The sequence below is a fragment of the Loxodonta africana genome, chromosome 4, assembly GCF_030014295.1.
Source record: "Loxodonta africana isolate mLoxAfr1 chromosome 4, mLoxAfr1.hap2, whole genome shotgun sequence".
Taxonomy (NCBI): domain Eukaryota; kingdom Metazoa; phylum Chordata; class Mammalia; order Proboscidea; family Elephantidae; genus Loxodonta; species Loxodonta africana.
In genome coordinates, this window is record NC_087345.1 from 138386987 (window position 1) to 138671300 (window position 284314).

Genomic DNA, 284314 nt, shown 5'->3' on the forward strand with positions numbered 1-284314 from the left:
GGAGGAAGGTCCTTGTCATCAGTCTTTCCCTGGACTGGGAGCTTCTCTGCACAGGAACCCTGGGTCCAAAGGATGAGCTCTGCTCCTGGTGCTTCTTTCTTGGTGGTATGAGGTCCCCAACTCTCTGCTTTTATCTCTTGTAAGATAAAAGGTTGTGCAGGCCACACGCCAGGGAAACTCCCTTTACATTGGATCAGTGATGTAAGGGTGTTACAATCCCACCTTATCCTCTTTAACATAAAATTACAATCACAAAATGGAGGACAACCACAGAATACTGGGAATCATGGCCCAGCCAAATTAATACATATGTTTTTGGGAGGACATAATTCAGTCCATGACAGGCACAAACCTCATCTCTTTTGATTCTCATGGTAATTTTTTTTTTAATTAACTTTTATTAAGCTTCAGGTGAACGTTTACAAATCCAATCAGTCTGTCACATATAAGTTTACATACATCTTACTCCGTACTCCCACCTGCTCTTCCCCTATTGAGTCAGCCCTTTCAGTCTCTCCTTTCGTGACAATTTTGCCAGCTTCCCTCTCTCTCTATCCTCCCATCCCCCCTCCAGACAAGAGTTGCCAACACACTCTTAAGTGTCCACCTGATATAATTAGCTCACTCTTCATCAGCATCTCTCTCCCACCCGCTGACCAGTCCCTTTCATGTCTGATGAGTTGTCTTCGGGGATGGTTCCTGTCCTGTGCCGACAGAAGGTCTGGGGACCATGGCTGCCGGGATTCCTCTAGTCTCAGTCAGACCATTAAGTATGGTACAACCACTTTGGAAATCTATCTGGTGTTATCTTAAACAGTTAGAAATAGAACTACCATACAACCCAGAAATCCCACTCCTCGTTATATACCCTAGAGATACAAGAGCCTTCACACAAACAGATATATGCACACCCATGTTTATTGCAGCTCTGTTTACAATAGCAAAAAGCTGGAAGCAACCAAGGTGTCCATCAACGGATGAATGGGTAAATAAATTGTGGTATATTCACACAATGGAATACTACGCATCGATAAAGAACAGTGACGAATCTGTGAAACATTTCATAACATGGAGGAACCTGGAAGGCATTATGCTGAGCGAAATTAGTCAGTGGCAAAAGGACAAATATAGTATAAGACCACTATTATAAGGTCTTGAGAAATAGTAAAAACTGAGAAGAACACATACTTTTGTGGTTACGAAGCGGGGAGGGAGGGAGGGAGGGAGAGGGTTTTTTATTGATTAATCAGTAGATAAGAACTGCTTTGGGTGAAGGGAAAGACACCACTCAATACATGGAAGGTCAGCTCAGTTGGACTGGACCAAAAGCAAAGAAGTTTCCAGGATAAAATGAATGCCTCATGGTAATTTTTATTGTGTTTATTTTATGTATAAAGAAATAGAGACTCCAGGAGTTAAGTGAATTGCCTAAAGGTATATTCTAGTTAGGGACAGTCAGATTGGGAGCCAGACTTACATCTTCTGATTCTTAAACACGATTCTTTGTATGTTTTTATCATACCATGAAACCCACCTCCTAGGAAGTACCCACCTGCAGCATGAGAGAAATAGCCTCCCTCTCTACCTTCTTTCTTTCTAACAGAAATGTTTACAGTTATGGTAGTTTCCTCAGAAACTGCTGAAAGGGACTTGGAATGGGATGCCTCAGGAAGGAACATCGAAATCTTTATGGATTCGCTCCAAGTTCCTGGTGAGGTGAGAGCATTTCAGCCATCTCCCTGGCTTCATCAAGGTAACTGGATGGGCACATACCCAGAGTAGGACCATCTCCATCAAGGTAATTGGATGGGCACATATCCATGGTGCAGGACAGTGGGGAAAATTTCCACCGTCACCAGAGCATTATTTGGCCCAGTCCATTCACAGCCCCAGGTCTGGTCCTCCTATTTCTAGTCTGACCCATACCACCTCAACTTACCCCCATGCCCACCCCAGTCCAGCTTTCATCCTTTCCCTAGATTCACTTCTCCTTGTTCTACCAGGGATCACCGTTCTCTTTATTATCTCTACCCCTTAACCTTCCTTCCTTCTTGAGTTCCTTCTCTCCTGTAGTTGTCAGCAGAAAAAGTCTTACAAACCCTCAAGTTGCTGGAAACTAAAATCTTAAATCACAAGATGACAACTCCATTATGCCAGAAGGTGACAAATAGCATCATCAACTACCTGAGGATAATGGTGAGGAGCCCATGCCTCTGTGATACCGGCTGCAGGGAAAGACAGGATCCCAGCTCTGAGCCCAGGAGTTCCTTTTGGTGGATGATGACATTTGGTCCTATTTAACAGTTGTTTCCAAGGACATTTGGAAACTAAGCAGGACCTGGAATATTAGTACCTCAAGTTCCTAAACAATTTGATAGAGCCCATATCTTGTACCCTGAGCACGTCTCAAAAGCTATGACCTGGGCAGAAGGGAAGGTTCAGTAATGGAGGGAAGGGGTGAAATGGAAAGAGGTAAGATGGAAAAGGGGGAAGAATTTGGGGCTTTTGGCCTCAGAGTCTGACCTGGTCCTCAGACTGTGTCCTAAACCTCCTCCTGGGATACTTTAGGCAGTGACCTTTGTTATTGTGACTCAACTAATCATCTTAATCTATTTACAGACCTATTTAAGTCCACCCATCTGTCTTTTCATACACCTTTAGACTGAACCTTCATGACACCTACCTATCTATCTACATACTTTTGGCACTTACTTTCCTGACACTGGGTTAATAAGCTGCCTTATCTTCTTGGCTAACTACCTAGCTATGAGGTGTCTTTCTTTCTTCCCTTGGCACACCCATCTTCTGATATAGACCCCTGGCCTACCAAGGACTCTCCAATGTTGCTCCCACAATCTGCCCACCTTCCTGAGTGCTTTCTTGCTGCTGCAGAGGAAGCTCTGTGCTCTAGAATCTCCAACTCCCCAGCCCCCACCCCAACATACAAGCCAGAGACCTTGCAAACCAAGAGATTGTCTTTTCCTTGGCCTCTTTTCCTCTTATACACTCTAGAAGTGCTTGTTCTCCATAAATGGAAAGGTATACGTTGCATGGGGTGGGAGGTTGACGTAGGTGAATTCCTGGCCTCTAGAAATAATCGCTTATTGACCAAATGGAGTTCTCAGAATCCTGGGGACTCATCTTGGGGATTCACCTTGGAACAGAATTAGTCTTTCTCTTTTCAGAAGCCTGAGGGGGAACTGGAAGAGATGTGTACTGCAGTTCTAATAGCTCTGGGGTCCTACTGCCCAGGAATGGTCACAATCAAGCTGTGGGACAAATTTCATAACTTCAGCCTGCCCCCAAGGAGCCTCCTGATGGCGGTGGGGAAACTCAGCTTCGGCCAGGGTATGGACCCCTGTGATGGGAGAGTTAGTTTGAGAAGAGGCCAGGGGCAGTGGGGAGGAGGGGGCTATGTGGACTCTAGACTGTCCTTTTTTTTTTTTTTTTATAATAACTTTTATTAAGCTTCAAGTGAACGTTTACAAATCCAATCAGTCTGTCACATATAAGTTTACATACATCTCACTCCCTACTCCCACTTACTCTCCCCGTCTTGAGTCAGCCCTTTCAGTCTCTCCTTTCTTGACAATTTTGCTGGCTTCCCACTCTCTCTATCCTCCCATCCCCCCTCCAGACAAGAGTTGCCAACACAATCTCAAGTGTCCACCTGATATAATTAGCTCACTCTTCATCAGCATCTCTCTCCCACCCGCTGACCAGTCCCTTTCATTTCTGATGAGTTGTCTTCGGGGATGGTTCCTGTCCTGTGTCAACTGAAGGTCTGGGGAGCATGGCCGCCGGGATTCCTCCAGTCTCAGTCAGACCATTAAGTTTGGTCTTCTTATGAGAATTTGGGGTCTGCATCCCACTGATCTCCTGCTCCCTCAGGGGTCCTCTGCTGAGCTCCCTGTCAGGGCAGTCATCAATTGTGGCCGGGCACCAACTAGTTCTTCTGGTCTCAGGATGATGTAGGTCTCTGGTTCATGCGGCCCTTTCTGTCTCTTGGGCTCTTAGTTGTCATGTGGGCTTGGTGTTCTTCATTTTTCTTTGCTCCAGGTGGGTTGAGACCAATTGCTGCATCTTAGATGGCTGCTTGTTAGCATTTAAGACCCCAGACGCCACATTTCAAAGTGGGATGCAGAATGATTTCATAATAGAATTATTTTGCCAATTGACTTAGAAGTCCCCGCAAACCATGCTCCCCAGACCCCCGCGCTTGCTCCGCTGACCTTTGAAGCATTCATTTTATCCCGGAAACTTCTTTGCTTTTGGTCCAGTCCAATTGAGCTGACCTTCCATGTATTGAGTGTTGTCTTTCCCTTCACCTAAAGCAGTTCTTATCTACTGATTAATCAATAAAAAAACCCTCTCCCACCCTCCCTCCCTCCCCCCCTCGTAACCACAAAAGTATGTGTTCTTCTCAGGTTTACTGTTTCTCAAGATCTTATAATAGTGGTCTTATACAATATTTGTCCTTTTGCCTCTGACTAATTTCGCTCAGCATAATGCCTTCCAGGTTCCTCCATGTTATGAAATGTTTCAGAGACTCGTCACTGTTCTTTATCGATGCGTAGTATTCCATTGTGTGAATATACCACAATTTATTTAACCATTCATCCGTTGATGGACACCTTGGTTGCTTCCAACTTTTTGCTATTGTAAACAGAGCTGCAATAAACATGGGTGTGCATATATCTGTTTGTATGAAGGCTCTTGTATCTCTAGGGTATATTCCTAGGAGTGGGATTTCTGGGTTGTATGGTATAGACTGTCCTTTTGACTCATCTCACCGGACAGCTCCACTTGGGTCAATCATAGATGTGAGGGAACAAACCAGGATCCCTGTGGGGCTGATGGGAACTCAGGAGGGAGTTCCTAGAGACCCAGGAATGGCACAGTAAAAAAAAATATTAGGGTATGGGAGGCTGTGGGGTTGCGGGGGAGATTTAGGAATAAAGATGGAGTGAAAGGGCGGAATAGAAAGGCTCCCATTTACTGTGATGGGGGGCAAAGGAGGAAGTGAGGAGTGCTTTCCTTGGGTGAACCTGCAGTTTTGAACTTGATTAGCTTGGAAGGGTAACAGTGTAGCAGGATGAGGCAGAGAATCACCATACCATCCACCCCCTGGGCTACTGGTCACAGCAGTGGTTCTCTTGCCCACTCTACTCCTCTCTCTCAATCACAAAGTGTAAAAATAAAAAATTAAGTCACAGGGCAAATAACAATACCTATACTTTTTTTTACCACTTACAGCTGGAGTCAAAGAGAGGCAGGGGAAGTCAGCTGGCCTTCTGGGGATTAGGTTTAAAATGACAACGTGTGTGGGGTGGGCTGCACAGCAAGCTCTGAGGCTGCAGTGACAGGAGATGGATCTAATCACAGCAAATGTTCTCACGCTGACCCAAAACATCACAGCTCTTTGGGTCCTTAAGGGGCCTCGGAAGGGGTTATATGTGTGTAGGTTGTGGCAATACCTTGCATTTATATGCTGTGCTAACATCCATGACTTGAGTTTGATTTTCCCAGTAACCCTGTGAGGTAAATAAGTCAGAAACTGTAGTCCTCTTTAGTAAGTAGCTGAGGAAGCTGAAGCCCAGATAAGTTAAATCGCTGGCTCCAGGTTGCCCAGCCTCTTTGAAGGCAGAGCTAGGATCAGAACCCAGGCCTCCTGGCTCCTAATCAATAAGGCTTTCAGCACTATGGCTGGAAGGCCCCTCTCCCTGGAATAAGGTTGTCTTTCTTGATCTCTCCCTCCCAGGTGTGGCCACGTACATTGGCCCCACTTGGGAATATATCCTGCGCCTTCTGAGGAAGGCTGAGAGAGAGAATGACATGTTGGCGATATGTCAAGGTGAGGGTGGTGAAGGTTGAGGGAAGGCTCTGTTGGAATGGGGGAGGGAGGAGAGAAAGTTGGGAAAAGGCCGGGCCCTTCTAAATGTGGATCCCAGAAGGCTGGGTAAGGGGCAGCAGGTGGCCAAGAGCAGGGCAGGGTGTGAGCAGATGCTCTGTTCCATGTGCCCTTTCTCTGCCTTATTTGGGACAAGGGGTTAGCTTTGTAGGGATACTGTGGGTGTTTACAACCTCAGCCACTTTCTCTGCCCCTGCTGGGTGAACCAGGTGCAGTGAGAAGGAAAGATGATTGGGGAGGTGGTGACTGGGCTAGTCTTTCTTAGCACGGGACTCCAAAGACCTTTTTAGGGTTGGGGATGGAAAGACTGTATCCCCATGTGTGTGTCTCCCTTTGGGGAAAGGGAAAACTGATGGGCAGCTTCAACTCCCTGTGGCCCCCACAGTGCTCAACGGGTTGGCCATCAGTGCCCGGAAACATCTGGATCTGAGACGTGAAAATGAAGAAGTGATGGACATCTCTGCAGAGTCGCTGTCCATCAAGGCCTGCCAGACCCTCAGGGTTCTCTTCAATCGCTGGCCCCTGAAGAACAATAGCAAGGTGGGAGTGGGAGGTAGCTGGGTTGGGTGGACAGGTTGGAGGATTGAGGCTTGAGCTAAAGGTGGGGCATAGCAGTGTCTGCCCACTTGTTGACTCACTGGACTTTCCTCAGCATCTTCCTCCTATTTGCCAGCAAAGGGTACAGTCTGCAAATACTCTACTGTCCATTCATTTATTCATTAATTATGCAGTTTTCATTTACTGAGTACCCTCTGTTTGCTGGGTTCTGTGCTAGGCCCAGAAACCCTGGTGGTGTAGTGGTTAAGTACTACGGCTGCTAACCAAAGGGTCGGCAGTTCAAATCCACCAGGTGTTCCTTGGAAACTCTATGGGGCAGTTCTACTCTGTCCTATAGGGTTGCTATGAGTCGGAATCGACTCGACGGCACTGGGTTTGGTTTTTGGTTTGGTGCTAGGCCCTAGGAATACAAAGCTGAGTGAGGCAAAGCCCTCTGAGGGCTTGTCCTGCCTCCCTCCCTGAGTTGAGGCCAGGTTGTGTCTCCTTGGGCACAGGTGACGGAGCAAGCCCTAGTGGTAATTGGCCACCTCTTCTTCCTCATGCCATCACCCAAACTCAAGAACCAAGTGAACTGGCTAACCCGAAGATTAATGACTTTGACGGAGGCAAAACTGGATCCTTTCTACATTTCCCAGGTGATTGGGATAGAGATGAGAAGGAAATTTAACTGAGTAGTTAGTGCAGGGTTTGGCAAAGCATGGCCCACAGGCCAAATCCAGCCTGAGATCTGTTTTGGTAAATAAGATTTCATTGGAACACAGCCATGTCCATTTGTTTACATATTGTCTAGGTACTGTCTGTTGCTGCTTTTGCACTACAAAGGCAAAGTTGAACAGTTGCTACAGAAATTGTGTGATCTACAAAGTCTAAAATATTTCGTATCTGGCCCTTTACAGAGAAAGTTTGCTGACCCCTGAGTTAATGCATCCCACACTTATTGATTACCTACTCTATGCTTAGCTTGGGAAATGGAGATGTGCTTGTCTTAGAGCTGCTCTGTGTCTTTGTAGGGAGAGATATCTATAAGAACCACAGTTCTGTGTGGTACGTGCTCAACTAGAGATGTATGAACACATGGATAGATGTATCATGACCACCACCATCAATCACTGTGGAGTGGACCCTGACTCGTGACGACCCCACGTGTGTCAGAGTAGAACTGTGCTCTGTAGGGTTTTCAATGGCTGATTTTTTGGAAGTAGCTCACCAGACCTTTCTTCCAAGGTGCCTCTGAGCAGACTTGGACCTCCAGCCATTGGGTTAGTAACTGAGTGTGAACATAACCTGTTTACACCACCCAGGGACTCGTGTATAAAGACAGGACTGTAGAAAGGGTTATTGGAGCACAGAGAGGAATGATTAGTTCTGCCTACAGGAATTTAATGAAGGCTTCTCAGAGGAGACGACATATGAGTTAGGCCTTGAAGAGTAAGTAAATATTAATCAGGCAGACAAAGCTGGGGAAGGCATTCAAGGCAGAGGAACAGCGTGAGCACAGAGAGCCCTTTCTCTCAGAGCCCGGGAGATGGGACAACCTTTTGGGTAGATGAGAAGGGCTTGCCACATAGAGGGGGCTTAAGGGGCAGAGAAAAGCCATTCCCATGCCCTGGAAATGCTCCCATGTCTGCACCATCCTCATATGTCTTGGACCCTTGCTAACACCAGTCCCTAAAGGAGCCCACAAGGACTGCTTGTCCAGGGACTGGAATTCAGTCACATTTTGTAACACAAATGTTCTGAAGACCCCAGGTTGTGATGGACTTGGGGAGAACATTTAATCCAGTGGTTCTCAACCTGCTTTGTGCTTCAGACCCTTTGGAGAATCTTATGAGAGGTACATTTACACTGAATTTTGGTACAATTCCAGGGAGTCACAGACCCTCTGAAGTTCATCCTTTGGCCCCAGATGAAGAACTCCTGCTTAAACTGTTGTAATTTATGCTGTGGTGAGAAAGAGGCATCTAAGTTAGCCAGGATGATGGGTGGGCAATAGGTTTCTCGGGGGAGGCAGGGTTGAGGAGTGAGCAGGAGTTCACCTGCAGAAAGAAAAGGTGCAGCCAAAGGGGCAGTGGGAGCCAGGAGACCTTTGGATGAACTGTACAAGTTGGCTAGGGGCCCTAAACTGGTCAGGAAGAACTTGGTCTGAGTGGCCCTGCCCTTTTTTCAAAAGGCCACACATAGCGAGGTCTCACTATGTTTGAAAGGAAGTTTCTGGGAGGCCCTCCATAGGAGATGCCCTGTTAGATGGACAAAGTTTCTTTCCTTTCCTTTTTTGTTTTATTAATAGCATAGCTTCAGAAAAAAAAAAGATTTTATTCATGCCAAAGCAATTATACAAAAATCTTAATTATTTATGGATTTAGTAGATTTTAAATCCTAGTATTCTTGTTTTTTAAATTTTTATTGTGCATTAGGTGAAAGTTTACAGAGCAAATTAGTTTCTCATTCAATAGTTCGTACATAAAGTGTTCATGACATTGGTTTCATTCCCCCACAATGTGTCAGCACTCTCTGCACTTCCCTGTTCTCCTTTTATCCTGACTTTCTGCCCCTTCCTGCCTTCTCATCTTTGCTTTTGGGCAGATGTTGCCCTTTTGATCTCATATAATTGGTTGTTCTAAGGAGCACGTTCCTCTCACCTGATATTGCTTATTTTATGGGCCTGCCTATGGTTTGGCTAGAAGGTGGTCTCTGGGAATGTCTTCAGTTTCAATTCAGATGGGTGTCTTAGGGCGATAGTCTCAGGGGTTCCTCCAGTCTCTATCAGACCAGTAAGTCTGGTCTTTTTTGTGAATCTGATTTTTTGTTCTACAATTTTTCTCCTGCTCTGTCCAGGACCCCCTATTGCAATCGTAGTCAGAGCGGTCAGTAGTGGTAGCTGGGCACCATCTAGTTCTTCTGGTCTCAGGGTCATGTATGCTGTGCTTCATATGGGCCATTAGTCCTTTGGACTAATCGTTCCCTTGAGCCTTTGGTTTTCTTCACTTTGCTTTGCTCCTGATGGTAGAGACTAATAGTTGTATCTTAGATGGTCACTTGCATGCTTTTAAGACCCCAGACACTACTACTCACCAGAGTAGGATGCAGAACTTTGTCTGTATGAACTATGTTGTGCCAGTTTACATAGATGTCCCTCGTGTCTATGGTCCTTTGCCTTCAAGCCTAGGAACGTCATTCCACAAAGTGGTTATGTCTATGAGGTTGCCCTGACTATGTCCCTTGTGTGCTTTATTGTCTATATTAATGTATAAGCAACACCTATAGTTATGTATGGAAACCCTGGTGACGTATTGGCTAAGAGCTACAGCTGCTAACCAAAAAGGTCAGCAGTTCGATCTACTAGCTGCTCCTTGAAAAACTTATGGGGCAGTTCTACTGTGTCCTACAGGGTTGCTGTGAGTCAGAATTGACTCAACGGCAACAGGTTTGATTTTTTTTTTTTGGTGTAGTTATGTATGTAGAAATTTCCACCACCAAACCAATGTCCGTAGGTGGATGTGTTCCCTTACACCCTCCCACACCTCTTGGTGTACCTGTCTACCTATATATCCGTTTGTAAATACTATTGTTGTAGGATTGTCTATGTTATAGTAATTACTGTTGTTACCCTTTGTCCTTGCATTCTTCTCTGTCCTCCCTTGCCTTGGTCATGTTTTGCTGACTTCCCACATGTTGTGTATTGCCTTTCCCTTCACCAAAATTAACATGTGTCTTCTATTTTTTTATTTTGGTAATTTTCCCTTCCTCCCCTTCCCATCCCTGGTAACCATCAAAGAATGTTTTTTTTTTCCTCTGTGTGTAAACCTTTTCTTGTTTCTTTATAATAGTGGTCTCATACAATATTTGTCCTTTTTGATTGATGTATTTCACTCAGCATAATGTCCTCCAAATTCATCCATGTTGTGAGATGTTTCACAGATTCGTCATTATTCTTTATCATTGTGTAGTATTCCATTGTGTGTATGTACCAGGTTTGTTAATCCCGTTCATCTGCTGATGGACCTTAGGTTGTTTCCATCTTTTTGCTATTGTGAATAGTGTTGTAATGAACATGGGTGTGCATATGTCTATTTGTGTCATGGCTGTTATTTCTTTAGGATATATACCTAGGAGTGGGATTGCTGGGTCATACGGTAGTTCTATTTCTAGCTTTTTAAGGAAGTGCCATACCATTTTCCACAGTGGTTGTACCATTTTACATTCTTACCAGCAGTGTATAAGAGTTCCAATCGCCCCACAAAATCTTAGCATTCTTTTCGAAACATTTATTTTATTGTGGTAAAAATATATATAACAAAATATTTGCCAATTTTTCAGTTTTTACATGTATAATTCAGTGACATTGATTACATTCATCATGTTGTGCAACCATCACCACTGTCCTTTTCTAACTTATTCCACCACCATTTACAGAAACTCAGTGCCCCCTAAGCAACAACTCTCCTTATCCCCTGGTAGCTACTAGTAGACTTTTGTCTCTATGCATTTACCTATTCTAGATATCTCATGTAAGTGGGATAATACAGTACTCGTCCTTTTGTGACTGACTTATTTCACTTAGCATAGTGTTTTCAAGGTTCGCCTGTATTGTGGCACATACAAGGACTTCACTTCTCCTTATGGCTGAGTAATGTTTCACTGTGTGTATGCATCACATTTTGTTTATCCATTCATCTCGGACAGAGCTTCTCAACAACAGCTGCAAGTTAGACTATGTTGTTGTTGTTTTGTTGTTACTTGCCGTAGAGTTGATTCCAATTCATGGCAACCCCATGTGTGCAGAGTACAACTGCTGCAGAGGGTTTTCAAGGCTGTGACCTTCCAGAAGCAGATTGCCAAGCCTGTCTTACGAAGTGGCTCTGGGAGGGTTCGAGGCGCCTCTTAGCGTGTTGAAACCACCAACCTTTTGGCTAGTAGTTGATTCTGACTCATAGCGACCCTGTAGGACAGAGTAGAACTGCCCCATAGGGTTTCCAAGGCTGTAGTCTTTATGGAAGCAGACTGCTACATCTTTCTCCTGTGGAGCAGCTGGTGGGTTCGAACCTCTGACCTTTCAGTTAGCAGCTGGGTGCTTAACCACTGTGCCTCCAGGGCTCTACTAACCATTTAGGGAGACATAAATCAAAGAATAGTCATGAATTCTCCTGGGATGATTTGACAGTTTCCTAGAGGAGAATGACACTCAGGCACTCACTTAAAAGCATTTATAACCATAACTAATAGTAATTTGTCTCCTACTTGTGCATAGTCCTTTGCAAGGTGCTTTCATATATCTCAAGGAGCCTTGGTGGTTCAGTGGTTAAGTGCTTGGCTGCTGACCGAAACATTAGCAGTTCAAACCCACCAGCCACTCTGTGGGAGAAAGATGTGACAGTCTGCTTCCATAAAGATTACAGCCTAGAAAACCCTATGGGGCAGTTCTGCTATGTTCTATAAGGTCACAACGAATCACAATCAACTGGACGGCAACAGTTTTTTTCATATACCTCTGATCCTTACAGCAGCCCTAAGAGTGGGGTGGGTAGCACAGAAATGCATTTTGTTCTGTGTGCATTTGAAACAATGTGCATTCTGCTACTGTTGAGTGGAACATTCTACAAATGTCAGTTAGGTCAAGTCACTTGATAGTGTTGTTCTACTCAGTGTATTAAGGCATAAAAACGAAATAGATGGCATCCAGATTGGAAAGACAGAAGTAAAATTGTCTTTATTTCCAGGCAACATGTTCATCTATATAAAAAATCATATGAATCTACAAAAAAGCTACTAATAAGTGAATTCAGCAACATTGTAGGATACAAGATCAATATACAAAAAACCAGTTGTGTTTGTATATACTAGCAATGAACAATTGGAACTGAATTTTCTGATTCAATTTGAACTTTAAGAATGAAATCAAACTTTTAAAATTCCATTTCCAATAGCATAAAAAATTCTAAATACTTAGGAATAAATTTGGAAAAGGTATGTAAGACCTGCACACTGGAAACTACAAGTCATTTCTGAGAGAAATTAAATAAGACCTAATTAAATGGAGAGATATATTGTGTTAATGAGTCAGAAGACTCAATATTGCTAAGATATCAGATTTTCCCAAATTGACCTATAGATTTAATGTAATCCTAATCAAAATCCCAGCAGGTTTTTTTTTTAAAAAGAAATTGACAAGCTGATTCTCAAATTCATGTGGAAATACAAAGGACTCAGAGTAGCCAAAGCAACTTGGAAAAAGAAGAACAAGACTTAAACTACAATAATGAAGACAGTGTGCTATTGACATCAAAATAGACAAACAGATCAATGGAACTGAGTAGACAATCCAGAAATAGACCTACGTATATAGTGTCAATTGATTTTGGACAGAGGAGCTCAGACAATTCACTGGAGAAAGGATAGTCTATTCAACAAATGGTTCCGGAACAAAGAGATGAACTTCAATCCATGCCTCACACCATATACAAAAATTAACTCAAATAGATCATAGACTGAAATGTAAACCCAAAAGTTATAAAAGTTCTAGGTGAAAATATAGGAAAAATTTGGGTTAGGCAAAAGTGTCTTAGATACAACACCAAAAACACAAGCCAAAAAGAAAGGATGGATAAATTGGACTTCATCAAAATTAATAGCTTCTTCTCTTTGAAAGATACTGTTAAAAGAGAATGAAAAGACAAGCCTCAGTGTAGGAGAAAATATTTGCAAATCATGTGCATATTCAGAATATATAAAGAACTCTCAACACATGAATTAAAAAAAATTTTTTTTAATCCAAACAAAAGATCTGAACAAATATGTCACCAAATAAGATGTATGAATGGCAAATTAGCACACAAAAAGATGCTCAACGTTAGACATTCCCATTGCTGTTGAGTCAATTCTTACTCATAGCAACCCTATAGGACAGAGTAGAGCTGCCCCATAGGGTTTCTAAGGAGCAGCTGGTGAATTTAAACTGCTGACTTTTTGGTTAGCAGCCAAGCTCTTAACCACTGCGCCACCAGGACCCCATTTAGACATTTTTTGTTGTTGTTGTTAGGTGCTATAGGTTCCAACTCATAGCAACCCTATAGGACAGAGTGGAGCTGCCCTATAGGGTTTCCAAGGAAGGGCTGGTGAATTTGAACTGCTGACCTTTTTGTTAGCAGCCAAGCTCTTAACCGCTACACCACCAGGGCTCCCGTTTAGACATTAAAAAAAAAAAAGGGAAGCGGAATTTACAATCACAGTAAAGTATCACCACTTACCTATTAGCATGTAAATTGGCACAACCACTTTGGAAAACAGTTTGGCAGTTTCTTAAAAAGTTAAGTGACAGATTTATAGTGATAGTGGCTGCCTGGAGAGGGGAAGGAACTGGGGAGGGGGGGCCAGACGGAGGGCAAGATTGTAAAGAGACAATAGGAAACTTTCGAGGGATAATGGATATGCTCATTATCTTAATTGTGGTGATAGTTTCACAGGCATGCACGTTTGTCAAAACGTATTCAACTGTACACTTTAAATACGTGCAGTTTATTGCATGTCAGTTATACTCAAGAAAGCTGTTCTAAAAAATCCAAGGGAATGTTGACATATGCAAGCGGGGATCCTGCTGAGACTGTTTGGGGGTGCTCTCATGTCAGAGCAATTCACCGAACAATAGACTCCGTTAGGTGGAGGGCAAATATTCAGGTTTTTACACTTGGTTTTCACAATTTTGTAAGTCTGAGAACAATAGAACCAGTTCCTGCTTTGCTATGGTTTATTTAGCCTACTTTGAAGTCAGCCAATACTGGCAGTGTTGAATTGCCTTAAAAGTTTCTGTGGAATTTGTGGGGTTATTTGAAAACAAATGTCGCCTCCTGGGCGAGGCCAAAGAAGTCCTAGCTGTATTTAGCTATGTAAGAAATAAACCCTGAGCCTTCCTTGCAAAGGTTGAAGAGGGAGGTGTGAAACTTTGATGGCTGGGACCATCCTTGAAGAGAAAATCCATTAAAACTGTTGCTGTCATGTCATTGCTTTTGCTGTCAAGTCATTGCCGACTCATAGCGACCCTATAGGACGGAGTAGAACTGCCCCACAGGGTTTTCAAGGAGTGGCTGGTGGATTTGAACTGCTGACCTTTTGGTTAGAAGCCATACATAGCTCTTAACCACTGCACCACTGGGGCTACTTGAAGAGAAGATGTGAGGAAAGAGGAGGCTGTGGAAAGGGCTGGGCTGACTGGTCCTGACTCTGTCCTTGTGCCCACAGTGTATTTACAAACTTTTGGGTGCCCTGGCTGTCAGCGGCAGTGGAGGTGTAAACTTGGCATCACAGCTGGAAAATATTGTGGACATGCTTTTCAAGCAGGTGAGTGTGGAGGGGCTAGAAGCACCCTGTGCTTGTTCTTTCACTCTTTGGAGGTGATGGCTTTCCAAGCCCAGGTCACAACTTGCACACAGCACAGGTGTTTTCACATGGTGATCCTAACCATACACACTTCAGACTTTCCTAGAATAGGCAACTGTCTGGATTCTGGGCACAGAGTGGGCCATTCTCCATGAGGTAAGTTGGACATATCCCCATATGTTTTCTGGGGGTAACAGGCCTTTGCTGCTCCTTCTAAACTCTGGGAAAAGGGCAGAAGGTCCAAGCTACTACTCCAACATGCCTGTGGAAATGCCAGGCCTTCTCTGTTGCAGCCTGGAGTGGGAAGAAGATGATTGGACATTTTGCAGAAGGCTGATACCTTCCATATATTTAATTTGTTGGCCACTGTCTTCTTCCCTTTGGGGCTGGGGATGTGGATTCCTGGGTTCTATTTTCCTGTTCTCCTTGTGGCCAAGTACCATATTCTTCATGGCTCCACCCCCAGTTTCCCCATCTATGCCCAGGGGCCCTGGTTTCAATCCTCCCAGGCCTGATGTCCCTGGTCTCCCCATAGGTGAGAGAAAAAGTCAATAGCTCAGATCCTCACACAGTGCAGAACTACAGCTTCACCTTGAAGGCTTTCTACACCCTGAGTAAGTTAACACATTTTCCTAGTCCAGGCCCCTGGGAACTCAGGAGCACTCTTGTCTCTCCCAGGACTGCAGTGGGGGCCTAGGTTCCCTTGGGGGGGCTTCCATTCAAGTATTCCATCCATGAATACCAGAGTAATTATGTGAGATTTGCCTGAAGTTAAATGAATTTCAAAGGACATGGGCCTTGCCCCTACCTCCCACCCCTTTAGTTCCCACTTCATTAACCTGGGGTTGGTTTCCTTTTCTTCTGTGGTGATCCTCGGTTCAGAATAGTGATAAAGGAATTATAGCACTGATGATCGTGAGACATGTGCTGACCCATGGTGAGGGGGACAGACACGCAGCGGGGCAGGGGAAGGCAAAGTATCTGGCACCATGCTTGGCCCATGGTAAATGCTGGACAAACATTGGCTGTCTTTCTTCTTCCTTCCTTTTCTCTATCCTAATGGACCCCGATGGTACAATAGTTAAACGCTCAGCTGCTAACCAAAAGTTCAGTGGTTCAAACCCTCCAGCAGCTCTGCTGGAGAAAAGACCTGGTGATCTGCTCCCATAAAGATTACAGCCTAGGAAACCCTATGAGGCAGTTCTACTCGTCATACAGGGTTGCTGTGAGTCGGAATTGACTCAACAGTACATAACAAGAAATGAACCCTAATTTATCCAGCCCATGGTATCAGTGACTTGCTTCATGTGTGATTTACCTTTACTCATCTCCCACCACTTAAAAATACTCCTGACCATTCCTGAAGCCAACTCTTCAGATGTGGATTGGACTGGACAATGGAATGGAGAGGGATGCTGGTGAGGAGTGAGCTTCTTGGATCAGGTGGACACTTGAGACTATGTTGGCATCTCCTGCCTGGAGGGGAGATGAGAGGCTAGAGGGGTTAGAAGCTGGCGAAATGGACATGAAAGGAGAGAGTGGAGGGAGGGAGAAGGCTGTCTCATTAGGGAGAGAGTAATTGGGAGTACGTAGCAAGGTGTATATGGGTTTTCGTGTGAGAGACTGACTTGATTTGTAAACTTTCACTTAAAGTAGAATAAAAATTACTAAAAAATAAAAATACTCCTGATTCCCTTGTATTTGTGCCCCTCTGATAGCCAAGTTATACAATGAGCAGATGGTGCTATTACTACGGAAGGTGCTAGAATCCACTGATCCAGTCAAAGTAGCGTCAGCTCTTCAAGTCTTCACGTATGTGTTCTGGGAAGGTGAGTGGGAATGGGGCCTGGTCCCAGGGCTTTAGGACTTGATCTTCGTTCCTCAGAGATTTCCTTTCTCTGGGTGACAGTTTAGTGTACTAGTTAAAAGCACAGTTTGTAGAACTAAGCTCTGTGGGTTCAAATCTTGGCTTTGCCCCTTTCTTACTAGCTCTGTAAACTTGGGCAAATTATTTTTAGTTTGTGCCTCTATTTCTTTATTTGATAAATGGAGGTGAGAATAATACCTACCTGTAGAGGTTTTTGGGAGTCCCTGGGTGGTGCAAATGGTTAACATGCTCAGCTGCTAACCGAAAGAGGTTAGAGTCCACCCAGAGGTAACTCATAAGAAAGGCCTGGTGATCTACTTCTAAAAAGTCAGCCATTGAAAACCCTAGGAAGCACAGTTCTGCTCTGACACACATGGGGTCACCATGAGTTGGAATTGGCTCAACATCAACTGGTTTTACTGGTTTTTTAGTTGAAGATTAAATGAGATAACATGTGAAGTGCTTGGAACAGTGCCTAATCTGCAGTGAGTAGGCAGAATCTACTTTACCACAATGGGTTTATCTATGATTGTTATCGTGAAGAATAGGATTCCACTCCAATCAAGCACTGTGTGTCCAGCACAGTGCTAGGCACTGAGAATACAAGTACAAATAAGACATGGCCCCTGTTTTCAAGGTGCTCACTATTGAGTAGGGAAGATGAGGCTGTTTGCACAGCTCAACAATGCAAGACAGTATGCAATAAGATGCAAAAATGTGAGCATGATAATATGGAACAGAACGTGGTGAGGGATTAATCGGGGAGCTGGGCTGGGCTTTATGTAGGAATGGGACTAGCGGCAGGCGAAAAGATTGTTACAGTGGCTTAGGAGAGGATGTTCCCAGCGTAGAAGACCCTCGGTCCAAGTTCTAAAGGTTGAGATGTACACAGGGTGGGGGAAGAGAGCTTGGCCGGAGATGTAGATTTGTGTGGGCAGCCATGCGAGACTGGTAGGTTGAGGCTCAAATGCCAGCTTGATCAAAGCTTGATCGAAGTAGTGTTTTAGGTCACTGTTCAGTGTAGGCTGGGTAAGTTTCCATATGAGTTGGAGGCAGAGGGATCGCTGAGATAACCCCTGGAGATTTCACCTGGCCTTTGAAGATCAGGACTATACCTAGAATTTTTCTTACTTCTTATATCTTCCAAAGTAACAGAGGAGGTGGAAAGAAGGTGACCTCCAACTGTATGTCTGTCTTTTCTCTAGTGTCCCAGACAGAGAAAGTGAAGAGTGACGTGATGAATTCAGTCATAATTGTGATTCAGGAGGATTTCAAACTGGTGCGTGTGGGCGTTGGGAGGAGAGCTCTTGAGGTCGTGTAAAACGGAGAGTGGGAGGATGTTGAGGGAGAAGGAGGAGAGGTAGGGCACCCTAATGAAGCCAGTTCTAGGCTCAGACCCCTGCCCTTGGGTTCCATTTGTGTTCTTCAGAGACTTAGAGGGGTTTGAGAAGTGGAGAGGTGGTCCCTAACCATTTTCTGAGCCTTTGCGGTGGGCAGCACTTGTGGTGTGCCCTGTGGGGACATGGGGCTCTAAAAGATACTAATTCTCCCCCCTCAGAACCCGGTTTCCTTTGGAGAGAAGATCTCAAACATTAGGTCTGGGGTGGGGTCTGAGAAGCCGTATTTTTAACAAGCTCCTTAGACGATTGTGTGGCCCAGCCAGGGTCGGAGACAGCAGAGACCACCCCCAGCTCTGGATTGCAGGACAGAGCACAGGGATGGCTGGAGCAGTGGTTTTGAGTGCCAAGCCGAGGACAATGGGCTCGTAAAAACCTGTTGCCGTTGAGTCATTTCTGACTTATAGCGACCCTATAGGACAGAGTAGAACTAGTCCATAGGGTTTCCAAGGCTGTAAATCTTTATGGAAACAGGTGAAAATATTGAAGTTCCCAAGGATTTCATTTTACTTGTATCCACAATCAGTGCTCATGGAAGCAGCAGTCAAGAAATCAAATGATGTATTGCACTGGGCAAATCTGCTGCAAAAGACCTCTATAAAGTATTAAAAAGCAAAGGTATCACTGTGAGGACAAAGGTCTACCTGACCCAATTCATGGTATTTTCAGTCACCTCATATGCATGCGAAAGCTGGACAACGAATAAGGAAGTCTGAAGAATTGATGTCTTCGAATTACGGTGCTGGGGAAGAATATTGAATACACCACGGACTGCCAGAAGGATGAACAAGTCTGTCCTGGAAGAAGTACAGCCAGAATGCTCCTTAGAAGCAAGGATGGAGATACTTTGTCTCACGTACTTTGGACATGTTATCAGGAGGGGCCAGTCCCTGGAAAAGGACATCATGCATGGTAAAGCAGAGGCTCAGTGAAAAAGAGGAAGACCCTGAATGAAATGGACTAACACAGTGGCTGCAACAATGGACACACACACAGCAGTGATTGTGAGGATGGTGCAGGACCTGGCAGCGTTTCATTCTGTTGTACATAGTGTTACTATGAGTTGGAACCAGCTCAATGGTATCTAACAACAACAACAAATCTTTATGGAAGCAGACTCCCAAATCTTTCTTCCGCAGAGCAGCTGGTGGGTTTGAACTATCAAACTTCCGGTTAGCAGTCGAGCACTTAACCACTGGGCCACCAGAGTTCCTTGGACAATGGGCATCATCCCTAAAAACAAAGTCCTAATTCTCAGGTTAGGAGTTCCTGGGTAGTGCAAATGGTTAAGTGCTCGATTATTAGCCAAAATGTTGTTGGTTCAAACCCACCCAGAGGTGCCTAAGAAGAAAGGACTGGTGATCTGCTTCCAAACGTCACAGCCTTGAAAGCCTTATGGAGCATAGTTCTATTTTGCAATACATGGGGTTGCCATGAGTCAGAACCAACTTGATGGCAACTAACAACAACAACAACAATCCTTAAGTTAATGAAAAGCCCAGAATGTGAGGGCTGGGCCCTCAAGAATATCAGGAATCCATTCCTGTCTTCATCTATGAAGACCAGAACATGGGACTTTTCTTGGACTCAGATTTTGCCCCCACCCAACACTCCTGTCACTTTTAATATCTCTGGGGACGTAAGGAGTCGGTAAGCTAAGAGCTTAGTGTTCTCCAGGTTAGTAGGAGGTGAAGTGGGTTGGAAGTGGTCAGATTCAGTGGCTGATGACCTGTCCTGACCACAGAGCCCGCTGAAGAGCTCAGACTAGACTTGGAGTCCAAATATCTGGGTTCCTCGAGGACACCACTTACCTCCTCTGGGCCTGTGACCTCACCTGGAACATGAGGGGTCATACTGACCAACCTAGAAGTCCCTTTCTGTCCTGTCATGTGATGGTCTGTCACCTCACAGGTACGGGTGGCCCTCCTGTACTTCCTTGAGAGACTGGCCCAGTGTGGCTACTTGAACCTACCCCAGGGAAACGTCATCATCAACTACCTCATCAAGCTCAGCGAGCTGAACTCCTCAGTACAAAGAAACCAGGCAGGTGAAGGGGTAGAGGGGTGGAGGGTGAGAGCGAGACTCAGGGGAGGGGGCAGGAGAAAGGACAGCTGGAAGCAGAAGGGAAAGAAGAGGAGGGGAGGCTGGCATGATGAGGAGGGACCTTAGGCATCTAAAACCCTGATCAGTGGGCCATGGGAGGCCTTGAATCAGGACACTCAGCTAGCATTGGTTTCAGATTTTAATTTTTCCTTTTATTTCAGATCACAGGGGAAATTCAAAAAATGTGTTCCAGAATTCTACAGATGGTAAAAAAAAAAAATAGGGCTAAAGAAGCCTCCCCTTTTCTTCCCCTCTGGTTCCCCAGGTCAGCATCCTGACCCACAGACTGCCTGTTTCTCCCCTTCTCCGCTATCTAACCCCACGTACTGTCTCTTCCAACCTTCCCCATCTCCATCTATTCCCACTTGAGTGCCTGGGGCTCCTCTGAGAAGTGACTCAGTAGAGCTGAATAGGGTCACTGGATGGGGAGTCTGGAGGCCTAAGCTTCAGCCCTGTTCTGCCAGTTTCTAGTTGCTATAAAATCTTGGAGCAAGTTGCTGTAAGCTGTGATTTCTCCTGCCAAAGGACGGTGATTATATACCCATCCTGCTTACAGCAACCTATAAGGACTCCTGTAGGCGCAAATGAGCTGATGTGTGGGCCAGAGTTGAGTAAAGGGCTGTGAGGAGGGAAAGAAGAGCTGTGATTCAATCTCCTTTTCCCTGGAGTTGGAGCTGCTCTCCCAGCAAACTCTGTCTCCTGGCCTTTAATATTTCTCCTGCCTCTGGAATATTCCCCATTGAAGGTGATTACATGTCACACAATTCCGCATTTCAAGAAGTTCCTCTGTCTGTCTAATCAATCCCTCCCTTTTATAATTTTAATAAGGACCTTGATTATAGTAGTGCAAATGGTTAACGTGCTCAGCTGCTAATCAAAAGGTTGGAGGTTTGAGTTCATCCAGAGGTGCCTTGGAAGAAAGGCCTGCTGATCACTTCTGAAAAATCAGCTATTGAAAACCCTATGGAGCACAGCTCTAAACTGACACACATGGGGTCACCATGAGTTGGGATCAACAACATTACTAGTATGGAATGGGAGGAGGTTTTGTGTGCGTGTGGCGGGGTGGGGGAGTCTGCATACACAGGGCTCAAATGCTCCTCCAGGAGAGGGATACGAGGTAACAAGGTTGGAGAATATATGACTGGGGCTGATTTGGGACTGGGCTTTGAAGCCCTCATGTGTCCCCTGCCAGGTGTCCCTGCCGCAGCTGATAAACTTGATGTGTCACCCCAGCAACATCTTGGCCTTTGTGCCCCTGAGTAAGATAGTCACGGAAATGGCTCTGAAGGCCCAGGCCTGCGGTCAGTTCCCCTACCTCACCAACTTTCACCTCAGGCGTAAGTACACGGTGGGGTAGCCTGTAGAGAGGGGCCAGCACAAAAGCGCAGGCTGACATGAGGATGGAGCACTGGGATGAAGGCAGGCTGAGACTCTGTGAGGATGGGGAGTGTAGTGAGGAAGAAGGTGCAGATCTGTGGTCTGGGTGCGCTGGAGGGCTGGGAGCCAGGATGGCAGGGTTAGGGCAACTGCCTTAGTGAAGGCAGTCTGTGTGTGGGTCAGGATGACAATCTGGGGAGCCAGTGGGGAGAAAATCACAATGAATGAAAAAGGCCAGCTTCTGGAATCCCAGATACACTTCCTTCTTGCCTTAGTCCTGATTTTGAAGCCCTGGAGTCGAGATGTGAAAACATTGCTGTTAATGACAAAGTCGTGGATACACAGGCATTGCTGATCCTTTGCCTCTCCTGGGCTCCAAATTTCAGCCTCACTGTATACAGCCCCACCCCTGACCTCTAACCCCAGTGGAGGTCAAGGATAGGGAGAAGATGTGTACTCAGCACATTCTTTGGTAATTTTGAATTTTTTTAAAGCTGAAAATGTAATGGTTTGTTTTTTTTAGACTGAATCAAAATGTCACAACCCCCATTGCATGGGCGCTCCCTCTCTGGTTTGCTTTGGCTTGTTCTCTGCAGTACTGATGATGGACTTCTGGTGGGAGCTGGAGGTTGGGCACCGAAAGCTTGCACTGACTCTGTCGTCTTCTCTTATCCTCTCTTTCACTTAGCCACCCAGTTCATCTCCCCACAGAAACTCCTAACCTATCTTGTGGTAAGTGATGCTGGGCTCAGCACTGTGCCTCTGTCTATCCACTCATCCTTTCATCCATCCATCCAATTGATTGCTCCACAAATAGTTGAATACTACTTTATTCCTGGCATATGCTGGACCTGGAATGAGGAGGTAGGGCCAAGGATCATGGGGTCCCTAGGAAGAGGTGATCTGGGCCAAAGAGGGAGGAAGAAACTGAAAGCCTAGGGGTGGGGTCTGGAACATGGGGAAGCAATGAGCTTGGGGAGGGCCTGGCCTGTCTCCTATGTGGCTTCAGTGTGAATTCTCTCTGTCACCATGTCTTTCTGGACCTCATTTTCTTAGCAAGTTTATTTTGAATTTCTCTCTTTGTCCAGCACTGTGCTAGACATTACGAACACTTGAAGGACAGACAAGGTGTAGTCCTACCCTTGAGGTGTTCACAGTTTTTGTTGGGGAGACAAAAATGGGAATAACCACCCATAATTCAGTAATAAATGTACCAATAGAAGAATATACAGGATGCAGTGGGATCTTAGAAGAGCAATAGGCTAACTTGGCCTCCAGAGTCATGGAAGGCATCACAGAGGAGGTGGCGTTTCAAGGGCATCTTGGAGCAGATGTAGGAGTTCAACAGGTGGGAGAGAACAGGGAGGGTCTAAGCTTCAGCTCTGTCATTCTGTGGGTTTGTTCTGATTTTCTTCCCTTAAATCCTTTCTCTGCCTCCTTTTCTCTGCTCGCTTCTCTTGTTCCTCAGTTGTTTTCCGTGAAGCCCTACAAAGAAGGGGGTCTTGGTGAAAGCTCCCTAAGAGTCCTGCATGCCCTACATCCTATCACCTCCCTGCACCCCGTTATCTACTCAAATGTGGGCCAGCTATGGATGAAGGAGATCCCCCAGATGTTGCGGGTCCTGGATGGTGAGGAATCGGCTGAAAGGGGAGGAATGGAGCTGGGAAAATGGGGCAGAATCCAGAAGAGTTGGAGTCCCGAGGTGTAGAATGAAGCCTTTTGGGGTGAGGAAAACTGGGACCAGCCTCTCTGTCCTTCTGAAATACCATTTGTCTCTGCTTATTTGGGCCATGTTCTGCACCATGGGCTCTGGAGCCTGACAAGCTGCAGTTTGATTCCTTGTTCTGACACTGACCAGCTATGTGTGTTTGACCTCTGAAAAGTCGCTTATCTCTTAGAGCCCATGTAGAGTGTAAAATAGTTATCTTGTAAGATGGTTGTAAGAATTAAATGAGATGATGGATCCACAGCCCCTGGCATAGTGTTCAAATATTGTTTTTCTTCCCTGGCTGGGGCTTTCTGGCTTGGCGGGGCCCCATGCTCTCTCCTCTTTCCCAGGTCACAATGAGAAGAACCTGAATCAGAAGGAGTGGGAGGCCAGACTGCTTCGGGTGAGTGCTTCCCAAGAAGTACCTCACTCCACCCAACAGGGCTCCCCCTCACATCAGAGACCAGGCCAGGATCAAGGGAACTCCATGACCAAGGAAACTTCTCTGAGGCACCCTTGACTTCTGGTCCCTAATCAGAGTCTCTGGCTATATTCTAAGCCATCACCCATCTTTCACACCCGCAAAGCCCTACCCTCAGGGTGAGTAAGGGAAAAAAGCTCTAGCTGTATGTCCTTGGGTAAGTAATTTAGCCTTCCCAGGCCTTAACTTCTTCATCTGTAAAATGGGAATGAAAATGCCTATTTCATAGAATTAAATAGGGTAAGATGGGACAGTACCTTGTAAACCGGACAGGGCTCACACATTTAGTTGTATTACTGTCATTGTCACTGCATTGTCATTCTCTAGTCCTGATCAACCTCCATTCATGTATCTCAACTCTTTCCCATGTCTCGAGAGCTTTCTGCGTATTTACAGACCATGTCCCCTGGATCTTGCTTCCTCTTTTTTTTTCTAGATCAAATTATTTCTGTGATGCTTAGGTCTGGAAATCTACTTATGGCCTCATATGGGTTAATTAGTGGAAGTCTCAAAATTCTTTTTTTTTTTAAATTTATTGTGCTTTAAGTGAAAGTTTACAAACCAAGTCAGTCTCTCATGCAAAAATTTATATATACCTTGCTATATACTCCTAATGAGTATATAGCAATGAGACAGCTCATTCTTTCCCTCCACTCTCTCTTTTCGTGTCCATTTGGCCAGCTTCTGACCCCCTCTGCCGTCTCATCTCCCCTCCAGACAGAAGATGCCAACATGGTCTCATGTATCTACTTGATCCAAGAAACTCATTCTTCACCAGTATCATTTTCTAGCCCATTGTCCGGTCCAATCCCTGTCTGAAGAGTTGGCTTTGGGAATGTTCCTGTCTTGGGCCAACAGAATGTCTGGGGATCATGACCACTGGGGTGCTTCTAGTCTCAGTCAGGCCATTAAGTCTGGTCTCTTGCTTCCTTCTTATCCTGGTTCCACTGGATAGAAAAGCCCTTCCACTTTTTAAAAAATATATATATTTTCTTGTATTTTCAGTGAAAGTTTACACAGTAAAATAAGTTCGCCCTTTCACTGTTCCTTATAGTCCTTTTCTTCTCATTCAGTTTTTAAGTCAGTCACTAATGGCCATCAATGATGACAACTGGCTGGAACAACTTATCAAAGACATCTTGGACAAGATAAATTACATGAGCAATGATGACGAAGTGAAAGTATGTCTGTGTGTGGCCAGGGGTGGTGGTTGCAAAGGGGAGGTTGAGGTGCAGGGTGGAGGTGGAGGAGCCTAATGGGAAAGGGTTGTAGAAATACGGAGTGCAGGCCTAGGAGGCAAGAGCAAACTAGCCTTCCTGGGCCCTGGGGAATTGAGGTGTGTGGTTGCCCAGGAACAACAATATCAATAGTGTCTTACAATTACTTAATATTTTAGGTTTTATCAAGCATTTTGCTGTCTGTTGTTTTAATTGAACCGCCCAGCTATTCTGTTATAGAACAGAGCTGGTACCTGGGTGTTGTGGAAGGATTATTGATGTTAGTGACAGATTTAAGAAAGTTAATTTAAATAATATTTGAGGGCATGTGTTCAGTTGCTAACCAAAAGTTTGAAGGCTTGAGTCCACCCAGAGGCACCTCACAAGAAAGGCCTGGCAATCTAGTTTCGAAGAATCAGCCATTGAAAACCCTATGGAGCACAGTTCTACTCTGACACACAAGGGGTCATCATATGAGTCAAAATCTACTCGACAGCAGCTGGTTTTTATATGATGGTTTAGGGACTGTGCTTGGTGTTGGGATCAGAGCTGAGTAAGATGTGGCCCCTTCCTGTACAGGGTTCAAGATTTGGGTGGTGTAGGCCTTGGCTCCCACCCTGGCTTTTCCATTTGCTCCTAGCGGAATCCAGGTCAAGTGTCTTAACCTCCCTGAGATTTCTGTTTCCTCACTCAGGAAGTGGCAACAAGAACTTCTGCATCGTAGGGGAGTTGACGAGGATCACACAAAAGGGTACCCACGAAAGCGCTTTGTAAATTCAAAGGGCTAAACAACCTGATAGTTGTTACTATTCCTACTTTGCAGATGAAGAAACAGAATCCAGAAGGGTTTAGAGTCTTAAGCAAATTATCAGTAGAACTGACACTAGAATCTGGGTTTCTTGATTTCTAATCCTATTTTCTTGTCATTCGGCAGTGCTTTATTTAGCCTTAGGGGTTCTCCAGGAAAGGGACCTAATTTTCAAGAGTGATTGTTTGCTCTCTAATTATTCGCAAGTATTTATGAAGCATCTCTATATGCAAGGAGCCCTGGTGGACAGTGGTTAAGAACCTGGGTGCTAACCAGGTCAGTAGTTCCAATCTACCAGCCACTCCTTGGAAACCTTATGGGGCAGTTCTACTGTGTCCTATAGGTCAATGGGTGTCAGAATCAACTTGATGAAAACAGGGTTTTTGATCTTCAATGTGAAAATCTTTGAGGATGGTACCTTGGGTATACAAAAGCGAGGCAAGCAGGAATTCTGGCCTCACTAATTCAGTTATTAAAACTATGGACTAAGTGCCTACAGTACATCAGCACTATCCTAGATTCAAAGAACTGGTACAAAAGACACAGTCCCTGCCTTCAGGAAAACACCGTCTGCTCCAGTGAATAGACAAGTAAACGGGCAATTATAATAAGTGTGATGTGTCATGGTAGAAATGCGCACCATACTCTTGGGAGTGCAGAGGGCCTATCCACTTGGCATGTTGGGGCGAGACAGAGACGCTTTCTCAGAGGTCAGGTGGTCATTCATTTTGGTTTGCCCAGGAGCATCCTGGTTTTAGCACTGAAAGTCTCGCCTCCTGGGAAACCCCTCAGTCGTGTGAAAACTGGGACACTTAGCTACCCTAGAGAGGCGTGAACAAGTCTGGAAATGTGAGTAGTAATTTGCCAGCTAGGCAGAGAAGTGGGTGCTTAGGCTGGGTTTCCTAGAAGCGGAGGCTGAGGTGGGGGGTCTTGTGCAAGCACTGTCAGGAGAAGCTGTAGTGCCAGAGGAAGCAGGAGAGGGAAGGGGCGAAGCTCAGGGAGGAAGGGGTTTCTGGGGAAAGCTGGCCTCAGCCTGGTCCCATGGGAGCCCTGGGTGTAAACTGTACTGCAGTGTCTATGCTGCTTTGAGGCAGGAGAGAGGGGGCTTTTGTACCTACACCCCATACACACACCTGTCTGTCTTTGTTTGGCTCCAGGCTTCCATGGTTGCTGTGGGGAGGGGAGGTGAGAGAGAAGATTCTAACTCCCAGGCAGAGCCAGGCAGGGAGGCCCCAATTACCCAAAGACAGTGGTCTGGAGAAGGCTGACGATGGGGACATACTAGTGCCTCCAGCTAGTAAAAGGGAAAGGACTTTTGGATCTTGGCAGGGCACCAACAGCATCTGATAAGGTGGCACAAAGTAGCCATAAAACAAAGAAAACAAAAAACCAGTTTGCCATCAAGTTGATTCGAACTCACGGAGACCCCCTTCCCCCTCCAAATGTCGAAGTAGAGCTGTGCTCCGTAGGATTTTCAGTGGCTGAATTTATCAGAACCGAACTGTCAGGCCCTTCTTCTGAGGCACCTCTGGGTAGTAGCCAAACGCTTAACTGCTTGTGCCACCTAGGGGCCAAAGGTGCCCATAAAAAGAGGGTTTTGGGGGTGAATTGAATCCAGATAAGACATTCAACAGCAGGTATTTAACAGTTCGCCTACTGTGTCGGGCACTGTGCTAGGCACTGGGGGCAGAGTGAGGAACAAGGTAGACACTGCTCCAGGGCTTTATTCTGGATGAAGATGTGGGGTTGGAGAGAGTAACTAACCAAAGAAATACATGGACAAGATCATTAGTGATGGTGATGAGGCTCTGAAGGAAAGAAACAGGATGGTGAGAGCTGGCTAGAGAGAACTTAGGAGGTCAGGGAGGCTCCCTGAGGAGGTGATATTTGAGCCAAGATCTGAAAGAAGAGAATGAGGCAGCTTTTTGAAGCATTGGGGGAAGAGTGTACCATACAGGGAAAGTAGGAAACGCAAAGACCCTGAGGTGAGATAGTGGATGAGTACATAAATCCGGGTATTACAAGCTAGACAGTGCAATGTGTAGTTAGCGAGGATAAAATCAGTTGCCATGAAATCAATTCTGACTCACAGCGACCCCATGTGTGTCCTGGTAGAACTGTGCTCCATAGGGTTTACAATGGCTAAATTTTCAGAAGTAGATTGCCAGGCCTTTCTTCTGAAGTGCCTCTGGTTGGACTAGAACTGACAACCTTTTTGTTGGCAGCCAAGTGCTTAACTGCCCCTCCCAGGGACTCCAAATGAGAATAAAGGCCATTGAAATTCAGAGGAGGGTGTGATGATGAAGATTATATAAAAGTACTTTTCCAACCATAAAGCTTAAGCAAATTTAAGGAACAGTTTTTATGTCCTAGGTGAGAGTGGGAAGGATGTGCATCAGGGAAAGTTTCTAAAGGATGATCCGTACCCTAAGAGGCTGAGAAGTTTAGAAACGCAGCTTTCTCTTCCCATTAGCTTGAACCCCAGCCCTGTGGGATCGTCGTCTTGTCAGAATGCCCAGAGACCAAGAAGCCAGTGTGGAGGATGCAAGAGTTGGGATTTACATTACAGAACTAGTCTCTGAAATGGCCATCCCCGAGACTGCCCTAACCTCATTACAAGCTGCACGTGGCCCTGGTTCCTACCCCTCTGTTTGTTGGGTACTGTCGAGTCTATTAAGACTCATAGCGACCCTGTGTGTTACAGAGTAGAGCTACTCCATAGGGTTTTCTTGGCTGTAATCTTTATGGAAGCAGATTGTCAGGTCTTTCTCCCACAGAGCCACTGGGTGGGTCTGAACTGCTGACTTTTCGGTTAGCAGCCCCGTGCTTAACTGTTGCGCCATCAGGTCTCCTTCTACTTCTCGTAGGCCTTCCTATATAAATTCTTCGGCTTCACCCTGCGGACCTCGAGGAGTCCAAAACTGGTGAAGACAATGCTCTCCTCCATCCTAAAAACTGCCCACGAGGAGCTGCTGGATAGGGAGGTGAGGCTGAGGGCCCTAGCAAAGTGGGGGAAGGGAGATTAGTTGGAGAGACAGGATAGCAAGGTGGGGAAAAGCTTGGACCTTTCAAGCTAGACCACCAGGGTTTGAATCCTAGCTCTGCCACCTAACAGGTGTGTGTCCTGGGCAAGCTACTGAACATTTCTTCCTGTGCCTCAGTTCCCTCTTCTGTAGAATGAGGCTATGGTACCTATCTCAGAGGATGCTCTCTTAAAACCTTTTTATTTTGAAATATTTTCACACTTAAAGAAGAGTTGTATACCCCTATCAGAAAAATGTATAAAGAATTTCTGTATACCCTTCTCCCACATTCCAAAAATGTTAACATTTCGCCCAGCTTGCTTTTCCATTCTCTCCATGTATATACATATTGTGATGGTATTTTCTGAATCATTTTGGGAAATTACAGCCATGATGCCCATTTACCCCTGAATACTTCAGCGTGCATTTCCTAAAAATAAGGATGTTCTCTTACATGACAACAGTACAATGGTCAGAATCAGGAAATTCACATTGTCCTTCAAAATCCACCAGTTGTTTCACCAATGCTCTTTACAGCAAAAGAAAAAAAAATTTTTTTTTTCTGGTCCAGGGATCTAATTCAGGATCAAACAGTCCATTTAGTTGTCATTTCTCTTGAATATCCTTTAATCTGGGACAATTCCTCAGTCTTTTATCATTCATGATCTTGACATTTTAAAAGAGCACAAACCATTTATTTTGTAGAATGTCCCTCATATTTGCTTGGACTCAAGTTTCCTCATGATTAGATCCAGGTTATGTATTTTTGGTAGAACAATGCCTGGCACATAAGGGTTCTCTAAGTGTCGATTACTGGTGGAGTTGGTGTCAATGTCCTCATGCTTTCCCACTCTGAGCCCCTCTTCTGCCAGATTCTCACAGCATCTATCCGCACCATGGCCACCATCAAGTGTTTACTAAGCCCAAGGGTCTTAGTTACCTAGTGCTGCTATACAGAAATCCCACAAGTGGATGGCTTTAACAAACAGAAATTTATTCTCTCACAGCCTAGGAGGCTAGAAGTCTGAATTCAGGGCACTAGCTCCAGGGGAAGATGTTGCCTCCCTGTTGGGTCTAGGGGAAGGTCCTTGTCATCAATCAATCTTCCCTTGGGTCTAGGAGTTTCTCAGCGTGCTCCATTCCTGGCTCTTCTTGTTTGGTCGTAATGAGGTCCTTCTCTCTCCCTGCTTGCGTCTCTCTTCTTTATTTCAAGAGATTGACTCAAGATACAACCTAATCCTGTAGACTATATCCTGCCTCATTAACATAATTGCCTCTAATCCTGCCTCATTAACATCATGAAAAAAAAAACCCCATTGCCTTTGAGCTGATTTCGACTCATAGTGACCCTATAGACAGAGTACAACTGGCCCATAGGGTTTCCAAGGAGCGGTTAGTGGATTCAAACTGCTGACCTTTTAGTTAGCAGCCAAACTCTTAACTCCTGCGCCGCCAGGACTCCATTAACATCATAAAAGTTAGGATTTATAACACATAGGATACTTACATCAAATCACAAAATGGAGGACAAACACACAATACTGGGAATCATGGCCTAGCCAAGTTGTCACATATTTTGGGGGGATACAAGTCGATCCTTAACACCAAGTAAATAAAAAAAAAACTTTCCCCTTGGGCTCAAGTTACAGACAGTATCACTGGGGAGATAAAACACATACAGGAAGAAAATAGTTAAGTAGACAAAATAATCTTACTAAAGGCTACATGAGTGGACACTGAGACACATAGTGGGTGCTTGGGGTGGTTGGGACTTGAGGTAGTTGGTGCTAGCTTAGGAGAAGGGGAGGAGCAAGTACTCCAACTTGACATAACATTCTGAGCCAAGATGCAGGAGGAAGAACTTTGGGGGCATGTCTTGAAAACAGTCAGTGGTCTGGTTTGACTGGAATGCAGAGTTCTATGAGAGCAACCCCTCTGCCAGCACCTGGGGACAGACTGGATATGGGAAGGAAGATAATGAGGAAGGACATAGAGGATGGTTCCTGGGTCTGGTGTGCTCAGTTAGGATAATCATACTCTTTGCTGAGATGGGGAATCTATGGGGAAAGGGAAGAGTAAGATGATGCATTCGACTTTGGACATGGAGAGTTTGAGCTGCTTCTGGGGGAGCAAGTGGAGATGTCCAGTACCATGTGGATCTAGGACTCATACATGGGGTGGAGATCTAGATTTGAGGACTGTTGTATTTTCCCTGTCTGTAAAATGTGGATGATAATATCAACCTCAAAGCTATAGTGTAAGGATCAATGAGATAATATGTGTGAAAAAAAAAAAATGTGTAAGGCTGGCACAAATTAAGCACTAGTATGGGTAAGTTATGATGATGATGATGACCATGATGAGTGGAAGCCCATGGCTAAGGGAGGGCATGAGAAGAGGGACAGAGTAGAACTCCCTTCTGAAGAACTCCCCCTGCTTTTTAGCTAGGCAAAAATTTACCTTTATCTATTTGCAGGCCAAGAGTGTACAAGTCCCATTAATCCTTCATCCCTTCTTGAGGAACTGTCCCCAGTTCCACTCTACTCTGCCTCCTTTTGCTGCAAACCATCTTAATGGCGGCCCCTCCTTCAGGAATGATTGCAAAGGAGCTGGTTGGCAAACTGTTGGCCCCTGCATCTCTGTTTTGGGTGTTCCTTTACCTCTGTGCCCAGTTTTCCTTGTTGAGCGAGCTCTAGGGATTGGTTTGGCTGACAAACATTTAAGTCAGGAGAGCCTACTATTAAGTGAAGGGATTTAAGCTAAAGACTGTTCCTGGCAGGGCCTATAGAATCCTCAAGCTTCTCTTTGCTCTTCCAGCTCCCACTAGGCTGTTGATTCCAAGATCTACACTCTTAGCCCCCAAATTCAGGCTCATCAGCAAACTGCCAACATTTCTACTTAGTTGTTATAGATTGAATTGTATCCCCCCAAAATTGGTATCAATTTACCTAGGCCATGATTCCCTGTATTTTGTGGTTGTCTACCATTTTGTGATCTGATGCGATTATCTATGTGTTGTAAATTCTAACCTCTGTGATGTTAATGAGGCAGGATTAGATAATAGCAGTTATCTTAATGAGGCAGGACTCAAACTACAGAATTAGGTTGTATCTTGAGTCAATCTCTTTTGAGATATAAAAGAGAAAAGTGAGCAGAGAGGAGTGGGACCTCCTACTACCAAGAATGAAGAGCCAGGAGAGGAGTATATCCTTTGGACCTGGGATCCCTGCACTGAGAAGCTCCTAGACCTGGGGAAAGATTGATGACAAGGACCTTCCCCCAGAGCTGACAAACAGAGAAGGGCTTCTCCTAGAGCTGGTGCCCTGAATTAGGACTTCTAGCCTCCTAGACTGTGAGAGAATAAACTTCCATTCGTTAAAGCCATCCACTTGCAGTATTTCTGTTTTTTTTTTACAGCAGCACTAGATGACTAAGTGAGTTGTCCTGCCATTATACCACATATAGCACATCCAGGGACCCACCCTTCCCCTCTCCGCAGCCTCAGACAGTCTCCCTTTTCAACTTGTCCATTTTGGTGAGACTAGACCTGTTCTTCTACACTAGAGCTATGGGCAGTGTCTGTACATCTTCCCTCTTTCCCGTCTCCTCTCCTCTCTCATTAGCCACCGAATCCTGTCCGTATGTGCCTTGAATTTGTTCTTCCTTGCCATTCCCACCTCAGAACAATCCTTCTCTGAACTCCTAGTGCATATAGGCATTCTCTATTTTACAATGTAGGATTTGATAATCCCAAGAATTTTGTAGTTTTGTGACTCTAATTTTTCATTATCTGGATTAATTTTCTTCTTAAATTACTTTTTGGAAGGATGTTTGGTTCTCCGTGTGGATTTTAAACAGTTCAGGTCTGGGGGACCAAATATCCCTTTTCTCTCTGTTCCTCTCTCTAAATCCCTGGTTCCAGGAGAGGGGTGCATAGCAGGTGATTGGCTCTCTCTGAGCAATGGCATGGGGTTGGGGCTCTCCCTGTTCCAGGGCATTGCTGTGGCACTCAGTATCGTGTCCCTGAGACATCTGACGATAACCCTGGATGAACTGCAAGAGTATGGTACTATACTCACCAACAAGCACACATCATCCATCCTCAAGCTGATGAAGGTGATGGCATTCCTGAGGGCTGTGTCAGTCTCCCACACAAAGCCTTCCAAGGCATCCCCATCACTGCAACCTCCCCATTTTTCTGAGGCCTTATGACTCATCTGTAACGCCTCCTCTTGCCCTCTGATCAACCCTGGGGAAGTTTCAAGGCCCCCTTCCTTTCCCTTACTCCCTCATGTCGCTGCTTCAGGCCTTGGCATCACCAGTTCCCTCCCTCCCCCCGTCACAGCTCTACTATGCCAGCTGTTCACTGTTCCATAGCCCCATCTTCCCTTCCATATCCTCTAGGCTATCTTTTCCTCTGTGAACCTCAGTTTCCCTATCAGGCAAAGAGGATACGGTGAGGAAAAGAAGGCAAGTTTCCCCCTTCTTCCTACAGGAGCATCAGCAAAGGGAATGGGGGCTGGTCTGTAACACCATCTACTTAAGCTATAGCAAGATTATTTTAGAGACAAAGGCATCCATCTTCACACATTTAGATGCCATCCTGACCTTAGTCCTGCAACACTACCGCAACTGCGTTGTGGAAAAGGTACTTCCTACTTACGCTGCTTCTCCAGCACCCCACCCCTGCACTCCTCCTCTCTTCCCCTCACAGGAAGAAGTGCAGGCCTTGAATGGACTCAGGGGGTGGGGACCCACCATTAACTCCCTCGCCTCCATTTCAACCCTGCTGCTTAATCCTGATAATATGAAACTCAAACTGGCCAGAGGAGACAGCAGTAATTTTAGGTTTGCTGAAAAGTGTCTTCCTCCCTTTTAACATGCTTTGTGAAGTATCTTTGGGTTCTTTACTGCCCTTTCCTATAAAGGGAGATAAAACAGCCAGGGGAGGTAGCTGTTGTTAAAAAAAATCATTAAATTGATTCTAATTCATAATGACCCCATGTGTGCAGAGTAGAACTGCTCCATAGGGTTTTCAAGACTGTGACCTCTAGGAAGCAGATTGCCAGGCCTGTCTTCCAGGGAGACTGTGGGTGGGCACAAACTGCCAATTTTTCAGCTAGTAGTCAGGCGCTTAACCATTTGCGCCACCCAGGGACTCCAGGGGAGGTACAGGGAACCTCAAACAACATTTCTGCCTTTGCTATTTGCCCAGGGATGGCCCATCTGACAAGTATCCCCAACACATGGGTGTCCATAGGGTAAGGAGAACAAGCACTTCCATTCTCTGTCCATTTACCAACCTACCACCCAACTATACATCCTTAGATAGAACTTAGTCAGTGGAAAGACAATATCTTGAGAGACAAAGAAGCTAGACATAGCCTAATTCAAGAGTTATATGAAGAGGGAGGCCAAGAATGGGGTTGGTGACCTTCCCCCTTCACAGATACCACAGGCTTTCCCCTTCATTAGCTGCCCTCAGTTGGAAGGTGCAGGAACTCAACCTAGGAAAGGTTATAGGATGCTCAGCTCCCACTCCCCAGATCTTGTGTAGGTAGGTTTCCTTGGCTCCAGGGTTATTGCTACCCTGGGAGGTCTCTGAGCATACTTGTTGGTTCAGGATAAGGACCTGAAGCTGGATTACCTGAACTCACTGGGCAAGCTGACACAGATCCTGAGCAACCTGTCTATCACCAGGCAATACCAGTTACCCCAGAAAGTAGAAATTGTAATCTTCATGACAGTAAGTAACACTGAGGAGGATGGAGGGATAGATGAAGAGATGAGGGAGGATGGGTTATCACTGAAACCATTTGAGGGCTCCTAGGCTAGGCCTGGAGGACAGAAGTCCAGATGTTCCAGTTTCTGTTTCCTACCTTAGTTTTCCCTTTCCTGTCCTCAAGGTAGGGGTGAGTGCTGTGGGGCAGGTATGGTTGGGAATAGGAGAGAGGTGCTGTCCTTAAGAGTCCAGTCTTTGGAAATCCCTGAAGATTCTACAAGCTACCTTGTTGTGAATATGGCCTGGGGTGGCAGGAGGGGAAGGAAGGCAAGGAAAAAACAAATTCATGATCCTCTTGGTCTCTGGGGTGGGGGGTCACAGGCCCTGATCAGCGAGGAGCCATTGAACTCCATCTCCAGCCCTATTAGGCAGAAGGCAATGAACATCGTCACTGATTTCAAGTAACAATCGGGCATCTACTCTATCTTTCTTGCTCTGGCTTTATTTCACCCTTTATTCCCTAGTCCCTTCCTACCTCTTTTACTTCTGCCTATAGAGTAGGGGTCCCCAGGAAGTAGTGGACATCTATTGGACAATGTCTGCCACTTCCTGTGGTCAAGCTTTGTTGGGTGGCATTTTTGGAGCACCTGGCAGAAACTGCCTTTCCTGCTTCACCAGTACTTGTCACTGTGGTCCCAGGCTTCCATCTGCTTTCAGGGTTGTCCTCAATAAATGCCTCCATCTCTATCACTGGCCCCAACATTTTTTCAAACCTTTGGGGAACCAAAAATAGTATATCATGCCCAAATATTAGGCACTCTTGCCTATGATAGCCGTGCCTCCTTTCTTACTCTTTGTCCCTTTCTTTCCATCCTCCTGGTCCTTTTCACTTCTTTCTGTTTCTTCCCTTTTCTAATTACCTTTTCTTCTGGTATTTCCCTCTTCCTTGCTCCCACCTCCCCCTCTTCCTCCACTCTCTCTACCCTCTCACCTTCCCTTCCTCAGCTGTTATTCCTGGCCACCACTCACTGGTTACACTTCTGCTTCTCCCTGGATCTTAGGCAGTTCAAGCCCCTCTTACAGCCGGAAGAAAGATCAGAGCTGCTTCGAACATGCTACAAGAGTATACTCTGCCTGCCATCCATAGAAGTTATGCAGAAAGAGGCATCCAATCCCAAAGATGCCCAGGCCAACGTGGTAATGAACTCGGATGGTTGTCTCTTCTGTTTTTATTTTTGAGTAGAATAGGTTGCACAGTTTTGTGTAAAAATCTTTCACCTTCTTTAATAAAAACTTAGTTATTGGAAGGAAGGTTGCTAGGTCGTGCAGCCTGAACTCTATTCATGAGATTTTTCTTTCTTCGTGGGAGTCACTCATTGGTTACGACTTCCACCCCTTTCGTACAAATGTGGACATTCCATCTTTCCCTTCATAACTGTTGTACAATTGAAACCGGGCTGGAAGGTTCAAACATGATTTCATGAGGAAATAAATTCAGGAAGTGTAAGAGCGAGAGAGCTAGGTCCGTTTTCTACAGAGTTCATTTTCCTTGAGGGAGGGAAGAGGGATTAAAATTCTAGATTTGCATTCATATGTTTAATTCCTAGGAACTCTTTCATATTCTCTGATTGCTCCTTTATCTCGGCTGGTTATTCTTGTTTTATTGATGCCATAATCTCTTCAATTTCTTTGAGTATATTAATAAGAACTCTTTAAAAATAAAGTTTTCTACTACTTGCTGAATTAATTTGGCTTTCTTTAGAGTTAGCTGATCCATTTGTTTATCTTGGGCTTTATTTTCCATGCTGTGGTTTTCCTCAGATGTCTGGTGACCCGTATTTGTCAGCTTATTTATGTTATAAAGGAAGGGCTGGTACATACAGAGAAGAGAAGTGGGTTTCCCATTTTTGTCCCCATGAGACCTCCCTCAGTATAGTTCTGGTTAGGGTGGGCAGGGCATTTTGCTAGGGCCTCCCCATGCTGGGGAGAGGCTGGGAACCCCACAACTGCCCCAGAAAGAATAGCTTTTCTCTGGAGGTAGATTTCTTTTGAGTACTTTATTTCAGGGAAAGCTGCTTTTTTTTTTTTCCCCTCATCTTCTCTTGTTTTCCCTTCCTTGTCAGTTTTGGAGCCCCAGAACTACCACAAGTGCTGCCTTGGTTCTCCCAGAATGCCCCTACTTTGTAGGAGCCCGTCCAGGCAGATCACCTGCTTTCTTTATAAGGTTTTGGCTTATAAGCAGAAACTTACTATTGCTGGGCAAGCCTACTTGTTCACTAAAGAGTGAAAGGGAGAAATCTACTCTTGGGAATCAGTTATCCTACAGACTGCCAGGCCATGCCATCTTCCCTCCCCATAACCCATCAGCCTCCCAGTCATTGCTGTTATCTGAAGGAACACCCACTGGGAGCAGTGCCCTAGAATGAGCACAGGGTAGGAAGTGGAGAAGGTGGGGAGAAGCTATGTTGTCACAGAACTCCTAGTCTGCTAGGACACACTGCACACCAAGCAGACATGTGCTCTTGTGAAAACAACAGAGGAATTCATTCAAGTTAGTAATAGTGGGCAAGTGGTGCTTGGAAATGTTGGGGAAAACTGGTGGGTAGGCTTTAGCAAGAGAGGTTTCCTAGGGGAGCCAGAGTTCTGAGTTTAGAAGGAGGGATGGGGCTGATATCTCAGCAATACTTTGAATATTCTCTCCTCAGGATCTGTTCAGGGACACCCTGCAATCTCTTCTAAAGCTAATGGAAGCACTTACTATTGAGATGCCGCAACGGATCCAGAATTGCTTAGAGGTCAGTGAGAAGGAACCCCTGAAAATTGGAAACAGAAATTGGGGGGGCAAGATCAGAGGATCTAAGGATGAAGGTTGGGTGCAGAGCTTTTAGTGTAGTGTGATCAGGGCTAGGATCCAAATAACATTGGTCTTCCCTTTGATGGGTACCTCCTCTCTACTCCTTCAGAGTTGTTAAAAGCATGGGCTCAGGACTTCCATATACTGTCTGGTTCTAGGTCCTGGCTCTGCCATTAGCTCTGTGGCCTAGAGCAATTGCTTAACTTCCTTAAGCCCCAATTTTCTCCAGGAAAATAGGGGTGATAATAGTAGCTAGTTCATATAGCCATTTGATGATTAAATGAGTTGATGTTTATAAAGTGCTTAGCTCAAAGGGCTGAAGTACAGGTTCAAATAATTTGCGCATTTTTAAATTGAGTTGTCTTTTTTAATGATTTGATGAAGTTCTTTACTTTGTGCTAGTATCAATGTGATGCTTTGGCCTTTTCTAAATAGCCTATTCCCCAATTACCTCATGAAGTTTAAGATTTCTTTGTCGTTTGTTCTTTTTGCTGCTAGGATGTAGGCCAGTAAGGAGCCCTGGTGCTGCAGTAGTTAAGAGCTTGGCTGCTAACCAAAAGGTCAGCAGTTTGAATCCACCAGCTGCTCCTTGGAAACCCTATGCTGCAGTTGTACTCTGTCCTATAGGGTTGCTATGAGTCAGAATCAACTTGATGGCAATGAGTTTCTTTTTTTAAGGAGTATAGTTAGAGTATTGTGTTAAAAATTTATTTGAAATAATACTTTCCGTGCGATTATATTATCAGTTTGATACAATTTGTTTATTTCTGTTTGTGTTAAAATTTAGGGTTTCCTTTCTTTTTTTTTTAATTGTACACCAAGGAAAATTTTTATTAAAAGTATAGAATACCAGTTATTTCAAAATACATGGGTAAAGACAAACATACAAAGGCAGTATCATCCATCCGATTTCTAAACTCAATACTTTTGAAATACGAAACAATGATCATTACCCCTCAAGTCATTTTATTGAAACAAATTGATTTTTAAGTCGTTCTAGACCTCTTTTCACTCTGTTTTGTTTACAAGTATTACTGAGTTCTTCAGTTTCATCCCATAACAGAACTGGCTTTTTTTGGACATGTTCACTTCTCCAAGTAGTATATGGTTATTTCTTGCAATTAAAATCAGCAACTATAGGAAGCTTGCCCAAGTCACAAGAATTTCAATATGGTTGCTGCTTTGGAAATAATTACCATCTGGGGTTATCTATATTAAAATCCGGAGCCCTGGTGGTGCAATCGTTAAAGGGTTTGCCTGCTAACCAGAAGGTCGGCAGTTCAAATCCACCAGCTGCTCCTTGGAAACCCTATGGGATAGTTCTACTCTGTCATATAGGGTCACTATGAGTTGGAATTGACTTGATGGCAATGGGTTTGGTTTTGGTTTTTTGGTATGCTAAAATCCATGTTCTTGAAAGGCCAAAAACATTAATGGACAAAATATGGGGACTGAAAGTAGGGAGACTAAGAAAAAATGACGTCATCTTTGACTGCAGCCCAGCTACGAAAGGCTCCATTACTTATTTTGGTACTAATGCTAGAGAAGCTCTTTCTGCCAGACCACAGGCTGGCTATACAGCTGTCCGTGTTGTATTTTCTTTTCTGAAGAATGGCAGACTTTAGCAGTTAAGTTGCTCAACCAAATAAGCAGAGAACTTTAAATTACTCTACACTTTAACTGCTTGAAATAAATTATTTTCTTAATTGCTTTAGCAGCCTCATGCCCAGAAAGGCAGCAAAACCTAGTTTGTTCCAAAATTAGCAGTCTGACTCAGCAGCTGTTTGTAAGATGCCTGGTTATCTTCTATCACCAATCAGTCATGAAGGTGGAGCTTCATGAGCTCAGTAACTTAATAAATGTAAAAAATAACCTTGTCTATCAATGCAAAATTTTCAGCCAACAAAACCATAAACATATGCTCATAAAATAGGTAGAAGTTGGCTTGTATAAAACAAGAAGGTAGGAATATGGATGGTAATAAAAACAATCTGTAATAAACTTTTAAAGAGATTATGGTTTACATGTAAGTCTGTTTAAAATGACCGTGACTGAATGGAAATTTTCTTCTCCTAACACAACGCCCATTCATTATAAACTAAGCTAGTCTCTTACAGATCTCTTTTTACCTTGGATTGTCTATGAAGCCCTCACTGTATGGCCATTTAACTTAGGAGCTGGGCCTGCCCGGCCCACCTGTAAAGCCTCTCTTCAGAAATATACCAGATGCATTAAACAGAGGCATCTTCTAGTAAAAATCTACACTCCAAAACAGCATATTTAGAACCAGCAATTAGCCCTCCAGTGTAAACACCTCTCATTTCACACACTCACGGAGACGGTGTAGTGTACCAACTACTCCTTCCTTACAGGAAACTGAGCAGCTGTAAAAATTTTTGTTTGGTTTCAGAACATTTCAATACTTATTAATTCCAAAGGTCTGAACACCATGTAGTTGTGGCATTTTGGGAATTAGCACACTTAGGAGAGAAGCTGTTTTTAGGGTAAAATGAGTTGGATCATACTTCAAATAGAAACTTTCCAGGAAATACAGAATCATTGGACAAATTATGAAAAACTTCCATGAAGATATAAACTCTACTCTATAGGTGAGTTGTTTCCAATGAGTTAGGCGTCTTGCTTTACCCTGGTCAGGAGTTCCAAAAGGCGTTCCTTTCACTGCATGCAAAAATACATACATCCCCAAGTTCTACGTATTTGTTAAGGTCCAAGCAACAGGAACACTGAAGAAGGGAATGCTGAGTAAGACAACATGAAGCGATGCCAACTCCCACGGCTGTTCATACATGGGTGTTTGGATTCACCTTGCTGTGGGCAACTCCAGCATTCATGTTTGCTCAGAGCAGGACTAGCCCAACAGCACCCGCGTCTCCTCACAGGCTGAATCGGGTTTCCTTTCTTTTTATTTAGTTAAAGATTTTTATTATATAACAATTTACAAAACTTAAAACTGTATAAAGTTATAGGCAGAGAAGTCTTGCTCCATCCCTGCCCTCTTAACCTCATTCTGACTCACCTCCTGTAGATAACCGTTTTCATTAGCTTCTGGTTTGTCCTTCTGGTTTTCTTATTGCGAAAATAAGCAAATATGTGTTTATGGTATGTTATTTCCCTTTCTTTCTTACACAGTAAGTAACACATTCTTTTCAGAGCTCCGGACCTTACTTTCTTCATTTATCCACATCAGTTCATAGATATATTCCTTATTATTGTTGTTTTCTTTTTGGTTGCATACTTCTAAATTATGTGGATGTACTATCGTGTTGTTGTTAGGTGCTGTCAAGTCAGTCTGGACTCATAGCTACCCTATGTACAACAGAATGAAACACTGCCTGGTCCCACACCATCCTCACAATACTTGTTATGCTTGAGCCCATTGTTGCAGCCACTGTGTCAATCCATCTTGTTGATGGTCTTCCTCTTTTTGGCTTACCGTCTACTTTACCAAGCATGATGTCGTTCTCCAGGGACTGGTCCCTCTTGATAACATGACCAAATTATGTGAGACAAAGTCTCACCATCCTTGATTCTAAGGAGCATTCTGGCTGTATTTCTCCCGAGACAGATTTGTTCATTTTTCTGGCAGTCCACGGTATATTCAATATTGTTTGCCAACACTATAATTCAGATAAGTCCTCTACTGATGGACATTTGGGCTGTTTTCAACATTTTTGCTGCTAGTTTTTAACTCTTTATTTTTAAATGACTGTAGATTCACAGGGAGTTGCAAAAATAGTACAGAGAGCCCCCTGAATGCATCACCCAGTTTCCCCTAATGGTGGCATCTTAAATAACTGTGATACAGTATCAAAACCAGAGAATTGATGTTGGCGCAATGATGTTATTTAGACTACAGACCTTATTCAGTTCTCACCAGTTTTGACATGCACTCATTTGTGTGTGCGTTCTATGCAAATGGACATCAGGTAGAGATTCGTGTAACCATCCCCACCACCACCACCTTCACTACCATGATATAGAACTGTTCCATCACCACAGAGGAACTCCCTTGTATTACCCCTGTATAGTCACTCCCTTCCACACACACACAACTTTGTCCTTCCTTGGCAACCACTAGTATGATCTTTATCTGTATAGTTTTGTCATTTTGAGGATGTTGGTTTTTTTTTATATATACAAAAAGTCATACCGCATGTGTCTTAGTCATCTAGTGCTGCTATAACAGAAATACCACAAGTAGATGGCTTTAACAAAGAGAAATTTATTCTGTCACAGTCTAGTAGGCTACAAGTCCAAATTTAGGGTGCCGGCTCCAAGGGGAGGCTTTCTCTCTCCATCAGCTCTGGAGGAAGGTCCTTGTCACCAGTCCTTCCCTGGGAGGATCTCAGTGCAGGAACCCCAGGTCCAGAGGACATGCTCTGCTCCTGGCACTGCTTTCTTGGTAGTATGAGGTCCCCTCACTCTCTGCTTGCTTCGTTTTCCTTTTATCTCTTGTAAGATGAAAGGTGGTGCAGGCCACACCCCAGGGAAACACCCTTTACATTGGATCTGGGATGCGACCTTAGCCTCTTTAACATAAAATTACAATCACAAAATGGAGGACAACCATACAATACTGGGAATCATGGCCCAGGCAAATTGATAAACACATTTTGGGGGGGGACATAATTCAGTCTATGACAGTATGCAACCTTTTTTGAGACAGGCTTTTTTTCACTAAGCTAAATGCTTAGTTGTTTCAAGCATTGCATTGTTGGATTGTTCCAATGATCCAACTCGTTGTGTGTATCAGTAGTTTGCTTCTTTTTATTGCTGAGTAATATTCTACTGTATTGATATACCAGAGTTTAACCATTTACCCATTTAAGGATATCTGGGTTGTTTTCAGTTTTTGGCTATTATGAATAAAGCGCCTATGAACATTCATGTACAGATTTTTGTGTGAGCATAAGTTTTCTTTTCCTTAAGATAAATACCCAAGAATGCAACTGCTGAGTCAGATAGTAAGTGCATGTTAAATTTTATAAGAAACTGCCAAACTGTTTTCCAGAGTGGCTGTACCATTTCACATCTGCACCAGCAATGGATAAATGTATGAGATACCCAGTTTCTTTGCATCCTTTATTTTAGCCATTCTAACAGGTGTGTAGTGATATCTCATTGTGATTTTAATTTGCATTTTCCCAATGGCTAATGATGTTGAACATATCTTCATGTGCATATTTGCTGTCCATATCTTTTCTTCAGTGAAATGTCTGTTTATGTCTTTTGCCCACTTTCTAATTGGATTATTTTTTACTGTTGAGTTTTGAGAGTTCTTTACATATCCTAGATATAAGTTCTTTGTCTGATATGTGGTTTGCAAATACTTTTGCCCAGTCTGTAGTTTGTCTTGTCTTTTCTTTTTTTCATAGTTTAATGTATTTTAATAGCAAACTTACAGGAACAGCACAGAAGGCAGACAACATTAAAAACATGTACTTGTGTGTAGGACAACTCAGAAAAGTAGAGTGAATGGATGGGATCTACTGTATGATAAGAATGCTACAAACACCATTCAGTTGCTGTCAATAAGAAATTTACTCGTTTTAAAAAAAATCCAAATGCTGGCATTGTTCAGAAAAATTTAGCAGGTTTATTTATAATTGTTATAAAGTTGAACTGCTGAAACTTGTTCACTGAAATATTTTGACTTGCATTAATGCTTTATGTCCCCACAATTATATTAAAATTTCACACACAAATGAAAATGGAAAAACAGCCAGTAGCTGCTTTCCATCCCCTGTTTTTCCATTCGCAGTCATATACTTAGATACCTTTTGATCCCATGGAAAAAAAATATCTAATGTTCAGAGCTACCAATAACAGGGCGATTTTTTTTTTTTTTAAAGAATGAAATATTTCCCATCATTGTGGGTTCTTAAGCACCTTCTCCACGTATGCGGTGTGCTAGCTGTGTGTCTTTTGGCATAACTGTTACACGATTGGCATGGATAGCACACAGCTTGCTGTCTTCAAAAAGGCCAACCAGATAGGCCTCACTTGCCTCCGGGAAAGCACCAATAGCTGTGCTCTGGGAACGCACATCTGTTTTGAAGTCCTGAGCCATTCCTCGCACCAGACATTGGAAGGGAAGTTTGCACATCACAAGTTCAGCGGACGTCTGATAACGTTTGATTTCCCGGAGTGCAGCAGTACCAGGCCTGGAACGATGAGGTTTCTCCACTCCTCCAGTAGAGGGCGCACTCTGGCAAGCGGCTTTTGTAGCCTGCTGCTCCCTGGTGCTTTACTACCGATTGATCTGCAGGCAGTAGGCTCATGTATGAGCCCCGTTATGGAGACCACCTCACTTACCCCCTTCTCCTCCGTCTGGAGCTCGGCGAGCTGGAGGCGGCGCTGGCTTTAGAGAGCGACGGCGGCGTGGCAGCGGCTGCGAACACAATTGAAATCTGTAGTTTGTCTTTTCATCTTCTTAACGGGGTCCATTGCAGAGAAAAAGTTAAAAATTTTGATAAAGCCCATTTTATCAATTTTTCTTTCGTGGCTCATGGTTGTGGTGTCATGTCTAAGAGCTAGGTTCTGAATATTTCTTCTATGTTTTCAACTAAAGGTTTTATGGTTTCACATTTAAATCTGTGGTCCATTTTGAATTAATTTTGTATAAGGTATGAGCTTTTTTTTATGAGCTTTAGGTTGAGGTTCAATTTTTTTTTTGCATATGAACGTCCAATTATTTGAAAGCCATCGTTGAAAAGACCACCCTTTCTCCACTGAATCGCCTTAATCAGAAATCAATTGGCCGTATTTGTGTGAATCTACTTCTGGGCTCTCTATTTGGTTCCATTGATCTCTGCGTCTATCCCTTCACCAATACCACGCTGTCTTGATTAACATAGCTCCAGAGTAAGTCTTAAAATTATGTAGTATGATTCCTCCAACTCTATTCTTTTTACTTTGGCATATAAATTTTAGAGTCAGTTTGTATACAGCTACACAAAAAATCCTGCTGGAATTTTGTTGGAGTTACATTAAATTTATAAATCAAATTGGGAAGAATTGAAATCTTTACTATGTTGAGTCTTCTGATCTCTGAACATGTTATGTCTTCATTTATTTAGGTCTTCTTCGGTTTCATTCATCAGCATTTTGTAGTTTTCAGCATAGAGATCCTGTGTATGTCTTGTTAGATTCATAACTAAGCATTTCATTTTTTGGAGCCCTTATACATGCAATTATTTTAATTTTTTTATTTCCAACTATTAATTGCTTGTATGTAGAAATACAATGGAGTTTTGCATATTGAACTTGTATCTCCCGACCTTGCTAAACTTATTACTTCTAGGATTTTTTTATGGATTCCTTAGAATTTTCTATGTGGAAATCAGGTCATTTGTGAATAGGGAAGTTTTATTTCTTTCTAATATGAATACCTCTTATTTCGTTTTCAAGCCTATCGTACTTCCATTATGATGTTGAGTAGGAGTATTGAGAGTGGGCATCCTTCTCTTGGCCTGATCTTAGAGGGAAGGCATTCAGTTTTCACCAGTAAGTATGATGTTTGCTTGTAGGCTTTTTGTAGGTGCCATTTACCAGGTTAGGAAGTTCACTGAGAATTTTAAAAAATGTAGATGTTGAATTCTGTAAAATGCTTTTTTTCCATCAATTGATATTATCATGTTGATTTTCTTTAGATTATTAACATGGTGGAAACCCTGGTGGCGTGGTGGTTAAGAGCTACGACTGTTAACGAAAAGGTCACCAGTCTGAATCCACCACGCGGTCCTTGGAAACCCTGTGGGGCAGTTCTACTCTGCCCTGTAGGGTCGCTATGAGTTGGAATTGAGCCGACAGCAACAAGTTTGTTTTTTTTGTTTTATTAACATGGTGGATCATGTTGAAGCAGTCTTGCATTCCCAAGATAAATCCCACTTGGTTGTTGTGCGTTTTTCTTTTTATATCTTGCTGCATTTGGTGTGGTAATATTTTGTTGAGGATTTTTGTGTCTATGTTCATGAGGGGTATTGATTTGCAGCTTTCTTTTTTTGCTGTTTTTGGTATCAGATAAATGAGTTGGGAAGTGTTCCCTCTTCTATTTCATGGAAGAAATTGAGTAAAATTGATGTTATTTCTTCTTTAAGTGTTTGGTAGAATTCATTGAAACCATCTTGAGCTGGAGATTTCTTTTTGGAGGGTTTTTAACTATAAATTTAATTTTTAAAATTGTTATATATAGCTCAAGACCATTCTTTTTCATTGTTATGTAGTATTCCGTGAATAAATATACCTCTATTTATTTATGAAAAATGGTGACATTGTAATTCTGTCATTCTTTATTCATTCTTAGGTGGAATTCTTCTATAAAGGCAAGTTACCTTTATAGACTGGTTACCTTGAGCTATAGCTCACAGATGAAAGATACCAGTTTTCAAAGTAATGAATTATTTCCTAGTATCCGTCAAAGGTAACCAATGAGGGTTATTTCTTTAGTATCATTTAAATTTGAATTTTAAAATATTTGATGTGTTTTAACCAATTAAAACTATTATTCTTATTTATGCTTAAATTATCCCACCGTTGGTCAAAGAGTACCTCTTCAAGTTGGCTCCTGAATCCTTTTAACATGACCCTAGCAGTCTTCAATAGCTTCCTTGCTATGCAGTATAGCAAGAGGATCCCAGCTCATCTTGTATGTTTCCTGACCCAGGCCTGGAACTAACTGTTTCTTCAAAGAGCTCTGGTTCTCCTAGTGGAAAATGGTATTTAGAGACCACACTTTGGCTGTGGGGTATTTTATCAGTGTCTGACTGCAAGGAAGCATTGCAGATTTCCCATTGATATCTTCAGGAAGGGTGTTTTTTCTTATCAGTACAGCTGGTGGATTTTTTTTGTCTACTGCTGTTCTTCCTTTTCAATCATAAATTGCCGTTTGCTTAGCTACATCATCGTCAGATTGGTTGCTGTAAGTTGACATGTAGAGATGCATCGTTGAACCAGTGGTATTTTGGGGCCTCTAATTAACCAACTGGAAACCCTGGTGGTGTAGTGGTTAAGTGCTACGGCTGCTAACCAAGAGGTCAGCAGTTCAAATCTGCCAGGCACTCCTTGGAAACTCTATGGGGCAGTTCTACTCTGTCCTATAGGGTCGCTATGAGTCGGAATCGACTGGTGAGAAGCTTATACATTGTGTTGCAAATAGGGATCATCCATAACTACAGTTTTCAGGCAGATTTATACACAGCTCACCCCTGAATTTATGAATGCATGATATTCCATTGCTATCACCAAGTTCTTTTTCTACTGAAGAGTGGGAAGAGGTGGGAGTGGGACTGTAGGTATTTTGGCCCACCTAAGTGAATCACCCACCACTCGTCTGTCAGTTCGGCATAGTGTGGTGCCTTGTGTGTTGCTATGATGCTGGAAGCTATGCCACTAGCATTTCAAATACCCATAGAGTCACACGTGGTTTACAGGTTCCGGCAGAGCTTCCAGACTAAGAGACTAGGAAGAAAGGCCTGACAGTCTACTTTCGAAAATTAGTTGCAACAGCATACAGGTAGTCCCCAACTTCTCTGTCATAAGTCAGTTCTGACTTAAGTTGAATATCTCATTTTTTGTTTTTAGTTTTCATTATTATTGCTTTTTATTATCAGTATCTTTATAAATCAGATCTTTAGTTGGGGGTTGGAAACAGTACACATAAACTTACAGATATATTGTAATACATACATTCATTCATAGAAAAAACACACAAATCATAAAAATTTACTCTGACAAGGAAGAAGAGTTGGGTGATGTTGGCATTTTGTCAGTTGCGGTAATAACTCCACTTGTGGAAGGTTCTGGATGATCTGGATTAGCCCTGGGGATGGGGATGGTGTTTCTAGACACAAAATTAGTGAGAGTTGTCTGTATGGTCCTTTTCTTTTTTCTTCATATATTTCGTGGTTTTAACAGCTCACTGCTTCTCAAATCTTCCTATCAACTTTAGCAAAGCAATCAGTGTTTGGGCCCGTGTTTTCAAGCAACCAAAGCCCCGATTTAGCTTAGAAAACTAAATCTATACAGTAGCATTTTGAACAGTAAATCATAAAATTGAACATCTGCAAATGAATGTCTGAGTATGATAACATCAGCAAATTACACATTGCAACACTGCAGTATGTATTACTAAAGATAAGATGTACAAAAAAAAGGATGGTCATAAGTGCAGTTCATTGTAAGTCGAATACATTGTAAGTCAGGGACTACCTGTACTGTCCAATACAGTGCTGAAAAATGAAGATGGTGCAGGACCAGGCAACATTTCGTTCTGTCATATGTAAGGTTGCCACGAGTTGAATCTGACTCAATGGCAACTAACAAATGAATCATGGCCAATATAGTTTGAGAGCCACTGCCTTAATGTGGAAGAAGGGGGCACTAATGGGGAGCTTTCTAGCACAAGCTTAGTTAAGAGCTCAGTTCTAGCACCTAGATAAGGGGAAAATTCTGGGCTGAGGGAATGAAGCGAAGACTTCTGGTGCCACACCCACATGCAATCTGCCGTTAGGCAAAAGAAGTCCTGCTGTCAGAAATGTGGCCCTGATACCTTTTTCTTTTTTTACAAATAAGCAGAACACAAAAAAGTAAAATAGTAGATTATATGACACATGTATAGATACATATCTACCACTTTCTAAAACAAGAATTTCCTTACTTCCCTTCTTAAAACCTTCCAGTGTTTTTTAAAAATATTTTTTTGTTGTTGTTGGAAAATAAACACAGCAAAAATATACCAATTCAACAATTTTTACATGTACAAATCAGTGACATTGATTACATTCTTCAAGTTGTGCAACCATTCTCACCCTCTTTTTCCAAATTATTCCTCCACCATTAACATAAATTCACTGGCCCCTAAGCTTCCTATCTAACCTTTCGAGTTGCTGTTGTCAGTTTGATCCCATATAGATAGTTCTTTAAAAGAGCATAATGCTCAAGGCAGACATTCTTTGCTAATTAAGCTTTTTTTTTTTTAGCTCTAAGGAAGACTTCAGGGGATATTTTTGGCTTAAGGTTTAAAGATTACCTCAGGGCAATAGTTCCAGGGGTTCATCCAGCCTCAGTGGCTCCAGAAAGTCTAGATGCCATGCAAATTTGAAATTCAGGATACTTTGAGAAGCCTCTGGGATGCAGCTGAACAGGCCTCTCCTTTCATTCTCTTCTCCTTCCAGTTTCTAGGCACATGGCTGAACTCCCAGAAGGACCACGAGCGGGAACGGGCCATGTGGTGCACTGCCCGTATTCTTGGCTTTGTTGCAAAAATGAACAACTTCCAAGTGAGTCAGAGCCTCACCTCAGCACCCACTGTGGCTCCAGCACCTGCTGTGGCCACCCTCCTCCCACCTTTATCCCAACCTTCATGATATATATCAAGGAACCCTGGTCACTTGGCCTCACTCACCATCTCTGTGGTCTCATCCTCTGTTTTCTCTTTGGTATCCCATCTTGTTCTCTTTCCCTCCCTCCCCACATCTTCTGCTTGTCCTTTTCTCCATCCACCAATTCCACTGAATTCCACTTGGTTCACTTTGATTCAGTTCATCCCAACAAGCAGTTACTGAATATTCACCTTGTGTCAGTGTTATAGTGGATGCAAAGATGACCAAGACAGTTTTCCGTCTGCATGGAGCTTACAGTCCACTAGAAGAGAGAGGCATGCATAGAACAAACTGAAGTAGAAGGTGATGGTGAATGTACAAACCAAATGTGGTGGGAATAAAAGGTCAAAACACAAATGATCTCAAGTGAGGGAATAGGGAAAGCTTCATGGAGGAGGATTAAGGTAGAGTGGGGTGTGAGCTGGGCTTGAAGGATGAGTAGAGTGTCAAGAGGCAAAGAGGGGGATAGTATAAGGTCATTACAAAACTATGATCCCATATGTACTTTTAGCCCATAATTCACCTGTTTAATTCCATTCCCATTAATTCAGCTGCTCTCACCTCTCATGTCCCTGGTACATGCACCCTCTCCTCCCAGTTCTTTTCTTCTGATGACCCAGTCTAAGGGATAACTTGTGACTTCCATCTCTCCTCCCCAGATAGAAATTGAGTTCACCCGGCTGGGGCGCCTGGTAAGGCTGCTGGCCATACGCTGCCAAGACCCAGTGGACAACATCTGCTTCCTGTCTGCCCATGCTGTCTACAACCTCTACTGCATCCTCCTGCTGCAAAAGAGTATGGAGAACCCTCTCTCCTCACTCTCCCTCCAACCTCCTACCCATTCCATTCCGGAAGAGTGAGGGCCAGGAAGTCGCCTGAGCATCTCATTTTCATTGAGGAACCTACTCCAAACATTTACAGATAGGCTCTTAGGACAAAAACCTGCTCAGGAAATGGCTCTTTTGAGTTAGTATTGCCCTAACTCTTGCTAAGCCTCATATTCTTACCCAGTTCTGTTTCTGCTCTGAGGCAGGCCAAATGGACTTTCTTTTGACATTAGCTCTCACTGTCTCTTGAGTCCATTCCTTGACTCCCAGCTCCTCAAGCTGGATTAGTTCAGTAGATGTTTTGGGCCTGGTCAGGATCCCTGAAAACTGGGAAAAAAGAGGCTAAGAAGCCTTCTGCGTATCTGAGGGGTGGGGTCGGGTGTCTTTGTTTCAGAGATGGAAAGGAAGAAACAGGGCTTGTGGGAAGAAGAGGGCAAGAGTAAAGTCTATAGTGCCACCGTGTTCTATAACAACACCTTTGAGATTGCCGAGGTGAGGGGGCAGGGCCAGAAACAACGTGGGGAGAGCCCGGGCCTATCGTTTATCCAATGCTATAGACCCCAGGGGTGGAACTCTTCTATCCCATCTCCCTTCCTTCTCCACCGTGGGATGTGAAATTTTACTTTAGGAAAAATTTCCTACATAGTGTAAGTCATAGGAGTGCTTGGACAGTGTGGTTAAGCACTCAACTACTAGCAGAAAAGTTGGCGGTTCAAACCCACTCAGAGGCACTTCGGAAGACAGGCCTGGCGATCTACTTCTGAAAGGTCACGGCCTTGAAAACCCTATGGAGCAGTTCTACTCTGCATACATGGGGTTGCCGTGAGTCAGGATCGATTCTATGGCAAGTAACAACAATGTAAACCGTAGTCCAGGAGGCTGCCCCATGCTCCCCCTTGAGCATCATGAATCCTAATCCTTCTTTATTACCTGTCCCCCAGAATCATTTGTTTCATGCTGATGACACTTTGTGTACAATGTGTAGACCCGATCCTTGCCTCAAGTGATGCCACTAAGGATTTTAGTGCCTGCCCTTCTCTCCCAGATCTCCCCTTCTGCAATTTGATCTCTGAACTCTACATTGCACCTGGGATCAGTGTTCTCTCCCTCCTGTCCCCAAAGACTCTGTCCCCAGTGAAGGTGTCCTCCAGGACCTAAGCAGACAGCGCAGGCCAAGGACAAAAGTGCACCTTACTGCCGAGAGAAGCTCTCCCTCCTCATACCCTACCCAGGAAGAATGGTGCAGGCTATCTCAGGCAGGGGGACCCGTGGTGACCAGCCTGACCCTGCCCTGTTACAGGCATTTGCAGGGTATTTCACAGAGCTCCAGCTTACCACCCTGGTGCTGACAGCCATTGAGGGCCTGACTGACAGCAGAGCCAAGGTGTCTCTGGCTGCAGCCCAGCTGATGAGTGCTGTCATGAAGGAGCGGGGCAAAGACTTGATTAAGGTAGTGTGGGGTGTGGTGAGGGCTCTGCCCTGCAAACCAGGAGCCCTGGGCTCTCTCCTGGCTCTATCATTAACCAGCGGTAGGGCCACAGGCAAGTCCCTTTTCTGTTGCCTTAACTCACCTACCTATCAAGTGCAGGCTTGGACTCGGTTTTCTCTGTGGTCCCTCTGAGCTCTGGCATTTGTGATCCTGCACTTGGAACTGCAGTGCCACCTGTCTTGGGGGTTGGCTCCTCAGTTAACAACTACCACGTGCAGTGGCATAGGCACCTGAAGGGTCTAGTAGCCAGAGCCCAAAGAAGCATTGCTGGGGGGATTCACTGTGGTTCCCCAGAGTGTCAGGGGGCTTAGACCTCTGTGAAGGGTAAGGCTGTGTGAATTGCAACCCAACAAGCTTGTGGGATGACTCTGACCTTTGAACACATTTTTTTTTTTTTTTAATTTAGGCTAACGTAAAAATGGGAAAGTTTTGCATAAAAATCCACATTTCCCACTTCATGGAAAACCATAACAATGGGGTCAGGTCACTGGAAACTGAGTGGCCACTGTTCTTACATGCAGCAGGGACGCTCCAGATTCTCCCATTCCCTGTGAATTCCCTGATAACTGTTGCCTTTGCTCATTTATGGAGCTGGCCTGGCCTAGGTCCCAGAGGTGGAAGGACACCTTTGGGAGTGTCCTTGGAGTGCCACACTGAAGTGGGCTTCCTAGGTACCCGTGTATTAGAAATCTGAGAGCCAGGGAAGAGACCTGGGGCCCCCCACATCCAATACCAGCTGTCCCTGCATCCCTGAAGTTTTATGGATTGAAAGCTGATCTCCGCTGGGAAGAGAAGCCCTGGAGTGCCTCCAGGACTTTTGTCTCCCCTCCTGGAGGGTCTTGTGTCTCCTGAATAACCCAGGAACCCTCCTCTGGACTTTCGGGCTATGGGCAGGCATGTGCTATAGCAGCCATGGCACCAACTTTTGGAGCTCCTTCCGTGGCCTCTGTTGGTCTGGCCTCTGACACCACAGAGCAGAACTCTGCCTTAGAAGGGGGTCATTGGCAGCACTGGGGAGTTGGTAGAGGGAGGAGGAGGGCAGGAAGCAGAGAAGGAGTTACTGAGCCTTCTTCTGGCTCTGCTTTGTAGGTTGAGGAAATTGTGGAGGGCATCTTTGAACGGCTCAAGTCGCAGCTGGAGCCCAGCACAAAGGAGGAGGTTGTGCGGGCCATGTGCTCGCTGGCAGGCACCAACACCCGCACCGTTGTGCCCATGCTGCTTAACAAGCCCCTGCCTTGGGACAGGTACCCCCATTCCCAACACCTCCAGCCCAGGAACCCTCTCCAGCCCTGCCCAAAAAACACGGCACAAGCTGCACAAGGTTGCTTTCCTCCTTTCTCTTTGACCCAAACCAAGCTTCATTGCCCTGTTCTCTGGTCAACTCCTCTTTAGTCTTACTCGCTCTAGCCCCTGAGAACTGGCTTTTCATGGGCCTGAGACCAGACTAGTCCCAGGAGCGTGGTCACCAGGGCCCATGACATAGCTGTCCCTGCGTTCTGCAGAACCAACCTAGTCCTGTGGAAGGTGTTTGGCACCCAGCAAGAGACCACACTCAGCGTCCTGCGGATGCTCATAGGCATCCTGGAAAATAACCAACCCAAACAGGAAAGCAAGGAGATGGCCTTCCAGCCGGTGGCGGTCAGTACAAGGGAGAAGACGGGGTGGAGGGCTTAATGTTCTGGCAACTTGGGGGCAGAGTGGAAGATCAAAGGGCATCCGAGCGGTAGGGGGCAGATATTGGGGAGGACAGGGTTAACACTGAAATCATATGCATACTGTACATTAGATTAGCAGTTCAACCTTTTGTTTTTGCACGTTTATATCCAACATGATGTAGAAAGGGCAGATATCAATCCCATTTGATGAACAAGGAACTTGACATGCAGGGTTAATCCACCTTCTCCATTTCCTTACTCTGGGGCTGGCACTCACTTTTCTAAAAAGGAGGGAGTCCAGGGGTGTGGTCTGGGGGTGGGGGAGGAGGAGGTTTGTTGGCCTGGAATTGAGACTGATAAAAGTATGCCAAATACCATTCTCTGCTGAAAATTAGAGTCAGCTCCTTTTTTGTCTTTAATGTCAGGTGAGTAAAAGAGAAGCAGATTGCATGAGTGTTGCCCCCTCATTTCCCTAGGGATGAGCTGTGGGTTTTCAGTCTTTGGGTATGTCTTGCAAACTTGAATCAGAGTAAACTGTGCCCTCTGGGTGGTGGTAAGAAGGGACAGGGTAGACTTCAGCCTAGGCTTTCACTGTGAGGGCCATTTTCTATCTTGTCTGGTCAATTCCACTTCCTCCTTCCTCTGTGTCCTCTCCCAGGTGACATGTGCCTTGTGTGAGATGCTTTCAGGGTCTCAGTGCCAGGAAGCTGTCCAGGAATTCTACCCACGGTTGTTGCTGGCTGTGCTAAGTCATCTCTACTGGGTGATTGAGCAAAATGCTCCCCAGAAGATGGTGGTATACAGCAGAGAGGGGGTCCAGGGCAGCAAGAACAAGCCCTTTGACCCCACTAGGTAAGCTGAACCCCCAAGTGATGGAGGAATGACACCAGTCAATTCCTGAGGGCCCTGGACAACTAGATGCTGAACTGTTGAAGAAGGGAGATGAAATATGGGTGTGGGTGCTGCAGCGTTGTGCACTACAATATTCTCACATATTTTCAATTCTTTATGATGGTACTTATCCATTAACCTTTTTATTGTGTGCCCTCTTCTACCGACTCACACACCTGTTCACATCCGTGTTCATAACCCTAAGACATGAAGAGATTTAATGAGATGGTAAACACGAGGGCCAGGGCTGTGTCTATGCCATTCCCTCCATGTAGTTTGGGCCTCTGGCTTTGGTTTGTCACTAACTAACCATCTTGCTCCAGTCTCTACTGGAATTGTTTCCTCATCTGTTAAAAAAAAAAAAAAAGGGAGGGGGCTTTGATAACTGCTTATTAAGGGGGTTGGATTCTTAAACAAGTGGTTGTCCTGCCCCCCCTTTTTTTTTTAACTTCAGAACATTTTATTCAAATGAAATCTTATATGAAAATGGAAAATGAAATAAAATGAGTAATGCAGAGATATTCTCATCAGTGGCGGGTGTAGGGAAGAGAGATCTTCACCCTCCTCCTATATGCCCGGAAGCAGAATCTGAAAACCACAGCACTAGAATATCTTTACAGTTCCTTCCACAGGACTCTGTGGTTGGGTTGGGGCCAGGGCTGAAGGGCGAGTGGATGTGTAATTGAAGGGTTCCAAAGAGCCCTAAACTTTTATCAGAAGGAAAGGAGAACGTAGCTAATACAGAGTTGTCTCCTGGTTGCCAGCCCATGGGTGCAAATCAGAGCATAACGCCTTGTCCATCCTTCTGTCCCTTTCTTTTCACAAATCCAATGGTGGTGGATTTCAGTTGTGCCCTGGAGGCAGTGAAGTTGGTATTTCTAGCTGCTGCATATGAGAAAGTGGTGGTCTATGCAAGTCAGCATCGCTGTTGGGACCTTCTGTCGTCCCCCAAATTTTACCACATAGGTATCATGGACCTGGCAAGGTAGGACTGTTTCCCCAGGACTCCTGGCATCACTCTACCCCCCTGACCTCAATCTGCCCGGTCCTAACACTCAAATATAGCAGCCTTTAACTTTCCTTTCCCATCTCCCAGTCCTCTGGTCTCCTGATTCCTCAGCCTTCATGTCTTCCCTGTTCTATGTACTCTAGTCCCTTGCCACTTCTACCCAGAAACCCCTGGCCTCCTGTGTCCCATCGCAGTGGCATTGTGCTGAACTGTGAACCCTACATTCTGCACCGATTCCTGAACCATGTCAGGAACCTTCTCTACAGCTTGGATGATCGTCGGAAAATGCTGGCCAGGACCTTCTATGTGCAGGTGAAAGCCTGAAGAAAGGTCAACAGCTCTAGCCATTCATTTCCTGCAGCGGATGAATTACATAACAGCAATAGAATAGAATTAAGCCATCTGAAATGGAGATCCCTTCCTTGGCACTCCAGGGGCCTGATTAAATTTGGGGCAGGGGAGGAAGCTGGGGCAGGGCTTAGCTTGTATCCCAGCATCTGGCTCAAAATTCAAGCCTTATCAGCATTATCACCCAACCCCTTACCCACAGTCTCCATCCCATGGGCACAGACCTGCCACTGCTCTCAACTGGATACAGTCCTTACCTGAGGGAGGGCTGTGGGGAGTACTGGGTACCATGACCTTTTCTCCTTCATCCCCACAGCTCCTCTGGCACCGATCAGTGGCTCAGACCCTGGGGCATGACTTTCTGGGCAATCTAATCAAGTGGCTCAAGGAGCCAAACCTGATTATGAAGGAAGTTGGGCTCCGAGGAATCAGTAACTTGGCCCTGCACCCAGGACAAGTAAGAGTGGGGAGGGAAGAGAAGGAAGGTGAGGACCAAGTGGGAATCAAGTGTTGGTCCCTGAAGCATTTAATTTACCTCGCTTGGGTCTCTTAGTCATCCACGCCTTTGCTTAGCTTCCAACTCTGCATCCAACATTCAGTTTGTCAGCCTTTACAGACTTGTCCTCAAGCCTCTCCAACCCCCTGAACACCAGCTAGCCTTCCACTCCCTCAGCATGTCCAGCCCTCAGATTCCCCATGTTCTGTTTCTCTCAGGCACCAACCATTTTTCTCCGAGTCCTCTTCCCAGGGTGTTGAGTGATCCCCAGGTGGTAAGTGATCTCTACCTTTTTCCCAATAGTCAGAGACACTTAAAAGCCTGGTTCCATTCTTGAGAAGATTCCTGAAGGATGAGGTGCGAGTGACAGTGCAGGCAGTGAAGAGTCTGCGAAACATCATCTACCATGGACAGGGAGAGGACACCAAGGTGGTCTTTTGCTCCATCTCCAAGCAACTGCGTCCACTCATCAATGATGTATGGACTTGAGTCCCTGGGATCAGGTGGGAACAGTATGGGCTGGGGCTGAAGATTAACCTAGAAGCTGATATCCTAGAAGGCTACTCGGGTAGGACCAAGGGACTGTGGTTAGAGGCTGAAGAAACCGAGGGGCAGAAAAAGGGAGATTTGGCTTTTTGAAGCAGTGCAGGGGACATGTCTCAAATGTATTCCTACTTACATACGTATGTACCACACACTCGTTTTCCTACTCCATCACTAGAAGTCCCCTGAAGGGGCCACTCAAAAAAAAAGATGACATACTGATATGGAATTAATTCTGACTCCAAGGATCTTCTGCAGATCCCACTCATGGAGTGAAGGCGGCCAGGGAGAACTAATGATTCTACCCTCCTCCCAAACAATCCAAGGGCCTTAGAATGCTAGGATCCTCGTGGCAAGAATGCAACGGTTCAGAAATTTGAACTTCCCAGAATACCAATCCAGGCCTCATCCTCCTCACAGATCACGGAATTTTAGAACTGGAAGGGTCTTGACACCACCAAGACGCATTATGTTGTTATTCCTGTCCTAGCATTTATAACTTTTCCAATCTCCTTTGTGAGCAGGATGCCAGGGCCAATGTCTAATTCATCTGTCTTTCAGTATCTTTTAAAATTCAACCCTCCATCCAAACAAGGACCTTAAAATGCTTTTAAATCTGATCACACCCTCACATATTATATATCAATATCGTCTAGTATTTTTAAATCCCCAAATTTAGCCCTTATATCATCATCATTACTGTTGATGACTACACCGAGTTGACAAATTCAAGCCTGGACCCTTGATCCGAAAAGAGATCTTCACTTTTCTAGTCCCACTGCTGCTCAGCATTCAGGACAACAACGCAGAGGTCATCAAGGTGCTGGAGATCTCTGTCCTCCAACCTCAGGACTGACCCATCCCTCCCCTTTGCCTCTCTTTTCACAATCCCAGGCTTGGCTGTGCGTTCTATACCCACCTCTTTAGCACCATTATTATTTTATGCAGTCAATATTTATTCAGATTTACCCATTGATTTAGAAGTATCTTTTCTCACCTTTCCTTTTTGTAGCTCTCTCCTCCCTTTTAGAGTCTTTTTTTGTTTTTTTTCTTCTATTAGTGGTTCCTTCAGTGAGGATTTTTGTCTGAAAATGTCTTTGTTTTGCTTTATACTTGCCTTTAGTTTTCAGCAGTTTATGTTATCTGAGCATGAATTTCTTTGGGTGCCTGTTTACGGTTTGCTGAGCTTCCTGAATTTCTAAATTTATTTCTTTCACCAAACTTTGCAAGTTTTTAGCCATTATTTCTTCAAATATTTTTTTTAGCATCACACTCTTTTTCCTCTCCTCTCCTCTCCTCTCCTTCTTAGACTCTGCTGGTGACACAAATATTAGACCTTTTGTTATTATCCCATAGGTCCTGAGGCTCCGTTCATTTTCAATCATTTTTCTCTCTGTTGTTCAGACTGGATAATTTTTACTGATCTATCTTCCAGTGCAGAGGACCCTGGGCGGTGCAAAGGGTTTGCAGTCAACCACTGACTGAAAGCTTGGCAGTCTGAACCCACCCAGTGGCACCACAGAAGAAAGTCCTAGTGATCTGCTTCTGTAAAGACTGTAGCCGAGAAAATCCTGCAGAGCAGGTCTCCTCTGTTAGCACATAGGGCTGTCATGAGTCGGAACAGACCGGACGGCAGTGGGGTTTTATTTTGGCATCATCAAGTTCATTGACTCTTTGCTCTAACATCTCTATTCTGTGACTGAGCCTAGTGAATTTTGTATTTCTCAGTTCTAAAATTTTCCAGTTCTCTGTATCTTTTATTTCTTTGCTGGAGTTATTCTTTTACCCATTTCAAGACTGTTCACCTTTGCTTGTTGGATCATTTTGTGTAATAACTGCTTTAAAATCTTTATCAGATAATTCCAACATCTATGTCCTCTTGATGCTAACAGTTGATTGGTTTTTCCCAAGTGAATTGACATTCTTGAACTAAATCCTGAGACAGGAATAAATTTACAAACTGTGGATACAGCCCATGGCAGAACTGAAACCATGATCTTGGCTTTACTAGCACTGGGCCTTAATGAGCTGACTTACTAGCTTTTATAGGTGCCTGTAGGGGTCTAGAGAGAATTAGTCAGATGCACAAATTGTATTTACATTATATAAACAAAATACAATCAATATACTTTGGGCATGAGAACGAGATGTGGGAAGAGGGAGGCCAGGCCAGGCAGAGTCAGAGGGAAACCACAGCCTCCCCATCTCTACCTCGCTTTCTATGGCAGGAGAGGGATCAGGTGAGGATCTCAGCCACCTCTGCCTTGGGTCACATGCTACATCGAGTTGACAAATTCAAGCCTGGACCCTTGATCCGAAAAGAGATCTTCACTTTTCTAGTCCCACTGCTGCTCAGCATTCAGGACAACAATGCAGAGGTCATCAAGGTGCTGGAGATCTCTGTCCTCCAACCTCAGGACTGACCCATCCCTTCCCTTTGCCTCTCTTTCCATGATCCCAGGCTTGGCTGTGCATTCTATACCCACCTCTTTAGCACCATCCTCTGGGCTGGCTCTGAGTTCTTTTAAACTCTTCAATGCTTTCATATATATCCCTTGCCATATATGATCTCATGTTTCATCTCATCCCAATCCTAAACTCCAACCAAGCCCATTGGGAGCTAGCTTTGTGGTCCCCAACTTAGTCTCCTGGCCTGGTTCTGCAGTTACAGGAGTGAGGTTTTGGGGATCACCTTCTCTCCATCCCATAGGCCTGTGGAGGGGCCCTGACTGAGTGGACTAACGTGATTGGCTGGTCGTCACTCACACAGATGTTCCGGCATACCACCCTCAGTGACCACATCCAGGTATTAGAAGAAACATGCAAGTACCTGGTGAGTGAATGGCTCTGGGGGAGCTAGGTCACAATATTCATGCTGGGGTCTCAACTGCAGGCTAAGTGGGCAAGGAGGGGAAGGCTGATAGAAGATACTTCCTTCAGTTCCTCAGTTCTCATTCATTATTATTAGCAAACTCTGAGAACTCACATTTGGGATGCCAGTCTCCGGTTCTCCATATTAGATCCTCCTAGGATCCCAATCTCTGCCTTCAGAGTAGAGAGGCCATGCCAGGCTAGTGGATGCAATAGGGCAGAGATCTTCTGGTTGGAGCTGGTAGGAAGAGATGTAAGCAAGGGTCATCAGGACTTGAGGTCAGTAGTCTTGGTGTTAAGGGCCCCAGACTCCTATGAAGTGAAGGACAGGCCAGAAATCAGGAATCCTTGTTGAAAAGTAAAAACGTAAGGGCTAAGCAAGTAGGTTAGGAACTAACATGAGTTCTGGAATTCCACTGGGAATTTAGGAGTTTAGGAACCCTGATGGTGCAGTGGTTATACACTCGGCTGCTAACTGAAAGGTTGGCAGTTTGAACCCACCAGCTGCTCCATGGGAGAAAGATGTGGCAGTCTGCTTCTATAAAGATTACAGCCTTGGAAACCCTATGAGGCAGTTCTTCTCTATCCTGTAGGGTTGCTATGAGTCAGAATTGACAAGAAGGCAAAATTTTTTTTTTGATTCAAGTTTTGGTACATCCTAACTTCAGAGGTCAGGAATAAACTACATGTTAGGAATCTCAGTAGATGGACCAGTTAAATCGTTGCAAGTGACTTAATATTATGAATCCCTTACACAGGGAGAGTGCTTTACAGTTTACAGAGCACTTTTGTATCTGTTACCCCATTACAGCCTTACAAGTATGTGAGGGAGGTTGGGCAGGCTTTATTGAAAATGAGAAAACTGAAGCCACTAAATCTCAGGGCCAGTAATGAAACCTGGGTCTCCTGGCTCCAAGTCAGTTGCTTTCTCCTTTATTGTGTTGGTACCAAATAGTAAAAATCTCTTTATGAACTTCCTACTCAGTCTGTGCTGTTGCTGGGGTTGGGGTAAGGGTGAGGGTGTCTGAGTCTAGTTTCAAGCAGTTTAAGCTGGCTGGAGACAGAATGAGGCTGCTGTGGACAGGGTTAGAGGGCATGGCTATAACAAGGCCTTGAATACAGCCCCAGCAGCCCACCTCTCCTGGTCAGCACCACCCCTCTTTGGCTCCACAGGTGGGCACAGGCAAAAAACAGCTCATAGGGGAGTTACTGACCCAGAACTTCATCTTCCTGAAGAGCTCTCAGCCCTTCCTAAGGGCAAGTGCAGTCACAGTCATAGGTAAGATGGTTCCTCCTGGCGATTCTTCTCCTCTCTTCAGCAGGAGAGCCCTTGGTGAACTTCAGCTATAGGGCTAAGCCAGACCCCTGGTAAGATGGAGCAGTTCACCTCCTGTCTTACCTTTGACTTGGTTAGAGAGGCTGTCCTGTGACCAGGCCTCAACTCCAAATCTGCTTTAGAGTTTGGGGGTGGGGTAGGGGTGGATGGGAGGAATAGGCTGTGCTCCTTTGCTCCAGCTCCCTGTGAGCCCACCCACGATGTCTGGGCTCTGCTTTGTGCAATAGAAACACACACATTTGAAACGGCAAAACAAACAAACCATTGCTTCCACTGGAACCCTGTGGATTTGCCAAAGTATTTTTGTTTTGAACTACAATAGTAGTATGTGTTAATGTTAGAAAATCTGAAAAATTCAGATTGGCAAAAATAAGAAAAAAAAATCAGAAATCCCACCATTAGCCACTGCTAAATTTTTTTTTTTTAACATTCTGGAGTCTTTTTCCTAAGAATACACTACACATACGCACACACACAATTAAAAACGGCAAAGTTTGAGATGTTGTTTTTTCCTTGCTGTATCACAAATACGTATCATTATGGATTCTTCAACATTATTTTTAGTGACCACATAATATTAATTCCAGTGTATGAATGGATGTATAAAACACAATTTGTTTAATCATTCCATATTTTTAACCACGGAGACTGTCATTTTTTGTTTTTATAAGCAGGGACTGGTTGGTTAAATGTCTGCAGACCATCGTCATTATTTTGTTAACATAAATTTCTACAGGTAGAATGGCTGGGTCCAAATATATGCAGAATTTTAAGGATTTTGCTGCTTATTGTCAGACTGCCTTTTAAAAGCATTAAACCATTTTCTACTCAATTTCTAATGCAAGTATCCATTTCTCCAGACATTTGCCAACCCTGGGTGATATTTTGAAAGTCATTACCAATTTGATAGATGAAAAATAATGTCTTGATTTGTTTTGACAAATAATATTTTTATCAACAGTGAGGCTGGGAATTTTTCTGTTCGTTGGCAATGCGCATTTCATTTTGCACATCAGTGGCCTCATGCCCTTTGTCTGTCTCTCTGTTGGTAGAGGAAGCTCATGAGGCTTAACATCCTGCGCTCATGTTCTACTTGTCACCTACTGACAATACTTCTCTGGGTCACAGCTGCTCTGAGTGTTATTCTTTTACTAAGACAATGACCTCTAGGCTACAAGGCATCTCTGAAATACGTTCCTTGTTAGAACTGGTTTCCAAATTTCCTTGTTCACAACTGGTCTGGGGAAAGGGGATAGGTCAAAGGTCCAGAAATTCTGGAAGGTCTTTACATCTGTCCTGTTTTTAGGATTAATAACTAAGAGGCTAAACATGAGTAACCTGCATAAGGATGATGTGGCAACGTTACGGAACGGTGAGTCGGGGCCTTGGAACTGGGTTCTGGTTATGCAAGGGGGCGGGGCAAGGTAGAAAGGACAATGGGGAAATTCCCTAGGGAAATATTTCATTATTTTAAAGATTATTTTTCCTATTACAAATACAATATATAAAAGTAGAAAACAGAGAAATGTAGGTGGAAGGAGCCCTAGTGGTGCAGTGGTTAAGTGCCTGGCTGCTAACTGAAAGGTCAGCGGTTGGAGCGGTTGGAACCGACCAGCTACTCCATGGGAGAAAGATATGGCATTCCACTTCTGTAAAGATTACAGCTTTGGAAACACTATGAGGCAGTTCTGCTCTGTCCTACTGGGTCGCGATGAGTCTGAATTGACTCGATGGCAACTAGTTTTTCAATGGGTTTAAAACAAAACAAAAAAACCAAACCTGTTGCCTTCAAGTCAATTCCGACTCATAGTGGCCCTATAGGACAGAGAAGAACTGCCCCATAGAGTTTCTGAGAAACAGCTGGTGGATTCAAACTGCCAACCTTTTGGTTAGCAGTTAGCTCCTAACCACTGCGCCACCAGGGCTCAACAGTTTTTGGAGGCAGGAAACACATTATCTGTTGTCCTACTAGTTAGATAAAAACACAGCTAGCATTTTTGGGTTATATCCTTCCAGTCACTGAACATCAATGATGTGCTATAGGGTTGCTATGAGTCGGAATCAACTTGATGGCAATGGGTTTGGTTTTTGTTTTTTTGGATAGGTGCTGATGCTGCAATGGTGTTCAAAACAGACTCAGCCCTTGCTCCCAAAGAATGTGTAGCTTTTTGTTCTTATTATATTAAATCATTTCAAAAGTTAATTTATATTTACAGAAGAAATATATGAATATAATCTCTTTGCCTAAAAATAGACACATTACAGATAAGGGTAAAATTCCACTTAGCCTCCCACAGTCTTGCACCTCTCCCCTCCTCCCCTGCCCACTTCCAACTCAGGGCCCTTTCTGCTAACCCATGCTCCCTACACTTATTCTTTAGTCTTACCAAAGTCCTGAGCAATAGGCAAGGAATAGGGAATTTGTAAGTGTGGAGAAAGAGGAGCTAATATTTCCAATGTAAATTAGAAGAGAAATTAGACCTCACCTTTCAAAACCCTTTGTTACCCCTAGTGGTAGAACAGCCACATCTGTTTTACATAGAATGTGCAGTTGTGTTTCCCAGTGCTTAGAAGAGTGCTTGGCACATAGTAGGTTTTCAATAATCAATAAACAAATTAATAGTGAGCAAAGGCAAGGAATCAGTAGAACGCAGTCAATCCTCATTGCTCACAATTCCATCTTTGCGAAGTTGCCTACTTGTTGAAGTTTATTTGTAACCCTGACGTCAATACTCACAGCACTTCTGCAGTCATTTCCGGACATGTGAGGATCGGTGAAAAATCTGGGTCACCTGATCTGCACATTCCCAGCTGAGGCTGAATAAGGTGACGCTGCCTTCTTGTTTCACCTCTCATACTGCAAACAAGTGTTCTTTTGTTCAACGTGTTTTGCATTTTTGTGCTTTTCTTTTGGTTATTTTGCTGTTTAAAATGGCCCTGGGTGTAGTGCGGAAGTGCTGTCTAGTATTCCTATGTGCAAGAAAGCTGTGCTGTGCCTTGTGGAGAAAACACACTTAGGAGATAAACGTCGTTCAGGCATGAGTTACAGCGCTGTTGGCAGTGAGTTCACCGTCATGAACCAACAATATATATTAAGTAAGTTTTCTTTGATGGGACAGTCATTAAGAGCTCAGCTGCTCCCTGGAAATCCTATGGGGCAGTTCCTCTCTGTTCTATAAGGTTACTATGAGTTGGAATCAACTTGATGGCAATGGGTTTGGTTTTTAAGCTGTCTTTGAATGGAAACACAAGTAACACAAGATTATGTATTGGTTGATGAAAATGTGACCAGAGGCTCGCAGGAATCTAACCCCGTATTTCCCTCAGGAGCAACAGTTTACTATTTGCTAATTCAGTTGCAGCAATTTTAATGGAATGACATAGAATGCTTTTGAGGTAATGGTAGAATAATACTTTAGAAGAAATTCCTCACAGAAAACTGGAGATGGGTAAGTCCTTATTTCCTTTACGGTTCACAATTCTTTATCTAGAGAATAAAGATGTTGAACTAAATGATTTTTAAGGGTCCTTTCTTTCCCCAAAGTCAGTTGTGTAGTGTAAAACATGGGCTCCACCATCAGCCAAACCAGAGTTTCGGATCCATGTGACCTTGGGCAAGTCACTTAATTTCTGTGCCTCATTTTTTTTCATCTGTACATGGGCATGATAGTGCTTATCTTAAAAGTTGTTTTAAGTATTAAATAAAAATGCACATACAGCACTGAGCTTTGCTCGCTACAAAGATGTTCCATGATACATTTTTGTTGAGTTGATTCAGGCTTCTGGGCTGGGGCAGGGGATGGTAGTGATAGTGGTGGGTAGGGAATACACTTACAGTCAAGGGGAAATGAGTTTGTTAGGTCTTCTCAGAGAGTAGCCATGCTAGTGGTTCCCATCAAGTTGACTATGACTCATGGTGACCCCATATGTGTCAGAGTAGAACTGTGCTCTGTAGCATTTTCGATGGCTGATTTTTCAAAAGGAGATTGCCAGCCTTTCTTCCCAGGCACCTCTGGATGGACTTGAACTTCCAGCCTTTGGGTTAGCAGTCGAGCACATTAACCATTTGCACCACCCAGGGACTCCACGCAACCGCTAGAACACTAATAACATAGGTAGCGATATCTGTCCCCTTAGGGCTCTAACACTGGCTTCAGTTCTGACCCTGACATTTGTATCTCTATTGCCTTCCCCTTATTTCGACAATTGAGGTATCTAGTGTGTAGTAGTCCCTCACCCCCAACTGTCCCCCATCTGGAGTTTCAGGGAAAGTTTATCCAGAGTAGAAATGCTAGACTCCTCAGCCTACCAGAGAATTCGCCTTGCCTTCCTTGTCCTACCCTGCCTCCAGGAAGGAATGCACCTAACTCACCTCGACAGGATGAAATTTTTCCCAAGGATTGTGATTCTAGTTACATTTAGACCTATATCTAAACCAAAAGACCCGCTGCCATTGAGTTGATTCCAATTCATAACGACCCTATAGGACAGAGTAGAACTGCCCCCATAGGGTTTCCAAGGAGCGGCTGGTGGATTCAAACTGCCAGCCTTTTTGGTTAGGAGTCGAGCTCTTAACCACTGCACCACCAGGGCTCCACTCCCTAACTGTTGTTGTTGTTAGGTGCTATCCAGTCAGTTCCAACTTATAGCAACCATACGTACAACAGAAAGAAACACTGCCCAGTCCTGAGCCATCCTCAGAATCGTTGCTATGTTTGAACCAACTGTTGCAGCCACTGTATCAGTCCATCTCATTGAGGGTCTTCCTCTTTTTCGCTGACTCTCCGTTTTACCAAGCATGATGTCCTTCTCCAGGGACTGGTCCCTCCTGGTAACATGTTCAAAGTATATAAGATAAAGTTTCACCATCCTTGCTTCTAATGAGCATTCTGGCCGTACTTCTTCCAAGACAGATTTGTTCGTTCTTCTGGCAGTCCGTGGCATATTCAGTATTCTTCCCCAACATCATAATTCAAAGGTATGAATTCTTCTTCAGTCTTCTTTATTCACTGTCCAGCTTTCACATGCATATGAGGCAACTGAAAGCACCATGGCTTGGTCAGGCATATCTTAGTCCTTAGAGTGACATTTTTGGTTTTTAATGCTTTAAAGAGATCTTGTACAGCAGATGTGCCCAATGCAATGCATCATCTAATTTCTTGACTGCTGCTTCCATGGGCGTTGATTGTGGATCCAAGGAAAATGAAATCCTTGACAACTTCAGTCTTTTCTGTTTATCATGATGTTGCTTACTGTTTCAGTTTTAAGGATTTTTTTTTTATGTTGAGATGTAATCCATACTAGTTATTCCCTAACTAAAAAAACTAGACCTCTTTAAAAATCCTCTTCTCCCTATATCCACTCTTTATCCTCTGTATTCACATGGCAGCCAAATTCTCTTTAAAACATGAACTTGGACCATGAGACTCCCTTGCTTAAAATCCTTCAATAGCTTCTCTCTGCTTTTAGGAATAAGTCTGGTCCCTTACCCTCGTCCCCAGGGCCCTGCATAATCTGGTTTCAGACTACCTCTTCTACCTTGTTGTTGCGTGCCATTGAGTTGATTCCGACTCATGGCGACCCTATAGGATAGAATAGAACTGCTCCATAGGGTTTCCTACGCCGTAATCTTTACAGGAGCAGATCACCAGGTCTTTTCTTGAGCGGAGCCATTGGTGGGTTTGAACTGCTGACCTTTCAGTTAGCAGCTGAGTGCTTAACCATCAACCTTTGCCCATGCCATTTCCCCCCTCATTAGAAGCAGCAGTCACACATCATCAGGAATGCTTCTGCCCTCATTCTTCACATGGCTGGCTCTTAGGCTGGTCTTGTCTTTTGGATCTTAGCTCAAATGTTACCACCTCAGAGAGGCATTCCCTGACTGACCTATCTAAAGCAGTCCTTTCCTGGGCTGTGGGAACCATGATCTTGGGGACTATCTAGCTCAACTGGCATAACAAAGTTAATAAAGAATATGTTCTATATTCTACTTTGGTGAATAGCGTCTGGGGTCTTAAAAGCCTGTGAGCGGCCATTTAGGATATTCCACTGGTCTCACCCCTGCGGGAGCAAGAAGAATCAAGAAAACTAAAGATACAAAGGAAAGATTAGTCCAAGGGACTAATGGACCACATCTACCACAGCCTTCACCAGACCGAGCCCAGAACAATGAGATGGTGCTTTGCTACCGCCACTGACTGCTCTGGCACGATCACAAAAGAGGGTCCCCGACAGAGCTAGAGAAAAATGCAGAACAAAATTCTAACTCAAAAAGACCAGACTTGCTGCCCTGACAGAGACTAGAGAAAACCTGACAGTATGGCCCCTAGACACCCTTTCATTTTAGTAATGAGGTCACTCCTGAGGTTCACCCTCCAGCCAAAGATTGAACAGGGCCATGGAACAAAACAAGACTAAAGGGGCATACTAGCCCTGGGGCAGGGACTGGAAGGTAGGAGGGAACAGGAAAGCTGGTAATAGGGAACTCAGGGTTGAGAAGGGAGAGTGTTGACATTTCATGGGATTGTTAACCAATGTCATAGAACAATGTGTGTACTAACTGATGAGAAACTAGTTCGGTAAACTTTCATCTAAAGCCAAAAAAAAAACACAAAAACCTGGAAAAAAAAATAAAGCAGTCCTTCCCAGTAATTTTCATCATTCTGTTACATTTTGATTTTAGCACTTAATATGTGTTCACTTGTTTCTTTTGTCTTTCCCTCAGAGAATGTTAACTCCTTGAGGGTGGGAATTATCTTTCTTGTTCACCACTCTTATCTCCAGTACCTAACACAGAACCTGATGATCGAAAGTGCTCAATAAATAATTGTTGACTGAATTAATAATTATTGTTTATAACAGTGAAAAATTGTAAATAACCAGATTACTCACTAGTAGGGGGTTCATCAAGGAGCCCTGGTGGCGCAGTGCTTAAACGCTTGGCTGCTAACCAAAAGATTGGCAGTTTGAACCCAGCAGCCACTCTGTGGGAGAAAGATGTGGCAGTCTGCTTCCATAAAGATTTACAGCCTTGGAAACCCTATGGGGCAGTTCTACTCTGTCCTATAGGGACGCTATGAGTTGGAATTGACAAGAAAGCAATGGTAACAGGAAGAGGATTCATCAAAAGAAATGATGATAGAATCATGCGGTAGGATATTAGGTTGTATAGAGGAATATTTTATGGGAAGAAAAAATCTTAGTTCTATTTTTGTAAAAAAAAAATTGTGTCCATACTAGGTTTGTTTTTTGTTTTTTAATACTGCAAGGATAGACACCAAAATGTTAACAGTGTTATCTTTGGGGGTGGGATTGTGAGTGATTTTTCTTTCTTTCTTTTTTAATTGATATTTTAATTTTTTTCTGTAACAAGTATTACTATTACGATGATAAAAATCATTCTATATTAAGTTATGCAATAACGATCTGGCATACGAGGTAGAAAATAATGGGTTTGGGTAGAGAGTCCTTGGGAAATCAGAGTCTGACCTGACCTCCTTTCTGGTTTCAGCTCTTCTAAGTGTGAGGAATGATCCTTCGGAACCTATCCAGTCTTTGGCCAATATTGTCCTGAAAAGAATGAGCGTAAATACTAAGTCCAAGCCTGGCCTGACTTCAACACTGAGCAGACTGAGCACCAACCTCTTAAAAGTCTCCTGCATCAAAGACCGGACAAAAAAGAAGCGACTTTTCAAGGTTAGCAAACAGGAAGAAGATAATGACAGCAATCAGAAAAAGAAAGGCTGGAGTTGGGTCGAAGACAATCTGAGTTTATTGTCCACCTGGCACCAGAGGAGGGTAAAAAATACCCCACCGGAAGGTAGTTTATATGAAACACCAAAGATTGAAAGAACACAGGAAGAAGTTCTGTCGTTCCAAAAACCAGCTTTTCTTGATTCAGAAATATTCAGAAGTGGGTCTAGAGCTTTTCCAGCTGTTTGACGAGATGTCAGTGCTTTACTCCACAATGGTCTCTCCCACTTTTTGTCCAACTGGATAGGCTACTTTGGATTAAGCCCAAAGAGGCAGTTTTCATCTTTGAAGATACCATATGTTTCTTGTCCTTTATCTCCCTAGGAGACTGTTGGCTACCAGCATATACATTTGTCAGTAAAACATATTTTCTCATCTTAAAACAAGCTGGTTTCCATCCTAGTTCTTGGGGATTGGGGGTTAACTTGAGTGACAGGAACAGCTTGGAAGCATCTCCTTCAACTTGCAGGAAAAGTTTCACATGACAAAAGGGAGGAGTAGGTGGCAGAAGAGCATAGTGCCTAGTTATCACTCTGTTTTTCCACCTCCACACATGTTGGATGAAATTCACATGCTTGATATACTACTGTTGGTATATTCAGACTATAGGTTAGAGCATAAAAAAGATGTGCTGTGGATTATACATGGCAGAGCTCACATAACTTCAGTCCTATCTAACTCACCCAAGAAAACACATCAGATTGCCATAGAGTGAGTGACATTCTTATGATAACTTTGAGTCCATTCTAATTCATTTAAAAAAATCCTTCTGAAACTTTCGTTTAAATTCTCGCTCCCTCTACCACATAATCAGCTATTACTAAGTTCTGACTGATTAGGTATAAGGGAAAGTGGCATTGGTGACTTCCAAGAAGTGTCTTAAAAAGCCGGGGCATATCTATTTTTGTCCTGCCCTTCTTCCTGGTGACTGTGGACATGATGGCTGGAATGCAAACAGCTATCTTGAGCCATCTGGAGAAGTGATACATTGAATGTGACAGGGCAAAAAGATTGAAGGAAGCTAGATCACTGATGATGGTAAAACTGTGTACCAGCTTTGGACAGCTTGTCTTCAGATTTTGTTTATATGGGGGAAATAAACTTCTGTCTACTTTAACCCATGTTATTTGGGCTTTCTGTCACAGACAAACATAATCCTGATGGTTTTACCTAATCTTTCAACATTGCTGTAAGGATTAAAACAATATAAAGTGCTTAGCAGCTTGCCTGGCATGAAGAGGGCAATAATTTTTTTTTCAGAAGTAATAAACATTCAGGCTATTTGAACTCGGTTCTGACATCTTTGAAAGATGGGAAAAGATCAAGGAACCAGTTCTTGCTTTGGTCAGATTTTGCTTCTTTGAATTTAGCAATAGTCAGAATGTTTGATTGCTTCTATTTTATGCCTTTTTGGATAAAACCTTTCTGAGCCTTGGTTTTCATATTTAAAAATGAGACTACTGAAACCTATTTTACAGGTTTTACTAAATTAAATGAGGTATTGCTCTGTAGTTGGTATATAATAAGTGCTTAATAAATAGCTTATTATATACCAACTATAGAGCACTATCTCATTTCTGTTTTCCCAATTGCCAAGGGCCTAAATCTTAAAGTTTGAGTAACAGTTTCTCAGAACCCAACTTATGAAGTGTGTCCTCCAAAAATATGCATCAGAGTATAGCGGTAAATCCTAACCCCTATACAGGTGGAATGGACCCAACACAATGAATACCTGTGGTTATAATCCTATGTGGGAATGTGGTTTCTTTGTTATGCTAATGAGGAAGAATTTGTGTAGGGTATATCTTGAATCAATCTCTTTTGAGATAAAAAAGCAGATTAAGCAAGCAAGCAGGCAAGCACAAACAGGTGGGTATGGGATGCAGACAGATGCCACGCCACATGAAGATTCCCGTGGAATCCAGGAACAGAAGCCGAAGAGAGAAGGACCTTCCCCCCTCAGAGCTGCCAGAGAAAGCCTTTCCCTAAAGCCGGTGCCCTGAATTCAGACTTCTAGCCTCCTAAATTGAGAAAATAAATTTCTGTGCGTTAAAGCCACCCACTTGTGGCGTTTCTGTTATAGCAGCACTAGCTAACTAAGACACCAATGTTATTTATTATTAGGTTTTATTTATTTATTGTTAGATTTATACCAGCTCTTTCTAAAGTGGATCTAAGGACATTATAATAAAAACATAAAGACACCGAGACCAAATCTAGTTAATATTAGTAATAGCTAATCTTTGTTGAGCTTTGCAATGCTTTTTACGTTACTAGGATTATCTCATTTCACAAGAACCCTATAAGGTAAATCCTATTATTGTTCCCAGATTATAGGTGAGAAAACTGAGACTAAGAGGATTTAAGTAACCTGCCAAGATCACACAGCTAGTTAATAGTGGAGAGTTGAATCTAGGCAGTCTGACTTTACTAGAGCATATACTCAAAATTACCAAGAAAAAATGAGAACAGGAAAGAGAAAGTATCAAAATAAATAAATGCTAGCTAATGAAAACTATAATGTACAATATATAGCTCTGAGACTACTAGCAACAAAGGCAAAGAAGAAAACATGATGGGCTTAAATAGATCTCACTATCAAGTTACAGAAAGCATGCTTGTATATTAGCAGCAAAAATTTTCTCCCTAGTCCCAAGTTTTGAGAGAAGCTGGTCAAGAAGGTCACTGAGTTAATACAACATCATGATAAACAGAGAAAATCCTGAAGTTGTCAAGGATTTAATTTTATGTGGATCAACAATCAATGCCCATGGAAGCAGCAGTAAAGAAGTCAAATGACGTATTTCATTGGGCAAATCAGCTGCAAAAGACCACTTTAAAATCTTAAAAAGCAAAGATGTCACTTTGATGACTCAGGTACACCTGACCCAACTTGTGGTATTTTCAATCATCTCATATGCATGTGAAAGCTGGACAATGAAAAAGGAAGTCCAAGGAAGAATCAACACATTTGAGTTACGGTGATGGGGAAGAATATTGACTATACTACGGATTGCCAGAAGAACAGACAGATCTGTCTTGGAATAAATACAGCCATAATGCTCCTTAAAACTGAAGATGGCAAGATTTCATCTTGCTTACTTTGGACATGTTATCAGGAGGGGCCAATCCCTGGAAAAGGACATCATACTTGGTAAAGCAGAGGATCAGCAAAAAAGAGGAAGACCCTCAATGAGACGGACTGACACAGTGGGTACGACAATGAGCTCAAACATAGCAATGATTGTGAGGATCGTGCAGGACCAGGCAGCATTTTGTTCTATAATACATAGAGTCATATGAGTTGGAACTGACTCTATAGCACATAACAATAACAAACACTGTTTAATAAGAAATGCAGAGGTGTCCACATATGGCCAACTTCTGACTGTACCTTATCCAGGGTCTTAGTATACGAATGTAGCTCTGAAATATAAGCCTCTAGGGTTGGAGCAGGGGAAGGACAGAGGGATGTGATCCAGGTTTATAGCCTAGGATTTACTGCCTTGATCGTCTCCATTCCTACTGTCCCTCTTGAGGACCAAGTCCAGGTCCAGGCCCATTGTCTGGTTTACTGCATATCCTGATTTGTCTGTTTGCTTCTGGTCTCTCTCCCCTCCAAACCACCCTTTACAGTACTTCCAGCATAATATTTCTAAGACATTGCTTTTACAATTTCACTTCCCTGTTCAAAAACATTTCAGGGACTTGCAAATTGCTTAGTATAATGTCTGAATTTATTAGCTTGCTGTTTAAAGCTGTCCACAACCAGACCCTGACTTATTTTCCTGTTTTATCATCTTCTATTCCTTCAACGGTGCTTCTTAAACTACAGAATTTATACCCTAGGAGAGTGGGGAGGGGCAGGGGAAAGGGGAGAATTTGAAGCAATAGGCTAAAACCCAGTGTATCTTCTTGAAATTTTACCAGATGATAATCCCTCCCATAAAGATTACAGCCTAGGGAATCGTATGGGGCAGTTCCACTCTGTCATATAGGGTCGGTATGAGTCTAAATCCACTCAGTGGTACACAACAACAATAACAATTACTTTAAAACATTATTTGTATACTAAAACAAACACCATTACCTGTGTTTTATCAACTATGCAAAGGCATTCGACTGTGTGGATCATAACAAATTATGGATAACATGGCTAAGAATGGGAATTCCAGAACACTTAATTGTGCTCATACAGAACCTGTACATAGACCGAGGCAGTTGTTCCGACAGAACAAAGGGATACTGAGAGGTTTAAAATTAGAAAAGGTGTGCGCCAGGGTTGTATCCTTTTGCCATGCTTACTCAATCTGTATGCTGAGCAAATAACCCAAGAAGCTGGACTATGTGAAGAAGAATGTGGCATCAAGATTGGTGGAAGACTCGTTAACAACCTGCAATATACAGAGAGCCAAACCTTGTTTGCTGAAAGCGAAGAGGACTTGAAGCACTTACTGATGAAGATCAAATACTACAGCCTTCAGTGTGGACTGCACCTCAACACAAAGAAAATAAAAATCCTCACAATTGGACCAATAAGCAACATCATGATAAATGGAGAAAATATTGATGTTGTCAAGGATTTCATTTTCTTGGACCCACAATCAACATCCATGGAAGTAATAGTTGAGAAATCAAAGGATGTATTGCACTGGGCAAATCTGCTGCAAAAGACCTCTTTAAAGTGTTAAAAAAGCAAAGATATCACTTTGAGGACTAAGGTGCGCCTGACCCAAGCCATGGTGTTTTCAATTACCTTATATGCACGCGAAAGCTGGACAATGAGTAAGTAAGACTGGAGAAGAATTGATGCCTTTGAATTATGACATCGGTGAAGAATACTGACTATACCATGGACTACCAGAAGAATGAAAAAATCTGTCTTGGGAGAAGTACAGTCAGGATGCTCCTTAGAAGTGAGGATGGCAAGACTTCATCTCATGTACTGCGGACATGTTATCAGGAGGGAGCAGTTCCCTGGAGGAAGACATCGTGCTTGGTAGAGAGTCGGTGAAAAAAAAGGAAGACCCTCAAGGAGACAGATTGACACACTGGCTGCAACAATGGGCTCAAGCATAGCAATGATTGTGAGGATGGCGCAGAACCAGGCAGTGTTTTGTTCTGTTGTACACAGGGTTGCTATGAGTCGGAACTGACTGCATAGCACCTAACAACAACAAAATAGAGTGGAATATGACATTTACATGAATTTTAAAACAGACTTTAAAGAACTTTCATGATGTTGGTGAGTCGAATCCCAGACTCTGGAGAGTATTTGTTTCATGCCCTCTCCCAACTACCTGGAGTTGGGAATAAGTAGACAAAAAACAGACCCTGGAATTACCTTTCGTAAATTTCCCCCCTCAGCCCTTTACTCAGCTTGTAAACTGGCTCCTCTCCCTGAACGCCTGTACTTCAAGACCCAGCAACTGACCCTGCTAGGACTAGTGACACGAGTTACAAATGTCATACCCACGGGAACACTTAGCATAAAATGCCCCTAGTTATCACTTCACAGAACCACGCTTTCGAAAAGTTCTTAGGGATCACCTAGTTCAATTCTCCCCTGCACCCCCCACCCCCTACCCAAATGAATAAAGGAGAAACAAGTTCTGGGAGGTGACGGGAAATGTTATGTTTTGTCCTCCTTACTAGAAGGCGAGCTCCCAGAAGGCAGGGTTGGGATTTGTGTAAAGCATAGGGGAGGAACAATCCCCTAAATTTGCGATCTAGGAAGTGCTTTTACTTACACGATCTCACAACATCGAAGATGCTGCAGAAACTCTGTTGAGGTGGGCAGGGTAGGTGTGGTCGTTTTGGAGATGAAATAACTTAAGTACAGACATACTCAGGCCAGACAAGAGCCGGGACCAGAAAACAGGTTTCCCGATTCTCAGCTACACGTCGGTCCCTTGGGCGTTTGATGAATATTGGCTAGTTCAATCAAGTCAAACAACTTTCAAGCTCTTAGTATATTTGTTGCTAACGGGGACAGGCACCAGGATTTCCTGGACCAACCGAAGATCCCTGCACCTGGCTGAAGGGTAAACGGAGGAATGGTTGCTAAGCCCAGAGGCCGTGGTCAGAATTCCTGACTACAGCCCCTGAAGGTCCATCACGTTCAGCTTTCCTAGCGCCCCAGCACTAAGGTCGCCGCGCAAGCGCAGTGGAGCAAAAGGGACTGCCGCCTCCCCACGCTCCCCTAAACCCCTGCGGCCAGGAACACGCACCTTGGCGCGCTTTCCGTAGTGCGCACGCGCAGTGGCTCGGGGGGGCGTGGTAACGCAGCACGCTCCTCCGGGGCGTGACGTTGGCCGAGCAGCGGAGGAATTTCAAAATCGGCGACATTTCGCCGATTCCTGGCGGGCCTGGTCTCAATGAAGCAGTCAAGCACGTGAGGGCTGTGCTACGTGGTGACAGAGCTGAGGACGAGCAGATGCGGAATGAGAAAGGCAGGCTCTGGTGGAAGCGCAAACAAGGTGGGGTTTTCTGTGCCTGAGTCCTTCGTATGCAAACGAGGGGAGTCGGGAGCGGGAAAATGTGCTGTAATGGGGGGCGGAGCTAGTGTGTTGATTGACGGACGAGAAACCTGTGAGAGGATAAAGGAAGAGCCCAACGAGGCGGGACCTTCAGTTGAAACCGAGTTGTGCGTGGGATTTATAATTATAGCTAACACGTGTCAGGGGCTTAAATTCGTCCCGGCTCGATGCTAAACGCTTTTCATAAATTATTTAGTCGTCACTATGACGCTGTGAGTGTGCACGATGTGGAAACTGAGGCGGAGCGATATTAACTTAAGCAAGGATAGAGCTGGGAGTCTAGACCTGGCATTCCGACCCCAGAGCCCATACTGTTAATGCCTGTGCTCTACTTTAGCCTCTTAGGAATCAAGGGGAGCAGGGTTCAGTCAAGAGGATTTGGATGAATGAAATCAGTACCAGACTGTTGGCAGAACTGTGATAAAAGTGGAAATTAACCACCGGTTATCTTCAGGTAGATTTTGACTCATGGTGACTCCATGTGTGTCACAGTAGAACTGTGCTCCATAGGGTTTTCAGTGGCTGATTTTTTTGGAAGGAGATTGCCAGGCCTTTCTTCCAAGGAAAGGCTCCTGGTGAACTGATCCTCCAACCTCTTGTTTAGCAGCTGAGCGCATTAACCCGTTTACACCATCAAATAAATGGGAGCCCTGGTGGCAGGGGTTAAGAGCTTGTCTGCTAATCAAAAGATCAGCAGTGTCTAATCCACTAGCCACTCCTTGGAGAAACCCTATGGGGCAGTTCTCACTGTCCTGTAGGGTTGCTGAGTCGAAGTCGACTCCACAGCAACGGGTTTGGTTTTTGTACCATCAAATGTGGAAGTAAATGCTCATTAAGTAGTAGCTGATTGTTTCGTAAACAGTGAGAGAGGTCTGAGGATGGAGATGAGAGGGGAGACAGAAGGCCAGGGCACAGTGAGGATGTGGGGATCGATTCTGTCCCACACCCTGTTCGTTGTTGGAGCTCTACAGCTCGATGGGGCACTGGACTAACACAGGTGCAGAAAGGCCTTCCTCTTGGGGCTGTGTTGTCTCCCAGTTGTGTGAAGGTAAAGCATTTTAGGAGCATTGCAGTACCGTGGAGCCCTGTGTGTGGCGCAGTGGTTAAGACCTGTGTACAACAGACCAAAACACTACCTGCTCATGCGTCATCCTCACAGTCATGTCATGCTTGAGCCCATTGTTGCAGCCACTGTGTCAGTCCATCTTGTTGAGGGTCTTCCTGTTTTTCACTGACGCTCTACTTTACCGAGCACGATGTCATTTTCCAGGGACTGGCTCCCCCTAGTAATGTGTCCAAAGTATATGAGACGAACCATCCTTGCTTCTGAGGAGCGTTCTGGCTGTACTTCCTCTAAGACACATTTGTTCATTCTTCTGGTAGTCCATGGTTTGTTTATTCGCTATTCTTCAGCAACACGATAATTCAAAGGCATCAGTTCTTTGGTCTTCCTTATTTATTGTCCAGCTTACACATGCATATGAGGCGATTGAAAACACCATGGCTTGGGTCAGGTCAGCAGTTTGAATCCACCAGCCGCTCCTTGGAAACCCTATGGGACAGTTTTACTCTGTCCCACAAAGTCGCTATGAGTTGGAATCAACTCAGTGGCATTGGATTTGGGTTTTGACAGTACCATAGTACCTGTAACATAGTTTATACTTAGTAAGTGATGGATTATAATTGAAGATTGAAGAAAATGAAGACTTTCAGACTAAGTGCTTGAAGTCCTTTCACATTGCTTACCTCACATACCTCACATAAGATTTGCCTTGCTTGTGTGTGCCTTGTTGTTGTTGTTGTTAGTGGCCGTTGAGTTGGTTCTGATTCACAGTTACCCTGTGTACCACAGAACGAAATGCTGCCTGGTCCTGCACCGTGCTCACCATTGTTATGCCTGAGCTCGTTGCGGCAGCCACTGTGTCAGTCCATCTCGTTGAGGGTCTTCCTCTTCTTTGCTGACACTCTGCTTTACCAAGCATGATGTCCTCCAGGAACTGATCCTTCTTGATAACATGTCCAATGTACGTAAGACACAGTCTTGCCATCCTTGCTTCTAAGGAACTTCTAAGTTCTGGCTGTACTTCTTCCGAGTACAAGTGTGTGCCCTCGTGGTGGGGAATTCTGTGGAGAACTTGGGTGGGAGGTCATTGTTGTCCTCCATGCCACCAACCTGAAGAGGTCCGACACAGTTACACTAAATGTCCTTAACTGCACTTAGTGAATCCATTATGCGTGGATTTACCTAAACTCTCTTTAACTTATGATTTAGCCCGTGTGGCTTCTGGTGGCGTAGTGGTTAAGTGCTGCTGCTGCTAACCAAAAGGTCAGCAGTTCGAATCCACCAGGTGCTCCTTGGAAACTCTGTGGGGCAGCTCTCTTCTGTCCTATAGGGTCGCTATGAGTCGGACTCGACTTGACAGCAATGGGTTTGGTTTTTTTGGGGGTTTGGCTTCTGGGATAATGAGAGCCATAATTAACCACCCACAAGGAAATGAAATGGAAAATTACTTTTTTTTTGTATTGTTTTGCGTTGTCATTCTAAAGTTTGGTAACTAAGTCTTATTTTTTTTTCACCCTGTTCTTACCCTGGTGGAGCCCTGGTGGTGCGGTGGTTAAGCGCTCAGGTGGTAACCGAAAGGTCAGCAGTTCAAACTCACCAGCCACTCCGTGGGAAAGAGATATGGCAGTCTGCTTCCCTAAAGATTTACAGTTTTGGAAACCTTTGGGGGCAGTTCTACACTGTTCTACAGGGTCACCGTGAGTTGGAATTGACTTGACAGCAATGGGTTTTTGAGTGTTCTTATCTTGGTGGGAGGAAAAGTAATAAAATAAAAAGGTCACGGGTTTTGGGGTCTGGCAGATGCGGATTCAAATCCTAGGCTCAACCACCTGCTGAATGACCTTGAGCAAGTTACTTAATCTTTCTGAGTGTTGGGTTCCGCATCTAAAATAGAGCTAATAAAAATACCAACCACACAGGGTTATTATGAGGTTATATGAAACTTTTTTTATGAAACCAAATTAAAACCATTAAAGAATTAGCCCCTGGCCTAGATATTTAAGTCATGGAGCCTCCCCACCCACACTTCTGAAGAATGGAAACTTACACCTACAGTCCCCTGTATCTAGCTGGCCACTCATTCATTCAGTCATCATATTTTTATTGAATGTCTATTAAAGGCCAGAGCACTTAGTTCTGAGTGGTGAGGACAGTGATGAACGAGACAAAGTTCAACCTTTAATGGAGCATTTATTCTCATGGAGGAGGACGGTAAATAAGAACATAAGTTCAGATAGTGCTAAGAACTATGAGGATATTAAATACAGGGCAATGTGATGGTGGTGATGGGGGAGTGTTTAACCACAATAGGGTGGCCAAATAGAGGAAAAGCCTTTCCTGAGGAGGTGAGCTGAGTCCTGAATATTGAGGACTCGTCATTCTCCAGGCAGGGGGAAAGGCAAGTGCAAGGCACGGAGACCGGGGAGGGGGAAACTGTTGTCATCTAGTTGATTCCAACTCACGGTGACCCCATGGGAGTCAGAGCAGACCTGTTCTCCATAGGGTTTTCAATGCCTGATTATTTGGAAGTAGATTGCCAGGCCCTCCGTGGCCCCTCTGGGTGGACTTGAACATCCAACCTTTTGGTTAGTAGCCAGGTGTGTTAACCATTTTCACCACCCAGGGATACCATCATTTTATTCTATACCCCAGCCCACACTAACTAGATAAGGGTGGGTGCCTGACCAAATGGTCTGTTCAGTGATCTGTCTTAAAAAGACAGGTGGTGCTGACCAGATTTCATCTTAGGATTTAGAAGTAAGAAACATGAAGAGAGTGTTCACTTGACACCAGGAGCTGAAGCTGAAAGGTTGAGGGAGCCAAAGAGGCTATGTGCAGATTGAAGTTTTGGGTGAGCAGAAGCTATGAAGGAGGAAGTCAGTTGGTGGCTACATCTGATGTGGCTGAGCCATGACAATGTCAGCAGAATGACAATCCACGAGTATTTACTTTCTTGATGAGGAGCTGTCTTGGATCTTCACTACCTTGCACTTGTAGTCTGCAAGAAGTCCTACTCTGTCAGTGGCTTTTGTACTTGGTTTTCCCAGAGAGTCTAAATTCTTAATCTCTCAAAATGTGGCTTTTCAGGAGACCCTTCTTTTTACTTGTGCTACCTGTCTCTTAACAACCAGATGAATTTGACTAAAACAGAGCCATCTGGACTTGGGTTTATTAGCTGTGACTGAGAAATTGTTTAATTTTCATGAACATCAGTATCCAACAGCTGTATCCTTACAGTGTCGTTCGGATTAAATGACATAATAAAGAGGCCTGTAGAGTGTTCTACACATATTGAAAAACACATATTAGGTGGTCAAAATTTGTTAGGTACCTTCCTTCTACGCCTTCCCTTTATTTTAATGGTTTTTCCTTTATTTGCTTCTCTCTCAGTATTGAATTGTCCTAGTTTTTGCACTGGCCCTCCTTACAGTAATCCATGTCTGCAGTCATTTTAATTGCACCTAAAGTATAATTGGAAGAATATCATGGCAGCTACCTTTCCTCCTGTAAGTGTGTTGACAGTGTAGTGTCTTGTTGAGGCTGGTATAGTAAAAATGTAAATGGGTTTTAGGTTATTAGTATTTGTGCTTAGAACTTAGAAGAAATAAACCTGTCAAATAGCTTGGAGAAGTGACTTCCAAAGGGAGAGATGTGGAAACCAGAATGGAAGAGTCAGCCCTCCAAATGGTGATTAAAGGAAGAAAGGGCATATGAAAGCTATTTCAGAGAAATTAGAATCAGAAAAGGAGAAGAAGGTTAAAGATAGAGCAGAGAAGTTTTTGAGGGCTTGTAAGGAAAGAAAATTGCCACGGTCTCAGTATTAGGAGGCCATACCAGCTTGGATTTAGTCATTGCTGAGAGCTCTCCCAGCCTGGAACCAGACAGTAAAGCTTTTATTTTTTTGAGGTTAGAAACATTATTAGGAGGAGACCTTGGTTTGTATTGGAAATGGAGGACAGGATGAACTAAGAAGCAAAACAAAAGTTAAACTAATGAGCAAAACTGAAATTTGGGTGCATACGCTAACCCATGCCATCTGAAAAAGTTGGTCTTGTAATGCTCTGCCTGTGTGTCTTGACTTTCCAGGTCCTCGCAACAGAGTAAGGTGAAGCCACTTTGGCATGTGAGTGCAGTGGTGCAGGGCCGTGGGAGAAGAGTGCTGCAGAAGTAATTGCAGGCAGCATCCTTGATCCAGTGGCACACGTCTTGGAGAGGAAACCTTGAAGTTTTTCATAGAGGCATTAGGAAGGTGTCCAAGCAGCAGTGAAATGGGCAGGGAAGTTTCTGCTTAGGACTTTTCCTAGGCTGCATTTGGATATAGACATTTCTAATAAAGGTCCCTAGGTGGATTGCTTGGTTTTGGTGTGGCCTCATGAGGGTATGCAGAAGATGGAGAGAACGTAGTCTCTGTGCTTGCACAAGAATGTACGACCTAAGAAGAAATTGCACAGCAAGTATGGAGACTGCTTCTCAGTGCTGCTCTAGATTTTAAGTCAGTTCTTCCTGGCTCATTGGAGAGCTACCGTGTATGCGTGTATGTGAATGTGTGTATTTTTTTTTGCCCTCTAGCACCATGGCTAATAAAACTCAAGACGTTGGTGGCATCAAGTTCCCTTTTCCCTACACACCGTATTCCATCCAGAAAGACTTCATGACAGAACTGTACAAAGTGTTGGAGGCCGGCAAGATTGGGATATTTGAGAGTCCAACTGGCACTGTAAGTATGAACTGTCAGCACTTAAGAAGGGCTCTGGGGGAGACTGATCCAGACAGCTTAGAGGCAGCCTCGCTTGCTTTCACTATTTGCTTAAAAAAAAAAAAAAAATTATGGAGAGGTTTTTATGACCCAAACTTGGACAGACTCTGTTAACTTCCTGAGTAGTAGTCACTTCCTCTATTAAATAGTTAACACAGGCCCAGGGTCTGAGAAGAATTAGGGTAAAGGCACATGAGAATTTGAATGGCATTGGAAACCATGACCCATAGCACAGAAACTTTCCAGATTTTTCATGTATTAGGACACACAACTGCTTTGATGTTGAGAAACATATAAATTACTTTGGCTTCCTAACAGATTAAGCATGTTGTTTTAGTTTCTAGCAGTAAGGTTACTGAGTGCCGGAAGGATCCAAATTTTTCCTAAGAGTTTTCTTCCCAGCCTGGAAGGAGGGAGGGGTTTATTAGAGGTTGGCCGTTGAGGATGAGTAGGGTTGCAGTGAATGACTCCTGTTTTCTCTTCTGCACTTTATTTCCTTTTGTAGCAAATATTATGTGATAGTAAAATCTATCTCTGGATGTGAAGGACCCCAACTAGACTGACATGAGGGATAAGGACCTTGTCTTCCTCATTTCTGTGTCCTTGTCATTTAGCAGAGCCTGGCAAGTTTGCCCATATAAGACCCTTAATGTGTGTGTGTTGAATTAATGAGTAAAAGAGAGTGACTCATTTCTTGTCTCTCACTTGTTGGCAGAGGGGTATCATTCTCTCTTGAGATGACACAAATCTCCTGGGTCAGGAAGAGTACGGACTGGGGTATTCTCTTGCTCATTTTGTTATTTCATATTCAGTGAGGTGGGAGAGAATGAGTCCTGCCAGTTAACCTCATACACTTAAAGAATAAAAAAAAAAAAACCCAGTGCCTGAGTCATGAATATATAGTGCACAGTTGTTTTTTGCTTCATCAAATTCTAGCATTCTTTACCTTCCTTTTAAGCTAATGCAATACGACTTCTACCCCTATGACTTCTGCCTCTACCACTCTGTGGAAACTTCCTTCCTAGTATCACCAGTGGCTTCCTGGTTAACAGATTTCGATATGTTTTAGTCCTTCCTTGATGACTCTGCAACATTTGATGTTGTTGAACATACCCCTCCTTCTTTGTTTAAAATAATTTTAAAATTTTAATCAAAGAATAGTGTATGTCAAACCTGTCAACCTTAGTGCTATAGGCAGGCACTTTTGGTTCTTCTAGGTGTCTCTTAAAACGTGTCCTTGCATAGCATACTTCTGAATCATAAGCTTGTGTAGCTGTTCCTTTATTGATTTTTGACATCGGTGCCTTCCTCTTGTGATAGATAAGATTTCACTTTCTTACCATCTCTTCTCCCTCCCTCTCCTCATCCTAATATATTGCTATCACTAATTTCACTCTCGTTAAGTCAAGTGGTGTATTATGATTCTTTTCTTGAACAGTTTTTTGGTTTTTCCAGAGTTAATTTCCTTTTAAAGGTTTGGTTAGTTTTTTCATATACCTATGCCAAGTTCTTCTCACACCACCCAATGACTTCTTAATGTAATTTTCCATACAGATAATTGCCAGTTTCATTTTTACCCTGGAAACTTCCTTCTTGAAGTCGTCCATCCTTTTGCTCTAATTTGGAATGCTTGCTCCTTAGAGCTACTTCATAGATGTTGTCGTATGACTTCCCTTCTCTCTATTTTTTTTGAAAAATCAACTTTATTGAGTATAATGGACATGCAATAAAATGTACTAATTTTAAATGTACAATTTCAATGCGTTTTGACAGATGTAAACACCTATATAACCACCACCACAATCAACAGGTTAAAACATTTCCATCACCCCAAAAAGTTCACTGGTCCATCTTTGCAAGTTATTCCCTTCCTTGCTGCTCCCAGCCCTAGGCAGTCACTGATCTGCGCTCTGTGTCTATAGAGTCGTTTTCTTTTTCTAGAATCCCATGTAAATGGAATCATGCAGTATGTATTCCTTTGTGTGTGGCTTCTTTGGCTCGGCATCTTTTGGGGGTTCCTCCATGCTGTTGTATATTTTTTTCTTAGTTTTCCTGTGTTGGATTCTCTGTTTCCTAGATTCCATATCTTCCTCCTCTTCGGTTCACTCCTTTGTTTTGTTAGAACACATTCCTGAGAAGGGTTGTATGGGGGTAAATTTTGAAATGTGTTTATTCTGCCTGTATCACTTGATTGGTATTGGTGGTTTGGCCAGATAGAGAATTCGAGCTTGAAGATAATTTTCCCTTACAGTCGCACTGTGTATCCTCCGGCTTCCATTACTGCTGGTGAGAAGTCCAAGGAAGTCTGCCTCTCGGTCCTGTGTGGACCGCCGCCCCTCACCGCAAAAGTTTTCAAGATCTCCCCTTTGTCGTTTGTGTTCTGAAACTGCGTGATGATGGGCATGATGAGGTGTGTTTAATTCCTTGTGTTGGGTACTTGATGGGCCCTTTCAGTTTGGGGACCTATAACTTTCAGTTCTGAGAAATCTTCTTATATTGGGTAATATTTGTCCTTGCGTTTTCTTTCTGGTCCTCCTGTTCATTTGGCTTTGGACCTCCTGGTTTATCCTGCAATTATCTTTTCTTCTAATTGTCTATCTCTTTGGGCTCCCTTAACACCTCTAGCTTGCTTTTGTTTTTGTTTTAAATTCTACTTTCTGGAAATTTCTTTGACTTTATTGTCCAATCTTGCTATTCAGTTTATATGTGCTGTGCTGTCTTTCATATTCAAGAGCTTATTCTTATGTTCTGGTCTTTTTTATAGCATTGTGTTCTTGTTTCATAGAAATATTATCTTCTCTTACCCGTCTGACAATATCAGCATCAATGATAGTATTTTGGAGTCACCCCTCCATCCCCCCCCCAACATTGTCTCTGTTTCTTTCAGGTTCTTTTTTTCCCGTTTAAATTTTAATGTTTTTTTAGGAGGCTGTCATGGATTGAGTTGTGTCCCCCCAAAATATGTGTCAACTTGGCTAGGCCATGATTCCCATATTGTGTGGCTGTCTACCATTTTGTCATCTGATGTGATTTTCCTACGTATTACAGATCCTACCTTTGTGATGTTAATGAGGCAGAATTAGAGGCAGGTATATTAATGAGATAGGACTCAACCTACAAGATTAGGTTGTGTCTTAAGTCAGTGTCTTTTGAGATATAAAAGAGAGAAGTGAGCAGAGAGACAGGAGGATCTCATACCACCAAGAAAGTAGTGCCAGGAGCAGAATGTGTCCTTTCTACCTGAGGTCCCTGCACTGAAAAGCTCCTAGACCAGGAGAAGATTAATGACAAGGACCTTCTTCCAGAGCTGAGAGAGAAAGAAAGCCTTCCCCTGGAACTGGCACCCTGAATATGGACTTCTAGTCTCTTGGACTGTGAGAGAATAAATTTCTCTTTTTTAGAGCCATCCACTTCTGGCATTTCTGTTATAGCAGCACTAGATAACTAAGACAGAGGCTTTCCTCAAATGTCTGATGATCTTTGGCTGTCTGCTGGTATTTAAGAATAAACCACTAAAGGGCTGACTGAAAGGTCAGTGGCTTGTGGACTCGTGGGCTGGCTTCTTTGCTGAGGGCTCCAGTTGTCAATATCTGTAGGAGTTTCCCTGGAGTTCAGTTTCTGCGAAGAACCTCCTCTAAAGCCTTGCCTAGTGGGTACACGCCTGGCAGCCAGTGTTCTTGGAGGTGATGGGGGTGAGGGGTAGGGGCTTGAGGTGAGTAGTCTTTCACTAAATGCCTTGCTTTTAGTTTGTCTCCAGAGCACCCTCTGGCTTAGCTTCCCCAGAGTTTAAACTTCCCGTCTTTTTCAAGGAGTGGGGACTATAACCTAGAGGGATACAACTATTCTTTGGAAGAATTTCAGTTAATCCCTTTGTCTTCAGCCCTATGCTATGTTTCCACCAATTTCTGTACATAGAACTGTTCGGGCCTTAGTTATCCTTTTGTCTTTGTGTTAGAGTGTACTTACACTTATTTCTGGAAGAGAACCTTGACCATACCCTCAGGAAGTCCCTCAGTTCACTTCCAAGTGAAGGGCACTGGCTCTCTAACCAGGCATCTGTCCCTGGGCTGTTGTTACAGGGGGATGTCTCCCCTGCCCCTAGCCTGGTGACAGCTTAGCGGATGGTTTCCGCCTTCACAGGCAGCGCGGAACAGCTGCCCCCAGGTCCTGCTGGGAAGTGTTGTCTGCAACCCTGCCATCCAGGATCTCTTAAAAGCTGTGAGACTAGTATGTGCAGGGGCTTTTCTGAAGATAGGTAATCCATTTGTTCTTCAGAATTGCCATTTTATCACAGGGCCTTTCAAGAATCTGATGAAAGCTATGGACCCTCATCCAGGGATAATAACTTTATTATTATTGGTTAGTAATAGCAAAATAGTAGCTAACTCCAATTGGTTATTTATGGGTTTCCGGGGTAGATGTTCTTTTAATCCTAGTATAGGTATTAACCTTTGAGTATGGAATGTAATGCTTGCAATAGCTCTGTGAGGAAGAGACTATGCTTATTTTTCCCACATGTGGAAACAAGCGTCTGCCCACAGAGCTGGTAAGTGGAAGTACCACTGTTTGACCCAGGCAGCCTGGCCTCAGAGCCGATGGCTTTAACCACTGTGCTCGGCTGTTTCCCTAAACACATACACACACCATTCTACCTACGGTTCATTTGGTCCTGGGTGAGGTCCAGAACTCCTCTCTTGGTACCCTGGGATCCACCCAGATCCCAGAGAGCTGACTACCTGGACCGGAGGGTGTTGGTCCCACAGGAACTCACCTGCACGGAGACTCTCTCTGGACACCAGAAGCAGCAGCCTTGGGAAACTCACTGCTGTCTCCTCTCTACAAGGACACACTGGGAAGTTTCGTTCCAGCCTTTAAATCAAGTGTTGTGTTCTCCAGAGCAATTGGTTTACGTTTTTAAAAAAGTTTTCACACTGACTCCTCTGACTGATCATGTTCTGTCTGAACATTGGTCCTATTAAAGCTTAGGGTCAAATTTGTGGCCCCCACCCCCTTAGCAAGTATATGAGGTTCCATGCTATGCATTTTTGGGGCCTTAATTCCTTTGGGTGCTGTTTGCCTAATTTCTTATCTTCTTCCAATTATGTTAACTTGCTATATGCATATATAATGTGATAAACCACTTTAAATTATTTTAGGGAGAGTGAGCTGTATAATTATTGCAAACAGGGAAGCTCTTTCCTGCATTTTAGGCCTAATTGTTATTTCTTCCTTCTTCCTATTTTTATTGCCTCCTCTTGCTAATTCCTTTCTTTTTCGGGCTGGTCTTAGAGCATCCTCTAGCATTTAAAGCCAGACCTTCTGTGAAGGCTTTTTTAAAGTGGGAAAAGGTCATTTGGGAACCTTTGTATTGTCCTTTATTTCAGAAAAGTTTTTCTTCCTGTAGGGAAAATCTTTGAGCCTTATTTGTGGAGCCCTCTCCTGGCTTCGTGACTTTGAACAGAAGAAGCATCAGGAAGAGGCGCGTCTCCTTGAAACTGGAACTGTTCACTTAAGTGATGGAAAGGCCCAGCCCCCATCTCTCTCATCCTCCTGCCAAGTGACACCAGATACAGTGAGGCCTGCAGGAGAGCCTGACTGGGTTACTCAGTTTGTGCAGAAGAAGGAAGAAAGGGACCTGGTGGACCGACTCAAGGTGCGTATCTGGGGTAACAAGAAGTGGGAATGAGCTAGGAAACAGGGCTGAAATGATTAGTTCAAGTTGATTCCAGGATTTAGATACCATGGGTTCTTTGACTTATCAGCATCTCTTACCTCTCCTGTCAACTTTCTTGAGTGGATGATACTGCCCCCTTGCTATCTTTTTTGAACTGGATGTTCAAACAGGCCCTCTCTAGACAAGGGGTTGGCAGTTCCCATCAATTACCATCCTGGGGAATGAACCCAACCATTGCCACAGGCAACATGGCTCAGTAACTGCAAACTCAAGAAATGAATTTGATTGAGAGTACGTGGCTTTGGGAGGCAGAATACAGACTTCCTGCAGTGGACAGCGAGGTTGGGACCAGGAGAGGCTCACGGCCTGGAAGGGGACACTGGAGCAACCTTGGGTGTCAGCCAGGAAGGGAGAGCTGTCCTGCGTGAAGAGGCTTTGGGCTTCCTGCAGGTATTTTCTTTACGGCCGCTTCACCCTTTAGGAGGAGCGGGTCAGGAGGAAGAAGCGAGAAGAACGCCTCCAACAGCTCCGTCATAACACACAGCTCAAGTACGCAGCCAAGCGCGTGGTGAGTGTCATCTCCCAGAGGGGCCCGGCATCATCAGGCTGCTCAGGGGCTCGATGTGTAGCTTCTTTGTAACCAGGGCCTCCGTCTCCTTTCACTGACCTCCGCCGGCTAAGTTCTCCTCATCCATAAGTGGGCAGCTTGAGCTGAGGCATTGACACTGGAGATTAGTTCCTTCTCCAGGGAACGTGAGGCATGTGTGAGAGGTTGGGTGTGTGTGTGTGTCCTTGGTGACGGCCACACTGGAGGCTGAGTCTGTGAGGAGGTGGGGCACCAGGTCTGAGATTTCTTTCTCCTTCCACCTCTGTTACTCCCCTCCAGAGACAGGAAGAAGAAGAAATGGAGAGTCTCCTCCGCCTCAGCAGGGAGATGCTGGCAGCAGGAGCAGAGACTGAGCAGCTAGAATCTGGGGAGGAGGAGCTGGTCCTGGCCGAATATGAGAGTGACGAAGAGAAAAGAGCAGCTAGTGGGTAAGACAGCTGTTTCTCCTTCACCCCACACCTGTGCCCCAAGCCTCTGGGGGGCACCCAGGAAGGCAGCTGTTTCCCTCATGCCCAAGAGAGGCTTTGTCACCTTATAGGGTATCTGACAGGATGGGATATCAGCCGTCTGCCCCAGTGCTAACCTTTCTGTATGCCACGGCCCTCTGAGGGTGCATAAGCGATGGCGACAGTGAGAGGCAGCCTTTAACTCCAGGCCAGGCACTGTTTACACGCTTCACACGTTAGCTCAGTATCCTCAGCAGCTCAGTGATGGCAGTCACATTTGTATCCCCACTTTACAGACGAGGAAGCTGCAGCACAGTGAGGCGATGTAGTTTGACCAAGGCCACAAAGCTAGTGAGGTGGGGAGCTGGGACTTGAACCTAGCCAGTCTGGCTCTAGATCTCGTGATGCTTTTTACTGCCAGGCTACTTAGTGTAAGGTTTACAGCATACACCATCATGATATCCTTCAAACCAAACCAAACCTGTTGCTGTCAAGTCCATGCCAACTCCCAGTGACCTACACTGTAGGGTTTTCTTGGCTGTAATCTTTATGGAAGAAGATTGCTGAGCTTTTCTGCAGCGGTGCTGGATGGATTTGAACTGCCAATCTTTCAGTTAGTGGCCAAGAGTAAACCATTTGTGCCACCTAGGGTCCTTCAAGTCTTCTTTAGCCCAAGTTTTTCTTTTCAAAAACCTTAAGCTTCCATTGGTCCAGGTATTTAGGTCTCCACTTTATAACCTACATGTGAACTAGAAAATACTGAAAGTAACGAGCCATTTCTAGACCACACTGCCCTTTATGAGAGCCTCCTTTTTCATTCATGCTTTAATTTCTCAAATACCTTTTGAGTGTCTGTTGTAGGTGTGGCGCCATCCCAGATGCCATGAATATAGAGATGAATAAGGCAGCCATGGCCCCTGCCCTCAGAGCTTACATTTTTGTAGCAGGAGACTGACAAAAAATGTGAAAGCAAGTGGCATTTATTTGAATTTGTTTACCTATGAGAAAAATGAAACAGGTAAAGTGGGTTGGGGGTGGGGTTGCAGCGGTAGGTGGAGAGGTCAGGAAAGACCCTTTAAGTAGGCACATGTGAGCTGAGACCTGCAGATAAGGAAGAGCCACAGGAAGACCCCGGGAGAAGAGAGTTCTAGTCAGAGTGCCCTGGAAGGAGTGGTTTGGACACAGGAGCAGGTGTGCTCAAAGGACAGAGAAGGCCCAGGTGCTGGAGCAGAGAGTGAATGAGAGAGACAAGAGGCCAGAGACAAAGCAGGTGCCAGTGTCCTCTGACCTCGTCAGATGTGGTTCTTGTGCAGCGGGAGGCTGTTGGAAGGTTTTAGGCAGAGTGATGTGATCTGATGTGTGCATAGGAAAGGTAGCTCTTTAGAGTTCAGCAGCTCTTCCCCAAAGGCAGGAGTGTTCCTAGAGATTCATGCCTCTTAGGCGCTCTGTGTGGAAGAGGTCTTTCCTGCTCTTCTGAGGTGACTCTGGGCGCATGTCCCACTGCGCTCACCCTGTCTGTCTGAGGGGGAGCTCCACTGCCTAGAACCAAAAGGTAAATCCGTGCTCCTTCGCAGCTGCCCCCACGCACCCTCTCTCTCCCTCTCTGCCACTTTGCTCAGACTCCCAATGTCCCAGCTGCTCTAGCTTTGCTTACATGGGCAGGCCTTCCCCCGTTCTTCCGTCTGTCCTTGACACGCCTCCATCCTGCGTTGGCAAACGTCTTCGCCTCCTTTAAGACCCAGCTCAGATGTCGTCTCTGTGAAAAGGTCTTCAGTGGCCTCAGGCCATCAGCCTCACTCTCTTCTGCTCCCACTCCATGTTGTGTGTTAGTTGGTTGATTGACTTCTCTTCCCCATCACTAGGCCGCGAGTTTCTTCAGGACAGGAACCGCATTTTTTTTTTCTTCACCTTTATTCCAGTTTTATTAGTTTTTATCTATAATTTACTTTTTCTTTGCAAGTAATCCATCCAGGTTACCACATTACATTTTGTCATTATGTCTCTTTAGTCTCCTCTTAAGTATGATAGTTTCTCAGACTTGCCTTGTTTTTCACTACCTTGACAGTTCTGAAAAGTACTGGTCAGGTATCTCATAGAATGTCCTTCTGTTGGAATTTGTCTGGTGTTCTTAGGATTAGACTCGGGATATGTTTTTTTGGGAGGAAGACCACAGAGGTAAAGTGCTGTTCTTGTCACATCATATCAAAGACACAGACTATCAATATGAATTACAACTCGATGTTAACCTTGACCACCTGGTGAAATACTATAGGAACCATACATCTTAATTTTTATATTCCCGGAGCTGACTTCGTGTTTGGCATAGAGGGGTGCTCAATAAAAGTTTATTGAATGAACAAACACTAGTTATTTTCAATCTCGTCATGGAATTCCAGCCAAGAATTTCAGAAAACACCAAAGTGTCAAAGCCAAGAATACATGGATGGGCTGTGACCCTCATGAAATTCTTTGCAAAATTTCATGTTTAGGTGCATTTTTCTGGTAAGAGAGGGTCTGTGACCAATGCCCCCAAAAGGTCTAAGAACTTCTGGTTAGACCCCATCTCCTTAACAGCTTTTGAACATTTCACCTTCAGTCCTCTCAGTAACAGTCAAGATCCTGAGCATGGCCTGCAAGCCCCATGCAACTGTGGGGGTGCTGGAAGGTTACACTGTTTTCTCCTGTTTTCTGCTTTAAACTTGCTAGCAGATACAGTCGGTCCACATTTGTGTAGGTTTCTGCCTCGTTAGCATTTTTCATCCTCTCAGAGTTACCTGCTTCCTCATCCTCCTTCATTAAAGCACTTCCCAGGGCCCCTAGAGGGGAAGGACAATGCTGGCCTGTTTGGTGGGTGAAACACACACGTTGCTTTATGCGTCAGCCTTGGGCGGGTGCTGTACAAACGAGCAGTGTGTGGTCCATACACCCTTTTCCACCTCCCTTCAAGATGGCTTTATCACTCTTCTTTTTCTTATTTCTCCCTTGCAACCTCTTGGGGACAAGATACAGAAATTGAGTGGGGTTTGTGAATATCAGAGCAACAAAGTGAAGCCAACCTTATAAATAATTCTCCTAATAGCCCAAGGCAATTAGCATTTCTGCTTTATTTGTAATTGAATATTTAGGTGAATAAAAAAATATTTTTATTTTTTTGATATGATGCTCCTGTAGGTAGAGTAGACTTGTAAAAGGTTTTCCGAGGAGCCTGGACTCACAGTGATGGCTAAACTTGAAGCCATGTCATGCAGGCTTGACTGCCCTCCCAGCGCCCCATTGTTGATGGGCTTTTAGTTCATTACTAGAACGGGCAAAGTGAGGACTGAGAAAAGGCCAGTCTGGCCATCTGTGACAGTAGGTGTTACTCAGGTGGTGGGTTGTGGCTTCATTCAGGAGATATGCACAGAGTCCCTGCTGTGCGCTAGGCTCTGGGAAGCCCCTGGGGAATCAGCAGAAACAAGGCAGGCGCTGTCCCTGCCCTGTGGACATCCCAGCCTGGCAGTGGCAGGGGAGACAGACTAAGTGATTGTGAATGAGATAGGTGTTACAAGGATCAGTACAGGATGTCCTGGGAGTGTGTCACAGGGCAGCTGAACCTGCCAGGAGAGGTCCAGGAAGGCTTCTGTGATGTTCAAGCTCAGATTTCAGAGTTAATTAGGAGTTGGCTAGGTGAGGGGAGAGAGCATTTCAGGCAAGGAGGACAGCATGTCCAAAGGCCCTGAGGGGATAACAGAGCTGGTTCTACTGAGAGTAGTCCAGTTTGTTGGAGGTGGTGGTAAGAGGAGAGTAGTTTCAGAGACTGAGAAGAGTCAAACATCAGCCTAGGCTTCTAGCATAAGACTTGGGTTGGGGATGCCCAGTTCCTTTCTCTGTTCCCGCCCATTTCCTGTGTTCAGCAGGCCTGAGTAGCAGTGGAAAGGTAGGGTTGGTTTTTGCCTGGTAGTATGTGCTCTCTGGACATGTGAGCACCTGCTGCTTAGGCAGAACCTTGTTGCTGGGATGTGTCTGTCTCTTTCCAGGCTCGGAGCTCAACCCTCAGTTCCAATAGCTTCTGAGGAAAGGGGCTACATCTTACTTGTTTATTATTGAATGTCCACGGCTAAATACCAGCACGTGGTCTGTGGTCAGTAATGTTTTCTTATTTGACCTAAACTTGCTGAGGGAAGAATGTTTTTTGTGTGTGTGTGTTTCTCTCTTTCAGAGTTGATGAGGATGAAGATGACTTCGAGGAGGAACATGTAACCAAGGTAAGACGCGTGTCCTTGGATACTTTCCTATGATTGATCCCAGGCCCAGGGCTCTCCACGCCTGGGGAGAGTGCAGGAGTCCTGCCAGCTACTTGGCATTCTTGTCAGTGAAGGCTTCCAACCCTTTGGACCCTGTGACTGCCCAGAGCCAAACCCTGGTCTTTAGTCATTCACCCGATGGGCTGGACTGGGTGCCCTCAGAGACTTCTCCTGGGAGGATCACATGGGCTTCTGTGCCCCAGGGCATCAAAGACAGTCATTCTGGATCTAAAACTCAATGGCTTCTCTCTTCATTGGGTGGGGGTGGACGTTGTGGGTGGGGAACAAAGCAAGAGTGCTCCGCCCTTTAGACCTCTGATGGCACGTTTGCTTTCTTTTTCTCCTTTGTATTTTCATTGGCATGGAGTTCTCTAAGGTATGGAGGGTTCTGACACTTATCAAATTTAAAGATATTTGGTTTCATTCAAGATTTTTTTTTCCTCTGTTGAAAGTAATGTTCCCCCCCCCCCGCCCCCACCTTTTCTGTTTTCCTCTTCTCACTCTTCTAAATCTCAGGAGTAGAGAGAGAGTATTCAGCTCGGCCTCCTCCTGTTTTACTGTTGCCCACCCTCAGAGCCAGCCCTCTGGGGAGTGTGTATGAAACAGTCCTTCCCCACACACGTTCTCTCCAGAATGTTAGGTATTATTGCCGTGTTAAGGACCACCACTTAGGGAACACAGACCTTCCTAAGATTACCTTGCCCTCAGAAGCAGCCGGGTTCTAGACTGAGTGTGACTAATGCAGTTACACTTTGTGGATATTTCCTTGAACTTCAAGAGCTGGGGATGAGTTGAGGAACCCGTGGGCCCCTTGTTAGATGAGGTTTGATATTTAGGGCCACTTGCCCCAGTCCCTCAGCCTCTTAGGCGACAGCATTCCTTGATGTGCAGAGAATGCTTTGGAATGTTCTAGTCTCCACTTTGAAATCCCCTCTCTTCTTCTGACCAGATTTATTACTGCAGTCGGACACACTCCCAGCTGGCCCAGTTTGTGCACGAGGTACAGAAGAGCCCCTTTGGCAAGGACACCCGACTTGTCTCACTCGGCTCTCGGCAGGTAAATAGAAGCCAGGTGTCTCAGCCCATGTCCCAGCATGCTGCCTTAACTGGCAAGCTGCTTCGCTTCCCTTTGCCTTTGTTTTCCTTTCCAGGTTGTAGAAAGAAGATAGGTGTGAGGCATGCAGAGCAGTGGGAGGGTCAGAGGAGGGTGGAGTGGGCAGGGGCCAGGTGGGCTGCTCCCATTTCAGTTAGCCAGCACCACTTCTTTGACTCCTCCTTTCGTCCCTGTCTCCTAGAACCTTTGTGTAAACGAAGACGTGAAAAATCTGGGCTCCGTGCAGCTCGTCAATGACCGCTGTATGGAGATGCAGAGAAGCAAGCACGGTACACCATCACCCTAAGCTGTAAAGGAGAGCCTCCAGGTGGTCTCGAGGCCTTGGGGCCGTGCTGGGGAAGAGAATGTGGTGGGCTGGAAGTGACCAAAAAACCCTCTTGGGGTTGGACCAGAGACATGGGAAATAAAAACAATATCTTAAATAAAAATAATGGTAGAGCAGACCCCTGATTGCTTCCTCAAAGACCCTCCCCTTGGGAAAAAGCAGTCTTACTTTCTGGGGCAGTCTAATCCAAAACCCTGGCTTTGAGATGATTTTCTAGAGCGCACAATGTGAGACACCAGAATGCTATAATGAGACCGCAGTAAGCAGTACTTGGAAGGGTTTTATAGCCCCCACCCTGTGGAAATTCTTCTTGTCAATACAAAACCCAACCCCACACTCATTTTCTGTTCTTTCTGCCTTTGCTTCCCTCGTACCTGTACCACTTTCAGAAAAGAAGAGCGAAGCAGAGGAAGAGAAGCCCAAGCGAAGAAGGCAGGAAGGCCAGGCTGCCTGCCCCTTCTATAACTATGAGCAGATGCAGCTCCTCCGGGATGAGGTTCTCGTGGAGGTGAAAGACATTGAGCAGCTGGTGGCCATGGGGAAGGAGGCACGGGCCTGTCCCTATTACGGGAGCCGATTTGCCATTCCTGCAGCCCAGGTGAGGCTTTTGGAAGGCTGGGGAGTAGCTCTTGGCTCTAACAGTGGTTTGGGGCACGAGGGAATTTCTCATTTGTCAGGAGGTGCCCCCCACTGTGGCTAGGCTAATCAGGGCACTGCACGCTGCAGGGAACGTGTTGCTCTCCTTGTAAATAGGGTCGGAGCAGGCCCAGGGATCCCTTGGTGGCTCATAGCTTCAGGGCCCATTGGCTTCACTGGGGGACAGCAGATAGGAACCAGGAGGAGTGTGCATCCCAGGTGACACCACAGTGAGTGAATGCAGAAAGGGAGCTCCAGAACGTAGGTGTATTTCCACACTGCTTTCCAGAACAGTTGTCCCAGCTTACACACTTGCCTACAGCATAGGTGAGTACTGTCGTCTTTAGACTTGCCATATTGAGTATCGCCTTTAAAGAGAGAGAGAGAAGGTAGCCCATTTGATAGATCCAGAGGTATCTCATTGTTATGCTGGGCATGCTTAAACTTTTTCTACTTCCTTGATTTGAGTGACTTTTGGAAACAGGAGCTCACTCTTGCATAAGTCACTGTAATCAAGAAGAGATTTAAGTAGGTTTTAAAGATGGAGGGGAATATGCTGGTAATAATTTTACACGGCAGGTAAGTACCCATCAGTGTGCTGCCCTGAACCATGTGGCTGTGGACACTTGCAGATGAATACAGGGAGCCTTCCGCCCCCGTGGCCTATTTGCCACAGAGCAGTTTAGTGCTGTGGACACTTACGTACAAATACCATGAAGTGTCTTGAAAGTTTTTTTGTTTTTTTTTTTAATAATATTTTATTGTGTTTTTGTTGAAAGTTTACACAATCCTGAAAGTTTTACGATCTTGAATTTTTAAAGTGCTTTTTACTTCATTTATCCCACTGAAATAGTTAAGGCAGATATTATCTACATTATACACATGAGAACTGGGGCCCAGAAAAGTGAAGCGATTTGTCAGTTTTCTCACAGCAAGTAAGTATTAAAGCCTGGGCCTTAAGTTTCTAATTTTCTGGATTTTCATTTTGTTTATCTGTGTTCATTTAGCTGAAAAATCTTTATGACAACATAAAACCAAAATCGAAACCCATTGCCATTGAGTTAATTCTGACTCATAGCAACCCTATAGGTCAGAGTAGAACTGCCCTGTAGGGTTTCCAAGGAGCGGCTGGTGGATTCGAACTGCTGACCTTTTGGTTAGCACTCAAGGTCTTAACCACTGCGCCACCAGGGCTCCTCATAACAACATAGCGCCTAAAAATTTACAGGGTGCTTGTATTTTCATTACCTTCCCATCCCTTAACCCTCACTTGATAAAAGAGTTTGTCAAGTCTTATTTTGCAGTTGAGGTAACTGAGGTTCAGAGAGATGAAGTGACTTTCCCAGAGTCACATAGCTGAGAAGTGCTGGATTCAGGACCAGAACCCAGAGTGCTTCCTGGTACTCAGTAGTTTTCAGTGTTCGAGGAGCCTTGGATGCTTTGGGTGGGTAATTGGTACTTTGGGGGCATAAATGAGGCCAAGCAGAAAGGGTTCTACTCTCCTCCCCGCTACGCATCCCGTCCCAGTTCAATCAGGAGCTCTGCTTTTACCTGTTTCATCTATTTGATGTTCCATAAAAGGGCCTGTTGCTAAAAGCACAGTACGATGCTGTAGCTTTCTCTCTTAAATATCCCTACACATCTTCCAGCTGGAAAGTGAAACAGTTCACGTCAGGAACTTAGACTAGACAGACAGGTTTGCTGTGGGGGAGTGCCGCCTGCTCAGGGTGCTGCCGTCTCCTCCTGCAGCTGGTGGTGCTGCCTTACCAGATGCTGCTGCACGCGGCCACGCGGCAGGCAGCGGGCGTCCGGCTGCAGGGCCAGGTGGTCATCATTGATGAGGCGCACAACCTGATTGACGCCATCACCAGCATCCACAGCACGGAGCTCAGCGGTTCCCAGGTGGGTCAGCCTCTCCCTCCCTGGGCCAGGGCCAGCCACAGGGCAGAGGGACAGAGATCGTTGCTCTAAGGACCCGGATTCCCCTGGAGAGCGGTTTGGGAGAAGGTGCACTGACCAAGGCAGTGGCCTTTTCAGAGGCTGACTGTGACTTTCTAGCAAATCGTAGAATGGTGGGGACCCAGCTCAAGCAAGGTGGCTTATTTCCTTGCTCTTCACCTGCATTTATCTGCCTGAGTCCCTTTAGCCCAGGATGCTACTAGCCAGGTGGATGAGATGGAGGAAGCAGGAGCCCTCATGTCTAGGTGCTGTCGTTGTTGATACTGCTTTGGGAGCATGTAATTGAGGGATGCCCAGGATTTCTGAATGGTAGCATTTATTTATTATTTCTTATACACCAGGCACTGTACGTGGTAATCTCTAGTCCTCACACGAACTCTGTGGTGGGGGTGGTACTGCTGTTTTTACATTGACCACTCAGTCACCGAGGCTTAAGCAGTTTCATAAAGTCACACAGCAAATAAGTGTGGAGCCTGATTTGACCACTGGTTTCTGACCTGAAGGCCACTGACACCCCACCATGTCTCCTGATCGGGATGTCATCGTTACTTGACTTCATCACTCTCAGCAGAACCCAGGAAAAACTAGCAGGGGATTCATGATCGGAGAGATTCAGCGTCTTGCCTTTTTTCCTGCACCAAAGTGGGCCCTTCAGCAGAACCTACCTTCTCTCTTAGCTCCCACTAGCCTAAGGGCTTTTAAAACTCAGACTCACTGTGGTTATCCCTTTGTGCCCTGGGCTGGCATTTCTAGGTGTAGTCTCAGGTGTCACTGGCACAGCTCTAGCTGCTCGTCCAGAGCCAGGGGTACAGTCTCACCTCTCTGTTCTCTCCCCAGCTCTGCCAGGCCCATTCCCAGCTGCTCCAGTATATGGAACGATATAGGTGAGACGTCTCTGGAGGTGGAAGGGAAAATTCCACTGAGCCACTGCGCCCCTCAATCTCAGCTCCTCTCAGAGAAAGCGCTTAGGTCACGGGCTCTGGCCCAGAATGAGGGTAGAGCGGACCAACACGCTGTACCTCCCTTGGGTTAATCATGGTGCTCACCCACAGAGGCCGAGGCTGCTTGGGACAGAACCACTGAGTTTGAAGGCCTTGGGCCATGGCCAGCCTTTTTCTGGGAGAGTATTTGTAGCTGGTGACCCAACTTGAAAGGCACCAGCCAGACAGGGCTCAGCTTGGGGCAGTTGGAGGGGACGTTGCTGCAGAAGTCCTACCACTTGATGTCCGCTGGCTTTTTCCCAGGAAGCGTTTGAAGGCCAAGAACCTGATGTACATCAAGCAGATCCTGTATTTGTTGGAGAAGTTTGTGGCTGTGCTGGGAGGTAGGAGAGCACCATCCCGGTCTGAACGTCTGGCCTGCTGGGCTCGCTGGTCTGTTTTCTGGTCGCCAGTCAGGATATTGCATGTTGTCTGTCCTTGAGGACGGTCTTCGTCATTGATGTAGGAAGTTCTCACTTTTCATAGATTAGTTGTCTGACCTTAAATCTTTGTTTCGAATCCTAATTTCTTGACCCTGTTCTGAGTCTTCTCTTTACTGGACCCTACTCCACAGGTGGCAGTGATAATATAATATCTTATATCATGCTGTATATAAATAGTACTTAGTGTAATAGATGTAGTGCTTTGGCGTTTTAGAGCACTTTAACACACGCAGTTTCATTTGCACTGTTAGGAAACCAGCATAGGTGTGTTGATCCTCACTTGACAGACAAGTAAACTAAAGCTCAGAGCAGAGGGGTGACCTGCCTGTGGGGTCCATGAGCTAAGATGTGAGACTAGACTCTCCTGCTTCCAGATCCCATGTTTTTTGCATGATTGTGTTTTGCAAACCCTTTCCTTTATTACATGCTAAGCCCTTTCAAGGCTTTTATAGGGGCCGAAGTTCTGGAAAGCCAGTGGGACGTTTGTCTGGCGAGATTGTGTCTCATACAGGTGCTTCTCCCTTCCGTCTCTGCTTTTGCCACTGGCTCACCAGGCAGCAGGGCACCTGCTGTGTGCCCCCATGCCCCTGCATGAGATGGGTGGTCACTCCATCCCCCCCTCCTGGGAGGAAGTGTGAAAGAAGAAAAGCATAAGGCTTTGGGCTCCATGCATAAACGATCAGACTTGGGAGGCTGTCCGGGACCTTCTACCCTCTCAGTGGGTTCTTGGCTGCTATAAATGGCAAAACAAAACAAACACCTGCTCAAATCTAAATGCTCTTACTTGGTGAGCTCTGTGTAAAGTGAGAAGACAGGGGAAGAGGAGGTTTTTTGTGGCTGGGGACTAGAGGACCACCATCCTGACATGTGGGAATGCTCTTTTTTAGGGAACATTAAGCAAAACCCCAATACACAGAGCCTCTCACAGACAGGTAAGAGGGTTACCCTGAGCAGGCCAGAGCTGATCTGAGCCCTCCCAGCTTAACTTTGGGACCTGGAAGCCGGGGTCTGGAGAGTGAGGGTGCCAAGGGCCTCCGTTTATTTACCCTCAGGGACGGAACTGAAGACCATCAACGACTTTCTCTTTCAGAGCCAGATCGACAACATCAACCTGTTCAAGGTAGAGGCTTCCTTTTTTTGTTAGCAGATGAAATTTTCCTATTCCTGTTGCCACCTGTGGGCAGAATACCATTTTAAGACTGTGAAAGGAATTAAATTCCTCTGCCCTCAAGCAGCTTAAGGTCTGAGGATCTAAAACATATCAATGTAGTTGCTCAGCCCTTACACAGAGCAGTGTGTCAGAAAGGAAAAGTAGGCTTCAGTCTCTATGTAAAACGGCTAAAGGGTTACAATATTGGTGAGAAAGGGTGCCTTTCTTTATACCTAAACCTATTGCTGTTGAGCCGATCCTCACTCATAGCAACCACATAGAACAGAGTGGAACTTCCCCATAGGGTGTGCAAGGAGCAGCTAGTGGATTTGAACTGCCAGCCTTTTGGTTAGCAGCCTGAGCTCTTAACCACTGTGCCACTAGAGCCCCACAGTAGAAGCTCCCAGGTTCTCGTCACCTTACTACATCTTTCGTCTGGCACCATCTTTCTCCTGGGCTTTTGACAGAAGCAGGAAGTTAAGATTGGTGGGGGTGGCCCAGGCCCCCAGCTGTCAGGGCCAAGGTAGGTGAGAGCATGGCTAGGGCTGCCCTCTGGGCCCTTCTCATCTTCCCGATTCAGCTGGGGGCTTTATTGCAGCCTCAGATCTCTGCTTTCTCCAGTCTTGCATATGTAGCCGTCTCCCAGCCTGGCCACAGCCACCGTCATGAACACTGTAGTGATTCTAAATGAATAAAAATAGCTGCCTCTATTGATGGAGCACTTGCTATGTTCGAAGCAGTGTGCTAGGATCTGTAACTCCCCAGTAGGACATGCTTAGAGAGGTTACCCTAGGAAAATCACATGCACAGGGTCACACAGGAGCAACATGCGGCGGATGGCGGAGCCCTTGTGTGAACTTAGCTGTCCTGGCTTGTAGTGGGGACTCTTATATTCTGCCTTTGCTGTTTTCTTCAAACCAGCTTTCCCCCCGAATTCCCCATTTTGGCCCCTATCACTGCCGTGACCCACATCACACAGGCTGGAAGTATAAGTCATCCTTGATTCCCTTCTCCGCTTTGTGTCCGTGAGTCAGCCACCTCATCCTGACAAAGCTCTTGCCCTTTTCATTTCCACAGTTGCTACTCCAGGCCAGGCACTTTCCCTCTTGCCTTTCTTTGGCCTTCTCCATTTCATTCTTTTCCCCCTTCCAATGTAGTTTACAAAATACCATCTAGTGAATCTTAACTGGAGGATGACACTCTTCAGAAATCCTAAAAGGTTTCCAAGTCATCTTGTCATTCTAAGCTAAGGTCTGGCTCCAAGCTACACTTGGAGGCTCCAACTAAATTACACCCCAGACTTTCCCTGAAGAAGCCTAAGCTTTACCCCTTTTATACCTTTGCTCGTAGGGTTTTCCTTTTCTTTTTTTTAAACTCTTGATTTTTCAAGGCCTGGCTTAGATGCTATCACCTTGAAAGATGCAGAGGAAATGTAACTTGTATGGAGCATCTTAAGAGGCTGTGGGCCTGTAGAGACAGGTTTGTGAGGAGGCAGCAGCTGTGTGAGGCTTTGCAGCCACCCTTCTGGGAGAGCACCATGTTGTGTGTGGTGGTCGCAGAAGAGGCCTTCAGGAAGGAGATTGAGTTGGTCGACCCAAATACGGCTTTGGGCTCTGCAGGAGATGCCAGTGAACCCTGCTTCCTGGGGTGTTGGGAGATGATTGCCTTTTTTTTTTTGTATTTAGATTACAGCTTGATCACATCTTACACGCGTCCATAGCTGGGTTTGGTTTTGCAGGTGCAGCGGTACTGTGAAAAGAGCATGGTCAGCAGAAAGGTGCGCTCCCCTTTCTCGTGGGCTGTGGGAGGATCTGGCAGCCACCCTGCTGGCTGCCCGCACAGTGCCTTTCTCTCGTACCCTTGGGAAGCTATAGTCACTTTGTCTTCATTCTCCTCAGTGCATAGCAGCTTTCCGGGGGGTGGGAAGGGGGGCTGTGACTGGGGTGGGAGTGAGTTGCAGGTGGCCTGGGCCTGGTGAAGCCACTGGCTGCTCCCAGGACTGCTGCTCTCACTCCTCCTTGTCGCTTGCTCTCGTCCCAACCCAGCTCTTTGGCTTCACGGAACGATACGGAGTGGTCCTTCCCCCTTCCAGGGAGCACCCCAAACTGACTGGGTTTCAGCACTTCCTGCAGAGCCTGCAGCCTGGGGTGACCGAGGGTGAGTCAGGATGGAAGGGCTGGGCAGCAGGCCCTGGACAGGGGCCTTCACTCCTCACACGTGGACCGTCTTTCCTGGAGAGTGACTTTAGCCCAACCCCTGGGAGGTTCTCCTCCTCGTCCTTGGTCCCAGACTCTCTTCCTCTGCTCTGTAGCAGCTCCTTCAGCTCCTGCGGACGAGGGTGAGGCCAGGGCTCCGCGGCCTGCGTCTCCCCTGATGCACGTCGAAGGCTTCCTTGCGGCTCTCACCACAGCCAACCAGGACGGCAGGGTCATCCTGAGCCGCCAAGGTAATCAGATGCTTTCCTGGCCAGGCTTGGTTCCAAAGAAAGAATCAACCTAGAGCCAAGGAGCCAAACCCCGAAAGGATCTTTTGCTTCTCCTGGCACCTCCCTGGGTTCAGAGGAAAAATGGGGTGGAGATAGCTGGCCTACTAAGACCTGGGGCAGGTGAGGGAGGTGGTGGGAGGCAGGGCACAGGGGCTGGGTAGCAGGTCCTCTCAGGCAAGGTTACTAAGAAGCCATGTTGCCTGGTGGCTAAGGTTGTGGGCTCTGGAGTTAGGTGGGCTTTGGTTTGTGTCTTGGCTCTCTCGCTTGCAAGCTGTGTGATCTGGACCCTCGATGAACCTCAGTTTGTTCATGTGAAAATGGAGGCAATAATAATGTCTACTTCAGATGGTTGTCCTGGAGATTAAATGGGATTTAATTTCGAAAGAAAGTGATAGGCCTTGTGTCTCATACTTGGACCCACCTGGAGATGCCTTTTGTCCCAGACTGATAGAAGTATCTGCTGGGTCTGCCCTCGTGCTCCATGGAGCTGTTGTTTCTCTGTCCTTTTTTCAGGCAGCCTCAGTCAGAGCAGCCTGAAATTCTTGCTCCTGAATCCAGCTGTGCACTTTACCCAGGTGGTGAAGGAATGCCGGGCAGTGGTCATTGCGGGGGGCACCATGCAGCCGGTGAGGACACCAGACGCCATCTGTCCTGTGGGCCCCCAAACCAGAAAAGGGTCTGCTTGAGCAGGTCACACGGTGTCCACTAGATGGCACCGCTGCACTATCTCCCTGCTTATGCCTTTTAGATGGTGGGGGTAGCATGGAGGTGTGGAGACCACCACTGCTCCCATATTTCTGTAGCCAGACAAAGCCGTTCTGTAGTATCAGACTCTCAGGTGCCTTCATGCCATTCCCTTCCTGCATCCACCACAGAAATGTCAACCTTTTTTATAAATTGAAACTTCAATATATGTTTTTTAGAAGAGTATTAACATTTTCGTTGTGGAAAGCAGAGATAAGCAAAAACAGAAGAAAAAGAAACAAAAAAGCTGATAATTCCACCAGCCAAAGATTGGTTTTGGTGTATATCATAGTTTTTCTGTGCATCATTTTTACACATGCATCCATATTTTCAAAGTAAAACAAAAAATGGTATTATCTCTGCATTCTGTTGTTATAACTTGCTTTTTCACTCAGCAACAGAATGTCATAAACATTTTTCCTTGTCAGCGAGTGTTTGTTTATTCTGCCACACTCTGGCCATGCTGTATTCTGTTATGTGAATATATTACATTTCATATCACCACTCCTCTTTTGTTAGCTGTTTAGGCTATTTCTGGTTTTTCTGTATATTAAACAATGCTGTGATACATGTAACCAAATCTCTGCACAGCAGTTATTTCCTTAGGATGCTTCCTGGAACAGGACTTACTGGCTGAAAGGCTGTGTGGGTTTCTATTCATTCAGCATATTAAATTGATTCACAGTTGATAATTGTTTTGGCTGCTCAGACTGTCTCGAACCTGGCCAGTGGGAACCCGTCACCCGCCTTCTGGTCCTCTGAGGTGGCCCCCTTAGTCTCTGACACTCTCCTGCTTCCTGGCAGAGCAAGATGTCCCAGGCTTACCTCATGCTTTATTTGCCCACGATCTGGAGTCACTCATTTCTCAAGGAGCCCTGATTCCTTTTAGTGAAAAATGATGCTTAGAAACCAAGAATTGGATGCTGGAGTGTTCGTACTGCTCCTGGGTTATTGTTTACAGGCCATTTCAGTAGACAGATCTAGGAAGTGTGGTTTCAGAAATCAGGAGTTCATGCTGATATTTCTAAATCAGAATCGAAGAATCGGCTTATGTGACTTTGTATTGTCTCTTAAGTGGAACGTTTTGGTTTCTTCTTATATTATTCCTCTACTGTGTAATCTACTTAGAGTAGTTTTAGAATTATAATACGAATATTATTTCAAACAGTAAAACTACTACTAGTAAAACTAGTGACTGAAATTTCATTTTTTTGTATTTTTTGCCCTTAAGACTATATCCTATATATGTGGTCACTAAGGATGTAAAGTCACTTAAGTTGGGCTTTTCCCGGGGTGCTGATGTTGATTTGATAGATAAGTAGGCCCTTTTGTTGCAGTTTGTTTTCAGTTTTAGAGTTTGCTTTTTTGCCTTTTTGTCAACCCTGGGTTCAGTCTTTTCTTTGACGACTTTGTATTTACTTGCTGCTTCCTAGCCCAGACTTCAGTCTTCCCCGCCCTGTCAAGCCCCCCATCTGCTCAGTCCTCAGGCCCCTTCTCCTGGGCGTCTCGGAGGGCACAGAGCCCTGACGTTGTACTCTGCAGGTGTCTGACTTCCGGGAGCAGCTGCTGGCCTGTGCTGGGGTTGGAGCTGAGCGTGTGGTGGAGTTCTCTTGTGGTGAGTCTCCACGTCCAGGGTGGAACAAGCAGGGTATTCACGTCATAGACCAGAAGCCTGGCTCCCTCGTCACAGTGTATCCACACTCTGTTCTCAGGCCCAAAGGGCTGAGACTGTGCATGGTCCTCCGCCAGCTTTCTCATGAACTCATTTATCCCTGTGCTCTCATGCTTCTGTTCTTGCTCCAGTTACGCGGGAGAGGTTTGAGCACTGCCCAGTTTTACTTTGGAAATGGGGAGGGTGGATAAGTGATATAAATTGCTTTTCCCAGTCTGGGAGACAGGGCTGGGGAGGTGCCCTTTTTGGAATCCACCTTGCAGAACATTTTGGGCCTCCAGTGCTCAGCCCTTCACTGGGTCTCACCAGGTCACGTGATCCCTCCAGACAATATCCTACCCCTCATCATCTGCAGCGGGCCCTCCAACCAGCAGCTGGAGTTCACATACCAGAAAAGGGAGCTGCCTCAGATGGTTAGTACCAGGCAGCTTGCCTTACTGCAGGCCTGTGTTAGGGCACGAGAGGTTCCTGGGGTGGGGGCAGTAGGGGAAGCCAGCACTGGGGGCCTCCATCTCTGAGCCAGCACAGGATGAATGCCTGTCTAGATGTTTCTCAAGGAAGATCTCAGCCTTCCTTACTCCTTAGGGTGCTGCATGAGGTTTCCTTAAATCTCTAGGCATCTGTTTAAGTCAGAGCACATGAGAAAGCAGCCCATTTGCTTTGGCTCTCTTGCCATTTGGTTGTACAGCTTCTGCCCTGGAGACGGATGTGGGTCTGGGGTCTTAGGGGCCTGGTTTGTCACTGATGATGCTTAAGCCCCAGTTGCCCATCAGGACGTTGGGAGTCGGAGTAGGGAGATTCCGGGGCACACCAATAGGAAGTTTTCTCTCTGTTGTCCTAGCATTGCAATGTGTGTGTTAAATGGTGTCGTCACCAGAAGCACCGTTTGGGTGTGATTGGTAGGGAGGGTGGCACATGGCAGTCTGTAATTCCCACCCAGGGGAGCCACCCTCCCATATTCCTCCCTCTGCCCGAGTTACCCCGGGGTCTCTGTACTCCGCCCTGAGGTTAGGAAGCCTTTCTGGAGTGAGGCTTCGGCATGGCTTTCTGGAGGGGCTCCTTGTCTTCCTTCATAGATGGATGAGACAGGCCGCATTCTCTGTAACCTGTGCAACGTGGTACCTGGAGGGGTGGTGTGTTTCTTCCCCTCCTATGAGTACCTGCGCCAGGTCTATGCCCGCTGGGAACAGAGTGGCCTGCTGGTCCGCCTGGCTGTCAAGAAAAAGGTGAGTGGCCCTTCAGCTAGACCTTCACTTGTAAGGACAGTGGCACCCAGAGTTCCTCTCCTGGATTTCTCATGCTCATCAAATAGAGTGCTGTGGCCTCCTGTGCAGGGCCTTCTCCTCGTTCCTTATCCCCACCACTTCTGAATCCTCTGCTGGTCCAGAGGAGTCCAAGTCCCCTCTGACCGTGAGGCTCTCCCGTCCTTAGTCTGGGAAAGAAAAGGCCTAGAGCAGATCCGACATCCAGGCATTCTGAAGCCTTTCTTGGGAAGTAATACCTATTTATCTCTAGATATTTCAGGAACCCAAGAGAGCAAACCAGGTGGAGCAGGTACTGATGGAATATTCCAAGTGCATTAAGGTGAGAGCTAAAACTCTGAGGCCTTGGGTCCGGAGAACATAGGAGGCTGGCAGCTAAAAATATTTTGAGTGGCATCCAAGCTTTAGCTCGGCAACTCGGGGGCTGGGTATCTCTGCAGTGCTGTGGCCAGGCAGCAGGCACGATGACCGGGGCCCTGCTCCTCTCTGTGGTCGGAGGAAAGATGAGTGAGGGGATCAACTTTTCTGACAACCTAGGCCGGTAAGTAGTGGTCCCCTTCTCACCCCTGGTCCTGCCTGCAAGCTGCTGCCATCTGCAGAGCCTGCCCCAGGCTGCCTGCTCTGGGCCAGTCAGCTGGGTGGGGAAGTGTTGCAGCAACTCTGGATTTGCGCCTTTGAGGCCAGGTCGGGGGTTAGGCCGGGTTCACTTCGTTAGCCTAGCCTGGATCCCTTGGCTGAGAACACGCCTCTCAGGTGGCAGGTACAGCGTGGGGGAGGCAGAGCTGCGAGCACAGCGAGAGGACTGTGGAAGGGGTGGTAGAACACAGCAGGTGAGGCCTTGAAGGCCTGTCTGTTCACGTGTGCCTCCACCCAGGTGTGTGGTCATGGTGGGCATGCCTTACCCCAACATTAAGTCTCCGGAGCTGCAAGAGAAGATGGCCTACCTGGATCAGACCCTTGTGAGTACCCCTGGCACCCCAGAGGACAGGAACGAGAAGCCAGGGGCCAGGTCTCTGCTACTGCTGGGGCCGAGATAGCTTGGACAGAAAGCACCTCCGTACCCTCTTGGTCTTCTCTGTGATGTCACCTACTACATCAGTGCTGGTGTTGGGCCCCTGAAGTCTGCTGGTCTGTTGGTTAGAAGCCTGGCAGTGCCGTTTTCTCAGGGAGAACTGGGAGAGTGGCAGGAGACAAGAAACGGTCCTGACAGGCCCTCTCCTTCACCCTTCCCAGCCCAGAACCCCGGGTCAGGCCCCCCCCGGGAAGGCTTTGGTGGAGAATCTGTGCATGAAGGCTGTCAACCAATCTGTAGGTAAGCCTGGGGCTCTGTCTGGCTATTTGGAGTTATGATGGATGGCTGGACAATGAGGTGACAGGATTTTACCTGCCATCTCTGATCTGAGGGCTGAGGATGAGGAGGGAGACGTAGTAGAAATGTACCTGAAGGAGGCAGGTTTAACTCAGAGCCGTGATCTCTGCCCCCACCAGGCAGGGCCATCAGGCACCAAAAGGATTTTGCCAGCATTGTTTTCCTGGACCAGCGGTATGCCCGCCCGCCTACCCTGGCAAAGCTACCAGCCTGGATCCGAGATCGAGTGGAGGTCAAAGCCACCTTTGGCCCTGCTTTTGCTGCTTTGCGCAAGGTGAGTCCTGGCTTTCCCCTCCCCTGAGGGCCTCCTCCTGCTGCAGTCTGGAGATCTAGTTGCTCACTTCCTTTTCCTGTCTTTCCAGTTTCATCGGGAGAAGTCTGGTCCTTCCTGACAGATGATGGCACACCGCCCCAGGCTGCCAGGCTCTCCCTTCACCCTGCCCACGTGAAATGCCATCCTAGGCCTGGTCTGCAGAGATCCTAAGAAGGTGAAACCCAGGATGGGAGTGTGGCGTCATAACAACCCCCTTCTGGAATCAGTGGGCTGCCAGGATCCAGGCACAGAGTATGGAAAAGCCAATAGAAGAAAACCTAGGTTAATTCTGGAGAAACGGTGGGGACCGGCCATCTTTGGGCCCATCCTGGGGCAGCTCCCCTCCCTGGAGTTGAATCTTCCTTTCCATTCAGCTTGGCCTAGAGTAAGCTGCCTGCTTGCGTCTCGCCCAGCCTTTGTGGGAGGTAGTGCTAGCGCAGCCTTCCACTGCAGTGTCTCTGTCCTTGCCCAGTTTCTCATCTCCCTTCCTAGAGGAGAGATGGAAGCGGGCCCATCCTGCCTCCAGCCCTCCTCGCTAAAATGAGCTGTTCTGGACCTTTCACCTTTACCTACACCAAGAACACCTCATTCCCCATTTCTGTCCCCCTGGTGTCTGTAGGCTTCTTGTTATCTCAACTGCCTTCCTTCTCTTGTGTCTTTTGTCTCAGTCATCAAGAGCTGGGAAGAGCCCTCTGCCCTGGCTCCCTCACCTGCTGGCCTCACTTCTTAGGCAACCTTATTCACTAACCTGTTCCACAGCCCTCCACGGTATTTTTACCTCCCTGGCTTGGCTCCAGTTCCTCCTTCAAGTCATTGGCACCCTCTCTCCCTCTCAACCACTTGAGCAAACTCCAAGACACCTCCTATCCTGACATCAGCAATTATACCAAGGGCCATTAGGCTCTCAGCAGGACTATTTTTAGAGACCCTGTGGCTGTCACTGAGACTTTTTTTTTTCTGTGTTAAAATATCCCTCCCTCCTGTCTGCAGCAGCTGCCCCTGATAACCTGTTCCTCACTTCTCTTCCTGACCCTAGTGAAAGGACCTTTGCCACTTGGGTAATCTGTCCCCATAGCTGACCAGCGGGAGCAGGAGGACAGCCGCTGGCCTCGAGGATGTATTTGTATTCTACACAGTACAGTTCCTTAATTAAAAAAACGCACCACTGGTTTATACTCAGTTCTTACATTGGACTTCTTTATTGATGCATGTTACCGCGTATCTCTAAGTGTCTTTTGGGAGGAGATGCGCACTCTGGTGAAGGGGCCGGTAGAGCAGGAACACCAGTAGGCCACAGGCAGATACTGACTGCACCCCCCAGCCCCAGCTCTGAGGTGACTAAGGAGGCCGAGCCCCCTCCTCAGCTGTCTGGTCACAGAAGCCAGCCTCCCTGCTCCTGGAAGAGGGTCCAGGCACAGATAGACCTGGGACAGTCCTCCAGGTTCTCTTCCCTCCCAGGGCGGCATGTGCTGACAGAACACGCAGGCCCAGGAGCCACCTGGCTGTTTGCATCTCAGAAAGGAGGAAGGAATGGCTGAGCCTCCTAGGATTCCCAGTCATCCTCATCCTCTCCTGGTGGCTGCTGCGGGGGAGGCAGTGGTGGGATGGAGTCTGACATCCTGGCGAAGGCTCCTCCTGGCCCCTCACTGGCCCCTGTCCCAGGTCCTTTCCCTGAGATACCTGGAAGGGAGAAGGCTGAGAGTGACGGAGGTCGGTTTGGGGCACCAGTTCACCCACCCCCAGGAGACAAACAGGAGGAAAAGGGCAGAGGATATGTATGGCAAATATCCCGAGACCCCCAGCGGGGGAAGGCAGCCTCCGCTCCCACCTCCTACCTTTGCGCCTCATGACCAGCTTGTTAAAGAGATCCGACATCAGGTCCCCACCCTGGCTTGTGGCTCTCACTACAACAGGAAAGCCATGGGTGAGGTGGCAGGTGGGGGGCTAGTGCTGGGGCCAAGTGGGAAACCTGCGCTGGGGGCGGCATCTTCAGGGCTTGTCGTATCTGCCGTCTTTGCTCACTATCCCGCCCCTTCACCCCAACCCTCTCCAAAGCCACCATGTTCACTGCCAGCTCCCAGAGCTTCAGTCTGTCAGTGGATCCAGCAATGAGTTCACTAATAAGAAAATGGTTAAATCATTTGAGTAACAAATTCCCACAACCACCTCATGAGGCAGAAGGACAAGTACGAGCAGTCCCATTGTATGCATGAGGGAACTGGCCAGAGAGGTTCGGCTATCTGAGAGAACACAGGGCCAGTCAGACACAGAGCAGGGATACAAACTCGGGACGGATGACTTTTAGGACATAGTTGCTTTGTGCCCAGGTATCATGTTTATGCTGGTGTTTGTGATTCACAGCACACACATAATCTGTAGCCTCCAGAGGCTTATAGAAATAGGACTGAGCTAACCCTCTAGGTTCTCTCTCCCCCAAAAATATCTCAGGTCCCTGTCTTTGGACAACTCTTGACAGAGCCGCAGAAACTGCCTTTTGTCATAGTTTAAGCCACCGAGGCTCTGTCCCCTACCAGTTTAGAGAGGAAAGCTCTACTAAGCAGGCTCTAAAACCAGGATGTAACCCATGGCCCAGGCAGGAGGGTTAAGGATGTTGGGTAATAGGGACAGCCACCTTGGCTTCTGACAAGTGCGCTGCGGAAAGCATGGGGCAGGCTGGGTGGGTGCTCGCCTTCTGACACTCCTGGGGACTCTGACGGTGGCTAGGAGAGAAGATGGCCCCTTTGCTTGGAGCCTTTCTGGAGTGGGCCTAGGGTCCCCTCACCTTGCTCCTGCTCCTTCTGCTTTTTCTTCTCCAGCTTCCGCTCCTTGACGCTGCGGAGCTTGGCCTTGCCGATGCCCCCAGCCTGGCGGATGGACTCCAGCAGTGTGGCCCGGCCACTGGAGGGGTCAACCACTTCCTTGGGGGCTCCCTGGACTGCAGCTGAGGGTGGGGAAGGCTGCTTAGGCAGGGCTAGGCTGCAGGATGGCTTTTCCCAGCCTGGATTCTGGAGGTGAAGCTTGCTGAGTCCATAGACTTCACCTCAAGAGCCTGACTTGTGAGGAAGGGCTTTCCCTCTTGAAAGAGGAAGACTCTGATGCAGTCTGGCTGAAGGCCTTGTCAGAGCCGACACTAAAGGGACTGGATTCTGACGACTTCATCCAGGCTCAGGAGGTTCATGCGTCCAGGCCCTCCCTGCTCCCTCTCTCCAGTGGACCCTGTGAATTATTGGCGTGCTGATGGTGTATGAATACATGATCCAATGAGGGATAACTGCCACTTCTGGGTGCTGGAGATAGACTGGGAGATACAGTATTAAAACTGAAATGTGGCAATCTCAGGAACAGTGAAGATTTTGTTGCTGTAGTTTAACTTTTTGTAAGTAGTAGACCCCTTCTTTCCATTGGTTTAAGTGGGAATGGGAGACCCAGAACCCCATGTGTCTAGCCTCCCTCTATCCCTGCAGGTACCTCTGTGGAATTCCATGTCTACGGACACTGAAAACCACTATTTTATGAACCCAACAGACTGAGATATTTGAAATTAGAACTACTCTGAAAATCAAGGATCTATGGCCACTTAACAAACCTAATAAAATCCTTCAGGGATACAGAAATGAGGCAGAGATGCACAGCCCAGGGCCCTCAAAGACCAACCACCAACCCCAGTCCCGGTGTTGCCCTTACCTGACGGGGACACGCTGCTGCTGCCATTGTCCTCCCTGGCGCCCTGGCCTGGAGGGGCCACAGTCTGGGGTGGTGGCGGCGGTGGGGGAGCGCTGACCAGCACTGGGGGAGGTGGTGGTGGAGGTGGAGGGGGCGGGGGTGCTGTTAACACCCCACCTTCTAGGTCTGAAACAGAAGGGTGAGGAACTGAGGTGTCTAGGGAACAAGGTGGCAGCATGGGGGAGTTCCCCAGCCCAACTCCTTTTCCAGCTGTCTGCTCACCTGGCTTGAGAGGCCCGGTCAGGTCTGTGTGGAAGGTGGGTAGTTCTGGGATGGTGCCGGGGGCCGAGGGAGCAATGCCGGGGCCCAGATCGGCACTGTACATGAGGTCATCGGCGATGCCCGGCAGGTCGGGCAGGTAGCACGGCACGTCGATCTCGGGTACTTGGCCCAGGTCAGGCACATAGAAGTAGTTCTCTAGAACCTGTACGATTAAGTGGGGTATGGGAGTTGTGGGCCACAGGAGTACAGGCCTCCAAGTATGGTCTTGGGCAGTCAGAGGGGGCTCATGCATACCCCAGGCTGGGGTGGCATAAGGGGCTCAATAGGCCCTTCCCTGGAGAAGACTCCTGGTAAGGCTGGCAGGGCTCCTCACCCACCTATACCTCCTTACCCACCCGAGCCTCAGCCATCTCTACCTGTTGCTCCAGGTGCTCTCTCTTGCTTATGGACAGAGGGGCATCAAATAGCTTCTCCTCCGTCTCTGCCCCCAGCATCACATGGGTCTTTGTTACAGCTCCAGCCAGGGGGTCCAGAAAGACATATTTTTTGTACCTACAGGGGTGGGGTGGAGGTGATAGCCCTCATACTCTGCAGTAGGCCCATGCTCCTGATGCCTCTCTCCACTTCATCACAGGCCACACTCGGTTTGTACTGTGGATTCCCAGGCCTTACAAGCCAATCCGAACTGGCCAGTTCCTGACTCCCAGCCTCCAGGCTTCAGCTGTACTTCCTCTACCTCCCCAAGACCCCCACTAAGGCAGGCTGGACCTCCCACCCACCCTTCCACACCCCGCCTTCTGGCCATACAGGTTCTCAGTGGTGTTGAAGAGCAGCAAGGAGCTGACGGAGCTGATGTTGCTGGGAAGACCCCCCAGCCCCTCCTCGGCCTCATCCTCAGGCTCTGGCTTGGTGTTCACACACACAGGGAAGTACTTCAGCTTCTCCTGGGGAAAGACAGAGGAACGGTGGGTCTCAGTACAAAATCAACCTCCACCCCCCCAGTCAGAATCCTCGCCGGGGACAGAATCCCTGTGGTAGGCCCTCAGCTCCTCCCCAACAGCCAGGGCCACCATGATCATCTCTGTCCACAGTGGGTGTGGGTGTGAGTGTCCATCACACCTGCAGAGCCCGCTCATCCAGGGGCCGGTGCTTGCTCTGGATCCTGTGCCGGGGACGTCTCTGGAGGCTGGGGTCCTGGGCTCCTGTGAAGATGGAGCTGTACTCCCGCAGGTGCTCTGGGGCTGGGTATTTAGCACTGGAGAACACCTGTGGACACGGGGATGCATCTGAGATCCACTTCTCCAGGGGCCCCAAGAAGACCTAGAGGGCCTGGGCCTGGGGAGAAGAAGCTCTGGGCCAGAGGAAAGCCGGAGGTGGGGCTGGACAGCAGGACAGGCACCTGGGCAAACTCGGAGGTATGGGGAGGTGGCAGGGAATGGAGTTTCTAGAACTGTCCACCAGCTGTGGGGACACAGGGCCACATGGGCTACCTTGATGGCCTTCTTGCTGCCCTTGATCTTCTCGATTTTGGCCTGGGCCAAGGAGACCCTCTCTCCAATGGCCTGAAGCTGGCTTCGGCTCAGTTCTACCCGCTGGGAGATCCTGCCACAGAAAAGACCACAGGGGTTGGGGGGCCGCTCCCCAACCTCACAGTCTCCTACACACTCCTACAGGCAGGCTGGGAAGCCAGGAGCTTGGGCAAGAGCTCTTAAAAAACACTGTTACCTGCTTGTTGGAGCTGTTCTAGGTAACTGCCCAGGTGACCTCAACAAGGATTATCTAACCTGAAGGGTCCTGGAACTAATGGTACTAAGTTCCTTGGAGCTCTGGTAGAGAGGGTCCATCACCCTGACCCTGAGGTTGTGCCTCGACATGCCACTTGAAGGACATGGATCCTGCCCTCCAGGAGTTTACAGCCTCAAGACGGCCCAAGCAGAGGGACAGAGTCGTAACTATTTACACATACAGCTGCTTACAGCCTGCAAAGCATTCTACACACTCCTCACAAGCTGTCAGGTCAAGCAGGCAAAGCTGGCCTCTGTCACAGAGCCAATAAGAGGCAAGGCTGGACCTAAATGCATCACCTAAATTCAAGTCCTAGACCCGCTCATGAGGAACTGCTCCTACACATGGTAAACAGTGCATGTGAGGATATCCCAGCCCGCAGTGTGGTTTACAAGGCTATCTGTGATCTGGTTCCTCACCTGCTACCACTCTCCCCCAGATCAGTGGGCTCCGGCGACACCAGCTGCCCGGCTAGTCCCTGAACATGCCAGTGCGTGCTTGTTTTGTGACCTTTGCATCAAGTAGAATGCTATTCCTCCTGATATCCCAGGGCTGCTCCTTCACTTCACTAAGTCACCTCCTCAGCACAGCCTTCCCGACCACAGAATCTAACAACGCATCTGACACTTTCCAACTTCTTGGCCTTCTTGGCTTTTCCTTCACATACAACCTGACGACATGGGGCAAAGGCTCTTAAAAAACAGTGTTACCTGCTTGTCGAAGCTGATCTTGGTACTGCCCAGGTGGCAGAGCTCCAAGGTGGCTAAGGCTTTGCTTTGTCCCCTGCTGTATTCCCAGTGGAAACCCTGGTGGCATAGTGGTTAAGAGCTACAGCTGCTAACAAAAAGGTCAGCAGTTCAAATCCACCAGGTGCTCCTTGGAAACCCTGTGGGGCAGTTCTACTCTGTCCTATAGGGTCACTATGAGTTGGCATCGACTCGACAGCAATGGGTTTTGGTTTCTGTATTCGCAGTGCCTAGGACGGTAGGACACCTGGTAGGAGCTGTCTCTATGGTTACTGAAGGACTATAACCCACATGCTTTAAGTTTAAATGTACATGGGCCTTATGTATGAGTTTCCGCGTTACTCAGCAGCAGCTAGGTTTCCCCCCTGCAAAGGGAACTCTCTCAGTGCCAGGGTCTTCTCCTCCCAATCGTCCTCTAGCTTCCCTACCTCCAGGCACACCAACCCCTGCCCATGGCCAGCATGTCCTCCACTCAGAGCAGACACATTTCAACATTTGCCTGGCAAGGGTGGGTGCACAAGAGAGGCACAAGAAACAAGGAGACAAAGTCTTGAGCTCAGTTCGTGTAATAGGTAGGAGGGTCAGGTGGGAGGACAGAGGGGCTTCCCACCTCTGGGGCCAGAACTCTGAGATGTCGCTAAAGGTTCAAGTGAACAGTCAGGAATCAGGTCCAACCTTTCTATACAATCCCCCACAAACTCCATAAGGTTGTGGCCCCCAGAAAACCCACCCAATCAGCCAACCTCACAATCCAGGGGTTTCTACCCCTAGTGAAGTCTGTCCTGGGTTGCTCCTGGCTCTTCATGGGCAGGGGTTAGATGAGGTGGTGGGGCTGGGGTTACAAGGAGGCACCCAAAGTAGCTGAGTTCTGGTCTGAGGGTGGCAGCAATACTGATGGAGAAAAACAGGGCACAGTGTCCTTCTGACGACAGAAAGCAGAACCACCCAATGGGCATGTGCTCCATCTTTTTGGGCAGAGAGAAGGGTCTTCAGCCCCAGTAGAGGGGAACTAGAAGGCCAGCCGTTCTAATTGACCTCAAGTTCCCCCTAGCCGGATTCTGGCCCTGGGTGCTGAAACAACCTTCAGCAATCACATAACTGCTGTACTCAGCGGGGTGCTGACACGGAAAGTGGGAGGGGCATCAGAACTGGAGATGGACAAAGGCGATTGTGCTCTTACATCAAGCAGACGGGCTGATTTCTCCAAGTTGCAAATGTCAAGCTTAACAATGATCCTTGGCAAATTTCTGGTGTGGATTATTACAGAAAGGGTCTGTAAGCACTTAGAGAAAGAAGCGGCAAGTCCCAGGGGCCAGCACAGTTGGAAACTCACTGCATTTCTTCTTCTGAAAGGGTCATTAGACTGGTGCATCAGAGGAATACCTTAAACAGTGCATTTTCAGTCAGCAAGGATTTTGATGGCTTTTCACAAAATCCTGTGGACAAGATGGAGCTGTGGGGGTTGGCTGAGCATACAATTAGGAAAAATCAGAGCCAGATGAAGGTCAGTACTGGAAGGGTACTGCTGAAGAACAGATGGATTTCAGGCTGCAGGAAGGTCTCTGGCAGGGCCCTGGCCCAGCCCATTCAACACTTTACTACAGAACTAAATCCAAAAAGCCACTGCCATCGAGTCGATTCCAACTCATAGTGACCCTATGAGCCAGAGTAAAACCACCCCATAGGGTTTCCAAGGCTGTAAATCTTCACAGAAGTAGACTGCTACATCCTTCTCCCAAGGAGTGGCTGGTGGGTTCAAGCCACCAACATTTCAGTTCGTAGCCTAGTCCATTAACTGTTGTGCCAGTCGATATTAAATGTGGGAGGACCAGGAAACGGTCTTTATGGCTGAATCAAGACTCAAAGCAACCTTCAGAGGCCAGAAGGATGGGCTGTAACCAACAAGATTCAATTTGTAAGGAATGGATGTGAAGCTCAACATTTAGGTTTACAAAGTCAAGTGCACCAATACAGAAGATGGGGCCAAGTGGCTTTAGCAGCAGTGCAGGTGAAAAAAGACCTGGAGGTTTTCGTTAACAAGAAGCTCAGTATTAGCTAAAAGCATGTTCGGCAGCTTTAAAAGGAAATAAGATCTTAAGGCGCACAGCTCCTTGTCTCTCTCCTACCCTCCTTCCTTCTTTCAATAAGCACATAGGGAACATCCATCCTGTGGAAGGCACAACAGAGCCAATACAGCCCCCAGAGAAGTGACAGCTAACATGCACACACTGATCACACCCACACCTCTGCCCGCTTTCAACTGTGGGGCATTTTAAGGAGACTCTGAATTCCCTCCTAGACTGTGAAGTCTATCTTATTCACCCCTGTATCCTTAGCACCTAGAACAGTGCCTGGCATGTAACTGGGGATTAATAAATAATGGCTGAATAAAAGCAACAAATTAACAAACATCCAAAAGAGAGTGATGAGTGAGAAACTCCTGTCATACAAAAACACCTGAAAGATGTTCTGCTAAAGATGAGATGACTTAGAGAACATGATAATGCCCTTCAAATAGCAAAAATATCGAAAGTGCTGTCAGGTGGAAAAGCAAATGGACTCACTCCCTGTTGCCCCAGAGGACTGCATTAGGACCTGTAGGTGGAGCTACAAAGAAGAAGACCTCAGTTCTGCATCAGGAGAACTTCCTAATAAACAGCTGTGGAGCTTTGTAAAACAATCCAATTCCAGCTGGAGGACCACCTGTCGGGGATGCTCCAAGGGGGATTCCTGCCTGGACCAGAGGATGAGGACATGATTTCCGGGGTGTTTTCTTATCCAAGAGCCTATGAGTCTAAGTAATGGCATGCTTATTGACAAAGCCTCCAGACAGTTTAATCTCTACGGTTATACCATGCTGCCTGGGAGAACAGAGATCAAAGATGCCAATGAGTTTTCAATTCTCATGTCAGCTCAAGGACTGGCAGTGACCAGCTGGAAGGCTGTGTCAGGAAGGACTGGTAGGCCAGTAGGGTTGGCACAGAGTGTCCCAATGTGATGTCTACCAGGAGTGTGGGGAAATGGAGGCAAGAGGGCAATTTGTTTGCCATACCTGGTCTAGGCCCCCTTGCTTGGTGGCCTGCCTCAAGGGTAGGTAGGTTTTCAGTTCATTGCTGAAGCCACATTCCCATAGCATGTTTGCTCAGACACTAGCAGGAGACAGGTTGCCCCTGTCAGCATGAGGTGGATTACTGGCTCACTCGGTAGGCTCAGAGCCCACTTTCTCTGTCCATTCCTGGAAGGGCCTCAAGCCTCTGAGAAACCAAAAATCTGCCCTTCCTCACAAATAGCCAAGACTAGGGTCACTATGAATCAGAATCGACTCAACGTCAACGGTTTGGGCTTTTTTTTTTTTTGGTTTCTCCACAGGAGTCTCTGGGTGGTGCAAACAAACTCAGCTGTCCACCAGAGTCCACCCAGAGGTGCCTCAGAAGAAAGGCCAGGAGATCTACTTCCAAAAATCAGCCATTGAAAACCCTGTGGAGCACGGTCCTACTCTGACACATGTGGGGTCGCCATGAGCCAATATTGACTTGGTGACAACTGGTTTTTCTTTTGGTTGCTCCACAGCTTTTCCGAACATTCCCCTCCTTTTTTTTTTCTCCCCAACCCTCACCGTCCAAAAGTTTTGAGTGCCTTCAGTTTGCAAAACACAGTACTGAAGGCTGCCCTCAAGGAGATTCAGGTCTCTCAGGGAGATAAGAAATAAACATAAATAACTACGTCTTACAGATCTAGGTTTAAAGTCTATTTAGTAGCAATGTGACCGTGGGCAAGTCATTTAATTCAGCTCAAAAAGGATGAGTAACTTCTATATCATAGAATTATTGTGATGGTTAAAATGAGTTAATGTATGTATAGTGCTTCTGTACTAGCTCACTTGAACTCAATTAACATTACTGCCCATTCCAGCATCTGTAAGACTGGGAGGGATGAAGGGCTACACGCATTTAGGGGAAAGTGGGAACTTCTACATGGGTGACTGAGTATGTATGATGGGAAAGGCTGGGGATGTTTCATGGAAGAGGTGGTCCCAAAGAAGGATGTTCCAGGTAGAGGCAGCAGGTGAAGGCAGGTGTCAGGGGAACAGCAAGCAGCTGCTGGGCTGGAGTGAAAGGCATTCAGGAAGGCTTCGTAGGGACCACTCTCCTGACGTGGGAAAGGGAGGGGGATAAAGAAGGCTAGGCCAGTGCTTGGGGTCTTGTCCTACCATCTTCAAAGATGTCCCTGTCTTCCCTTATGAGAATGTTTCCTATGAAGCCAGGCAGGCCCATGGCCCCTCCAGGGCTGCCAGTCCTGCGGAGACTGAGGGAGGAGGGTGTACCCACTCCTGACCCATAAATGCTGCTCCTCCTCCCCTCCCCTCCCCTCCCCTCTCTTCCATCCTGAACCTCTGTCTCAGACCCTGAACCTGGGCTCCTGCCTTCACCTTTATCTTCCCACTCACTGGGATAATTAAGAATGATCTGCTGATTATGCAGACAGCTGACTGAGTGCTTCCTAACCTTGGGGGCCACCAAGTGCCAATCAGTAGAGAGGAGGAGGAAGAGGAGAGGGAAAGACGGGAGAAGGGTGATACTGGAAAAAGGAAGCAAGGAAAAGGGCAAAGGATGGGCAATGTGAACAGAAGGGAGGAAAAGGGAGAAAGGGGGAGAAAAAGGAGGGAACAGAAAAGGAAGGAAAGGAAGAGTTAGGAAGAAGAAAGGAAAGGAGGAAAGGAAAAGAGCTTTGCAGAGAAAATTAACCCTTCCACAGGAGGAAGGAGCTAGAAAGTGGCTCCTGCTTCTCAGGCAAAGTGGTTAGGCTGGGGCTGACAGGAAACCAGCAGGTGGCAGGTGACAGCATCCAAACTTCCAAACAGAATTTGTCCAGTTCCTGTTCCCTATGCCACTCCAGCCCTCCTGCCTCACCCTCTAAGTCATGTGGAGCAGGTAACATCTCTGGGCAAGAATTTCGGAGCCTGGCTTCTCCTAGGTGAAAGGGGCAGGTAGAGGGGCAGAGGGTGATCTCTAGGCAGAAGAGAGCCAGGGAGGGGCTGGAAGGAGCGAGCTTGAAGAGAGCCTGAGAGGTACTTGTCATTCTCTCGGTCTCTGCTCGTCAGCAGGCTGCCTGCTGCGGCAGAGCAGGAGGAAGGAGGCCAGCCTGGAATGCTGATTTTCCATGAGCTCACCTACCTGCGTAGGAACCAGGACAGGCTCCAGTGAGGCCCAGGGGCCCCGTGGCTGGGCCTGTAGAGGGGAGGGATGTGGGCAGGATGTAGACAGTGTCTCTCCTCTGCCCACCTGTCTCTTTCTAAGAGGTTTCCAAGCAGGAGAAGCATGTTCAAGACAGGGACAAATCCAAGCTGGAGTCACTTCCCGGCCACAAAAGCCTACCTCCTTGTCGGCTGCTGCAGGAGTGGGGGCAGGCAGGCAGATGAGGAGAGGGCTCAGCACTCCTGGCCCCCAGTCATCACTGGCTCCTCCTCCTCCTTTATCCTCTGTTTCCAATCTGTCACATGTCCTGTCTTGTTTCCTGTGAAATGTCTCTCGCCCGCCCTCCCTGCCTGCACCTCTCCTGGACCACATCCTCATCCCTTTCATGCCCTGACTACAGCGACAGCTTCCGTGTGTCCCGAAGTCCACTCTCCCCCTTCTTGTCCACCCTGTGATGACTGCCTGATGAACTTTCTCAAACTCTTCTGTCCCACCGCTTCCTTGGTGAAGAACCTTCCATGGCTCCATAAGCCTGCTGTGATGAGAGCCCCCGGGGCCCTAACTTACTTATCCCCATGTACCACTCATCTGCCATCCTCCCTCCCCCCAGCTGGGCCCACAGTGCTGTGGAAGACATGAAGACGCTAAAGTGAGAGCTCCCCAGGCCCCACAATCCAAGAAGGGGAGGGAAACTCACAGACACACAGAGGACCCTGCAGTTAAGGAACTGAATGGATGGGACAGATAGAATGTCTGTGCTCCCAGTTCAAGCCACCCCTCCCCCTGCTCTCTGACCCTGGAAGCCCCTGACACACTGTGCTCCAGGCCACAGTCTGTACCTCTGGCCCCATTTCTAGACCCCACCAGATGACCAGCACACCCACCTTCCTAACCTACTTAACCACAGCCTGTGCCTCCTTAGAGCCTCATTCATGACCCCTCCCCTCCAGGAGGCCTCCCCTGACCATGGGGAGTGGGCATGTAGTTTTCCTCTCTAACATCCATGTCCCTCTTACTCAAGTAGCAGGCCCCATTTCCTTCTGGGACTTCATCTCTCCCTAGCTCAGCCCCTGTCCTTCAGGTCAGCCTCAGCCTGGGAGCTTAGGAGTGATGCGCACGACCTGGGCGTAAGCCAATCAGTGTGTCACATCCCCCAGCCCCGGCAAAGAGTTCTAGGATGGATGTGCAAGCTGCGCCAGGCCAATGAGGTGAGTGTGGCTTCCAAAGGAAATACTGTCACAGAGGAAGGCACCCTTTCCTGCTGGACCCGAGCCTGAGTATATAAGCGCTTGCCCTACTGCTCGTTGTCACCTTGCCACCACCAGAGCAAGGGCTGTCTGGGAACGGGGCCAACTCAGAAGAAGCAAGCTGGGTTGGTATGAAAGCAAAATCAGGTCCTGATGACATCATTTAAGCCCTTCAACTCTGACTGACTGGTTACTTTGGCTTAAGTTGATTTGAGGAGATCTGACTGATACATGCTCCAATTTTCACTTTTCGCCCTTTTTTTTTTCATCCCCAGAAGCCCACAGTTCATGCTATGCAACTAAGCATCAACCCAGCCCTACTATTTTCCCATACTAGACTCTAAACACCTTGAGGACAGGAACCACATCAGACACATCTGTGCTGTCCTGTACAGGGTCCAAACCAAAAACCCAAACCTGCTGCTGTCGAGTCAATTCCGACTCATAGCGACCCTATAGGACAGAGTAGAACTGCCCCATACAGTTTCCAAGGAGGGCCTGGTGGCTTTGAACTGCTGACCTTTTGGTTAGCAGCTGTAGCTCTTAACCACTATGCTACCAGGGTTTCCGTACATAGTCCATCCAGCTCGATGTTGGGCACAGAGTGGGGCATTAGTGGGGAGACCTGGAACCCAGTTGTGCAGAGAGCTGGGCTCAGGTACAGGGCTTCTGAGAGGTAGCCTACCCTCCACAAGCCACACGCAGCCACTTGGAGGGCCCTACCTACCACTTCCCTCCCCAGGAGACAGCCTTCCTGACCTTGCCTCATCCCATCCATAGGTAGGAGCACATGAAACTGCCTGTAAGACACCAAATACCAGGACTGAAAAGGTAAGTCTGCCCAAAATCTAATCCTCCCCTTAGAGAATGCAGCCACAAACCCCGTAAGGAAACACACAGATTCCTGGTCGATTGGTTCCAGCATCCATTCCAGCACTGGACATAAGGTAGCTATAATCTGGGACTGATGGCTCTTAAAGGCCTATATCTCCTTGCTTATGTGTCCTCTGGGGACGTTTAGCACAAAAATAAGCACAGAGGGGACACCTAACACATTCTATACCTATTGATATCCGGTTGGTAGATGGCTACCACAGGCAGCATATGAGCAAAGACGGTATCAATAGGAAATAACAAGAGCTAACAATGCATGCATACTATGACCCTGGCACTGTTTCACATGTATTAATTCCCTTCTATGTTTTAATTTGTTTAACCCTTACAACAATCCTATGAGGAAAGTACTGTCATTATTACGGTGTTACAGATGAGAACACTGAGGTTTAGAGAGGTTAAGTAACTTGACCAAAGTTGCAGAGCACGCAAATGGGAGAGCCGGATCTGAGTGTAGGCAATCCGCTCCAGAGACAACATCCTTAACCACTGCAGGGCACTGCCCCTTGGTTACATTTACATTCTGAATGGGCTTGAGCTGACAGGTGCTTCAGTGGTCAGGTAAAAGGCAAAAGAGTCAGGAGGGCCTGGTGTTCATACCAAGTCCAGCTGGAGACAATGACCACACTTTCTCTCCTCACTGGTTTGGAAAGGCTTCTGGGAAGAGATAGACTTCCAACTGGGGATCGAAGAGATTACCTGGTAAAGGAGTAGGGGATTCCAGGTCTGGGATACAAGCAGGGAAAGGGTGGTGGATGACCTGGAGTGTCAGAGTAACCTGGGTCAGGCAGTCAAATACTTCACACTGGGTGGGATGAAAGGTCCACTGCATGAGGCAAGGCAGTGGTGCCCAGAAGGAGAAGACCCAAGGCCCATCTCAGGTTGCTTACAGCCAAAGAAAGGCAAGACCCGTATACAGAACACAAACCTGGGACCTTTGCAAGGAAATGGCAAACACCATTCCTTCCGGCTAAATAAATATAAATGAATGAGAAATCGCTGTAGCCCAGTGACTGTGCTAGGTAAGTGCTGGAGATGCAAAAAACGACCTCAAAGCCCTGCCCACCTCACCAGCTTCATGAGCACAGTCTGGCCCTCAATCTCCTTGCTCTAGCCACACTGGCTTCCTTTCAGGTCCTTCCCTCCTCATGGTGGCTCACAGCCTTCTGTCTTCCCAGAACACTGTTCTTCCTGATCTACCCATCCACAATAACTCCTAATTGCCCTTCAGATTTTATCATTATTGCCATTATCTTCATACTTGCCTTCCCTGATCCCACCAGAACAGCACTTTACAGAGAGGGGTCTAACACAGGATCTGGGCCCACAAGACCTGAGCTTGAACCCTGGCTCCGTCATTTGGGCAAGTCTCTTGGCCTTTCTGTGCCTCAGTTTCCTCACCTATGAAAATGGACATCACACTAGTACTTCCTCATAAAGTTATTGAGTTCATATGTAAAGCACTCAACTCAATGGGGGCACATGGTAAATGTTATCAAAATATTAGCTGTCGTAAAAATCACTACAAAGAAGACTTCTTATAATAGCAATTAAATCATTAATCATAATATTGGTTGTTTAAAGTCTGTCTCTCCCACAAAGAATATACTCCAGCTGAGCAGGGACTCTGTCTTCCTCACTGATGTATCTAAAGGGATTAGCACAGCGGCGTGCACAGAAGTGTTCAATAAATATTTGCTGACTAAAGAATTTGTTGACTAATGAACAGTGGAGGGATAAGTTCCCCCTGTGGGAGGAAGAGCATGAGTTGGGAGAACAGTGCCATGACTGGGGACCAAGGGAGCTAAGTGAGACAGTAAGGAGTGAGCTCTCAGGCACTTATGAGAAAAGGTTTCCAAGCTGGGCTGCTACCTTAGGCCCCTGGGACCAAGAATCACCAAAGTAGCTGCTCCCAGAGATACATTCCTGGGACTGGAAAGAAAACTAACTACCTCTGATCAGGGGGTGGGTGGCAGCTCCCACCTGCTAAAGATGTCTCCAGAGACCTTCTGTAGGTACTGCAGGGCATCTGCCACTTGCTGGATGGCCTCCTCTCGCCGCAGGTCCGGCTGGATGAGAGGCACTGTGTAGGTCTGGCCCGCCAAGGAGTGCTGGGTCCTCACGGGAGTCATGGTGCCTGTGGGTTCGAACCAGAGCATCAGGACTGTCCCCCATTCACCCACCCCAGGGCAAGGGTGGGGAGGAGAGAGTACAGCCCCTCCCTGCCTCTCACCTCAACAGTCTGCCACAGGTTCACCTGTGCAGGTGAAGGGTGGGGAAGAGCATTTGATAGGAGGTAGCAGCTCACAAAACGTGGTGCTTAATGCTTATTGAATGAATGAGGGACCAGGGACTGGGAGTTGAGACAAGGTACAATTTTGTTGACCCCTTAGAAGGTGTTGGTGCCTGCTAGGCCCCCTTTCCATAGATGACCTCATTTCAGCCTCCCCAGCCTGGGTGAACGAGTATAAAGCTGGGTGAAGGGCATAAAGGAGGATAAACCCAAACCCACTGCTAGAAGGATGGATTTAGTGGCGGAGATAGTCCCTGAGTCAATTGTCAGATGGTATCAGCCTGGAAAAGCACAGAAAACATGGACTCCAGGGTTCTTCCCACTTTGACCCCTGGGGAACTTGGGGCCTGTTATTGAGATAGGCTACACAGTGGCTGGTGACTCTGGGTAGAAAAGTGTCCTGGCTCTGCTCACCCAGGTTAGAACTAAGGGGGCTCAGGAGGAAGGAGGGGCATATGGGGGTGGGGAATAGGAAGGGAAAAACACTCCTTTGAATTGCAAGGCAAGGGCAGAGTCTATTTATACTGGGTTTAATTAACTCCGCTCCCTGGTGCCACTAAAGTAGCAATCACACTGCAGACGGCACTGATTTGATTGGCAAGAGACGCGCCAGGCAGATTATTAAGGCACGGGGCCCCTATAAATAGGCCTAATCACAGCCCCTCGCTGGAAGGTGATGAGGAAGACATTAATCAGGCTGGCACTGTGCCCCAGACCTGTTCTCCTAGCCACCGTACTGGGGCCCCTGGTCGCAACTGAAGCGTGTGGAGCCGGGGAAGTACTGCAGTGAGGGCCTATGATACCTCATTTGGGCTTAAAGTGCTGTGTGACCTTGGGTAAGTTGCTTGCCTTCTCTGAATCACTGATTCTTTCCATTTTCTCACTCTGGAGAACCAGCACTGCTCTATCAGAAGTGGTTATTCCCAATGGACCATTCCTTTGCTTTACCAGCTTCCCCAGCCCTTCTCTTCTATCCTACTTCTTCTGTCACACCCTTCCCAGCCCCCACACATCTGTCAGTTTGTCATACTGTGGTGGCTTGCATGTTGCTGTAATGCTGGAAGCGATGCCACCAGCATTCAAATACCAGCAGGGTCACCAATGGTGGACAGGTTTCAGCTGAGCTTCCAAACAAAGAGAGACTAGGAAGAAGGACCTGGTGGTCTACTTCTAAAAAAATTAGCCAGTGAAAACCTTATGAATATCAGCAGAACATTGTCTGATAAAGTGCCAGAAGGTGAGCCCCTCGGGTTGGAAGGTACTGAAAATACAACTGGGGAAGAGCTGCCTCCTCAAAGAAAAGTAGACCTTAACGACATGGATGGAGTCAAGCTTTTGGGACCTTCATCTGCTGATATGGCATGGCTCAAAATGAGAAGAAACAGCTGCAAACATCCATTATTAATAGGAATATAGAATGTACAAAGTATGAATCTAGGAAAATTAGAAATAATCAAAAATGAAATGGAATGCATAAACATTGATATCCTAGGTATCAGTGAGTGGATATGGACTGGCATTGGCCATTTTCAATTAGACAATGATACAGTCTACTCTGCTGGGAATGACAAATTGAAGAGCAATGGCATTACACTCATTGTCAAAAACAACATTTCAAGATCTATCCTGAAGTACAACACTGTCAGTGATAGGGTAATATTCATACACCTACAAGGAAGACCAGTTAATACGACTATTATTCAAATTTATACACCAACCACTAAGACCAAAGATGAAGAAATTGATCTGAAATTGACTGAACATGCAATCAGGATGCATCGATAATTACTGGTGATTGGACTGTGAAAACTGGAAACAAAGAAGATCAGTAATTGAAAAATATGGCCTTGGTGACAGAAATGATGCCAGAGATCACATGATAGAATTTTGCAAGACCAGTGACTCCTTCATTGCAAATACTTTTTATCAACAACATAAGCAGTGACTACATGAGTGGACCTCACCAGATGGAATACGGAGGAATCAAACTGACCACATCCGTGGAAAGAGACAATGGAAAAGCTCAGTATCATTCATTAGTCAGAACAAGGCCAGGGGCCGACTGCAGAACACACCATCAATTCCTTATATGCAAGTTCAAGTTGAAGGTGAAGAAAATCAGAACAAGTCCACAAAAGCCAATGTACAACCTTGAGTATATCCCACCTGAATTTAGAGATCATTTCAAGAATAGATTTGATGCACTGAACATTTAAGATGGAAGACGAGACAAGTTGTGGAATGAAATCAAGCACATCAGACATGAAGAAAGCAAGAGGTCATTAAAAAGGCAAGAAAGAAATAAAAGACCAAAATGAATGTCAGAAGCGACTCTGAAACTTGCTCTTGAACATAGAATAGTTGAAGTGAATGGAAGAAATGACGCAGTAAAAGCTGAACAGAAGATTTCAAAGGGTGGCTCAAGAAGGCAAAGTAAAGTATTATAATGACATGTGCAAAGACCTGGAGTTACAAAACAAGAGGGATGAATATGCTTGGCATTTTTCAAGCTGAAAGAACTGAAGAAAAAATTCAGGCCTCGAGTTGCAATACTGAAGCATTCTAAGGGCAAAATACTGAACAACACAGGAAAGCATCAAAAAAAGAGGGAAGGAATACAAGCGTCACTGTACCAGAAAAAACTGGTCGACATTCAGTCATTCAGGAGGTGACATATGGTCGAGAACTGATGGTACCGAAGGAAGTGGTCCAAGCTGCACTGAAGACAATGGCGAAAAGAAAGTCTCCAGGAATTGACAGAATACCAGTTGAGTTGTTTCCAAAAACAGATGCAGCGCTGGAAGTACTCACTTATCTATGCCAAGAAATTTGGAAGACAGCTACCTGGCCAAGAGACTGCAAGAGATCCATATTTATGCCTATTCCAAAGAAAAGTGATCCAACTGAATGTGGAAATTATCGAACAATATCATTAATATCATATGCATGTAAAATTTTGCTCAAGATCATTCAAAAGCAACTGCAGCAGTCCATCGACAGGAAACTGCCAGAAATACAAGCTGGATTCAGAAGACAACGTGGAACAAGGGACATCATTACTGATGTCAGATGAATCCTGGCTGAAAGCAGGGAATACCAGAAAGATGTTTTACCTGTGTTTTATCGACTACACAAAGGCATTTGACTGTGTGGATGATAACAAATTATGGACAACACCGTGGAGACTGGGAATTCTGGAACACTTAATTGTGCTCATGAGGAACCTGTACATAAATCAAGAAACAGTTGTTGCGACAGAACAAGGGGATACTGAGTGGTTTAAAATCAGAACAGGTGTGTGCTGGGGTTGTATCTTCTCACCATATCTATTCAATCTGTATGCTGAGCAAATAATCAGAAAAGCTTTAGAATCTGAAGAACAGGGTATCAGGACCGGGGGAAGACTCATTAATAACCTGAGATATGCTGATGACACAACTTTGCTTGTTGAAAGTAGAGGACTTGAAGCATTTACTGATGAAGATCAAAGGCTACAGCCTTCAGTATGGATTACACCTCAACATAAAGAAAACAAAAAGCCTCACAACTGGACCAATAAGCAGTATCATGATAAACGGAGAAAAGACTGAAGTTGTCGAGGACTTCATTTTACTTGGATCCACAATCAACACCCATGGAAGCAGCAGCCAAGAAATTAGGCGATGCATTGCATTTGGTAAATCTGCTGCAAAAGACCTTTTTAAAGTGTTAAAAAGCAAAGATGTCACTTTAAGGACTAAGGTGTGCCTGACCTGAGCCATGGTGTTTTCAATTGTCTTATGGGCATGCCAAAGCTGGGCAATGAATGAGACCGAAGAACTGACGTCTCTGAATTAGTGCTGGCAAAGAATATTGAATACACCACGGACTGCCAGAAGAACGAACAAATCTGTTTTGGAAAAGTACAGCCAGAATTCTCCTTAGAAGTGAGGATGGCGAGACTAAGTCTCACATACTTTGGACATGTTATCAGGAGGGAACAGTCCCTGGAGAAGGACATCATGCTTGGTAAAGTGGAGGGTCAGAGAAAAAGAGGAAGATCTTCAATGAGATGGACTGACACAGTGGCTGCAACAATGGGCTCAAGCATAATGAGCATGAGGATGGAGCAGGACCGGACAGTGTCTTGTTCTGTTATACACAGGGTTGCTATGAGTTGGAACCGAATCAATGGCATCTAACAACAACAACAATCCTTCCCAGACCAGCATTTTTCATCTGAGATGATCCATTTTGCTCTTTAATTTTATCCTGCTGTGAGTTCCTCCTTGCCTTCCAGGAAGGACATTCTCAGCTTCCCAGAAGTGAATCTTTGTATTTACACAGATAAAAATTTTCTGGCTACCCTAACTTAGTCCTGTGCCTCAGTTTTCCCATCTATAAGCTTAACCCAGTGAAAAACCCAGTGCCGTCAAGTCGATTCCGACTCATAGCGACCCTAGAGGACAGAGTAGAACTGCCCCATAGAGTTTCCTATCTATAAGCTTAGGAAAGGAGAAAAGGTAGAAGATACTTCTGTGCACGTCCTGAGATGCATTCTTCATAGTTAGTTATCACATCTGGGATAGGTGTGTTTTTGCTGGGAGCCTGGGGGGAGTAGTACAGATATGAATCTCTTAAACGAGGAAGTAGCAAATTCTTTCAGGAATTACTGAGCACAGTTGGTTAGCAATTTACTCATTCTCTCTGCAGACATCCACTGATCATTAGGTGCCAGCTCTCATCACAACAAAGATGAATAAGACACTATACTAGCCAGGGAGGCAGCCTCAAAAACAATTCAACACCATGTTATAAGTGCCCTAATTCAGCCATGAATACAGTGCAAGGAAGCCCTGAGGAAGGAGTGATACATTCATTCTCGGGGTAGGGGTAGCTGAATATGTACCGTGCCACCAGGCCTGGGTAGGGTGGGATGAGAGGGAGCATTCCAGATAGAAAGAACAGCTTGAACAAAGGTGTGTTAGGGGAATGGCAAGCGTTCTTGAGTGATGACAGGATAAGGATCCTTGAGGAAGTAGCAGGAAAAAGATTAAAGAGGCCAGATTGTGAAAAACACTGAATACCATGGCAAGGAGTTTGGATTTGAGCCTGTAGGCCAGTAGCCATTGGCTAGCTACATGTGGCTATTGAGCACTTGAAAGGGGCTAGTCTGAATTGAGACGCACTGTAAGTGTAAAATACACACCTAATCTCAAAGACTTAGAATGTAAAATATTTCGTTCATAATTCTTACACTGACTACATGCTAAAATGATCCATTTCGGATAATATTGGGTTAAACAGGTTACTAGTTTCACTTGTTTCGCTTTATTTTTCAAATCACACGTGTGGCTCGCATTATATTTCTCTTGGACAGAGCTGCCTTAGACACTCGGATATAAAGCACAACAAAAACTATAGACCCTCCCAGGGTCTATACTTAAAAACCTCTGCGGAAGGCAATCAGGAACAAGCACGGTTCAAGCAGTTGGGGTCAATTAAAAGGGATCCGGGAGGTCCGGGCACTAGCCTGCCTCAGTGACTGATAAGAGCTGCACAAGAAGGATCCAGGTCAGCCCCACTCCTAAAGCAAAGAGCCGAGAGGGCGGAGAGGCACGTGAGGGTCACGGGACCCCGCGGGCCGAGTGAGGAAGTGGAAGGCTGGAGCCTGGAGACCCGAGCTCACGTACCCAGCAAAGCCCTCCCTCCCCACTCCTGGCCTCGGCCTCAATCCGGGCTAAGTGTGGGAGGCCGAGGTGAAGGGTTTGGCTTCAGCGGAGCAAAGTCCCGGAACAGGAGTGGAGACATCTCTTACTGGTGGGCACAGGCCCGGCGCCTCTTGCAGGCAGGCGGCAAGTCAAGCGGCGGAATCGGAGACGAACCCCGGTGCAGGGTCTACAGTCCCGGCCGCTTCCCCTAGACGCTCCCTGGCCCTCACCCCCGCGCAGCCCATTTCCTCCGCGTCCCCCTCCTCCGCCCCCATCCCCTTCCACGCAGGCCGCGAGCCTTCCGGACATCCGCGGGCCTGCGCTCGCCCCTCCCTCGAGCCCCACTTTCCGACGCAGCCCAGGAGCTCTTCCCCTCCCGCCCAGCCGGGGGAGCCGACTGCGATCCCCCGACCCCGGGCGGGGTACTGCGCTGCCCCTCACCTGCGCGCCGCCGCCCCCGGCCGCCTGCGAGCCGCCCGCCGCGGCGCTTCCGCTCTGCCGGTGCCTCCCGCGTCCTAGCGCCGCCGGCTACCCCGGCTGGGCGCGGAACTCCCGGCTTCTCCGACCTCCGCCTCTCCAGGCTCTCGCTGGCGTCTCCCGATTTCTGCGCAGTGATCGCAGCCGAGTCGCGGACCTCTGCGCAGAATCCACACTCGGAGCCTCTGACAGCCCTCACAGCACCTATCTCTTGTATTCCGAGCGCCAGGCCGCTCTTAGTCCTCGCCCTTCCCGGCTACTCCCGACCCGTACCCCCGGGTCTGCAGACCCTCTTCCCGGTGCCTGTGTCCCCTCACCGCCTCCCCCTCTGGCTCAGACCAGGGCTGTCCGCCAGCCTTGGCTCTTCAGGGCAGCCCTCGCCCTGTGGGTATCCTAGTGACTGACACCCAGCTCAGGTCCAGACTGCCCCCTCCAGCCTTATTACTGAACTGATTTAATGAATCTGTCAACCCCTGATATTCTTTTTTTAATTTATTTATTGTGCTGTAAGTGAAAGTTTAACAAATCAAGTCAGCCGCTCATACAAAAAGTTATACACGTCTTGCTATGTACTCCTAGCTTCTCTCCCCGTAATGAAACAGCACATTCCTTTTCTCCTCCCTGTATTCCCCATGTCCATTCAACCAGCTCCTGTCCGCCTCTTCTCATTTCGCTTCCAGACAGGAGTTGCCCACCTAGTCTCATATGTCTGCTTGAGCCAAGAAGCTCACTCCTCACCGGTATCGTTATCTATCTTATGGCTCAGAACAATCCCTGTCTGAAGAGTTGGCTTCAGGAATGCTTCCAGTCTTGGGCTAGCAAAGGGTTCGGGGACCGTGACCTCCGGGGTCCCTCTAGTCTCAGTCAGACCATTAACCCTGGTCTTTTTAGGAGAATTTGAGACCTGCATCCCACTGTTCTGCTTCATCAGGGATTCTCTGTTGTGTTCCCTATCAGGGCAGTGATCAGTGGTAGCTGGGCACCATCCAGTTCTTCCGGCCTCAGGCTGATGTAGTCTGTTTTATGTGGCCCCTTCTGTATCTTGGGCTCATCTTTACCATATGTCTTTGGTGTTCTTCGTTCTCCTTTGCTCCAGGTGTGTTGAGACCAATTGATGCATCTTAGATGGCCACTTGCTAGGTTCAAGACCCCAGATGCCTCTCACCAAAGTGGGATGCAGAACGTTTTCTTAATACATTTTCTTATGCCAATTGAACTAATGTCCCCTGAAACCATGGTCCTCAAACCCCTGCTACTCTGCTACGCTGGCCTTCAAAGTGTTTGGTTGTATTTAGGAAACTTCTTTGCTTTTGATTTAGTCCCGTTGTAGCACTCCTGATTTTCTTGTCTTTGCCTCTGTGTGCAGATCTCTCTGGTCCTCTTAGTCCCCACCCTTCTTTAAAAATAAAATACTATATAAGAGAGCAGCCCTGGTGGTGTAGTGGTTAAGAGCTCAGCTGCTAACACAAAGGTCGGCAGTTCGAATCCACCAGCCACTCCTTGGAAACCCTATGGGGCAGTTCTACCCTGTCCTATAGGGTTGCTATGAGTTGGAATCAATTTTACAGCAACGGGTTTGGTTTGGTTTTTGGTATACACAGGAGGCATCAGTTTGCCATAGTTCTTCCTGGAGCCCATTGGCTGGCTTTAGAGTTCTTGGCCTTTCTCTTTAGTGTTACAGATAAAATACAGATAGTTCCCATTAAATTTGAATTTCTGGTAACTAACAATTTTTTGTTTAAGTATGTCCTAAATCATGCATGGGTCATACTTATGCTAACAAAATAGTCTTTATCTGAAATTCAAATGTAACTAAGTGTATATTTTTATTTGCTAAATCTAGCAACTCTGCTTTCTTTTTCCTAATACTCTCCCAGCTTTGTCCTCCTTCCCTGCCCCCTCCTTCTAGGGGAGTTAGGTTGAATTGCCATTTTTGAACAAGAACATTCTGCTATCTCACTGGCTGCAGCAGATGGTTCTCACCGGTGGTAGGGAAGAGATAGGTTTCCATTTGTAACACATTTCTTCCTTTTCCCACCTGAGCAATGACCCGGTGGTTTAAGGTACCCAAGGCACATCAAAGGAGGGGAAATGTGTGGTGCAGAAGGCCCAGCCATGCCCAGGAGAGGCAGCCTGGCATAAAGGAAAGCCTGCAGGCTTGGGAGCTCTGCCACTCAATCTTTGTGTGACCTTGGGCAAATCATTTAATTTTTCCATAGCCCTCAGTTGCTCCATTTATAAATTGGAGTTAAGAATGCATGCCCTGCCTCCTTTGGAGGGCTTCAAAGAAAGGATGTTGAAGCACTTTGCAATCTAAAGTTTGTCCAGACACAAAAGGAAATTCGTTATGTGCCTCAGGATGTCTGTCTACACATAGACACACATACCACACCGTATATCATACCTGGCTATGACTTCTCATGAAAGTGCTGCTAGAAGAAGCCGCCCACAACCCCCACCCAGTCCCTGCCAAGTCATTTCACCCTTCAAATAGTTTACTCTCAACTTCATAAAAGTTCTTTACCTAATCTACTACTGACAGGCTCCTCCCAGACCTGTTTGTAGAGATTTCCTATGAGCTGGATTCAAAGAAGGAGCCCTGATGGCACAGTGGGTAAGCCCTCAGCTGCTAACCAGAAGGTCGGCAGTTCAAACCCACCAGCCAGTCTGTGGGAGAAAGATGTGGTGGTTCACTTCTGTAAAGATTTATAGCCTCGAAAACCCTATGGAGCAGTTCTACCCTGTCGTAGAGGATTACTAGGAGTTGGAATTAACTCAATGGCAGTGAGTTTGGTTTGCTTTGGTTTTGGATTACAAAGACATTTAACCTTGGCTCCTCGAGTTGCAATGGGAACCCTTGACCTCAGTATGGATGAAGAAAAGCTGGATGGCATTCTGGTTTATGGACACTGAGGCCCTCCCTGCCTTTTACTGGCCAGCTGGGGTAGGAGTGAGCTTGGAAAAGGGTTGAAAAAGGCCAGTCTTTGGCAGTGTTGCCGGGCCTTGCTAGCGTTTTTCCAGCCTTTTGAATTCCTGTGATCCCTGAGCAACCTCTCTGGAAATTTCTAATGGAGGTGTGAAGAGTGTGGGACTGGGCTAGTAACTGATGCCTGGAGAAAGGAGGATGGAAATATCCCACTGTCTAAACAGTGAGACCTGCAGATACATCCAGACAGATACAGTCAGATTCTGTTTCTCAGGTTTCTAATATATTTGATAAAGAGCCTGGGACCAGAGCCTCACCCAGAGAGCACTCTGCTGTGAGGGCAGATGAGAACCTGCCCCTGGCTACACCAGGAGCTCAGCCCCCAAGTTGTACTATATGGTGTTGTTCTCTGTGACCCCTGTTGGTGCAACGGTTAAGGTGGCCGCTAACTGGAAAATTGGTGGTTCAAAACCACCCAGCTGCTCTGCAGGAGGAAAACCTGGAGTTCTGCTCCCATAAAGATTCCAAAACCAAACCTGTTGCTATAGAGTCGATTCCGATAGCAACCCTATAGGACAGGGTAGGACAGCCCTATAGAGTTTCCAAAGCTGTAATCTTCACAGAAGCAGGCTGCCACATCTTTCTTTGAGCAGCTGATGGGTTCCACACGCCGACCTTTTGGTTAGCAGCTGAGTGCTTAACCACTGTGCCCACCAGGGCTCCTTCCAGTAAAGATTACAGCCTAGAAAACTCTATGGGGCAGTTCTACCCTATTACCTGGGGTCTCTGTGAGTCGACAATCAACTTGAAGGCACCTAACAACAACTCCGAGAGGCAATAGAGAGCATAGTGGTTTCCAGCAAGGAAACAGATGGCCTGGGCTGGATTCCTGTTCCGCTTCTTAATTAGCCGTGTTTAACCGTGAACAGGTTACTTGTGCCTCAGTTTCATCTGCTATAAATTTAGAGATAATAACTGCATCTACCCTTGTGGTGAGGATTAAATGAGTTAACATATGTCTAGTGTTTAAAATGATGCCTGGGGCCTAATAAGTGCATTAGTCATTCTTATCCTGTATTCATTTCTTGACTTCACCAATATAAGGGCCGAGGCTGTGCCTTATACTTTTGTACCCTCCTTAGTGTATAGATTGTACTAGATGTGAGGTGGAATCAGAGAATGTGAGAGCTTGAAAAGACCTCAGAGATCAGAGCATCAAAGCACCATTGACAGAGGGAGAGGAGAGTGGGGAAACCATGGCTGCAGGCCTCCAGAGAACAGAGAAATGTTTTCTGTGTGTCCCCAGGGGTACCTTTTTATCTCTTCAGATCCAGGCTGAAGAAGAGAGCAAGTGTCCCTTGTCATATTCACTCAGCACACATTTATTGAGTCCTTGCTCTGTGCCTTCAAAGGAGTCAAGTAAACAGACATTTAAACAGATGATTGCCACAGAGTAGTGACTGAAGCAGTGGAGGAAGTACAGGGTGCTTGGGCACATCGAGCAAGGGGCACACCTTTAGTTAGGATTACTTTCAGCTGGGCCTAGCAGAAACCCCACTCCAGGGCTAAAGCATTAGGAGTTTATATTTTCCACGTAACAGGAGAAATGGAGGTAGGTGAAACAGGATTGCTATGGTGGTTCCCTGGTGCCTTCAGGAACCCAGAACCTTCTTCTCCTCACCTTAGCTTTCATCCATATGTTTGCAGTATGTGTGCTCCATTCCCAGAAATTGCATCTGAGTTCCAGGTGGAAGGAATGGGAAGGACAAAGCAAAAGAAGGCAAATATGAGTCCAGACTATTCCTTTTTGGTGAAAAACCTTTCCCCAGAAGTTCCACCCAGCAGCTTCCTCGTACATCTTGTTGGTCAGGACTGCATCACATGATTGCTTCTGGCTGCGAGGGAGTCTTGGGAAATAAGTATTTCTAACTGAGTACATTACCACCCTGAACAGAATTGGGATTCTCTTAGGAAGAAGGGAAGAATGAGTTAAAGAAAACAAACAGTTGCCATTGAGTCGAATTCAGCTCTGCATTCTGAAAGATTTTGATGACTGTGACTTTTTGGAAGCAGATTGGCAGGCCTTTCTTCTGAGGTACATCTGGGTGGGTTTGAGCTGCCAACCTTTTGGTTAGTAGCCCAGTGCATAACCATTTGTGCCACCTAGGGACTCCTGGAGAATGGCTAGAGGGTAGTTAATTGTGCAACATCTGCCAGAGACAACTAACTCCTGGGTAACGGGTTGGAAGTTGCACAGAGAAGGATTTTTGGAGGCTGTGATGCCAGGGAGGAAGCTTACAAAATAAAAAGGAGTTACACAGGTGAAGCAGGGTGGGGTTACAGGCATTTCAGGAACATGAGACAGCATGAGTATGTTAATTAAGCTGCTGTAGTAAACTAGAAAATATATAATGGCTTAAAGATGATGGAAATTTGTTTCTCACTAATGGAAATTCCAAATTGGTGGATGGCTCTCCTTCATGCTTTGATTCAAGGAACCAGGTTCTTTACATCTTATGCCTCTGCCATCTTCAAATGGGGCTTCTAAAGTTGCTGTGTTCCTTGGAAGGGGAAAGAACATGGAGGATAGCATGTGGGAAGTTTTATGGGGGCAGGCCTGGAAGTGGCATATATATCACTCTTGTTCATATTCCATTGGCTAGGCCAAAACCAAACCCAGTGCCGTCAAGTCAATTCCGACTCATAGCGACCCTATAGGACAGAGTAGAACTGCCCCCATAGAGTTTCCAAGGAGTGCCTGGCGGATTTGAACTGCCGACCCTTTGGCTAGCAGCCATAGCATTTAACCACTACGCCACGAGGGTTTCCCCATTGGCTAGAGCTTGTTTAAACAGCCACATCTACCTGCAGGGGAGACTGGGAAATATAGTCTAGCCATATACCTAGTGTATTAACTTTCTAGGACTGCAGTAGCAAAGAACCACAATCTGGGTGGCTTAAAATGACAGAAATTTGGAGTTTAAAAGTTTTGGAGATTAAAAGTCTGAAGTCAAGGGGTCAGCAGGGCCATGCTTCCTCTGATGGCTCTAGGGGAAGATCCTTCCTTGCCTCTTCATAACTTCTGGTGGTTGCCTGCAGTCCTTGGCTTATAGACACATCACTCCAGTCTCTGTCCCCATCATCACATGGCATTCTCCCTCTCTGTGTCTCTTCTCCTCTTTTTATAAGGACATGAGTCATATTGGATTTAGGGCCTACTCTACTCCAGGATGACCTCATCTTAACGTGATGACATCTGCCAAGACCCTATTTCCAAATAATGTCACATTCACAGGTACCAGAGGTTAGGACTTGAACATATATTTTGGGGAGGACACAATTCAACCAACAATACCCAGGAAGAATACCTAACCAGTTTCTGCTGTAACGATTAGGAGATGAGAAAATGTACAGTGGGAAATGAGGTAAGACCACAAGCAGTATGGTGTTGCTGAAGTTCAAGGCAGAGTGGTAAGGATGAGATCAGAGGTGTAGATAGGAACCAAACCACAATACCAGATACTGCTTTTTAAGCTTCTATTCTATGCCTGGGAAGCCCTGGTGGTGTAATGGTTAAGTGCAATGGCTGCTAACCAAAGGGTCTGCAGTTCGAATCCACCAGGCGCTCCTTAGAAACTCTGTGGGGCAGTTCTACTTTGTCCTATAGGGTCGCTGTGAGTTTACTCTATGCCCAGGCAATGTGCTTGGTAATCTCAACTATGATAAGGAATCTGACCTTTGGGAAAAGGGGGGAGGGTCTTCTGTGTTTGTGTGTGTGTGTGTATGTGTGTGTTACAGTCCTATTTCCTAACAGGTATATAAAGCTTCATTGTGTGCAAAATACATTTACATATATAGTATTTAATACTTAAAGAATTTGGTGAGGAAAATATTACCATCATCCCCATTTTACAGTTGGACAAAACTGAGGCTTTGAGAGGTTTAAGAACTTGTCCAAGGTTAGACAACTCCACCTCTTAATAAGCATTGTTATCTACTATATTATACTCCTCTCAAAGAAGGTCTCATGTATCACAGTACGGAGCCTAGACTTGATCCAGAATGTGTTGGAACCCTGGGATAATGGCCATGAACTTGGAAGATGTCATTCTTTTTTTTTTTTGGTGGGAATATGCACAACTAGACATCCATCCATCCGCAATTCCTACATGTGCTGTTCAATAACATTGGTTACGTACTTCACAATGTGACACCATTCTCACTATCTCTGTCCATATTGTTACACCATCATTAATTTAGACTCTCTCCCTTGAAGTTCTCATCTGTGCTTTAGATTAACTGTTGTCAGCTTAAACTCATATAGATAATTCTTTATAAGAGTGCAATGCTCAAGGCAAATATTCTTTATTAATTGATGTAAACCATTGTTTAGTTTACTGATGGTTTTGTGGAACAGCTTTGGTTCAAGGTTTAAAGATTATTTCCAGGCAATAGATTCAGGGGTCTCCCCAGTCTCGACAGATCCAGTAAGTCTGGTTTCTATATGAATTTGAAGTTCTGTTTCCTGATTTTCCTCCTTTTGATCATGATTCATCTATTGGATCCTTGATTAAAATGTTCAGCAATGGTAGCTGGATACCATCCATTTCTTCTGGTCTCATGGCAATGGAGGTAGTAGTTCATGGAGTAAGCCATCCTTTTCTGGTGCCAAAACTGGGCTCCCTCGGACTGGCTCAGACTTGCTTATAATCAGTGGTATCAGAAGATAAGGAAGAACTGCATGAAACCGTGGACTCATCCTTCAGGCAGCGCATGGCTCTCCCAGGCTTGAAGAACTCCATTTTCAGAGGCATGGGGGAGAGGGGCACGGAAGCCCAGAGTGACCCCATTTAGAACCTTACAACTCTCCTACCACCCCCAATTGCACTTCCTCTGCAGCCTGGAGGAGAATGTGGAGCTGATGAGACTGTGCTCATAGACCAGAAGAACTAGATGGTGCCCGGCCTCCACCACTGACTGGGGTCACAATAGATGGTCCTGAATAGAATGGGAGAAAAAGGTAGAACCAAACTCAAATTCTTAAAAAAGGCCCGACCAACTGGACCACTTGAGACCAGAGGACTCCCTGAGACTATCACTTGAGATACTCTTTAAACCTTGAACCGAAACGATCCCTTGAGATCACCTTTTAGTGAAATAGCAGAGTTTGGCACACAAAATAAAGGTTATTACCCATAAGAACAGTGCTCTTCTAAAAAAACCCATCTGTATAGGACTAAAAGGTCAATGTTTACGCTAAAGCAAAGATGAGAAGATAAGGCCGTAGGGAAAGGAGACTACTGGAAATGGAACAACCAGAACGCAATTAAAGAGAAAGCTGACATGTTGTAATAAATGCAACTAATGCCACTGTTATGGTTTGAATTGTGTACTCCAAAAATGTGTGTCAACATGGCCAGGCCATGATTACCGGTATCGTGTCGCCGTCTACCATTTTGTCATCTGGTGTGATTATCCTACATGTTGTAAATGCTTTCTCTATGATGTTAATGAGGCAAGATTAGAGGCAGTTATGTTAATGAAGCAGGACTCAATCTACAGGACTAGGTTATATTTTGAGTCAACCTCTTTTGAGATATAAAAGAGAGAAGTGAGCACAGGGACAGGGGTACCTCATGCCACCAAGAAAGTAGCACCAGGAGCAGAGCGTGTCCTTTGGACCCAGGTTCCTTCGTTGAGAATCTCCTAGACCAGGGGAAAACTGATGACAAGGACCTTTCTCCAGAATTGATAGACAGAAACCATTCCCCTAGAGCTGGCACCCTGAATTTAGACTTCTAGCCTCCTAAACTTGAGAGAATAAATTTCCCTTTATTAAAACCACCCGCTTGTGGTATTTGTGTTACAGCAACACCAGATAATTAAAAACAACAACAACAACAACAAAAAAGCCCATTGCAGTCGAGTCGATTCCAACTCATAGCGACCCTACAGGATAGAGTAGAACTGCCCCATAGGGTTTCCAAGGAGCAGCTGGTGGATTCCAACTGCGAACCTTTTGGTTAGCAGCCTGAGCTCTTAACTACTGCACCACCAGATAGCTAAGATAATCATTAAACAATTTGTGTGGAAATTGTCAAATGGGAACCTAACTTGCTGTGTAAACTTTCACCAAAAACACAATAAGATGTTATTAAAAACAAACAAAGACTGCACTCATCTAAAGTGAGAAAGGAAATGACCTGAGGTGGGCGATGGCCTAGGCCATGACTGGGCTGGGAAAAGAGAGAGAGGGGAGCATAACAGGGGCCAGGTAGGGCCGACTTGTGGATTAGGTACAGTAGGCACAGAGCCTAGGCTCACACGACTTTCAGGGGCCCTGAAAATATTTTGATTTCTTTTAAAATCAGAAGAAGAAAAAAAGAGAACTTTAGGTTGGAAGTTTTTAATATGTAATAATCTATTCATCTATATACCAATAAGTTAAAATTTTAATATATATTTTAATGGCATAAGGATTCTTGGGTGTCACAAACAGTTAACATGCCTGGCTGCTCACCGAAAGGTTGGTGGTTTGAGTCCACCCAGATGTGCCTCAGAAGAAAGGCCTGGCAATCTAATTCCAATTGAAAACCCCATGGAGCACAGTTCTACTCTAATACTTGGAGTCTCCAAGAGTCTGAATCAATTTGATGGCAACTGGATCATGACCATCAAGGGTCCCACAAAGGCAAAAGTGCTAAGTTTATGAAAGTCATAATGAGATTAATTGGTGTGGGAGAGGGAGGGGAAGGAGAGTAGCGGTATGGCGGTATGCGTGTGTGTGTGTGTGTGTGTGTGTGTGTGTGTGTGTGTGCGTGTTATATTTTTTGACAGAGACCCAGGACCCAAGACTTCAGGCTGTCAGCCATCTAGCTAGTAGATTTAGGATGTACTTAAAGTCCAGCCTGACAGCGTGTATCTCATTGCCCTCCTGGCACCATGACAGACTCTAAGGAACTCAGAGCCTAGAACCTGGTGCCCAGTACCCTGCCATTACAAGAGCTGTCACCCCTCCCTTCCTGGCTTAGGGCCCACAGCCCTGAAATCACACTTGTGTGGGAGCAGGGCACAGGGCAGCAGGATTGACTAATCCTTGAAATAGCTCCAGGAGGATTATCCCAGTCTCGATCAGCTGCAGGGCAGCCAGGCTTGTTCCAAGGAAGGGGGAGACAGAGTGAGGCCACAGCAGGGTGGCTGCCCAAAGCAGGAAGGCTGGGTAGGTGGACACAGTGCAGAGGCTTCCTGGCTGGGGGAAGCAGGAAAGGGTCCTAAGGGGGCGGGGCTAAATATCAGAGACAGGATTATGCAAACAAGGCCAATTCTAGCTACCGATCTGAAGCTTGAAAAAACTCAGCCTGGGGAAAGAATTTAAATTATAAAAATTTGAAAGTATGAAATGTGAAATAATCCCTTCAGGTGCTTATTTAACAACCAAATCATTCCAACACGATGAACCATATGTGAAATGTCCTCCCCCCGACCCGCGCATGCCCAGCCGTAGGCACCTTCTCTCACCCACACCGCCACCCATACTCTAGCACCTTCCCTGTCCTCCTTCCCAATGGGTAAGACACTCCCAATCTCATCAACCAAAAACAAGAACAAAAACACCCAAACGCATTGCAAAAAAACAAACCCGTTCCTGTCAAGTCCATCCAGACTCTACCCAGTGGAGACCCTAAAAACAAAACAAAACAAAAAAACCAAACGCACTGCCCTGGAGTAGATTCTGACTCATAGTGACCCTGCAGGACAGAGTAAACCTGCCCCAAAGGATTTGCAAGGAGCAGCTGGTGGATTCCAACTGACGACCTGTTGGTTAGCAGCCAAACTTTTTTTTTTTTAATTGTGGTTTAAATGAAATTTTACAAATCAAGTCAGTCTCTCATACAAAAATTTATTTACGCTTTGCTATATACTCCTAGTTGCTCTCCCCATAATGAAAGATCACACTCCTCTCCACCCTGTACTCCGGTGTCCATTCAGCCAGCTTCTGACTCCCTCTGCCCGCCTATCTCCCTTCCAGACAGGAGCTGCCAACATAGTCTCACTTTTCTACTTGATCCAAGAAGCTCGCTCCTCACCAGGATCATTTTCTATCTTATAGTCCAGTCCAACCCCTGTCTGAAGAGTTGGCTTTGGGAATGGTTCCAGTCTTGGGCTAACAGAAGGTCTGGGGACCATGACCCCTGAGGTCCTTCTAGTCTCAGTGAGACCATTAAGTCTGGTCTTTTTACGAGAATTTGAGGTCAGCATCCCACTGCTCTCCTGCTCCATCGGGATCTCTGTTATGGTCCCTGTCAAGCAGCCGAACTCTTAACCATTGTGCCACCAGGAGCTCCAAACCCATTGCAGTCCAGTCTAATGCCAATGCATAGCTGCACTATAGGTCCCTATAGGACAGGGTAGAACTGCCCCATAGGGTTTCCAAGGCTGTAAATCTTTACGGAAGCAGACTGCCACATCTTTTTCCCCGCAGGATGGCTAGTGGCTTCAACCCAGCCCAGCGCTTAACCACTTTGCCACCAGGACTCCTTTCTCATAAATCAAGCAACTGCTAAAATTCTACCTCCGCCCGTGAGTTCTCCTGGGGTGACAGGAAGACAAGAGACAATTTCCTTGAGCCCATGCAGTGGGAGGGGTGATGGTGGTGATGGAGATGCCACCTTCTCTGGAAGGTTAGTCTGTCTTAGTCTGGAAGCTTAGCTGAAACCTGTCTTCCATGGATGACCCTGCTGGTATCTGAATACCTGTGGCATAGCTTCCAGCATCACAGCAACATGCAAGCCCCCATAGTAGGACAAACTGACACGTGGGGCGTGAATTTGCCTAGAGCGGAAGTAATCAGTATGTAAATTGATTTTCTGGTATGCTAATGTTTATGCATAAAGAGGATAATCTAGACAGGATGGTCTGGTGATAAGTGGGCCAGGGGAGCCAGGGGTGGGTGGCCTGGGTGAGGACGGCAAAGGAGAGGAACTAGTTCAGATTGCCAGGAGCTCCTGCTACTGGAGAAGGGGCAGAGAGAAAGGAAAGAAAGTCATTTGAATTTCTGGCTAGAGAAGTAGGGAACTGTAGGGTCATGGTGAGATTTGGGTGACTATGGAAAGAACTGAAGCTGAGTGAGGCCCAGACTGAAAAAGCCTACACTCTGGTAGCCCCTAGCTATGTGCTATTGAGCCCTTGAAATGTGGCTAGTGCAGCTGAGGAACTGAATTGTTCATTTGTTTATTTATTTATTTAACTTTAGAGTCATACCTCCATTTTCATTCAAACAGGGTTGTTCTTAACTTGTCTGTTTTTTTTTTTTTTTTACGGAAGATTTTTAAAAAATTTATTTATTGTGCTTTAGGTGAAAGTTTATAGATCAAGTCAGTCTCTCATACAAAAAGCCATACATACACACCCCACTGTGCACTTCCAGCTGCTCTCCCCTCAATGAGACTGTGCATCCCTCCTCTCTACCCTGTAATCCCCGGGTCCATTCAACCAGCTCCTGTCCCCCTCTTCCTTCTCATCTGGCTACCAGACAGGAGTCACTCACATAGTCTCATGTGTCTACTTGAGCCATGAAGTTCACTCCTCACCAGCTTCATTGTCTATCTTATAAAAGTCCAGACCAATCCCCGACTGTAGAGTTGGTTTTGGGAATGGTTCCAATCTTGGGCTATCTATCAAAGGGTCCGGGGACTATGACTGTCAGGGTCCCTCTGGTCTCAGACAGACCACTAAACCTGGTCTTTTTACGAGAATTTAAGACCTGCATCCCACTGTTCTCCTGCTCCATCAGGGATTCTCTGTCATGTTCCCTGTCAGGGCAGTGATTGGTGGTAGCCAGGCACCATCTGGTTCTTCCGGTCTCAGGCTGATTGAGTCTCTGGTTTTGTGGCCCTTTCTGTTTCTTGCGCTCATATTTTCCGTATGTCTTTGGCGTTCTTCATTCTACTTTGCTCCAGATGGGTTGAGATCAATTTATACATCTTAGATGTCCACTTGCTAGCATTTAAGTTGCAAGATGTTTTCTTAATACATTTTGTTATGCCATTTGACCTAGATGTCCCCTGAAACCATGGTCCCCAGACCCCCATCCCTGCTGCTCTGGCCTTCAGAGCATTTGGTTGTGTTCAGGAAAATGCTTTTGGTTTAGTCCAGTTATACTGACTATCCCTGTGTTTTGTGTTGCCCTTCCCTTCACCTAAAAAAAAATTTTGTCTACTATCTAGTTTTTTTTTTTTTCTAGTTAGTGAATATCCCTCTCCCTCCCTCCCCACCCTCGTAACCGTCAAAGAATATTTTCTTCTGTGTTTAAACTGTATCTAGAGTTCTTATAGTAGTGGCCTCATACAATATTTGTCCTCTTACAAATGACTAATTTCACTCAGCATAATGCCTTCCTGATTCCTCCATGTTGTGAAATGTTTCACAGATTCATTGTTGTTCTTAATTGCTGCATAGTATTTCATTGTGTGAATATACTGTAATTTATTTATCCATTCATCCACCGATGGGCACCTTGGTTGGTTCCATCTTTTTGCTATTGTAAACAGTGCTGCAATAAACATGGGTGTGCATGTATCTGTTCGTGTGAAGGCTCTTATTTCTTTAGGGTATATTCCAATCAGGCGCCGGTCGGAGATGTCATAGCTGAAAATTTTTTCCCAATCTGTAGGTGGTCTTTTTACTCTTTTGGTGAAGTCTTTAGATGAGCATATGTGTTTGATTTTTAGGAGCTACCAGTTATCTAATTTCTTTTCTGGTGTTTGTACGTCATTAGTAATGTTTTGTATACTGTTTATGCCATGTATTAGGACTCCTAGTGTTGTCCCTATTTTTTCTTCCATGATCTTTATCGTTTTAGATTTTATAACTTGTCTATTTTTAAATTTTTTTTAAATTGATACTCCATTTATTGGAAAACTTTTACATATGCTTGACACAACTTAGGTATATGAATCTACTTCTTTGATGTAAATGTGTGAACTCTAAATACAGACCAAGTATTTAGATGAAAAAAAGTCCCTGAATGGCACAAAAGATTAAGAACAGGCTACTAATGGAAAGATTGGCTAGTCTGGCCTGGCCATCTGCTTTCAACTCCATGGCAATTGGTTTATTTAGATGAGAATTTAGAATCTGTGTTGAGATGTAACTCAACATGCTGTTGTTGTTAGGTACCATGGAGTCATTTCTGACTCAAAGCAACCCCTATGCACAGCAGAATGAAACACTGCCCAGTTCCACACCATCCTCACGATCTTTGTTATGCTTGAGCCCATTGTTGCAGTCACTGTGTCAATCCGTCTCATTGAGGGTCTTCCTCTTTTTTGCTGACCTTCCACTTCACCGTGAGGCCCTTCTTCAGGGACTGAGTAAAATACACAGTAGGTTTCTATGGCTCAGTATGAAAAAAAAAAGGATTTTAAACATCCATTAGTAATTTTTATATTATTACATGTTAAATGTTAATATTTTTGATATATTGATCTAAATAAATGTATTATTAAAAATTAATTTCATCTTTTTGAAATGCTTTCTCTAATGTGGATACTAGAAATTTTAAAATGACACATGTTGCTCACAAAGTCAGTCAGCTAGCAACACTATCTAGTTCCAAAACAGTTTCATCACAACAAAAAGAAATCCCATACCCAGCCAGAATGCTCCTTAGAAGGAAGGATGGCGAGACTTTATCTCACATATTTTGGACATGTTACAGGAGGGACCAGTTCCTGGAGATGGACATCATGCTTGGTAAAGTAGAGGGTCAGCGAAAAAGAAGACTCTTCTGCGAAATGGATTGACACAGTGGCTGCAACAATGGGCTCAAGCATGACAACTTTGTGAGGATGGTGCAGAACCAGACAGTGTTTCTTTCTGTTGTACTTAGGGTCACTGTGCATCAAAACCGACTCCACAGCACCTAACAACTACTCATTAGCCACCATTCTCCCCTTCCCCAGCCCCTGGCAACCAATAATCTACCGCTTGTCTCTATGGACATCTTGACTGCAGCCTTACAAAGAACTCAGTTAAGCCATGTTCAGACTCCTGATCAATAGAAACTGTGAGAGATTAAATAAATGTGTGCTGTTTTAAGCCTCTAAGTCTGTGGTAATATTGTTATTCAGCCGAGATAACCAATCCAGATGTTGGTACCGGAAGTGGGGTGCTGCTATAACAAATACTTAAAAATGTTGGAGTGGCTTTGGAACTGTGCAGTGGGCACAGGTTAGAAGATTTTTTTTTTTTCTTTTGGTGAGCGTATACACAGCCAAAGATTCACCATTTCAATAATTTCTACATGTAAAATTCAGTGACACTAGTTACATTCTTCAAGTTGTGCTACCGTTCTTACTATCTTTTTCCACACTATTCCATTGCCATTATCTTAAACTCACTGCCCCCTAAGCTTCCATCCAACCTTTTGAGTTGCTATTGTCAATTTGATCTCACACAGATAATTCTTTAGAAGAGCACAATGCTCAAAGAAGATGTATTTTACTAATTAAAGTAAGCTATTTTTTCATTCAAAGAAGAATTTAGGGAATAGTTTTGGTTTAAAGTTTAAAGATTATCTCAGGGCAATAGTTTCAAGGGCTCATCTAGCTTCAATAACTCCAGAAAGCCTGGATTCCATTGAAAATTTGAAATTCTCTTCCATACTATTCCCCCTTTTGATCAGGATTCTTTTATAGAAAATTTGATCGAAACATTCAATAATGGTGAGGCTGGAAGAATTTTGAGGAGCATGGTAGAGCAAGCTAAAATTGTCTTGAGCTGACTGTTGGTAGAAATCTAGATTTGAGGGATGCTACCAGAGAGCACTCCAAGGAACTGAAGATTTTATTCATAGAAGATAGAGAAAGGGGGGTCCTTGTTATATATTGGCAGAAAGCTTAGAAAAATTATCTCCCACAGTTATGGGGAAAGCAGAATGTGTAAGTGGTAAATTAACTATCTAGCTGAGAAAATTTCCAAATGTTTCAAAATGTTGAAGGTGCTGCCTGATTTCTTCTTGCTACTTATAGTAAAATGTGAAAGGAGATAAATGGAGAAAAAAAATTGTTTTAAAAAAACTTAAGATGGAGAAACAAATCACCAACTTCATATGGAAGGGAAAGAAGCCCCGGATAAGTAAAGCATTACTGAAAGAGAAGAAGAAAGTGGGAGGCCTCACTCTATCTGATTTTAGAACCTATTATACAGCCACAGTAGTCAAAACAGCCTGGTACTGGTACAGCAACAGACACGTAGACCAATGGAACAGAATTGAGAACCCAGATATAAATCCATCCACATATGAGCAGCTGATATTTGACAAAGGCCTAGTGTCAGTTAATTGGGGAAAAGATAGTCTTTTTAACAAATGGTGCTGGCATAACTGGATATCCATTTGCAAAAAAGTGAAACAGGACACATACCTCACACCATGCACAAAAACTAACTCCAAGTGGATCAAAGACCTAAACATAAAGACTAAAATGATAAAGATCATGGAAGAAAAAATAGGGACAACACTAGGAGTCCTAATACATGGCATAAACAGTATACAGAACATTACTAAAAATGACGAAAAGAAACCAGATAACTGGGAGCTCCTAAAAATCAAACATGTATGTTCATCTAAAGACTTCACCAAAAGAGTAAAAAGACCACCTACAGATTGGGAAAAAATTTTCAGCTATGACGTCTCCGACCGGCACCTGATCTCTAAAATCTATATGATTCTGTTAAAACTCAACCACAAAAAGACAAACAACCCAATCAAAAATTGGGCAAAGGATATGAACACGTGCTTCACTAAAGAAGGTATCCAGGCAGCTAACAGATACATGAGAAAATGCTCTCGATCATTAGCCATTAGAGAAATGCAAATTAAAACTATGATGAGATTCCATCTCACTCCAACAAGGCTGGCATTAATCCAAAAAACACAAAATAATAAATGTTGGAGAGGCTGTGGAGAGATTGGAACTCTTATACACTGCTGGTGGGAATGTAAAATGGTACAACCACTTTGGAAATCTATCTGGTGTTTTCTTAAACAGTTAGAAATAGAACTACCATGCAACCCAGAAATCCCACTACTCAGAATATATCCTAGAGAAATAAGAGCCTTTACACGAACAGATATATGCACACCCATGTTTATTGCAGCACTGTTTACAATAGCAAAAAGCTGGAAGCAACCAAGGTGTCCATCAACGGATGAATGGTTAAATAAATTATGGTATATTCACACAATGGAATACTACGCATCAATAAAGAACAGTGACGAATCTGTGAAACATTTCATAACATGGAGGAACCTGGAAGGCATTATGCTGAGTGAAATTAGTCAGAGGCAAAAGGTCAAATATTGTATAAGACCACTATTATAAGATCTTGAGAACTAGTATAAACTGAGAAGAACACATTCTTTTGTGGTTACGAGAGGGGGGGAGGGAGGGAGGGTGGGAGAGGGTTATTTACTGATTAGTGAGTAGATAAGAACTACTTTAGGTGAAGGGAAGGACAATACTCAATACAGGGAAGGTCAGCTCAACTGGACTGGACCAAAAGCAAAGAAGTTTCCAGGATAAACTGAATGCTTCGAAGGTCAGCGGAGCAAGGGCGGGGGTTTGGGGACTATGGCTTAAGGGGACTTCTAAGTCAATTGGCAAAATAAATTCTATTAAGAAAACATTCTGCATCCCACTTTGAAGTGTGGTGTCTGGGGTCTTAAATGCTAACAAGCGGCCATCTAAGATGCATCAATTGGTCTCAACCCACCTGGATCAAAGGGGAATGAAGAACACCAAGGTCACACGATAACCATGAGCCCGAGAGACAGAAAGGGCCACATGAACCAGAGACTTACATCATCCTGAGACCAGAAGAACTAGATGGTGCCCAGCCACAACCGATGACTGCCCTGACAGGGAGTACAACAGAGAACCCCTGAGGGAGCAGGAAAACAGTGGGATGCAGCCCCCAAATTCTCATTAAAAGACCAGACTTAATGGTCTGACTGAGACTAGAAGAATCCCGGCGGTCATGGTCCCCAAACCTTCTGTTGGCCCAGGACAGGAACCATTCCTGAAGACAACTCATCAGACATGGAAGGGACTGGACAATGGGTTGGAGAGAGAAGCTGATGAAGAGTGAGCTGCTTGTATCAGGTGGACACTTGAGACTGTGTTGGCATCTCCGGTCTGGGGGGGAGATGGGAGGGTAGAGAGGGTTAGAAACTGGCAAAACGGTCACTAAAGTAGAGACTGGAAGGAGGGAGCGGGCTGACTCATTAGGGGGGGAATAAATGGGAGTATGTAGTAAGGTGTATATAAGCTTGTATGTGACAGACTGACTTGACTTGTAAACTTTCACTTAAAGCACAATAAAATTATTTTTAAAAAACTTAAAAAGGAATTGGGACTTGATGATCTGAAATTTCTCAACCTCCTCTGTTGTCAAAAAGATGCTAAAATTAAGAAATGGCGTCTGAGCACATGGCTTAGGGATAAGCCCTGGTCTAGAGAAGCAGCAGAAGGTGTGATTGTACAATCTATTGTTAAAGCCTCACAAAGATCAAAGGATCAGCATAGCATGCAGTCATACAAAGGGCCCTTTTGAGTGATTATGGATCTGCCTCCCAGGACCTCTTAATTGAACCATACGGTCTCTAGGAGCTTAAGTGAGTTAGTTGTCAGCCATCCAGCAGGAGCTGAAGGTAGGGAAATACTTACCTCAAAAAGATCTGTGCGTGTAGCTTTCGCCTAATGGAGTGAAAACTGAAATGCACTGCCATCGAGTTGGTTCTGACTCATAGCAACCCTATAGGACAGAGTAGAACTGCCCCATAGGGTTTCCAAGGCTGTAAATTTTCACAGAAGCAGACTGCCACATTTTTCTCCCCTGGGAGTGACTGGTGGGTTCAAACTGCTGACCTTTTGGTTAGCAGCCAAGCTTTTAACCACTGTGCCACCAGGGCTCCTTTAATGAAGTGAACCCCATTGAAATCCAGACCTACAAAGTTTTTGAGAAAGCTGTTTCTGCAAAAGTACTAGCAACTTGGACTGTGAGGGGCAGAAAGTGAAAAATGAAAGAAGGTTGTCAGACCCCACAATTCTACTGGCAAGAAGCAGGCTGATAAAACTACTCACCTGAAAACACGTGCTACCTTTTATTAAAAAAAAGAAGGATGACTCAGAGGATAGAACCAAGAGCCCGAAAGACAGAGCCGAGAGATGTGAAATTATTCCCAGGCCTTGACACTGAATCAAGCAACACTCCACATTTGGTCGGATGGATTTCAGAATCACTATGGACCAGTGGAAAGGAGCCCTGGTGGCACAGTGGTTAAGAGCTCGGCTGCTGACCAAGAGGTCGAATCCACCAGCAATTCGAATCCACCAGCCGCTCCTTGGAAACCCTAGATGGCAATTCTACTCTGTCCTATAGGGTTGCTATGAGTCGGAATCGACTCGACGGCAATGGGTTTTTTTTGGTATGGACCAGCAGAGCCCTGATGGTGCAGTGGTTAGAGCCCTGCTGCTAACCAAAAGATTGGCAGTTCAAATTCACCAGCCACTCCTTGGAAAACCTATGGGGCAGTTCTGCTCTCCCCTATAGGGTCACTATGAGTCAGACTTAACAGCAATGGGTCTGGGGTTTTTTTGGATGGACCAGTGACTTTTTTGTATTTCCCATAGTCCCCCTTTTTGACTAGGAATGTCTATAGCTGATATCCCACCATCGTATGGTGTGTACATGGAGGCAGATAACCTGCAACTTTAGTTCTACAGATCAGCAGGTGAAGAGGCACACCCAAAGGAGCCTCATCTACAGCTAGACCTGATTTAGATGACGAGATTCTATACTTTGAGCAGATGCTGCAATTGGGTGAGATTTTTGGGGATCTTGGGAGAGGGTGAATGTGGGAGGGGCACAAGTCATTGGGTGACAACGGGTGGACTGTAGTGACATACTCTAAGGCGACAGAATATCAGATCTTCACCTCCTGGTATTCACACCATTGTATAATCTCCTTCCCTTGAGTGTGGGCAGGACCTGTGACTTGCTTCTAACCAACTGTGCACAGCAAAGGTGACAGAACATGCATACTTTCTTGTTCATGATTATGTTACATAGGATTGTAACACCTGTTTTGCTAGAGGACTCTCTGATTTGCTGCCTTTGAAGAAGCAAGCTGCCATGTTGTCAGCTGCCATATGGAGAGGACCACATTGCAAAGACTTGAGAGCAGCCTCCAGTCAACATCCAACAAGAAACTGAGGTGCTCAATCCAGCAGTCTACAAGGAACTGAATGCTGCCACGTGGGTTGGAAGCAGGTCCTTCCTCAGTCAAGTCTCAGATGAGAACTCAGCCCTGGCTGACATCTTGATTACAGCCTTACAGAGGACCAAGGAGATCTGTACACATAGGCTCCTGACCTACAGAAACTGTGAGATAATAAGTGTGTGTTGTTTTAAGCTGCTAAATTCATGGTCATTGTTTATACAGCAATGAAAAACTAACACAGCCCAGAAATCCCTCCACAGTCTGAGCCTGACCCCACCTCTCTGGCTTCATTTCCTGCCATTCTGTCCCTGGCTCACTCTACCTTAGCCACAGTGGCCACTTGGTGTTCTTCAAAAACTCCAGGCAACCATCTGCCTCCTGGCCTTTGAACTTGCTGTTCCTTCCTCCTGGAATGCTCTTCCTCCACACAAATGCATGACTCACTCCCTTATCTCCTTTAAGTTTTTGCTTCAATTTTACCACCTCAGTGAGATTTTCCCTGATTACACTTTTACAAAATTGCAACACATGTCTATCCCAGCCCCCAAAACTCCCTACCGTTCTTTCTTCTCTAGTTTCCTCCAGGGCTCTTATCATCTTTTTTGCCTGTTTCCTTAACTGCTGCATCCCCAGATCATGGGAGGCGCTCATTAAGTATTAGCAGAGAGAATAAATGAACCATGGAGGGTCACAGATGTGGGGGATGGGAGGATAATGAAGAGGAAAAGACTGTAAAGCATGGAGGACATTTTCTGGGCTGGCAGGTTTCTGTAGCGTCCAACTTCTAATGTACTTTTCCTTGACACCTCCCTTATTATAGAAAATAGGATCGGGCAGGTAGAGAACGGACTGTGGGTCTATTACTATATTCTATACAGTACCAAGAACTATATACATACAATTGTTTAAGGTGTGTGTTATGGACTGAACTGTGTCCCCCCAAAATTTATGTTGAAGTCCTAGCCCCTGGTACATTGTACTTAACCGTGTTTAGAAATGCGGTCTTTGATTTTATCAGCCAAGTTAACATGAGGTTATACTCAATCTAATCTTAGTGGTGTCCTTGTAAAAGATGAGAACAGACACAGAGAGACAGACAAGAAAGGTGGCCATGTGAAGACGAATCTACACACCAAGAAACACCTGGGGCTACCAGAAGCTGGAGGAGACAAGAAAGGATCTTCCCTAGAGACTCTGGAGGGAGGCATGGGCATGCCAACACATTGATTTGGACTTCTAGCCTCCAGCACTGTCAGACAATAAGTTTCTATTGTTTAAAGCCACCCAATGGCTTCAATCATCCAAACCAAAACCAAACCCATTGCCATTGAGTCAATTCCAACTCATAGAGACCCTATAGAACAGAATAAAACTGCCGTATAGAGTTTTCAAGCCCTGGTGGCATAGTGGTTAAGAGCTCCGCTGCTAACCAAAAGGTTGGCAGTTCAAACCCACCAGTCAATCCTTGGAATTGACTTGATGGCAACAGGGGAACAGGTATAGCGTTTCCAAGGCTGTAAGTCTTTACGGAAGCAGACTGCTACATCTTTCTCCCGTGGAGCAGCTGGTGATTTCAAACCGCTGACCTTTCCGTTAGCAGCCAAGCACTTTAACCACTGTGCTACCAAGGCTCCTTTTAAATAGTCCACTAAATAGAAAATAGTCAGATTGGGACTATTGAATAAAGTTGCTGTAAATATTATTTTGGAAGTCTTTGTCTGGACAAATGTCTTTATTTCTTCTGGGTAAATACGTAGGAGTGCAATTACTGGGTTACATGGTAAGTATATATTTAACTTTTGTAGAAACTGCCTAACCGTTTTCCAAAGTTGTACCATTTTACGTGCCCACCAGTAATGTAGGAGACTTCTGGCTGTTCTGCATCCTGGCCAGCATTTCGTGCTGGTAGTCGTTTAAAATTATAATCATTCTGGTGTGAAGTGGCATCTCATTGTGGTTTTATTTTGCATTTTTCTAATGACTGATGGAGGAGCCTGGGTGGCACGAGTGGTTTGCAATCAGCTGCTAACCTAAAGGTTGGTGGTTCAAACCCATCCAGCAGTACCATGGAAGAAAGGCCTGGCAAACTGCTTCTGTAAAGATTAAAAAAAAAGATTACAGCCAAGAAAATCCTATGGAACACTTCTACTTTGTAACACACAGGGTCACCGTGATTCAGAATCAACTTGATGGTAGCCGGTTTGGTTTTTTGGTTTTAATGACAAATGATGTTGAGCATTTTTTATGTTGTTAATGGCCATTTGGATCATCTCTTTTGTGAAGTGCCTTCGTGAGCCTTTTGCATGGCTGCAGTTTTGATCAGCAAGTTTATTTCTTCTGCCCAAATCTCACTTCTGGGCTCTGGATGCATGTTAACAATGGCATTTTTGATACTTCTTCTTGGATGTTTCAGAGGGTCCTCAGCTGATCATAATCTTCCTCAAGCCCCTGGGTGGGCTCAAACCACCAACCTTTCAGTTAGGAGCTAAGCACTTAACCATTGCACCACCAGGGCTCCTTTCATGGCACTTATCAGCTTATAATTACATATTTCTGGGATTATTTGGCTAATTTATGTCTTTCTGATTAGACTCATAAGCTGAATGAAAGCAGAGAGTGTGTTTTTGTTCATCATTGTGTCTCCGCTGCCTAATAAATAATATTCGGGACCCAGTGCAAAATCAAAATGCAAGGCCCCTGTTCAAAAAGCAAGGAAAAGATGCCATGAAAGGTACCAAAATATACAGCTTTTTCCTTTCTTCCATATTCTCTCTCTTTCCAGTTGTTATGGTATCTTTTATTTGCTATTTAATGTCATTCCAAGTAAAAAAGAAAATTAAATTTAAACGATTATCATGAATTTTACCATTCATCTTTACATTGTATAATGCTAGTTTTAAACAGAAATACGAGCATTCGTGTTGTTGTTAGTTGCAACCGAGTTGATTCTGACTCATGGTGACCCATGTGTGCAGAGTAGAACTGCTCCATAGAGTTTTCAAGGATGTGACCTCTCAGAAGCAGATCGCCAGACCTGTCTTCTGAGGCACTTCCCAGTAGGTTTGAACCGCCAACCTTTGGTTAGTAGTCGAGTGCTTAACTGTTTGCGTCACCCAGGGACTCCTATGGGTAAGTTAAGAGTAGTTAAGAGCTCTGCTGGTAACCAAAAAGTCAGCAGTCCGAATTCACCAGCTGCTTCTTGGAAACCTTATGGGGCTGTTCTACTCTGTCCTGTGGGGTCCCTGTGAGTTGAAATTGGCTCGATGGCAATGCGTTTTTTGGGTTTGGGACTCCTATGAGCATTTAACTCATATGAAAAATCACCAAAATTATACAATTCACATTCTGTGGCTCATATATGCATATGTATTTGTCCTTACCAGAACAGTGAAAATGCTGCACAAAACTAACTCAAATGTTTTTTATTTAACTAGGTGATAGACACGTAGTCTAGCAACACTCTCTACCTTTGGCTTATTGAGGAGTAGGGAAGGACTAAAAGGAAAAAGAACTCTAGGTTACCCAATCTTTCCCTTTCCTTCTATGTCATCATTTTCTACATAAGTGGTTGGCTAATACATGGAAGTAACGCCAGTAAGAAAGTGTATGTTAGGGTTCCTTCTTCCTGTGTATGGAGCAAGTTCTGGTTTGAACAGAAAGTGTGGCCTCTCCAGGCTGTCAGCGTCCCGCTTACTCAGTCATAGATGTAACACCCTTACCTAGACTCATCACTTGAGTCTTGCTGAGCCCCCACACACTGTAGATCTCACAGAATTCTGTGCTCCTGGGGGACCTGGAAGGCTATATGTCAGTGGGGTGTCAAGGAATGGCAGACACCCACATTACTCCTGTCTCCTCTGTTCATGTGCATGCTCCATTGCCCTGTCAGACTTCACTTACAAAACACAAAGTCAAAGACAAAATTAATAATTCAAGATGGCAACCCCAGAGCATTAAGAGAAGCGCCAGGCCCTTTTGAACAGGTTGCACGCCTGTGAAGAAGGCCTCACCTGACACACAGTTACACAGTAGATATTGTGTGTTAGATGAATGAAGGAAGGGCTGTCATTTGATAAAGATAAACAGTTCATCTGGTTTTGATAAATACTAGAGGCTTCTTTCCTTCATCACCTTGGAGATCCAATATAAACTTCAGAGGGCAATAATGTCCAGGATTACCCACCTAGGGGAGAGCCGCTTCCTCTAATATTTCAGAGCGAGAGAAAGGAGTCGGCAGGGGGTGGAGAAACCCTGACAAGCCTCCCCTGTCGATTAGTCACTGCCCTGTGCACCTACAGCATGTAACACCGTATAGACTGCACTCTTAAGCCATGGCCTAAGTGTGAATTAAGCTTCACAGTTCATTGCCTTCATCCGCCTCCTCTCCAGCCTTCCAGCCTCCACCCGTGCTCCAGGAGAGTGCTGGACTTGCTACTTCACAGCAAAGGGCCCTGGAACCCATCCTAAAGGGGGTGGGGAGCAGAGCAGCTCAGCCAAGCTCAGACCCACAGGCTGTTGGAGGAGTCTCAAACTCTTCACCTCTGGCTTTGACTTCTAGTCCACGTTTCAGCACATGCTGAAAGATCTCTGAGAGCTGCAAAGGCCAAGAGTTAGGAAACCTCAGTTCAAGACCTGACTTTGCTACACATGCTTCACTGTGTGATCTTAGGTAAGGATGTTCCTCTCTCTCGGCCTCATTTTCTCCTCTATCAAATGAGAAAATGAACCAGATAAGGGGTCTGAAAACAATGTTCCCCGGAACTTCCAGTGTTTCAGGGGTTGTACTAGTAGGGGAGGGGAGGGTCTCTCCGAAAGTCAGTCAGTGGTAATAATAATAATAGCAGGCACTTACCTAGTGCTCATTACTCCAGGTGTTATTTTAAGTGCTTTAGATACACTAACTCAGTCTTCACAATATTCCTATGATACAAGTTTTTAACTATTGTGCCATTTTCAGATAAGGAAACTGAAGCATTGAATGGTTAAGTGGTTTGCCCAAGGTCAGGCAGCTAGTGAAAGACAGAGTAGGAATTCAAACCCTTGTAGTCTAGCTCTAAAGTACATCTACTTAACTACACTATTCCTATTTTATGGATCTGGAAACCTTGGTGGTTTAGTGGTTAAGAGAACAGGCTGCTAACCAAAAGATCAGCAGTTCAAATCCACCATCTGCTCCCTGGAAACCCTATGGAACAGTTCTACTCTGTCCTAGAGAGTCGCTATAAGTCAGAATTGACTCTACGGCAATGGGCACCTACCCATATATCCATCTGCCAATGTGTCCATCCATCCATCCATCTGTCCATTCATCCATCCATCCCACTTCCATGTAAGAATATTTGATAAAGGGATTCTTCTGAGAAAAAAAATGTTGAAAAATAATAAAAAATTGAAATCTACTTAATAGTGCCTCAAAAACTGGAGATTCCCAAAGGAGTGGGTGCTAGACTACTTCCCCACTTCCTGGTCATTCTTAGAGCAGTTGCTGTGAGGGCGGGTGGGAGTGGGGAAGAGTTGACAGCAATCAGAAAGATTTTAAAACAATTTGTCAGACGTGACAACCCACAGCTTATGTGTGTAGAGAGATGCTATATAACAAATCTCACAGTTTGGAATCTGGTTCCCCTTCCGCCGCCGTTTCTTATCTCCTTTTCTCTTCCTGGGAGGGCTGAGCTAGAAAAAATTTTAGGGAATGGCTTGTATAATGAGGCTTCAGAGGGCTGAGCTCAGATCAATGGGTGAAAGGTAAAAGAAAGCAGATCACAGCTGGTGTTAAGAAAGAATCTTTCTAGTCATTTTGTCATCCTAAAATTGGATTACCATTTTTTGATGCAGAAACCTGTTTGTCCCGGGAAATTTCAGGTAGAAGGATGATGTAGTGGGGATGCCTGCATCGGGTGGAAGGATGTCCTAGAGTAGGCGAGCTCCCAGGCCCCTTCTTCCTTCCAGGTCTAGATCCTAGATCCTGTGTCCACCACTGACACACCCACCCAGCTCCACTGTGGGGCCCCTGAGGTCCAGAGGAGGGCAGACCTCGGCCCTTGGCTCACGCAGCTTATCAGAGTGAGACAGCACAGGTTAGAGCCAGACACCAGGGTTCTCAGGCCTGTGGTTCAGCTTAATACTTTCTCAAGTATTCTCAGGGACACCCCACAGGCCTCCTCAAAGCCAGCATTAAAGGAGGAGGAAAACTCTTTCCATGCCCTTCTCACTACAGAGCTTACTAGATTGTATTAATGTGCCTGTCATGGAGACTTCTGACCTTCTTCAAATTCAAGGCAGGTCATTTATTGGCGGAAGCAATGGGGGCGGGTTTTCTCACCTTCAGGCGGGCCCAAAGGTTCTGCTTGGGTCTGGGCTTAACCCCCAGACAATTTGTTGACCACTCTCTTGTTCATATAGAACATTTACAGATGTGAGCTCAGGGGATTCCAATACTGACCCATTTCAGTACCATGACCAGAAGGATAAACTGAGTCTCCTGACTCCAGGAAGTCTTCACCACTCCTATTAAATGCTAACAACTGCTAAGCATTTATTATATGCCAGAGGCTGTACTACTACAATAACCCTATGATACCCATTCTACAAGTGAGGAGACAGAAACTCAGAGACGTTAAATAACTTCCCGAAGGTCACATAGCTGGGAAGGGACAGAGTGAGGATTCAAACCCATGTCTGTTTTTTCCAGAGCCCGTGCTCTTTTCCATGGAGTGATTCTACTCCAAAATCCAGAGAAGCCCCAGAGGAGTAATATTATGGGAGAAGCGGGTCGAGCCAGAAAACATGTTGTTGTTGCATGTCATTGAGTTGGTTCTGACTAATTGTTCTTGTTGTTGTATGTCATGGAGGCAATTCCAACTCCATAGAGACCCTATAGGACAGAGTAGAATTGCCTCATTGAGTTTCCTGGGCTGTAATCTTCACATGAGCAGATTGCCAGGTCTTTTCTCCCACAGAGCTGCTGGTGGGTTCAAATTGCCCATCTTTCAATTGGCAGCCGAGCACTTAACCATTGCACCAGCAGGGTTCCACAGAAAACACATAGGGCCTTGAAAATGGCTCAAAATCTGGCAGAATGGGCTTGATCCCTCAAGTGGGCAATTAGGGGTAAACAGGGCTTCCCTAGCCCAAAATCCGACTGAGAACGGGCTCAGAGACTCCTTCTTAAGTCCGTAATACAAACTGCACCCCTCAACTGACCTTTGCTATGTGGAATGAGGAAAAAGTTGAGCCCTGGGCTGCATTTAAGGAAAGCCCTGGCTAAGAAAACTTCATCAGCCTGGTCTGGGTGGGATTTCTGGCTCTGTTATTTACTAGCCTTGGGCAAGTCCCTTAATTTCCATGAGCTTCTGTTCCCTCATCTGTAAAATGGGGCTAATAACAATACTCCAAAGGCTTTTTGTGAGGACTAAATGAGATCTTTGTAAATAGCATAGCATTAACCACTCAGTAATAAAGTTAACATTGATCACACGCGTTCTATGCCAGGCATTGTCCTAAGTACATGCTTTAGCTCATTTAGTCACACATATAAGTTTAGGGTCATTGCTGACCATTCCCTCCCACCCCTTCCTTGTGTTCTCTTCATATCCAGCATCCTAATATGAGGTTCAGAAGAAAAGGAAGTAGGGGCTTAGAGCACCTGGATTCCAGTCCTGGCTCTGCCTTTATTGACTGTGCAACTTCACCCTCTCTGAGCCTCATTTGCCACATCTAAAACACAGGAATAGTAATGGGGTATGTCTAGCTTATCACTCACTGAGAATCAAATAAAATGGATATGTGCGATCATACTTTACATGCATTATTTATTTATCCTTACGATAACCCGTGAAGTGGGTTCAGTTATTATCCCCATTTTACAGTTAAGGAAACCAAGGCCCAGAGATATTTAAAACCATAAAGTGAAATACTGGCTAGTATTATCATTATCATCACTGTGATTATATCACAATCAAGCAAACACCCATGAAAACAGATCCAAAGGTCAGAAGGAGAGGCAGGATTTGCTTTACTTTCCTGAGGGCTGACAGCCTGATTTATTTCAAATCCAGCCAACAGAATACATAAGAAGCATGTGTGAGCCAAGAGCAGTTTTTGTTGTGTGTAGGGTTAGCTACTGTCCTGCTCAGAGGCAGAGGGCTGGACAAAACGACCCCCAAATATCCTCTCTAATGACCTAGTAATGACCTTGTTCTATAATCTCAGTTTTGAAACATTTTATTGTCAATTATGTATATATGGAGAAAAGTATATTATACACACACACATATACATATACGCACACTCACATATATACATGTATGCATACACACACATATAATATATGCATACACAAAAACCCCAAAATATATGCATACACACACACAATTTAACCAAGTGTCCTACCACAGCATTTTAAAAGTGAGGCATCTGAGGCTCAAAGAGGCAAAGTGCCATTGTCCTGTGGCTGAATTCTTCCCTACAACTAATCATAATTGCTTAGTGTCCTCTGTCTTCCTTCTCCCAACCCACTACCTTATTCCCTCATTGACTACTCATTTACTGTACCTAAGGCACTGGTCTTAGTACTGGTTGGGATGTGGGGTGGAAACACAGATTTTATAAGGCACTGTAGGGTCACTGACTCTATAGGGTCTCTATGAGTCAGAATCGACTCAACAGCAGTGGGTTTTGGTGGGGTCACTGGAGCCCTGGTGGAGCTAAAGAGCTTAGCTGCTAACCAAAAGGTTGGCAGTTCAAATCCACCAGCTGCTCCTTGGTGCAATTCTATTCTGGGGCAGTTCTACTCTGTCCTAGAGGGTCGCTATGAGTCAGAATCGACTCAACAGCAACAAGTTTGGATTTTTTTTTTTTTTTAACTTGTTGCCTAACGGGAGCCCTGGTGGTGCAGTGGTTAAAGTGCTGGGCTGCTAACCAAAAGGTTGGTGGTTTGAAGCCACCACTGGCTCCACAGGAGAAAGATGTGGCAGTCTGCTTCTGGGAAGATTTACAGCCTTGGAAACCTTATGGAGAAGTTCTATTGTGCCCTATAGGGTCACTATGAGCTGGAATCAACTCAATGGCAGCGGGCATGGCTTTTGGTTTAATGCTCACTCTGGTGGTGCAAACAGTCTAACCCAAAGCTTGGCAGTTTGAACCCACCCAGTGCCTCCATAGGGGGAGGACCTGGTGATCTGCTTCCAAAAAGATTACAGCCTAGGAAACCCTATCAGGTATTTCTACTCTGTCACATGGGGTCGCTATGAGTTGAAATTGAATCCACGGCTCTTAAAAACAACAACTGTTGCCCTCAAGGAGCTTACAGTTTAGGAGAAGACAAGCACACAGATAACAATACAATAATGAAGAGAGTGGTGAATGCCAGAGAGGAATGCAGAAAAGGTGCTATGAGAATCTAAAGAAAGAAGAGGAAATGAAGATACTCATGGCATAAGTGGCATTTATACCGGGCCTTGATGACACGGGATTTGGACATGCAGAAGCTCAGGCTGAAGGAAGAGCACTTCAGACGGAGTGAAAAACCCTAGGAAGACACAAAGTGTGGTTGGGTGTGGGAGGAGCAATTTGGTTGGAAGCTAATGTACATTAGGAGAGCGGTGGGACATAATGCTGGGAGAGAGATGAGAATGCAGTGGCAGAGAAGAGGAGAAACAGCCTGGGCATGGGGGAGCAAATACCCATGGCATGGCTCAGGGGATGGTGAGCCCAAGCTCACTCTTAGGCCTTGTTTATTCCAGGGCCCCCCCTTTCTCACAATGTGTGAGGAATGAGTCTGCACATTAGAGTCTTAAAACTGGAGTTCGGGTTATAGCAATCCCACCTATCAACCATCCTGCCTCAAGAAAGTCACAACCTCCTTGGGCCTTAATTTCAGTATCCTGAAAGGGGGATGATAATTCTTTTCATGACTTCATCAGAGGGTGGATGTGGGGACTAAATGATAATGAGTATGAAGATGTCTTGTAAACTGGAAAGTGTGGCACACTTGTAAAACATTACTTTTATTGCCCACTAGCCTATGGGTTCTCAAAATTTAGGGTGCTTCAGAATCACCTGGGGAGCTTGTTAACTTGGAGATTTTGGGCTCTGGCCATGAAAAATTAGGACGACACTTGCCCTCCTGCTATAAACAACTAGAAAATTGGAATATATATATATGTTTAAATATAAATGTATATATTAAATATAAATATACATATTCCACGATACACATATATTTAAAAATCAGTTTTCAGACATTGAACAACAACAAGCAGCACAAGACTATGATTCACGAGAAAGGGAGAGAAACCAGGTGAGCCCTACAATCACCTTGGGTCTCTGTCTGGAGGACCACAGTGCAGGGAGGGAGAACCAAAGCACAGCATAATGGTCTCTCTAGTTGTGGACGCAGAGCTTGGAATTTAGGGAGGCTGAGGTGGCTAGAATGTATAGGGCAGAGTCTCAAAGAGAGTGAGTTTTGTAAAGAAAGAGCTCCAGAAATCTGCAGGGAGCCCCCAATGGGTCTGTTACAGAATACTAAGTTGCACATGCTTAGGGTGAAACTCCACAAGACTGAGAAGCGAATGACTGAGGAGCTGGAAACAGAACCCAGAGCTCACATAAAACTGGAAGAGATTAAGGTTTTGACCAGTTAGAGTGAAGAGACCTTGATGAACATTTGGGCATTCAATCAGATGACAGGTATGATCACACCTTAGTAGCAGGAATAAATTAGCCCTAGAGTAGCGACTACCCTAGACTTGCACTAACAAAGCTTAAAAGCAAATTTTGAAAGGATCAAGTGAATCCACAGGTAACTTAATTACCTGGTAAAACAAAACTCTTCAAGGGAAAGCAACAAAATTCGGTAATGAATGAAGTCACATTCAAAATGTTCAACAATAAAAAAAAATTACTAGATGTTGGTGTCATAGATTGAATTGTGTGCCCCCAAAATATGTTTCAACTTAGTTAGGCCGTGATTCCCAGTATTGGGTGGTTGTTCTCCATTTTGTGTTTGATATAATTTTCCTGTATGTTGTAAATCGTAATCTCTGCCAGTGGTTAATGAGGCAAGATTGGATTATGTTGAAGAGGATTAGGGTAGGATGTCACATCCCTGACATCTTTACCCTGATCACATCCCTGATCCAATGCAAAAGAAGTTTTCCTGGGGTGTGGCCTGTACCACCTTTTATCTGTCAAGAAATGAAAGTGAATAGAGAGTTGGGGATCTCATACCACCAAGAAAGGAGCACCGGGGCTGAAGCACATCCTTTGGACCTGGGGTTCCTGCATGTAGAAGCTCCTAGTCCAGGTGAAGATTGATGACAAGGACCTCCCTCTAGAGCTGCCAGAGAAAGCCTTCCCCTGGAGCTGATGCCCTGAATCTGGACTTGTAGCCTACTAGACTATGAGACGATAAATTTCTCTTTGTTAAGGCCATCCACTTGTGGTATTTCTAGATAACTAGATAACTAAGATAACTAAGACAGTTGATATGGATTGAATTGTGCCCCCAAAAAGATATGTTGAAGTCCAAGACCCTGGTACCTTTGAACATGAACTTGTTTGGAAATAGGGACTTTTAAGATATTATCAGTTAAATTAACATGAGGTCACACTGGAGTACAGACGGTCCTAATCCTATGTTACTGGTGTCCTTATAAAAGAGCAGACACATAGAGACACAAGAAAGGAAAGATGACCATGTGATGACAAAGTCATGCTACAGCTACAAGCTGAGGGATGCCTGAGGTTACCAGAAGCTTGGAGAGACACGAAAATCTTCCCCTTGAACTTTTGGAGAGAACATGGATCTGCCAACTCCCTGAATTCAAACTACTAACGTCTAGTAGTAGAGGCAATACATTTCTTTTCTTGTAAGCCTCCCAGTCTGTGGTACTTTGTTACAGCAGCCCCAGGAAACTAATACAGATGTAAAGAAGCAGGAAAATGAGACCCAAAACAAGAAGAAAACATAAACATGATGAGGTAAGAAAGAAAAATTATATAAAAGAACTAAATATAACTTCTAGAAGTAAAACTATTCAAGAAGCAAAGAGAAAAAGGCTAAAAAAAAAAAAAAAAAGAATAGAGACTCAGTGAGTGACCTGTGCGAAAATATTAAACAGTTTAGGTAGTTTCTGCTGTTTTATATTTAATCTGACTGATTTTTTTCTTCTGCAGTGTATAATCTGCTGTTAATCCTATACATTAAAAATTTCCTTTCAGATACTGTATTTTCACTTCTAGAAATTCCATTTAGTTCTTTTTTCTATCTTCCACTTCTCTCCTCACTGTGTTCATGTTTTCCTTTAGGTTCTTAAAAACATTTATAATAGCTGTTTTAAAATCTTTGTCTCCTATTTCTACCTGTCTGTCATTTTATATTCTGTTCTTATTGCTTATTTTTCTCCTCATTTTGGGTCACAAGGATAGGAATGATCACATACTTCTTGCCTGAAAATGCAAACCAGAAGACATTGGAACAGTATCTTTAAACTGCTAAGAGAAAAAAAGTCAACTTTGAATATTATAGCCAGAAATAAAAATAAAAACCCTAACAGTGATTTGTCACCAACAGACCTTACTATAAGAAATGTTAAAGAAAGTTCTTTAGGCGGAAGGAACATGATACCAGATAAAAACTGGGATATAAAAGGGATGATGAGTGATAGAAATAGTATTAAAAAAAACCTGTTGCCATTTGAGTCAACTCCGACTGGTAGCAACCCTATAGGACAGAGTAGAACTGCCCCATAGGGTTTCCAAGGAGCATCTGGTGGATTCAAAGTGCTGGACTCTTAATTGCTGTGCCACCAGGGTTTCTGGACAGAGTATATATGTGGGTAAATATAAAAGACAATTTTTGAATTTCTTTAAAAGACAATTGACCCTTTTAAGACAAAAATAATAACAATGAATTATGAAACCGATAATATATGTAGAAGTAAAATCTATGACAATAATAGCACAGAGGATGGGAGTGGCAAATGGAAATAAACTGTTGTAAGGTTTCTAAACTATATGTTGTCTAAGTTATCTAGTGCTGCTGTAACAGAAATACCACAAGTGAATTCCTTTAACAAAGAAAAATTTATTCTCTCGCAGTCTAGAAGGCCAGAAGTCCAGCTCTAGGGCAAGGCTTCCTCTCTTTGTCGGCTCTGGGAGAAGGTCCTTGTCATCAGTCTTCCCCCACCCCACCCCCCGTCTAGGTGCTTCTAAGCACAGGGACCTCAGATCCAAAGGACGTGCTCTGTTCCTGGGGCTACTTTCTTGGCAATATGAGGTCCCCTTGTCTCTCTGCTTGCTTCTCTCTTTTATATCTCAAAAGAGATTGATTTAGGACACAACCTAATCCTGTAGATTGAGTCCTTCCTCATTAACATAACTGCTTCTAATCCTGCCTCATTAACATCACGGAGGCAGGATTTATAACACATAGGAAAATCACATCAGATGACAAAATGGTGGATAATCACACAATACCAGGAATCACAGCCTAGCCAAGTTGACAGATATTTTCGGAAGACACAGTTCAATCCATGACATATGTGAAACATTACAATATTATTTGCATGTAGACAATGAGAAGTTAATGATAGTGTAAACTCTAAGGAAACCCTGGTGGTGTAGTAGTTAAGTGCTACCGCTGTTAACCAAAGGGTCGGCAGTTCGAATCCACCAGATGCTCCTTGGAAACTCTATGGGGCAGTTCTACTCTGTCCTATAGGGTCACTGTGAGTTGGCACTGGGTTTTTGGTTAGGGAAGCTAGTAAATAAATAAAACAAAAGGTATTACCGATAAACCAATATGGAGCTAAAAAGGAATACCAAAAAATAGTCATCCTGAAAGAGGGAAACGATGAAAAGGGAACAACGAAAATACATGACGGTAGATTTAAACTCAACCACATTAATAATAAATTTAATGTAAATGATCTAAGCGTTCCAATTAAAAGACAGAGATTGTCAGGCTGGATAAAAAAAAAAAAAATCCAGATCCAACTAAATGCTGTCTATAAGAAAAACACTTTAAATTTAAAGCCACAGATAGGTTAAAAGTAAAAGGATGGAAAAAGATATGACATGCTATGTTCACCTTCTATGGCTGTCATTACAAATTACCATGAATGTAGTGGCTTAAGCAACACAAATTTATCTTAATGTTCTGTAGGTTAGAAGTTTAACACTGGTCTCACTGGGCTAAAATCAAGGTGTTGGCAGAGCTGTGCTCCTTTCTGAAAGCATTAGATGAGAAGAAGTTTCTTCACCTTTTCCATCCTCTAGAGGCTGCCCACATTCCTTGGCTCACAACGCTTTCCTTTACACAAAGCCAGCAAAGCAGAGTTTAACCCTTCTCATATCACACCATCTGACCACTCTTCTGTTGTCACATCTCCCTCAGAGCATAGTCTGGAATGGTTCTTCACCTTTAAAGAATCATGTGATTATGTTGGCCCCACCTGGATAATGTAGGATCCTCTTCCCATCTCGGTGTCCTTAACCTTAATCACATTTGCAAACTCTCTTTTGCTGTGTAAGGTAATATATTCATAGGTGTCAGAGATTAGGGTATGCACATTTTTGGATGCCATTTTTCTGCCCAGCACACAGCCAAACATTAATGATGAGAAAACTGGAGTGGCTATTGGACAGTTGCACATGGAGCATTCATCAAGATAGACCATAAATTGGACCACATAAAAACATCAATAAATTTAAAAGGATTGAAATCATACAGATTGCATTCTCTGACCACAAAGGAATTAAGTTAGAAAGCAATCAATGATAGAAAGATTTGGAAGTACACGACACACTTTTAAATAACAAGGGAAATTACAAAATATTTTGCAGTAAATGAAAATGAAAACAAAATTCGTGGGATGCAGCTGAAGCAGTGCTTGGAGGGAACTTTATAGCTTTATGTACTTATATTACAAAAGAAGAAGATTCTACAATGAATTATCTAAGCTTCCATCTCAAGAAGCTAGTAAAAGAAGAGCAAATGGAAACCAAAGTATGTAGAAGAAAGGTGAAAGTGGAAATCAATAAAGTAGAAAATGGACAAACAATAGAGAAAAACCAATGACACCAAAAAAACTGGTTCCTTGCAAATATCACTAAAAATGAATCAATCTCTAGTCAGACTGATTAAAAAGAAGAAGAATGCACAAATTATCAATATTAGGAACGAAAGAGGGTACATCACTACACAGCCTACAGTCATTAAAAGGATAATAAAAGAATATTATGAACAACTTTGTGTCAATAAATTTGACAACTGAGATCAAATGGACATACTTCTTGACAGGCACTGTATTAGTTTCCTATTGCTGCTATAACAAATTACCAGAGTTTATGGCTTAAAACAACATAAATTTATTGTTTTATATTCCCCCAAGTCAGAAGTCCAAAATGGATTCACTTGGCTAAAATCATGGGATCAGCAAGATCGTGTTTCTTTTGGAGGCTCTAGGGCAGAATCGGTTTCCTTGCCTTTTCCATTTGCTACAGGCTGTCTGCATCCTTGGTTTATGGCCTCTAGAAAGACATCACATCAATTTAATCTCTACTTCTGTTATCATTTCTCCTCTGTCTCTGACACTCCTGCCGCCCTCTTATAATGACCCTTGTGGTTACTTTGGACCCACCTGGATAAGCCGGGATAATGTTCCCAACTTAAGACCCTTAACTTAATCACATATTTAAAGTCCCTTTTGCTATATAAAGTAATATATTCAGATATTTTGGAGATTAGGATTTGGATATCTTTGAGATCATTTTGCCTATCACAGACACAAATTACTAAAACTGACATACAAAGAAACAGAAAATGTAAGTATCCCTATATCTACTAAAGAAATTGAATTCATAGTTTAAAAACCTTCCCACAAAGAAACCTACAGTTCGAGAGGACATCAGTGGTGAGTTCTGTCGAATATTTAAGGAAGAAATGGACCTTCACTCTTTATGCAAAACACAAAAATTAACCTGAAATGGATCATAGACCTAAACATAAAAGTAAAAACTATAAAACTTCTAGAAAAAAACGTAAGAGAACTTTTTTTTTTTTAACCTCGGGGTATGCAAAGTCTTTTTAAATGGGTCACACTTACAAAAAAAAAAAAAAAAAAAGAAAGAAAAGAAATATTGATAAGATTTTCTTCATAAAAAAAACAAAAACAAAACCTGCTCTTCAAAGACAATATTAAGAAAATGAAAGGGCAAACCACCAAATGGGAGAAAATATTTGCAATACATATATCTGGCAAAGACTTCTTTACAGAATATACAAAAGAACTCTTACAATTTAATACTAAGGAGATAAACAATTCAATAGAAAAAATGGGCAAAGATGATATAAAAATGGTCAACAAGCACATGAGAAGGTGCTCAGCATCACTGGTCATCAGGGAAATACATATTAAAGTCATAGTGATAAACTACTACTCATCCCCTCAAATGGGTAAAATAAGAAAAGACTGGAAATACCAAGTGTTAGGAAGAATGTGAAACACCTGAATCTCTCATTCACTACTGATGAGGATGCAAAATAGCACAACCACTTTGGAAAACAATTTGGCAGTTTCTTACTAAGGTAAGTGTACGCTTAGTATGTGACCCAGCAATTTCAATTCTACAATTTTTACTCTTGATGAATGAAAATATGCCTACATAAAGACATGCACATTAATGATCGTAGAAGCCTTCTCAAAATAATCAAAACTTGAAAACAACCAAAATGTCCATTAACAGGTGAATGGATAAACAAATTACGTATATTCATACAATGGATATACAAACTAACGATATTTATAACAGAATGGATGAACCTCAGCATTACGATGAGCAAAAAAGAAAGACATAAAAGAGTATATACAGTATGATTTCCAATTTATATGAAATTCTAGAACAGGCAAAAACTAATCTATATTGACAGAAAGGAGATCAGTGGTTGAGGAGAACTGAGGATGGAAGAAATTGACTGCAAAGGAGCACAAGGTTACTTTTTGCAGTGATGGAAATCTTGATTGTAGTGGTGATTGCATGGGTATATTTGCCAAAATTCACCAAGCTGTGCATTTAAAATGGGTGCATTTTATTGCATGTAAATTGTAACTCAGTAAAGTTGACTTTTAAAAATAAAATCAAAGAAAGAACAGTGAAATATGAAAATCCTTGGGCCCCATTACTAGAGATTCCAATACAGTAGGACTGATATGGGACCAAGAAACATTTAAATAAGCATTTTAAATAAGCTCCATGGATAATTATGCTGCAGGTGGTTTCACTTATAGGAACAGTATTGGCCAACTCTTAGGAAACAAATAGGCCAGCAAAATAAAAATTTTTCAGAGGAAAAGTGTTTGAGTTTTGTGTGTCCTTGTTCCATTCCCCAACTTCTATTCTTTAGCTGGAATACTGGTAACTACTGAGATATTGTCCTGGGTGCTCTGTCCTCCCAACTGTTGGCTCAGCTGTGAATAAGCTTCCTCCATCCTTTACAAAAAGAAGTTCGCTAAGAAGTGGGAGAAAAGCAAAATAAAAATATATTAAAAGTGCAGAGAAAGCAATATAGTATTTGCAGAGCACAAATTCCTTCCCATAAGGTCATTCAAGTCTACCATCAGATGGGCTTGGCTGGTCCAACTCACTGTACACATGGTATCTACAAATATGTCTAAACTGGAGGAATAGCAGGTGGATAGGGAACCTGATGGGCCGCCTGTGTGGAGAATGGAACAGCATAATGGATGTGGGAATGCTACCAGCACCCAAAGCTAGATCTCCTTCCCACTGGACTTTTATAGAAGAGGAGAGGGTTATTTCTCTGCCAAATTCAAATGCTGTATTTTCATTCCTTGGTCTTTTCCTGATGCTTGACATATCTTCCCCTTCTTCTGGTCCATTTTTCTGTCTACTTGTTGGAGTCCTTCCTATTTTTCATGGCCCAGCTTGAATTGCACCTCCATGAAACCTTCCAAGATCACCAGAGTCAAATGCAACCTCTCCCTCCCCTGAACTCTAACAACACCCGGCTTGAAGAGCTGTTACAGAAGTTTTGATTTGTATTTTAGTTACTCATGTGCATCCCACATCTACTAGACAGTAATCTCCTTGATTATAGGAACTATAACTCACTATTTATGGTAAATGTAGCCTGCATTGGTCCTCCTACTAGTGAATGTTATACATACATTTATTGTAAAAATGAATGATTTAGTCCATATCGATTTGTATCTCTGGGTTTTTGCTCGTGCTGTTCCTCTTTCCTGAAAAACTTTTCCCACCTCAAGTGATACTCCTCCAAGAAGCCTTCCTGGAATTCCCAAGCTGTTGAACTCCTGAAGAACTCTGGGCATAGTTCTATCTTACTATTTATCATAATATATAAAAATTAATTATTTTGTATGTGATTCACCCACCTAATCATAAGCTTCAAGGGGCCAAGGATTTCATCCTAATAATCCTTATCTTACCACCACTTGTCTTACGGTAATATACATTTTGCAAATGCTTGTCAAAAGGAATAATCCCTTCAGAAGTTTCTGGAAGTGTTACCCATGTCATTAAAAAAAAAAAAAAAAAAACCCGTTGCCGTTGAGTCAATTCTGACTCATAGTGACCTTATAGGACAGAGTAGAACTGCCCCATTGAGTTTCCAAAGAGTATCTGGTGGATTCAAACTGCCGATCCTTTGGTTAGCACCGGTAGCTCGTAACCACTAAGTCACCAGAGTTTCCTACCCATATCATACAGGGTTTATTTAGCTAGTGTTCCTACTAGAGTGGCCAAAACTGTGCTGAGGTCTCATTCTCAAAGAAAACCCAGCATAAACAGCCTTCCCACCCTAAATTTCCTCAAGGCTGAATGAACAGGACTAGATGGCCTTCTAGGGTTCTTTCAGTCCTATGATCCTTTGTTATAAGGAGTTCCCCACCAGACTAGAGATAGTTAAGTACAAAAGAAGCAAGTGTGGCGTCTTCTCGGAAGGTCTTTAAGATGAACCCCATCCTCTGGAATGGCTGGAAAATAGGAAAAAGAATTTGTGACCCTTCCGAGCCCCATGCCTTCCTCTCCTTTAACACATTTCTCTCTCTCTTTGCCTTCATGTTCTCTTTTTCTGTTTCCTCATTCTCCCAGTCTCTCCTCTCTTCTTTTCCTCTTTTTCTTATCTGCTTCTTCTTTTTTTTTTTTCTACCAGCCCCACGGTACTTTCCAGTAAGGCTGCTTCCGTTTCCCCTGCTTTCCCTTTCTCGACCGTCGGCTTTATCTGTTCCATCTCCGGTCTGCTTCGTTTATCCTGCTCCCCGACTCCCGCTCCCCCAGCGTACCCCTCCCCATTTCCCTCGGCCACACACACTCTCTCGCCTTACTCCTTTCCTCTCTGCCCTGCAGGAAGCCGAACCTCCTCTCGAAGCCTAGGGGTGGGAGGGTCTATGGGAGGGTGTGTGGGTGGGTGAGCCCTGGCGTCGCGGTCCCGCCCCTCGGTGCGTGTGTGAGTGTCTGTGTGGCGGTGACGCGGCGCCGGCGGCAGGGAGGAAGGCTGGACCCGGCGAAGAGGGAGGCGAGCGGATCGCTGGGGCTGCTAAGCTCCTGCGCGCCCTCGCGCTCCCCGCCGCCCGCCGAGGCGCAGGCAGGGCGCAAGGCGGCGGCGGGCGGCATGGAGAGCCTGCTGGAGAACCCGGTACGGGCAGTGCTCTATCTCAAGGAGCTCACGGCCATCGTGCAGAACCAGCAGAGCCTCATCCACACCCAGCGCCAACGCATAGACGAGCTGGAGCGGCGGCTGGACGAGCTAAGCGCCGAGAACCGCAGCCTGTGGGAGCACCAGCAGCTGCTGCAAGCCCAGCCTCCGCCCGGGCTCGTCCCCCCGTCGCCAGCCCTGCTGCCGGCTCCTCTGGTCACCGCTTCCACCGCTGCTGGCGGGGCCCAGGAGCCACTCCAGAACCTCGGACAGCTCTCGCCCGCCGCGCCGCAGCCCGGGTCGGAGCAGCCACCGCTTCAGCACCACGGACAGCTCCTGGTGCAACCCCAGCCGGGCCCCAGCAGCAGGGCACACTCACCCCAGTTGCCCCACCAGCACCCGGTGGCACTCGGGGCCGTCGCCGACAAGGAGAAGGAGCGTCCTCCGAGTTGTTGCGCTGCCACTGGAGCCCTCCTTCAACACAAATCCCCTTCCGCCCTCGGCAAGGGCGTCCTGAGCAGGAGACCCGAGTGAGTGAGGAAGAGGGAATGGGGATTGTTGGGGTGGTAGAAAGGGAAGCAAGTGGACGTGAGAAGACAGGGGAGAAACAGGGTGCACCTGAGTCTGAGGGACTTAGGGTAAATGTTAAGTGAAGAGATGAAAAGATGCTTGGGGGTAGAAGTGTTTCAAGGAGATTTAGAGGTAAAGGAAGAAGCAATATCACTGTTTGAGAGGGTTTGGGGGTGTTGGAGAAAAAGGCGAAAACCAGAGCATCATTGGGGGCAAAGAAGGAAAGAAATGGGTTTTAAGTGATTTGAGGATATTGGGAACTGGCAGAGCTAAAGGGGACAAGATTGGGAGGAATTTGGGGTGAAGACAAAGCTTGAAGAAAAGAGAACCGTTGAAGAATTTTTAAGTTAGAAAAATTTAGAAGGGAGTTTGGGTAGTAAAATGACTTAAATAGAGACGAAATATGCAAAGACAGGAGGCTTGGCAAAGAGGCACGTTAAGAGATTTAAAAGGACTGGGGTCTACAGAGAGTAGCCTTGAGGCATGAGGGAAATTCAAGAGGCAAAGGATAAAGCTGATAATCACTAATGATGTGAGAAGACAGGGGCTCTGGAGACAGAGGAAGACGAAGGGTGGGAGAAGGCATTTCCCGGAGGAACGAGCTGGCTCTTTAACCGATGCAGTGGGGGCCGAAGCCAGGAGTGGCTCATTATGGAAGCTTACTCTGCTCTGACCTGAGTGGGCACTTTGTTTCTGAACCCCTGCAGAACCAAAGGGGTACAAGGTAACAACCCACCAAGCCAGTGCAGGACTCAGGTCTGCTTATAGCTTCTTCCTCTGACTCAAGGAAGGTTTTTGCGCAGGATGTTTGGCAATTGTAGAAAGGGAACAATGACGAGGGAGACAGCTAGCAAACAGAGTTGGTACCTGAATGTAATGCCTGTTTGAATCTGTCTGTTATGACTGGAAACAGCAAATGTGGTTTCCCCTTGGATATTTGGAGACAATCGGAATCATGTCAAGTCCTGAGAGAAAAGTGCTTATTAACCTTCAGTGAGGAACCCTAGGACTTCAAGTTCTTTCCTCACTCATAAGATCCATGAACTAGGAACATGGGGAGAAAAAATGAAAGGGGGCTGGAGTGTTCTCTGTATTGGAAAGGCTGTGACCCTGTCAGGTTTCTCCTGATCAGCCAGGTGATGTGATGACTTCATGGAAGGACAGCTCAGAGGAAATCAGTCCCTGGTCCTGACAGTGGTGATTCTAAAGGCGTGTTTGTAAGGGGGTGAGGTGGGGGGGGGGGGGCGGGGTGGAGCAGAAAGCCAAGAATCTCATCTTCACTCAGTCTCAAGTGTGCTTTTATATCTGAGGGTACTTGTGAAGATTTGATGTGTTCCTAAAAACTCATATTCTCCTTAATTCTACTGTAGAGTTAGAGAAGTTGGGCCAGGGCCTGTTAGCTCACAGAGTAGTTTTGACTGTAACCATGGGATATTAGGGGTTGAAAATCTTGGTTGGTTTGATTTGGCAGACGTAAAGTCCCAAGAAGATGCAGTTTCATTCCCCACGCCCCCATCTGGCCCATTTGCCCTTCCCTCAGTTTTACAGTTTTCTTTCCTTATCTAGATAACGTGCAGAGTGTCAGTTTTCCTTCAATGCCTATGGCTCAGCAAAAGGCAACGTTCTTCCAAGACACTCTGTGGTTTTTTACCCAAATAAGGGAAAATGAACCATCCCATTTCCCAGAGGGCAGCCACAACTTCCTGGTAATTATGATTCTTCCTTCACCTGATTTTTTTCATACCCTCTGGTGTCTCTCTTCTCACCCGCTACATCCCCACTTTCTTTGCATTCTTTCAGGGGACTGTGTGGGCAGGAAGGGTTAAGAAAATATCCTTTTTCTTGGACAAGGACTCTGCTGTGGCCCCCAAAGTGGCCTGGAGAGCCCAAACCCTCCCAGACAGGTGCTTCTGCTGGGAATCCACCTGGATTTCTATCCAGCCTCATATGCCATTACTAGAGAGGAACTCTGACATCCACATGCTTTCCCCCATCCTGCTTTTGCTTCCCAGGAGAACAGAACAAAAATAAGAAATAATTAGCATGGTGGAAGAGAGCGGGAGTCGTTGGAAGTCTTTTGCTTAGGAAGTTGTATCAGTCACTAAGAGGTTAATAACACCAGCAGTACCTTCCTTTCTCCAAATCCTCCTGCTTTTTCTCCTGCTTAGTATGGACATGCATGCCTCACCTCCTCCCTGCAGCTTTCTCTCCTGTTGCAGGTGAATCGTGGGCATCTTGACTGGATGAACGCCTTTTGGACAACTTATTTCTTTCCCCACTGTTTTGTCTAACTTAAGCTCGAGTTTGGCCCCACCTTGCTGTCTACCCTCGACCCCCACTTTGTATATTGGTTTCCCTCTGCCCATAACTCTTTATGGTGCAGGTGAAGCCAGCAGGCAGGGAGAGATCTCCATGAATACGGTGAGGTGAGAACAGAGCCAACAGCCTTCTCCCTGGTGTTTCTCCTGAGGAGCTCCCTCTGAATTGGTTCTCTACTGGGCATGAAGTTGGAGGAAAAGATGGAAGAGGGGGTCTTCTGACCATAATTTTGCTGTAAATCTTCCCTCATTCCTTACTTTCCCCTCTCTGGCCTCACTATACTGAGGATGTGGCCCTGGTGAGGTTGCTGAGGAGTGGGTGAGGGTTGCAAGAGGCCAGGCACTGTGTTAGATGCATTATCTCACTATACAGTTTCTCTCTTATCCCCAGAACTCCTTTTCCTGCTCAGTTCCAGGACTGGCAGGAGCCCTGGAGAACCTGGGACTGGGAAATAATGGGTAGTTTAATTGCCGCCTGATCTGCGTTAATATGCAGCCTGGTCTCTCTCTCCCTGTCAGCTGAGGGAGACACAAAGGTGGTGGCCTTGGAGGTCAGGCCAAGGAAGCAACAATGTGGGGTGGGCAAGGGCAGAGGTATCATGGAAGAAAGATACTTGAAGGGTTAAGATTTTTCTCTGCATGCTTCCTGACTCTTGCTAAGCTCCAGCCCCCGCTGCTTTTGCCTCTTAATGAAAGCAACAAACATAGCTTCCTCCTCTTTATTTTTTCAATCAAGGCTCACAGCATCTACGGAATTATTATCCCTTTGCTAGCTGCAGCAAGAGCCCCAGTCTGAGCTGACAAAATCCCCTCCTTGCCACTTAAGCACATGACCCTATCTGAAGCTTCTGGCTTCAATGTACCCACAGCGTCTATGTTTGAGCACATGCATGCCCACCCACCCAGCCATGCAGTTAGAGTCGGTGGGTCTCAGAATTTGCCCATGCTTCCAAGCCCATGGGCAGGGGGTTGCTGGAGCCCATGGGCAGGGGGTTGCTGGAGGCTAGGCAATATTCTTGCATTATAATCCATTCAGCTCCTACTGAAGCTCCTCACCTAAAAGTGGCTATGAAATCTGAACGGCTCAGCAGCTCCTGTCCTCTCCTCCCTTCCTTCCTACCTTGCCTTGTTATCTCACTGTTTCTCTTCCTTGCTATTTTCCTCCCTTCTCTTTTCCCTTCCTTTTCTCTTTTTTCCTTCTTCCCTTTCCATCAAACACTTTCTCTCTCCCATATTTTCTTCCTTCAATCCTTTGATTCCACTTAAGCTACAGAGAAATGTCTCCTTCCTCTCTACCCACATCCTTTAAGAATGACACGGATCGTAGGTCATCTTTTGAGCTCTATGATCTCATACTGACTGGAGTATGAGGGGATGGCTAGAAGATAATTATATGTACTTTCCAGCCTGAATTGTCTAAGATGTTGATTGCAGCAGGTTTCTCTGCCCCTACTGAATCAGGGCTATCTAGTTGGAGGTGGCAGCTCATGATTGGCCCATCCTGGGAGTTATGAAGAGAGCATGAAGGCCTATCAGTCAGTCAGCACTATGTATCGAGTGTCCATTCTGTTCAAAACCCTGAACTCTGTGCTGCAAATGGCCTTTGCTCAACATACACGAGATACATATCTAAACAACATCTAGATACCTAAACAAGTGCAAAGCACACTGCAGGTGCCTAGAGCTACCTTATATCCGAACAGCATAGTGTTACAAGGGTGAGTAGACAAATCATGTTCAGAGCTCAGAGAGAAGGTTTTTTTGGTTGGGGTCAAGGGTTTATGTCACAGAATAGTAAGAGCCAAGTTTAGCTGGAGAGGAGGCAGAGACCTGAAGATTCAATCCACGGAAATGTCTGCACCACATGTGCATATCCTTCTATTCTCTGGTGGTACAATCCCCCCTACCCCAATCCCCTCCATATCAGGCTAAACTCAGTCTAACAGGGTGAGGAGAACCTCAGCACTCAGGGTCTTTCCCACCTTGTACCTAGAAGGCCTGGTTGCTGAGGAGGCATTGTTATGGCCAATGCTCACCAACTTGCCTATCATTTTCTCCTCTGACTTGGAGCAATGAGAGAGCTTCTAGCCACAAGCTGGGAAATGAGGCTAGAATGAAGGCTCCCTGAGAGGAGCAAGTATGCCTTTTGCTCACATCAGGAAGCTCACATGGAATGAGCCCTTGTATAGATTTGCTGTCCCCTGCCTTTCCCAGGGCCCAGATCACTGCTCTTCCAACCAAAAAAACCCCAAATTCAGGAAAAACAAGTCGAGCTTTGGCCACAGGGACACTCCTGATTTCCTCCCTTCTCCTCACCAGCCCCCTTTGCCTTGCCTCACCCCAGCTCTCCCCTACCTTCCTCCTAAGTGCTTCCGAGACCCACATGACTAAACCCATAAGCCTCCGAAAAGGCATCCTTGCATTTTCCCATTGGCCTGCAATCAAGTAAGAGGAGCAGCAGTTGGTCCTACTGATTCAGCACATATCTGTACCGATGGAGATTCAAAGGTCGCTTGTGAAAAAAGGCAGATGGGGTCAGGGCTGGGTGGAGAAGCAATGAAAGGGAGGGTGACATGAAAAAAGAGGGTAGAGGTGGCACACATAGCTGGGGCCATGGTCTGGAAAGAGACTCAGGTCCTGAATTTAAATCCCACGTGAAGATTTTAAATGGAGTGCCCTTGTTGAGGAACCTGTACATTTTTTTTTCCACTAGGGCCCAAACATACTCTCAGTGGCCCTGGACACAGGGCAGCAGCTTAGTACTTAGTCAGGGGTTTCTTAGTAAGAGGTCCGGGGACACTCTCACTGCACCTGGCAGATCCCCAAGATGCGAGGACATCTGGCAGGGTTTCCGAGGTGGCTTGGGCCACTGCAGCTCCTTCCTCCTCTGCTTCTGGAAAAACACAAAGTGCAGGTTCCCACACAGGCTGCAAAGGGTTTCTTGCTTCTGTGGAAGAGGGGGTGGTCCCCTCCATTTCAGGCACTGAGGGCACTGACAAATAGAAAGGGGATGAGGAGTAGGGTGAAATTAGATTTTTCAGGTTGAAAGGAAGTTAAGGATATCCTAGAATCACAGAATGTTCAGATCTAGGTGGTTGAGAACATGGGCTTTGGAGGCAGGCATACCTGGGTATGAATCCCTGCTCTACCACCTACCAGCTGTGAGACCTTCCATCAATTATTCACCTTCTTTGAGCCTCTGCTTTTTATATACAAAATGAGGACTCATTTACTTAAAAGGGCTGTTGTAACATTTAAATATTATATAACATCATTACCTATCATAAGTAATCAGTATCATTAAAAAAAAAACCCACGCCAAATTTATCACCATTGAGTCAATTTTGACTCATAGTGACCCTACAGGGCAGAGTAGAATTGCCCCATGGTGTTTCCAAGGAGTGGCTCGTGGATTCAAACTGCAGACCTTTTGGTTAGCAGCTGAATGCTTAACCACTGTGCCACCAAGGGCTTCAATTAGTATCACAGATAATATCGACTGTTCCTGGGACGTAATAAGTCCTTCACGTTGTTTAGTTGGGAGCCGCTGAATTGATTCTGACTCACAGCAATCTCATGTGACAGTAGAATTGCCCTATATGGTTTTCTTGACTGTAATCTTTATGGAAGCAGTATTTCTCCCCCAAGCCGCTGGGTGGGTTTGAACCACCAACCTCTCTATTACTAGCCGAGCACTTACCCACTGCACCAGCAGAGTTCCTTAAGTGCTCAATGCATGGCAGTATTTCTACAGACAAAGAAACCAAGGCCCAGAAAACATGAGATTCACTCAAAATCAGACAACAGAGAAAGACTAGAACCCAGGTTCAGGATCCTTTCTATTCTGCCAGGCCACCGTTCTACATGTGCCTTTTCACACTGACCCCTCTGCCTCTGGCCATTTGCATCTAAGCTATTCCAGACCCATCAGTGTTGAAGTCACCTTGAAATGCAGCCAGGCAGGACAATTCCTTTGCCCCCTTGGTGATCTGTGATGAGGTCTCACAATTTTACAGCTGGAAAGTGCTTCCTTAAGCCCAACTGCAATCTCTTCCATTGCATTTTAAGATCACTTGCACTTCTCTTAAGGGCATCAAACAGATCTGGGTTATCACCCCAGTGGCCCCCCATGGTGATAAGAATGATCTTGCCCATTTACTAAATGGGGAAACTACAGTCTCAGAAAAGGTATACTGACTTGTCAAGGACAAAAGTGGAGGGTGGGGGGAATAGAGTCTGAACCCAGGAGTCTACCTCCTATTTTCTTGGAAAGAAATTGAAGCCGTTCCTCCAAATTCCTCCCTCCTGGGGTTGGAAGGGGAGGCCTGCACTTTGCAGGACTCTGAGGCCAGAAGCTGGAAAGGACAGCGGGGAGGGAGGGCAAGAAGAGGCCTGATATGGTTGGGGTTTTGGGGGGTGTGGGAAGGAGGGAGAAGATGGAGAGGGCTCTTCTTTCTTTGGTCAAGCCCAGAAGGTGAAAAAGTTTCTTCTTCTCTTGAAGACTTTTCTTAGATGAGATACCTTCTAGGAAAAACAAATGAGGGGAAAAAAAAAAAAAAAACGCTGGGTTTCTAAAATTTTCTCCCAGGGTGGTTATGGCTGTGAGGTCACCAGAGGCAAAGATTGTCCTGTATGTGTATATGTGTGTGTAGCAGGGGTGGGCTGTTTTGCTGTCATTCTTTGTTTGGAATATCTGGGAGGGTTATGTAACTCTGTAAGACGGATGCATGTGCCGAGTGGTACCTGTCCTCCCAGCGAGCAGGCTGTGTGGACAGAGGGATGCAGGCCGCTTGCCCAAGTCCCTGCCCAGAGAAGTTGCCCCATGCTCAGTGCAGACATCAGGCCATTTCTTCTAGGCCACAATTGTGGGGACTGGGAGATTTTAGGAGCTATACTAGCGGCTCCCAACACTTCTGGGAGGTGAGATGAATGTCAGAGTTGGAAGAATCCTTTAAAGACATCTGGTCCAAACTTCTCATCTGGCAAATGAGAAAACTAAGGTCTGAGCTGGAAGTGACTGGGGTTTCTAAGCTAGTTAGTGGCAAACTAGGTTCAGAGTTCAGATTCTCTTAACTCTTCACCCAGTACTCTTGACATTACATGATGATAGACCAAGAGAACAGGTCTATGGGTGTGCAAGGCCAAACTTACAGGTAGTTACCGGGGTTTAGGGGACCCAGGTTGGTCCTTCTGCCTTCCAGAACATCTCGCTAGCGTCAGCAATTCCACAATTAGAGATTCCTTTGCGATTTTCCCCCTTGTGAAAATACAAGTTCTCCTAGGATGGGGAAAAAACAACACATTTAATTACATCAGTTGTTTACACTTCAGCATGAAAGAGTTTGAGCAATTTCTGAGAGCAGGTTTTGATATGAGAGGGGGATACCATGATGACACTGGCTGACTAAGGGCCAGGGCAGGAGGCTCATGAGGAAGGGAAGGGCTCAGTAAGACAGGCAATTGAGTGCCTAAATGTATCTATCTCCACTATAATTTTGCAAGGAATTGGAATTGCCTTGCCTGGACCTGTCAGGGAAAGGAAAGGGACACAGGGCACTTCTATACTGACTTGTCTTGGAAAAGTAATTATTTGGGCTATAGGAGGGATACTTTCTCAATGAGCTTCATGTCTAAAAGTAATAAGGCACAGAGTTTAAGGGGGGTCATCATGCTTGGTGAGTCTTCTGCTCCTTTCTAGAATCTTAAAATAATTTTGGGGGAGGTGAATTTCACACAGCTCTGTAGAGGTTTGCTATGGGGTGGGAAGACATGGGCAGGAAGGGCTGGCAGGCAGTAGAGGATGATGGTGCACGAGCCTGAAGAAGATAGGAGATGAGAGTCGAACGCAACACCTAGTAGCTGATTAATAAATCCTGGTTGAACAAATAAACTCTTAGTAATGTATGGCCCAGGAAGGTTCATTGATTGCTGAGTGCAGGGAGGAGAATGGAGGCTGTGGGGTCAAGCCGAGGAAGAGCGCTGCTGGAGGGAGGCATGGGGCAGCAGGTTATCCCCTTAGGCCCCGCAGCACAGCACAGTTTGCTGCAGCTGAGCGTGTGTGAAAAGCTGGATTCGGAGACTCAGCTCTCAGGGCTGGTTGCTCCTAAAGGGGTGGGGGGGGGGCGGGGGACACAGGGAGGGAGGCTGCCCCTCCCATCTAACAGAACCCACTCCAATGCTATCCATGAGCTCTGACCTCACGGATGGGTCCCAACCTCTGACCAGTTTGGTCCTCAGCCTGGGATGCTGCATTAAGAACAAAGCCTGAGAAAAGCCCTTCGAGTGAGTGTTTCCTGTCAATGTCATTGTTCTCCCTTTCCGCCCCCAGGCGTCATCAGGAGGTCGAGCTGGCCTGAATTGTGCTCATGCCTCTGAGTGAGGAGAGACAGAGTTGGATTCTGGAGTCAGAGCCTGGCTGGGAGAAGTAACAGGGACAGGAACCAGCAACCAGGCTCCAGGTCTCTTATTCCTATTTCTAGACCAACAGTATCAGCTCTGCTCAGGGAAATGTTAGAATACTGATGGGGGGGTGAGTGGGTGTGTGTACAAGTGTTCATGTGTTTGTGGGATTGAGTGTGTTACGATGCGCTGGGGAGTTGGGTGACAACCCACACCATGAAAAAGAGTGTGTAGGCCTCACAGCTAAGATCAGTACGAGCCTTCTCCCCCTGACTCCCTGGACTAGTTATGCTGTCAGGACTCTAGGGTTCCTTCTCCTCTCTGCGTGACTTGTTTGGTCTCTCTTGATTAGCCATTCCCTCCTAGGTCTCCCCCCCGCCCCCGGAAAATGGGGTGAGTCTGCAGTGTCTTCCCACACATCCTTCTATCTCTCACTTGCTCTCAGAACATGACAGAGACCACGCCTCCCGGGACACGAGTTTCTGGGAAGAAGGCTGCCTGGTGGCCAGGCAGGTGCAGGGGAGGCCCGTCTAGGGGCCTCATTGAGGTATGGTGTTTGGAAGCCCAGGTATTGGGCAGCATGGTGCATAGAAAGCTGCAGCGTGGTGTTCCCTGCAGCCTCCCTTGACCTAGCTGTGGCCAGGGCCCGGCACTACACGACCTCTCAGGGCTTTGGACGTGCCAGGCAAACCAGCAGTCTGTCTCCAATCAGGAATGCACTCCCCATCTCAGGCAGAGAGGCAAGGGAATTCCACATTTTTTCCTTGATAAATGATTCCAATCCACCACAATCTTCATTCAATGCACCAATTCCACACGATGATTACTTAAAAACAAGAGCAGCAACAAAAGCTCTCTGCAAAGCAGTTGGGAATTTCCTGCGTGCGGCTAGCTTTAGTGTTTTCTATGCATAGCCTGGTCTTCACAGAAAAGCCCTGGACTCTTCCAAACCGGCTCATTTGGCATCTTAATTTTGACATTCTTGGTGCTACTTAATTTATAAGAGCGCATGGGGGGAGGCCAAAGGTACTTCCAGAAACAGGTGAAGGCATTGTGTTTGGGCAACACTAGCTGCTCCGACTACCAAGCACCTGGACTCTTACCACCCTCCCTCACAGACTCATTGTAGGCTTGGCGCAAAAACCTTCCCTTCTCTGGGCCTTCCGCTCAGATTTCCCTTTCCGCTCAATGGGAACAATCATTCTTTGCCCTCCTCCTTGCCCCCCTTCTCCTCCAGCTCACCAAATCTGTGGCAAAGCAGAGCTGTTAGGACGTTGCTGTAGCAGAGATAATAGGCTCGGGCTGCAGCAGGAAGGACCTCGCTTAGATGTGAAAAATTACTTCCAAATGACAAGAGTAGTGGGAAGGAACTGAGGGAGACTGAATTCTCTCTCCCTCTGTAGGCCACATGCAGGGCGGCTCTGCTCTGCAGGTGAGCAGGGGCTAAGGTTAATTTTCTAGGGACTTCCAGTTCTAAGTACCTCAGGAATTTCCACTGGGCTCTCTCTCGACAGTAATGGATAAAAATGGGGAGCAGCAGACGAGAGAGCTCAGAATCTAGCCTGCTTCTTCCCTCTCCCAGTTTGAGAGCGCCCACCCACCCCCCTGTCCGGCCTGGACCCTTCTCCCGCTGTCTTCCCCCTAAACTCGCTCAAAAAGCCTGGGGGAAACCCTTCCTCCGCGGGCCGCATTCCCCCCGGGGTTTCTCTGCGGGGAGGGAACTCGGAGTCAGGGTTTCAGCTGCGTGGGCGGGTTGGCGAGCTGCTGACAAGCAGGATGGAATCTCCCAGCCCCCGCGCCCCCTCCCCGCGCCAAGCTCCGCGCTTCCCCGCGGGGGCGGCAGGCGCGGGCGGGGCACCCTCAGCGCGGGGAAGCCGCGCGCGCACGCGCACACGTTCCCCCTCCCACCCCAGCCTAGCGAGACGGGTGCTGAGTCACACGCTCCGGAAGCTCGGCCTTTGGCGCCCTCTCCCCGGCGCGCTCACGCGGCCGCCGGGCTCCACACCTGTGCGCTCCGGCTCGCCGAGGCGCACGCGCCCGGGGCGGGGGCGGGGGCGGGGGCGAGGCCGCGGCGCCCCCAGCCCGGCCTCCGGCCCTGGCCACATCTAGCGCTCTCCCGAAGGCCCCACTGGCGGCCTCCCCCGCGCGTCGCCGGCCTTCTCGCTAGCTGCCTCCTGGCCTCTCTCCCCTCGTCCCGGCCCGTCTTTCGAGTCTGGCTGTTTGCCTTGATCTTCGCCCACCCCCGCAGCCCTCTCCGACTCAGCCTTGCGTGAACACCGCCGCCCGCCCACAGCGTCTGGGAGCCCTCCTCTCCTCCACCTCTTCCCCACCCGCGCCGGCGCCTCCTCCCGCGCTTTCGCAGGAGCCCAGGGGACTTAGTGCTGCGTCACCACCTGGCCGCTTGTGCTCGGTGCACCGAGAGCTCGCGCTGCAGTCCTTATCACGAAGCCCCGATGACATCCCCTGCCCCACACGATGAATCGCCCATCGTCCGCCCGGGCTGCCGACACCCTGACACTGCCGTCTGGATGCTGGATGTGCGCCCTTTGCCCTGCCTTCGTAGGCCCCAGCCCAGGCTGGTGTGAATGAATCCGCTTTAGCGAAGAGGCAGAAATTAAGGTGGGGGCGGCTGAGAGGGTCAGGGATATCAGGATGGTGTCACCGAGGTCCACTCTACTCAGCATCTGCCTCTCCTAGTCTTCCTTGGAAACCAGAGATAGATAGCTGGGCAAAAGAATCCCAGCGAATTTCAGCCTTCCCATATTTGTATTTTATAGAATCTTAGAATACCAAGAGCTGTAGGCCTTTGAGCCAAGTTTATATTGGAGCATAATACTTAAGAACTTGAGGCACTGGCTTTGAATCCTCACACCGTCACGTACCATCTGTGATCTTGAGCAGATTGCTTCACCTCTGTGTGACAGCCTTGGTTTCTCATGTGTAAAATGGGAATATGAATAGTACAAAGTTAAAGATTGCTGTGAAAAGAGTTAATGTCAGTAAAGTGCCCAGCAGGCCAAGTGCAAGAGGAGCCCTGGTGGCGCAGTGGTTAAGCACTCAGCTGCCAACCAAAGGTCAGGAATTCAAACCCACTTTTTGCTCTGTGGGAATCAAGTTCGGTAATGATTTACAGCCTTCGAAACCCTATGGGGCACTTCTACTCTGTCCTACAGGGTGGTTATGAGTCGGAATGGACTCCACAAAGGGTTTTTTGGTTTGGGCTACGTGCCTGGTATGTAGTTAGGGCTCAAAGTATGGTCCATCCAAAGCCAAACCAGTTTCTGTCCATTGATGCCAACTCTCTGTAGTACAGAGTACAACTGCCCCATAGAGTTTCCAAGGAGCCGCGGGTGGATTCGAACTGCCGACCCTTTGGGTAGCAGCTGAGCTCTTAACCACTACACCACCAGGGCTCCCAAAGTATAGCAGTTGCTGTTATGGGATCCTCCCAGTGGCAAGAACTGGGCCAGAAAGTGCTTTCTGAAGGTAGAGAGTTCTTCCTCCAACTACCTGTGTCTTCCAGAGGGTCCAGAACAGGACTCCTCTTTCTGTCTTCCATTTGTCAGTTCTCATATATCTGAAGGCAGCCATCCCTCCCTTCCCCTGCCTTCTTGTCCACAATGGCTCCATGTCTCACAAGTCTTTTCTTTCAGACTGGCATACCTAATCTGTCACTTCCTGCTCCACATGGCTTTGTGGGCTGCTCTGCCTCACCTCAGTCTCTGGCCTTCCTAGGATGCAGGAGCCAAGAGTGAGCCCTGCAGCCCAGGTGGGTGTGGCCAGATTGGCTTGGGCACTCAGAGCTCCTCCCTCACCCGCTGCCCCCTTATCCCCTTCCCTAACCCTGCAGGCTCTGAACCCTGCCTGGCTTTGGATGGCAGCTGGGACCCACTGGCTCTCTCAGTCGCAGCCTCAGAATGAATGAATGAAGTTGGCTAAAGCCCTAGTCTTTCTACCAGAAGGCCTCTGTCCTTCGGTTTCCAGCCGCCTGTGCTTGTGCAGGTGGTTCTTGTTTTAATGCCAAAAATACTGGACTTTTCACATGACCCTTTAGTTTTTCTTTTGTCCATATGGCTGTGTTCATTTGAAAAAAATTATTATTTTTTAATATACTGACATAGTACAAAATTTAAAAGAGAGAATAGTTTATAGTGAAAAGTGTCTCCCCCACCCATTTCTACCCATTCACCCCCCACGCACACACCCCCAGCAACCACTGTTAACATTCTTCATGTATTTTTTCAGGGATATTCTATGTATAGTCAAGCAAATATATGTCTGTCTTTTTTCTTTCTTCTTTTTTACACGAATGGTAGTATACTATACACTGTTCTGCACCTTGCTTTTTTCCTTCTAACAATGTGTCTTGGTGATCCATCCATATTCAGTATAAAAAGAGCTGCCTCATTCTTTTTAATAGCTGCAAAGTATTCCATTGTACTGCTGTGAATCTAGGTCCTTTCCTCCTGTCTGCTGAGACTTTTGGAAGGCAAGCTCTGGGTAGTCTGCCTCTGTGTAATTATTGGGTGTGTGCTTCTCTGAAAGCCAGGGATTGGGCAGTTATTAAGAGGCTCTGTTTGAACTTGCTCCTTCAGCCGCTGACTGGCTGCTGTAGCCTCCTACAAACGTTGGTAAACTGCAGTAGAAATAAAATCCAGCAAGTGAACTTTCCAGCCTTAAAACTCTCTAGTTTGGCTCACTTTCCTTCCCTGGGACCCCCACAGTTGTCAGCAGTCATCAAGGTTGGAGGAGCTTTGAGGGTGTTATAATTCGGTTCCAAATGAGCTGAAGGTGGGTCTTAAGCACTGCCCCCCGCCCCTTTCAGGAAGCCTTTCTGGACTGAGCTGAGAAATGAAGTTCTCATAGTCTCTTTTCTTTACTTCCTATCCTGAGGCTTGCTTAGAATGAAGTCAATTCTTTATTCCTATGTTTTGAGAATGTTTTTTCTGTACGCATATGTTCATGGCATCTGTATTCCTTCATTCATTTAACAAATGTTTATTGAGGGTCTACCATGTGCCAAGCACTGTTCCAGGCACTGGAGCACAGCAGTGAACAAAAAAGAACAAATCCCTTCATGAAGCTTGCAGACAAAAAATGAACAAAACATACAGTATATCTGATGGGTTAAATGCTTTGAAGAAAAAGCAGAGAAGGGAGTCTGGGGCAAAGGGGCTTGCAACTTCAAACAGGGCGCACTGAGAAAACAACATCTGAGCAGAGACCTGGAGGAAGGGAGGAAGGGAGTTCTGTGGCTCTCTGGTGGAGGAGCGTTCCTGGCAGAGGGAACTGCGAGCACAAAGGTCCAGAGCGAGGAGGCTGCCTGGTTAAAGTAAGACAAGAGCAGAGAGAACACCAGGAGAGCAGTCTGAGAGGGTTTAATGGGGTCTGGGGAGAGTGCAGGGGCCAAGTAGATCTTGTAAAAGATTTTCAACTGGGCAGTACCCCCCACAGGTGGCTTTTGGAAGTGTGTAGAGACATTTTAGTTGTCCCAATGGCTGGCAATGTTGAGGGTGGACTGGGGATGCTCTACTGGCATTCAGTAGGCAAGGGTCATGTCAAACATCCTATAATGCAAAGCACAGTCCCACACAATGAATACTTTTTCTTCTAAAGATGTCAGCAGCACCCTTGTTGAGAAATACCAAATAACACCCAAATCCACTGTGAAGATTTGCTTTTACTTTAAGGAAAACTGGGAGTCATTGGAAGGTTTTGAGCAGAGGATGCTTAAAAGGAAATTTGGCTGCTGGGTTGAGGACACACTGAAGGGAGAATAAAGATCAGGTAGGTAGTTGTTGCAAAATCCAGGTAAGAGATGGTAGTAGCTTGGACCAAGAGTAGTATCAGTGGAGATAGTAATAAGCAGTCAAGCCAACAGTGTTTCTTGAGGTATTAATGTGGAGTGTGAGAGAAAGGAGTTGAGAATGAGTCCAAGTTTTGGGCCAATGTAATTGGAAGAATGGAGTTGCCATTAGCTGAGACGGGAAAGTCTGCAGCAGGGAGGTAAGGGTTGAATTTTAAGCTTTTTTTTTTAAGTTTAGATTCCTAGTAGACATTCAAGTGGAGATGCTGAGTAGGTATTTGGAAGGGGCTAGAGATACAAATTTGGGATGGCTTTTAAAGCCATGGTAGTGAACACACTGGGCTGCTAACCAAATGGTTGGAGGTTCGAGTTCACCCAGAGGTGCCTTGGAAGAAAGCCTTGGTGATCTACTTCCAAAAAATCATCCATCGAAAACTCTATGAACACCGTTCTACTCTGACACACATGGGGTTGCTATGACTCGAGATCTACTCGATGGCGACTGGTAACTGGTTTAAAGCTAAGAGACTCGATGACACCACCAAAAAATGAGAAGACAAAAGAGGACCAAGGATGGAGTCCTGAAATATGAATGTGAAGAGGTGGGATGGGAACGGGAAAGGAGTGGCCAAAGAGGAGAAGAACGAGGAGGATCACATGGTATTCTGGAAACAGAATGAAGAGGTGGTTCAATGAGGAGGGCATGAACCATAGAGTCATGCTGCTGACATGTGAAGTAGGATGGAATGAGAATTATCCATTGGCTTTGGCAACATTAAGATAATGGTGACCTTGAAGAGTGTAGTTTCAGTAGACAGAGCTTAGGCAGAAGCTTGATTAGTGTGGGTTTAAGAGAGAAGGGAAAAGAGACTTAAGAGACAAATCAAACAAATGTAATATGTGAACCTTGATTAGATCCTGACTTGAATTAAGCAACTGTAAAAAGACATTTTTGAGGCACTTGGGAAAATTTGAACACAGATGAGGTACTAGCTGATATTAAGGATTTGTTAATTTACTTAGATGTGGGAATGATACTGTTACTATATCTCTTAAAAGTTCTTATCTGGTAGAGATACATCCTGGTTGGAATGCTAATGATTTCTGGGGTTTGCTTTAATATACTTCCTCCCCCATCAACATAAATTCACTGCCCTCTAAGGTTCTTGTCTAATCTTTCCAGTTGCTTTTCTCAATTTGATCCCATATAGATAGTCCTTAAAAGAGCATAATGCTCAAGGCAGACATTTTTTTTCTTTTTCTTTTTTATTGTGCTTTAGATGAAAGTTTACAGAACAAACTAGTTTCTCATCAAGCAGTCAGTACGCACATTGTTCTATGACATAGGGTAACAACCCCAGGGCATGTCAACACTCTCCCCTCTCAACTCTGGGTTCCCCATTACCAGCTTTCCTGTTCCCTCCTGCCTTTCAGTCCCTGCCCCAGAGCTGGTGCACGCCTACAGTCTTGTTTTGTTCCATGGGGCTTGTTCAGTCTTTGGCTGAAGGGTGAACCCCAGGAGTGACCTCATTACTGAGCTGAAAGGGTGTCCGGGGGCCATACTCTCAGGGTTTCTCTAGTGTCTGTCAGGCCAGCAAGTCTGGTCTTTTCTTTTTGAGTTTGAATTTTGTTCTACATTTTTCTCCAGCTCTGTCTGGGACTTTCTCTTGTAATCCCTGTCAGAGCAGTCAGTGGTGGTAGCCGCGCGCCATCTAGTAGTTCTGGACTCAGTCTGGTGGAGGCCGTGGTAGATGTGGTCCATTTGTCCTTTGGACTAATCTTTCCTTTGTAACTTCAGTTTTCTTTGTTCTTCCTTGCTCCCGAAGGGGTGAGACCGATGGAGTATCCTAGATGACTGCTCACAGGCTTTTAAGACCCCAGACATCACTCAAGAAAGTAGAATGTAGAACATATTCTTTATAAACTACGTTAGGCTGATTCAGCTAGATATTCCCCAAGATCGTGGCCCCCACAGCCCTAAGCCCAGCAATTCGGTCCCTCAGGGAGTGTGGATGTGTCTATGGAGCTCCCATTGACCTTGCCTTGTACAAGTTGTGCTGGCTTCTCCAGTGTTGTGTACTGTCTTACTCTTCACCAAAGTTTCCACTTGTCTATTTAGTGTTTTTCCATCCCCACTCCTTTCCTTCCTTGTAACCATCAAAGATTGTTGCTTTTTGTGTGTAAACCTTTTCATGAATTTTTATAATAGTGGTCTCATACAATACTTGTCTTTATGTGATTGACTTATTTCACTCAGCATAATGTCCTCCAGATTCATCCATATTGTGAAATGCTTCACAGATTCATTGTTGTCCTTTATTGTTGCATAATACTCCATTGTGTGTATGTACCACACTTTGTTTATCCGTTCATCTGTTGATGGACATATAGGTTGTTTCCATCTTTTTGCTATCGTGAACAATGCTGCAACGAACATGGGTGTGCAATCTGTCCATGTGACATCTCATTTCTCTAGGATATGTTCCTAGGAGTGGAATTGCTGGATCATGTGGTATTTCTATTTCTAGCTTTCTAAGGAAGTGCCATATCATTTTCCAAAATGATTGTATCATTTTGCATTCACACCAGCAGTGTATAAGAGTTTCAATCTCCCCGCAACATCTCCAACACCTGTTATTTCCTGTTTTATTGATTCCTGCCAGTAGTGCTGGGGTGAGATGGTATCTCATTGTGGTTTTGATTTGCATTTCTCTAATGGCTAGAGATCGTGAGCATTTCCTTATGTGTCTTTTGGCCGAAACCATTGCCATTGAGTCAATTCTGACTGATAGCAATCCTACAGGACAGAGTATAATTGCCCTGTAGAATTTCCAAAGAGTGGCTGGTGGATTCAAACTGCTGACCTTTTGGTTAGCAGCCTTAGCTCTAAACCACTGAGCTAACAGGGCTCCTCAAGGCAGACATTTTTAATGAGTTAAGCTAGATCATTGTTTGGTTTTAAGAAGATTCCAGGGAATGTTTTTGGTTTAAGGTTGAAAATTTATCTCAGGGCAATAGTTTCAGGGGTTCATCCAACCTTCATGGCTCCAGGAAGTCTGGAGTCCATAAGAATTTGAAATTCTCTTCTGTATTTCCCCCTTTTGATCAGGATTCTTCTGCTGAATCTTTGTTCAGAATGTTCAGTAATGGTATCTGGACACCATACAGTTGTTTTGATCTCATGGCAAAGAGGCAGTTGTTCATGGAGACAATTAGCTACACATTCCATATCCTCTTCCAATTCTTAACTCTCCTTCTTCCTCTGTTGTTCCAGGCGAATAGAGACCAATTGTTGTGCCTTGGACAATTGTACTTTAAATGAAGCTTTCAGGGGATTCCGCTGCAGCTCCCTGCTCAAGAACCATCAAAATAGACTAACCTGAACACATTCATTTATCAACACATATACACAAGTATTCACGTGTGTTTTAAATAATTAGGCTAGCTGGAGAGCTAAAACTCAAAAAAATCAAACCCGTTGCAATCAAGCCAATTCTGATTCATAGTGACCCTATAGGACCAAGTGGAACTTTTGGTTAGCAGCCAACGTTTTAACCAGTGCACCACCAGGGATAGGAAAGATTAAAATATGATGAGCTGTAGTATAGGTGAGGGGAAAGGAATGTGGAAAGAGGAGAGTTGGGTGTGTTGTTATTTGGGGAAGGACATTTTTATTTAGGTTTCTCAAGGGCTGGAGTCATATCTGTGCATTTATTTAATACATATTTATTGAGTATCTATGGTATGTCAGGCATTGTTGTAGGTGCTGGGAATTTGAGGTGACCAAGTCAAAGACTCTGCCCCATGAATCTTATGTACAAGAGAAGACAGATAATAAACAATTGAAATGTATAATATAAATTCACAAAGGCTATGAAGGAGCCCTGGTGGCACAATGGTTAAGTGCTTGGCTGCTAACTGAAAGTTTGGCTGTTCAAACCTATCAGCTGCTCCCGAGGTAGAAGAAATCTGATGATCTGCTTCCGCAAAGATTATAGCCTAGGAAGCCCTTATAGGGTAGCTATGAGTCGGAATCCTTGACAGCAACAACAAGAAAAAGTAGGATAAGAGGGTAACTGGGAAGAGGATAGTTTTGACAGACTTCTTGTTGTTAGTTGCCATTAAGTTGATTCTAATTCATGGCGATCCCATGTGTGCAGAATAGAACTGCTCCATAGGGGAAGACTGTGACCTTTCAGAAGCAGATTGCCAGACCTGTCTTCTGAGGTGCCTCTGGGTAGGTTCGAATGCCAACCTTTCAGCTAGTAGTCAAGCGCTTAATTGTTTGTGCTACCCAGGTACTCCTTTGATAGACTTAGGAGGTGTCTTAGGATTCTCTAGACTAAATAAAGTGAGGAATGGAGACACTTGAAGACCTGAGGGAACGACATCCTAGGCAGAGGAAACAGTGAATGCAAAGACCCTGGGCTAGGAGAAACACGGTGTGTTCAAAGCACAGAAAAAGAACAGGGTGGTCAGGGGGATCAAGAGAGCAAGAGTGGGAGGATATGGGCTTGGAGGGGGAAGAATGGACCTTCCAGAGAAGTTTGTGGGATGGGAGATGTAATGGGAAGTCATGGGGGTGGGGGCTTTGGGCAGGAGAGCGATGTGATCAGACTATTGCAGAAAATGAGGTCTAGGGAGTCAAGAGCAGAAGAGGAAGAACAGTTCAGCAGAGAGAGCCCTGGAGTGTAATTCACAGTCATTCAACATCCATTCCTTTATTCAGCTTTTCTGCTATGTGGTAGACATTTGTGCACATCTGTTATCTCATTTAATCTACACAATCCTGATAGCAAGGTATTATTGTTCCTGTTCCACAGATGTGATAACTGAGGCTCAGAGAGGTTAAGGTAACCTGGCCAAGGTCACACAGCTAAAGTGGTGTCCTCAGAATTCACTTGCGAGCTCTAGCCTTTTATATCCTACCATAGCCATGCCCACTGTAGGGGGAGTTCTCTCTGGTGTGAGAAGCACTTCCCCCACAGGCAAGGCTCCATCCAGGGCATAGTCCAATGTTCCAGGACAAAAAGCCTGGTGACACCATGCCCATGTGGCAGTTGTTCATGTTGCTGGAGCTCTGCACTTGGCTCTTGGCCCACTCATTTCTGGCATGCCAGCCAAGACTGGGCTAGTGGACTGGCAGAATGCCACCAACATGTAGCCATGTTGTGCTGGAGTGTTAGAGATTCACCAGAAGCAATTGGCTGTTTCTGTGGGTATGTGAGCTGGTTGAGTACACATGAGCAGAGGTTACTGGTTAGGCAGTCAGTTGAAGCAATGGGATTGGGGATTGGCTGGGTGGAGTTTTATGTTCTCACTTCAAAATCTGACTGTGCTATGGAGGTCAAGGTCAAGGCATCTTCACTCACAGCTCAGAGGGCAAGGTCTCTGCAGATGCCTGTGGGCTTGAGGGTTGTAGTAAGTGAAAGTGGATGCCAAAGGCAGCATGCAAGGGGCATGGGGCTGGAGTCCTAGTTGTGGGTTCTCAGGGAGGTCATCAGGTCTCTCTGAGCCATGGTTTCCTCAGATGTCAAATAACATTAATAATAATATTAGCTATTATTATAAGAACCAAATCCGTTGCCATCGAGTCAGTTCTGACTGATAGCAACCCTACAGGACAGAGTAGAGCTGCCCCATAGGGTTTCCAAGGAGCGGCTGGTGGATTTGAACTGCCATCCTTTTGGATAGCAGCCGTAACTCTTAACCACTGCACTTCCTGGGCTCCAGTTATTATTATAGAAGTATATTATTTACATGTAATATATAACTATTATCGTTATTACTACTACTACCCGTAGGATTATTCTTAGGGCATTCAAAAGTATTTTGTAAATTGGAAACACTGCACGAATGCAGTCATTGCTGTTGATCAGGACTTGCCTTCCCCATTCTCAGGAAGACAACCCATGCCCACTGTTGACTAATGGTGGGTTGGTATTGCCACATGGGTGTGTTCCTCTGGCCTTGTGAGGTAGGACTGATGAGAAGTAGCCTCAGAGACAGCATGGCCGGATGGCCGTGATCCATCCTCTCAAGCCAGCTTTGCCTGGCAGCCAGGCACCTGTCTGCCAGGTAATAGAGAGATTTCTTGTGAGGGAAGCTAGCAAGATGCAGCCAAGTGCCCAGCTCTGTAATTCATGCTGAGCTGCCCAGACCGGCTCTGGGAGCCCTCGTGGCTACCTATAAAGGTGGCTGGAGTTCCAACAACTAGGCCTTGGGCTGAGCAATTGAGTGGCTCTGGCATTGTTGCCAGTGCCACCCTGCTGGGCAGGAAGGAGAGAGGGCAGCATGAAGCTGGAGGATTGAGAGAAAACCCTGACTGTTCAGGAGCAGGGCTGGGGGGTCGTCAACATGGAAGGAGGAGGAGGCTGGGGTCTCCTGGGACTTTCAAGTTACAGACTGAGTTTCTGAGTTATGCCGCCCCAAGACTGCCAGGTTGATGCAAGGCCATGCGATATTGAGCAAGTACCTAAGTCTGTCTGATCCTTCTCATTAGTAAAATGAGAATTTCTGTTGCATTGAGTCAATTCTGACTCATAGCAACCCTATAGGACACAGTAGAACTGTCCCATTGGGTTTCCAAGGTTGAAATCTTTGTGGGAGCCGACTGCCATTTCTTTCTTCACAGAGTGGCTGGTGGGTTCGAACTGTTGACTTTTCAGTTAGTAGCTAAGTGCTTTAACCACTGTGCTACCAGGGCTCCTTAAAATAAGGTAATTTGTGGAAAAGGCTTACTTGCACCCTGCCTTGGGCGTATTGTGATAATGATGAACATGTCTTAGCAGTGTGGAGTCATGCTTTTATTTTCATGAACATGCATGTTTCACGTATGTGCGTGTGTAGTTTGCCATCTCTCTCTGGTACACTCAGGAACAGGGACTCACTCACACGGTCAGTCACAAATGGTACCTACATGGCCATGTGTCTGGCTGTGTCCTGAACTGGATGGAGAGCAGAATTGCTCACAGCTGCGCCTCTGGCCGGAGAGCTCACTCTAGTCTAGGGAGGTACCATATATTCACAAACATCAGTGATACAGCCTGGAAAAATCGATGCTGCAGCCCTCTGGTGTCACAGGGAGGCTACCGTGGAGTGCACAGGTGGAGCGAGCACTTCCAGCCTGGGCAGAGACAGAGTGGGAGGGGAGAGATGGGAAGAGCAAGAAGGGACCAGGGAAGAGTTTGCAGGAGAAATGTCTGGAGCTGGGCCCAGCAGGGTGGGGCAGAATGTGGACACCTGGAGATGGGACTAACCTGGGGTCTCTGGCTGAGGTTTCTATCGCCTTTAGTCTGTCTCCTAATTTTAAAACGGGGATGTGGATACTACTCTGCCATCATGCAGCGTTTTTGTGAGGCTTTTGGGTGTGCAAATCCAGTGCTGAGGGAGAGGAAGTCGGTTCAGGACTAACCCTAGACTCCCATACACATGGCATCATCTACAAAGGGCACCTTTTATGATGCTCAAAACAACCCAGTGAGGGAGTGAGAGTTCACAGACAAGGGAACAGGCTCAGAGAGCTCAGGTGACTTGCTGAGACCCACACAGCTAGATTCAGATTTGAGAAGCTAGATTCTGAGCCAGGGCTCTTCCTTCAGGACACCACAGGCTCTTCTGTGGCAGTAAAAGAACACATGTGCTGGGACCAGGCAGACTTGGGTTCAGGTCCCACCTCAGCTGTGTGACTTTGACCACATTACTAATTTACTCCTCAGTTTTCTCATCTGTAAAATGGGGCTAATCATATCTACCTCTCTGGTCTATTGTATTATAGTTATTAGATATCAAGTCCCAGGTGGGCAATAATTGCTCAATAAATAAATGGGCAAGGAAGCAGTTGTGGACTGTTTGTTGTCTGAGCTCTCTGGGGGAGAAACTGATGAAAGAGGAGAGAGGATCTTTTTGGTTAAACCCTGATGCTTTCTTAGAGAAATGTAAAAAAAAAAAAAAAAAAAATGAATGGGCCCCACAGGATGTAGTTTGAATTGAACCGAAAACTTGCAAAACCTGCAAACAAATGAGTGAAAGTCTCTTCACTTTTCTCATCCCCAATTGCCTAATCTGCAAAATGTGAATAATGGCAGTAATATCTACCTCACAGGGATAATAGATGTGGAAGTGCCGTATCAGCTCAGTCAAGATTAGGTGCAGAGATGTGGCCTCAAGCAGCTTATATTCTAATGGAGAAACAGGCAAAACACTGTAAGAGTCTGTAACAAAACACCCGAAAACTTAAAACAGCAAGAAGCATTTATTTTGGGCATATCCACAGTTGGGGCAAGGCTTGGTAGGGACAGCCCGATTCTGCTCCATGCGTCATAAGCTAGAGATACTTAGCTAAGACTGGAAGACTTGTTTTCAGGATAACCATCAACTAGCTGGCAAGTTGGTGCTGGCTGTTGGTTCCTCTCCACGTGGGCTTCTCCATGGAGTAGTTTGGGCTTCTTCCTGGCAAGGTGGCTGGGTTCCAAGAGGAACATGAGAAAAGGTAGTAGTAGGAAAACCAGGACAGACCACTTTTCTGGAAGTCCAGGGAGGAAGGTGTTTCAAGGAGGGTTTGGAGAACAAATACTGCAGAAAAGTCAAGTCAATTAGGAACTGTGTTAGTCAGGGTTCTATAGAGAAACAGAACCAATAAGAGATAGAGATATTTATTTTAAGGAATTGGCTCATGCTAATGTGGGTTTTTTTTTTTTTAATATGGGGGACTGGCAAGTCCAAAGGCTGCAGGTCAGGTGACAAGCTGGAGGTTCCTGCAGTCTAGTATCCCAAACTCTGTAGGTCAAGCGAGGGGAAGAGTGAAGAGTAAGGGAGTTCTGGCAAAATGTCTATTTATAGTCTGGAGGCAGAATACACACTAGGGAAAACTTCCTTTTTGCTCTTAAGGCCTTCAGCTGATTGGATGAGGTCTACCTGCATTATGGAGGGTAATCTACTTAAGGCCAAAGAAATTAATCACATGTAACCTCTTCATAATAGCACCTAGACTAGCATTTGACCAAACAACTGGTCAACATAGCCTAGCCAAGTTGGCACATAAAATAAACCATCAAGGAACCAAGAGAAGTTCCTGTTGGATTTGGCAACCAGAAGACTGCTGGTGACCTCCCTGGGGAACGTTCTGTAGGGCTCTGAGGGAAGAACCCAGGTTGTAGCAAGTTAGCAGGAAATCAGGGAGAAAGGAAGCTCATGCAAACAGACAGCTCTTTCTGGCAACCTATGGAAAGAAGACAGAGAGGGAGAGTGATTTTAACCAGGGGGAGAAGAGTTGCAGGGAAAGATAATGTTTTTAGAATGAGAGGTTCGAGCATGTTTATACCCTGCAGAGAAAGGGGCTAAGAGAATAAAAATGCTGAAGACCAGCAGGGCAAGAGTGGAGATGAAGAGTTGTGGAGACTGGATAGGGCTTGGAGAGAAAGAAAGCACCTCTCCCCTGAGATCAAAGAGAAAGAGAGAGAGGCAAGGATGGCAGAAGTAGGACATTTTAATAAGAGCTAACAGTAAGCATTTACTACGTGTCAAGTTCTGTCGTAAGTGCTTTATATGTTTAACTCATTTCATCCACACTGTAACCCATTAAGAAATTTTTATGAATAACCCCATTTTACAGATGAGGAAGCTGAGGCAAAGTTCATCCAGAGGAGTTAGGATTCCTCAGAAAGGCTTCCTATAGGCAGTGAGAAAAGGAGGTCTAGGAAGGGCTGTTGTAGGGAGAGGGGCAAACAACTCCCCTCTATGACCACTGCCACTGGGTGAGGTAGAGCTAGCTTTGGTAGTTGCAGTAGGAGGGCTTTGGTTTAGCAGAATGTTTTCCAAACTAGTTTTTTTAGCTGAGGTGAAATTCAAGTAACATACAATTAACCATTTTAAAATGTACCCTTCAGTGCATCCGCAGTGTTGCACAACCACCACCTCTAAGTCTCAAAACTGTTGCATCACCCAGGAAGAACGCCCAGTACCCATTAAGTCATCTCTCTCCATCCTCCCTTCCCTCCCAGCCCCTGACAAACACTAATCCTTCCGTCTCTAATGATTTGCCTACTCCGGATATTTCACATAAAAGGATCATACAATACCCGACCTTTTGTGTCTGGCTTCTTTCACTCAGGTTGGCCCATGTCGTAGCATGTATCAGGACTTCATTACGTCTTACGGCTGGACAATATGCCATTGCGTGGCTGTGCCGCCATTTGTTTATCCATTCATCTGTTGATGGACATTTGAATTCTTTCCACCCTTTGGCTATCATGAATAATGGCGGTATAAACATTTGTGTACAAGTTTCTGTGTGTCAACTCTTTTCTAAAAGAAGGAAACTTTTATTTTTTTTCAAATTAAATCTAGTGGAGACCTCCAGTAGGTAAAACAGCCCAAATCAGAGTTGTACTGCTTGGAGTGGAAGGTTCTATGCCCTGCTGTCTCCACTTTCCCCTTGACCTCAAAGTGGCCCTGGGATAGCCCTGTGGGGTGCTGATGCTCTTTGGAACACTGGGGAAAGCCCGGGGTTACTGCCAGATCAGTCTGTTGCAGTTGATTCAATTCTGACTCATGGTGACCCCACGAGTTTCAGAGGAGAACTTCACTCCATAGGGCTTTCGATGGCTGTAATCTTATGGAAGTAGACTTCTGGGTCTTTCTTCCATGGCACCACCAGGTGGATTCAAACTGCCAACCTTTTAGTTGGTAATCAAGCAGCAACTATTTGTGCCACCCAGGGACCTCTTGTTCTTCCTATGAGCATCTGAAGAGCCTTCGTTGTGTTTTCAGGAAAAACCTTTCTGAAAAGAGAGGCGGGCGACTCTTTCCCTAGGCATCTGTCATCCTTCTTGTCCTTCAGATGACCTCTAAAGCTCTGCACCCCCCCCCCCCACCCAGTAAGCAGAGAATCAAAGTGAAGCAAGTGGCGGTGAGTGGAGGTACGTATGGAGATCTCCGCCTTGAACTCAGGGCAGAACACTGAACTTGGTCAGCAGACACCGACCTGGATAGCAGCAGAGCGGAATTTTCTGTAGCCTGTCACCCCTGGCTGCTGGGACAACTGCAGTCACTTGCCTGTTAAGACCTTTCGAAAGAGCTTCCTGTGGAAGACTGCAGAGGCAGATTACACCAACCAGCAAAGGAAATCTGCCCCTCCCGTTGCAGCCCCCTAGGCCTGGAGGAGGGGATGGGGGAACTAGGAGAAGGAAGTGAAGATGACTTCCTGGTAAGTGTCTCTTTGCAATAGAGTTGCTGAGTTTCTTGGTGGCAGAGACTAACCTTTTCCATAATAGTCATTAGGAGATTCTGCATCCATTCAGGGTTTCTGATGTTTTTCCCAAGACAGTTTTACATTCAGAGTCTCACTGAGTCCCCACCACTCAGGGCCATAAACAGGGCTGGTTTAAAGCCCCATCTACCACGACCTGACCCACCCAGTGTGAAGTGGGGGCCAGGTCTCCACCTCCAGCTCAGTGCTGTTTCTACCACACTTCCCCAGGGCTCTCAGCCTGTAGGGCTCAGATCCAGAGTTGCCCCATTCATCCATGCTCACCCCCGATTTTCTCATTGTCCCAGTTTCTGGCCCCCTGGACTCCTTTGGCTCAGTGCTGAGCCATCTGTTCTCTGAAAATCCAATCTAGTGGGAAGGGAAGGAAACATACAGTGTCTTTTTCTACTTCTTAGAGGGGGGTTAATAATTAGGTGATCTGCAGGACGTGGGGAGAGTTTAGAAAAGGTTCTATAGCCTCTTGAAGAAGGAGCAAGAGGTGAGAAGGGAAGAAAAAGATTGTCATTGTTTTTTTGTTTTTGTTTTTAGTCAGCTGTATTCAGGTGCAATTTATGTACAATAAAATTTACCCATTTTAAGTGTATGGTTCCATGAGTTTTGATAATCGTGGAGTAACTACCAATTAAATCAAGACGTAAAACATTTCCATCACCCCAATGTTACCTTGTTCCCTTTTGCAGTCAGTCACTTCTCTCCCACATCCCTGGAACTGGTCTGCTTTCTGTCATTATAGTTTTGTCTTTTTAGGATGTCATATACATGGATTTGCACGGTGTGCATTTTTTTGTCTGACTCCTGAAATTCATCCATGTTGGTGCATGTACCAGTAGTTTGTCCTTTTTTTTTTTTTTTATTGTTAAATAGTATTCCACCGTATGAATATATTACAATTTGCTTAGGAGCTCTGGTTGTACAACAGTTAAGCGCTTGGTTGGCTGCTAACCGAAAGGTTGGCTATTCAACCCACCCAGCCGCTCCACAGGAGTAAGACCAGGTGATCTGCTCCCGTAAAGATTACAGCCTAGCAAACCCTGTGGGGCAGTTCTGCTCTGTCACAAGGGGTGGCTATGAGGCCGAAATCGACTCAACGACACCTAACAACAGCAACAACAAATTTGGTTATCCACTTACTGGTTAATGACAGTTAGGGTTATCGCTGATTTGAACATTCACATATAGTTCTTTGTGTCAGCATATGCTTTTGTTTACCTTGGATAAATACCTAGGAGTGCAATTGTTGGATCATGCGGTAAGTGTATGTTTAACTTTATAAAAAGTGGCTAAACTATTTCCCAAAAGGGTGGCACCATTTTACATTCCCACCAGCAGTGCGTGAGAGTTCTAGTTGGTCCACATCCTCACCAATACTTGGTATGGTCAGTCTTTTTAATTTTAGCCATCCTAGTGGATGTATAGTGGTATCTCTTTGTGTTTTTAATTTGCATTTCCCTAATAACCAACGATTGTGAGCATCTTCTCATGCTTATTTGTCATTAGTATCTGTTCAAATGTTTGTCCATTTTTCTATCAGTTTGTTTGTATTTTTATTACTGAGCTTTAAGAATTCTTCATTTTTCTTAACAGTGACGTTTGAAGAACAAAATTTTTTTTTTTTTTAATTTTGAGGAAGTCTAATTTATCAATTTTTTCTCTTGTGATTTAGGTGAAAGTTTACAAAGCAAAATAGTTTCTTATTGAACAGTTAATACACAAATTGTTTTGTGACATTGGTTGCTAACCCCACGATGTGTCAACACTCCCTCTCTACACCCTGATTCCCTGTTCCATTCGTCCAGTTTTCCTCGCCCCTCCTGCTTTCTTGTCTTGCTTTTGGGCTGGCGTGCCCATTAGTCTTATATACATGATTGAACTGTGAAGCATGACCCTCACATGTGTTATTGTTGGTCTTATACACACACACACACACACCCCCAGTGCTGTCGAGTTGATTCCGACTCATAGCGACCCTGGAGGACAGAGTAGGACTGCCCCATAGAGTTTCTAAGGAGCACCTGGTGGATTCGAACTGCTGACCTTTTGGTTAGCAGCCATAGCACTTAACCACTACGCCGCCAGGGTTTCCGTTGGTCTTATTACCCAGGCCCATATAGACCTGTCTAATCTCTGGATGAAGGGTGAACCTCCGGAGTGTCTTCAGTACTGTGTTAAAAGGCTGTCCAGCGACCATACTCTTGGGGTTTCTCCAGTCTCTGTCAGAACAGCAAGGCTGGTCTTACTTTATTTTATTTATTTATTTGTGAATTTGAATTTTGTTCTACATTTTTCTTCAGCTCTGTCCGAGACCCTCTATTGTGATCCCTGCCAGAGCAGTCAGTGGTGGTAACTGGGCACCATCCAGTTGTTCTGGGCTCCATCTGGTGGAGGTTGTGGTCATTGTGGTGCATGAGTCCTTTGGACTAATCTTTCCATTGTGTCTTTGGCTTCTTCTCCTTTGCTCCAGCCGGGATGGGACCAGTAGATGTAGCTTAGATGGCTGCTTACAGGCTTTTAAGACCCCAGTCGCTAATCACCACAGTCGGATGGAGAACATTTTCTCTATAGACTGTGTTATGCCAGTTGAGTTAGATATCCCCCGAGGCCATGGTCCCAAGTCTTCAGCCAGTAGCTCCGTCTCTTGGGGCATTTGGATGTGTCTGTAAAGCTTCTATGACTTTACCCTGGTCAAGTTGTGCCACCTTCCTCAGTATTGTGTATTGTCTTTCCCTTCACCGAAGTTACCACTAATCTATTATCTAGCTAGTGTTTTACCCTCCCCATCCCTCCCCTCCTTCAAACCATCAAAGATTGTTTCTTTCTGTGTGGGAAATAACAGTGGTCTCATACAGTGTTTGTCATTTCGTGATTGACTTATTTGACTTAACATAAGGCCCTCCAGATTTGGCCATGTTGTGAGATGTTTCACAGATTCATCATTGTTCTTTATCATTGTGTATTGTTTCTTGTGTGTGTGTACCGTAATTTGTTTACCCCTTCACCTGTTGATGGACACTTAGGTTGTTTCCATCTTTTTGCTATTGCGAATAATGCTGTGATGAACATGGGTGTGCGTATGTCTGTCTGTGTGATGACTCTTATTTCTCTAGGATATATTCCTAGGAGTGGGATTGCCGGATTGTATGGTATTTCTATTTCCAGCTTTTTAAGGAAGCACCATATTGTTTTCCAAAATAGTTGTACTATTTTGCATTCCCACCAGCAGTGCATAAGAGTTCTAATCTCCCTGTAACCTCGCCAATATTTGTTATTTTCTGTTTTTTTGATTTGTGCCAGTAATGTTGGGGTGAAATTGTATCTCATTGTAGTCTTGATTTGCATTTTTCTAATGGCTAGTGATCACAGGTATTTCCTCATGTGTCTGTTAGCTGCCTGAATGTCTTCTTTGGTGAAGTGTCTGTTCATATCCTTTGCCCATTTTTTAATTAGATAATTTGTCTTTTTATTGTAGCAGTATTAGATTTCCCTATAGACTGTAGAGATTAGAGCTTTGTCAGATATGTCATAGCCAAGAATTTTTTCCCAGTCTGTCGATTCCCTTTTTACTATTTTGGTGAAGTCTTTTGATGAGCCTAAGTGTTTAATTTTCAGGAGATCCCATGTATTTAGCTGATCTTCTGGTGTTTGTGTATTGTTGTTGACCCTAGGGCCCCTAGTGTTGACCCTATTTTTTCTTCCATGATCTTTATAGTTTTAGGTTTTATATTTAGGTGTTTGATCCACTTTGAATTAATTTTTGTGTATGGTATGAGGTATGGGTCCTGGTTCATTTTTTTTGCAGATGGACATCCAGTTTTGCCAGCAGCACTTGTTAAAAAGACTGTCTTTTCTCCATTTAATGGACTTTGGGCCTTTGTCAAAGCTCAGGTGGCCGTAGGTAGATGGATTTACATCCGAACTCTTGGTTCTGTTCCATTGGTCAATGTATCTGTTGTTTTACCAGTACCAGGGTATTTTTGACTGCTGTAGCTATAAAGTAGGTTCTGGGGTCAGGTAGTGACCTCCTACTTTGTTATTTTTCTTGAATAATGCTTTACTCATCTGGGGCCCCTTTTCTTTCCATATAAAGTTAATGATTAGTTTTCCCATCTCGTTAAAGAATGCTGTTGGTATTCAGATTGGGATTGCATTGTATTTGTAGATTACTTTGGGTAGAATTGACATTTTCATAACATTGAGTCTACCTGTCCATGAGCATGGTATGTTTTTCCATTTATGTAGGTCTCTTTTGGTTTCTTACAGTAGTATTTTATAGTTTTCTTTGTATAGGTCTTTTAATGTGCCTGGTTAGATTTATTCCTAAGTTTTTTTTGTTTGTTTTTTTAGGGGCTATTATAAATGGAATTGCTTTCCTGATTTCCTTTTCATAGTTCTCTTTATTGGTGTATAGGAATCCAAAACTGATTTTTATATGTTTATCTTGTATCCTGCTACTCTGTTGAATCTTTCTATTAGGTTCTAGAAGTTTTATTTTAGGCCTATGATTTATTTTGTGCTAGTTTTTGTGTATGGTACAAGGTATGGATTGAAGTTCATATATTTGCATATGGATATCCAATTGTTCCAGCACCATCTGTTGAAAAGATTATTATTTCCCCATTGAATTACCTTGGTACTTTTACTGAGAATCAATTGACAATGTATGTGCGAGCCTATTTCTAGCCTCTCTTTTTGCTTCCATCAATCTGTATGTGTGACTGGAAATGGCTTTAGGATTTCTTCCTTCTCCTGGCAGTCAAGGCAGCTGTTTCAGAGAGGCCCCTGGTTTTTTCCTTCTAAAGGCTGAGGGGTAAATCTCCTGTCTTCAGCTTGTTGAAGAGAGGGGATTACTCTTTCCAAGTTTCCCTGCTGGGATTCCTGGCTTTTCCGCCTTTATCCTCCTGCTGGGGAGATCCCCCCTCCTCCATCTGTCTGCCTGCTCACTCACTGCAATACTGCACATATCATCAGTTCTTCTAAACTACTCAACTATTTTTATGGCCATGAAGTGGAATCCTGAGTCTCAAACTAAATATAGATGTGGAAAGTTATAGGTGCACAGCCTCCCATAATTTCGAGAGCCTCGCCCTGGCTGAAGCTTTAATTAGCTGTTTGCAGCACTTGATGTTTCCTTCTCTTTTCAGCCAGCCCGATGACCCCTTGGGTCTCTTCTGCCGCTGGCACATCACCACTCTCTCTCAGCTTCCTCGGTCTTTAAGGCTGGGTCCTTCTCTGACTGAGCCCTAGGTTTCCTTTTTCCTTCAGGCTCAAATGCCCTTCTTTGCAGACTTTTAACCCCTATCTTGCTTGGATAAAAAAAATAAATAATGCCCTAAAATTCTGACGGAGGCACCCGGCCTCCTGCTGCATGCCTCCCTCCTTCCTGAGAACCCCAGTCTCCCTCCCAACACAGCTTCACAGCGTGACCAATGATAAGCAACATATTAAAATCCTCATTCAGGGTCCACAGACTACCTCACATTTAGGTTTTACCACATCCATCTGCAAGCCAGCTACCCCAACAATACTCATCAATTTGGGGGACTTGGGATTGTTAGGAAACCCTGGTAGCGTGGTGGTTAAGTGCTATGGCTGCTAACCAAAAGGTCAGCAGTTCAAATCCACCAGGAGCTCCTTGGAAAAATCTATGGGGCAGTTCTACTCTGTCCTATAGAGTCACTATAAGTCAGAATTAACTCTCCAGCAGTAGGTTCGTCTTTTTGTTTTGTTTTTTCCGTTTAGGATTGTTAAAGACAGAGAAGTCTCAGGTGTGCCTAAGGCCATTGGCCCCTGGGAATTAACAGTCCAAGAAATAAGCTTTTGCCCTGGATACCACAAGCTTCCATCATTTGGAATTTCAAGAGCCAAGGGCTAAAAATGGATCCTGCTTCTTTTTCAGAGGGGTCTCTTCCATTGCCAATTTCCTTGGGTTCCCTCCGGCCCCAGGACTCCTAGGACCACAGCCTTGGGCTTCAAACACACGGTCTACAGTGTGAATGATGCCCTCAGACCTAAGCAAGCCCCTTCCATGCTCATGGTCGAGGGTGGGTTGAGGGTTGTCTGACATTTCAAGGCCTAGGCTCAGATTCCAATGTACACTGAAGGGTCCTCCCCTCACAGAGTGCAGCAATGGCACACAGGCTGGGGAACCCCTCCACTTTCTGTACAACTCCATAGTAATGGAAGCAGTCAAGGCCCAGTCCTAGGTACTCTGCCAAAAATGCCCAGTGTCTGCAGGATTTTCTTGACCTGCTGGGCTCTATCTCACCGTGCACCAGGCCTCAGTTTCCACCACACTGAAGTGTGAACACAGAGATGTTGTGCATCACCATCTGGCTTGGTGTAATGAACTAGGGGCAGAGCACTGCGTGTGTCCAGGGCAGAGTCCCAGGAAGCAGGTTTTGACATCTTCTGCCTCTTGGTGTATCATATAAGGCCACACTTGTTAATATCAGGGATGCAGAGAGCGCCATTGGTGGAAGAAAGAATTCTTCCCTCTTCCGTCATTTATGAGTTGATGAAATGAAATGCTGGGTTAAGAAAGTGAATGAATAAAGCATTCATTTGTTCAGCCTTTACAATGTGCATTTACATTCATTATTGTTTTTGCTGCTCTAATAGCCCTGCAAGGTTCAGTAGTTACTATAGTTTTACTGGTGAGAAGGTCATTGGTGGTTCAGTCGTGGAATTCTCACCTCCCACATGGAAGACCTGGGTTCCATTTCCAGTCAATGCACCTCACGTGCAGCCATCACCTGTCAGTCAATGGAGGTTTGTGTGTTGCTATGATGCTGAACAGATTTCAATGGAGCTTCCATACTAAGATGGACTAGGAAGAAAGGCCTGGAGGTGTTCTTCTAAAAATCAGTCAGTGAAAACCCTATGGACTCTAAGCCACAACCTACCAATCATGAGAATGGTGCAGAAACAGCAGCATTTTATTCTGTTGTAAGCTAACAACAACTGTTGAGAAAATGGAGGCTTGGAGATTAAAGAATTTGAATGAACATACACAGTGGTTATGATCCATTTGTGTAGAATTGGTGCATGGGGCATAGACCCAAAAGCCTTTTCTGGGGTAGGGTGGGTGGCAAGACCTCAGGTCAGCCCTACTGGAAGCAGAAAGCCCTGTCTGGGCTCTGTGAGCAGAGGTAAGTTGTACCCACACCCTTGCCTCACACATGAACAGACTGTAATGGGACATTCTGGCATCAGTCTTGGGTTGGTGCCACCCCAGGGACCCTGTCTCCTCCTCTCTGTTCCTTGTGCCCCTTCCCAGCCTCTGGTGTCCTGTGGTCTATCTGCTGTGGTGGCGGTGCTCCCAGGGTGGAAGAGAATGGAGGGAGGCAGAAAGAGGAAGGGCTGAGACCTGAAGGCTAGGGATTCAGGATGAGGCTCAGACTTGGGCAGAGAAGGACTAACTGGGCAATGATCCCTCTGCCCATACTCTCATTGTGGCTTCCTTTTCTAGCTTCAACCAGGCAGGAACTTCATCCTCTGTCAATATGGATATTCTCTTAGCGGGTGGGATTATATGTTATACTTCTTTGCATACTAATGCATTAAGCACAAACAGTGTACCAAGTACTGAGCAAGGCTCTGGGGACTCCCAGCCTGGGTCTTGGTGAATGAATACATAAATGCCCACTGCCCAAAAATCTCATGAAGTAGAGTGATGGGCATGAACTAGAAACCAGCCTGTCTGAGGTTTAGGCTCTGCTACATACTAGCTGTGTGAAATCGGGCAAGTCATTTACCTCCTCTGAGCCTTAGTGAAAAGGGGATGATAATACATACCACGAAGAGTTGTCCTGAAAAATGAGGTAATGCATGTTGAGTCTCTAGGTGGCACAAATAGTTAAGCTCTTGGCTACTAACCAAAAGGTTGAGGTTTGAATCTATCCAGAGGCAGTTTGGAAGAAAAGCCTGGCAATCTACTTCTGAAAAATCACAGCCACTGAAAACCCTAAGAAGTGCAGTTCTACTCGGAAACACATGAGGTCGCCATGAGTTGGAATCGACTCAATGGCAACCAATCCTGCCCTAGGCTGAGGAGGTGCAAGTGGGAGGGGATAGATGGAAGAGAAAGAAGGGAAGTGCTGGCCTGTTCTGAGGGACCCCGCCGGCAGAAACCCCACAGAGACTACAACCCCACCAGCACTGCCAGCCCAGGCCCAAGGTGCACAAGGACTTGGTTGGGGATATCCAGGCTTGTGTCGTGAGCAGGTGCCAATGCAGCGAGTCTGGGGAGGATCATGGGATCCTGCTGTAAGTGTTGGGCAGAGGAGTGGCTCCCAGTCCTTAGAGAATGCCTCTGGGGAAATGGAAGCAGGATTAGAGCAGGGTCTCCTCGGGCATCTTTGTGTCAGCCTGTGACTGTGTCTTGGTGGGCACTCCTGCCTGAAATGCCAGCACCATGGGTGGTGAACAAGCTGTATCCTCTGCCTATGCTGTTAGTGGCTTTAGTCAGGATTTCTGAACCTGCCCTGAGAAAAAGGTGCAGCTGGTGGACCAGAACTGGGGTGTAGGTTCCCTGCTTTATCTATATGCCTGGGTCCATTGCCCTCCCTTATTTGGGTTCTGAGCCCTTCTGTTCCTCCTCCTGTCACCTTCCTTCCTTTCCTTCTCCTGAAGCCAGGCTGGCCCTGGGTGCTATCAGAAGACATCTGTGAGGCTGGGATAGAGGGTAGGTGCAGCTGGAACGCTTGCCTGAGATTTTGGCCAGAGTACCAGTAACCACTCGCCCTCAAGTCGTCTCTGACACATGGCAACCCCAACTCTCGGCAAATCACTACCCCGCTCTGGCTTCATCTGTAAAATGCGAAGGGGAGCAGGTTAAATTAAATTATTTTCTTTACTTCCCTTTAAAAATCTGTAATTGCAGGCAATCTTTTACATTAACAAAAATTCCAGGTAAAAATTACCCATGATCCTTCCTGAAATGACATTGATATTTGTATCAGTTCCTAACATTTCCTAATCCTTGTCCAGGTGTGTATTCAATTTTAATACATTTACAATAATAACATAAATTGGATTTATTTTCCCTGCTGCGATTGTCTTTGCATTATGAATTTGTGGGAACTCTGCTTGGAATATTGACTTGTCTTCTGTCATAAACAAACAAAACCAAACCTAGTGCCGTCGAGTCGATTCGGACTCATAGCGACCCTATAGGACAGAGTAGAACAGCCCCAGAGAGTTTCCAAGGAGCGCCTGGCAGACTCGAACTGCTGAGCCTTTGGTTAGCAGCCATAGCACTTAACCACTACACCGTCAGATGTATTGCAAATACACCTTCTCAGTCTATATTGTTTGTCATTTGACTCAGCCATTGTTGTTTGCTGTCGAGTTAATTCCTACTTAAAGCCACCCTTATAGGACAGAGTAGAACTGCCCCACAGTGTTTCATAGGATGTAATCTTTACGGGCGCAGATCGCCAGGTCTTTTCTCTCACAGAGAGGCTGGTGGATTTGAACTGCTGACCTTCTGTTAGCAGCCCAGTGCTTAACCATTGTGCCACCAGGGCTCCTTATTTGACTTATCAGGGTATTCTTTTCCATATCTGATGTTTTCATTTTTAGATAGTCAGATGTGTTTATTTGTTCCTTAATGGCTTTTTGGTTTCCTGATGTGCTTTAAAAGTCTCCCCCCAACACATAGACTAGACTGCTAAGTTCTCTTCTTAAGTTTTTCTTTATTTTTTTCTCATTTAAATGTGTAATCTGTCTGGAATTTATGTTTGTCAAATTAAGGTAGGCTCCAATATTGCTTTCTTCCATGAGAGCATAGACTTCCAGGTGAGCATAGATGGGAAATTCACGGAGCCAGCTGGGGTGGTGGTAACCAAAATGGAGGCTTGGAGGCCAAGGATGTGGCGTATGTAGCTCTGGCCCCCTCAACCCTGGAGCTATCCTGCTTTTGTCGTTTTCCAAAACGGGCTTCCAGTAAAGATTTGGTTTGGACAAAGTGCTCTGAAGCTAAAGGAAGTTTGAAAATCCCTTTCAGGTGATCTCTGGGGCCCTTCCAGGTCTGGCATTCCCTGACTCTATAATGCCCAGTACAGTGACTGCTTGTTTAAGGGAGAGAAGGCAAAGAATCCAAAGGTCATTTCAATATGGTATCCTAAGTTGGCTCAAAGTGGATATTAGAATCTCAATGCTGGCTGTCTTTAGAATCACCTAAAAAAAACCCAAAAAACCAAACCCAGTGCCATCGAGTCGATTCCAACTCATAGTGACCCTATAGGACAGAGTAGAACTGCCCCACAGAGTTTCCAAGGAGCACCTGGCAGATTCAAACTGTCAACCCTTTGGTTAGCTGCCATAGCACTTAACCACTACGCCACCAGGGTTTCACCTAGGAGCTTTTAAAAAGTTCTAGTGCCCCTGACCCATGCCAGACCAAGGAAATTAGAATTCCTAGGGGTGGGCTCAGGCGCTAGAATTTTTTAAAATCTCCCTGGTGATTCTAATATGCTGTGAGGGTTGAGAACCACTGCTCTAGTTCAAATCTCTTACTTCATTAGTAAATAAGCTGAGACTCAGAAAGGATGAAATATGGATCCTATAGCTGGTTAGCAGCAGAGATGGGACTAGAACCCAGAGCTCTTCCCCCCTAGGCTGGCTTTTTCATCTGCATCAAACAAACCCCACATCAAAAGTGGGCAGCATCATACCTTGAATTTCCAGCTTGTACCACTAAAGTTTCTGTATGAATGCTTCATATCTTTGCATGTGATCAACTTAAAAGTGTTAAAAAAAACCGAGGTGCAGTGAAGTTGACTCCAACTCATGGCAACCCATGTGAGTCAGAGTAGACCTGTGTTGTATAGGGTTTTCAGTGGCTAAAATTTCAGAAATAGATTGCCAGACCTTTCTTCCAAGTGCATTTGGGCGTACTTGAACCTCCAACCTCTCAGTTAACAGCTGAGCATGTTAACTGTAGGTTAATTCTGTGCATCATAGGTGAATAGATCTAGTTCTGCCTTGCAGGACTCCAGTAGGGGGCAGGGTCATAAAGAACTATCCTAAAAGATAGAGTGAAATTCTGGTAATCCTCGCCTAGGAGCTTACTGCTGGAAGTGCGGAGGTGGTAAGAGCTAGTTGATGGAGAAGTCAGGAAGGCTTCATGCAGGAGACAGTATTTGAATTGAAATGGAATTGATGGGAAGACTTTGATGGGCAGAGACTCAATTCTGCCCTCCCCTCCCTGAAGCAGTGTTTGGCTACCTCAGTGATAACACGAAGTGGCTCAAAATGCAGGGAAGGGGCAGCGAGGCTCCAGGACAGAAATGCCTTTGTGTGGGAAGGTGGACTGGGCCCAGCCCTGCCTTGGCCACGTTCTGACCTCTTCCTTCTGCTCTGTTCACAGGAATGAGACTGTGCTGCACCAGTTCTGTTGCCCCGTTGCTGATGCTGAGCAGAAGCCCACCTGCTCTGACCTGGTCTCCCACAGGTGGGAACTGGTGGAGGGTCTCCCTTGCCTACCCACTCCTTCCATCCTCCGCCAGCCAGTCACACACCACTGCCTTATTTGGCATCCTCCTCTCGTGTCTTGCTTCTTCTTCTTCCTTTATTTTTTTTTTCCCCCTTACCTCTTTCCTCATACTTCCATTTCTCATTCCTTCCTCTGGACTCCAGATGAGCCATCCCCAACTTTTGAGGTCCTTATACCCTGCTGTTCAAACCCCAAACCTGCACTCCTCCCTTCTTATACTTTTTAAAAACTTCAAGCAGAAGTAATTGAATAGTATCTATAAAGCTAATAGGAGGATGCCTGGCACGTAGTGGGTGGTCAACCAATGGTTCCTCTTATCATCAAAAATTTATATTTTTCTTTCTAATCCTTCTTTTTCCATAAAGGGTCCAAGATGACTGACTTTAGTTTTAAGGATTTTTCAATCCTCTTTGGGTTTATCGACAGCTGGGGAAGGAAGCTGGAGTGTCAAGAAGTCAGAGTCTGGAGTCACTGTAGTAGGCTTTCTTCTTCATTTTTTTCTAGATTATTCATACTCCATCTTTCCTCCCATCTCCTTTCCTTTTAGTCTGTCTCTGCCATGCTTGTATCTCTCTCCCTCCACATTCATCTCTGTCTCTCTGCCCTTATGTTTCTCCATTTCTCCTCTTTCCCTCCCACATCATTTCCTCTCTCTCACCTTGATCTACACATGTGATCAGTCTTGGTCTCTTATTGTGCCCTGTTCTCTTCTTTCTTCTACCCATTTTCCTGTCTCCGTTCCACATGTGTTTCTCTTTTCTTTACTTGTTCTTTTACTTCACTGGGAGTCAGGATTCTTGGGTTCTAGTCTGAAATTTACCCCATTTCCAGTCTCCCATGGTAGAAATGATCTTGGGCAGACAAATTATTATTTAGTTGTTTGTCTATCTAGAAAACAACACTTAGGTATAATCTCTTGTGAGGTTATACCACTTTGATCCCTGTCTTAAGTGAGAGGAAAGTAAGGTTCAGAATGCTTATGGTACTTATCCACAATCACACAGCCAATAAGTACCAAAGCCTAGACAAGAGCTTAAGACTTTGACTCCTAATGCTTGCTACTTTCGGATTTAGGATTCAATGAGTCTGTGACCTTTCCTTTTTAGCCCTTGGAAAATAACCAGATAGTAACCAGAGATGGTGGTTATTGGCAGAAAACCACACCCTGAAGGGATTGCTATTCATTTTCCTTTAATGGGGAGTCAGCAGAAGTCAGACCCCAAGAAGGGAACTGGGGCAGAGGCAGGACCCTGAGGAGGGAACTACAGGAGTTGGGCTCGGAAGAGGCAGCACACTGTCAGGATCCTTAAATCCAGGCTGAGGGAAGGATGGGAGCTCCAAGTTGGAGGACGAGAGGTGAAGGAAAGGACAAAGTGTGTACTCTTGCTTTGTGTGGTCTCTGTGTGTCAGGTTCTGTGCCAGGCCCAGGGACGTAAAGACAGGAAGTCTCACGGGACCCTTGAGGAACTTCCCACTTGTTGGAGTCTTATGATGCCTCCAAACTGAAAATGGTTCACCTGGAAATTAGAAGGAAGAGGAGAAATGGGAGAATGAGAGGAGACAAAGAAAGAGAATAAAGAGTACGGGTGGAACAAGGGTGATCAGGCGGAAAGATGGGGGCGACTGAAAAGCCCTAGATCCTGTGAGCTGCCACTGTTCAGACACATGGCCTGAATCTTCTTCCTAAAAATTTCTTACCTTGGAAGGTGAGGAGAAGAGAGAAAAACTGTCTAGTCTACCTTCTACCCCACCAATTCAACTCAATTAAATGAAAATTTTATTGATACTAACCAAACGCCAGGCATCAGTGAGGATGGATAAGATACTGCCCTCAAGACGCTCAGTACTAGGTGGTGGCAGGCGACAGAAGTTGTCCTCTGGTTTTCCCATGGTCTTTCCTCTCTTTTGCTCTCACCCCTCATCCTCTTTCTCATGCCAACCCTCTTCTGACCACCCATGTCATCTCCCACCCTGCACCCTGGCTCCTGGTGGGAAAGGGTGGGAGGATCTGGTATGCCATGTGGGAGAGGGAGCCAGCAAAACAGCAGCTGAACAGGTAGGTACATGTGTGTATGTTGGGGGTTGGGAGGTGGGGGTGCTGCCCCCTCATGGGGGCCAGGCTCCCAGGGAATAGGGTTCTTTTCCGAGATTTGGGGTGGGATATTTGGAAACCCATGATCTTAGTTTCCAAAAGTTTTGTCGTTTGCCTTCCCCTTGGAGGGGCAGGTGCTGGGCTGGGGGCTGGAAGTGCTCTGGGATGGGAAGAGAGGGAGTGGTTTCATTTGCTGTTGGCTCAAGGAGAGGCCTGTAGGCACTGCCTCTTCCAGCCCTCTCCTCTGTATGGTGCAGGGAGACTTGCCCCCAAGTTGGTATAGGCCTTCAGGTGCTGTCTTTCCCTGCTTCCCAATTATTCCAAGTTGTCCTGTCTGTCTGGTTCGTAGTTTCCTAGAGTGTGTTTCTGTCTGTCTGTCTCTGTCCGATGTCAGTTTCTTGGCTTCTCTGGGAGGAGGCTCTCTAGATGTTTTCTGGACAGCCCAACAGTGTATGTGTGTCAGCTGGACTGTCTGTTTTTGGCTTCTTGGGGGAATCTCCCTAAAATAAGTCTTTCCCATCAGACTCTCAATATCACTCCCCCTACAATCCCATTAATGACCCTCAAAACCCTTTTAACCCTTCCCAAAACTGGGGGTCCCACTTTCAGAATTATAGCCCAAATTTCTCCCTGAGTTTCCCTAGAAGAATGTACCAAGGTCCAAGACCAGGCTGAGGGGCTAGCAGTGGGTAACTGGGTCACAAAACCCTCTGGGCCATGCAGAGGAGATCTGAGACAAGCCAGGCCCCTCCCTGATGGTCAGTCTGGTTTCCCACCAGCTGAGCCAGGCTCTGACCAAATCATGACCTCCTCTGAGGATTTCTAGGGATAAGCCAGCTGGGTCTACAGGAGACCTCAGTAAGGAATCCTAAACCAGTCTCTCAGATCTCAGGGCCACTCAGGACTTCTGATGGGCTTTTGGTTTGTGGACTCAGAGCCAGCTACAGGAGTTCCCCCACTTTCTTCCTCTGGGCCCCACCTGAGGCCAGTGGTGGCCACCATCAGCACTGGTTTTCAGTACCTGTCCCTTCTTTCCCCAAGCTGTGGGGCTGAGCAGTGGTCCTTTTATTTGAGCCACTAGGCTCATCCCCAGGGGACTGCAGTGGCAGCTTATCTATATAAGCCGATTATCCACAGCCCGGTCTAGTCAGAGAGGTAAAGAGAAGCTGCTTCAGCCTGAGTCAAACCATCAGCCTCAGAGGAGCCTCTGCTCTTATTGAGGGACCTGGCAGCAGGGGGCGGGGCTGCCAGGAGAGGCAGAAAAACCTCACCCCTACCGGTTAGGACATCCTTCCACGGCCCATGTAGACAAAAGCAGTTGGGAGGCTGGAGTCAGGAGAAACTTTATCTTGGAGCTGAAGCCTGCCAGGGGGTGATGTTCCCATGAGCGGAAAAACCTGAAACTGAGCTAGTCTGGCCACTGAGTGTCCGTGAGAGGGTTGGCAGAAGGGAGGGCATCAGGGAGCTGGGGCCCAATGAAGCAGTTATGAGGCTGGCAAAGGCCTCTGAGCCTGGACTACCAGGTAGAGTTACCATAAACTGCACTGTGCCTTGGCTCCCCTACACACTCCTAGGTAAACACCCCATGTCCACCAGTAACTGGCCCTCACAGGCCCTTAGTGGGTGCTAGGTGGTGGGGCCCAGAGCAGCCGGACAGGGACAGCAACTTCGTCCAGACTCTCTCTCCGGAGAGCTGCCTTGCCCCCTTCCCCACCTCCTCCCGATTGCTAGCTAATGACAGGGCTTTATTCTGGGGAACTGAATAGTGTAGTAATTGCAGCCCTACTTTCTATCCCACGGGCTCCCCTCCCTCTAGGGCTCTCAGTGACATTGGGAACAATGACCCAGGAGCTGGCCAGCCGCCTCCCAGCCAAGCAGAATTGCAGCCCATTTGTCTCCGTGGGTGGCAATGAGGCCAGGGTGAGGAAGATTGGTTTCTATTAGGGTAATGAGAGGAGGCGTCCAGTGGGGGAGGGGGGCACTCAGGAAGTGGAGGCGCTAGGCCTAGGGAGGAAACACAGAACAAGCCCCACCCCTAGGAGATAGGAATTCTGGGAATGGGGGGCTCTTGGGGCCCCAGCAGATGGACCTGACACTCCTGTGACTTGGTCCTCTCTCCCCACCCACCCCACCCTCACCCTTACCTCAGGATGGAAGAGAGACTAATATTTAATGAACATACTATTTATTGAATGTGCCAGAGGCTCTGTGCTAAACATTCTCATTATTTTATCTCACTCAGTTCTGTGAGATAGAGACAATTCCCATTTACAGATAAGGAATCTGGGATGGAGAGAAGTTAGGTATCTTGATAGAGGAACCACTGCTAATCAGCTCTGGAGCGGGAAGGTGAACCCAAGTCTAACTCCCAAACGCAGCTTCTTTCCACTGAACTGCTGCTAGGATTTTTTTTTTTTTAAAGGCTCAAGAGAAATCTTTCCAACCATTTTATTTGACCTGAAAAAACATCTGTTTTCTCTGATAATGAGATATACTTGCTCGTTATTGGAAATGTGGAAAGTACAAAATGTAAAGAAGAAAATAAACATTGAATCCAGTCGTAGAGAATTAACTAACCACTGTTGATATTTTGGTGTGCAACCTTGCAGTGTTTTATTTACATATTTTTTATACTTAATAGGCTTTACCTTCTTCTTCTTCCTCCCCATGAAAAAAAAATGTGACTTTGTAGCCTCCATATCCCACTGAATATACTGCACTCATTTAGAGAGGCGCCTGCCCTAACCAGCCCCTTCTGGTGCCCCCACAGTCACCTCACTCCCCTGGTGGCACACGTAGCACAGGCGGTGACGTGGCTTGAATCTTGGGTCTGCTGCGGGATGGCCGCTAGCTCTGCTGCAGGCTGCAATACCCTTGAGGAAGGGACAGCCCTCCAAGAATGGGTGTCCAGAGAGCCCTGCATTGGTATGGCCAGAGCATCCGACCCTCCTCTCCTTGACTCTCCCCAGCAGGCTGCGATGGGGCCTGAGGCTTGATCAATGGACCAGCCAGTGTTTACTCAGCGATTACGGAACAATTAAATTCCCAATCGATACAGTTTAGTCTTCAAACAGCTGAGCTTGGGAGCTTCGGCAACACGTGTCGGCTCCAGTGGTCACATCCGAGGCCCAGAGCCTGCTGGGAAACGTGCCTCGCCTCCTGGTGGGAGGGGGCGGGGCTCTGCGCGGGCCCTGGAGGTTGGGTAACTGCGTCCTTTCTACCCTAGAGAAGCACAAAAAAGCCCTCAACTTCCCACCAGGCCCACCCAGCCTGTCTTATTTGGGAGCTCTGGAATCTCAGCATCTTCATGCTAGGAAGGTAGTGAGGTGGGATGGGGTGTGGTGAGGCCAAGGGGAAGTTGAGCTCTTGTCTCCTTTAGAATTCAGTATCTTTGTGACCTCAAGGGACTAAGACTAGGAAAATAAGACAGTGATTGAGTCTGCAAAGGTGGTTAGCTCAGGGGAGGCCTTTGGAGAGGTTGGGAACATGTGACCTAACCCCAGAGGCTGTGAAAATCCCCATGATGCCCTGCCCTGGTTTACAGCATCTTCCCTGCTGATGGGGCCCCAGGTGTGAGATTCCTAGGGACTGAAGACTCCTGGATTGAAGACATTGAGACAGAAACCTGGCAGAAATAAAGATCCATGGGGGTAGGGGAGGGTTGATCCTTCTTGTTTGAGCTTTTTGACTCTGTTTGCTCACGGGACTTCTGAGGATCCCTGTGTAGTTACAGCAGCATCAGGGACATATTAACCAATCCAGACAATATGATCCAATCCAGATCACCCATAATGAACAATTTCACATTTTTTCACCACATCAAAGATTCTGCTTCTAGGTACAGCTAGCATGTGCCTCTTTCTCAACCCCACAGCACCTTACTACACAATCAAAGCCTCTTTTCAAGCCATGTGAAATTGTTCACTACAGATTGGTAAGTAAGCACAAGTAAGCCTGTGCTTACCTTGCTTACTGGGTGATCCACCCCTGAGCATAAATCCAACTTGGCTGAGCTCCATACCTGAGGGTAACCACAATAAAGATGCCAGAAAAATTTGGCCCTGGAGATAGAGAAATCTGTCCTTGATGAGCTGTGTGACTGTCACTTTACCTTTTCTGTGCTTTTTGCCCCATCTGTGTTTTCCCTGCCAGACTGTCGGGAGCCACACACACACACACACACGCACACCCACACACCCACACACACCCACCCAAAATAGATGTCAAAGTACTTTGACACCTTTGGGGTGGGAGGAGCACTAAATACTTCTGAGAGTTTTGTCTTGTCGTGACTTTTGACTTTCTGTTCAGAGGGCTCTCCTCAGCTGGGAAGTGAAACTCATGTTTGGAGTCAAGTATCTGTCCAGGCCAATTTCCTTCCCTCCCAGGCCTTGGAGAGCTGGTTAAGCCTTCCTCGAAGACCGGCCTCTTCATATGGCCTTGGTTGTCACCAAGGGTATGTAGGACACTTATCTGTCTGTGGTGCTGTGCTGGGGCTTACGAAGTGTGAGTGAGGTCAACAAGGGGCTGTCCATAAGGAGCTACTAGAGAAGACAACTTCCTGTCAGCAACACATTTACAGATGATTAGAGGAGAATTCCTCCTAACTCTCTGTTTCTCCTTTCCCCCACCGATTAGAGAGGGAAGGAGAGTACTAGCTATTGTGTACCGAGCACTTGCTATACGCTATACAAGTATCAGCTTATTTAATTCTCACGGCAAGCTTATAAGGAAACCCCATGCAGTGGTTAAGTGCTACGGCTGCTAACCAAAGGGTCGGCAGTTCGAATCTGCCACGTGCTCCTTGGAAACTCTATGGGGCGGTTCTACTCTGTCCTATAGGGTTGCTGTGAGTCAGAATTGACTCGATGGCCGTGGGTTTGGTTTTTTTCTTTTTTTGGTATAAGCTTATAAAATATAGTTGCCATTTTATAGATGAGGAAGCTGAGGATCAGAGATGTTGAATGACTTGTCCAAGGGCCATGCAGCTGGTAAATTGGCAGTTCTAGGATTGGAACCAAGCATCTGTCTGCTGTAGCCTTTAACCACCAGAGTCAGAAGACAAAAGAAGGGAGGTGTTTTCAAGTATATAAAGTCAAGGTGTGACGGTGGTGGTGGGTGAACAGCTGGTGCCCGCTTCCCAAACACAAGAGGTGGGCTGTTTATAGCTAGCTCCCTCAGAGAGCCTGGTTTGTGGTGTAGGGGTTCCGCACGAGGCTGTTTGCCGACTCCAGTGGTGTTAGGTAAGTACCTGAGGTCAATCAAGCAGAAGAGGGAAATGACCCAGGGAATATTTTTAGAAGAGGGGAAATCCTACACTTTATTAGTTAAAAAAAAAAAAAAGCTAAAGATAATATTTCCAAAAAAGCAAAATGGAAGATACTACAAGGAATTTCTAGCTTCTCTGTTCAGTTGGCGTTCATTAACGCAGAGTTTTGTCTGGTTTTCTGGGAAACAAATTCTTGTTTCACTTACAGAAAATCCCTTGTTTTAATCTTCTGAGTATTCTTCTTTTCTCATTCGCAGCAAGAGTAACCTCTCCTTGCAGGTCTCGAGATTTTTCTAACCGCATTATTTCCTGGGCTTTTATTTGTTTATTTATTTTCTCTTCTGAGAGAGAGGTCAGCTTTATCCATCCATTTATTTTTTAACCAATAACATGACAGTGATCATAATTTATAATTTCAGTAAGTGTATCTGATGTATGATAAAAGAGGTTTTAAATCCATTTCCCCAAACCAGAGAAGAGGAAATAATCTGTTGCAAGAGTGATATAGATCAGACGTTCTTAAAGACTTTACTGCCTTTGAGAGGCCTTGGAATGGCTTAAGAAAGGTTTTCAAAGCTTTCTTTTGTGATGATTAAAAGTAACAACCCCCCCCGCCCCCGTCAACAAAACAGGAAGCCAGCTCTCTGTGAGGGGAGACTGAAGTGGGCTGCTGGTGCCAACAGGCAGAAGTGGGCTCAATTACCTGCCAGTCTTGCTTCTGTGATTCTGCCCATCTGCCAGTCCCCAGCACTGGTCCGCTGGCCCTCTGCATCTGTCTGTAGGGCTCAAGTTAAAGGGAGAGAAGTGTCACCTCCCTCTGTACCTCCTAACCATGGGAAGGGTTAACTCAGTTGTCAGAGGAGGAGCAGATGTGTCTCATGAGGAAGGGACTACAGAGCAGCAGAAAGAACACTGGGCAGCTGGTAAGGGTTGTCCTGGGTCCCCCGACCTCTCTTGCCCCACACTCTAGGCTGGGCCCTTCCCTAGAACCCAGTATTCAATTTCCCTGGGGGCATGAGGAGTCTAGGTGGCATGGCACAGCCACTGAACCTGTGCTCTGAAGTTCAGAGAGAGCTGTGGAAATTCTTGCTTGGTTCTAAGTGTTAGATCCATCCTCTTGGGAATGCCTTTTGGGGAAAACATGCAGATGTAATATTGAAGACAGCTGAAAGATGGTGGTCCTGGGGTCTCAGATATGGGGGAGCCTGAGCCTCACCTTTATTCTCCTTGTACCTAAGCTCCATCTTTACAAGCTTGCCTGCAGAGGGCCCAGGGCTGGGCAGAATAGTTCTGCAAGCTCATGGCTTAAACCCAAAGAAAGGTACCATGGAGGTTAAAGTGAGGAACAAAAGCAGTAATGCAGTTCCATTCATCCATGCAGCCACTGCCCCATTCATTCAGCAAGCATTCATGGATCCAGGTTCTGTGCCAGGCACTGGGGCTACAACTGTGACAGTCCCTGTCTTCAAGGTGCTCACAGTTTAATGGAGATGACAGACATAATTTCTTCTAAGCTGGGTCCAACTAGGAGTTGGCCAGGCCTAGGGCAGGGAGGTGGCCTCACAAAGGGCATTCCAGATAGTGGGGACAGTAGCAGCAAGGCCCAGAGGTGAGAAACAGCATGTTGAGGGCAGGGGACCCACAAGGATTTGGCATTGTTCAGGCATCAAGTGTGAGGCACAGGGTGTGGGGCAAGGGCAACAGATGTGAGTCAGGGCCAGCCGAGGTGGGCTTGTGTGCCATGCAGAGAAGCCTGGGCTACTCCTTGTGGGCGGGCTTTCCCAGGTCAGGGACAGCTCTGGTGAGCTGCTGTAAAAGGGGTGTAATAGTGGTAGTAGCAGTGTTGTCAGAACCTGCCTAACTTCAAGGGGGATAATGCAAATCAAGATCAGCCCAAGGCTCCAACCTTTTTACTAATTGTGACACCAGCTGTCCCTTCCATGGCACTCTCTACTTCTTTTCTGGGTTCAGTAATCCATTGCAACGGCCACACAGAACTCACAGACCATACTTACAGGTAAGTGGTTTATTAGGGAACAGAGTACAACTCAGGATCAAGATCAGAAAGCATGTAGGCACAGTCCCCCTTCTTCAGTGAAGACAGCTCTCTCAGCTCTTCTCAACCATGCAGGTCTTTTCTAGGCCCTCTGAGGACAGGCTCCTCTTGGCCCTGCTGTTTCTCACCACTGGCTCTGCCTTTGGGCTCCTTCTGGGCCTCCATGCTGTCTTCGTTGTTACACCCCTTGACCGGCATTATAGCTCTTTTAGGAGATCCCTTGCTTCTTTCTTCCTTCTGCTTTTTTTCTTGCTTCTTTCTGGGTCTAAAAAACCTCTGTGGGGTGGCTGCTTAAATACACAAGCTTCTTCTCAGTTTCAAGGCATAGCACTCCCACCAGGGCTGTGAACTGTCCAGTTCCCTACTGGTAGGCCACAGACATTTAATTTGCATAGCAGGCTACAACTCACATCATTTGCATAGTCTATTGACCAATCCCAGCAAGGTGCATACCAATCACAGGGCAGGCTACAGCCCAGGACCAGACAAAAATCATCAAAACCAAGTTGTTTACAGCTTACCCAGGAAATGTCAATCAACCTAAACAAAAGCAACAAACCCTCTGGGGTAGAAAAATAGGGCAAAAGTAACTCCTTACAGTTTAGGGGGGAAAAAAATCTCTCAAGCTGTCTTTCCAAAGAACCAAAGCAAAAGGCCACATAAAGGAACTCATTTCACCATAGGTGCAGACTGGCCTGAGGAGATGAGTGAGGGGGTGGGACAAGGGAGAAGGAGTGAGGGAGATGGTTGGGGAGAGTGAGAGAGCAAGAGGGAGCAAGGGAGAGTCAAAGGGTAAGAGACGGTGGGAGGAAGTGAGCAAAGGAAACAGAGGAGTGTAAAGAGAGGTCTTGAAAGGGAGTGATGAGGAATAAGAGTGAGGAAATGGAGCGAGGGAGAGAGTGGCTGGAGTAGAGCTCCATGCTTCCTCCCTGCCTTTGTGGAATCCGGGGAATGGGGGTGTGAACACAGATGCAGGGTGTGGGTCCCTCAGACTGTTTCACACACGGGGGGACCTAGGTGGGAGGTGTGGAAGCTGCTGCAGTGAGTGCTCCTGTGAGAGGCCTGACAGCCTGAGCTAGCCACAGTGGCAGGGGGTGAACATCAGGGGACAGCTTTCAGACATTTTGGAGAAAAAAAAAAATTAACAGGACTTCAGTGGTTGGTTAGAGGAGAGGGGAGGGAGGACTGGGTGGGTGGTGGTGCCTGTAAGATAGGGCGTGTTGGAGGAGGAGGTGGAGAAAAAGATGAATTCAGTTTGGGGAACACTGGTTTGAGGCAGCTGTGATCCTTCGGGTGAAACTGTCCAGTAGGCTGTTGACTATCTGGAAGCCATGGTGCATTGAAACCTCAAGAGTAACTGGGCCCTCTGGGGCTGGGAGGGTGGGTAGTGCAGAGGGGGCTGGCAGTGGGCTAGGAGCCTGCACGGGACCAGGGATCTGCATGGTACAGCCAGCACTCCTGCAGGGAAGGGCTCTATAGGTGCCATATTGGTCAGTCAGCCTTTTGAACACCCAGCTGGCTGTTCACTGCCTCCCCAGTGGTATGAGGATAAAGAAGAAGGGTCTGTTGATCGAGAACCACAGGATATCAGGGCTAGAAGAAAGGACAGATGGGATGAGCAGATAGGGGACTGAGGATCAGAGAGAAGTAGCTTGTCCAAGGTCTTCCTGCTGGTTAAGTGCAGAACCAAGGTAGAACTCAGGCTATCCCACTAAGCTGGCGTTTTCCCACCACTCAGACTTAAATAAGGTACTCTCTTTCTAGTTTCTTCAACTGTAAAATGAGAGGATGAACTGTTTAATCCCCAGTGTCCCTTCCAGCAATGATTATGTAAGAAGGCACTCTGCCTTGGCCAGGGATGGGACATACACAGAAACCAGGAGCATTTACAAACCAAAACAAGACCAAATGATATGATAAAAATAGTAGACCCCGGAGGCTGATAGGAAATTAAGTGTTCGAACTGGTATGAGCATACATATGTAAGAAAGGGGAAGCATTTGATAGGACAGTGCAGTGGGTTTTTTCTTTCTACATTTTAGTTAGTGTTAAAATGTATTTCTATAGCACAAAGGAACATTTTGAAAAGGAGAAAAACCTCACTCAATCTCACAACCTTCACACAACTACTTTCATTTTCTGTTTCTCATTGTCTTAGTCATCTAGTGCTGCTGTAACACAAATGCCACAAGTGGGTGGCTTTGAAAAACAGAAATTTATTTCCTCACAGTTCTGGAGGTTAAATGTCCAGATCAGAGTTTCGGCAAATGTTGATTCCTTTCTTGTTGGTATCCTTTAGTTCTTTGGCTTGTAGACGATCCTCACGCTGTCTTCCCTCTGTGTGTGTGTGCGCCTGCATCCAATCAACTCTTTTTATAACACAGAAATGATTAGATTTAGGTCCCACCCTATACTGATATGGTCTCATTAACATAACAAAGAAAATCCCATTTCCAAACAAGATTACATCCACAGGTGTAGGGGTTAGGATTCCAACACATATTGGGGGGAACACAATTCAATCCATAACACCTGTCCACCTCAGAAAGTGCAGCTTGGATGCTGGGATGTACCCCTGGAATGATGTAGGAAAGAGCCTGGCATCCACTTCCCTTCCTCTAGGCTAGACTTGGATGTAGTTTATTTCACTCCAGTGATAGAAATGATGGGAAGTGAAGGAGGCTGAAGGGGAAAGTCAGTCATAACTTTAACAATGAACATCTGTGCAGTGTTTCCCGGGTTACACAACTTTCCTCCTATCTTTTGCTCATTTGATCCTCACCAGATCCCTGTTAAAGATCAGAAAGGCAAGAATTATTGTGCCCATTTTACAGCTGAAGAAATAGGCTTAGAGAAGATGAGCCACTTGATCAAGTTTGTAAAGATAGAAACTAGCAGAAATAGGACTAACGCCCATACGAAGAGAGGGGTAGCAATTGAGCAGTGACTTTAAACCCTGGATCCTCCTTGTTACTGTTTGAATGTGTTGCCTTGGTCACGTCCCAGGTACCACCTTCTGCACAGGTTGGTGGGATCTTGGTGTGATCACTGTGTTCTAAGTCTAGGCTGAAGATTTGCAGGCTTGGAGAATCAATTATTGTACTATCCTGAGGTCCTCATACACCAGGAGAACTGATTCACCAGAAACAAATTCGTAAGAGACTGATGTATTACATAGGACACCAATTTACTAATTCACAATGAGAAGTAATCCTGGTGAAAAGGATGCTTATGTTTACTGATCACTAAAGAACTTAAAAACATGAGAGTCGTGTTTTTCTCCAGTAGTAAAGGGACGAGCACTAGATGGTATTTGTGGATTACCTTCTAGGCGGGAAAGGGAGAGAGAGATGAGGCTGTGGTAAAGGAGTGGCCTAGACTAGAAGATGAATTCAGGAAGATTTCCAGGAAGCACAATCATGTAGAGCACAGACAAGAGTAATTCAAATCTGTATTCAAATCCTGGCTTGGTGCCTTACAAGCTACGTGACCTTGGTTAAGTTGAATTCAGTTTGGGGCACTTACTTAAGCTTTCTAATCCTCAGTTTATTCATCTGTAAAATGGGGATAACGACAGAACCTACATCTTAGCATGACTGGGTGTATTAAATGAGATGATCGTGGAAAGGTGTCTGACATCTAGTAAGCACTCAAAAAACGCTATTTTTAAAGGTGGCTTTTCAAGAGCAGAGAGGGAAAAATCAGGCAAGACCCAGGAGTTCCAGAAGAAAGGACCTAAAACTCAGGTATGACTGGGACGTATTTAGAAAGAATGGGCCAGCCACTTCAGGGGATAGGGTTCCTGTGGCAGAGGCCCTAGAATGGCAAGCAGGAGGGTACATATTACCTTGCCTATTGTTCAGGGTCTTTGAGCCCTTCAGAGACATACCCTTCAGAGAGAGGGTCCTTTCCTTCTTTGGATGGCAGGCAATGGGCATTGAGGAGGAGGCAGTTTTTCAGCTGCTTTCTGTTCAAGCCTAGCCCATGACATATGGAGTGTTGGCTGGAAAGAAGCCAATATTCAAAAGAGAGAGAGACTCTGAGAACCAGGGGACCAATTTGGGGAAGAGATCAAAAAAGCTAAAGGCCCAGATGAATGCCAATCAAGCAGGACCCAATAGGTCGGGAGAGGAGATTTTCTAGACATCAGGGCAGGAGATGAAATGGTTTAACCCAGCACCAGGCTGTCATGATGCAGGCTGGGATGGGATTAAGAGCAGAAGCATTTTATCAGGAAAATCTTTCTTCCAGCCACAGTTTGCTGCTTCTCTTGAGAGAAGGAGATAGCTTAACCTTGGCAGGGAAAGGTTTATGGTGCTGTCCACTCCCATCCTGCCTGTTGGAGGGCTCCTGAATCTTGGGACCACTGAGTCTTCTTCCCAAGGCCTGTGTGTCTTGCAGAGATCAGACCCACCACAACCAAGGTCTGAACAGATGTTACGTGGTCATATATGTGACAGCAGCCTAAAATTGTCCCTTCCTCCTCGATGCTTTCAGAGATGACCCCCAAGGGGTGTGGGAAGCTGCATGGCCATTCTGGTATAGTTAGCTTATGAGTGGTTTCTACTGCAGCAAGAAAGATGGGAGCTAGATGTTCAGAAAGACTTCCAGTAGGCAAATTGAAGATAAGGAAGGTGACTGTAGGGAAATAGGTAGGGAATCTTGCTTCATAGTAACTGGATGCATGTCCAGAGCAATGTCCTACCTTGCTGATATTCTATCATTTCCATCTCTTGGGTCACAAGACTCCTGTTTTCAATAAGCACAGACCTGGCCTCCACAGGCACCTGGAGGCCATCAGAGACTTTTCCGCCCTGACAGGTGGTGAAATTGAGCCTGTGGGGAGCTGGGAGGATGTCATTCCCTGGAAATATCTTAGAACCAAAGAACATCTGCCCTGCTGGGGTGGAGTAAGGACTGGCCTGGATTGGAACAGGAGAGGAGTGAAATGAAGAAACTTTATAGCCAAGAGAATACAGAACACCCAGGCATGGTCTCATGCCCTGCCTCTGGAATGGCCTGTGTGCTCACAGTAGTTTATGCAGGTCACCGTAATAGTGGATCCCAAGAAGAACAAGACAAGGTCCGTGTTTTCAGGGAGCAAGCAGCTCTTATGCCAGAAGTTGCCTGTGTGTTCTGCAGAGATCAGACCCACCACAACCAAGGTCTGAACAGATGTTGCGTGGTCATATATGTGACAGCAGCCTAAAATTGTCCCTTCCTCCTCGATGCTTTCAGGGAGCAAGCAGCTCTTATGCCAGAAGCCCCGATTAGGGAAGGAATCTACATTTACCTGCATCGAATAGCTGCCATAGGCTTTATGCACGGTACGTCATTAACTGGCCCGGGGTTGCTATGAGTCAGAATTGACTCGGCAGCACTGGGTTTTTTGTCTTTTTTTTTTTTGCCCAGCAAAATCATGTAGTAGGTATTCCCACTTTGCACACGAGAAAACAGGCTCAGAGAGGTTAAGGAACTAGTTCAATGCCACACAGCTAGTGAGTGCCAGGATTTTAACCACAGTTGGTCTGTCTTTCTAAGTCTCACACCCATTATGACACAGCTTTTATTACCTTCTCTCGTAAGCCTCTCTTGGCATCATCTCTAACCCAAAACTTCAGAAAATACATCATGTGGAAAAGCCCAATACTTCTCCATTTGAAGAACTCTAGGACAAGACACCAAGAACATAAAAAAAATGATAGTTCAAGTTAAAGGATTTCTTTATCCTGGGATTACATCCTTTCTATTTTTTCTCATTCTTTTATAATATTACCGAGAATATGAACGGTGGTTTTGCCTTTTTGAGAAAACGTTGGAAATCCTAAAAAGAAAAAGATAGTTACTATGTAGATAGGGCTTACTAAGTGTTTTACATATATTACTCCCTTCACTCTCGTGACAAGTCATTTTATAGAGAGGAAAGTGAAGCACAAGCAAGTTAAGTGACTCGCCCAAGGCCACACACAGCAAGTAAATGGCAGAACCCCAGTCAAACCCAGGCTGTCTGGTGGCGAGTCTGTGCCTCTAACTGCTATAATGTTGTTGTTTGGTGTCTTGGAGTTGGTTTTTAACTCATAGTGACCCTATGTGACAGAGTAGAATTGCTCCATGGGGCTTTCTAGGCTATAGTCTTTACAGGAGGAGATCACCAGGTCTTTCTCTGGTAGACACGCTGGGTGGGTTCAAACAACGGCCTTTCACTTAGCACTCGAGTGCTTACTGCCTCTGATTACAAGTTGGCTGTTGTGGCCTCATTTGCTCTCTCCCCTTGGGGATCCCAAAGGTCACACTCTGGGCCTGGCTCCCAGCTGGTTCCTGGGCTGACACTCCTCATGAGTGGCATCACCTGGCGCTTCCGTGAGCTGCTCCCAGCTTAACCAGGCTCTCCCATGTTGCTTCTGATGGTCACAATGGTCCAACTGGAGATTGTTACACATTCAGGACACAAAGGACGGAAAGGAAGGAGAGGCTCCTTAAAGGACAACTCTGTTTTCTTTCCTGAAACTCTTTCTTGCTGTAACAGTGGGGTCCCAGACTGTGAGGAACAACCCAGCCATGGTCAGACCCTCTCCTCCTTTCCAGTTCTGCCAGTGTAGGGATGAGGAAGGCCATCCTCCTTGGGGTGGAGGGACTTCCTGACCTCTTTGGGGTCTGTGAGACCCCCAGTGTTCCTGAGCCTCCTCCACAAGGCATGTTACACAAACTCAGTGCTCGTAAGCAGCAGCCACCACTGGTTACGTAACGACAAGGAGGAAATTTGCCCATAAAGAAGAGCAAGGGGATGACAAACACAAATTCAGGACAAGGATTCCTCTGAGGATGGAAGGAGAAAGTAATAGGGTGTGGAAAGTTTCTCCTGTGTCATTTCTTGAGCTAGGTGGTAAGTGTATATTAATATTTTTCTTTATACCAAACCACCAAACCAAACCCTGTAGGACAGAGTAGAACTGCCCCACAGAGTTTCCAAGGAGTGCCTGGTGGATTTGAACTGCCAACCCTTTGGTTAGCAGCAGTAGCACTTAACCACTATGCCACCAGCGTTTCCATTTTTCTTTATACCTCACATATATGCTGAATACATATTTGCAGATTAAAATAGTTCATAATAAAGGAAAAGAATTTAAATAAAAATCAGAATTCACCAGGCTGTAAATATTAAACGCCGTCTATATCAGCTGTTAGACTTTAGGCTGTGTCTTCGGGGACAGTTTAAAAGACAAGAGGGATGAGTTTCATCTTAAGGTTGGAGGAGATACGAATGTAAGGAGATGGGAAATATCTCTTCCTAGGGGTAACAGCACAAATAAATACACAGTAAGAAAACCCAAGGTGCGTCTAGGTGCACAGTGAGCTCTGTGCTCTGTCCAGAGAGAAACATGCATTTGTGAAGTTGTGTGTTGGGGAGGGACAGGGAGGATGTTCTTAGAACTTGATTTTGCTACCAGATCCATGCCTGTTTCTGAGAAAATAAAAATGTCAAAAATATCAGGATTCCAGTGACAGTAAAATGGCATCGGTCAGTGTGACCCAGCTCTTGAGCCCGTGAGGGTGTACTGAGGTGGCTAAGAAAGGTCCCTCAAAGGCCAGGCGGGGCCTTCCTGGAACCCATCGGGTTCTGACGTGACTAGGTACTGACCCTCAGCTCTGGGTGGGCTGAGTAGGGGAGGCTTCCACAACAAGACCTGGAGACAGTCTGAATGGGCTTTTCCTGTGACCACCTTGAGTGAATGCCCCTGGGTGCTGTGGGCCGGGGTGTGGGGAAGGCTCAAGCCCAAAGAAGTGGCTGTAATTCCTTTGACAGGAAACCCCTAGAGACAAACTAAACTGACCAGCACCTTTTGGAACAGCTGTGAGACCAAAGCCTGGAGTCTCCAAGGAGCCAACAAGGAGAGAAAATAGTTTACTCTCTCAAGGCCCTTGGGAGAGGGGAGGGAGAAGCATCTGTCACTGCCAATGAAGTCAGGGCAGCCTCTGGAAGTGGAGGAACCTGGAAGGCCACATCTGCCCTCCTCCAGGGGTTTCTATTCTCAGACCTGGCTTCCAGGTTAGATAATCGAGGTCAAGGAGCCACGGACCAGGGGAGGTGCTGGCTCGGATTAAATGACGTCAGGGAGGCAAAGGGAGGCTTATGCTGTGTCACTGGGTATTGGGGGCAGGGGAGCTGGAGCCAGGGCCACTGGCTTCTGGGCAAGAGCAGGGATGGTACAATGGGACCCTGGGGCTATGAAATGGCAGAGAGGAGACTGGGGATGCTGGGCCTCTCCTTCCTTCCAAATATCAAAGCATCTTACCTGAACAGTCTATTTTAGGATGAGGAGACAGAGGCCCAGAGAGGAGAAGTTTGTTGCCCCAGGTTATACAGAATGCTGGTGGCAGAGGTGGGATTTGACCCAGACTCCTGGTGCACTGCTCCTTGAGCCACCCCCGACAGGTTTTTCTAGCCTGTACTTTGAACCAGTACTGAGTGAATTTGTGTCTTATACGTCACTAGCAGTAGCCTCCTATTCACCTCAACCCCAGGGTCCCCCTGGGGCCCATGAAGGACACTTGGCTTCCTTGCTCAGTGGCTTTGTTCTGACTGTCTAAGATCACTTTATTGATTCAGAGGAGGGAGAGAAAAAATGTTTTAGTAAAAGCTGAAACATCTTGAGGGGATGTGAGGCATGTTGTTAGCTTTTGTCTGGAAAATGCTGAGTTTCTTTGTCCAAGAAAAGCTTTCCGAATGGCTGACAGCATCTGGGATGATCTGGTGCAATTGGTCAGGCCCTCTGGAGGAATCGTCCAACTTCAGAGTCCTTCAACTTTCAAAATATTCCTAGCAAGGCCTCTAGTAATTACCGTGCTAGACATTGCACAGATGGGAAAACAACCCTCAACTTCATCTTCACACAAGACTTCCTTGACCAACGATTTCTCAGGGGTTTAGTCTCCACTCCTCCTCATTCCTTTCTCCCACCTTTGTGCCAAGAGCTGCCCCCCAAGCCAGTGTCTGGTAGGAGAGCTAGGGGCCTAGGTTCCTCCCTGCCTTTCTGCAGTCTTTCCCTCACCAAGCAGGAGTATTTTGAAAGTAGAAGCACTGCCTTTGGCTTCTCCTGGCTCTCACATAGCTCTTGAGATGCCCCTGCACCCTCTAGTTCCTGGCAGTGGGCACTATGGCCTGGGAGCCCAGGAAGAACAAACTGCCCTGCATCAGCTCCCTGACGGGGGCCGCGTGAGCAGGCATGCTGACAGATATGGCCAGACGCACTCTTTTCTCACCTAGGCAGGATTCCGTGAGTGTTAAGGATAATGGTGACAGTCTCTGGAAAGCTCTGTGTTGTAGTACCCAACCATTTTGTCTGTATAACCAGAGATCACACAGCCCTTGGTACACTTCTCAGCATATGGAAGATACTCAATGAATGGTGAATGAGTGGATGGATGACCATTGTTATAAAATAGTGTTCTTAGTCTGTAAAGCCCCTGATGTAGGGTAGAATGTGACATGTATAAAATAATGCGCATTACACTAGAAAGAGCATCCATGGATCTCATCAAAGTTGTCTTGAAACCAAAAAAGTTCTACTTATCTGGGGACAGGGAGGCCAGGGTAATCTTGGTTATCAAGAAAAAGGAAATAAAAGAAAGGTTGGGTATCTGTGACAAGTTGGGTTCTCCAGGAAGCCAACTCTGAGTTCAGTGTGCCACATGTTTACTAGGGAGTGCCCTTGAGGTCAACACTTGTGGAAAGGTGTTGGAGAAACAGCATGGGACAAAAGGAGAATTCAGACTGGGATGAAGGCCCAACAGCAATTTCAGCCAATTCCATGACATGCTCTGGAGCAAGAAGGAGCTATCAAAATTGCCCTGTGTTGGGTTAGAATAGCTGGGCTTTCCATCCCCCTTCAACCAGACATTCGATGTGGGTTGCCCTGGGAAGGGCATGACCTTGGGCCAGGTAGCTCTCTAGAGCTGAGACAATCCCTGACGGGGCTGACAGCAGAAGGTACTCTGAGCAATTGGGCAAGAAATTCTTCCTTGAAGGAGGGCCTGGGTGATGCGTCACCAAGGCAACCCAAGTATCTCTGACCTTGGGAAAGTAGTAGAGATTAAATGGTATCCATTCATCCATCTAACCATTCATTTAACATTTATTAAACACATCCTATGAGCCAACCCACTGCAATATGCACCTGTGATAAAGAAAGGTGCACATGACATAGTCTGGTGCAGGACAGAGTCATGTCAGCAAATAATTGGAGCACGAAATGGTCATTGCGGAAAAGTAGGCGAATGCTGAGAATTATTAGAGTGCATAGGAGAGTGGGACTGATTCTTCCTGGTGGCAGAGAGTGAGTCTTGAAAGAGTTGACAAGGCAGAGGAAAGAGTGGGTGGAAGGGCAAGGGGCATGGGGAGGAGAAGACATTTCAGGGAGAGGGAAATTGTGAGCAGAGACATGGTGGCATGAGAAGACTGAATAGGCTTGGGGAGAATTTCAGTGTGAACAGAGTGGATAGGTCACCAGGCGACGATAAGGCTGGAAAGGGAGATTGGGGGTGAGTTTGTGAACAATCTTGAGTGTCACACTGGCAGGCTTTATTCTACCAGCAATGGGGAGTCACTTGTGGGTTTTGAGCAGAAGATTGGCATTAAAACATCTGCATTTCAGGAAGTCGACTTTGATGGAAGAGATAATAGATGGGCTGGAGTGGTCACTGGAACCCCAAGGGAGTCACATATGGGCCAATACCAGATATGCCCAGCATCCTTCTGAGTGAAAGCCAGCTTCCAACATGAGTGACCCTCCTCTGATGTAATATTCATTTCCAGTACGTGGGTCATTCTGATCTTGGGCACATGCATTGCTCTGAGCAACTACTTATTCTCCAATTTCTCAAAGCCTTTTACTAGCCATCAAATCCTGTATTCCTGTGTATGTAATTACCTCCATTGATGCCTCAGGTCCCTGTGTGTGTATCAGCCTAATGTAATGTGGACCCAATCACAACCTTGTAAGGATCTCCTCCTTTTGGTGCTACCCACATTCTATTTATTGATTTTTCATTTGGGTACCCCAACCCAGTGAATACTCTTGTGAACAGCATCTTTGGTATGCCAACAGAGACTCTAAGTTTCTCCAGGCTATTGTGCTTCCAGTCAAGGAATCTGTTCCTACAACTGAATATGGGGCCCAAGAGAGCTAAGATGACCAGGATCACCCTTCAGGACATCAGGGAGGGGCTTGGAAGCAACTATCCAAGTCACAAAGTGGATCCCACTCACATAATTCTTGTCCAAGTGTCAGGTTGCTGAAATATGACCCACTAAGGGTGGCAACTTTATAATGTGAGGTCAGCCTGGCAAACTCTGGAAGCTGAAGGGACATGGCTTGTGTCCTGGGAGGAGTGATGTTCCAGGCACTAGAACACAGTTCCATAAGAGACTGTGGGTTGAAGTAGTTGGTCCTTCCAGCTATGACATGCTAGGATGAAGATTCTAACCCCTTTCCCTGGACAATTTATATGGATGAAGTACAGAAAAGGAAATGAAAGTTCGAGAACATTCTGTTGATGCCCAGTCTCCAAACAGAAGTTCTGAGCACTCACACCTCCACTGCTCTCTGAAAAAGTGCCCAAAGCACAGATCCACACAATGGGCACTGGACAAATGTTCACTGCAATGAGTACAGCCAAGGGGGCTTCCTGTAGGTGATAGTACCCACAGATCCCTCAGAGGCCATGATCCCATGACTTGGTGGCACCTAAGACAAAGGCCCCATCACTGGGTTGTTGCTCCAATGGACAGAAAGCAGCGATGGGAGGAAGCATCAGGGAAGCTAGCCCAGCTTCACTCCTCTCTTTAGAGATCCTGGGAGTCATCCTGGAGGGCTGAAAAAGCCATGACGTTTAGTGAAAAACCCCATTGTTTCTGTTCTTTGAGGGTTAACAGGAAGGGTAGATGTTGAGAACTCCTTCCACTTTGGAATTCTCTATGTTGTTTTTCTGGGAATCCCTTTGGGATTCCATGCTGTAAGTTTCTAGCTCAGGAAACTACCACCACCACCATCACCGTGTATCAAGGATTGCTGTGTGCCAGGCACTAGGTACTTTGCATACTACATTTATTCTTCACAGAAAAGAATAAATTTGATAAAAAAATTAAAAACTTTACAAAGTAGTTATTAGGATATCCATATTACAGATGAGAAAATAAGGCTACAAAGTGATTAGGTAACTTGCCTAAGTTCACATAGTAAGTACCAGAGCCAGGATTCTAACTCAGGTTTGCCTGACACCAAAACCCATGTTCTTTGCCCTCTACCATATAAACTTAGGAGCCCTGGTGGTACAGTGGTTAAGAGCTTGGCTGCTAACCAAAAGGTCAGCAGCTCAAATCCACCAGGTGCTCCTTGGAAATTCTGTGAGGCAGTTCTACTCTGCCCTATAGGGTCACTATGAGTTGGAATTGGCTTGATGGCCTGATACTGATGAGAGCAGTACTGGGCTTCCATGGCCACCTTTTACCACAAAGGTCTGTAGGGAAGTCTAGGAAGGAAATACAAGGACCAGATCCTTTTCCAACCCCTCTTCCTGATGTGTCTGGAAAGGCTGTAGTCTCTCGGGTCCTTGTGCATGTTGGTGGACAAAGGCAGGGTTGGTTCCACCAGCCAGAGAGCCTAGAACCATGGGGCTGGTGGGCCTTGTTGAACTGGCCTCTGCACTAGAATTCAAGCTCCCAGAATGTCCAAGCTGGAAGCGATCTTAGAGAGTAACAAGCTCCCCTCATGTGACGGGTGAGGAAACCAAGGTTCAGGAGGAGGACATGAATTGCCCAAAGCCACAGATACATTGTGTGTTCATGAATGTGTGTGCGTGTGTGTGCACATACACATCCTTGTGCATGCTGGGAATGAAGGTGATGGGCCTCATAACTACCAGGCCCTATGAGTAAGTTTGGAGTCTTTGTCCACACCCAGAAATGTAGCCCACAAAAAGACCCACGATAAAAGAAAGGGCTGGATTTTTTTTTTTTTTTTGATATTTCATTTTGTTTTAATATACGTAGTGTATTTGGGGCAAGGTGATCCCAAGAAGTGCCTGGAGGGAAGTGGGGAATAGGCATTGAAGAGAAAGAAGCCAATAAGGATTCATTAATGATCAGGTCACTGCTTGGGGCAACTGGGCTGAATCCCACCGGGATTTGGGAGATGGTGTAGAATGTGCCTCAGCCTTCTCTCACCTGAGGGACAAGAAAGCTGGGGTATTTACCCACCAACCCTCATCATCACTGGTTGAACACTGCTACTGAGGAGGCATCAACTCCCCAGCACCTCTTGCCAAACACATTCCAGCAAATCAAAGAAAGCAAAAGACTATTATTAGTTTGCAGCCCTGAGTAGCTACCAGTTCTCTGAAGAGTCTTGAACACCTTTTGGGGTGAAGAGGCCCTGGGTATCATTGCTACAGATATTCTGGAGAATAGATGGGTGGACTGAACGCTGCCCTCCAGGCCCTGAAGGTGGGCTGTGCTACTGACAGGAAAGGGCTCATTTCATGAGCTCTTCCTTGAGGGAACAATGGGCATGTATCATAACAAGAGAAATAGAAGTGAGATTTAAAATGAACTTCCTGGCAGCACTAGTGAAAAAACACATTAAAGATATCTAGAGCACCGTCCAACTCTTGGCGATCACACAAGAAATAGTGGAGCAAAGAAATATGAAATAGCAATGAGAGTTTCCTTAGGGAGTTTGAAGCTCCTTGTTGCTAGGGCCAGCTAATGAGCTTTCCTTTATTTGGAGGCAGGGGAAGGAGAGTTCTGAGAGGACAGATGGGATGAAGGGATAAGATGAAGAGAGGATCCTTCACCCCATCTTTGGTTATTCTAGCACTGGGCACAGGAAGAATACCTCTCCTCACTCCAAGGTTGGGTGGAAGCAACAGGAAGAGGGCCTTCCTCTGCCATGATTTGGGCATCTTACCTGGAAGCAAGTCTTGGAGATAATCCCTAAGGCTGCCTAGCCCTCCTGTATCAGGCCACCCCTCTTCCCCAGGCTCTATGCTCCTCATCTGTATGAGAGGAGATTGGAAGACTGGCCTAGATAAGCTTAAGACTCCACTTAGCCCAGACCGTCTGTCACTGTCCACCACACCCCCATGGCCCTTGGGTTCTCTTTAGTTCACTCCTCAGCAAGTATTTATTGAGCACTCATTGTTTGCCCAGCACTGTGTTTCACACTAAAGGGAGGGAGGAGAATCAAATAGAACACAGACCCTGGCCTCTGGGAGGGCATAGATGGGAGAAGTAAGAGCTAATGCTTACTGAGCACTTATTCTGTGCCAGGCACTGTGCAAAACACCTTGAATATACAGACTCCTCTACCCCTGACCACACCTCCATTATACAGACAAGGAAATCAAGGCTCAGATAAAAAGCAGCTTGACCAAGGCCACATAGTGGTAGAGCCTGAATCTGAGCCCATGCCATTAACCCCGATGTTTCACCTCCTGTGTGAAATAGACAGTGACTCTCTAAGGGTAAGTCTTAGTGTCCTAGGAGACAGGGCAGTGAAAGCTGGAGTCATCCAGGAAGGCTTCATGGAGGAGGCAGCTGAGCACTAAGCCTTCAAGGAAGGACAGAATATGAGGACTAGCTGGGGAGAGGAGCAACCTGAGGGAACTAACTCCCCCAGGCAGGCTGGAGTGTGGTAGGGTTTCCAGCTGGTGAGGTGTGTTCTTAGAGTAGGCAGGTGGGCAGCAGCCAGGGCTCAGCTTGCTGGTGGTTCCATGGGTGAAGAGGAGGGGCCAGGGAAGAATAGAGGCTTGGCTAAACCCAACAGAGCAAGAACCTTCCTCTCTGCAAATCTAGCCCCAAAAAGCTGGAGTCCACCCACCCTGGAGGGGCTTGTGCCCAAGCTGGGTGTATAAGAGTCGTGGTCTGGGCTCAGTGAGTATCAGCTTCCCCCCAGCTACCTAAGCCAATGCCATGGTGCTAGACTACTGATCGTTACAATCATTAACACTGATATATAGCAGTGACCCTGAGCCAGGCACTTTTTTAAGGACTTTAACTAATTTAAGCCTTCCAACATCCCTGTGAATTAGGTACTATTATTATGCCCATTTTACAGATTATGCCTATTTTACAGATGGGGAAACAGAGGTATAGGGAGGTTAAGCAACCTGTCCAGGTTATGTAGCTAATAAGAAGCAGAGCCCAGATTTGAACTCAGGCAGTGTATACTTGACCACTCTGCTATACTGCTTCTAAGCAGAGGCTCATGAGCTCTGGCTGTAGCTGCTCCTTCTCTCTGCCTGGGATACCCTCCTCCAAGTTCAGGCTCTCTCCTTGCTCCAACCCCTAGCCATGGGTTCTTCCCCGCCATAATATCCTCTCCCTGGAGGGGACTGCGGGAGGCGCCCCACCAGCCCCATCACTAGAGAGGCCCATTGCTGGTAAGGCCAGGCCAGAGTGCCCCAGTCTCCCCCTACCCCCTCAACCTACATGCATTCCATCCCCCTCTCCCCCAACCGAGCACCGTTGCCTTTTGTTCACAGTGATGGCTCCTGCGCCCAGGCCGGTGGGGGCATGGAGGACTCCGTGGTGGCAGCGGCGGCGGTGGCAGCCGGCAGACCCAGTGCCCATGCCCCGAAGGCTCAAGCCCAGGAGCTGCAGGAGGAGGAGGAGCGGCCAGGGGCGGGGGGTGCCTCCCCTCGGGCTGGCCCCCACCGTGCGGCCTCCCTGGGCCAGCAGCAGCCTGCCCTGGCGACAGCGCTCTGCTCCCACGCCCCTGCTGCCTCTGATTACGAACTCTCCCTTGACCTAAAGAATAAACAGGTACCCAGGGCCTCCAAGGGGGGTGGGGAGGGAGGTGAGGGGCCCTGCCCTTGGGGGCTGTCCAGGGTACCAGGGATCTCCCCATCTGGGCCCACCCCTGCTGCAGGTACACCTCTTTTGCCACTACAAAAAGGAAAAAAAAAAAAAAGTTGCCATTGAGTAGATTCTGACTCATAGAGACCCTATAGAACAGAGTAGAACTGCCCCATAGGTTTTCCAAGGAGCGGCTGGAGAATTTGAACTGCCGACCCTTTGGTTAGCCGCTGAGCTCTTAACCACTACACCACCAGGGCTCTCTTTTGCCACTAGTTCTTCTAAATTGAGCCACTTAACCTGCCTTCCCTGTTGCCAGTCCCTCAGTCACCCAGCCACAGGCCACTGCCTAACTCCCATTCAGGGCTTTTACATGGCAGGGTCACACCTTTGCAATGCCAGGGCCTTGGAGTGTGTGGCCAAGGGCTCTGCTTCTCTCAGAATGTGCAGGAAGCATAAACTGTCCCACAAACCACTAGGCACATGGCCTGTTGTTGTCTGGGAAGTCCCCACCTCCATTCAATGCTTAGAAGAGATAGCCCAGCTTAATGCCCACCCAGGGTGCAAGCCCCTTGCCTAGACACACACAGGCTCAAGTGAGGTGCAAGGACAGTGGTTTCCTCTGGGTAAACTTAGAATTCCCAGGCTTAACCCAGATTGGGGTGAGGGGCAAAGCTCCTCTACAATGGGACCCCAGTTCCCATTGAGGGGTCCTAGACCCCTGTCTTCTGTGAAGCAGGAGGGGAAAGTGGTTAGTCATGGGGTCCCCATTAAGCACCCCCCCAAAAAAAGATAATGCTAGGATTTGGCTTGGTGGACCATTAGGAGACCTGGAGGAAGGCCTCTCTCTCTCTCTCTGGGTCTGTGTGTCTGTGGACATGCACACGTAGAGAAAGACGTTATGATGTGCTACTGTTGAGACAGAGCATTGAACTTGAAGACCTAGACGTGGGGTCCAATTCTTGTTCTTCCTCTAATTAACTCTAACTTTAGGAATGCATGTTAAGCACTCTAGGCATTGGTTTCCTCATCATCGAAATTAGGAATTAGACCTTGAATTGCCTCCAAGGTCTCTCCTGGCTCTTAAATGTGTAGATTCTGAAGAACCATTCTTTAACCCAATGGATAAAGTGAATCTTGGAAAGAGAAGCTGGTAAAAAGATCACTAAGACTGAGACAAGCCAAACTAACTGCATTTCTTTCTTTTTGCACTGATGCCAAGCTATTATCCTGATCAGGGTCCAACATCTGTCTTTCAGTAAAGTATTGAATGGAATCTCCCATGATATCCTTGTGTATACAATGGGTAAATATGAATTAGATGACAGGATAGTCAGGTGAGTTGTTCTCAAACAGAGTTATTTAAAAATGTTGCCTTTTCTATTAGTGTCAGTTTCAGGGGAGCTGAGTAGAGCTCCCCCCCCCCAATTTTTTTTTTTTTGAGTAGAGCCCTGGTGGCTCAGGGGTTAAGTGATATGGCTGCTAACCAAAAGGTCAGAAGTTCAAATCCACCAACTGCTCCTTGGAAACCCTAGGGGGTGGTTCTACTCAGTCCTATAGGGTCTCTCTGAGTCAGAATCTACTGGATGGCAACTTTTTTTTTTTTGGAGTGGAACGCTGTCCTTTGTCCTGTCCAGCTCAACCATTTTGACAAGGCAATGTTGCATTTACCAAACCTTCTGATGACACAAAGCTGAAAAGGGACAGGTAACACCTTGATGATAGAATTCAAGATTTAAAAAAAGAAATTTCATCAGTACAGACAGATGGTTTAAATTAAAAGTAAAAAAAAGTCAATGAAACAGAGAGAAATATCTAAAGTTCTGCATTGAGCTTTGAAAAGTCCGTGGCACTAGTATGAAATGGTAGGCTTGGTCTTGGGAGAAAAGCCTTAGAGTTTCACTTGACTCTAAACTCAAGAGCAGCCAACAGCCAGTGAAGCAGCTGCCAAAGCAATGAGTACAGCCTTCAGGGGGCTTCACAGAAGGTGACTGAAGACCCTGCACCACCTATATGTTAGTTTGTCATACTGCTTGTGTGTTGCTATGATGCCAAAAGCTATGCCCTCAGTATTTCAAATATCAGCAGGGTCACTCATGGTGGAAAGTTTCAATGGAGCTTACAGACTAAGACAGACTAGGAAAAAAGGCCTAGTGATCTACTCCCAAAAATTAGCCGATGAAAACCCTATGGATCACAACAGAACACTGTCTGACTAGCTTGCTTTGGACATGTCATCAGGAGAGATCAATTGCTGGAGGAGAACATCCTATTTGGTGACATAGAGGGCCAGTGAGGGTGAGGGAGGGCCTTGGTGAGATAGATTGACTCAATAGCCTCCGTGATGGACTTGAACATGCTACTAGTGATCATGAGGATGATGCAGGACTGGGCAGTGTTTAGTTCTGTTGTACATAAGGTCACCACCATGAGTCAGAGTCAACTAGATGGCAGCTGTCTATCTACTTATCTACCTACCCACCTACCTATCTTATCTATATATCTATCTATCTTTCTATTTCTCTATCTATATCTATTTATCTATTTCTATATATAGCCATGGGTCCCACACTGGTCCTTGGTCAGGGCCTGTCTGAAGCATCTGCCTAGTTCTGGGGCTGCATTTAATCATATAAATGGGAGTTCCGAGATTCCTGAAGAAGGAAAACCTGACAGGCTGGGGTTGTGTGAAGAGCTGTAGACATACAGATACAAGTTTTAAACATGGAAGGGCTGGCATGTAAAAAAAAGGATTAGATGTATTTTCTGTTATTCCAGGCAAAAATCGTGGTACCAATGTAGAAAGCTATGGGCGGGGTGGGGCGGGGGGGGAAGATTTCAGCCTAAATAACAATTAAAGCTCTTAAAAATATAGAAGGTCCTGCCTGTGAGGGAGTGAACTGGAAGTGCCCAGGTCGGGCCTGGTTGACAGTCTGTCTGGAATACTAAAGAGTGGTCAGGTGGTCAGTTGGCCCAGGTGAGAGACCCCTCTCAATTCCACATGACTCTGTGCCTTGAGGACAGAGAGCTTCTCTTTTTCCCCTCCCCCAGCATCTAGCAGAGTGTTGTGGTCATAGTAAAAGCTCATTGAGTGATTATTTTTTTTGAGAACTATGGTGTGCAAAGCAAAAAGGAAATGGAGTTCCAAGAATAAAAACATGGTCCCTCCCTGTCCCCCAAGAAATTACAGTTCAGTTGAAGGAATATCCAGTTAATAACACCAAAGAAAACTTAAGCTTTGGCTTGGGGCTGAGGGCAGGAGAATTAGCTAAATTCTGATTGGCTGGGTGGGAGTATGGAGTGAGCACAGGATTCTGATTGGTACTGTGGGTCTTCTAATTTTTTATAGTGAACATAATTTTAACAGGTGGGTTTGCACATCAGGCCAGTATGAGCGGGGCAGGAAAATTGAACATTGATAGAGGGTGTAACTGTGGCCCTCTTGCCGAGTGAACCCAGCATTGGCGAATAGCTTACCTCCCCTGGCTCATGGGTTTCTCTAGGCCAGACACAGCCTGGAGGTGGGAGCAAGAGGCAAAAAGGGATTGAGGTTATTAAAAGTGCAACATACATTTACAAGCTCTTCTCCTGTGTCTTCTGCCAGTGAGCTGTGTGACTTTGGGCAAGTTGCATAACTTCTCTGGGGCTCAATAGCCTCATATACTTCTTTGGGGCATTGTACTCGCTGTTTCCTTTGCCTCTACCTCTACTGTTCCTACTCTCATCACTCCTATCCTTGGCCTTGATTATTCCTTCTCTTGCTTCAGGACTTGCTTTAGGTGCTGCTTCCTCCTCTCTGGAAGCTCTCCCTGCCCTCCCAAGGCTGCATGGGTGCCCCTTCTCAGTGACCCCATAGCACTCAGGTGTTTCTTGTCATAGCCCTTCTGTGTTACCCTTTCCTATTCACCTGACTCCTACTTGAAGGCAGGGCCTGTGACTTATTCATCATTCTATCCCCAGTGCCTAACAAGGTGCCTAGCATGTAGAAGGTGCTTGCAGAATGAAAAACGAATGCTAAGAACATAGTGATCTAAAGGGGGTGAGGATAGGCATGAAGTCTGGGGCCAGGAACTGACTCTACCTTTAGGTCTCTTTTAGATCCAGGATATATGATTCTGTGACCCCTGCCATTTGCATGGAATCTTATGGACCTTGGATTGGAAGGAGTTTTGAGCAATCATTATGTCCCCAATCCAACAACCTGCCTGTCTCCTCTGTCAGCCAGTCTAGAAGCCCAGGACTGTGTTCCTTAGTTTCTGTCTCTCCCCAACATCCACTCCATTGACAGTGCCCGCTGATGCTACCTCTTTACTCTTTCCCCTGTCCCAGCCTCTCCTGCCATCCCCACTGCCCCACCCTGGGCTAGGTCACTATCGTCTCTTGCCTGCACCTCTGGAGAAACCTCCAGTGGTGCCCTTGCCTTGAGTTGTGCTCTCCTTACCTAATCCCACGCAGCGGCTGAGTCATCTTTATAAAGCGCACATCCGGCCATGTTATTCCCCTGTGGGAAAACCTTCCATGGCTCCCCATTGTGTGTAGGACAGTGACTTCTCCAACATTCCCTGCCACCAGGCTTCCCCCCATCCTGCCTCACCCCCACTCACGGTCCCGCCATTCTGTCCCATTTATTGTTCTCTGAGTCTCCGTGCCAGCCTTTGCCTCTGGGCCTTCACTATTTTATTTTCTTTGTTGAGGATACTTCCCACCCAACCACACTTTGCCTGGTGATTTCTAGTCACACCTCAGGTCTCAGCTCAAGCGTCCCCAGGTCTGGGTTTGTGCTTGTACTGAGTGCTCCCATCAAAGGACACAGACTCTGCCCCACTCATAGGACAAAGGCTGTGTCTTTCTCAAGGCCATCCCAGAGCAGATTGTGTATAGACACCTCTAGGGCTGCTGTTCACTTCACAGTTCACATGAAGAGTGAGCGCTGCCCAGAGTCACGCACTAGAGGCTACCCTGGCCCTGCCCACTGTTGTCTTCCCACATCCAGCACAGTCCCTGGTGCCTAGGAAATGCTCAGTATTGAATGAACACAGGAATGAATGAGCAAGCAAATGAAGGAATGAGACCCATCCTGAGCTTCCCTGTTCTCCCAGTCCCTGTGTACCTGGCAGGTCTTCCCTGGTGCCCCTCCCCACAGTCACTCAGTGAGGAGACCTTCCTGCACAGCTTATGTCTGCCTCTGCTCCCTCTGCCCTCAGCACTCTCACCTCCCCTCCCAGTGATCCTTGGGGTCCAACCTGGGGGGCAGGGAAAGGAGCATTCAGATCTCCTCTGAGGGGTCTGTTAAGAAAGGTGGCTATGGTAAGGATATAAATGGTCCAGGTACAATTTCCAAATTCATTCAAGCTCTCTAGGCAGCTTGTGTCCTGTTCTCCACCATTGGCTGAGCAGACCCACTGGAGCCCATATGGGCTTTCCAAATTGCAGAGCGGTCTGTGTTGTCCACAGCCTGGGGGGCCATGGGGCTGTGGTCAGTAATATCTGGCCCTGATCCCCAGGTCAGGGCCCTGATCCACAGGTCAGGGTCCTGGACAGAAGCCATGTTTCCTTCCGGGAACAGCCCCCTGCCCCAGTGGTCTCCTTACCCCTGCCTAAGGCCCATGGGGCACCTCTCCAGGGAGAAATGATGGCTATGTTTCCAAGTCATTTTCCTTCTCTGGGCCTGTTTCCTCATTTTTGAAATAAGGCATTGTCCTAGAGCATCTCTAAGGCTCCTTCCAACTCTAAGGGTGAGACTTCCACAATCGGCATGGGGGGTATCAGGGAACCAGTCTGCAGAAGATGGTGCTGATGGCAAGGTGCACCAGGGGCTGTCCCTCAGTTCAGTTTTCTTCAGTTCAGTGAACATTACTGCATAGCTGCTCTGTTCTAGGCCCTGTGCTAGGCCTTGGGACACCATGATGCAGAAGACACAGTCTCTGTTCTCCAGGACCTCACAGTCCATTGACATTAGTAGACATTGACATGTAACCAGTTCTAGCTAGCACTAACTCTGTTGGGCACAGGGCTACCATTTCCCACACATTATCTCTTCATGTCTTCACAATAATCTGTGTGAGATAGATACTATTATAATCCCCATTTTAAGAATGAGAAGACCAAGGCCTAGAGATATTAAGTAACTTGCCCAAGGACATATCCCTAAGAAGGAATGTAGTCAACACCTGGACTCCACAGTCCATGATTTTAACCGAGTACCTTCTTCTGCAGTGGGTTGGGACCTTCTTCTGCCTCCTGCCATTGCAGTGCAGGGGATAAGTTCCATGGCAGCAGTGCTCAGGGAGCACTAAAGAGGGCAAGTAGCCCAACCTGGTTTTGAAGTAGGCTTCCTGGAGCATCTGTAACCTGAGGCTCCCTGTGAACAAGGAGTGGCTAAGTGTCTTGGTCATCTAGTACTGCTATAACAGAAATAAACAAGTGGATGGCTTTAACAAACAGGAATTTATTCTCTCACAGTTAAGGAGGCTAGAAGTCTGAAGTCAGGGCACCAGCTCTAGGGGAAGGCTTTCTCTGTCAGTTCTAGGGAAAGGTCCTCGTCTTTTTTCAACATCTGTAGGCCCAGCCTTCCTCGGGGATCTTTATGTGTCTTGGCATCAATCTTCCCCTGGGTCTAGGAGGTTCCCAGCACAGGGACCCCAGGTCCAAAGGACACATTCCATTCTCGGCTCTTCTTTCTTGGTAGTAGTGAGGTTCTTCCCCTCTCTGCTTCTTTCTCCTTTTATCTCTTGTAAGATAAAAGCTGTGACTCTAGCAAGAGTGTGACTTGAGTCAGGGTGTGACTTAAGTAAGGGTATGACTCAAGATATATCCCACACTGATCCTACCTCATTAACATGTAGAGATTAGGATTTACAACACACCACAAAATAGAGGATAATTATGTCACAAAATGGACAACCACATAATACTGGGAATCATGGCCTAGCCTAGTTGACACATAAATTTGGGGACACACTTTCATTCACAACCCTGAGCCACAGAACTCTCCCTCCCCCTGCCATCTTGGCTGTAGTCAGAAGAGGTTTCCAAAGGGTAGCCTTGCTGCTCAGCAGACTTCAGTGCCCTGCCATGTTGAGCACTCACCATGTTTGGGGCAATGGGCTGGGAAGTGGGTACACAGAGAAGACAAAAACCAGTGAAAGACTGCAAGATGAGTGCAAGCCAGACTTCTCCTTCTGGGCCCCTTGAGCCTCTCCAGAACTACCCTCCTCTCCCCAGACTCTCTGCTCCTCAGGCTTATGTTAGGGTTTGCCTTGCCAAGTTCCAGAAGCCTTCTAATGTGGAATGCTTTAAAGTTCTTAATTGAAACATCTTGGATTAAAGGAAACTCTTGCTCACATTTCGAGAGCCCCCACACCTGACCTACCTCCCCCACATTCCCTAGCCCTTGCCCTGAGGCCCCTGGGGCCCCCATCAGCGAGCTGCTCTTCATCTCCACACCCTGACTTGGCTGCCGCCTCTCATCAGCCCTCATCAGGCTCAGCCGCTGCAGCAACCTGAAAAGAGGGAGCATGTTCTAATTAACACTGAGCAGCTCATTAGAGAGACAGAGCCCCCTAACCCCCTCCACTGCTGCTCTGGCAGAAGCTGAAAGATTGTTCTCTTGGGAGGAAACAAGGCTACAATTACCCATGATTCATGGGGCTTAGAGAGGAGTGAGGAGAGCTGCTCCCTGGCCAGCCAGGCCCAGAGACCGTCCCTCCATGGGGCTGTCCTTCCCTCCCACATCCGTCTCTCAGCAATCTGGCCTTGATATAGGGTGGGGTGAAGGTGGATGGAAAGGCCTGGCTGGGTGGGTAGAGCTGACCTGGGGCACTGCAAGTACCCAAGTCCTAAGAGAATCTAGTGGGAAAGGAAAAGGGATGGAGCATTTGGTTCCCAGCCCAGATCTGGAAGGAAGCCTGGAGTTGTACTCCACCTGGGGCATAGGAAAAAGTTCAGTTTAGCTCACGTCCGCAAATGTTTATTAAGCCTAAGCATGGGTCTGGCACAGTGCTGGGCACTAAGGATGCAGAGACAGATAATATCTTGCCTGTGCAGTACAGTCTGTGAGTGCTGGGAGGGTTCTGAGTGGGAGGGTGGCAGTGAGCGCTGAGGGTGGGCTACAAAGAACAGGAAGGAATAGTGGGGGCACTGCAGGCTGGGCAGGCAGCAGGCAGAGGCTGGAATAATGGGAGACGGTCGTACTGAACTGACTGGAACAAATGGTGAAGATACAATAACAGAATTCAAATACCATTCGGTCAACAATGGTTCTGCACCAGAGACTGTGCTAGGCGCTATACGTGGATCCAAGGATGACTAAGACGATTTAATGTCTCAAATAACTTATGCTCTGTTGGAGTCTGGGGAAGGGGGAAGGAAGGATGGGTTAGATAAATATCACAGAGCTATTGAAGAAAATCGAGGGTCAAAAGAGAAGTAGGAATCAATGTTCTCTTATGCGGGCTCAAGGCAGGGACACCCCCATGGCGTTAGAGAATTGAGAAGTCTTCATGGAGGAGGTGACATTTGCGATAGGTCTAGAAGGATGAGGAGAATTTTACGTGGAGGGAAGGGGATGCGAGTGGGAGTTGAGGGTGGGGAGAACACAGCAGGCAGAGTGAATAGGTTGAGCAGATGCTCAGAGCAGGAAAGCCTAGTGTGGGCTGGAGGAATAGCAGGCAGTTGAGCTGATTTGTAATACAGACTTTGTGTAGTAGCAGAGGCTGGGAGGTAGGCTGCGGCCAAATTGTTCAGGATTGGAATACAAGAGGAAGAATTTATACTTATTTTGAGCAGTGCTCCTCAAGCAAGAGAAGGCTATGTTTACATCTGCACTTTGAGAGCACTAATCAGGGTAACTGGTATACTTAGGTATTTTGTGGCCAGAATATAGGATTAAGGAGCTGAAGGAGGAGCTGTCAGTTATGGAGCTCTATGAGGACAGGGAAACCAAGACCGAGTCATGAGAATTGACAGAAAGTTTCAAGGTGGTAAAAACGTCAAAAGCTGCAGAAAGGAGGGAGGAGAAAGCCTGAGGATGGGCCAGGGGATTTAGTGATTAGAAGGTCGTTGGTGACTGGTGTGAGCAGAAGCTAGTCTTCCAGGAGTCAGGGCATACGAGGTTGGAATAAGTAGTTCAGTGCTTGTTCATGGAATGAGGCAGAGGGTGTAGACTAGTCCTCAAAGAGGTTCAGTGGAAAAGAGAAAGAAAATGGGCTAGTGCTGCAGAGGTGGGGAGTCCAGCAGAGCCTGGGGAGGACTGGGAGGGCTGTAGGCAGGTGTAAGGGGACCAACAGAAAGGCGGAGGTGGAAAATGCAAGCAGGAGAGGGACTAGAGGATGGAGAAACTTACAAAGGAGGCAAGGGGGTGTGAGAGCATCGGCAAGTGATTGGGAAAGCTATGGGTCAGATTAAGGAAGGTTTTTGAGAGTCACAAAGATGAATTTGGAATTAATGCTTTCAGTTTATTCAATAAATATTCATTGAAGGCCTACTATGTGCCAGGCGCTGCCCAAGCATTGAAAGTAAAGCACTGAGCATGGAAGGCAAAGTCTCTGCCCTCAAGGGGCTTACGCTCTAGTAGAAGGCTTGATGGGACAGCTTCAAGAATTCATAATCTTTTTTTTTTTTTTCCCTCTGCTTGCCTGAAGCATGGACATTGGCTAAGTGAAGGAGCCTTCTAGGGTTATGTCAGCAGGCCTTCTGCCTCTAATAATGAAGAAACCATGCCGGGGTATGGACCCCTTTGCCATTTTGGAAACATCTCAGACAACAGGATTTCGTACTTTCTGTCTGTTGACAATACCATCTCATACCCTGAAAAGAATGCCCTTGGGCCTGGGGTTTCTCTAAAAGTATGAAGAGACCAGGTGGGAAAGAGGTGATGCAAGGTCCACACCTGGTGTCGGTTTCTCGTTGTGCTTGGGGAAGGATATAAAGAAGACAGAAATTGAGAGAGACAAGGAGGCAGTTAAGTGATCAGACCCACCTACTCTCTATACTGCCCCCTTGGAGCACTTTCCTGCCTAAACCAAGGCCAAATGTCCATTGTAGGCCTCAGGGAACCTGCCAGGTTCCACAGGGAGAACAAGCAGAGCTATAATGTTCTCTCCCTTCCAGAATGATTTCTGCAAAAGCGGGAACAGAGTGTCTCTGCAGCAGATATTTGTGTTTTTCTGGAGCTCACAGGTACATGAGGCCAAGGGTACCCGAGGGGACATGAGATAAAGACCACTTTGTCAGCCTGGTAAAGGAGCCCTGGTGGTGCAGTGGTTAAGCACTTGGCTGCTAACTGAAAGGTCAGTGATTTGAGTCCACCAACCATTATGCAGGAGAAAGATATGGCAGTCTGCTTCTGCGAAGATTACATATAGCCTTGGAAACCTTATGGGGGCAGTTCTACTCTGTCCTATAGTGTCACTATGAGTTGGAATTGACTTGATGGCAATGGGTTTGGTTTGGATTATCCACCTGGTGTGTCAGGCAGAATTCTAAGACAACCCTCAAAGTTACTGCCCCCTGGTGTACACATGGGAACCCTGGTGGTGCAGTGGTTAAGAGCCACAGCTGCTAACCAAAAGGTTGGGAGTTCGAATCCACCAGCCACTCCTTGGAAACCCTATGGGGCAGTTCTGATCTGTTCTATAGGGTCACTGTGAGTTGGAATTGACTCGACGGCAATGGTTTGGTGTCTGCATGTGTATAAAAAAAAATATATATATATATATAATCTTCTCCCCTAGAGTGTGAGCAGGACTAGTGAATATGATGGAATACCACTCCCATGATTAAGCTACCAGTCAGTTGACTTTGAGTTAATCAAAAGGGAGAGATTATCCTGGGCAAGCCTGACCTAATCAAATGATCCTTTTAAAAGAAGGCAAAGCATCAGAGAGATGCTCTCTGGTCGACCTTGAAGAAGAAAACTACCACTTTGTGGAGAACGCTATGTGGCAGGAAACAGTAGTTGGCCTCTAGGAACTGAGATCCTCAGCCCTACAGTTGCAAAAAAACTGAATTCTGCCAACACTTGGTGTAATCTTCAAGAGCACCTTGAAGGTCCCTACAATCTGAGGATTGTGACACCACCAGGAGAGCTTGTTGCCTCCTGCTTAAGGCTTTGTACCTTGTGAAATGCAGATACTTCTGGGGAGAGTCATATAGGAAGCCTTGTTGGCCATTTAAACATCAATATGAATACATTTTCAGAGAGTGGGGTTGGATGTGGAGAGAGAGACAAATGGTTTCACTAGGTTTGGAGATGGGCACTGAATGGCAAGGCTGGAAGAGCTAAAACAAGTGTTGAGGATGTCCCATTTTTACCTGGGGTTGTCCTTGGGACTTGGGGTTGTATCTATGAGGTCTCCTGGTCTAAGAGAGTGCTTCTCCTGGTCTAGCTGTGGGGCACCCATTGTACCCAGGGGTTGTGAGGGAGGTGGTCACTCCAGCTGCAGCCCCTGCTGGGCAGAGGAGAGGGGAGCAGAAAGTGGGTTGAAGTGTTGTGTTGAAGGATGAAACTTGGTCCCTTTCTATCTATACCCCTTCCCAACAGTGATCCGTGGGGAACATAGGAGTGATGATGTTGTTCTTGCCTTGAGTCGTTAATCTCAGCCCATCTATCCTAATTCTTAGTTCAGGGATGACATTATGTGTAAGTGGAGTGGATGGCTGTGTATGGAACATAATTTCATGGCCCAGGAACATTTTCCCACTCCCCAAACTTCTCTAAGGACTCATCAGAACCCACAGTGCCACCAGGAAGCCCATTCTCTTAAGGTAGGCCTTGTCACTTATTTAAATGCAGAAACCTCCAGAAAGGAAACATGGTTGAGTGTTACTGGCCACTCACATCTCTGGGTCCTTCCCTGGGAGGTTTTGGTAAGGAAGAAAAAGTGGGTGCACAGCAACCCAAAGGGGAGAAAAAACCACAGACAGAGGGCAGGAATGAGAGGAAGTGAGTAAGAGCCCTGAAGACAGACTTTAAGGCCCATGTCTGAGGTTTTCCTGGGGTCAGTTCTGCCCAGATGGGGTGCCACCCCCCACCAACCAAACTCTGCCCTGGTTGGACAGCTCCCATTGTTGTGAACAGGGGTATCTTGAATTGTGGAACTGCTGATCATGGTGGCTTGGAGAGAAACCCACTCTTGAGACATCCATCCATCCATCGCTCCCTCCCTCCATCCCTCCCTCCCTTCCTTCCTCCATCCCTCCACCCACCCACCCTTCCATCCATCCATTATCCACCCATCTCTTCATTCCATTCACCTTTATAGAGCATGTACCATGTGCCAGACCCTGGGCTAAGTACTAGGAACAGAGAGATGACCAAACCCCAGTCCCAACCCTTATGATGGTCCCAAGGACGGGGAACTATCCCAGTGCAGTGACATGGATGCAGAGAGAAAACAGCTGAGCTAGAGTAGCAGCAATTCTTCTTCTTTTTTAGCATTTCTGTTTAATTTTTTATTATTTTCAAATATACAGAAAGTAGAAAAAATAGTGTAATAAACTCTCATGTGCCAATCACCCAGCTCCAACTATTTTTATATTATTTTATTGATACTTTTATTAATATTAATAATCTTGTTTCATCTAACCCTTCCACTTTTTTGATGGAGCATTTTAATACAAATTCAAGATATCATGATTTTCATGTATAAATATCTCAGTACGCATCTGTGATATGAACATTTTTTAATAACCACCACAGCAGCCATATCTGACTGCCATCAGCAGCATCTCTGGCCTCTGTCCCTTGGGACCTCACCAATCTCTGGATTCTCTAATCCTATAACCTACACCTCTGGGAGTTTTGCCAAGGACCTGGCATGTCTCAGGTACTTGACTTTTTTCCATGCTAGGAGTTTTCAGACTTTGAGCCCCCGAGGCCCTCCCCAGCTGTGCATTACTGGGCCAGAACAAAGTTTGTCCAGGCGGCTCCCTGCACTGATTGATATCCATCACCCCCAACTTTCCGGAAGAGTTGTAACACCCCTTCTCCAGCTGAACTCTTTACCCCTCTCTGTCCATCTTGTTGCAGATTGAAATGCTAGAACACAAATACGGGGGCCACCTGGTGTCCCGGCGCGCTGCTTGCACCATCCAAACCGCCTTCCGCCAGTACCAGCTCAGCAAGAACTTCGAGAAGATCCGCAACTCGCTCTTGGAGAGCCGCCTACCACGGCGGATCTCCCTGCGCAAGGTGCGGGCGCCCACCGCCGAGAGCCTGGCGGCGGAGAAGGCGCTTATGGAGGGCTACGGCCTCATGGGGCTGCCGCTGGTGCGCTCGCCCTCCCTGCCGCCCACCTTCGCGGGCACGCTGACCGAGCTGGAGGACTCCTTCACCGAGCAGGTGCGGTCCCTGGCCAAGTCCATCGACGACGCCCTCAGCACCTGGAGCCTCAAGACCATGTGCTCCCTGCAGGAGAGCGGCGCTTACCAGATCCACCAGGCCCTGCACACGGCCGCGGCGCCGCCAGGCTTGGAGGCCGAGCTCGGGGAGCCCGAAGGCGCCGGCCCAGGGCCAGGGAATGAAGCCGCTGAAACCGCCGGCTTGCCCCAGGGCCACAGTAGCACCCTTATGATGGCTTTCCGCGACGTCACGGTGCAGATCGCCAACCAGAACATCTCCGTCTCTTCCTCCACGGCTCTGTCCGTGGCCAACTGCGTTGGAGCGCAGACGACCCAGGCCACTTCGGAGCCCGCGGCCAGCAGAGCCGAGCAGGGCCAGGCTGGGGGCCAAGAGTCCCCAGCGGTCCCAGCCGCGGGTCAGGGTGATGCGCCCTCAGAAAACCCGTGTGTAGAGGCAGAGACCAGCGTGGCCGCCAGCTCCAATGGGCTGGGGACAGCCGAGGCGGTGACAAAGGAAACCGTGGCAGGGGACGTAGAGGAAGAAGGGGAGGAGGAAGAGACGGGCGAGGTGGGGAAGGGGACCGAGGCCGAGGCCGGAGACAACTTGGAGCAGATGAGCAGCAGCAGCACGTCCACCAAATCTGCCAAGTCGGGCTCGGAGGTATCGGCCTCGGCCTCTAAGGAAGCCCTGCAGGCCATGATCCTGAGCCTGCCGCGCTACCACTGCGAGAACCCCGCCAGCTGCAAATCGCCTACGCTCTCTACAGACACCCTGCGCAAGCGACTCTACCGCATCGGCCTCAACCTCTTCAACATGTAAGTGGGCGCTAGGCCAGGGAAGGCCTGCTAAGGCCCCAGGGTGGGAGGGAAGGGAAGAGAGGGGAACCTACATTTACCAACCAACCACCAACCAACCAGTTGCCCTCAGTGGATTCAGACTCATGTTACAGAGTAGAAACTGTGCTCCATAGGGTTTTCAAGGCTGTGACCTTTTGGGAACAGATTGCCAGGCCTTTCTTCAGCAGTGCTTCTGGCTGGGTTCAAACCACCAACCTTTGGGCACCTCCTATCCATCAGGCAGTGTGCCAGGTAGTGCATAGCATCATCCCAGTGTCCTCCCAGGTGGCATCTGTGCCACACATGGTCCCTGAGGTAATGTTTAGGAAGTACACATTTTTTTTTTAAATAATATTATATTGTGTTTTTGGTGATGGTTTGCACAGGAGTTTAGGTTCCCAATCCGCAATTTCTACACAAGCTGTTCAGTTTTCATTGGTTACATTCTTCACAGTGCATGAATATTCTCATTATTTCTGTTCTGGTTATTCTGCTTTCTTTTTATTTTTAATTGTTATGAATTTATCTTAAGAAGTATTAAAGAAACTGTAATACATCAAACCCATGCTTTCACAACTCCTGTTGCTTAAGATGAAGCCAAGGTTTGAAAAGTGAGAGACTTTAAAAGAAAATACAGTATTAATAAGAATACAGGTAGTATGAAGACTGAGCAGGAATCATGAGACAGGATATAAAGTAAAGGAAACAGCATTATCTCGTAGGGCTGGTGAAAAGAAGAGAATGAGAAAAGGAAGGAATGGGGAAAGGTACAGGGCCTGGGTAGGGGAGAGAGAAGAGTAGAAAGAGAATAGGGGAGTGGAAGGAAGGAAACAAGCTATTGCCGCAGCCCAGAGCCGGAGCCCCCAACCAGACAAATCCCTGCACCCAGAGTGTATATAACTGGTGCCAAGCAGAGGAGGCACACATGCCCCTCCCATGGAAATATAAAGTACAGGAGGCACTCATCTCTACCCGCCACTCACCCCTTCCCCCAGCCCTGAGCCAGAAAACACAGTAGCCCTCCTGCCCGCTTCTATGTTCATTTATTCATTCAACTGACAGTTAATGAGTTTCTACACAAGTTGTTCCCTGGAACCCCAAAGATGAGCAAGACACATTCTCTGGTCTCCAGACACTTACACTCTTGGGGGGACAGTTACCATGGACAGCTCACCTTACATAAAGCATCTGTACTGCAATCTTCTCAGCAACGTCCAGAGATCCTGTTAGCTGCCACGGAGTCGATTCCAACTCTTAGTGACCCCATGTGACAGAGTAGAACTGCCTCCACAGGGTTTTCTTGGTGGTAATCTTTATAGAAGCAGATCGCCAGGTCTTTTTCCCGAGGAGTGGCTGGGTGGGTTCAAATTACCAACTTTTTGGTTAGTAGCTGAGCACTTAACAATTGTGCCACAGAGCTCCTTACCCAGAGATAGGTGGTATTATACTGTTTTATAGAAAAGGACATGGACTCACACAAATAAGGTGGACTGCACACTGTTAAACAGCTAGTAAGTGGCAGAGTTAGATGAAGCCACCTCTGTCTGACCCCAAATGCATTGCTCTTTCTTCTACATCAGGCTACCAGCCTGGGGTGCACAGCCTCACCCTCACCAATCCACAGCATCACGTCTGCATACCCACAAATGCTCACGCAGACACTTATCCCTCAAGACAGTAATTCTTAGACGATCTGTAGTGAAAGACCAGTTTGTTTTTCCTCAGTACGTTTCAGGCTGATACTTTCGTAAAATACAATAAAAATGAAATACTAGAAAAAAACAATCACGTGCTTGGCTGTCCTGAAAATGTCAAGTGCTATAAAAGATTCTAGATGGTTACCCTCAGTTTCTGTACTTTCTTCTTTGGACCAGAAAGAAACAGTCCAGGAACCAGCACGGATCTGCAGCCCACACTTTTAGAGTACATTTGCCTTAAGATACAGCACTGACACCTACACAGAGACTCAGGCCTGAGAAAGCAAAGCTGGAGAGCAGAAGTCTAGTGTCCACTACGGGAAGGGAGAAAGGGGTAGGGTGGGAGATCTCACCTCTATTTCACTCACCCTCTCTCCTGCTTCCAGGGTGGGTACCTACAGATACAGCTAGAGAGGAAGGGCCTGGGGCAGCCCTGGGGGACCTCAGGGTAAGATCCAATAGGAGTGAAGCAGGGAGTCAGAGAGGGCTCCATCTCCACCTGGCCTGGAATTCCCTCTGCTTGGGCCAGACCTTCCTTTCCCAGCCCCACACCATCCTCACTCCTCTCTGGGGAGGTGCAGGAGGTGAGGCTCTGGTGAGAGGTGCCTCCATGAGGCACACCTCTGTGGTGGAAAGAATCCTGGCACTTACTAGGACTGCTGTCCAGGGACTTCAAGCACCTTTATGGGCTTCATGGGCTGGAAGAAAGGCAGGACAGAAGTCACGGATGGCCTTGGCTCACTCTCTACCCTTTCCTTCTCCCCACCCCCCACCGCACCCCCAGAAACCCGGACAAGGGCATCCAGTTCCTGATCTCCCGTGGCTTCATCCCGGACACCCCCATTGGTGTGGCCCATTTCCTCCTCCAGCGCAAGGGCCTCAGCCGTCAGATGATCGGAGAGTTCCTGGGTAACAGCAAGAAGCAGTTCAACCGCGATGTGCTGGAGTGAGTGCCCCCACTTTTCCCCTCACCCCCTTCTTGGAGGCCAGGCTCCGCTCTCCCCTTACCACATCCCACCTTCCCAGGATCTCCTAAGAGCCAGGGGACCTCTGCCTGGGTAGAATGAATCCAGGGGAGGGAGCCAGGCCGTCGGAAGGCTTGGCGATTTCCCAGAAATCCTTGCTGCAGGCCCAGCAGCTTTCTGATTGGCCACAGCCACCTGACCTTTAGCCAATTACCCCCTCCTGACGAGACTCTCCCTCTTGAAAGTCTTCCCACCACTCTATTGAGTGCTGGTCTGGGCCAGGCGCCGTTGGAGGCATGAGGGATAAAGAAAAGGTCCAAGGAAACAGAAAGTTCTCCCTCGCTGCTGCCCTCCACGGCAAGAGGAGGAGCTTGAAGAGAAATGGGCAGGCCCCTCGGCTCTTCCTCTCCCTGCCACCTAAGTGCCCCCAGACCCCTGCAAGGGGCTGCATGCTACCCACACAAGGCTTGTTTTCATATTGGCCACGAAAAACATGAGACACAAAAAAGAAAGGGGTTAGACTGAGGCTTCTTACAGCGTGAAAATACTACAGTTTTATGAGTCCACGAAGATAAATTGACCACCAAAATCATAACAAAGGAAACTTTTCTAAAGCCAAATAGATGGGAGAGGAGCTCCTCAGGTCTACCTAGTGCTCAGCTTTACAGGTGTGGACAGGCAAGAGCTGGCTGCAGGGTGTGGATCACACTCCCTCAACAGAACTTCCAGGGAGGAGCAACATTCTTCTGGGGCTGACGGACAGGGCTCTGGGAAGGAGGGGTGAAGCCCCATGAGGTCTGCTCCAAGAGTCTGCCTTCGCCAGGCACTGGCCACTCCCTCAGCATTTTTTCTCTTCTCCACTAGTCCCCTCAGTCTCACCTCCTGCTTGGATGTCACCATTCGGAAGTGAGCCACTTTGTTCCATCTTTCTCCTGGGGTGCAAGCTCCTGGGAGAACCACTCCCTTTTGTACTTGCCCCTGGACTAGCAAGGCCCTGCTAAAGAAGGCACGGGCTCCTTCTGCCCAAGAGTTTGGAAGCTTGAGCAGACACTCAGTCTGAATGGCAAGGTCGTCAGTGTCCCTGGAGTGGAAGCTCAGATACCTGGCTTCTATTTAGGGAGCAGTCTTGGTGCTGTGTCTTTGGACAAGTCCCTACTCCCTGGGCCTGTGTTTCCCTGTCTAAAGTCTGAGGGGTTGGATTATAGGGTAGACCAGTTGTCCTCAGAAATCCCTTTGGCCTCATACATTCCTAATTGGCTGACTGGGGTGGTTGTCTGAGCACAGTCCAAAGAACAAGGGCTTGGATCCATCTGAGGGATCCTGGAATCCCCAGGTGGATCTTACTTAGCAGAACCCAGTTCCTGTCTCTGACTGTCAGCACTGGTGGTCGAGAAGCTCCAAGTGCCTCACAAAGGAAAGTAAACTGATAAATCCGCAGTGTTTCCCTTTCTCCCTCTTTTATTCTCCTCTGCCTCTGGCTCCCCTTTCCCCCTACTGCCTCCGCTATTGTGTGGGATGTGCTGAGGGAAGCCAGAGGGGAAAGGATAGAAAGAGGAGAAAGATCAAGCTTTCCTCTTCTCCTTCCTTTCCCTAGTTTTCCTCCATCTTGTTCATCTCTGGCCTTTTCTTTGCTTTTCTGTAGGGCTTCTCCCCCACCCCTGTGGGCAAGTGAAGGTGCTCTCACTCTGTTCTTTCCCACTGGCCCTACACCCCCTGGCTGACCCTGTGTTGTCTCTGTGCTCTGGCGCAGGGGTGACTCTGCCCTCCAGTGGGCCTGCTTCCCTGACAGGCCCTCAATGTCTCTCATCTACCCTCTCCTGCCTTCCGCAGCCCCCGAGTGGCCCAGGCCCATGTTGATCTGGAGCACTGGGAAAACATGGTTTTCTCCAGCCCTGGTTGTCCTGAGCAGCACAATGAAAACTAACTGCTGCGTTCCATGGGAGGCCGAGCATGTGGGCTGTGGGCTGGAGACTCACCAGCAGGTGAAGCCTGTGCTGGGGAGGGGAGCCGGGCAGGGGTTGGGACTAGGGGCTGAGGTGGGGGTCACCCAGCCAGCCAGGGCTTGGGGTGGGTGGGGCTGGACTTCCACCTTGGTGAGTTCTCCCAATGAGATGAGGCATGAGAAATGGCTGGACCCGAGTGAGAGGACCCAGATTCTAACCCTGTCTCTGCTCCTAACTTGCTGTGTGACTGGAAAAGCCACTTCTTTAGGCTTCCTCATCTGTAGAGTGAGAGGGTTGGATTGTGTGATCTCAAAGGTTCCTACAGGTCCTGTGAGTCTACAGTCTTTCCTGTTCCTGAGTGCATTGTTGCCCACTGGCATCACGCAGAATCATCTGTCCCAAACCTCAGGGCCGGCCATGCTTTGTCATCCTGCCGGAGCGGTCCAGAGCAACCCTCAGCCTCCAGGGCAGCGCTGAGAGTTCGTGTGAGAGCTAGATGACTGTACATCATTCATTCAACAAACCCTGAGTGCCTGCTGTGTATTGGGAATGGGGCTGGGCTGGGCATCCCATGTGTGTGCATTGAGGCATAGATACTACTCGTGGCCTCAAGGAGCTTATAAACCCAGGCATCAAGGGAGAGAGGGTGAGGAAGAGCTTGGGAGGAGAGCGTAAGGGGGCCTCCGGCTGGCACTCTGGGTTTGAGGGGGTCAAGTGCACAGCGGAGCCCTGGCTCTGCCCAGGTGAATGTGTCGGTCCCTCCTGGCTTGTTCTGCAGCCACAAAGGCCCTTGGGCTCTGAGGCCCTGCCTCTCGCAGCCTCTGCACACCGACTCAGCTCCACAGAGAGGAGCCCTCCTCCCTTAAGGCTGCTGTTCCCGGGCTGCCTGAGATGTCCCCAGGGTAAAGAGGGTCTTGTGCTGCAAAGCGCCAGGAGAAGATAGAGAAGTGGGTAGAGGCAGTCACTAGCAGGGGACACACCAGGGTTGTCAGTGTTTCCCTGCCATGCAGGCCAACCACCCTGGAACTTTCCAGGATCCACTACCCCTTCCTGACTCCCACCAGAGAAAACCACACAGTCACAAAGTCGCCCCTTGCCATTTTGCAGAGGCCTGGAAGGCTTCATTGGAATTCTGCACGGCTCCCCTGCCCCCGCCTGGTGACATTCAGCAAGTCGCATTCATTCTGTACAAAGCTGTTTGCTGAATAAAAGGACATAAATCACCCATCCCCTTGGAGACAGAGACAGCTCAAACCACGGCACTCTCCAAGAAGCAGCCAGACTCCTCCAAGAAGCAGCCAGACTCCAAAGGGTAGAGGAGGAAAGCCTCCAGGAGGGGAAGGGGCTTGAAAACCTACCCCGCCCCCACCCCCACCACTCTTGGGCCTGCGAGGGGAAGGAAGGAGGAGGGGCTGGAGCAGAACCCGCTGGCTGCTGACCTGTGTCTGAGCGTCCTGTGATGCTGTGGTGTTTGCCCCCAGGACCTGGCGTTCTTGGCGGCTGACATCTCCATCCCTTTGTGGGCTATTTCCACAGAAGACACACGTTCCAAGACAGCATGCATTCAATTAAGGTTTACCACATAATAATAGAAGGCATTCTGAGCTATCCCAGTGCTAACATGGGTAGGTTGGTGTTCGTTGTTTATTTACTTATTTTTAAGGAGAAGCCAACCTCAATTTCCTCATTTTTAAAGTGGTGATGACTTAAATGTTTAAATACCCGTAGGGTGCTTAACTCAGTGCCTGGCACTTAGTAAACTAAAAAAAAAAAACCAGTTGCCCTCAAGTCAGTTTCAACTCACGGTGACCCCATGTGTTGCAGAGTAGAGCTGCTCTCCATAGGATTTTCAAGGCCATGACCTTTCAGAAGCAGACTGCCGGGCCTCTCTCCCAAGCGGCCTCTGAGTGGGTTTGAACCGGCAGTCTTTCAATTAGTAGTCCAACACTTAGCCATTTGTGCCACCTGGGGACTCCTGGCACTTTGTAAGCTTTCTATAAATGTTAGCTGGTTTATTTCTGTTATTATTTTGCCCACTTGAAAGCACAAGGCATTAGCCTCCCCCTCACAGAGACACACAAGGAAACCTTAAACATCTCAGGTCTGGTTTGGGGTCAGCTCTACCCAGCAGACCACAAGAACTTGATGGATTTGGCTGGGGACTTGGTGCGGAAGAGGGTAGTAACTCATTCTAGGGCCCATCATGCACCCTTAGGAAGTCCTCTCCCAAGAGATGGGAGAGAAGGGCAGTGGCAGGTCCCAGGTGTGGGAGCCGACAGCAGCCAGGGTTCAGATCTTTTGGCGGCTTGAAACACCTCCCTTTCAGTTTTCACGTGGCTGGAAAATTTGGCTTTGCTCTATTTCCTTTCTGAAATGTTCGCTTCAGCAGGTTTGAAGGCTAGTGGATGGGGCTGTGTTCCATGCTGGCTGTGAGCAGGCTTCCCTCTGGCCTGAGTGATTTCCTCCCATGTGAATCATACACACACGGAGGGCATCGACATCTCTCATGTCCGTGAAAACGCGTGGAGGGCAGCTTTTGGGCTGAGCTGCCAGGAGAAAATTTGCTCGGTGTTCTGTTCCTCCACTGTGCCTTCTCCATTCTTTGTTACGTTCCGGGCATATTAGAGTTTGACGTTTCAGTCAGATTTCATTGTTTCATTTCCGTGGAAATGTGTTGACCAGAGTGTAGCAGATTTGTTCTTCTCAGGGGACATTTAGAGATAAAGACAGATTGTCTGTCAAACTCAACAGGCTGGAAGGCACTGGCCTTTCATTACTGGGAAGAAATTATTTGAGAATGCCCTGTCTACTGTGCCGTGTGTAATTTCAAGACAGTTCCGTTGTTCCTAAGGGATTCCCATGAGCTGGCCAGGGGGCCCAGGCAGACCCGCAGAGATCTGGAGGAGGCTAGAAGGAGGCCCAGGGCAGGCATGGACAGAAGACTTCGGGGTCATTTCCACTGCTTTGAAGACCTTCCACTGCCACCACCTGGAGGAATGGGAGAAGGGTGTCTCTTATAAAAGTGGCATCTTTGGGTTTATGGCCCTGATTCTTCACCTCTCTCATCCTCTCCCATTATCCCGTCCCACCAGTAGGCAAGAAATTCTCCTTAGCAGTAAACAGTCATGAGAGTTTAAGACGCACTTCATTCCTCTGTGTGGAGATCTTGGCATCCCAAGTGTGGGATAGACAAGTCAAGGGTTGAGATTCCCTTTGGCTTGGTCAGTTTTGCATATAAATCAGAGTTTTACCCAAAAATGAATGTACCTTCCACCCAATTCCTTTTCTTAGGCCCTAGCTCTGGAGTAATCTCTCTTAATCCATGTATGATACTCAGGTGTGGCTGCGACTGGCCACTCTTTGCACTGGGACTTGTAGGAGGGAGCCTCCTGGAGCCACACTCTCCCAGGTTTATTAGGAGGGCTGCCTGGAAGCGAGCAGGCCCTGAAATGCAATAATGACAGCTGACATTGATCACACAGCATTGACTGTGTGCCGGCAGGTACCATCCCGAGAACCTTGCATGCAAAACTTCATTCCAGCTTCTCAGCAATTTTATGAGGTCAGTGCTATTAATCTGTGCCATTTTACAGATGAAGGAACAGAGAGGCTGAGTAGCTTGCCCACAGTCAGAGGGCTGATCAGTGGCTGAGAGGCGATGCCAGACAGCCTGGTTCTATAACCTGTGCCCTTACCACTATACCATCCTGCCTCTGTGCTTCATCCCAAGACCAGGGCGGACTTAATGCTTTGATAGTCCTTCTCAGACCCCAACTGTAGATCATGGCACTGAGAGACCCCTTGGATGGTCAGCTAGTTCAGCTTTCTCATTTTACCCAGGCAGAAACGGAGGCCCCAAGAGGAGAAATGACTAGTTGCCTGGCCAATAGCAGGGAAATCTAACTGCATCAGGTGCTATCCCATCCTTGACATACCTTAATTTGCTATGCTCTGACCCTCTCGCCTGGGAAGAAAGCAGAGCTGAGAAACTGATTCGTAAGTCTCAAGAGGCCTGAGCTAGATTCTGTTTCCTCTGTCTGGTATATGTATATTTTAAAGGGTCAACAGATGAATGTCTAATGATGGAATTTCAGGCAGAGTTAATTGGTGGTGAAGGAAAGGGTCTTCCTAATACCTAAGCTAGAGGAGATTCTGAATCCACTTACTCAGCTGGCATGTCAGCTCAGACTTGGTCTCCAGGTACATAATAAAAACGGTCACTTGTTAGGCCCTGTGATGTACCAGGAACTTTCCACATGTTACCTGTATTAAAGCTCATTACCACCCTTCCAAATAATAGATGTTGTAGGTGTTATCTCCATTCTATAGATGAGGAAACTGAGGCACACAGAGGCCAAGTGACTTGAACAGATAGCTAAATGCCAGAAACTGGATTCAACCCCAAATGTGTCTGACACCAAAGGCCTGACTTCTCACTTCATCCCTGTTATTAGCATTGAGCAGTGGTTCTCAAAGTGTGATCCCCGGACCAGGAACATCAGCATCACCTGGAAACTTGTTAGAAATGCAAATTCTTAGGCTTCTCCCCAGACCTACTGAGTCAGAAGCTCTGGGGTTAACCCATTGCCATCGAGTTCATTTCTGACTCATAGCAACCCTATACAACAGAGTAGAACTGCCCCATAGGGTTCCCAAGGAGCAGCTGGTGAATTTGAACTGCTGACCTTTTGGTTAGCGGCCGAGCTCTTAATCACTGTGCCACCAGGGCTCTGCTCTGGGGTTAAGGCCCAGCAATGTGTGTTTTAACAAGCCCTCCAGGTGATTCAAGGGCCAACAAAAACAAGGGAAACCCTCAGTGGCATGGATTGACACAATAGCCTCAGCAGTGGACTCAAACATACCAATGATCATGAAGATGGCGAAGGACCGGGCAACATTTCGTTCTGTTATCCAGAAGGTCACCGTGAGTCGGAGCTGACAGCAGCAATTAACAACAAACAACAACCAGGTGATTCTGATGCTTGCTGAATTTGACAACCGTTGGCAAAGAGGATGCTTCCAAGTCCAGCAAAAGAAAAGTCATCTCTAGCAGCCTCATTGGCTTCTCCTGTGTTTGGGTAGTTGAAACTTAGTTCCTTGGGTTCCTGAGTCCATCTCCTCTGAGGGCCCCAGAAGATTATCTTTGTCACTGTGTCATCACCAGGAGCACTGGCAGGTCTTCCAGCATCAGCTTCCTCCTGCTCTATTTTTTTAGCCACATTGCACTTTCCCAAAAAGCCTTGACCTTTGTGGAGCATGTTATGAGTTCCGACTACCAAAAATAACTCCCTGGCGGATGGGGATATTTTTAATTGAATTGTATAAGCCAGGAACTGCAGAAATACAACCAGGGTTCCTATATCCCGTGGCTGATTAGTCTTTCATCCTAATCCTGAAACCTGGGCTCAGCGTCCCACCTGGAGCACGAGTCCCGTGTCTGCAGCTCACATTCCTCTTCCCAGGCTGCAGCTTGGGCCTTACCTTCCAGATCTTTGCTGTCTCTCCTGGCCAATTAAAAATCCCTGCTGCTATCATTACCTATTTTCAGGTCCCAACCAGTTCCTTTGTCTGCTAGACACTGTCTCGTTAAAAAAAAAAAAAAAGTTGAGATGACGAAATTAATTTTGATCATAGTCATGTACGACGCTTCATTTCCTGCAACACAAACTGATTCCACACATAGATCAGTGTTAACAAGCAATTTTATGCAAGATTGTACCTGTTTATACAGATGCAGGGAACATCTGTGCCTGTGTTTCCCCAGCCCTTGTGAGGTATTTGCCACAGCCCCTGCAGAAAGCCACAGGAAAGAGAGAGGTCTAGGACAAGCTGCCCACCTCGAGATTCACTCGACAGTCAGCGGCAGCTCCTGAGACAGGCCTAGGCCAGGCTCGGCTGGAGGCAGCCTAATCACTGCCACTTTGCCCCAGTCCTCATCACTCACTTGCTTGGATGTGCAGCTGAAGGGGGAGGGAAGCATGTGCACTGCACGCATTTCCTGGGCAGGTATCAGGGTCAGTTCCAGGTAGTCTCAGCAAAGCAGGTAGAGCAATCCTGGGCCACTGGAAAGAGCACCCAAAGGTGCAGTCTACTGTGGCTTCTTCCCAGCTGATAGCATGCTCCAGGTCCTATTCATTCACTCATTTGGTCTCTCATCCCTTCATCTACAAACATTCACTGAGCCCAGGTATAAACCAGGATGCAGAGATTAGAACTGCCCCTATCCTGAAGGAGTGTGTAGCCTAGTGGGGAAGACAGGTAGGCAAATGTTAGGGCACAGGGAGGTAAATGCAATGGTAGACAGAAGGCATGTCCAGGGTGCAGTGGAGGCCAAGGAAGACAACTAGAGAGGTCAAGAGCTAAACAGGGACCTGCAAGGTTGGGACTGGGGTTGGGCAGCAGGAAGAAAGAACAGCGTGTGCAACGGCTTGGAGGCATGAGAGGGAGAGAGAGAGACTGCAGGAAGCTCAGGAGAGCTGGAGCCAGTACGAAGGAGGGGCGAGAGAAGCTGGGGAAGCTAGTGGACCCTTATTTGCTTTGCTGAGGAACTTGGCTTTCATACTAGGGATGATGGGAAGCCCTTGAAGAAATGTAAACAGGGGAGTGAGTGACAGGACCAAATGAGCACCCTAGAAGGACGGTGCTGGAGGAGGTGGGAGATGGTTTGGAGGCAGCGAGGCTGGCTCGGGGGCTGTTGCAATAACAGTCCTGGTAAGAAGTGATGAGGCTCTAAACCTCAGCAGGGGCCATGGGGAAGGGAGGAGTTGGCCGAGCCAGGAGCCCCAGAGAAGCAGCAGGGCCTGGTGACTCGTGCGTGCGGAAGGAGAGCAGAAGAAGGGCCAGACCCCAGGAAGCAGCCTCCTGGGCTGACGAGGATTCAGAACACTCAGTCTCTGCATGTTAATATGTTTGTGCTTCAGGCCCAGTAGAGTAAATTCTGCCAGTAAAATAAACATTCATGTATTTTTAGTTTGGGGGGATGGAGATGCTGGGTTTGGGGACACTTCATCTGAAGAATTTATCAAACTGGACATTGTCAGGTATTTACTCAGAATAAGTTAAACTGATAGCAGGTAAACCACAAATACATGCAACCTGATTTGCCTGCAAGTGATGATACCACAGCTTATGTTCGTGTACATATTCCCCAGTCACTGACATTCTGACCGGAGCAGCCCAGGTAAGTTCAGCAAGCCAGAACTCAGAAATGTCACGTTCCCATGGAATGCATAGAGGGCATGGTTTTCATAAGCCCTTAGCACTCAGTCACACCCTTACTTAACGTGGTCTTTTGTAAACAACATAGATCCACCAGAAAGGAAATGAACTAGTTCGTGACTAATAATAAAATAATAAGGCGAACCTATGGCAAAAGATAAACACTGAAGAGTTGTCAGCATGCAGACAGCATATAGAGCCACTGGGATGGGCGAGGCCACCTAGAGAGAGATTGTTAGGAGGGAGAAAGGGCCTAGTTCCCAGCCCCAAGTCAGAGGTCAGGTGAGGAGGTGGAGGGCTGCCTCCAGAGTGGAAAGAGTCAACTTCAGGGAGGGTAGTGTGGTGGAATCCACTAGAGAGGAGTGTTTTCAAGAAGCGAGTGATTAACCCTGTTGATGCTGCCAAGAGGCTGGTGGAATCAGGACAGAAGAAAGGCCATTGAGTTTAGCAACACAAGGCCCACTGGTGGCCTCGACAAGAGAAGCCTTAATGGAGCGGTGGGGGTCTTAATGGACGGGAGCTGGTTGAAAAGTGAGTGGAAATGAGGAAGTGGAGACAGCACCAACAGGTAAGACTTCTAGAAGTTTGGCTGTGAAGAGGAGTAGAGAAAAAAGTCATGACTAGAGGGCAATAAAGGGTCAAGGTGGGATTTTAATGTGTAAAAAAGAAAATACAAGAATTTGTGCAAATGAGAATGATTTAGAAGAGAGCAAGAAACTAATATTTGAAAGAACATCTCAAACGTAATGTGTCTAAAACTGAAGTCTTGATCTCTCCTCCAGCATATGTGTCCCATCATGTACCCATCTCAATAAGTAGTACCACCAGTCCCCCAGTTGGTCAAGGCAGAAATCTGGCCTCATCATTAACTCCTTTTCATCACCTAGCACCATCACTTCCCCCTCTAAAACATATCTCAAATCGTCTGTTTGATTTGTTTCCACTGCTTCTGTGTTAGCCCAGGCCCACCATCTCTAGCTTGGACCCCTGCAGTAGCTCCTAACTGGTCCCCTGCTGCCTCCTGACCTCCGCATTCCATTCATTCTCTCCTCAACAGCTAGAGAAATCTTAAAACAAACAAGATCATATCACTCCTGTGACCATACCCTTCTACTGTTTCCTGCTGCATTCAAGATAAAGCCTCAGATCCTTCTCATGACCCACAAAGCCCTGACTGATCAAGCCCCTGCCCACCTCCTAGCTTCACAGCCCACTGTCCTCCATTCTTTCTCTCACTCTCTGCATTGCAGCTTCGTTGTTGCACTCTAGGTCCCTGAAAGTTCTTTCCTACCACAGGGCCTTTGCATATGCTTTTCTCTCTGCCTGAAAGCTCTTCCTCAACATCCCATGCCCCTTCCCTTGGCCAATTCCTAGTCATCTTTCAGGTCTCGGTTCAAATGAGGCCTTTCTGGGCACACAGATAGAAAATACATCCCCTCTGTCTTCTCATGGAACTTTGTTCTTTCTCTATACAGGACTTGTCACAATTATAATGAAATCATTTTGACTCTGCATTTAATGTCTTTTTTCCACCAGGACAGGGACTGTATGTGTATTGCTTGCCACTTATACCAAGGCCCTAGCACAGTGCCTTGCACATAGGAGGCCCTCAATGCATGTTTATAGAAAGAAAGCCAGCTAGCCGCTACCAGGGGTCAGCAAAGGCACAAGAAATGGAAGGTGGGAAGTCAGGGACACGGTGCCCCACGCTGTGGCTCCATGCCCCAGGCCACCTATGAACCCGCAGGGAACCAGACAGCCTGTGTCTGATTGCAGGCAGCCAGGCAGCTTCTCACATACACACAGATAATTGTGCCTCTGTGACTGTGTCCGACTGCCCCTGGGGCCCTCACAGGCCCCCATCAGGCATCTGAGCAACATAGCAGCTCCCAGAGGGAGGGTCATTAACACCAGCCCAAGAGCAGCAGGAGCAGCAGAGTGCGAGTGCGGGCTTGCCTGGCCCAGCCAGCAAGAAATGTATGCGATACTCCCCACAGGGCCGGTGCTCTCTTGAGCTTCAGCTTCCTCATATGTAATAAAAATAATGGGGTAGGGGTTAATATCGAACATAATTGAGAAGATTAAGCAACTGTACACTTAGCAAAGCACTAAGAGCAAAAGTCAGTAAAAGAGCTCAGAGGGAGCTGCTCCCCACAGGGGTGAGCACCCCTCCCACGCCACCCCCACACACAGAGTTGAAGTGGGGAGGGTAGGTTTGGGAGAGGGCTTAGCTGGGGGATGAGACTCCCACAAGAATAAGAATCGGAAAACCCACTCTTCCTAGGTGTGGGAGGGTGGGGTGAGCCTCTTTGGTCTTAGTTTCGCCTGTTGTAAAATGGGAAGATTATGTACCAGAAAAAAAACCACTGGGAAATGTGTGATGTTTTTCACCTTAGAGATGATTAGAAGAGGAGAGGTGTCAGATAGGGATGCCAGAGTTGGCCAGGATGGTTGTTGGCTGTTCTGGGTCAAGGCAGGAGATGGGTTTTGTAAAATGTCAATCATCTGCTCCCCATACGGATTCCAGCGTGGCAAAGAGGAGCAGGAGGGTGAGGTTTTAAATGCTTGTGAAAACCAAAAAAACCAAAGCTGTTGGCATTGAGTTGATTCTGACTCATGGTGACCCAATGTGTTAGAAAGTAGAACTGAGCTCCGTAGAGTTTCCTTGGCTGTCGTTACAGAAGGAGGTTGCCAGGCCTTTCTTTTGCAGCATCAGTGCTTTGGTTTGAACTGCCAACTTTTCAGTTAGTAGCTGAGAGCAACTGTTTGTGCCACCTAGGGATCTTTAAGTGCTGGCAGATACGGTAAAGTAAGAGAAGCAATAGGAAAGGAGGTGAGAGGGGAGAGATGGGGAAGCTAGGAAAGGTGTAGGGCAAGCTTATACTGAAAGTGCAGGCTAAAGCGTATGCTTTGAGGGTAAAAAAAGAATCATGGTGATTCCAGGATCACCTTGGTCCTTGGAGTGGGGGGATGGTGACAGAGCTTGAAGGGATAGAGACCCCTGAGGCAGGGGCTGGGAGCAGGCTTGCTGGTATACAGTGTGGCCTGGTCCCAGCTGCCTTCCCCAGGAGGACACTGTTACTGCAAAACACGGATTTGAGCCGCCTGCCACAAAGCCAGTACTGAGACGGGTGAGGTAAGCAGCGAGAGGGCTTTATTGTATACCGGTATGCAAGAGACAGGGGAATGGGCTCCTCCAAAGTCTGTCTGTCTGCTGGAGACCGACCGGAGGGTTTTATAGGGTTAGGGCTTAGGCTTGAAGAATCTGGAGAATGGCAGTTCCCCTCTAGGGGAGAGGGGGGAGTATGTTGGCCAGATTTCAGATACGTTGCCCTTCTGTGGGTATTCTTTAGAGGTCCTCTGATGCCATCCTGGTTTCAGTCACAAGATGGGCCCCCATCAGCTGGTTGTCTCCTCCCAGATTTTATTGATCGTTGTTCTGCTTGTTCAAGAGGAACATAGGTTAATTATAAAACTTTATAGAATCCTGGAGAATGGGAGAGGGAAGGGAAGAAACAAACCCCAAATCACAAAATCACAGGGGTATGCAAAGCTAACTGTGCAGGCCATGTAGAAACAATGTTACAATACCCAGGACATTAGGTCCCTACAATCTCTTTCTCATCTCTGCCCCTTTCAACACAGGCCCTACAGGAAGGAAATAATCGTCTGCTAGGGTGGGTGGGTGGGTGGGTGGAGACAGACCTCCAGTCACCATGAAGGGTGTTCCAAAGCCAGGTGGAAGTGCTGTTGCTGTCCTCTGCCTTTAGGGGCAACTGCAGTGCCCTTAGCGATGGAGTGTGGCTGTCTGCAGCGATGTCAGCGTGGGGGAGACTTCAGGGGCCACCTGATCCAACCCTCCTGGAGAGAGGTGTTGACATGTCTCCTAGAGCAGAGCAGTGCCTTTTTACCACCCAGCACGCTTCTTTCCTTCCATCTGGGGGTTTGCAGCCAGAAAATGTTGAGATTTTCTTCCCCCCAGGATCTGAGAAACCCAAACCACCACCTCCCCACCAAATGCTGGTGCCCCGGGGTAGTAGCTGCAGGAAGGAAGGCAGGAAGTGTGTGTGTGTGTGTGTGTGTGTGTGTGTGTGTGTGTGTGTCCCTTCAGCCCTCCCTTCCTCTCACCCCCACTGCAGCCCCTGATACCCAGGTGGAGACACACATGTCCCCATGGGCTCTTGCCCTGGTGACCCTTGTGTTACTGGACTCGTGTTTTAAAAGTCCCCACATGGGCCATAACCCCTGCTATCCTTGCACTCAAATCAGCCATTGGCTTTCAAATTTTAAGAATCAACTAGAGAGCTTGTTAAGAATGCTGATTGCCAGGCTTCACCTCCAAATATTCTAATTTGGTGGATCTGGGGTGAGGCCCAAGGATGTGCATTTTAGCAAACCCTCCTTGGGACTCTGCTGTGGGGTCCTGAGGACACATGCTGGAAGATGTTTGTTTGACGTGGAGACTCTTAGCTCCATGGCCCGGAAGTCCTGCCCCTGGAGTCCTTCACTCCACTCTGTGGGTTGTGATTTATTTATTCAGTGCTTCTTTTCCATGGGCTGGTGGTTTCACCTGACTGCGTCTCCCATCCCAGTCCTTGGCTCTCAGGCTCCCAGCTCATTACTGGAGCTCTTAGCCGCAGCCTTGCGTGAGCGAGCAAGCCAGTGAGAGGGCTGCGTGTCACCTGAGCAAAGAGCTGGAAACTAGGCCATCGTGCTTGGCTGAGCAGATCCCACCCTCTTCCAGCTGCTCCCGCCACCTCCTTCTGCTGCCTCCCCCAAGTGCCCCAGGCCTCCCAGAACTCCTCCCCATCACTGTGGGGTGAGGTCTGATCCAGAGCACTGGGCAGAGGGCACACAGAGAGAGGCTCTGGGAGGGACATCACTGAGGGAAGCAGGGTGCCAGGACCTCAGGCGCAGGGGTCCATGGGGAGAAGGTGAGGAGGGTCTAGGGGGTGGAGTAGACAGACTTATCGGGGAACATTCTGGGAAGCACCTGAAGGCCAGACCAAAGGGACCAAGGGCCATTCTGGGATTGCATAAGGGGGCCCACTACTCTCCTTGACCTCGCAAGAGTCGGGGGCTCCTGAGGTGCATTGTGGTGGTGCTCCATGCCCAGGCCACCCCAGCCCACCAATCTCAGTCCGTGCTGTTTTTCCCCTTTTTTCTTCCCGCATCAGTTCCCCATCTTGTTTCTCTGGTTCTCTGTCATCTCTCTCATTATCTCTCCGTCTTTCCCTCTTTCTCCCTTTGTCTCTGTTTCTCTCGTGTTCTCTGTCCTTCTTCCTGTATCTCTTTCTCTCCCTTTTTGTTGGTCTCTCTGTTACTCTCTCCCCACTCTCTTTATTTGCCTCTTTTTCACCTTCTGTTTCTCTGTCTCTCATCCCTTCTCTCTCCCCTTCTTTGTCTCTTTATCTTCTTGTTCTCTCTGTCCCTCTCATTTGACTCTGTATCTCTCACTATGTCTGCCTCACTCTGTCTGTCTCCCTGGCTCATTAACAACCTGTGATGACACAAACTTCCTTGCTGAAAGTGAAGAAGACTAGAAGCACATACTGATGAAGATCGAAGTGCTTCAGTATGGATTACACCTCAACATAAGGGAAACAAAAATCCTCACAATTGAACCAAGAAGCAACATCATGACAAACAGAGAAAAAATTGAAGTTGTCAAGGATCTCATTTTACTTGGATCCACAATCAATGATCATGGAAGCAATAGCCAAGAAGTCAAATCAAATGTTGCACTGGGCAAATCTGCAGCAAAAGACTTCTTTAAAGTGTTTAAAAGCAAAGATATCACTTTGAGGACTAAGGTGCACCTGACCTGAGCCATGGTATTTTCAGTCACCTCGTATGCATACGACAATGAATAAGGAAGATGCCTTCAAATTATGGTATTGGCGAAGGATATTGAATATACCATGGACTGCCCAAAGAACAAACAAATCTGCCCTGGAAGAAGTACAGCCAGAATGCTCCTTAAAAGTGAGGATGGCGAGACTTCATCTCAGGGACTTTGGACATGTTATCAGGAGGGACCAGTCCCTGCAGAAGGACACCATGCTTGGTAAAGTAGAGGGTGAGCGAAAAAGAAGACCCCCAGTGAGATAGACTGACACAGTGGCTGCAACAGTGGGCCCAAACTAGCAACAATTGTAAGGATGGTGCAGGACCAGGCAGCGTTTCGTCCTTTGTACATAGGGTCACTATGAGTCAGCACTAACTTGATGACAACAAACTATAATCTCTCACTATCTCTGTCTCTGTGTCTCCCTGGCTCTAGCTCTTGCTATCCCTGTTTCATGACCGCACTGATCCACTTTCTCCAGGTTTTCCTCTGTCCGTCCCCACTGGACACAGCTCTCTTGGTCACCAGCCCCTGGACAGTATGGCTCAGTCATCCTTGATTCATACCTTCTGATGGGCTGGCTATAGGGGTGCACAGATGTGGACTCCATAATGCTGCCCTTGGACCTCACATTCCAGCTGGGGAGGGTACAGGGTGGAGGTGACAAGGGCTGCTAAGACCCAGAGGGAGAAGCTAGAGCACCTCTTGCCCTGCTGGACCAGGAGGCCTGTACTACCCTGTCTCGGATGCCTAGACGTTGACATCATCAGTTCTCGTGCTTGGGCAAAATTCTTGCCTGTGGCTACCTCCTAGCCCCGCCCTGTCATCTACTCACCATCCCAGGCAGAGAAGCCTGAGAGCAGGCTGGGTTTGACCAAATCAAAGAGTAGCTCCCAGCTTAAAGATGGCCATCTGCCGTGCCCCTCTGCTGCCCCTCTACAGGAGTCTGCAGTGATGCTGTCTTCTTGTTCCCTCCTGAAAGGAGTGGAGGAGGCAGAGTCCTCTGACCACAGGCCCCAGACCACCCCCACATGGAGTCTTCCGTTGCTTTCTTATAAAGACTGACCCCAGAACCACGGTTAACTAGGGATCTCTGAATCTTCTAGGGCAACGGGCCCAACACAGGGACTGGGGGGTCAGGGGGAGGCAGGGGGTGGTTCCTGCTCAGAGCTCGTCCCACCATGCTTGCAGCCCCTCACTCAGAAAGCACTTTTCAAGCCCCCTCAGTGTGCTGGGCACTGAGCTAAATGCTGGGATTGCAGACGTGAGCGTGACCCAGCTCTTGCCCTCAACGCAGGGTAGGGGAGGCAGGCAGGGATGGGCGACTACCCCTCAGATTTGTAATGCTGTGGCAGAGTCAGTTCAGGGGACTGGGGGAGCTAAATGGGGCTGCCCACCCCCCAGTGGACAGCGTGGGCCTGGCTATAAGATAACTGGGAGTGAGAAGATGGCAAGAGAGCATGGGTGTGGAAGGGGAGAAGCCATCTCCTAGGGCGTGTGGGCACCTGTAAGCCTTGTCCAGTGGGTCTAGTGATCAGCTTCTACTGAAGGAAAAACAATTCTCAGGGGACACTCAGTCTGCTGCTTTGCCAGGCCCAGATTCCTGCCTCACTGCTCACATCCCTGGGCCCAGAGCACCCCAAAGGAGGGTAAGGCAGGAAGAGGTGGTGGGGCTGGAAGGGTCCTAGCCTCAGATCCTGTGGAAGGAAGGAAGGGAGTCTCTGGGAGCTGGTCAGCTCAGAGGAATGAGAACTGCCTAGCTGGGGCAAATTTGGTACCTGTCCCCTTCCTTTTCCTCCTCCCACAGCCCCTCAGGGGCTGGAGGTGGCATTTCAGAGGTGCAAGGACCCTTGGGGAACAGAGAATCTGACCTCCTCCCTTTCAGAAGAGGAAACTGAGGCTCCTAAAACTGTCTGCAAGCCAAGGTCACAGAGAGTGTTCAGGCCAGGACCAGAATCTGGGTCTCCCAATTCTCAGCCCTGATTGTCACACTGCCTCTCCCACATTAAGCCAAATTTGTCATTTACTCTGCAGAGGCCTCCTTCTTCCCCCAGGCTTCCCTGAGAGCTGGGGGCTGGTTCAGGAGGCTGCTGGGTGAATAAAGGACTTAGGATGGTCTTTGCTCCTTTATCATTTTGCCTAAGGTGCAACGGGGTGGTGGTGGGGGGCGGGGGGAGGGTTGCAGGAGGAGATTTCACCTAGAAACCCAAATAGAAAGTTGAAAGTTAAACTAGGGAGAAATACAGGCCCCTTCTGTCTTTGAAAGAACAGAAGAGTAAACTGTACTTACTCAATTTGTATACCTTTGACTCTGAGGTTCAGCAGAAAGGACTTGGGATCTGAGCCAGAAGATCTGCTTTCAGCCTCCTCTAGTTCTGTGATCTTGGGCACTCAGCTAACCTCTCTGGGCCTCTGTATTTTAGCTGTGACATGGAGACACTAGTTGAGCTGCCTGCCTCACAGGGTTATTGTATTAGGTGAGAGAAGTATCTGAAAACTTTCTCTTAGGTTACTAAAGTGAGACCCCTGGGGGAGGGGGTGAGGCCTAGGAGGCTGGAGTAAGACTGTCCCCTCCTGCTGGTTACAGGGCCCAAGTCCCTCCACCCACCACCACCACCAGCAGGGGGTGTTCCAGCCATCAGGAGCTTGCACCTTACTTTCCAGCCCTAGTGGGTGTAGGAAAAGTTTAGGTGGGTGACTTCTCACGATCCCTCCTCCCGCCTGCCCTCAGCTGCGTGGTGGACGAGATGGACTTCTCCAGTATGGAGCTGGATGAGGCCTTGCGGAAGTTCCAGGCTCACATCCGCGTGCAGGGGGAAGCCCAGAAGGTGGAGCGGCTGATCGAGGCCTTCAGGTAGGGTTCCCCTCCAGCTCCACGCCCCTCACAGACCCCCAACTCATGCCTGGAGCATGGTAGGGTGTGATGGGGCAAGCAGAGCTGCTGTGAGCCGGGGGGATGGGAGATACTGGAGGGTCAGTCGGGGGTGGAGGTGGGAGAGCCCCTTCTGGTGTAGGTGGCAGGGGTGGGCTGATTACAAAGGAGGGAAAGAAAGAAAAAGGACGGAAGCCCTGAGCTCTCTGAGCTGGAAGCAACACCAGCTGGGGCCCCCCAGGCTAGACTGTGCCTCACCCATCCTTGCCACCAAGCAAACCTGCATTGAGCATCTTCTCTGTGCAGGACTGGTGCCCTGGGCGGATTTATGGGTGTGTGAAACCAGCCTTGTCCTCTCATTGGAGGAGCTGACCAGGGTACAGACCAGACAGTAATGAACAGATTGGGACAGCGGCCTTCCTGGGACAGCCCCCTGTTGCTAGAGCTTGTGGGAAGGGCAAAGGGAGGGCGTCTCAGTGTCCCGCTCCGTGTCTCCCCCAATACAGCCAACGCTACTGCATGTGCAACCCTGAGATGGTGCAGCAGTTCCACAACCCTGACACCATCTTCATCCTCGCCTTTGCCATCATCCTTCTCAACACCGATATGTACAGCCCCAACATTAAGCCTGACCGGAAGATGATGCTGGAGGACTTCATCCGAAACCTGCGAGGTGAGGAGGTGGAGATGGGGTGGGAAGGGTGAGGCCATTGCTCAGGCTACGTTCCATTCAGTGTTAATCCCAAAGGAGACAGTGGGTTTGAGCCCTGATGGTAGACTGTCACCTCAGTGGCCAAGGGCACTGCATGCTGATCTCTGGGTCTGGTCACACAGGCAGGCTGGGAAAGCCACTTTCATGCCAGCTACCTGGGGAGTTTCTAGGAGCCACTGCCACTGCCCCATCCAAAACAGCGGGAGCCCTTCCTTGAGCAATGCCCCCTTGCCTTCCATGGAATATTGACCTCTAGGCCCTTGGCACCATAGTTGGTGCCTAGGTAGTACCAGCCCTTCCCACTCCATGAGTTATGAGAGAAGAGCCAGGAACAGGACTTTCAGGTCCTGAGTCTATTTAAGTCAGCCTTAGAGATAACTTGGCATCATCCGCCCTTGCATCTATCAGCCAAGTCTTTTTTATATTCCATATAGTGCACTGAATGAGACCTGGAGGTGCAATGGTTCAGAATTCATTTGCTGACTGAAACATCGGCAGTTTGAACCCACCACCCATTCTGCAAAAGAGAGATATGGCATTCTGCTTCCATAAAGATTACAGTTTTGGAAACCCTGTGGGTCAGTTCTACTCTGTCCTATACGGTCACTATAAGTTAGAATCAACTTGATGGCAATGGGTTTGGTTTGGTATAGTGCACCATCTGATAGGGAGCAAAACATCTTTTGTGTTAGATCAGTGTTTACATTACCAAGACTAGGTAAACAGTCCAAAGCAGGGTCTTAAAGTATATAATGATTACAATTTCTTTTTCCATTTGCTTAGCTCTTTATGAGCCTGCCACTAACTCATCCCTGAACTTTCTACCCTACGTGTCCCTCTCAATACATGTAAACCCAGAAGGTATTCTGAGTTTCAGCTTCTTGGAGCTGTCTCTCCTGGAACCCCCAGTTCTGCTCCAATCTGGACAGATAGCTAGGCCAGCAGCACAGCTGTCACCATGGGATCTCCCTCCACATCGTCCTGGAATCTCCTTCAGCTTGCTTCTGCATTGGATTCCTGTTTCCTGGACTTCATAGTTTTCTCATTTTTAGTTTACTCCCAAAGAAGAGGTACATTGGAGGCAAACTTCTTGAGAACTTGCATGTCCAAATATATGTTTTTCTATCTTCACACTTGATTGAGAGTTTGGCTGGGAATAGAATTCCAGATTGGAAACATTTCCACTTGGAATTTTGAAGGCGTTACTCCATTGTCTTCTAGTTGACAGTGCTGCTCTGCCATTTCAATTCCTGACTTTTTGTGCATTATGGTTTGCTTTTGTTTTTCTGTCTGAAAAATTTTAGGTTCTTCTGTTTGTCCTTTGTGTCCTGAAATTTAATGATGCTGTGTCTTGTGATAGGTCTTTTTTCATCCATTATGCTGGGTGCTGGGTCAGTCTAGAAACTTATGTCCTTCACTTGTGGGAAGTTCTCCTGAGTATTGCATTTGAAAGTTTTTACCCTCCATTTTCTCTGTACTCACTTTCTGGAACTCCTATTATTCAGATGTTGGATCTCTTAGTTTGTCTTTTAATTTTCATGGATTCTTTACATGCCATCTTTGTCTTCTTGTTTGGTTTTCTGGAAGATATTCCTCAACTTTATCTCTCAAGCATTCTTCGAAGTTTTTTATTTCAACTGCCGTGTTTTTCATTTTCAAGAGCTCTTTTTATACTCTGAATGTTCCTCTCCTATAGCACCTATTCTTGTTTCAGGAAACCCTGGTGGCATAGTGGTTAAGAGCTATGGCTGCTAACCAAAAGACTGGCAGTTCGAATCCAGCAGGTGCTCCTTGGAAACTCTATGGGGCAGTTCTACTCTGTCTTGTAGGGTTGCTAGGAGTTGGAATTGACTCAACGGCAACAGATTTTGTTTTGTTTTGGTATTCTTGTTTCATAGATGCAATATCTTCTCGTACCTATCTGAAGATATTAATGATATGTTTTTATTTGTGTGGTTGGTTCATTTTCCTTCTCCCTGCTTGCCTCTATTTCTTCTGAGCTCCTTTTTCTGTTTTGCCCTGTATTTCTTTCTCTTTCATGTTATAGCCTTTATATATAGTTGGTGAAACTTTGTTGTCCATTCATAGTTAAGGATGAGCCACTAAAAAGCTGACCTGAAACCCTGTGTACATGGATGGGATGTTAGTAGGGTGGTTTAGGTGAGCTGTTTTATTGGGGAACCCCTACTACAGTATCTTTAGATAGTTTTCTTGTACTGGTTGATTCCCCAGAAAATACATGTCCAGTCTGTTGCCCAAAGGGTATGAGTCTGGCTGCCAGTGTTCTGAGATCTTTGTGGGAAATGGGGTTGAGGGGTCTCTTAGTATTTAGACATCAACTTTATTCCCCATGGACCCCCACCCTTGGCTGTGCTTGAGTCCCCAGCCCAGAATTCTTGGTCCACGCCTTCCAGAGGATTATCACTTAGTCTTCTGTGGGAGTGGCGGAGGGGCTAGCAAAGTCTACATGCTTAAAAAACTTACTTTCAACCTATTTTCCTTTCTAGTCCACCTTTATCTCAACTTCCAGGGGTTTCTATTGCCACCAATTCTAGAACCCTTTGGTGGTTCTGTGGTGTATTGGGTGGCTTCTGACCTGTCTATTGGCTTAGGTTTCAGCTTTCTTAGGTTTTATAATTCATCCACTCATCCATTCACTTTCTAGGTCCTGTGGTGTCATTGCCTCTTCCTCTGTTCTCTTCATCTTTGTGGGTTTATGCCTTTAAGAAAAAATCTCTTTTTACTAGAGTATTCAGTGGGAGCAGAGGTGTTCAAGTTGCCATATTTAATTAGAAGCTTCTGTGTGTTCAGCCTTTATCCCTGTTCTTTCCTGCCCTCAGCTGGATTTCTTGCAGGCCCCCAAGGATACTTTGCATGGGTCATTTGTCCAATTTAAAAAAATAAGATGAAGAAGAAGCAGTGACAAGACAGGGAGTTGCTCATAGAAGGTGTAATGTCCTCTCAGTAGTTGGGAAAACTCCTTTGAGGACACTTTCCAAAGTTGTTCCATTTTTAATTTTTTGCTCTTATAAGAGAAGCATATATTTATTAAAGAAAGATTTGAAAAAGTAAAATAAGATTTTTTTAATTGCCTCTATTCTAGCTCCAAAAGAAACTATTTTCATGTTGATATATTTTCTGCTAGTATTTTTGTTGTTGTTGCCAGAGTTTTATCATTACTTCGAAGGAGGAGATGGGATGGAGGGTCTCATTCCTCGTATTATCACAGGGGTGTGCTCTGCTCCTCTTCACTCAATGTCTAATTCCTCACATGTGGTCAGGGGAGAATCCTGTCACCCATTCAACAACCAAACACTGAATGCTATGCTCCCTCTGGAGGTGGGGTGAGGGCCCAGGACGGGAAGATCCAAAAGAAAACAAGACAAAACCCCTGGTTTCAAGTTGCTTACATGGAGGTTGGTTTAAGACAAATACCCAGAAGACATTCCAGGGAGACAGAACTGCAGAAGCAAAGGCACTTAGCAGGAATATGGAGGAGGGAAAGAGGAAACCATCCTGGGAAGCGAGAGAGAGGGTTCTATGTGTGGAACAGCAGAAGGTGAGGCTGGAGATGTGTGTGAGGAATGTGTTATAGTGGTTTTGCTGCTAAGCTAAGGAATTTGTTCTTAATTGTCCTTCAGTGGCAGAAGTCATTGAAAGCTTTGGAACGGGATTGTAGCAAAGTCGAGGCCACCGTTTAGGAGCATCAGTGTGGTATTGGGGTTTCCTTTCTCTGGCTTCCATCCTCCCAATCTCCCCTCCATGTTGGTAGGTGTGGATGATGGCGCTGACATCCCCAGGGAGCTGGTGGTGGGCATCTATGAAAGGATACAGCAGAAGGAGCTCAAGTCCAATGAGGACCACGTCACGTATGTCACCAAGGTGGAGAAGTCCATCGTGGGCATGAAGACAGTAAGTGTCCCCTGCAGAGCAGCACACACCACGTGGGGGGTCAGCTTCCTCTCCCATGACTGCCAAGCCACCCATCTCCCATTTCCTTTTGTTTCTTTCTCCCTAGCATCTCCTCCTTCCCTTTCAAAAACACCATCATTTTGTTCATTCTCTTTAAAAAGTTACTGAAAAAATAGTTATTGAGTGCTTACTATGTGCCATGCGCTGCATGCCCTTTTTTTCTTGCCTAATTTCCTCATTGTCTCTTGCTAGCAGATACTACAGAAACCCTGGTGGCATAGTGGTGAAGTGCTAGTGCTGCTAACCAAAAGGTTGGCAATTTGAATCCACCAGGCACTCCTTGGAAACTCTATGGGGCAGTTCTACTCTGTCCTATAGGGTCGCTATGAGTCGGAATCGACTCGACAGCAAGTTTTTTTTTTTTTTTTAGCAGATACTGCAGCAGGAGAGACTGAGGTGAGATGGCAAGAAAGACTTCCCAGTAGCCTAGGGTTGAAGCATATGGATGGATGGCCATGATAGGCTCAGGATCCCTTTCCTATCATGGGATAGATACTAGGCATGCCTGGATGGTCCTAGTGAAATATAAAGCAGGAATGGGCTAAAGTAGAGGCCCTAGACTGTGGTGTCTCAACCCATTGGGGTACCCAGTCACTCATGAGCTGTTGTTTCACAAGCAATATATTCCCGAATTGTAATGATTTTTAAGGTGAGCATTCCCTATAGATTAATATACTACTTATAGGTCAGCAGGGACTCTTTATTCCATGATTATAAAGGATGTTGTACAGGTTCTGAAGGTGGTGCAAATGGTTAACACACTCAGCTGCTAACCAAAAGTTTGGAGGTTCGAGGCCACCCAGAGGTGCCTCAGAAGAAAGCCTGGTTATCTACTTCCTAAAATTCAGCCATTGAAAACCCTTTGGAACCCAGTTATACTTTGACACACATAGGGTCACCATGAGCAAGAATTGACTCAATGATAACTGGTTTATGTTTAGTTCTGAAGATGGATACTCTGCTATTTATCTCCAGTTCCTTCTCCGTGAGGAGCTGGCTTAGGGGGCAGTTCTCCCTGGTGCTTTGCACTGGGCTTCATCTCCCCTGTCTGTGCAGGGATGGCCTTTTCTGCTTCAGAGACTTTATCACTGCTTGGCTTGTTTTACACACTGGAGTTGATTCAAGGTATGCCTGTGCATTGGTTTCCTAGGGCTGCCGTAATAAAATACCACGAAGTGGGTGGTTTTAAACACCAGACATTTATTGTCTCCCAGTTCTGGAGGCTAGAAGTCCAAATTCATGGTTTTAGGAGGGCCATGCTCTCTCTGAAGCCTCTAGGGGAAGATCCTTCCTGGTCTCCCAGCTTCTGGTAGCCTGGGCATTCCTTGGCTTGCAACTGAAGCATAACTCCAGCCTCTGTCTTCACATGGCCTCTGTCTGGCTATGTCTCTTTCATAAGGACACCACTCAGATTGGATTAGGACCCACCCTAGTCTGGTATGACCTCATGCTAACTGATAACATCTTCCTAGACCCTGTTTCCAAACAAGGTCATGTTCACAGATACTGGGGTTAGGACTCCAACAACTCTTTGGGAGACACAGTTTAACCCATAACACTCTAGAATCCCCTCACTCTTGCACACTTGCCTTTGGATGTGCTGTAGAGAAAGAGGCAGAGGTGTCAGACCTACAAGTGTTAGAGAGAAAAATGGACAATGCCTGGGTTTGAACAATCTGGAGGCTCTTCAATTTCCTTTCCCCATTCCGTACTCGTTTTTCTCCTCATTTGCTCCAGTGAGATGAACCCATTCTCCCTCAGCTCCCCAAGAAGTGTGATGAAGGGGACAGAGCCCAGATGAGGAGGGAGGAGGTTGGGGGTCACACTCAGGTCCCCTCCCCTCTCTGAGCCTTGGTCTCCTCTCCTGGAAAGTGGATGCTGTGGGGTGGGGAGGGCTTGGGTCTCTGGGGCCTCTCTCGCTGAGCGCCATGTCTCGGTTCCAGGTGTTGTCAGTGCCCCACCGCCGCCTGGTCTGCTGCAGCCGGCTCTTTGAGGTGACAGATGTGAACAAGCTGCAGAAGCAGGCCGCACACCAGAGGGAGGTGTTCCTCTTCAATGACCTGCTGGTGGTGAGCAGCCAGGGGATGAGGCGGGAAGGAGTTCTCTCCGAATCATTCCTGCCCTGCCTGCTATTACCTTCCAACGGGACACTATTTATGTAATGATCAGTTTACAGTTTTCAAGGTGTTTTTATATCATGGGATAGGAGGCAGCTGAGGCAGATATGAGAATTCCCATTTTGTAGGCCATGAAACTGAGGCACAGAGAGGTTACATTATCTGGTCCTGGTTACACAGTGTAAACCCTGGTTGCTTAGTGGTGAAGTGCTACGGCTGTGAACCAAAAGGGGGCCAGTTAAATCTATCAGGTGCCCCTTGGAAACTCTGTGGGGGAGTTCTACTCTGTCCTGTAGGGTTGCTATAGGGTCACTATGAGTTGGAATTGACTCGACAGCAACCGGTTTGGGTTTTTTTATTGTTTTTTTGGTTAGACAGTCACGGTGGAGATGAACTAGATCCCAGACCCGCAGCCTCTCCCACTTTATGGGAAGCCTGGAGCGGGGAAGATGTGACCATGTGCTTCAATCCCATGTATGGGAGGTGGGGGGGAGGCCTGAATGGAGCACGTGCCCATAGCCCAGGTGGGAAAGAAGCTGATGTGCGGCATACGTGGGTGCTCACACATCTCTGGGGTACCCATTCTTCACTCCTGGAAAATAAGTATCCATTCAACAGATTTTAAGAGTGTCAGCTATGTGCTAGGCACTGTTGTAAGTGCTGGGAAAACAGTAGTGAAGAGGATTTGATTTCTCTTTTCCTCACACCCAGTGTCCTCTCTCAGTGAGTGCCACTCATCCCAGATCTGACTATCTCTCACTGCCTCCGCTGCTACATTCTAGTTCCAGCCCAAGCCTCTCACCTGGATCACAAGGCCGCCTCCACACCTGCCGCCTGTGGTCCACACAGCAGCCGAGTCATCTTCCCAGAGAGCAAATCAGGCCTGTGCCTGCCAGGCTTCCCGCCCCCAACTTCCTGTGCAGTGAGGAGGAAGTCCAGGCTCCTCAGCCTGGCCTAGGCCTCCAGGACAGCCCTTGGTCCTGACTTCACCCCACCCCCCCGAGTTGCCCTGCTCCAGCCACCCTGGCCTCGAGCTGCCTCCTCACAGGCCAGGCTGGCTCTGTCTCAGGCCTTTGTCCTTGCTGCTCCTTCTGCTGGAGAAGCTGCTCCCAGTCCTTGTGCGACTGCTTCCCTGTCTCCATCCAGGTCTCACCTCACATATGCCCTCCTCAGAGAGATCCTCCCTGACCACCTAGCAAAGAGCCCGCTCAGTCACCCTCTATTCCTCACCCTGCTTTTTGTTCTTCAGTACACTTACCTGGTGTCTGAAATTATCTTGTTTACCTCTTTCTTCCCGTGGTTTATTTGTTTGCCATGATTGATTGATCTACACCTTGACTGTCTTTCTCCATGAGAGTGTAAGCACCTTCATTCAGGTCAGGGGGTCTCTCTCTCTTGTGTTCTCCTGTATCCCCAGATCCCAGCTCATAGGAGGTGCTGAATAATTATTTGTTTATTGAAAAACTGGCTGACTGAGCTTTCATTATTGTAGGGGAGGGAGATAGAAAATAAGAAAATAAATAAGATCAGGTGTGGTGGGAATGTGCTATGAAGACAATAAAACGGAGGTAGGATTGTGAGTGACTGGGTTTGGATGGGGGCAGGGGTTGTTTGCCTTTATTTTGTTGATTTTTTGGATGGGCTGGTTAGGGAAGTCCTCTTGAAGGTAACATTTAAGCTAAGGCCTAAGTAATGAGAACAATTCCGCCATGTAAAAAGCTTTGAGGAGAGAGTTGTGGACAAGGCAACAGCACATGCAAAGGGCCTGTGGTAGGACTGAGTTTGCCTTGTTTAAACTGCAGAGAGGAGGGCAGTGTGGTTCCAGCATAAAGCCAGAGGAAGGCAGGAACCAGACCAGGTGGCACTTACAGGCCAGGGCAGGAAATGTGCATTGGCTTCTAAGTGCTGTGGGAATAGCCAGTGGAGGCTTTTGTGCAGGGAAGGAGCATATTTTGATATAATGTGTGTATGTGTGGGTGTACATGTGTGAATGCATCCTAAGTACATAACTATGCATGTCTGTGTGTGTACCTTTGTGTGTGTGTTTACTTGGCACTCAGGAGACCCTATCTGGGCTCCCTGGGTGCACACGCCTCCACACATGCACACACGTGTTTACGTGACTTTACACCTGTCGGTGCACGTCTGTCGTTCTCTCTCAAGCAGATCCTCAAACTTTGCCCGAAGAAGAAGAGCTCTTCCACGTACACTTTCTGCAAGTCGGTTGGCCTGCTGGGCATGCAGTTCCACCTCTTTGAGAACGAATGTAAGTCCGAGCGGGGAAGGAGACGGGCTAGGGCAGTGGGGAAGTGGAGGGAGGACAGCTACAGCTGTAGGAGGGTGGAGGGAGGCAAGGGGGCCAAAGCCCCGGCCCACTCCCCACCTGACTGGGCTCCAACCCTTGGCCCCTGCTGCTCACCGCCCCCTGGGGTCTGGTTTCCAGATTACTCTCATGGCATCACGCTGGTAAGCCCGCTCTCAGGCACTGAGAAGAAGCAGGTGCTGCATTTCTGTGCCCTGGGCTCGGATGAGATGCAGAAGTTTGTGGAGGACCTGAAGGAGTCGATCGCTGAGGTGACGGAGCTGGAGCAGATCCGGATAGAGTGTAAGGATGCAGTGTACCCAGAGTCGGGTGGTGGGGGTAGGAGGGTGGGCACCCAGTCAGCTTGTAGACAAAGGCAGCTCTGGTTCTGCGCTTGTCCCATTTGGAGTGAGAGTGGGGTGAGGCACAGCCCTCCTTCCACCCCTTGCTGTCTGTCTCCTGGCTCCACTGGCCTGTCCCAGGTGGCAACAGGGCCTGTTGCAGGTGCACTGCTCTTGGTGTTTCTTCACAACTGAAGCCAGGTACACTAGCACGTGCACGCCTAGCCAGATCCGTGGGGCTGCGCGCGGGCCCCTTGGAACAGAGAACTCTGCTGTGTTTGACCAGATGTCCCAGTGAGCTGACCAAGGCGGGATGGAAGCAAAGAATGCCCTGGAATGCAGGCTCTTTTCTCTCCACCAAAATGTCTTTTATAGCTTTTCCCTTGTAGCGCCCCAGGATGTAGTCAAGGTTCACTTATCACATCCGGTTGTTTCATCTCTATAACCTTTTAATCCAGAATAGTCCCCCTACTTTACTTTTTTATGACATTATCTTTTTGAAGAACCCAGGCTAGTTTTCTTTTAGACTCTCTCATTTTTGATTTGTGTGATTATTCCTCTAAGGAATGCCTTGATTGTTGGCTTTTCTAATTCAGCCATTTAAAAAAAAAAAAGTGAGTCTCTGGAATCCCTGGGTGGAGCAAATGCTTAATATGCTTGGCTGCTAACCAAAAGAATAGAGGTTCAAGTCCACCCAGAGGTGCCTCTGAAGAAAGGCCTAACAATCTACTTCTGAGAAACCAGCCATTGAAAACGTTACGGAGCACAGTTCTCCTCTGACACGCAGGGGGCTGCCAGGGGCCGAGGCTGACTCTACAGTGACTGCTTCTCCACACATCTGGGTGGTTTACTAGTTACTTTTTGGTTTAAGAAAAATACAGCAGTGGCCTGCCACCTGTGCCCGTTTGCAAGCCTTTGCCTTTAAAGCACTGCAGGGGGCTTCAGACAGCCTTTAAAGAAAAATCAAATAAGAATGGATTCAGAAACTGAAACAGAAAATAAAAATATACTTCAAGTCTGCCTTATATGGCCACTTAGTTTAAAAAAAAAAAAAAAAAACCACCACAGCCGTCGAGTCGATTCCGACTCACAGTGACTCTTTAGGATAGAGTAGAACTGCCCCTAAAGTTTCCAAGGAGCCCCTGGTGTGGATTTGAACTGCTGAGCTTTTGGTTAGCAGCCATAGCTCTTACCCACTACACCACGAGGGTTTCCACTTAGTTAAAAAAGTACCTCTAAATTAATATAAATCCACTAAGCAATAAAAAAGGCAGTGAAAGTTTTCAAGCGGGGGACTGGTATGACAGGGCTGTGCTTTTAATTACTGTTGGTTGAGCACCTACTACATGCAGGGCATTGTTGTTGTGTGCTGTCAAGTTGATTCCAACTATAGTGACCCAGTGCAACAGAGTAGAACTGCCCCACAGGGTTTCCTAGGCTGTAATCTTTACGGGAACAGATGGCCAGGTCTTTTCTCCCTTGGAGCCACTGGTGGGTTCAAACCAACGACCTTTCAGTAACCATCGCACCGCCAGGGCTCCTTATGTGCAGGGTAGTTTATTTATATTCTGTTAATCTTCACAGTGAGGCCCCCAGGTGGCAAAATGGTTAAGCACTTGACTACTAGCTGAAAGGTTGTTGGTTCGAATCCACCCAGAGGCATCTTGGAAAACAGACCTGACGATCTGCTTCTGAGAGGTCACATCCTTGAAAACCCTATGGAGCCGTTCTACTCTGCACACCTGGGGTCACCATGAGTCAGAATCAACTCGACAGCAACTAGCAACAACAATCCTCACGGCGACCCTGCCAGGGAGGTGTATGTCCCTGGGTTACAGATAAGTCTCCGAGAAGTTAACAGCATGCCTTGGTTATATACACCAGAAGAGGAAGAGCTGGCATTCACATTTAAGTCTGACTCTAAGGCTCCTGCATTCCATACTCGGAGAGTGCGAGAAGAGGCTCCGTTTATAATTTCCCGAGACAATAATCCAATTCAGGTTAAAGCCAAACCCACCAAACCAGACTATATAACTCAGGTAACTGGTGGGGGGTGTGGGTGGGACGTGTAAATTCCCTTTCCCCAGTCTGTTGGCATGTCGTGTTCAGCAGTGTAGCAAACGGACTCTTTGCAAGGACTGGCCTGGGTGCCCAGAGAGGCTCTCCCGCTGAGACTGTCTGGAACAGTCTCAAGGACGCACCCCGAAATGGCATCTTTTGTTTTCAAAGTGCCACAGATGGCTCTGCGCAGCCCTGGGAGCCATAGGCTCAGACTGACACTAGCGTAGCTGGAAGAGGCTCTTTTTCCCCATCGGCCGCAAGAGCCCCACGTCTCCTCCCTTCCAAGTACAAAGGAATAGATATTGTCAGAACCTGTTATGTCAAGAGGTGAATGTCCTCTCCTGCTGTCTAGAGGGTGAGGGAACAGGGAGCGAGGCTTACCTTGGCCTCTTCTTGTTCAGACAGAGAGAAAGGGAAGGAGCAGCTGAGGAAAGATGAAGGGCCGGTCAGGGACACAGGGAAGAAAGGAAGTCAGAAAAAAAGAAAATGAGAAACAGTGACAGCAACCATTTCTTGAGCACTGATTATATTCCAGGCACTGGGCTGATTGCTGAGTCTATTGTTTACTCCTGAAGTGAGGAGCCCTGGTGGTGCAATGGTTAAGTGCTCGGCTGGTAACCAAAAGGTCAGCTGTTCGAACCTACCGCTCCACAGGAGAAAGATGTGGCAGTCTGCTTCTGTAAAGATTTACAGCCTTGGAAACCCTATGGGGCAGTTCTACTCTGTCCTATAGGGTCGCTGTGAGTCGAAATAGACTCGACGGCAGTGGGTTTGGTTTTTTTGTATTAGTAACAACTCATGGAAAGTTGCTTTGGGATTGTTGTTGTTGTGTGCTGTCGAGTCGATTCTGACTCATATAGCAACCTTATAGGGCAGAGTAGAACTGCCCCATAGGGTTTCCACAGCTGTGTATCTTTATGGAAGCAGACTGCTACATCTTTCTCCCATGGAGCAGCTGGTAGGTTTGAACCTCCAACTTTTCGGTTAGCAGCCATGTGCTTAAATCACTGTGACTCCAGGGGCTCCTCTATATAATAAGTATTATTATCTTCATTTTAGAGTTGAGGAAACTGAGGCTCAAAGCTTAAGGAAGCTGCCAAGTTCACATAGTCAGTGACAAAACAACAATTGCACCCAGGTTGTAATTGCTATGCTAATTTCTCCAAAGCCAAGACAGCCCCTGGGGGAAGAGGGACAACTCTCAGATCAGGAAAAATAGCATCGATTGATGGTGTGATTCAGGCAATCGGTACAGATGGTTCTGGTTTGGGGGTTTGCGGTTCAGTGTCCCTGGATTATAGACAACCAGAGAGACAGAAAATGGGACCCAGGAGAGTCACTTTAATAAAAGGAACTTGAATTATGTCTCCTGGAAAAGGGAAGGTGAAGGAGTGATTTAATAATGGCTGTCAAGTCTCCAAGGATGGTAACTGGCAGATCTCTAACACGCCGAGGGAAGAACAAGGAGGAACGGGTTTTACAGCCCAATGAGAAGAATTAAAGTTGAGCACCAGGACCGCTGTCCTGGCCCTGCAAGCACATGGGATTTCCTCCTTGGGATGGCTTTGAAAACCCAACAGAAGCTCAGGCCTGCTGGTGCCAGGGAACGGATGAGACATCGCTAACAATCAGTCCTGAGGTCTGCCGTGTGCCAAGTGCTTCTTATACTTTGTAATAAAAGCCAGACCCTGTTCTAAGTGCTTTAAATGCATTCCCTGACACAATCCTCTTTACAACACTTTGAAATAGACCCTGCTGTCCTGTCAAGTGAGGCACTGAAAGGTTAAGTAACTTACTTAAATCCACACAGCCAGGAAGTGTCAGAACCAGGATTCAAACCCAGACCGTCTGCCTCCCTCTTAGCCTCTTTCTGCTGCCTCTCTGTTGTGACATCCAAGTAGATACTATCATCCCCATGTACAGATGAAGAAACCGAGGCTCTGAGAGGTTATTTAACTTGCAATTAAGTGGTATGGCCAGGATTCAAAGCTAACTTGGCCAGACTCTGAAGTCCATGTTTTGGTAGCAGGGATTGGGGTGTCCCTCTACTTCTTCCTCCTCTTCCTGCTGTCTCTCATCATTTGTCCTCTCGGCTCTGCGTGATCAGGGGTAGAGGTTTTGCTCTATTCACGGTCCTCTCCATCCCCTAGGGGAGCTGGAGAAACAGCAAGGAGCAAAGACCCTTTCCTTCAAGTCCAGTGGAGCCCAGGCGGACCCACAGTCCAAGCAAGGATCGCCTACAGGTAAGTCACAGCTCCACTCTGGAACTCCCGGGAACACAGGCCAGGGATGGCCTGTGCCTGGGCCCACAGAGGCCACACACAGCCCTTGTGCTTGGCTTCCCGGGGAATTTGGGTAGGTGCTTGTCTCCGTGGCCATTTGTTTCTGTGAAGGAACTCCAGGCTTGCTTTTCTTTATTTCGTGAGGCCGTAGCAGTTGGAGTCAGAGGGAAGGTGAGAAAGAAATGCATCCATGGTCCAAATGGCACTAGAGGTCCAGAGTCCAGAGCAGAGGAGAAGGAAGGATGGACAGAAGGGTCTGGATCTCTTGCTCTCCCTCTTAAAGCCCTTTCACTAATAAGCCCTGAGCACCCTCTTATCCCAGGCCCAGAGTCAGCCCACCCCAAAATTTAGATAAGCTCTCAAGCCCCATTTCTCCAATGATTCCTTCAAATTGAATAATTCACCCCAGACGATTCAAGCCAGCGGCAGACTTTGCTTTGCCTTTGCCCACATTCTTTAGACGTGCTTCCTTCCTCCTGCTGACATGATGCTGCCTTTCTCCCTTCTGCTGCTAACCTCAGCCCCCACCAGCATGCTGACGGGAAGAGTTACCCCACCTCTGCTCCACCGACCATAAGTGAAAGAGAATTAGAAGAAGAGATGGCATAAGAATTAAACCCCATCCCAACAGAGCCCCAGCAAATGCTCAGACTTGTTCATTAATTCATTCAGTCATTTATTATTACATTCGACAAGCATTTATTGAGTGCCTGTTGTGTGCCCTGTGCTAACCACCGGAAAGCAAGGGTCATAGCAAGACGTCAACTTGAGTGGAGAGACTCTAGTGGATTTCATCCTGGCCCATAACCTCAGCAGTTGGCCGTGACGCGAGGTTTGGGCAGGCAGCACCATAGGAACTGGTCACTGGTCACACTAGCTAGGAGAGGCAATTCATTTTCCAAGCAAGCCTTGGGGATCTTTTTGCTATGTGGAGATCTATCCTCTTCTGTGTATGGGTTTGGGCTGCAATCAAACATCATAATTCTGCTTTCCAGTAGCCACTTCATTACTTTAAGGTTGTGGTGCATGGGTCCCTGCTTGTTTCACAGTTGTTTAAACTCCAGAGCCAACTGTCAGCTGTGATTTCTTCCCTGACCCCCCACCCCACAGCTCTCACCCCAGCCTGCCTCTTTTGGAAGCTATAACCCCCCAGACAGGATGCATGTCCCCAGGGACTTTTCCAAGAGGAACCTCCACAGTGGGATGTTCCCATTGGTCCCAAACGACAGCACAGTGCCCCCTTGTGCCATAGAAAGCAGAGAGGTGAGCACAGTGAGGGGAACTAGCACCCTCCCAGGGGGGATGTCTGAGAACTCGGGGCTCCAGCTGAAGGGCCCTGAGATGCCTGCTTGGGTTGGGGGGGTGAACTGGGTGTAACTGAGCCAGAAAGGGTCATCAAGCTGACTCTGGGGTCCACAGGGACCCTGATGCTGTGCCAAGCCCATCACAAGCACCCTAGTAGTCATGACAGAGCCATTATCGGGCACTTACTGTGCCAGGTAGCGCAGTGAGCTCCTTACAGGCCTCCACTCACTTAATCCTCATCGTTTAGGTAGGTGGAGTCCCTGGATGGTGCAAATGGTTAACACACTGGGCTGCTTACTGAAAGGTTGGAGGTTCATGTCTACACAGAGGCACCTTGGAAGAAAGGCCTGGCAATCTACTTTTGAAAAATTAGCCACTGAAAACCCTATGGAGCACTTCTACTCTGGCACACATGGGGTTGTCATGAGCCAGAGTTGGTTTACCAAGCTAGGTAGCAGGGAGAAGAACAAAGAAGAAACATGGCCCCTGCCCTCAAGGAGTCTGTGGTTGAAGGAAACAAGTTAACATCTGCCCCCACACACAGTGGAACCCCCTGTGCTTCTGAGAGCAAAGAACCAATGTCCACCTTGTAGTCGACTTTCCAAGTCTGTATTGGGAAGGCTTTGACTGTGGGTAAATTAGACTCAACAATGTCAATACCAGAAAGAGCTTCAGAGATCTAGTCGTTAGAGGCCCAGAGAGGTATAGCATCTTGCCCAAGGCCACACAGCTACAAAGTGGTGGGACTAAGACTAGAACACTGGGCTTTTGACTTCTAGGCTACTGCCCCAGGCTGCATCGAGGCTGGGAGTGGTGTGGCGCATGGGTTCTTCCTGCCCACACCATCTAATCGCAGAGATGGGGAGGGGTGGGTTTGTGTTGAGGCCGGTGGAGATTGAGTCCTGTGCCCTTTGCATTCAAAGCCAAAAGAGACTCGGCGCTGGGGGAGAAGCCTGCGGAGAGCACTGTGGAGGTAAGTGGAGGCCTGGTTGCCGAGGTGAGTGATTCTGTGCCCCGCTTGCCCTTCTTCTCACCGTCTCTGTTGTTTCTCTTCTCAGGTATTAATCAATGCCTCCCCAGCCCGACTCACCATATTACCAGTATCAAGAGATACAATTAAAAGTTACTGCTAGCATGGGTAATGCCACTGTGCCAACGCCTAATTAAGCTGCCAGCACTTTCTACCCATCCCTGCCCTAGCCTGCCCCAGCCGGTTGCCCTCCAAGGCCAAGCTCCCAGACTAACACTGTGGACATGAAGCCCACGACACCCTCCATGTTGGTCCCTCCAGTGCTCCCCCAAGTCCACTTTCCCAGCAAACTGCTTCTTGTTCACCAATCCCCAAATATTTGCTATATTCAGAGAGCTCTATATTACCTTCCCCAAACCCTCCCGCCCTCCATATGAGGGGCATGGGCTCCCTCCGGAGAATCACCCCTAAGTCGGGTCCCCAAGTAGTCACTTCTGGGGCAGACCCTGCTCTCCTGGATACCTCTTGGGAAAGACTGGAGAATTGAGAGGAGGGGCAGCTGGGAGGGTGGAACTTGTCCCCAGAGCAGCTGGTCCCTCTGGAATGCTGGCCATGGGGTAAGGATGTATATGGGAGAAAATGAGGCCAAGTAGGATGAGTTGGGTTGGCGTTATCTTGGAAGTTTTCCTGGGAGAGGAGTCCCTGGGTGGTACAAACGGTTAAGTGCACAGCTACTAACCAAAAGGTTGGCAGTTTGAATCCAACCAGAGGCTCCTTGGAAGAAAGACCTGGCAATCTGCTTCCGACAGATCACAGCCACTGAAAACTCTATGGAGCAATTCTGCTCTGAAACACATGTGGTCACCATGAGTCAAACTGACTCGATGGCAACAGGTTTGGTTTTTTGGTTCCTGGGAGAAGAGCTGATAAACCTGAAGACTGTCCATCCCCAAGCCACAGCTTCCTTGGCTGTTCTGTTGCCCAAGAGGAAGAGTGGGAAGGGAGTGGGGACATAGCAGCAGCAGCTGGCCCCTGCCTAACCCCTGAGTCTCACCTGGGGGGCATGCAGTTGCCCCTGCAAGACTGGCTGAGCCTGGCCCACCCCCATTGGCCCCCTAGGACCTCAGTGAGCCCCTCCCTCCCTCCCCTCCCCTGCCAGGCCTCCAGGGACCACTGGCTGCTCTCACACATACCTCCTTCCCAACCCCACCCTGGGCTGGAGAGGCCTCCCACTCTGATGTTCCATGGGGACCTGTGCTTAGATGTCTGAGAGAGGAGCTGGCCCACCAGCCTGAGTAAACTCTGGGAAGCTTCAGTATGCCTCAGGGGAGCTCAGTTTCTTCCCTCCACCCCCATGGCCCCCATCCCCACACACCTGTGTCTGGAGGAGGCACCTTTACACGGAGGAGCTTCCTGCCCCAGCAGCTGACAAGCCCCCAGGGTGGGTATTCCATCCTCTGCCCCCTCCCCTCCCCATCTTTCCGCGCAGCTGCCCATTCTCTAGCCTTGCAGATAAGCACACTAAGTTACCAGCCCTCTGTTTGTTCTACGAGCCCAGCCCATGCCTTAGAGGGGACAAGCACTCCGATGCCCCATTCTTCCCTCTTACCCTGCCCCAAAGGGCATGTGGCTATCTGCAAGGCTGACACCCCCTTGGCTAGCTCCAGGGCCCTGCCAGCCTCTGCTCCCTGTGCAGAGGGCAGTCTCGTCTCGCCGCCCCGTGGCCTCTCAGCTGGACCCCAAGCTCTTTCTCCCCTGCCCTCTCTCTGTCATTGCGTGGCCGAGCCCTCTGGCAGGCGCTTTTCCATCGTCTCTGAGCTGTTCTGACCCGCTGCTCTGCTCGTGTTCCACCTGACTGCCTTTCTCTGTCTCTGTCTCCTCCTTTCTTTCCTTCCTTCCTTCTTGCCTTCCTTCAATCTTTCCTTCTTTGTTTCTTTCTTTTGTATTTCTTTCGTTAGCAGGGAGGTGAGAAGGGGGTCAGAATGAGAGGGGGGTTTGCTGTCACTTCCTGCTTTTTGCTTATGAACCATTAAAATAAAGGTGTCAGGCTGGAGGTGAGTGGGGCGAGAAGAGGGAGGTACAAACAGCGAAGACAGGATCAGAATGCAGGAGGGGGAAGAGAGGTGGAGGGCAAGGCTGAGAGGCATGGCGGGGGGCAGTGGCCCGGGCTTGGGGCGACCAGTCATTTGCCTGGAGAAGGGCAGCTGTAAAGTCTGGGGAGAGCAAGCAGAAGGGGCCTGGCCTGCCTGGCTGTTTCAGGCCTCTTTTCTCCCTGGGAAGAATTCAGAATACAAGCAGGTGGAGGGGAGGAGCCTGTCACCTCCAGCAGCGGTGGCAACAAAGGCCTTCTGTGTGAATAAGAACCACAAGGAGCTCCCACGAAGAAGGTGGGCTGCAGCCCTGC

The 284314-nt window shown here is 46.6% G+C and overlaps 7 protein-coding genes and 1 pseudogene across 28 annotated transcripts in view; 6 read left to right on the forward strand and 2 right to left on the reverse strand.

Annotated features, from left to right (window-relative positions):
• Nucleotides 1–1234: 1234 nt before the first annotated feature.
• LOC135231255 (maestro heat-like repeat-containing protein family member 1) lies at nt 1235–21058 on the forward strand. 2 transcript variants are annotated; one of them, XM_064284737.1, is made up of 11 exons: nt 1235–1716; nt 2074–2196; nt 3186–3348; nt 5762–5854; nt 6297–6451; nt 6964–7104; nt 14702–14800; nt 15375–15453; nt 16558–16668; nt 17912–17985; nt 20015–21058. In XM_064284737.1, the coding sequence occupies exons 1-11, from the start codon at nt 1606–1608 to the stop codon at nt 20270–20272; spliced, it is 1407 nt and encodes a 468-aa protein (XP_064140807.1). In that variant the 5' UTR covers nt 1235–1605; the 3' UTR covers nt 20273–21058. The 2 variants fall into 2 exon arrangements, with proteins under 2 accessions (XP_064140807.1, XP_064140808.1); XM_064284738.1 differs by lacking the exon at nt 5762–5854.
• Nucleotides 21059–39440: 18382 nt separating this feature from the next.
• On the reverse strand, nt 39441–41478 carry LOC100665886 (ORM1-like protein 1; annotated as a pseudogene).
• A 10111-nt stretch (nt 41479–51589) lies between these two features.
• On the forward strand, nt 51590–53944 carry LOC135227175 (maestro heat-like repeat-containing protein family member 7). Its single transcript, XM_023549019.2, has 3 exons — nt 51590–52361; nt 52620–52755; nt 53431–53944. Exons 1-3 carry the CDS (start codon nt 52288–52290, stop codon nt 53626–53628), a joined length of 408 nt encoding a protein of 135 aa, XP_023404787.1. The 5' UTR covers nt 51590–52287; the 3' UTR covers nt 53629–53944.
• A 226-nt stretch (nt 53945–54170) lies between these two features.
• On the forward strand, nt 54171–58482 carry LOC111750862 (uncharacterized). The gene is made up of 4 exons (XM_023549018.2): nt 54171–54984; nt 55337–55477; nt 55820–55993; nt 58288–58482. The coding sequence occupies exons 1-4, from the start codon at nt 54805–54807 to the stop codon at nt 58480–58482; spliced, it is 690 nt and encodes a 229-aa protein (XP_023404786.1). The 5' UTR covers nt 54171–54804.
• Nucleotides 58446–69629, forward strand: LOC135231256 (uncharacterized). Its single transcript, XM_064284743.1, has 4 exons — nt 58446–58892; nt 60104–60209; nt 61573–61638; nt 67777–69629. The coding sequence occupies exons 1-4, from the start codon at nt 58830–58832 to the stop codon at nt 68205–68207; spliced, it is 666 nt and encodes a 221-aa protein (XP_064140813.1). The 5' UTR covers nt 58446–58829; the 3' UTR covers nt 68208–69629.
• Nucleotides 69630–74276: 4647 nt separating this feature from the next.
• Nucleotides 74277–106091, forward strand: DDX11 (DEAD/H-box helicase 11). Of its 4 annotated transcripts, none has more exons than XM_010590797.3 (27): nt 74277–74497; nt 80190–80337; nt 85781–86029; nt 86532–86618; nt 86937–87085; nt 91302–91347; nt 92336–92443; nt 92682–92769; nt 93215–93423; nt 95211–95363; nt 96258–96304; nt 96665–96744; nt 97731–97775; nt 97896–97963; nt 99732–99770; nt 100039–100150; nt 100305–100439; nt 100992–101104; nt 102765–102837; nt 103204–103307; nt 103971–104120; nt 104410–104478; nt 104597–104697; nt 105031–105115; nt 105390–105468; nt 105645–105799; nt 105888–106091. In XM_010590797.3, exons 2-27 carry the CDS (start codon nt 80194–80196, stop codon nt 105915–105917), a joined length of 2718 nt encoding a protein of 905 aa, XP_010589099.2. In that variant the 5' UTR covers nt 74277–74497; nt 80190–80193; the 3' UTR covers nt 105918–106091. The 4 variants fall into 4 exon arrangements, with proteins under 4 accessions (XP_010589099.2, XP_003410817.2, XP_064140809.1 ...); XM_003410769.4 differs by having other exon boundaries at nt 100308–100439; XM_064284739.1 differs by lacking the exon at nt 97731–97775.
• Nucleotides 106092–107007: 916 nt separating this feature from the next.
• Nucleotides 107008–128474, reverse strand: WASHC1 (WASH complex subunit 1). 4 transcript variants are annotated; one of them, XM_064284740.1, is made up of 11 exons: nt 128075–128474; nt 121634–121787; nt 111274–111385; nt 110903–111049; nt 110591–110727; nt 110200–110335; nt 109784–109985; nt 109523–109687; nt 108621–108779; nt 107674–107742; nt 107008–107518 (listed from the first exon to the last, which is right to left on the reverse strand). In XM_064284740.1, the coding sequence occupies exons 2-11, from the start codon at nt 121780–121782 to the stop codon at nt 107382–107384; spliced, it is 1413 nt and encodes a 470-aa protein (XP_064140810.1). In that variant the 5' UTR covers nt 121783–121787; nt 128075–128474; the 3' UTR covers nt 107008–107381. The 4 variants fall into 4 exon arrangements, with proteins under 4 accessions (XP_064140810.1, XP_064140812.1, XP_023404784.2 ...); XM_064284742.1 differs by lacking the exon at nt 128075–128474 and adding an exon at nt 127741–127845; XM_023549016.2 differs by lacking the exon at nt 128075–128474 and having other exon boundaries at nt 121603–121787.
• A 39427-nt stretch (nt 128475–167901) lies between these two features.
• The window catches only part of IQSEC3 (IQ motif and Sec7 domain ArfGEF 3), a 124690-nt gene continuing 8277 nt past the window's right edge, over nt 167902–284314 (forward strand). For 2 of the 15 annotated variants that reach the window (XM_023549012.2, XM_023549011.2), the window contains exons 1-15: nt 167903–168531; nt 205732–205815; nt 230815–231094; nt 242750–242893; nt 244158–245284; nt 247787–247948; nt 265708–265830; nt 266355–266521; nt 270333–270472; nt 272476–272601; nt 274813–274915; nt 275093–275254; nt 279504–279596; nt 281864–281913; nt 281999–282078. In XM_023549012.2, coding sequence (XP_023404780.2) covers nt 167978–168531; nt 205732–205815; nt 230815–231094; nt 242750–242893; nt 244158–245284; nt 247787–247948; nt 265708–265830; nt 266355–266521; nt 270333–270472; nt 272476–272601; nt 274813–274915; nt 275093–275254; nt 279504–279596; nt 281864–281913; nt 281999–282073 — 3390 coding nt within the window. In that variant the 5' untranslated portion in view covers nt 167903–167977 and the 3' untranslated portion in view covers nt 282074–282078. Of the gene's footprint in view, nt 168532–179426; nt 194301–205731; nt 205816–212260; nt 212406–230814; nt 231095–242749; nt 242894–244157; nt 245285–247786; nt 247949–265707; nt 265831–266354; nt 266522–270332; nt 270473–272475; nt 272602–274812; nt 274916–275092; nt 275255–279503; nt 279597–281863 lie in introns of those variants that run through there. The other 13 variants (XR_010321935.1, XR_010321934.1, XM_064284746.1 and 10 more) reach the window with 11 other exon arrangements.

Coding starts and splice junctions, on each gene's coding strand:
- LOC135231255 (XM_064284737.1), top strand. CDS start 1,606: ATGTTTACAGTTATGGTAGTTTCCTCAGAAACTGCTGAAAGGGACTTG. Junction 15,454..16,557: donor GAAGGCTTTCTACACCCTGA/GTAAGTTAACAC, acceptor CCCCTCTGATAG/CCAAGTTATACAATGAGCAG. Junction 16,669..17,911: donor CACGTATGTGTTCTGGGAAG/GTGAGTGGGAAT, acceptor TCTTTTCTCTAG/TGTCCCAGACAGAGAAAGTG.
- LOC135227175 (XM_023549019.2), top strand. CDS start 52,288: ATGTGCTCGCTGGCAGGCACCAACACCCGCACCGTTGTGCCCATGCTG. Junction 52,362..52,619: donor AAGCCCCTGCCTTGGGACAG/GTACCCCCATTC, acceptor TGCGTTCTGCAG/AACCAACCTAGTCCTGTGGA. Junction 52,756..53,430: donor TGGCCTTCCAGCCGGTGGCG/GTCAGTACAAGG, acceptor GTCCTCTCCCAG/GTGACATGTGCCTTGTGTGA.
- LOC111750862 (XM_023549018.2), top strand. CDS start 54,805: ATGTACTCTAGTCCCTTGCCACTTCTACCCAGAAACCCCTGGCCTCCT. Junction 55,478..55,819: donor TGGCCCTGCACCCAGGACAA/GTAAGAGTGGGG, acceptor TTTTCCCAATAG/TCAGAGACACTTAAAAGCCT. Junction 55,994..58,287: donor TGCGTCCACTCATCAATGAT/GTATGGACTTGA, acceptor TTTCTATGGCAG/GAGAGGGATCAGGTGAGGAT.
- LOC135231256 (XM_064284743.1), top strand. CDS start 58,830: ATGTTCCGGCATACCACCCTCAGTGACCACATCCAGGTATTAGAAGAA. Junction 60,210..61,572: donor AAGTGCAGTCACAGTCATAG/GTAAGATGGTTC, acceptor TCCTGTTTTTAG/GATTAATAACTAAGAGGCTA. Junction 61,639..67,776: donor TGTGGCAACGTTACGGAACG/GTGAGTCGGGGC, acceptor TTCTGGTTTCAG/CTCTTCTAAGTGTGAGGAAT.
- DDX11 (XM_010590797.3), top strand. CDS start 80,194: ATGGCTAATAAAACTCAAGACGTTGGTGGCATCAAGTTCCCTTTTCCC. Junction 101,105..102,764: donor CGGGGGGCACCATGCAGCCG/GTGAGGACACCA, acceptor TGTACTCTGCAG/GTGTCTGACTTCCGGGAGCA. Junction 104,698..105,030: donor TTTTCTGACAACCTAGGCCG/GTAAGTAGTGGT, acceptor GCCTCCACCCAG/GTGTGTGGTCATGGTGGGCA.
- WASHC1 (XM_064284740.1), bottom strand. CDS start 121,782: ATGACTCCCGTGAGGACCCAGCACTCCTTGGCGGGCCAGACCTACACA. Junction 109,688..109,783: donor GACCGGGCCTCTCAAGCCAG/GTGAGCAGACAG, acceptor CTTCTGTTTCAG/ACCTAGAAGGTGGGGTGTTA. Junction 108,780..109,522: donor CAGCAGCGTGTCCCCGTCAG/GTAAGGGCAACA, acceptor CCCCACCCTCAG/CTGCAGTCCAGGGAGCCCCC.